The sequence below is a fragment of the Saccoglossus kowalevskii genome, chromosome 3 (assembly GCF_978046115.1).
Source record: "Saccoglossus kowalevskii chromosome 3, keSacKowa6.1, whole genome shotgun sequence".
Classification (NCBI taxonomy): Eukaryota; Metazoa; Hemichordata; class Enteropneusta; family Harrimaniidae; genus Saccoglossus; species Saccoglossus kowalevskii.
Genome location: NC_140643.1, coordinates 14,250,983 through 14,539,340, shown reverse-complemented (window position 1 = coordinate 14,539,340; position 288,358 = coordinate 14,250,983). Strand labels below are relative to the sequence as shown.

The 288,358-nt window shown below is 36.2% G+C and overlaps 17 protein-coding genes, 1 long non-coding RNA gene and 1 pseudogene across 20 annotated transcripts; 8 read left to right on the top strand and 11 right to left on the bottom strand.

Annotated features, from left to right (window-relative positions):
- Window positions 1-29,916: 29,916 nt before the first annotated feature.
- On the top strand, window positions 29,917-30,819 carry LOC144343149 (uncharacterized). Its single transcript, XR_013418894.2, has 3 exons — window positions 29,917-29,991; window positions 30,106-30,287; window positions 30,591-30,819. It is a non-coding gene; the product is annotated as an uncharacterized LOC144343149 (long non-coding RNA).
- A 24,224-nt stretch (window positions 30,820-55,043) lies between these two features.
- On the bottom strand, window positions 55,044-56,225 carry LOC100371037 (amine sulfotransferase-like; annotated as a pseudogene).
- Window positions 56,226-63,756: 7,531 nt separating this feature from the next.
- Window positions 63,757-64,671, bottom strand: LOC100371187 (sulfotransferase 1 family member D1-like). The gene has a single exon (XM_002741559.1). It carries the CDS (start codon window positions 64,669-64,671, stop codon window positions 63,757-63,759), a length of 915 nt encoding a protein of 304 aa, XP_002741605.1.
- Window positions 64,672-71,979: 7,308 nt separating this feature from the next.
- LOC146747504 (sulfotransferase 1 family member D1-like) lies at window positions 71,980-72,894 on the bottom strand. The gene has a single exon (XM_085497311.1). The coding sequence runs from the start codon at window positions 72,892-72,894 to the stop codon at window positions 71,980-71,982; it is 915 nt and encodes a 304-aa protein (XP_085353437.1).
- A 7,307-nt stretch (window positions 72,895-80,201) lies between these two features.
- On the bottom strand, window positions 80,202-81,116 carry LOC146747503 (sulfotransferase 1 family member D1-like). Its single transcript, XM_085497310.1, has one exon. It carries the CDS (start codon window positions 81,114-81,116, stop codon window positions 80,202-80,204), a length of 915 nt encoding a protein of 304 aa, XP_085353436.1.
- Window positions 81,117-87,723: 6,607 nt separating this feature from the next.
- LOC146747502 (sulfotransferase 1 family member D1-like) lies at window positions 87,724-89,369 on the bottom strand. The gene has a single exon (XM_085497570.1). The coding sequence runs from the start codon at window positions 89,337-89,339 to the stop codon at window positions 88,425-88,427; it is 915 nt and encodes a 304-aa protein (XP_085353696.1). The 5' UTR covers window positions 89,340-89,369; the 3' UTR covers window positions 87,724-88,424.
- Window positions 89,370-100,487: 11,118 nt separating this feature from the next.
- On the bottom strand, window positions 100,488-101,515 carry LOC100371342 (sulfotransferase 1 family member D1-like). Its single transcript, XM_085497569.1, has one exon. It carries the CDS (start codon window positions 101,465-101,467, stop codon window positions 100,835-100,837), a length of 633 nt encoding a protein of 210 aa, XP_085353695.1. The 5' UTR covers window positions 101,468-101,515; the 3' UTR covers window positions 100,488-100,834.
- A 5,944-nt stretch (window positions 101,516-107,459) lies between these two features.
- Window positions 107,460-111,945, top strand: LOC144343151 (uncharacterized). Its single transcript, XM_085497568.1, has 5 exons — window positions 107,460-107,582; window positions 107,825-107,892; window positions 108,653-108,718; window positions 110,830-110,991; window positions 111,700-111,945. The coding sequence occupies exons 1-4, from the start codon at window positions 107,517-107,519 to the stop codon at window positions 110,954-110,956; spliced, it is 327 nt and encodes a 108-aa protein (XP_085353694.1). The 5' UTR covers window positions 107,460-107,516; the 3' UTR covers window positions 110,957-110,991; window positions 111,700-111,945.
- A 9,292-nt stretch (window positions 111,946-121,237) lies between these two features.
- Window positions 121,238-179,274, bottom strand: LOC102808082 (protection of telomeres protein 1-like). The gene is made up of 16 exons (XM_085497309.1): window positions 179,161-179,274; window positions 177,602-177,757; window positions 177,272-177,385; window positions 176,768-176,833; window positions 175,828-175,936; window positions 174,504-174,646; window positions 172,651-172,791; window positions 171,505-171,689; window positions 170,774-170,906; window positions 170,368-170,534; window positions 169,270-169,658; window positions 168,457-168,613; window positions 167,701-167,966; window positions 167,054-167,404; window positions 124,726-124,823; window positions 121,238-124,302 (listed from the first exon to the last, which is right to left on the bottom strand). Exons 1-16 carry the CDS (start codon window positions 179,272-179,274, stop codon window positions 124,060-124,062), a joined length of 2,832 nt encoding a protein of 943 aa, XP_085353435.1. The 3' UTR covers window positions 121,238-124,059.
- Window positions 179,275-184,346: 5,072 nt separating this feature from the next.
- Window positions 184,347-213,289, top strand: LOC100371496 (B-cell receptor-associated protein 31-like). Of its 2 annotated transcripts, none has more exons than XM_085496796.1 (8): window positions 184,347-184,445; window positions 202,142-202,260; window positions 207,315-207,415; window positions 208,735-208,882; window positions 209,729-209,864; window positions 210,481-210,625; window positions 211,814-211,914; window positions 212,854-213,289. In XM_085496796.1, exons 2-8 carry the CDS (start codon window positions 202,169-202,171, stop codon window positions 212,890-212,892), a joined length of 762 nt encoding a protein of 253 aa, XP_085352922.1. In that variant the 5' UTR covers window positions 184,347-184,445; window positions 202,142-202,168; the 3' UTR covers window positions 212,893-213,289. The 2 variants fall into 2 exon arrangements, with proteins under 2 accessions (XP_085352922.1, XP_085352923.1); XM_085496797.1 differs by lacking the exon at window positions 184,347-184,445 and adding an exon at window positions 184,616-184,708.
- Window positions 213,290-216,738: 3,449 nt separating this feature from the next.
- Window positions 216,739-225,678, bottom strand: LOC100370037 (ras-related protein Rab-29-like). The gene is made up of 5 exons (XM_085496795.1): window positions 225,247-225,678; window positions 224,591-224,662; window positions 223,541-223,722; window positions 222,035-222,156; window positions 216,739-221,888 (listed from the first exon to the last, which is right to left on the bottom strand). Exons 1-5 carry the CDS (start codon window positions 225,362-225,364, stop codon window positions 221,756-221,758), a joined length of 627 nt encoding a protein of 208 aa, XP_085352921.1. The 5' UTR covers window positions 225,365-225,678; the 3' UTR covers window positions 216,739-221,755.
- Window positions 225,679-225,897: 219 nt separating this feature from the next.
- LOC102805460 (uncharacterized) lies at window positions 225,898-234,483 on the top strand. Its single transcript, XM_085496794.1, has 6 exons — window positions 225,898-226,028; window positions 228,715-228,779; window positions 229,415-229,616; window positions 231,020-231,139; window positions 232,357-232,530; window positions 232,850-234,483. The coding sequence occupies exons 2-6, from the start codon at window positions 228,750-228,752 to the stop codon at window positions 233,134-233,136; spliced, it is 813 nt and encodes a 270-aa protein (XP_085352920.1). The 5' UTR covers window positions 225,898-226,028; window positions 228,715-228,749; the 3' UTR covers window positions 233,137-234,483.
- Window positions 234,484-238,591: 4,108 nt separating this feature from the next.
- Window positions 238,592-242,169, bottom strand: LOC100371650 (N-acyl-phosphatidylethanolamine-hydrolyzing phospholipase D-like). The gene is made up of 5 exons (XM_002741561.4): window positions 242,126-242,169; window positions 240,940-241,183; window positions 240,184-240,821; window positions 239,595-239,709; window positions 238,592-239,419 (listed from the first exon to the last, which is right to left on the bottom strand). The coding sequence occupies exons 2-5, from the start codon at window positions 241,162-241,164 to the stop codon at window positions 239,282-239,284; spliced, it is 1,116 nt and encodes a 371-aa protein (XP_002741607.1). The 5' UTR covers window positions 241,165-241,183; window positions 242,126-242,169; the 3' UTR covers window positions 238,592-239,281.
- A 2,857-nt stretch (window positions 242,170-245,026) lies between these two features.
- LOC100371802 (N-acyl-phosphatidylethanolamine-hydrolyzing phospholipase D-like) lies at window positions 245,027-250,737 on the bottom strand. The gene is made up of 6 exons (XM_002741562.4): window positions 250,630-250,737; window positions 250,323-250,494; window positions 249,307-249,565; window positions 248,554-249,191; window positions 248,176-248,290; window positions 245,027-245,992 (listed from the first exon to the last, which is right to left on the bottom strand). Exons 3-6 carry the CDS (start codon window positions 249,490-249,492, stop codon window positions 245,885-245,887), a joined length of 1,047 nt encoding a protein of 348 aa, XP_002741608.1. The 5' UTR covers window positions 249,493-249,565; window positions 250,323-250,494; window positions 250,630-250,737; the 3' UTR covers window positions 245,027-245,884.
- A 4,955-nt stretch (window positions 250,738-255,692) lies between these two features.
- On the bottom strand, window positions 255,693-265,475 carry LOC100371950 (N-acyl-phosphatidylethanolamine-hydrolyzing phospholipase D-like). Its single transcript, XM_002741563.4, has 5 exons — window positions 265,140-265,475; window positions 262,335-262,695; window positions 261,419-262,056; window positions 260,361-260,475; window positions 255,693-259,764 (listed from the first exon to the last, which is right to left on the bottom strand). Exons 1-5 carry the CDS (start codon window positions 265,235-265,237, stop codon window positions 259,633-259,635), a joined length of 1,344 nt encoding a protein of 447 aa, XP_002741609.2. The 5' UTR covers window positions 265,238-265,475; the 3' UTR covers window positions 255,693-259,632.
- A 279-nt stretch (window positions 265,476-265,754) lies between these two features.
- On the top strand, window positions 265,755-274,305 carry LOC100370183 (mitochondrial-processing peptidase subunit beta-like). Its single transcript, XM_002741553.3, has 13 exons — window positions 265,755-265,857; window positions 267,149-267,301; window positions 267,593-267,679; window positions 267,800-267,929; window positions 268,172-268,263; window positions 270,311-270,417; window positions 271,025-271,217; window positions 271,332-271,436; window positions 271,861-271,899; window positions 272,013-272,107; window positions 272,612-272,763; window positions 273,128-273,292; window positions 273,979-274,305. Exons 1-13 carry the CDS (start codon window positions 265,795-265,797, stop codon window positions 274,041-274,043), a joined length of 1,446 nt encoding a protein of 481 aa, XP_002741599.1. The 5' UTR covers window positions 265,755-265,794; the 3' UTR covers window positions 274,044-274,305.
- Window positions 274,306-275,780: 1,475 nt separating this feature from the next.
- On the top strand, window positions 275,781-276,665 carry LOC146747501 (uncharacterized). The gene has a single exon (XM_085497308.1). The coding sequence runs from the start codon at window positions 275,781-275,783 to the stop codon at window positions 276,663-276,665; it is 885 nt and encodes a 294-aa protein (XP_085353434.1).
- Window positions 276,666-276,890: 225 nt separating this feature from the next.
- LOC146747500 (uncharacterized) lies at window positions 276,891-281,596 on the top strand. The gene is made up of 2 exons (XM_085497307.1): window positions 276,891-278,598; window positions 281,451-281,596. The coding sequence occupies exons 1-2, from the start codon at window positions 276,891-276,893 to the stop codon at window positions 281,594-281,596; spliced, it is 1,854 nt and encodes a 617-aa protein (XP_085353433.1).
- Window positions 281,597-282,094: 498 nt separating this feature from the next.
- On the top strand, window positions 282,095-286,067 carry LOC100370332 (transforming protein RhoA). Of its 2 annotated transcripts, none has more exons than XM_078005863.2 (4): window positions 282,095-282,213; window positions 283,930-284,101; window positions 285,134-285,283; window positions 285,626-286,067. In XM_078005863.2, exons 1-4 carry the CDS (start codon window positions 282,188-282,190, stop codon window positions 285,896-285,898), a joined length of 621 nt encoding a protein of 206 aa, XP_077861989.1. In that variant the 5' UTR covers window positions 282,095-282,187; the 3' UTR covers window positions 285,899-286,067. The 2 variants fall into 2 exon arrangements, with proteins under 2 accessions (XP_077861989.1, XP_002741600.1); XM_002741554.4 differs by lacking the exon at window positions 282,095-282,213 and adding an exon at window positions 282,476-282,612.
- The last annotated feature ends 2,291 nt before the right edge of the window (window positions 286,068-288,358 follow it).

Below are 288,358 nucleotides of genomic sequence, written 5' to 3'. Positions count from 1 at the left end.
AGATCGATGACACTTTATGTTGCGCCGTAAACATTGTCGAAGTCAGTAACTAACACAGCCATCATATGACAGAGTATACGATTACTCGCACAGACAGAATAGTTTGTTGTACTTGAGATGAAAATACTTTGGCTACAGGAAAAAATACTGTTTTTTCTCGGGGTAATTGTCCTGCTGAGCATGGAGGTAGGTGTGTACATATACATGAACTCAACTGAGTATCACAGGAAATCTAGCTGCCCCTCGAGTACATAAATGAAGATTGCTACTTGATGAGTTGTTGACATCCTGCGCATCTTGCAGTGAGAATATTTAATGCTAAATTTCAAGTTTATAATTTCAGCATCATGGATGAAAGTTTCTTTGTAAAACTCATTTTTGACAAATAACAACCGATTCTGTAGACCACAATGAATACGTGTCGATAAAACAACATTTAACAATATTTTTTGTTCTTACTTTTTGACATCAACACGCAATTTCTTCACGATATGGACCCGAGCAGAAGTTGCGTCCTTGTCTTTTCAAACAAGCTAAAAGCGACCCAAAAATACATTGTTTTTCCGATATTGTCATTCAATATTTTCCCCCAATACCACCTTGTGCGTGCATACTACATCACATTTATTTAGCTTCCATTGTAACAACAACATGACACTTTGAGTAAATATCTCTGTAGTAACACGCGTATTTAGTAATAATAATAACTTTATTACACTACCGAACCATCAGCGGGTTCAGTATGGTAAATAAAAAGTATTACAAGACTAGGACAATTCTAAATACAATACAATACAATACAGTAATAGAAAATACAATAATAAAAAATAAGAATAAAATAGTGTATCTTTAGTAACACAAGTGTTTATATATATTTGTTTGGTTTCAAGAATACATAAGCACGACTTTATGTTTGTTTTACATGTGAAATCGAGTCTTACAAGTCTCGATTTAGTTAAACCCGATTCGCGTACTCTAAGTGCTTCATATTAATAGATACTAGTGCACGCAAGTAAATAAACCCAAGTCGTGATTCCCGTTAAGAATAATGTAAATGATTTGAAATAATGTATTTTAGTGTCCTTAACACTTGTAACGTATACGAGTTATGAGGAAATAAATATAAATATGCCGTGTAACGTAGGGTGTGTGTAAATAAATATAACTATGACGTGCTTGTAACGTGGGGTGTGAGTAAATAAATATAAATATGCCGTGCTTGTAACGTAGGGTGTGTGTAAATAAATATAAATATGCCGTGCTTGTAACGTAGGTTGTGAGTAAATAAATATAACTATGACGTGCTTGTAACGTAGGTTGTGAGTAAATAAATATAAATATGCCGTGCTTGTAACGTAGGTTGTGAGTAAATAAATATAACTATGACGTGCTTGTAACGTAGGTTGTGAGTAAATAAATATAAATATGCCGTGCTTGTAACGTAGGTTGTGAGTAAATAAATATAACTATGACGTGCTTGTAACGTAGGTTGTGAGTAAATAAATATAAATATGCCGTGCTTGTAACGTAGGTTGTGAGTAAATAAATATAACTATGACGTGCTTGTAACGTAGGTTGTGAGTAAATAAATATAACTATGACGTGCTTGTAACGTAGGTTGTGAGTAAATAAATATAACTATGACGTGCTTGTAACGTAGGTTGTGAGTAAATAAATATAACTATGACGTGCTTGTAACGTAGGTTGTGAGTAAATAAATATAACTATGACGTGCTTGTAACGTAGGGTGTGAGTAAATAAATATAACTATGACGTGCTTGTAACGTAGGGTGTGTGTAAATAAATATAAATATGACGTGCTTGTAACGTGGGGTGTGAGTAAATAAATATAAATATGACGTGCTTGTAACGTGGGGTGTGAGTAAATAAATATAAATATGCCGTGCTTGTAACGTAGGGTGTGAGTAAATAAATATAAATATGACGTACTTGTAACGTAGGGTGTGAGTAAATAAATATAAATATGCCGTGCTTGTAACGTTGGGTGTGAGTAAATAAATATAAATATGACGTGCTTGTAACGTAGGGTGTGAGTAAATAAATATAAATATGACGTGCTTGTAACGTGGGGTGTGAGTAAATAAATATAAATATGCCGTGCTTGTAACGTAGGGTGTGAGTAAATAAATATAACTATGACGTGCTTGTAACGTAGGGTGTGTGTAAATAAATATAAATATGACGTGCTTGTAACGTGGGGTGTGAGTAAATAAATATAAATATGACGTACTTGTAACGTAGGGTGTGAGTAAATATAAATATGCCGTACTTGTAACATAGGGGTGTGAGTAAATAAATATAAATATGACGTGCTTGTAATGTAGGGGTATGAGTAAATAAATATAAACATGACGTGCTTGTAACGTAGGAGATGTAAGGAAATATAAAATAATAAAATGCCGTGCTTGTAACGTACGAAACTTCTATGGCAGAAACGTCCCGCGTTCGTATAAAAAGACATCCGCGGCCAAAACGTTACCTTTGAAAAATAAACGAGGCAAAAACGTTCGGCATTCGTTTCAACCTATTGCTTTGAGTGCGTGTTCGAATATAGGTTTATTATTAATATTATTATTTAAATGTGTTCTAATTTGTCACGTGTCACTTAATATTATAGGTAACTGATGGAAAAATCATTTCCTGTTATGATGGAATAATTCATAACGAATCATACTAGTAAGTATATATTAATATCTTACGTGGATGTGATGAAATACACCAATTGGGTGGAGTCTGTAACAGTATTTACATGAAACCTAATTTCCAATAATTTATTTTTTTCTTTTCATATATAGAGGTAGTAGCACATGATCACTTTCAGTCGAGACATATTGGTATTTTTCATTTCTTTTTACCCATTCCCAGCATTCAATGCATAGTTATAGACTGAGACCCATAGCCATGATAACTTCTCATTTTTAGGGTTTTCCACGCTTAATAATGAGCTAGACACGTTTGACGATGGTCAATTTTGATGAAGAAACGCCATATTCCGCTCTGAAAATCGGTGTCTCGATATTTAACCATAAAAAAGAAAAGAAAATCAAGTTCAAAGTCAAATCATTCAGCATACAATACATGTACATTCAATCCGCGCTTTTCGTGCATTACGCGAGATCTAGCAGCAAACGGGAAATCATAAAATTTCATCGCAGTCGTTCAATCGACACGATAATATATCTGGTTACATGTATTGTCATGAATACAAACTAGAAACATTTACATAATTTAAAGCGCAATGGGTGTCGCGATGCGTTGTGTCCCGTCCCTGTGAGTCCCATGTGACGCATACAACACGTGTAAAATACATTGTTTACACGAAACCTGTTGTTATGCGGCGGTCAATTGGTGCCAAGTGTAGGTAGGTACGTGCTCATTGCAAAAAGAATTTCCGAGTCGAAGGTTAATCTTATCATGATTGTTTTTTTGTACAGAACGTCCGATCCACAACTGATCCAGTCACGAATTGTGACTTAAGCATTATAATATGACTGAACTAATCACTGGCACTAATTTGTCACCAGTCGTGCTAATGTTTATCATCGTTATAAGCATATACAACCAAACTGCGTAGTTTCTAATTTTAGCCATGTATTCACTTTGTCTTTGATCGGCCATAGTTCAAACTCATTGTTAGTTTTTTCGATTAAACAATCATTAACAACCCTACTTATAAGATAGTAAACTACAAACAATACAATGAGCACATACAACTGATTGACTTATGTGCATACGTAATATGACATATGCCCTCGTGTTGAGATCAGTGTTACATGTCACTTCAAAGTACCGAAAGAAAAAAAAAAGAAAGATATTGTAGTTGCGATTAGAGCATTCTCCACCAGTAAGAATATAACTATGACAATGTATACGCTTTAAAAAAGTTGGGATATAGTAGAATACGATAGTGTATTTGTTGTCTAATTATTTGATTTGTAAATTAAGTTACGTAAGTTCACATGAATTTCGACAAAACATATCTGTGTGTAGGATTGGCCGTTTATCGCTGTTCGTTCTCTCTGTCTTTTATGGTTTTCCAGTGTATTCTTACAGGATAATACACTTGGGTGGGTCAGAATGGCAATGTTACTCTTAGTTCCTTTTGAGATATAGTTTGTCAAATTTGTCGGACTCAATTTCACGGACGAGTCGTGTTACCATAACTCAAAATCAGAAGCGCACAGAAACGTTTATATGATTTCGTTTTAAGCTCATTGTAAAAAGATTGTGTAATTTGTGCATCGCTAATTTTGACATAGTAGAAATAGTCAAGAATTAGTTTTCGTAAAAATGCGGAAAAAACATTTCTTCGTATTTGATCACGAGTAAACAATTAATTTATTTTAAAATGTGTGCCCTTCCTATCACATTTTATAAATACACGTGTATTTGATCTAGTAGGACTTGTTTCTATAAAAAAAAGCGTTAAACTTTCACCCATAAAGTGATAAAACTTTTCACGGTGAATGATACTAGAACAAGATGGCGTATCGCGCCGATAATTTATTCGATACCCGTTGTTATGTAAAACAACTTTAGTCCGTCACTTGGTCTGGTTATGGAAATGTACGAAATTGTTTACCAACCACTAGATTTTGGTAAACTGAATTTACTCACCAAATACATCGTGCACAGTACATTTCGACTAACGATACATAAAAATAATACATAATCTTCAATGTAAAAAAACAACTCGTTTTCATACTCTTGCTATTGTTTGCAATTTTGCAACAATTTCATATACAGCGTCAGGTATGGTATGTTGAATGACTGATATTGAAATGACGTACTTCTCAACGCCCAGATTACTGTACTTCAATATTATTGATTACAATAAACAATAACTATTATACAAAATTATAAATCATTGATTACAGTTGCTATGACAACCAATATTGCTGTAACGGTGATTGCTGCAACGATGACCCTGAAGGAGCTCAATTAATCACGTGGTGGCAATGGTAAGAATTGGGAATGTGTTTAATCGTAAAATGTCTTGTCACGAACAAAAACAACAACAGTTGTTTCACTAACACAGCCTGAAGCGGCACACTCGTCGCAACGCATTGCGTTCATTTTAGGTTTCAAGCTTCAATATATTCCCCTTATCGTGTGGGTCCTTCATCTCACTCCATAATAGATTATAAATTACTTATTAACCATGTGCAATCATAGCAAAGTCACCAAGAATTGAACGGCCGCACTTTTGTGTCCGTGGAAACTATTAGCTTATACTGTGGGCGCGCTATATTTATCAACCAATCAACGTCACGGTAAACCACCGAACGTACGAGCGAAACTGGGAAACATTTAAAGGCTATTATGGAAAGGGGTAAGGAGCCCACGAAATAAGAGGAAGAGAGCCGGGCTAGGAACACGCTTGCTTGCTTGATAGAATTATTGATTTCATAAAATATAATATTCATATGTAAGTACGGACAATTGATTACCATCTCCATTAGTTAACGGTTGTTCTACTACAAGAAAGTTTAATCCCCTAAAAAGTGGAAATGACCTAAACTATCCCGAATTCTGTGATTTTGTGGAAGGTATTGTATTTCTCGCTCAATTACAGGCTGTTGATAGTATCAATTGGCAGTGCTATATTCTGTGGTTGCTGCTTCTGTGTCCAGGCTCTAGTCAAGTATTCGTCTTCACGGTCTAAGAACCGTACCGGTCCGGACGTTCACCCCAGAACGCAGCCGCACATTGAATCTTCCCGAGAGAATACACGTGATGACATCACAACTATGTCAAGTCACGTGTTCGCGAACCAAGGTAAATATTATAAATACATATATATCATAGGAATACATTGACAGAAAGATAAAAAAGTATTGTAATTCATACATAATGTTGACGGCCCTCTATAGATATATACAGATTAGCCGAAAATTTAGAACACAATTTATAAACAATTGATTCGTTTCTTTTTTTTTATTTAATTTCAAGGTTATTCGCATAAAATCGAGACGCCTAGTTGGATTCAACCACCGCCATACTCCAGTGTCGTCAACGAAACAATAGATTACTCGTCTAAACCTCCAGATTATACACCGTGACCGAAAATACACGCATAAGATCGCTTGATGAAACAAAGAAGTCTTTTTTATATTACAATTTGGGAATTCTCCGCTACTCCGTCTATAAGAGGGGTGCGGTGCCTATTTAAACAATGTCGTTGATATCTTGCCTAATGGTCCAAATTCTATTTACAATTGTAAATGGGTCACTCATTTTACTGTTTCTTGGTCAGATGGTCAGTTGAGTTGTTTTTCGTCAGCAAGGGGTCATGTTCAGCATCATTTCATTAATATTTAGTCGTGTATAAGCTTGGATCGCAAATGTTGAACTTTTTTTAAAGATTACTTCAAACTATGTGTACTAGGAGTATTTTAAAACAGTTCAGCTGTCAATACACCTCCCCCCTCCCGCGAAAAAATAAAACGTCTTCCCTGTGGGAGAACAGATACTTGAGGATTGAAAATCAGGAAACGTAATAAACAAAGCAATTCCGAAACATGGTTATTATTATTTTTCCAGAAGCCATAAGATTTTTTTAATACAATGTATTATGGTAATAAATGGATCGTTGAAATGGGTCGTCATTCGATGCCACGCGTGTTGACGCATCTTGTTTAATGTATTCAGCGATGTTAAATATAAAAAAAAATAATAAATAATACTAACCGATTCATTTCGTGAATGTTCAGCCCTCAAGTGCCTGTGATATAATCTTAGTTTTTTTGAAGAAGATATTTATGTATGTGCCGGGTGTTTTAAATACAACTAATATCTATGTCAATCAAATGATTATATTTTGCCTGGCTGGAATTCATTTTCGCTGATTTTTGATGAGTTGAATGTAAAATATAGGAGGGGTGTACTCGCTGGATTTTATTTCAATGAATCATCTCTTCAGCGTAAAAAGCGACCATAATTTCCGAGCGAAAATAAGTACTTACAGTACTAGACTATAACGTTTTACCAGATGTCGACTCACGGCCAATTTGATCAATACATGTAATGGTAAGATGAGAAAGATATTTAGGGCAGTATTTGTAAGTGGCGTATGTGACAACAAAATCATTTCATATTGACTTTTATGTTGCCATTTGATTGCACCTGCTGGTCCTGAAAAAAAGTTTACAAAAATGTTCTCAACAAAACATCTGTATTTAAACTTGAACTGAGATCATTCACAAAACAATATTGGGGTCTTGATACTATACGACATGTTTGACGGTGTGCGTGAATAGTTGGATGTATATAATAGTAGGATTCTCTGCTGTTTGTAATTGCTACGAACGACAGTAAGTGTGGGCGAGGTGAGTGTTTATGAATGCGCTGGATTTCACTTGTGAGAACACGTTCTATCTCCCGTGTATTAAAATGGACAGGACCGCAATTAAGTTTTATAATGATCTGAGTGCAACTTTAAAGGGCGGTGGTCGTCGCCCCGCTTCCTGTTTGATATGGGACTCATAGCAACGTACTCAACGCGTGTGAAATACATTGTTTGTTTACATGAAATTCGAAAACGCGCTGCGCGACGGCCACCGCCCTTTAACGTTCGGTTAATAATGTACGCTGACATCCAATGTATCTAAATGAACTCTTAGTACATGATATTTTATTTATTTGTTGTGAAACATTGGTGCATTTTCACAGCTACCAATACTTAAAACCAATCATCGTCTGTCTTGGTATACCACTAGATTCTCCCCAGAACTACTGATTATACGCTAACTTTTGCTAACTCGTATATTTAGCCTAGTAGAAGACGATTTACTCCTTAAAAAACGGTGGCCATAGCTCCGCGTCATCTTCTAAATTCCGACGAACTCACCACAAACGCCCTTCAAACAAACAAATTGCACTTCTTCACAATGTTTGTATGGTATTCACCCTATTGTCAGGGGGAAATCTCTTCTCTCTGGGTTCTCCACACGTGTCAGGGGGGAAACTCGTCTCGTCTCTCTATCTCGTCCCCTTGAGGTACGGGATCGGGAAAGTCACTTTAACTTTACAGTCAAATAAGACACATACAACGAAATACGTTTCAGCTCTCGTCTTAGTCGGTCAATCGAGCACTCTATAAGACACAGCGCCCTGGGGAAAAGTCCCCAAGACTCTCGCAAGGCTGAACCAAGACTCGCCCAAGACTGGACTCTCTCAAGGCTCGCCCCTGGACTCTCTCCAGGACTCTCGACTCGACTCGACTGCGTCTGTTCTGGAGTATTCGCCAAGACCAACTCAAACTCTCTTTATTCATTTTCAAAACTCTAACCAATTACAAAGCAGTAAAAAGACTCTAGGGCGTAACCTTCAATCATAAAGCCAATCACACTAAGTACTGAATACGTCATATCTTTTGATTAATCGTTCACTACATTAATAACTATGAATATCAGAATAGCGACGGTATCTTGTAATTAGTTCCAAACCACTGAGCCAAGTTCCGTCCAAAACTTCAAATAGGCCTACACGATGACAGACATAACACAGCAATTCGCTAATAATCAGTTAATTAAGTCGGTTAACAGATACACAAAAACAAATTCATGACACTATTATAATATATAACTTTTATTTTACATTTCGAGTGTCATTTGCATAAAGCACAATTTAATGTGTTTTGTATAGTATTCACTCTAAGTATTATGACCATATTATAACTATATCAAAACATGACTGAACACAACAATATATCTAGCGATTCTCGCATTATTAGTGATTAGAGAAGAGTAATATATAACTTTTATTTTACATTTCGAGTGTCATTTACATAAAGCACACTTCAATGTGTTTTAAAAGAATGCTGTTTCGTCCATATAAAATAAATATTTTTTTCCATATCTGTCATGTCTTACCTGATTTACAACAGACGACAGTTGGAGCAGAGATGACGTCATTCCCAACCCGTATCATGAATTATAAAGGAATATAAAACAATAAAAAACAAATAGAAAACAAAAAAACACACCCTGCTTCAAATCTGGTGCCAGCCACCACGAGGCTCAATACTCTGTCCACAGTTATTCTATTTATAAATATAAGTGTCTGTATTGACAACACAGTTACTAGGCGTGGTACTTCTAAACAAAGTATTAGTAATGGTACTATTTAACGTAGTAAACAATAGTGTGATCGTAACTGCTTGTGTTGTCAATCACTTCGGCAGAATGATGGAATACCCCTTCTTCGCAAACTAGATTGGCTGAAATTGATAAGCGTATACATTTATTTGATCTTTGTACGGACTTGACCCAATTTGTATGAGAACCGTTTTCAAACTGTGCACGGAGATACATAAGAGATCATACCACTAAGTAAAACTCCATAGACGACAGTATAATGATGATATTTTTCTGAATATCTGCGAGTATTCCGCAGTAGTTTAGTTATCTCCGTTAAATCAAATGTTTAAATCAAATCAAATATATAATGCTCCGTCAAATTTATACGACAACTGAACACAGTGGGAAGTCTGTTAATTTATGCACCGTTTATTTACAGCCTCGAACATGTGTAAGGCAAACTCGGAATTTACTGTCGGTTAATAATGGTGTTCCCTATCACTGTCATACTATGCAAGTACAACACCGAGTATATCCCAAAAATGTATATTGCCACTCACTAACGATGCCTTGAGAAATTTATTTATATTCTACGGTCCTGTGAAATACGGTAGTGTTAATGGTTTCTTGGGACATATTAATGCACCTGTCAAATAATTGATGGCGGTATTGACCGTTACACGTTGTTAGTTCATTATATATTTACTTTACTGATGATAATGTTTATACCGGGTCTCGCACGTGTTTGCTAGTCCATCAAAACTGCTATAGTTAGCACATTAACGGTACGAACCATATATATCTCTAACCAAATCAAGAGAAATCTGGTCGGTAACATTTCTCTTGAAACAGATCGATATGTTCAGAATATTTGATTGTATTGTTTTTCACCATTACTAGAAAACCTCGCATAATATTGCTTTACTATTTTTTTTTTTTGCATTGCTCCGATCCTATCGTTTTGGGGAAGCAGGCATATTATTGGCGTTATCCAGGTGGCTTTTCATGTATACAGGTATCAGGAACGTTTTGATTACAATTTCCTTTCCCTAAATATTATTATAGTAGCTTTAGCTGACTTTAGTACCCACCCCCATTTTAGTTCAACGTGCCGGATCTTATCTGTTTCAAGAAGAAGTAAAGTTCACTAACTACGACAAGGATTTCCCTTTCTGAACTGGTGAGCAAATTTATGCAGATCTACCGCCCCGCTTTAAAGCCAAACACGTCGTTAGTCAGTGTCCATGTTGTCAATCGGTACTTGTATGACTAATTTGTCTATAAAATCAATAACTGTCCCCCCCCCGAATTGGTTAAGGTCAGCCAGCTTTGTTACGTCGCATGTTTACGATTTGTCTGAAGTAGATCGTGACTTGCAGTGTGTTTAACCTTTCGCCATAGTGTTTCCGTGTAAGCCCCACGCGTACTCTTGTAAATATTTTCCTAATATTTCGTGTTTGTTGAATGGTGATCATCTTATCGCCTACAGGAATATACATAATACTAATAAAGTTTATATTAATTGTAAAGCGTCTTCTGGCCGAATAATTTCCAGTGCATTGACTACGTTACACTGTCAGTTCAGTTTGTTTGCTTCCACCAGGAATTCTCCCAGCTGTGTGTCGATACTTCTAACCCTGTACATGAAGTATTCTGATACTGCTAAGTATGTGTCCTTCGACATCTTGACCACATTTTATAGTTCGTCCCGTTGCCTAAATCACGCAAACTTGGCTATAATTGTTTGTGGTCTCACGCGAGCGTTGGTGAGCTGATGTACTCGGTTGCATTCGGTACATCAGCTTACCAACAGTTGGAGTTTATTCAATATAAAGGTTGATCCTGGACAATGTCTCTAAATATTAGATTATCCCGTTTCATTTGAAATTTCATGGCGTCCAGTTCATCTGTCGAATTGCCAATTTTATCTTTCATGATTTTATTTTCTCCCATAAGACAAGCAGTGTCCTCGTGAGCCGGGATTTTACTATCACGGGGGTAAATCTCCTACTCTCGGGTTCTCCACACGTGCCAGGGGGGAATCTCGTCTCGTCTCTCTATCGCGTCCCCTTGAGGTACGGGATCGGGAAAGTCACTTATGCTTTACAGTCAAATAAGACACACACAACGAAATACGTTTCAGCTCTCGTCTTAGTCGATCAGTCGAGCACTCTATCAGACACAGCGCCCTGGGGAAAAGTCCCCAAGACTATCGCAAGGCTGACCCAAGACTAGCCCAAGACTGTGCTTAGACTCGCCCCAAGGCTCTCCAGGACTGGAATCGACTGAGTCTGTCGTGGAGTACTCTCCAAGACCAACTCAAACTCTCTTTATTCATTTTCAAAACTCTAACCAATTACAAAGCAGTAAAATAACTCTAAGGCGTAACCTTCAATCATAAAGCCAATCACACTAAGTACTGTATACGTCATATCTTTTGATTAATCGTTCACTACATTAATAACTATGAATATAAACTGTCAGAATTAATAGTCTAAATAGCGGCGGTTATCTGGTAATTAGTTCCAAATCACTGAGCCAAGTTCCGTCCAAAACTTCAAATAGGCCTAAACGATGACAGACATAACACAGCAATTCAGCTAATAATCAGCTAATTAAGTCGGTCAACAGATAGCAAAAACAAATTCATGACACATCCCTTCACCCAAACTGAGATTGTGCCTCCTGGAATAACACGTTCACAAATCAAAGATACCGTCAGCCACTCATCGTCATAGGGTTACAATACTAATAAAAGGTATAAATCAAAAAGAGTAAAACACACTAATTAATAAACTGATTATAAGTCTAAATACAATGGTTATAAAGTCACAAATATCAACGGTTATAAATCAAAAACAAGGGAAAGGCTACCAATCGACTTACTTTTCTCAAACAGTCCGCCGAGGGTAACCCTTCGCTGCACTGTCTCCGTTACTAAGGTTACGAACTCTATATCAAAAGGTCAAAAAAACTAAGGCGTGGCGGTGTAACCAAGCGATCAGCCAATCGCTGCAGTCGACAGCATGATCACGTGATTACCAGGGATGCGTCTCTCGGTTAAAGCATTGCAAAGCGGTAACTAATAAACAATGAATAAACAAGCCATTAATCAAACTCCTGTCACATACGCTTATAAACTTCAACTGAACTCAAAAGTCGTTAATCTAAACAAAGGTCATACGGCGTGGAAACAGAATGCAAAGACAAATTCGTTTTCATAACACATTACTCCTCTGGCAAAAAGACGGGGAAAAGGCAAAACGATATACACTACTGAGTTACATATAATCCTGTCAATCATGAACAAAAGCTTGCGTTATCAAACAATACGTATATAAGCGCACCAAACTCTCACCTCAAAAAGACATTAAAAACGTTACAAAGGTGCTCTAAACTCAAAAAGCGTCAGAAGTATTCCGGAACAACACGTAAACAAAAACAACTCTTAAAACGTCGGTATCTCTGTACTCGACAAATCTCAAAACTCTGAAAAACTCATTGGGGCATTACTTTCCCCATCATATCCTTTACTCATAAACTCATTAAAACACCATAAAACTTCACAAAACTCAAAACACTGTTTTGCAAATACTTGTCCACTGAGGCGCGCTTAAATCGTTATAAAGGACCTCGCACGTCACTAAATATCATTTCAAAACACAAATCTGGGCGCTTACATACATACAATTCGACATCACAAAAAAAAAACGGTAAGAAAAAACGATAGGAAAAGCAAGCAATACATTACATTACTGAGCAATAGGGTTAGGATTGTGGAAAAGAGTTCAACGTCTTGAGTTACACAGTGTCAGTTACAGTGTCCAGCGAGCGATTCTCTAAGCAATACACAGATAGCTCAAGTTCTAATTAAAGGGGAGCAGAGGTGTGGCTTTTGACACTCTGTACATGAAATCTGAGATCTATGAATGAATTCTGTCGATAAAAATAACTTATATGTGCTGCGAAATGCCCTAAATATCGGGTATAAAACGGGCTGTGAAGCAGACGACAAACTTCCGCTTTTCCTGGCGTCATTTCGCCTCTAGAGGGACAGTCAAATGACGTCATCAGTGAACACTGATAATTGAACCCATTCATGCTAGTACCTCAATCCCATAGAAATGCTACTATGAAAGACCTTGTTAACTGACTACTTAAAAGTTGAAACATGACGAGGTGTTGTGTTATGAATGCCGTAACGATTCATGTTATGTTTCTCGAAATCCCAAATAAAAAATCACGTTGTTGGTTGCGAGAAATCGGCGGAAGAACTAACCTGAAAGTGAAGACAACACAGCGTTCTGGCTATAGTAAACAGTGAGTGAATAAATATTGTACGAGTTAAAACTAAATGAGAAATATGCTAATATCACTTGAACCACAGTACTCATTTTGCCCAACTTCCCACTTTTTAAACGATCGCTTAATTTCCGACTGCACTGTATTTTCCGACCGGAAAACGACCACATTTTTACCGTTTTTTTTCTCTCGCTCGTATATTGAAAACACCGACCGCTCGCTCAAACACTGGTCACCGGCACAGGAGTAGTCAAAATGTTTGGGGATATACAACAAGTGGTAACTATTATAAATTCTGAACGGCTCTTCAAATCTATACCACTCTGTATCGTTCGCGAACAACTTCATCTGTGTCAAATACTAGAGCCGGTACAATATTGTAAACAAATGCCATGATATCTCAGTCATATCGCTATTGTATACACTACCTTTTCTATTCTTGTTTGCACAAACGTTGAATAGCCGTCAAACATTCAAATATATTTAGTTTTTAACTATCTATAATTATATGCACGCACTTTGACCTTTTGACCTAGATTTGATTGGGATGGAATATTTTATTTTAAACAATATTCTGACGTTACTTACTGCCCCAAAAATGTTTCAACACAATTGCGGTATGACTGTCCGATTTACAAGTGCATTGGGTAATATATTAATAACCATTCTCACCAATCGCTAGCTTAGGAGCGAGTAGGAAATCAAACAGCCGCAGGTCGCCCAGAAAGGACTGAGAAATTAAAAAAATATATTTCCACAAAGTTAAATAAATCTGGCTGCATCAAAAGCTTGGAAACTAGTTATAATATTTTGCAAAAAGACTGAGTGATTAACGACATCATTTTAGGGTGCAATTGAATTTTAAGTACTTCATTGCGTAACTTACTGCGCGGCGATGCTGACATCAAGTGCGTGTTGACCGAAGTTTGACCCCCAAGTCACGCACTGAACAGGCGCGTTACCTTAGCAATCTTTTTCTTTCATGCTCCGCGCGTCGATCATGTAAAATTGTTATTAGTTCTGATGGTGCTGTAAGCAAACTTGTATATTTTGAGGTCGTTTACTTAGTGCGCTGCTTTTCTAATTACGCAAATTTGTTTGCAATGTTGTACCGGCTCTAAAAATTTCAACATTGTAATATATCGATTTCATAATAATTACGCAAAGTCAGTTATTTAATATTGGACACAGGTGAAGTTTCCTCCGCGAACGATGCAATGTGGTATAGATTTGAAGAGTAGTTCGGAATTTAATAGTACCCGTTGTATCCCCAAACTAAATCACTCAAAACCACTATTTCGATCACTCCTGTGCCAGTGACCAGTGTTTGGGCGACCGGTCGGTGTTTTCAATGGGTCGGTGAGAGAAAAATTACCATAAAAATGCGGTCGTTTTCCGGTCGGAAAATACAGTGCGATCGGAAATTAAGCGATAAGCGGTCGATTAAAAGTGGGAAGTTGGGCGAAATGATTACTGTAATGATATTAGCGTATTTCTAATTTATTTTTTAACTCAAACAATATTTATTTACTCACTGTTTACTATAGCTAGAGAGCGCTGCACGTGTCTTCATTTTCAGGTTAGTTCTTCTGCCGTTTTCTCGCAACCATCAACGTGATTTTTTATTTGGGATTTCGAGAAACTTAACATGAATCGTTATGGCATTCATGCGCACAACATTTCACCATGTTTCAACTTTTAAGTAGTCAGTTAACAAGGTCTTTCATAGTAACATTTCTATGGGATTGACGTACTAGCATGAATGGGTTCAATTATCAGTGTTCACTGATGACGTCATTTGACTGGCCCTCTAGAGGCGAAATGACACCAGGAAAAGCGGAAGTTTGTCGTCTGCTTCACAGCCCGTTTTATACCCGATATTTAGGGCATTTCGCAGCACGTACAAGTTGTTTTCATCGACAGACTTCATTCATAGATCTCAAATTTCATGTACAGAGTGTCAAAAGCCACACCTCTGCTCCCCTTTAAAGTCTATAAGCGTCTCTTCTCTTGTCGCGTTATTCCGGGTCGTTCTTTGTCATCTTCTTGTCTTTAATGTCGCTCAATTCTTAATTATACAGTCCTATCTGATACTCGTCCTTCATAAGGGGTTCAGAAGTCTTCATCTCTTCAGCGTTGTACATCGGTTCGATACTGGTAAAGCCGTTAGTCGTCAAGCGCGGTTTCTGAGTCGTCTCTGCCATGGAGCTGTTAGTTTGGTTCACTAGAAAGACACCTCTTCGCCATTTCACTTCTCTTCACAGGATGTCAATGTGTGTTAAACACCTGCCCGGGTTCATCCAAAACGTATCAGGGGGAAATTCTTTTCCTCGGGGTCTCCACACTTGTCAGTGGGGAATCTCGTCTCGTCTCTATATCTCGTCCCCTTGAGGTAGGGGATCGGGAATGTCACTTATGCTTTACAGTCAAATAAGACACACACAACGAAATACGTTTCAGCTCTCGTCTTATTCGATCAGTCGAGCACTCTATCAGACACAGCGCCCTGGGAAAAAGTCCCCAAGACTATCGCAAGGCTGACCCAAGACTAGCCCAAGACTGTGCTTAGACTTGCCCCAAGGCTCTCCAGGACTGGACTCGACTGCGTCTGTCGTGGAGTACTCTCCAAGACCAACTCAAACTCTCTTTATTCATTTTCAAAACTCTAACCAATTACAAAGCAGTAAAAAGACTCTAAGGCGTAACCTTCAATCATAAAGCCAATCACACTAAGTACTGTATACGTCATATCTTTTGATTAATCGTTCACTACATTAATAACTATGAATATAAACTGTCAGAATTAATAGTCTAAATAGCGGCGGTTATCTGGTAATTAGTTCCAAATCACTGAGCCAAGTTCCGTCCAAAACTTCAAATAGGCCAAAACGATGACAGACATAACACAGCAATTCAGCTAATAATCAGCTAATTAAGTCGGTCAACAGATAGCAAAAACAAATTCATGACATTACAGTGCGCTCATCTTGCGAGAGTTCGCCAATGTTTTTGTTTGGGTATACCGACAGCAAAGCTTGGTGCCGACAATGTCCTTTTTTCAAAACCTTTTTTATATGCTGGATCAGGTCCTGGGTTAGTATCTATGTGTCCACTCTTTAGTAGTGAACCTAGAAGTAACAATCTCACAGTTAGATAAGATCCACTCTTGAAGATTCAGTAACCAGGTGGGGCGCCGTCCTCCGTATAAATAAGTGAACGCACCAATTCATGATCAACTCTTAAGTTCATTAAAACGCCCTCTAACGACTTGTGTATACAGGTCGAAGTTCAGGATACAGATCGATGGCACTTTACATTATGCCATAAACATTGTTAGTCATTACTAGTAACTAACAAAGCCTTCAGACAACAGTGTATTGTTAGTCAGCAACTAACAAAGCCATCATACGACAGAGTATACAACTGCCGTTACTTGCACAGACAGAATATCTTCACGTACTTGACATGGAAGTATATGGGTTTCAGGAAAAAATACTGTTTTTTCTCGGGGTAATTATCCTGCTGATCACTGAGGTAGGTGTGTAGACTCAACCGAGTAACAACGGGAAATTAATGAAGAATGCTGCTCGATGAGTTGTTGACATCTTGCGCATACATCATGTTTATAATTTACGCATGAAAATTTCTTTGTAAAATTCATTTTTGACTAATAACAGCTGATTCTGTGGACGACAACGAATACATGTTGTTAGAACAACATTTAACAATATTTTTTGTTCTTACTTTTTGTTCTTAACGCTAGTATTTATATTTATTTCCTCATACCAGTTATAAGGAAATAAATGTAAATACGCCGTGCTTGTAACGTATGAGATGTAAAGAATAATAAAATAATAAAATGCCGTGCTTGTAACGTATGAGATGTAAAGAATAATAAAATAATAAAATGCCGTGCTTGTAACGTATGAGATGTAAAGAATAATAAAATAATAAAATGCCGTGCTTGTAACGTATGAGATGTAAAGAATAATAAAATAATAAAATGCCGTGCTTGTAACGTATGAGATGTAAAGAATAATAAAATAATAAAATGCCGTGCTTGTAACGTATGAGATGTAAAGAATAATAAAATAATAAAATGCCGTGCTTGTAACGTATGAGATGTAAAGAATAATAAAATAATAAAATGCCGTGCTTGTAACGTGGGAGATGTAAAGAATAATAAAATAATAAAATAATAAAATGCCGTGCTTGTAACGTACGAAACTTCCATTGCCGAAATTTTCAACGTTCGTATAAAAATACGCTAAAACGTTAGCTTTGAAAAATAAGAGATTCAAAAATGTACGACATCCGTGAGTGTGTGTTCGAATATAGGTTTATTATTAATATTATTATTCAAATATGTTCTAATTTGTCACGTGTCACTTAATATTATAGGTAACTGATGGTGAAATCATTTCCTGTTATGATGGAATAATTCATAACGAATCATACTAGTAAGTATATATTAATATCTTACGTGGATGTGATGAAATACACCAATTGGGTGGAGTCTGTAACAGTATTACATGGCTAGCAAAATATGTGTCAGAACCTACAATGAAATTAATTCCCAATAACTTATTTTTTTCTTTTCATATAGAGTTACACATGATCATTTTCAGTCGAGACGTATTGGTATTTTACATTTTTTTACCCATTCCCAGCATTCAATGCATAGTTATAGACTGAGACCCATAGCCATGATAACTTCTCATTTTTAGGGTTTTCCACGCTTAATAATGAGCTAGACACATTTGACGATGGTCAATTTTGATGAAGGAACGCCATATTCCGCTCTGAAAATCGGTGTCTCGATATTTAACCATGAAAAAAAAACAAGTTCAAAGTTAAATCATTCAGCATACGTTCAATCCGCGCCTTTCGTGCATTACGCGAGATCTCGCAGCGAACGGGAAATCATAAAATTTCATTGCAGTCGTTCAATCGACACGATAATATATCTGGTTACGTGTATTGTCATGAATACAAACCAGAAATATTTACATAATTTAAAGCGCAATGGGCGTCGCGATGCGTTGTGTTCCGTCTCTGTGAGTCCCATGTGATGCATACAACGCGTGTAAAATACATTGTTTACACGAAACCTGTTGTTATGCGGCGGTCAGTTTATAGTTTCATGGTTGGTGCCAAGTGTGGGTACGAGAAACAGAAAACATGCGTGCTCATTACTGAAAGAATTTCCGAGTCGTAGGCCATTCTTATCATGATTTTTTGATATGTACAGAACGTCCGATCCGCAACTGATCCAGTCATGAATTGTAACTTAAGTATTATAATATGACTGAACTAATCGCTGATAGCCCATTTGTCACCAATCGTGCTATTGTTTGTTATCGTTATAAGCATATACAACCAAATTGAATAGTTTCTAATTTTAGCTATCCAATCCCTTTGTCTTTGATCGGCCATAGTTCAAACTCATTGTTAATTATTTCGATTGAACAATCATTAACAATCGACCTTACTTATAAGATAACAAACTACAAACAATAAAATGGATATGATTGTTTGACCTATTTGCTTGTTATTATCATAAATACATGGCATGTAATATTACATATGCCCTCGTGTTGAGATCAGTGTTACATGCCAAAAAATGTTGAAAACACAGTTCGTGGCATTTCAAAGTACCGACAGAAAATATTTTTTTTTATCTTTTATTTCAGAACAAGCCCATGAAAAATATAAATATTAATAAATTACACAGTATGCATTAAATACAATTTTTCATATACGTGATTTATAGAAATATCACTAGATAATAAATTGATTAAAACAGAGTTCTTACTCGACAAAATACGTTGCGAAAAACTGTAGCACATTTTTGTAAGCTTAACCAGAAAATCATCAACATGTAGACTGGTGATAGTCTCTGTGATACTACTATTAAAAGAACGAGAAACATTACATATAATTCTAAGAGCAATTGTTATACGCAACACAAATACGATTAAAATCTGCGACAGTAAAATCCGACCACAGGTTACTACAATACAAATTTGAACAATAACTACGAAATAGTGTACACTTAACAGGAAGAGAACATTTACTAAATGTACGTAGTAAAACATTGGCTCTAGCAAACAATCCACGTATTCGTTTTCTCATACAAATACTGTCTTTTCCGTCCTGGGTAAAATGATATCCTAAATAACAATACTGACTAACAAATTTTAGTGGCTTGCCATTAAGATAAACATTGGGAACTCGTTTAATGCCACACTGGGATGGTAAATTATACATACAGACAGATTTCTTAGAATTAAATAAAATATCAAATTCATTGACATATTTCTCACACTTCTTTACAAGAAGTATAGTCGCGGCATAGTCGTGATAATCACGAATTAGTTTCCGTAAAAAGTCAATAAAACATTTTTCGTATTTAGCCACAATTAAATAATTAATTTGTTGTAAAATTTACGCCTTTTCGAACACATTGTATAAACACATGTGTATTTGACCTAGTAGGACTTTCATTCTATAAAAAAGTGTTAAACTGTCACCAATAAAGTGATAACACTGAGCAATTTACGGTGAGTGATACCAGAACAAGATGGCGTATCGCGCCGATAATTTATTCGATACCCATTGTTATGTAAAACAACTTTAGTCCGTCACTTGGTCTGGTTATGGAAATGTACGAAATTGTTTACCCACCACTAGGTTTTGGTAAACTGAATTTACTCACCAAATACATCGCGCACAGTACATTTCGACTAACGATACATAAAAATAATACATAATCTTGAATGTTAAAAATATTTATTTTTTTCTCGTTTTTACTTTCTTGCTCTTGTTTTTTTAATTTAATAATTTGCAACAATTTTTATACACAGCGTCAGGTATGATATGTTGAATGGTTCTTCTCAACGTCCAGATTACTGTACTTCAATGTTATTGATTACAATAAATACTAATTATACGAAATTATTAATCATTAATTACAGTTGCTACGACAACCAATATTGCTGTAGCGGTGATTGCTGCAATGATGATCCCGAAGCACCGCAATCAATCACGTGGTGGCAATGGTAAGAATAGAGAATGTATTCAATCGGATGATGCCTGGTCACGAACAACAACAACTGTTTCTCCAACACAACCTCAAGCGGCACAATCTTCACAACGCCTCGCGCTCAATTTATGTTTCAACCCTCAACACTTTCCCTTTATCGTGGGATCCTACATCCCTCTCCGTAATAGACTAGATATTACTTGTTAACCATGTGCACTCATTGCAACGTCACCAAGAATTGAACGGCCGCACTTTTGTGTCCGTGGCAACTATTAGTTTATACAGTGGACGCAAAACTGTTATCCATTGCTCGGGGAAAATTAGCATATTCAGACTAGCAGTGCGTAATATTTATCAACCAATCAACGTCAAGGTCTGGGCAACATTTCAAGGCTATTATGGAAAGAGGTGAGGGGCCACGAAATAAGAGGAAGGGAACCGGGTTAGGGGTACACTTGCTTGCTTGATACAAAATATTGAATTCATAAAATATTATATTTAAATACAAGTACGGACAATTTATTATCATCCCCATAGACTTTTAAACGGTTGTTTTACTGCGAGGAAGTTTAATCCACTAACAAGTGGCGAATTAGACCAAAACTACCCCGAATTTTGTGCTTCTGTGGGTGGTCTTCGATGTGAATACAAGATCGAACGTACAATCTTAACTTCCATCTTCTGTGACACAACATAACAATAACAGGTAAATAACGTGATGTATTTCTCGCTCAATTACAGGTTGTTGATGGTAACAATTGGCAGTGCTATATTCTGTTGTTGCAGCTACTATTGTATCCAGGCTTTAGTTAAGTATTCATCGCCACGGTCTACGCGCCGTACTGGTCCAGATGTTCACCCCAGAACGCAGCCGCACAGCGAATCTTCCCGAGAGCATTCACGTGATGACGTCGTCACCACTATTTCAAGTCACGTGTTCGCGAACCAGGGTAAATATTATAAAGAAATATATATCATTGGAATACACTGACAGAAAGATAAAGAAAGTATTGTACTTTATATATATTGTTGACGGCTTTGTATAAATATATACAGATTAGCCGACAATTTACAACACAATTTATAAATAATTGATTCGTTTCTTTTTTTATTTAATTTCAAGGTTATTCGAATAAAATCAAGACGCCTAGTTGGATTCAACCACCGCCATATTCCAGCGTCGTTAACGAAACAATAGATTACTCTTCTAAACCTCCAGATTATACACCGTGACCGAAAATACACGCATATGATCGTTTTATGAAACAAAGAAGTCTTTTTATATTATTTTATATTTATAGCAATATTTAGAAGATTTTGATTACGCGGGCAATAGTCAGGATGGCAGTATAGATGAAATTTTGAATAGGAAAATTTCAGAAATAGAAATTTTACATGCACTGAAAAAACTAAAAAATGACAAATCCCCTGGACCGGATGGCATTCCCAATGATTTTTATAAAGCTGCCAAAAATATACTTGTTCCCGTTCTAATGTTCATGTTTAATGTTATTTTTGACACCGGTGTCTTTCCAAATGAATGGTGTAAAGGTATAATAGTACCAATACATAAAAAGGGAAGTATGACTGATCCACAGAATTACAGGGGAATTACCTTATTAAACTCAATGAGTAAAATTTTCACATCAATATTGAATACAAGACTGGTAAAATGGGCAGATGCTGTGGGTTGTATTACAGATTGTCAGGCAGGTTTTCGCAAAGGTTATAGTACGGTTGATAACATCTTTGTCTTGCATGTTATGGTTCAAAAATATTTGAGTAAATCAAAAGGTAGATTTTATTGTGCATTTGTGGATTTTAGCAAAGCTTTTGATTCAGTAGACCATAACTTATTATTGTATAGACTATGTATAGAGGGTATTAGTGGGAAAATGCTTATTATTTTGAAGTCCATGTACAAAGATGTCAAAGCCTGTGTTAAATCGCAGCAAGGTATTACAAACTACTTCTCTTGTCATGTTGGGGTACGTCAGGGATGCATGATTAGTCCATTTTTATTTACATTATTCATCAATGAACTCAATACTATGTTAAAAAATTCAGGTCACGTGGGTATTCAAATCTCACAGGAACTTCTAAACTTATTTTCACTTTTGTATGCAGATGATGTGGCCATTTTTAGTGATTCTCCTATTGGCTTACAGAGACTTCTGTCGATTTTGGAAAAATTTTGTACACTTTGGAAAATGTCGGTAAACTTAAGTAAAACAGAAATTATAGTTTTTAGACGCGGGGGCATTGTTAAGAAAAGTGAAAACTGGGCTTTTGGAGGGACACAGATTAATACAGTAAGTTACTACAAATACCTTGGTCATAGATAGATAGAGGGACTGCGATTTCACCTACGGGTGAGGGTTAAACATCTGCCTTATTAAAGTTTCTTCCAGTAATAGCTTCGCATGCAATAAATTGAGCTGTGTCTGGTTTCAGAGAAAAACAACTCTATCTTGTGGGAGTATGTATGCTGCCAGTTTCCAAAGTACTGTCGGTAAGGTATGGTGGCATATGCAAGTACAGCACCGATTATATCCCAAACAAGGTATGCCAATTACTAACGATGCCTTGAGGAACTTATCAACATTATACAAACCTGTAAAATCTCTTTTTGATATTAAGTATACCAAGAGTTGGGGAAAATACCAGTAATAATTTTATTGTGATTATGGCATTTTCTACCACACACTAAACAAGTAATTATGGCAGTAGTACTTATTTCCCTAAATCTAAGATACAATAAAATATGGTGGTGTTAATATTTTTAGGACATATTAATGAACCTGTCAAATATTTGTTGGCGGTGTTGACCGTAACACGATGTTAGTTCATTGTATATTTACTTTAATGATGGTAATCTTTATGTCGGGTCTCTCACACGTTTGCTAGTCCGTCACAACTGCTACAGTTAGCACATACATGGCACGACCTATATGTATCTCTACCCAAATCAAGATGAGGAACCTTAGTCCATCAGCTGGGTGGAGGGTAGTACTCATCTCAGGGGACCAGCTGAAACCATTTCTAAAATTATCCTTGGACACTTTCTAGCATACAAAAGTATGATAGCCATTGTCAAATAGTAGCTTTCCATAAAATTTAAGCTATTTTTTAATTAACAGGTGAGAGAGCTGCGTCCAGGATAATTCTTGTCAAAGGTTGGCAAGTGGTCCTAATGATCTAGTAGTCATTGCTGCATATGGAAGAAATATCTTGAGCTGGTCGGAAACTGTGAGCAAACATTTCTCTTGAAACAGATTAAGGGTTGACCATTTGAAATCGAGGGGGTTTTTCGTGTATACAATTTCCTTATTCCTCAATATAGTATTTTATTTAACTGTCTCTTGCACCCACCCCCATTTTAGTTCAACGTGCCGGATATTATCTGTTTCAAAGAGAAATATAGCTCACCAATTACAAAAAGGATTCTCCTATCTGAATTGGTGAGCAAATTGCTACAGACCCACCGCCCGCCTCAGTACCTTTATGGCTAATTTGCCTATAAAATCAATAAGTGAATTGGTTAAGGTCAGCCAGCTTTGTTACGTCGCATGTTTACGATTTGTCTGAAGTAGATGGTGACTTGCAGTGTATTTTGCCGTTCGCCGTGTTGTTTCCGTGTAAGCCCCACGCGTTTGAACAGTTTCTTGTAAATACTTTCCTAACATTTCGCGTTTTTTGTGCATCTTATCGCCCTCAGGACTATACACAATACTTATTAAAAGATTAGTTTATAATTGTAAAGCGTTTTCTGGCGAGGAGGCGGTTCTCTGACGTCAAATGACGCATGTAGCTATGCTGTTTAACCTTACAACTCTGTTCCCAAGTCACGGTACAGGCGCTCATCAATGTTGAATACAGCAACCTTCTAAAACCAGTATTATTCATTGACAGACGCCCGCATACTCAAAATAGTACCGATGCGGCGTGGTAGAGCCTGTAAGCAGAATTTTTACGTCGCCAAAACGAACTCAGTCAATAGAGGGCGTAGCTCAGAGAAACGGTGTACATTGTATTAACATCCATGTAATACAAGTATAAACACTATTATCTTCCTCATTTGTAACTGTTATGGTGGCAGGCTTCCAGGTATTAATTAAACACGACATCGATCGAGATACATTAATTATACCACATTCATGTACGTACATGGAACATATCACCTATTACTTGGTGTCTGTATACAACTTTAATACCATACGTTGTCACCTTTCTATTGCAGAGTATTCAGTGTTTGGTGGTGATGTGTGTGATTGAAGGTGTCGGTGGTGATGGTACTTATATATATCTACCACGGCACCAGTTCGTCAGTTGAACACGACCAGACTAGTGCCCAGTATTTAGCATGTGAAGAGGTCACGTACCATTTACAATGTTCATCGCATCGAAATGTATGATTGTCTGTGCCCGTTCTTCTGAGTAGCCTGTTTGAGTGTTATTTGTGTTAACTATATCGATATCCTTGTGAATTGTACTGCCTAGAATGCAATGATCTTAATAAATGTCATTAGACATTGGTAGTGAATCAGACGAATCCCAGTAGCATGTATCGTGAATTAATAAATATATACACTGAACTGATGCACATTAACGCACTTGGTGTATTTAATGGAATCAACGTTTCGCTCGAAAAATTAGGGCTTCTTAACGATTACTGCAAATGAAAATGTGTAAATATAATTGAAAATAGAAATAAAAAACAAATTTAAACAAAAACAAAATAAATTTCAAAAATGCTTCTGAAAATGTAACAAAAAAAACTAAAACAAAGAAAATTCCCGCGGAAAGTCGGAAGCCTAATGGTGTAACATGGAATACACGTCACAGGTGTAGGCGTATCTCTATTTATACTAGCTGATTGGTGGCGCTGTATCATATGATGCGCCCTCACTGTCGAATATTGATACTTTTTGGGGGGTGGAGCCATTTTTTCTATCCAATTGGATTCTAGTTTCTTGCGTTGCTTGTCGTCTGGTTTATTCATGTTGATTGATATGTTGTTTATGGTGTAGTAGGTGCTATTGACATGTATTGCTACTGCTGTGTACTGATTGAGTCGTACTGTAGAAAGATGTTTGTTAAAGCGCGGTGGTCGTCGAGCCACGCGACTTTGACAGTTGCACAGTCCAACGAGCACAAACTGCACATTGTCAACCCTTAACCATTTAATTTCTTTGGTGATTGAAAGGTATCGAAGGAGTTACCGGCGGTAATTAGTTCACATCGCACCCAGTTCAAAACTGGTACTCGTGATCTCCATTGGAAGAGAGCGGTGATTTATGGGGAAATTATTGTTTATCAACACAAAAGTCGCACATGCGCGGCGCGACGACCGCCGCTTTTAAAAAAACTAGCTCTGAGTTGTGTCTTTGTCTTCCCCACGTATTAATTTTGACGTGTGATTTTTTTTGCATGTCATTAAATATATTACATTTCTAGTGATGCATATTACGTGTGTTATTGTGTGTGACTGGTTAGTTATGATACTCTGGAAACTGTTCAAGATCTGTGCATTTTAATGACCTGTGAACTTGTGTGGATTCAAAATAGCATTTTTACAACGTGGTGACTGGTGCATAATGTGAAGATGGGGAGGTATTATTTGTACTGTTTGGGGTTAATCATGGTGACAAGTGGTATACGCAAATCATTCTTTTTAGGTTTATATGACAATAAATTAGCTCCAAGGACATGATTAGCACGATTGGTTTCCATGGTAACCAATCTTGGGGGATAACTACGTCTGACTAACGAGGCTGTGAGTTCGTCTAGACGAGTGTCCCACCACGCTGTTTGGAACAAATTCTCATAAATATACCATCTTGTACAAGTCAGTATCAATGTTACCTGTCGGATCAATATGAACTTTAACGTCAAGAACTGATATAGGTGGGTCTGAGTGGACATGTAAAATTTGATGTTCTCGTTAGAGTGGTTGATGAAATCATGAAATTTGTTAATACTATTTAAATTAGATGTAAATATGTTAAATGTTGTTAAACTGAAACTAAGAATGCGCGTTAGGGAATAACTCGTAGAGGGGGATGCAATTTGAACTTGTCTCTGCTCACGGGATTCCTGGCAAGCAATAATGCCTTCTGTAATAGATATATTGGTGTATAGGACCGTCACATCAAGTGTTGCCATGTGACTTCTTTGAGGTACATGGCCCAAACAGTGATATTGTAAAATTAGGTATTATTTTTGTTATATAAGACCTTTGTGCTGTGAAAAATGAGAGTTTGTGGATTTTGGGCAGCGTGTAAATTGGGTCGGTGTAAATGAGAAAGTCTCGTTGCTGTTAAGTAAAACTTTTCCCTGAATTCAAACTCTATGACCTACCTGGTGAGTTTGTTGATCCTGTTTGTATGTCACATAATTGTAATTTACGGTAATGTTTTCCACTAGATTGTTGGCCTCCGAAAATTCTGTAACAATAGCAACGACTGCTAAGCTCTTTCCAGTGGTTTGATGGCGGTATCTTGTCCTTCAGATAGACTGACAAGGGCTTCTTTTTTACTGATTTACTGATATTATCTTTAGTTTTGTATTTCCAATATCTGTCCTGCTATTACAAAGTTATGTTGGTCTTCTAAATATGGGCCCCGATTAGATTGTGGTAAAAACGTCCTTCTCTTGCGAAATGAATCTGGTAAATAGGGTTGTTTAACCTCACCTTCTACGTTTAAGAAATCTCCTAGATGCAATCGGTGGGAATGATGAAATGTTCGTTTTCAACTGTACAATATTTAGTTTTAAATGTGTTGGACAAAATGAAATTCCATTTCTAAGAGATGTTCCTCTGTCCGACTCAACTGGTTCTCAGACAAGTTTATAACCGTTTATATGGTTACTTTCGAGTTTCAATAGTTATCTTTCGCCAAGGACAAAAAAGAAAGTTTTTGTAATGTTTTTATTAAAACCAAGATCAGTTATTGATTAGTGCCTTAATTATAATTGATTTGTAAAAGGCCATCTCTACTCACCATATTCGTGCATTATATATAAGATTTGTGTGTGAAACAATAAACTAAATTTAGAGAAAAGTTATACCATTTCTTCAGTTGGTGTGTTTTGGTTTCTGCTGAAAATAACTATTTGGCGTGGTGAAATTCCGGTCCAGTACATTAACAGTGCCGCTTCACTGTGCGCGTATTTGTCAATTGATAATTAATACATGATGCTAACTAAGATATGTGCAGATTCAGAAAATGTTGCTCCATAGTTATCAGTGATGAAATTATCTTGATAAAAGCTGGAGTGTTCATTGTAAAAGTTCTATTGGGGGTTGATTATCGACCAGTAAATAGCATGCGTTGTACCATTTAATATACTGATTGTATTGTGAGAGCAATATGATAAATAGTTGGAAATACGCTTACATATTTTACAACAATGAGTGAACATGTCAGTTCGAATTGTAAATAAGCCGTTGTTTATCGTTTTATTTGCGCATGTGTTGTGTAATCCTGTACCAAGCAAGAATGCCTCATTGAAGACTACATAATCCTTTGGCAGTTATTAGCAAACTATTCAGAGAAGAACTTCGGGTTCAGTAATTACTTTCAGAATGAATATAGTAAAAACGCGTAAACTACTAAAAATAAACCTCAGAGTTATCAGAAGACTTGCTAAAATGTTGTTAGAAGAGTTGTTAATGGGTTGTCAGAAGTCCCACTGAAACGTTGTTAGAATGGTTGTAAGAAGGCTTATTAAGGAGTTGTCTGAAGACTTATATTTTTCAATCCATGTAATATTGATAAGCCATGAAACATGGTATATATTTATTATCATATCTCGCAAAAATTCATTTTCCAGCTTTATGAGTTTTGTTCGTATAGCTTTTTACCCCATTTGGTATCACACATTTCAATTTACCTTAGCGGAAGACCGTTCATAAACGTATACACGTGTAAGCGCTATTATTGCTAACAAACATTTGCTTTCACAACGACCTCTCATTAAATCTCGATTTCACCTTCTACTGTAAGGTCAGAGTCCAGAGTGTTCACAGGAGCAAACACATATCTTATTTAACACCCCTCACGTAACTACTTCGCACACAACATAAACGAGCTGTATTGGGATTATGGACAGTCTGCCATTCCTTGCTGTTACATTTGTACTGCAACTACCCAACGTACATTCGGTAAGTAATGATGTTTCATAATGTATTTACTAAAAAACCGATTGTGTTTTTTTTTCAAAATAACCCAACTACATTATTACTGTACGGGAGTGACGACTGTGATGTGAATTGATCATCGTGTGCTGGCTTTAGTTAAAGTTGAAATGAGACCCTCCTAGCCTGGCACTCACAGCTGACTCGCCGTTCATTGCTACGTCAGGAATCAAGTCACACAAAACTGTAACAGAGTCACTGCTAGTTTATCCTATATTTTTTTTTAATTTTTACCCTCATGAAGGCGGTGCAATGAAAGTAAACATAATTTACCAGGCAGTAAATAGCTTGGATCAATTTATTGAGAAATTCTTGCATTGCTGTGTTGTTGACGGCCATCAAAATCGCACAGGTCGTAAGTTGCGAGGTCATTTCTAAAAATACCATGTTGGCTTTCAGTTACGTTCACACGAGGAGCAGTTTTCAGTAGTTATAGTATGATACTGTGGTTTTAAAATGCTTATTATGCTTATTTTGTTCGCTTTGTAGGTACTTGTATGCTCTGGAAGCCAAAACAGTTCATATTAGTAAGTTAATGGCATATAACACACAATTTAAATGAAACCGCATTGAAAATATCTATATGACATATAGTTTGATTACAAATTTAGGCGGGGAGGGTAATCGAAACAAACATGGTACAAATTCGCATTATGAAACATGGACGTTATTGAACCAGCAAGGTAACGGTATGTCAGAAATCGCCATCCATATTTCAAACTCCACTCATGCGTTCCAGTATAATGGTACGTAATCATTGGGCTAGCCATACAGTTAAAGGACGGTAGTCGTTGAACCACGCATGCGCGAGATATATGGGTATCGTTTAAACAAAATAAGCGACTTTGATTGTTGCGCAGATCAACGAGTACAAACTGAGGCGTTACCAAGCTTTAATTAGGTATTTTTTAGTAGATTGGAAGTATCGTGGGAATCACCGTCGGTAATTAGTGCAAGTCGCGCCAAGGTCAAATCTCATACTTGTTATTTCCATTGGAAGAGCGCATTGGATTGTGGGAAAATCAAAATTGTCGCACGTGCTCAGCGCGACGACTACCACCCTTTAACGCATACTGTGGAAATGTTTTCGAAAACTGAACGAGTGTTTAAGCATGGAACAGTTAGCAATTAGATGATACACTGTGGTTGCCAGACCAATCATTGGACGTGGTCAAATTCAATTAAATGGTCATGATTTTTTTTAAGAACTGGATTGTCAATAAACAAAAAACATTTTTAATACCTTCACCCGTTTATTCCAGTTGCTATGGAAACCAGAGATGCTGTGACGACGAATGCTGCGACAGGAACTTCCTGTCAGCCGATGGGACGGTGTTGATACGGTATGGCTGATAAAGTATTCGGTAACTGTGTAATACAAAATATCTACAGCATAAAAACAATATATACAAATATATATGGCTAAAATAATTCCCCCTCTTTCTTTAAAAATCAAGGTTCGCAATGATCACGTTTGTGGCTGTTCTATTCTGCGCCTTCACCCAACATATCCGTATCAGTTGCAAGAAACACAGATTATTTAAACGCGCAAACGCAGACACGATTCAAAATCACATGGTTCGAAACAGGGACGCTACACATGGTGAGATCACCACGAGTTCCAGTCCCATGTACCCAGGTAAAGCGTAATAATATGTACATAATTATAATATAAGATATAACTTTTTTTATCATGTGATGCAGAACATTTTCGAGAGAAACCAACCATGACGATAACAACACTGTAATTAAACATTACTTTTTTAAATTATATTATCCGATTCCCCATAAATTAAAGGTGTAACACGTTTCAAATTCCGTACTAAACAAACAATACATTGATTACGCCTTGTATTGTTCGCATCGCACCTCATATAACACGATGAGGCCCACACGCGTAGACCTAATTTTAACTACTAGTAATTTTGTTTTTTATTTCAAGGAAATTCCCGTGAAATTCCAATAGTATGTGTAGACGATCCACCACCCTACTGCATTGCCATCAACGAGGGAACAGACTATCCCCCTAAGCCTCCAGAGTACACACCATAGGTATTATACCCATGTAATTGTAATTACCTAGCTATCACCTATCCGAGCGATTACACTGATTGTAAAAATGACAAAGAACCATTTGTGAGGACTATAATAAAGTGCATTTATTCGTGTTATTCTGTTTTTTATCCGATTTTCCTCAAATAAAAAGTGTTAATTAAAGTAATGGTCCATGAGGAGAGGTTCAGACAACTTTTTTCAATATTGTGTCGTTCATTAAGTTACTCTATGGTAACATGTTTTATGATGACGCCAGCAACGGTGACCAAAGGCATGTAATTGTATGGGTAGTATAATAAAGCGAAATTTTCATATTGTCAATTACAACATGATACTAGAGTAATGAAAGCTCCCGATTTTAGAAACTTAATTACTCGGAGCGAATATATAGTCACACTTCTTTGTTTTAACATTATTTCATATTTATAGTAATAAATTCTCGGGGAGAAAAAAAGTCTGACAAAATGCAAAATTTACTGTTTACTTGACGACTCGTGTATGTGTCATTTATATTATGGTATCAGCACTGTGACTGTAGACAGTGAGAGATATGGCTAACTTATAAAGCGCTACGGTCGTCGTGTCGCGTCGTGTTAGATATGGGACTCATATCGATGCATGCCATGTAATTCGAACACGTGCTGCACGTCTCGCTTTAGCCATACCTAAATCACGGTACCATCACATAACATAACATAACATAACACAGCACAACACAACACAACACAACACTCAATACGCTATAATCATACGCACATATGCTTTATAAACATCAGTTGCATGTTATTAAAATAAATTAATATAAAAGTTTATATAACTCATTTAGTTAATTACAATCCGGCGCGCGGTTGTTGTCAACGCAACACTCACATCCATGACAACAAAACATTGAAATGGACACAAATTGTGTTGGACAGGTTGCCATTGCTCCATTGCGCTGGGTGTTATTTACAGTCGGATGACCTGCATTTGCATATTTTGTAATTCATACTTCAAAATAGTAACACTCTCCTAGCCACCCGTTATTAAGGTTGAGAGAAATTCAAGTTTCAATTTATTTTTTTTACTTCTTTTTGACAAATATGAAAAATAACTTATTCAACACCGTGCTTAATGCGTTGACAGTAACTTATTATATTCGCAAATCTTTGAGAATCCTTGACATTTCTCTATAACATATATTGGTATATTTTTATTAAAGATTCACTGCCACTTTGACTACAGTTTGTAACGGGAAACATGCGAAGATCTCCAAAATATTTGCAAGTGTGGCGAGTCAACAGACTGCTCATATATCCAGGTGACCTTTGACCTTACATTTTACCTTTCCTTCTTGTCTGCATCGACCAATATCCTAACGCCACAATTGAATACAAAAGTGGGCTCGTATACTCGTACCTTGGTTCATGTGACTTTGTGCTACACTTGTCCTCATGGGGTCAAGGTACGAATCTTAACTACAAGGAGACGCACTCCAAAATTAAAACATACATTGTGTGTGATTTAAACTTTCAACGCACCACTTTTTTTTATTTTTTTTTATTTGAAGCGACATGTGCAGGTTTTCTTTTTCACCCCGTCGTAGAGATAAGCTGTCACGTACGTACTAAGTAGTTAGGTCCGCTGTGTCGTGATTTTGGTATGTCTCAATACTTCACCGGCCCTTCTACTCGACCATTTAATAAACAGCAATAAAACACAACGCTGAGTCCTTTTTATATAAATATTCATTCATAAATCGTGATTTGGTTGTCATATATTAGTTACAAAGTCCAGTGAGTTTACGTACGTTTAAGTAAACTTTCAATACATCATGGTCGAACTTTTTGATTTGTCGCTTACATGTGCTGCTTTATTTTTCATCTGTTCGTAGAGATAATCCGTTATTTATGGCGTACATAATATGTAGGTAGGTTCACCCCGACGTGATTTCGGAATGCATGAACACTTCAACGGTTCGCTTTCTCGGCCTATTTAATAAAAAGTAATAACACTCAGTGCTGTGCCATTTTATATAACCATTCATAAATCGTATTTTTGGTTGTTTTATATTGGTTACAAAGTCCAGGCAGTTTTTGTATGTTTAAGTCCGCCATTCCCAAATTGCTACAGTCTAGTCCCATCTTGAACACACTCGTTATAATGAACTCTACCTTTCGATGTCAAATGGATCTTCAAGTTGTTCTTTTGGTATTTCTCTTACAGTCACAAGCGGTAAGTTCAATATTTTTCCGATAGTTACGCAAACTCGAGAAACTGACTGAAACTCTTTATCTCGTTGCACAACATGGACTTGTTTGTTTATATGTATTGGTCTTGGTACATTTAATGTTTCTTTGAGATATTCAAGATTCGTCATTTTAATTAGCATAACGATTAGTTGTTTTTAGTATTCTGGATTTTTGTGATGTATTCAATGTTGAACACGAAGACACTATAAACATAATCTTATAAAATCCGTGACTTCCTGAGTCTGTGTAAATTCTGAAAATTTTATTTAGGAATTGTGTTAGATTATCTGGTATCAGTTTAATTAATTTTAATATTTTTGTTGATTTTTGTCACGTAAAATACTACGATATACGTCGGATACAGGAACTTAATTATGCACACAAATTTTGGTCCAACGTCGGATGCATGATTAAGTGAAAACGGCACAGTTAGTATGTAATGTTGATTTTTATTCTAGTGGTGCCGAGTTATTTATTGCACTGTCACCTAGAGTTTGCTGGGGGTGTGGGGGTATACATGTCTGTAGACTTTATCTTGATAGTTAAATGCGTTTTAACTACTAATGTAGGTAGGTGTAGGTAGGTATATGTTAAACACGTGTACACTACTTTAGAAATTGATTACAACGTTGTAACTAGAACATATGAACTCAACATTAAGAAACGTTATCAGACACTCAATCTTGAAGTAATAAATACAGGTGTGCGCGTCCAATCAGATCTATGCAATTTACAGAGGTCAAGTACGCGACCTCGCAGTAGAATGAGGCACGGGCTCGTGGAAGATATGTTTACATCGAGTTAGTGGATCGGTGCGGTGATAGAATAGTATGCTACAAGGAACACGTCTGCTATATTCACTTTAATTAATTACCTGGAAGTCTTCTGATAGCATCTATCGTCGATGCGTACAGTCCAGTGTTAGCAATGTTAATACTAATCACAATTCACGCCACACTCCAGAATAATGTAATAGTACACTGTGACAGTGGATACGCTCGACATTTTTAACAGTCATCAGCAAAATCGACGAATCATCGTGAATATAGCATTTCAACACATTACTCAGTTCTTCTTATTTATCTTTAAACGATGAGAACAAACGATTCTCTGATTATTCAATAATCAGAGACTGATTAATATTGCATGCATTTCATTTCTACCGTAGCTAACTGTACAATGCTTCAACACATGTTACAAGGATACATCGGATTACGACGATGATAAACATTATTAGTAAGTATTACTAAGTAAGACATTACATTGTCAAAAAGTACAAGAAAACAACAATCTATCTCATATAGTTTAACCAATGACTGTCCAAACGAGGAAAGCTGTTAAAGGCGGAGAAAAGTTGTAGGCTCAATGTATATGTCAAAATTAAAGCGGAGGGTCGTCACATGCGCACGCGTGGGAATTGAGTCCCAGGCGACACACACTAAAAACGCAAAGGATCATCGGCAGACGCTTGTTTGTAAACAATGACACGCTATGGCCATCTGACGCATATGTGTCTCCCTCATTTTGAGGTGGCGAATATAGTTCTGCGAATGCCTCCATTAAGATGTTCACCTGTGACGTGAATCTGACCAGAGAGGGATCGAACATTGTCCCCAAATTCATCATACAATATTCCAAAATCTAAATTAGTGAATGTAGTGGGATTATATATGTTGACATTGAAAGAGATTGTACTTTTCTTGCGAACTAACATTACATTACATTAGAAATTAAAATTAGGAATGGAAAACAAAAGCAAATTCCAAAACCAAAACGATACTATTTAAATGTAAAGTAAAACCCGTACTACGAACGTTGATGACATACCTATAAAAAAAGTAGCGTCCAAATTTCAAAAACAAAGAGATTAAATGGAAAATACAAAAAATAAGACTCCCTTCTAAAGCGCTACAAGCGGTCTTCTTCTTGTCACCTAAATAATATCAGTAATTTATATCTCTCGTTATTTGACAGCTGCAAGGATAACGAACATTGCTGTAACGGCGATGCTTGCTGTGAAAGTAAACTGACTGATGAATCTATTAAATGGTAAAGAGTAAACTGCATGGTGATAAAAAAAATATTACTGTTAATTTCAGATGATTATCTTTATATGCTGCGAATATAATGTCACATATTTTATTGTTTTTGATTAATTAATTTATCACTGCATGTAAAGAATACATATTCATCATACGTTTTTTTTCTTTTTTGTGATTTGATAACTCGCTAAGTAATAATATTTTTTTCTGTTATTTATAATTCCGAAAAAAGGATTATGTTAGCTACATGTTCGATTACTTTATTTGCTGGCTGTTTCATCTGTCCATTGATCAAAAACTCCAGATGCATGTACAAGTATATGCACGATAATTCTACACGACGTCGCTCCGATGTTAGTGTAGTTTCCTCTAACGTGGATCATGCAAATGAAGGTAATATGTTTTAACTTTTGCAAATTGTGTATCAGTACAATTTTCAATACATTTATAATTTGTTTTAGAATGCGCCCAGTGTGACTTTTTAGCCTTATTAATGTTTTTTATTTTTTTTTTAGTTCTAATTTTCCGTCACAGATATTGATTTTTGAATTGTTGTATTATTATTTGTTCATATTTCTCGTTTGTACCTCAATTAAATTCAATTAAAGTTGACTGGTGCTAGTTTTGTTCAATATGTGTTGTTCTATAGCAATCTCTGCGTTTAGAGCCTTTCAGTGATTTTGTTTTCAAAAACTCCCAAGTAATTATTGCGCACAAATATCAAGTATACTATTATTTAGATAATAATTGCACTCAGTTATATTATTTCCTAATGGTCATTTATCGGACACAACTTGACTGTTTTTTCATTTTATATTTTTCATTTCAAGAAACTTCAAGAGAAATTGAGATGACGTGTATAGTTCAGCCACCACCTTATTCCAGCATCATCGTTGATGACACTATGCATTATACAACCAAACCTCCAGCCTACGCACCATGAACTTTTAATTACATCTATTGAACTCTTATTTTATAATGAATCTGGTTCCGCCGGTTTATAATGAGTCTCCCACCATTGTTAACAGATGCAAGATCGTATATGTATTATTATATGTCAAAACAAAACAGGATTATTATCGAAAATGTTTTAGTGCTCACCGTGTATTTTGATTGACATTGTTAACATGTTTGATTAACATTGCTCTGTCCGAAACCCCAAAAAACAGATTTATTGTGAGTGACTCCATTACTGAGAGATGATTGGTAGCCCGCAACCACAATTTCAATGTAATAGCAAATTCTTTGGGATAGGTTAATTTTTCTTCATTTCAAGCAAGAAGGGAATATATTAAAATATTTACCATTTACTATATCATTGTATCAGTAGACACTGTTGAGCGTTAAACAATGTTATTACCAAACGCTTCAGCGTGGTATTAAGAGTTTGTTTTCAGGGGTGGATGATACCAAGGTGGGAAATGGATGCACATATGGGGTTAATTCCTTGAATTGCAATATAGAGGGTTCAGGCTGAAATACAATATATAGTGTTTTCATGTTTCGTCTGATATTTCTGTGGTATTCTGCTGCTGTAAGTAATGCACGATTTGTTCCGAAATTCAGTATATTGTGTGTATTCCAGGGTTATTCGTTTTTTGCTGAAAACACCCCTATTTTTTAGTGGCAGAGTTTGAATAGTCTCACTCCCACTGGAAAATCTGCATTGTTGCTTGAATGTGAGTTAATTAAACACATTTTCCAGACCGGCGAAAGAGTATGCAACAGCCAATTTTAACAGCCTGTCACGTGATTTTAGTCTGAATGTCAACAAGAAGAGGCTAGTCCATTTTACGCAGGAGTAATTGGGAGTACAATATGTGAGGGATAGTATCAACAGAGATGTGTATAGTGAAAAGTAATATCTATCCTTCATTTACATCTCTGAGCATTTCTGTTTTAGTATATTGGTTTGAAAATGTTGAACTTGCATGATTTGCAATGTGTTTTTTTAATGGGACTCTCCTATTGATCGAATCCCGGGTTTGAACGAGAACGGCACACCACGTGATTCGTTTGAATACAATGCTGATGGCAAACATGCCGTGTTACTGCGGTACTCCACTGACGGGATGACTTACTGCATGCTACAACTTCGCTTGTGCATGGAGGTAGAAAAGAGAGTCTCTTTTCTACCTCCATGGCTTGTGATGTTGCTTGTTAGCCACGGATTACATGAATCTTGATTACCAGTCAAATGTTGCTCATTTGACGTTGGTAATCTTTATTTGGAACTGAGTAACTTCCTGGTACTTCGTACTATGATAAAAATCAGTCAACATACATCAAGTTCTCTCAATCGTAGTATTCCATGTGATGTACACCTAATATGCCAAAAATGTTGCTGAACGATTTGAACTGAATAAAAATAGCAGACGAAAATTTGTTTACAAAATAAAAATACTTCGGTTGCCAATGAAAACCGGTAAAAAACAAGCAATATGTTTTCGGCTGTTATCATGGAAGAACATGAACGTGAAGCTAACGTCTGTTTATAACTAAAACCGGGCACCTTATACGAGGTTCGCAAAATAACATGGCAGTCATTAGAAGTCACTTTATTTTATTGATAGGACGTATTCAGCCGTTAAATGTATTATTTCCAACCGTTTTGCGATAGTATTTTCTAGATTGGAGGCAGCATTTACATTTTATTCAAAGTTCAAAGCTGCGTTGGGATTACGTTGACAGTGGTAACAATGTCGGCGCCGGTGATCTCTTACCAGTGCGCAACGTAGCCAAAATAAAAGGCATGATCATTTGGTAGCCCTGAGTAAAGTCCTGTAGGTTGGCCTCCTTCCGTTGATCATTCGGCCCCCACAGTCCTGAGAAGTCGCATAGACCGGGGATTCGACACCCGCCTACAAATTTATGGCGGAGAACCGTTCTGCAGTTTTCATGATTGCAACCAGCTAAAACATCTATCGACTAATCTAGCGATCACAAATACCTTTTTTGTGGCCGAAAAATGAACCTACAGCACTGGAACGTTGGCGAAAGCCAGTTTTACGCAACGAAACAACGTTTTGTTTATGAATGCGTCAAGAACAAGATGGCGGCGTATATTTTCGGTTGACGTTGGAAAATGTCGATTTGATCGACCCTAGTGGGAAATCTTATGTAATTTCGCTTCCAGTTAAGGTATTTAGAATAGTTAGACGTATTGACCTGCTTATTTTTTAACTGCAAAGCTGAATGCCTCTTAAATCGCCCGATACACTGTTTCACAATAGTGTCGAATCCCCGGTCTATGCGACTTCTCAGGACTGTGGGGGCCGAATGATCAACGGAAGGAGGCCAACCTACAGGACTGTACTCAGGGCTAGATCATTTGGGCACTGCTATTACAAGACTTTGGCTGTTGCCATGGTAGCGGTGGGTCAGGATTGTTTTTCCAATTAGTGATGGTACGACCTGCCTGTCAAGTATGAACCGTGACAAAATCAGCCATAGTCCAGTCAATTTACTGCTATTTTAGGCCCAACCCACAACAAATTGCAATAAAAACAAAACATGGTGGGAAATGTTGTAGTTAACCTCCTATAAGACATACTAAAAGTCCCATAAAATCCAGGGAGTGGAAAAGGTGTAAAATCGACCTCAAAAATCACTAAAAACGGGTATTTTTCGTAAATTTTTACAGTAATTGATATGATGATATTTCCATTGTTTTCAGTAAACCTTATACATTTTTTATGTAATTTTGTCGGTATTAAAGGCAACTCCAATACAAATACATGTTTGTGTTTGTCTATTATGTTAACAGAGACAAATTTGGACTAAAAATGGGGATTTTTATACCAAAAAATGTGATTTTTCAGTCAAAAGACAACTATCGTTTTTCTGTAATAATTTTTCTCTCAGTATCACTTTTGTTATAATGAAATGAATGTAAATGTGAGTAAAGGAATCACAAACTTTAGTTTTTGACTCCCATGTGCGAAGCACCAAATGGGAGTCTTTGCAGTTAGTGTGTCTGTATGTGTGTGTGTATGTGTGTATGTGTGTATGTGTGTGTGTGTGTGTATGTGTGTCCGACTGTTCCACTGCTATCTCAAGAACCATACATCGGTTTTTGATGAAACTTGGTGCATAGATGCTCTGGGCCAATGCGCAGATTTGATTAGGTTTTGGTAAAAATCCATGCTCGTTAATTACCTAATTTGCATGATAATTAGCTAATTTTTAGCTGTTCTATGACTGTTCCACTGATATCTAAAGAACCACTCATTGGATTTTGATGAAACTTGGTACATAGATGCTCTGAACATATGCGAAGATTTGATTAATTTTTGGTAAAAATCTGTGCATATTAATTACCTAATTTGCATGATAATTATCTATTTTTTAGTGGTTCCATGACTGTTCCACTGATATCTAAACAACCACTCATTGGATTTTGATGAAACTTGGTACATAGATGCTCTGAACTAATGCTAGGTTTTGATTAGTTTTTGGTAATAATCCGTGGATACTAATTACCTAATTTGCATAATGATTAGTCAATTTTCGGTTTTTCCACTGATATCTCAAGTACTAATCATCACATTTCAATGAAACTTGGTACATAGATGTCATACGACACTGCACAGACCTGATAGTTTTTATGGTAATATCATTACATATTAATTACCTAATTTGCATAATTAATTAATTTTCAGCATTTGATATAAGTAGTTAGCATTACATTTCAATGAAACTTGGTACTTACATATTCAAGGACTATGCAGAGATTGATTGTTTTCGATAAATATTTGTGCATATTAATCACCTAATTTGCATAATTAGTTAATTTTCAGCTTTTCCACGGGTATCTCAAGTACTAATCATCGCATTTCAATGAAACTTGGTACATAGATCTTTTAGAACTATGCAGAGTCCTGATTAGTTTTAGGGTAAATAATTGTGCATATTAATTACCTAATTTGCATAATTAATTTTCAGCTTTTCTACTGATATCTAAAGTACTAATCATCACATTTCAATGAATCTAGAATTATGCAGACCCAATTAGTTTCCGGTAAATATCTGTGCATATTAATCACCTAATTTGCATAATTAACCAACTTTCACACTGATATCTCAGGTACTATACATCACATATCAATGAATGTACATGGATGCTGTAGGACAATAGACAGACCTGAATAATTGTGGGTTAAAATCTGTACATATTAATTACCTAATTTGCATAATTAACCAATTTTAAGCTTTCACACTGATATCTAAAGTACCGTAAAAACTCCAAAATTTCGACTGGTTTTAAATAATTGGTGTTAGAAATGTGACGTGTTTTTAGAGTCAAAATTAAGGTGCATTTTCGGACGGTCGAATTTTTCAGAATTAGAAATCAGCAAAAAAAAATGGGGATGATAGACAGTGTGCTTCATTAGTTTTTAAAAAATGCAATGTCCGTCAATTGACGTAAACTTCCTCATGTTTCACGGTAAAAGCAAAGGTCGTGGCCGAGTTGTAACTCAAAATCTAAACAAAGTCATCAATCAGTGAGTATTATGACAAGCAAAACAAAACATCAAGACGCGGAGAAGAGGTCAGCACAAAACTAATAGGTCAAAAGACAAAGCTGTCTCGCACTACCTAGGAAAACTTGCGAATGTTCGAAGTACAGGTACCCATTGGACAAAAGATACATGGAAGTTTAGCAAACGATCTCCCCGACCCAGTGCAATGTATCCGGTTAGAATCAAAGCTCACGTGTCCCTTATTTGAGGGACCAAATTCTGCCGTAAATTCGCCCTTGGATTAAAAAATAAAATGGGATTTAAGAAAATAAAATGGGACTTTTAAGGTGTATTTTGGCGTCATTTTTCGGACATTTCAATCAATCCTGCCGGCTAAAATAGAGTCTAAGTTTTACCGTAGTCATTGACGTCTGTCTATTCAAGAGTACACGTGTATGATTTTTATCGTGACTAGTGTGAGCGGGTAAGCTTCCTTTCGAGAATGAGCTGTTATCACTGTGAACAATGTTAAATTATTCTTCAGATGACCAGTTTATTTTTTAAAAACAACTAATTTTTTTATTTAAAAAAAATCATGCCGTTTTCGCATCAAAATCCAAGCCAAAATATCGTACTACAACATCAATTTCTTCCGCATTGCGTTCAATAACATTAACATATTTAAATAAGCTATGGTATTTTGAACACGTTGGCATCATCCAGCTTTTTGATTGGTTAATTAGCTATTTGACCTAAGAGAACATGGCGGATATCCTACAGCATCAAACGTTTATGCGAGACCGGAATCATTCGCTTACGATGAAACTAAGTTGACTTTTATTTGTATTTCATAACCATTCAACAAATTTATTTTGTGTACATTATTATAATCACTACTGAGTACAGTAATAATCAACAATTCAGAAACGCAGCATGCCGAGATTTTTGTGTTCGTTTTTATTTGAAACTTCGTTTATTTAGAATATATTTTCGTTACCAATAAAATAAAAATCTCTCAGTCAATCAGAAACCCGGATTCATGCCTTTGAGGAAGGTCCCGTTTGAACGCTCACATCGTTTTTTTTTTCGTTTGGGGGAAAACTAAAACTGGTCGCAATTTTCGAATAAGAATGAGTCGGCAATTTTTAGTGGAGTCGAAAATTTGGAGGTAAATAAAACACCGAAACCCGGCAAATAAATAGGCGATCGAATTTTTAGAGGGGTCGAAATTTTGGAGTTTTCACGGTACTAATTATTCCATTTCAATGAAACTTTGCTCTAGGACAATGTACAAACCTAATTAGTTTGGGGTAAAAATCTGTTCATATTAATTCCCTAATAAGCATAATAATTCATAATTTTTTGGTTCTAATCACATTTCAATTAAACTTGGAGACATAGATTTTCTGTTACATTGTGCAGACCTCATTAGTTTTACACTCAAATCTGGTCATATTAATTTTCTGATTTGCATAATTAGTTTTCAGCTAAGTAATTTCGAATTATATTTAATGTGTCTCCAATACTCTCAGCACATGGGAGTTCTTTCTAAGCTTTCTTTGATTTAACTTGTAAATAGAGAGATTTATTCGTGAACATGTACATAAACTGCACAAATTTCAAAACAAATTTTATTCGAAAGTAAGGTCATTTGGATCACTTTCTACTGAATTATCACAGTTGTAGCCATGACATACACCACATGCAGGAGAACATGCAAGGCTGTGTTTTCTACAGCTACATCTCATACTATTACAGTCTGTTTTACAGTTACATCTTATAACGTTCAACAGAGATTCTGGTGCATATGGCAAATCCGTGCATGTTGGCGTCATTTGCATATTGTGCACACTCCATCCCCAGTCTCTTGGATGCATTTGCATGTCTAAACCTCTCCATTGTTGTACTTGGTAATATACACGTAGGCTGTGGTATTTAGCAGCAGCCGAAGTTGGGGGTAATGTACGTGGCTTTACAAAAAACACACTGGTTGATACTTTTTTGCAAAATATTCTATATCTTAGTGTATCAAGGGTATCTCCTTGCTGTCCTTTATATATGCAGACCAGCGCCTTTTCCCCAGCATATTGAATTTCATTCTTTGATGAGCCATGTTTTGTAAAAATATTAGCCTGTTGCCTAAAAAAATCACTGCTTTGAAAAGCTTTGAGTGACGCACCTTTACCAATTCCAAACAGACTAGATGTTGTGTCACATCCTAGTATAGCATGAATGAACAAAAGGTTGTCACACACAGCAGCACCTAGTGCACATTTAACTAAATTTATGTCCCATATCTTTAACTTGTTACGTGAAGTAGTTTGTTTATGTTCAGATCTAAAATAGATCTTGTGGGCATTAATATTTGCATGGTACAACAAAAGAACCAGAAGATCTGTATCTTCCCCTACTAGAACAGTGTCCATAATCTCAGCTGATGTTATTGCTGTTTGTGCTATTAATAAATCAGCATCACCTTTTGCATGATGTAGGTCACATCCAGCTAATTGCAGTTTTTCACCTAGCATGTTGATAAATCTCTGCTTGTTTTCTTTATTAGCAAGAAATAATTCCTTCTTGACAGTAAGAATCATGCTCTCTGTAAATTTAACTACAGTACCAGACCATCCCCCAGTTCGTCTTTGATGAGTAGTGTCTTTTGTGGTAGGACCATCCTCATAACCATCAAAGACAACAATTGCCTTACCATATTTATGCTGTACATATCTCACATATACATCACATATTTGAGTATAAGACATACCACGCTTCCAAGGAACTCGTTGCAGTAATGAACCACCATCAAGAACAAATTGTACTGGTGCACCAACTTCAGAACTTTCTAAATCGCTAAGCTGTTTCCAGATGGCATCTGCCAACACTGGTTTGTTAGCCTGTCTCATTAGACCTGATGATTCAAAAAGAGATGGTGGACTAGTGCACAACTCGTACTTTAAAAGAGATGAGCTTTCCATAGTTCCTTCTGAGACAGTAATTAATCTTTGAAACAATAGGTGGGAATCTATATTAACTGTCTCTCCGTCTAATTTGATCATTTGCTTTGCATCCAAGGTTACAGCCTGATCTTTCTTTTTGAAGACATACTCTTGGACATGTTTATTGGTCATTTGTTCTAGGATCTTTTGACCTAATTGACATGATGCATCCACATTTACATGCTTATCTGCAGTCACACCAGTGGAAATACTGCGGAGTGCATCATCTGAACTGAAGGGATTTCTTTCTTCCAGGAAGTTGAGGATAATTTTAGTGTCACGAATGTCTGTTTCTATTCTGGCCGATTGTGTCTCTTTGTGCTGTTCACTTGTGCAAAACTCTAAACCGGTCACTTCTTGCATTGCATTGTTAATGTCTGCTGTATATGGCATTGACAACAACCATACAAGCCTTTGCGTTTCCGATAAACCCCTGCCACGTGTCAATCCACCCGTAGTCTTGATACTACGCATAAGAACCTGCTCTATTACTAAATCAGATGACAGTCCAGCCCAGAAACGATCAGTACGCCGTATCACATGATGACCATTCTTGAATGCAGCAAAAACAGATGGATGCTCATTTTCTAGGTTATTCATCTGCTGAATGTATATTCTTCCACATTTAGTGTATAAATTGTGCCCAGCAGCTGCCATATATGGTAACATTGACGTGATACTCTGTAGATGAAGTGTCCAATTACCAGTACGCTCTGCCTTAATAAATTTGCACAAAATATCTAACATATCCATGTATTGAAACCATAGACATGCAGTACGAGATTGTCTCAAAGATGATTTTTCTTTTTCAATTTTATCAACAAGATGTTTGAGAATATCTGAGCAACATTCCTCCACTGAAACTTCCTTCTTTATCACTTTATCAAGAAGTCTTTGCAGTTCTGAAACATAATCTATTGATTGTATTCCTGTTTGTGTACAAGTTCTTTCAATACTGTCACTTGTCTGTTCATTATGATAATTATGTTCTTGTACATCAACAACAGCATCTGTACAACCTGTAACTTCTCTCTCTCCATCTTTCTCCCCATCGTCAGCATGAGAAGGTAGTGGTAAGTTGTAAGCTTTTGACATTAACAATGCATACAATGCAGACAGAACCAGAAGATGACCACGAACTGCACGCGAAACTGCTTTTCCACTGATCATATGGCTTACAGCATTATCTGCGTACACTAACTCCAAAACTTCTACAAGGCCAGATCCTTTCATTAGAAGGCCAATACAGCCAAGAAAGCTCATCTCAGTGTGAAATGGCCCAAGTCTCAATACCAATCTTCGGATATCACTTTCGGTTGGTTCATCATGCAGAATGCACATGGCTTTCCACCAGAGTGGTTGGTCAAAAGTCAGAACAGGCGTTATATCATACTTCCTTGCATGTGATGCCACAAAGCACAATGTTGAGTAAACACATGATACATCACTTGGGTTCATGTCTATCATCGGTAGAAAAACAACAGAAGACTTCCCAGGGTGATTGCTTTGGTGGATCATTTGCATAATACCTGACCAGCCTGGCATCTCAGGCTTAAGTAACCAGGATGCTTTCCACAAAACATCAACCTCGGCTGTTAGATCTGTCATTTCCGGGCAGGGTAACTCACTGTAAACCAAGGGCCCTCTAAAACTCTCATTTGGTTGTTTATAAAAATGAATATTGATACGTCCAACAGCTGCTATTTCTTCTGAAGTAACACTTTGGTTTCTTGGGACATGAAATTCTATATTTGCACTACGTGGAGTAATTGCTGCAATTACTCCCATTCCATGGAATGTGTTCTTCCCATCAATGGTTCTTATGTTGTGGTCAACATTATCTGCGACATATTGTCCAAACTGTCCTGGAACAAAACCAGGAATACTTACACCCTTAACAAGTGCTGCACTGCGTTCATAATTTTGAACTTCTGCATACGAAGAACAAAACCCATGCTGATGCAAAGAGTCAATCAAGAATCTAGAGCCAAAATGATGGTGCATTTGCACTGCAAGTCCTATCTGCAATGGAGAAATTATAGCTCTAGGTCTTGCAGCCTGCATAATTGCATGTCCAATAGACGCTATTTTTAGATTCTTGTCCTTACCACTAAATATGGTATCTAACAGCAACTTGAGAGATGTAGGTAAAAATGTTAGACCTGTTTCAATGGATGACATTTCATTGCTACCTGGATACACATCATTTCTGGTGACACAGGCTTTTATGTCATTTCTCACAATCTTTGCAGCAGCAGTAACAAGTCTCAATTTTTCTATCTCTGGATCTTCTTTTTTAGGGGTGTAGTAAAAATCGTGAAGAATGTGTGAGGCTGTTTGTCGTAATGTCACGATATCCGCTCGGCCATCTAGTTCAGCAAAAATAACATCTTCACCAAAGTATTCTTGTATTTTCTTCTTCATGTAGAATGCGCTGTATGGATCGTAATCTGATTCCTGAAGAAACTCTTCCATCTTGTTTGTTAGATCTTGTATAGTGAGTTGTTCTTCGTCATTCTCTTTAAAATAGCGGACAACTTGGTCAAAGGCATGTGACCTTTCAACATCTTCTGGTCTACCAAATTTAATCTTCTTAGATGGCTCACTATCCGAACAGACAACATAACAGCGTGGAATTCCTTTCCCTGTTCTAAAATTAACATTGCATTGATTATGATACAGGGCATCAGCAGCATGAAGATCAATTATACTAAGAAGTCTTGCATGTACTTGCCTTGCCCATTCATCATTTCTCTCTCTGCATATCTTCTCTACAGAATCACGGAAAGCAAGTGTTCTAACCTGAATAAGCTCATACTTTTTTTTCCTCCCTACATATCTATCTGAGTGGCCGCAGAAAAAGCAATCACTTCTAAAGCTGAATTGTTTATCATGCGATCGTAAAGTGGGTTGTTGAATTTCGTTATCAGTGGAGCAAGACCCCCTTTTTTGGGCAGCTACTATATTGTATGGCCGTGTATAGTTCTTACGACATGATTTGTGCACAGATTGGCCTGCCTCTACAAAAATGTCATCGCCACGTTCTGAACTTGCTCGATTAATGCCATCTGCTCCCTTAACACCTAATGTCACAATGTCACTTTCTCCTGAAACTGGCTTGCTACAAATTGCACAGCTATCCATTATTGCCCTTAAATCAGTAATTGCAATCCTGAAATATTGGAAAAGTAATATTGAATTAAAATTTCTGCTAATATTTCACCTACCAGTAGAATTTGTTTAAAGGTATATTTAAGGATAAGAATTTTTCAACAATTAAACACAACTACATTTGTAATGAGGGGTGCCAAAACTAAAAGCATTCAATTAAACTAAAAACAAAATACCTTAGCATGTGATAATAAATCCTGACTAAAGAATATACCTACTTTTAACTAAATAAACTGCAGGTCTTAGTCAATAAATATTAGATTCTATCTACTGTTCGTTGAATAAACTCTGGTCTTTGAAAGCAGTTTTTACTTCTTAATACTGCCTATATTTAACATCAAAAGAGAAGCAAGTTATTAGAAAGTTTTTAAAATGCATACATTAATAGGCCAAAAATTCTTTTTGACTGGCCATGAGGTCGATACTATATGTCTATTTTTCTCCGAGGGGCAGACACCCACAGCAGCCTAATAGGCGTTTTGTGGGTGACTGTCTGTCCCGAGGGAATAGACATATGATATTGCCCGAATAATGGTCACTCAGTAAGTGTTGTTATTACATACCGCCGTTTGCTTTGCTCACATGGCTTGCATTCGCCGCCATTATGAATTACCGCGTGCACGCATGCGCAACATCACGTCATATGTGAGAGGTATTCAGCAGAATTGGAAATGTCTCTTGGAGTGAAGTCATTATCAAGCGATAGTTCATCTAGTCCAATTACATCACCTTCGTAGTAATTCCGTGACTGGCATAAGAAAAGTTTGTTGAAATTGCAAATGTCACAGCTAAAGTCCATTTAAAAAAACATTTAACTTAATTTTAATGTGAAGCAATAAGAATCATGTTTAGATACGCAGCTTTGACAGTATAATGTGCTTATTTTATGAAGTATTTATCAACTACTTTGATTTATAAGATTTAATCTCAAAAACTATTTTTTACCAAAAAATGCTTTTTTCAAGGAAATTAGAGGTCAAATTTAGACATGATCCACTCTTGGGATTTTATGGGACTTTCAGTATGTTATACAGCATGAAAAATGCTATACAACCCACTTGGTCTCATTTTTATTGCAATTTGTTGTAGGTCATGTCACATATTGACTGGACTACCAAGCCAAAAAAAAATCACAGAAGAGTTAAAAAGCCATTCCTGCTGAACAGTTACTCTAACTTCGGGGTCAACTTTCTCATTAATGAAAAAAGATATCAAAAATTCAAATAGTAACTTTTTGCCCACACTCCAGCCGAGTACAATGAGCTATGTCTGAGGTGTTGTATCACAGGGAGTTGGACAAACTTGTGTATTTTAATAAAAATGTTATATAACTTTTCTTTTACCCCCCTGCCCTTCCTGGTATCTATTTCAAGTATTTTTGTCAGGTTCAAATCGTTCACCAGCATTTTTGGCATGTTAGATGTACATCACATAGAATACTAGGATTGGGAGAACTTAATGTTTGTTGACCACCTGGAATCTGAGTTTTATAAATCTTGAAGGGCTCTCGGAAGATCCACCCGCTGCCTGGACCCGCAGTAAAATCTCCGATTAATATGGAGCCGCAACCATCAACATCGATATACCATGAGGTTTCTGCTGGCGACGTTGCGGCGTTACTCAGTTCCAAATAAAGATTACCAACGCCAAATTAGCAAAATTTAACCGGTAACCAAGACTCAGTCTATCCACGACAAGCAAGCAACTGTGGTGGATAAGTTTATATCGCAAAACTAGGCGTTGGGGTGTTCTTTTCGTCACATAAAACGAACTGACTAATCATGCGGAATTGTTATTGAAACGGACATCGATTGCGTTGTGTTTTCTTGAGTTGAACAGACGTGAGGTATAATTCAAACTGGTTTATTTGTACTCAACATGAACATCAATACGTTGTACAGCAAATACTTCTTGGTATAAAATATAGATCGCTAAATAATAGCTTCATGAGGAGTTGACATCGTAGAGAGCATAGAAAGGAGGGTGTGCATAACGAGCATCAAGTTGCGAAGTTACCATAGAAGGAATTACAGCGACGGCCTGAATCGGACTTCTCACGACAGCGCTTTGCCTAGTTAATGTAATTGTCAACGTTAGAGCGGCATTTGTCTCGGTGACAGCTAATCGGAGAAGTGCCAAACACGTGTTTGTACTCTAGAATATATCATGTCAAAACGTTCAGAAAATAAAACAACGCTAATGATTGGCGCATACAAACGAAACATAGCGCTGTCATTCCATATTAGGAGTGACACGCGACTAACACGAGGCAGAACTTTGGTGGGAATTTTGGGCGGTAAACAGACAAATACCGCGAGAACGCAATGGGAAACAATGTAGCGAACGTTTGGATATAGCGTCACGGTTGCTACAGAAACCGATCTAGTCTCTCAGGACTCAACTCGTGGTTATCAAAACAATGTCTGAAATTACAAACTAGCTTAGAGAACATCATACAGAAAGTAAAATTTTTTCATGTTAGATAACTGCGCGCGACAGCAACATCCCAAACGAGGTTGTAGTGTGCAGCTCACGAGTCAGCGACGACCGATTTCAACGAAAGTCATTCCGTCAGTGGAGTACCGCAGTTGCACGGCATGTTTGCCAATGTACAGATCTGTGGAGGAACTTTTAACTTCAACATCAACCGTGTATCGTAGTCGCCCAGTTTAAGTTCTGGTTCTGTCGTTGTCCCAACTAAAGGGCGACAGTCGTCGTGTCGCGTCCTGTTCGATATGGGACTCACAGCGACGTATACAACGCGTGTAAAATACATTGTTTATTTACGTGAAATTCGAACACGCGCTGTGCTACGACCACCGCGCTTAAACATCCACGAGTTATTTATTCGGACAATGAATTAAATTAGACGTCTGATTATTTTATTTTCACACGTACAGCGACACGCGTTCTACACTGACAAGCGTTGCTAGGTCGCAGCACTGTCTTGGAGCATATTAATGGGCAATTGGGTTCCCCGATCTAAATTTCTATCCCGGTTTGTTGCACGTTCTTTTTTTAATATGAAATAATCAAATATGGGACATGTGTATAATAACAGAACCCCACACCCTCCCCGTGGCTTCGCTCGTGAAAGTACGGCAGCAGGATACACCGCATCACTCGTGAAAATAACTTCCATACCCAATGAAAGCCACGGGGAGGGTATCTGTCATAATACTTCATTATCACTGAAAACATTTTTCCCCTGAAATAAATTCCAGTGAATATGCCATTTCCCTCATACTATATTGAGACACAGCGCAGTGAAAATTAGATTCACATGTAATGCTTGAAAACATGTCAGCAAAAATAAATTAAGTGAAATTCTACGTGACTTCATAATAGTTGGAAATGAACACATTACACCCGACCCTACCACTCCATATACAATGTAAACTACACCCCAAAACATCCTTTCACCCACAGTTACTACAGTGTTTCACCAGTGTATTCTATTTGACGTCAGGAGAAATTGAAATAAACAAATTAATTATAATTTCAGCCTCTAGTTTACCACTGATTAAATAAACTACCTCGTCTTTATGTCAACTTGCAGTTATTCGTTGCCTACATCAGTGACTTCAAAATATATGTTTCAATCCCAGGAATTTCACTCGCTGTTAATTGCATGGGAGTGGCAGTCTTTAATGAATTTCTATTGTCATGTCAATTTCTTGCGATTACTCGAACATTAAGCTGTAACCACATACCGCCTAGGTGCTGTAATTAAATCCTGGTGTAAGCACCATATGACCTATGAACAATGCATGTGAAGCCAGCTGTGGGGTATATTCAATCCTATAGATTTCTCATTGTTTGGTAACTATTTGCTGCAAATGCAACAAAAATCAATATAAAAAATATTACCCACACAGTATTCTACAGGTTACTTGTATTTTTTTGTGTTTGACGTAGGTGTAAGAGGTAAAATAACATCATTCATGGTCAATTCTCAGCAATGAGTCGATATTGAAATTTCACAGCACAGACTGACAGGGTGTCAATTTGCATATGTAATTGGGTCATTAACAAGCTAATAGATTATCTAAAATTAATGTGAACAATATTCAGTGAGTAGTAAATGCTATATGATTTTTCCTTTTTTTAAGACATACACTATCACATGTTACATTCCTTGCATACTCCAAAATGTCCCTGCTCCTGACAATTATTCCCATAGAATGACATTTCTGGCATATATTACTTGATAATTTATCAATATGTCATGATTAGCTTAAACCAATTTGCCATTGAAATAGTTATAATTATTTTTTATGAATTTATTATGAATGTTTTATTTTGTATATTAGTAAAAATGAATATGTCCCTCGTAGATTATAACATGGACGGTTACAATATGCAATTTCCCAAACAGGTGTAAAGAAATGATACATTTTTTGGCTTTATGTTGATTTCCCACAGCAATTCTTGTAACGTCTTGCTTATATACACCAATACAAATTGTAGCATATATATAATCTGAGGAATACATACATGAACATTAGCTATTTGAAAGTCGACGTAAATTTGACTTATGTGTCAAAAAATCAAGGCCGAACATTTCGCAAATCGTGTATGGTAAAATGTATTTGTTTGAATGCAAGAATAAAGCCATCTCTATTTACACCAAACATAAATCAACACATACCAAAAACACACTGTTGGTGTCCCTTGTAATAAAAATGTTAAAACAACACGTTGCTTCGTGTTCTTGCATTTTTAAATAAGACGGAGATGTATATCACCTTATAGTGCACAAACAAACAATTACCCTGGTTTAAAATACAAATGTATTAAGCATTGAAATGGGTACATGTTATGTTTTTTGCAGAGTATGACGTTCCTTTATAGTATTACATTGTTCATGCTGTAATTTTACAGCCCTGTGTTCCATTTTATTTACTTATTGAATAACAATTATTCGGATTGCACATGTATTAGTGACGAACAAGTAATACTTTATCAAATATTCACATTGAAATTGATGTGCAAGGAGGTGAATGCGTATTCAGTATAATATTTATGATATGAACAAACTGAGACGTCCAACTGTAGTATGGTGTAGAGTATTTATATGAAACCACATTATAATTCGCCGCAATAAAATGTGATGGTAGTCAATGCGACAATAGGAGAGCAGAGCACATAAAATGATCGCCATAGCAGCAATCACATCGAAAATGTCTCAATAATCATATTAAAAACACATAATCCAAAGGAATTACTACTGTTATGTGTGGCTTAATTAAAACATAAAATATTATAAAAAGATTTAAAGATATAATATGTTATAGATTTAAATGTATTTGGGTTTACAAATTAAATATAATAGCGCCCTCCCATGTGGCTGGTTATATGTGGTTTGGACTATTGGCGGCGCTTTATTTGCCATAAGGCTTTACGTACAGAAATCAATTGATTTTCTTTCACTTTTCTTTTGATGTCGATATGTGTAGTTTCTATTTAGTTGCTTCTTGTTTGTTTTTTGTGAATTTGTGAGGCAGATAATCTTTCTCATTCAAAGTTTTTCCTTAGGTGCTTTCTGTTTCAAGTTGTTTCTGTTGTCCCCATTATTCGATAGTGCCGACCGAGAAATGTCGCTCAACAAGTTTCTTGAAGTAACAAAGACCGGCCACGTAGTGAAGATTCATTTAAAACATTTATTCATATGGAAATGTGTTTAGTTTATTTACAAGTACAGTAAATGAATATGTATTTTCCTATACATTACCATCATTATTTTGGAAATAGTTTAACCCGGGAAACGCTTGTATTTTCTATCAAAACTCTAGTGTTTTAGTATTTTTAGAAAAGTGTTTTGGGGTAAAAATACACGAAAATACACTTTTTCAAAATATAACACTGAATGTGTCATTAAAGTCTTTATTGTTAAGACATTTATGGACTAATGCATCCAACTTTATACAAGCAGTAGTAACAAACTTGAGTGAAAATTCACATCTGAGCAATTCTTACTTGTAATTTAAACTGTTTAATTTGAAACCGAAAAATCACCAACAATGTTTCAACCTAAAACACAAGACCGTAACTGTTTTATAAGTGTTTATGTATACAATACGTAAACAAGTTCATAAGAGTAACTAAAACACGTTCAAACTGGTTTATTTTGAAACACTTCAGAATAAAAACAAACATGCAATGTTTCAAGATGAAACACTCGACTATGCATGTTTTATAATTGTGTATGTATAGGACGCGCACACAAGTCCATAAGTGTAACTAAAACACTTTTCTAGCTAGATGTCGCCGCGCTAGACAGGCGTTAATACCATGTGATTTAATCATTATATTCAGTTTCTTTATAGCTATTATTCCATCTAATATGGTGATTACCACACACATGTGCAAATTTGTATATGCGAGTAATTTAAACAAGCTTCTCTGAGTCTCCAATTATACATAATCATTTAACTGTTATTTATAAATTTCCTTAATACAATAAATACAATATAAAAACAAATATTGACCAATAATTTTGTTTGCTACTTCTTTGCAAACATTTTCAGACTGTCGCATACGACTTATTTACCACCTCCGTGTCACTGAGAATGTTCTAGAACCGTACTGTGTCTGGGTGGAATATTCTAGATTTTTTTTAGAAACTGGTTGAATAGGTAATAGAACACTGTAAGAGGCAATAGAAGGTAATGGAACATTCTAGAAATTTGTAGTAAGTTCCAGACGCAATATGTATGCTGATGTAATGGTCTATTTATAGACAGTGGGGGTATATATAGAAGAGTTGTTCAGCACTGAGTTGAGATCGGAGATCTCGTTGAATTGTATTGGAGTTTAAGTATCTAGTCATTGGAGTAGTGGAGTTTTACCGCGTTATTGTACTTGATGTTTGCAGAGTATAATAATACCAGTACCAGTTGAAACCTCATCTGTTGGCTTCGTGTTCGTATTTTATTATCGCCGTCAGGGAAGTCTTTCTGTTACTGTTGCCATTTTGGTAATTGAACCATCACACCTGTACTATACCAATTACGGTAATATTACGTTGCGTGTGACACGGACACATTTACTAAACGACGGTGTTCATGATGAATACTATTATATGTTGCTTGTTGAAGTAACTGGTAACTTGTGTTGTGCGCACCTCATTCAACGATTGAATTATTTTATCAGGAGTATCGGGACAGGTGGCATATTCGTTGAAGGAGCAACAACAACTTGGACCGAATGATGCATTTTAGATTTTCTGACGAAGGAATGGAACCGGAAGTTATCATAAATAAACCTGAAAATATGATGATATTTTTACTCTAATACGAAACGTATGGAAAGTGTAATTGGTAAAACCAGCGTCGGTAGTTGTGTGCTGTATTGTAATTTGCAGCGGTGTTCAATCTTTTCATTATGTGTGGGTTGTTACGATAACTGATTAAACTCAAGTTCATGCCTTCAAAGTACAAGAGAAGTCCATAATGAATAACTTCCTTGCTGACGACTTTGATGATATTATATATTTCAGATTTTAAGAGTTAAGGTCGGAGTGGACAAGATGATATTGCCAAGTATTTTTTTTTCTATTGATATGGGTTATTCGTGGTTCAGTGTTCCCATCCCCTATGCCAGACGAATTATGGTTAGGTAAATATAGTTTTAAGATACCACACTTCCCGTTTTGGGGAATGGTGTTAAGAGTGGTGAAAATAAGAAATCAAACTATTTTACAGATAGCAAAGTGAAAGATGAATAAAATAAATGTAGTGTATATATGCAGATTCGAGGATTGAGTAAGAATGGGATTTATTTCTAGAGAGTATGTTTCTGTGAAACTAATGATTTTCCCAGGAATGTGATGTGCCCGGAGAGACTGTATTCTATTCTGGACAATATTTCCACATGGGAAGAGATTTGGGCACTTTCATTTATATCAATGAAGAAAGGGTTTATAGATGTTATTGTTCGTTTCAGTTAATTACTCATCTGTTTTGAAGTGCCAATTTTCACAATTATTGGGTATTGTATCTGCAGTTTTACGAAAGGTTTGAATTTCAGTAAACACACTTATTCAGCTGCACGTAAGTCGATGACACTTCTTCATGCAATTGATATTATTCTTTACAATAACCATATATGTATGTTATTTGGGAATAAATACTTAATAATAATAAAGCACTTTTCAAAGTGTCGTGGTCGTGAAAACTTGTCGTATTAATAAAAAAATTAAAAAGTGTGTCTAGTAAAAGCGATTTTAAAAGTGTTTTCATTGAATACACTTTTCAAAATTATGCAGATTATAAACACTTAAGAACAAGCTTATAAACACTTTAAATGTTTTACTATATCCAGTAAAAATGGTTTATTTGAAAATAGTGTTGTGAAATAACTCATTCCATTTAAAGTAAAACACTTAATTGTTTAATAAAAACACAAAAAATGTGTCATAGTTTAAAACACTCAGATTTACAGTGTATGGCTATTACAGTTAAATAATTGACACTTTTAATACTAACAAATAGACAGATCCATCACCAGCCAGCCAGAAACGAATGATTGAAAAGCAACGTGTAAGTGATTCTCTGTCAATATGGTGATCTTTTTGCAAATATATATTTTATGAATCGTTCAGCAACAGCATAGGTAAATTTGTGTTGATGTTATAATTATAAAACTTCCATTGTAACAGTACAAGCATCCAGTGCAATAAGCCATATAATGTCGTATCATGTCACTCATATTGCAATTTTAGTCCACGCTTCTTTGCTTCTGCTGTAATTTTCTGGTCGAAATATTCATTTTGTGCCACAGTGAAATGATTTTTTCCAGTCACCAATCTGACCCTTTCTAAAGTACTCCGCGTGTTTCGGCCACGATTCCCCACTCTGAGCAGGCGACATTTGAACGTCAGTTCCCGATGCCCTCATTTCATCCAAGCTGCACATCGCCACAACGCGATCGATTGTTTCCTCAGTGAGCGGCCGACCGAGAAAATCTGCAATCTTAACCAATACAGACTTCAGATCTTGTTTCATGTCTTCGAATGTCACGTGTATTACGTTGTCTTCCAAGCCATACTGATTCCACGCCAGGGCATACTGTAACCAGGGTCCGTACCATACCCGTCCTTCAATGAATGCTTCGACCCAATCGTCCCAGCTCAGATGCATTTCGGCAAATGTAAGCGATTTAAGAAAGTTATAAAAGGACACGCATACATCTTTAGGATTCCGAGTGATACATATTATTTTGCATTTCCTGTTCCCCTTCCTCCACTCCGTGTGGAAAAATTGAGGATGTAAGTGAGATGACATCAAACGAGGTGACGGCATCTCATGTAGGGAACATTTAGTCGCTCGCACCGTGGCCCCGTATAAACCCGGAACTGAGTCTGTCTTCTCGTAAAAATATCCCAATCGAAGAGACTTCCCCGTTGGGTTCAACTTCCAATTGAGGACGTCGTACATCAGTGACACTGCATGTAACATCCATAGCGTGCCTGATTTGGGAAAAGTTTGGATGATGACGTCATCGTCTCGAATATCCCATCGGTCGATTCGTCTCTCTTTCACTGCATCTATGTCATGAATTTTGTCTACAAAATAACACCCATCGTGCTCAAATACAGGCCACTTGGTATGCGCCATTTTGATCTACGTCACTGTTAAATAGGTACCGAGTCATTCCTCAGCTCCTGAGAGCGAGGTTATTTGTAGATATGCTGGCCATCGCCTTTGTGTTTCCGGAAGTACTATGGGGGATTGCATGATGGGAGTGGAAAGTCTTTTGATCAGTAAAATAAAGGAAACTGAAGTGGTATGAAAGGGCGGTAAATGTAACCAGAATGCAAGGTCAGAATCGAGGGTCAAAATACGTCACAATACATCCATCAAGGCGGTTGCAAAGTGTCAGCAACTATGGATGAGATAAAAGACTTCGTTTGCAGTTTGCGTGAATGGCCGGAGAGAACAAAATCATGCAAATTCTGTGCTTCAGTAACAGTATTTGCTACTTTTTGTGCAATGGAAATTAATACAAGAAATGCTGCCAAAAGACATGTCCTTCTAGTAAAAAAAACAACAACCTTGGGACGTTTATCTTGAGAAATTGAGAATACGAAAATCCCTTGGGACATTCGTTGTGAAACAATAGACATGCTTCGACAGGGTATCAAGGTTATTTTCATTATTTGAAGATGGAAACTGCTGCTTTATGGAAGAGCAAAGTTCAATGTCATTGGCACAGTAATGACGTTTTTAGAGGGGTGGCTCGCTAGAAATATTCGCCGTGACTCCGGACTTTTCATTCAGGTTTATACAACACTTACTTGTTACTATCAAGAAGGTTTAATATCTTGTTTGTATTTGCACAATGTGAATGAGGGATTTATTGTCAAAATATATACAGGTGCTTGTATGCCTATTGAAACTATACAAAATTTGACCAATGCACATCCGTTTCATGTGTTAAAAGAACATTGCGATGTTCTCAAGGAATTGTTAAATCTTGGTATCATTCCCAACTGTCACCAAACTGTACGTTTTGACGACTCTATGCACTTCTGGGACTTGTAATAATTTTCTGGAAACTGTACAGCAAATCACATATTTTCCTTATTAATTTCAGTTTTTATTGTTCATAATATTTTACAGTAATAACATATTTTTCCGATTGTGTGCATGACAGCTTTGTCAACACACTAAGACAGGATATGTACGGATATGTGTGAGTATGTTTCATGGATTAATAGGTCACTCCTTTGCTTCAATTCCAACTACATCTCTGGAAATATCAATTGCTGTTTATCATCCATATTTTGATATCCCACAATGTGTCGATTGCGTATCTGGAAATTCTAACTACTTTTTCGCAAAATTTGACCAGCCTTGCTTCTACCAGTCATTTAAGTCAACTCCCATATTGTCCTTCACAGTGAAGGTTAATGCAGATATATTGTAAATTACACAGAGGTAACACTACAATACATTTCCCTTCACATTCCCTTGTATTACATAACAATCTTTGAGCTGAGGCAGTTATGGTTCTGAGTTCAAAACGAGTATACAAAGAAATTCGATAACCCCAGAGGTCGCACTCTATTGGTTAAACGAATATAGCGGCAAACAGACAACAATGTGTTGAGGGCTCGTAGCTGAAAACAACTAACTGACCGTTCTGTAGTATCATTTACCTACTTTAACACCATTCATTGGTGAAGATGTATTTCAGGGCTCATACCACTAATTGAAATTCCATAGACGACAATGATAACATATGAGATTTCTATATGAAAATGATAAACAAAGTTGAAAACATGGCTCAACATGCCAGTAATCAACCACGTGAAAAAAATAACATATTGGTCAGCTCAAATTCTTGCAAATCTCAGGTAAACAAGACACACCTACTGTATTTGAATTTCAGCTAGAGAAATCACAGGGAAAACACCAAGATTAGAACATCCAAATACGCACAGAATAAACCCACATGTACACAGCCGCTGAGTAGTAAACAAAAGACCACATGTTGGTCTCACCTTTGACCCAGGTGATCACGCCCTCAAACAGAGTGCACCTGAGAAAAAACAATTAAAAAATTTCATTGGTCCTTACAAGGTATTTAAATTGACTACGAGCAGCCATTGGTTGATTAGTGGCATGATACCTTAAGTACATGTAGGTGTTTAAATCACGTTATATTATTTTTTCAATATCTTCTTTTACGTTGTTTTATAATACGATATTTATCATGTTCTTCTAATGTACTTAATTTTATTTTCATTTTGACATTTTGCAAGTCATATTTTGTTTTTCTATTAATTAGTTTGATTATTTTTGTTTATTTATTTTTCTTTACGAGAAATAACCCATGGAATTTGATTTTGTTTTTTAACTCGATTTAATCTGTCTTAGAATATGTATAATTACATGGCGTAAAACAAATGATCTAATTGATCAAACTAATAAAATCCATACATTTTGTATAACAACATTTTTTGTTTAATCTCTATATTATATGTTATATATTCCATATAAGTCTAATGATGTTTCTCAATCTTGGGGAAAGTTGTTTTTAAGCACATGACAATGGCGATTTTTTGTCAAAAGTTTAAGAAAACATAATTTTGAGTCTCAAAACTATATCCTATTGGTATCCATCATTGTGATATATCAAATTAAAGCCAATGAACACATGAACATTATCACATTGTTACCATGAAAACAAACCATGATTTTTCTTGGTATTAAAAAATACAAATATCACATTGTTTCAAGAAAGACAACAATAGTTGGTTTGGAATATATGGTTTTCACCGAGGTGCACACAGCAATTAATCTAAATAACACTGAAGTTGTATGAATAATGCCATTTTTGGTTAAACGAATGTGGTGCATGATTTGGTCTTGATTCAGCTAACAATGTGCATGTAATATGTTAATTGATATCTATTGACCTCAGTATTAAATGCAAGTGTTCACTTGACTTTTTTAGTCACATATATTAAAACTCTTTTTTGCTGTACTTATCTTTTGTAAATCTTTTTACATGGAGGCAATAAAATTATTATTATTTTGTAAATACCCAAATTTTGTGAATAACCTAATTTAATGACGACATAGTACATTTTCTGCACTGCAAAACAATGGACAATACGTGGGGGAAAATGTGTACTACATTGCCAGAAATCCGATCTGGTATGTTTCTGTTCAAATACTTCTAAGAACTTTCATAAAAGTCAGAATAGGAATTATTTGTCATAACATAAATATGTTGAGTTTGATGACTTGTCTATGTTACTGGATGCCAAAGAGTCCTGGTACACTGGTTCGTCAATGTCATCAATGTATTCAGGATCGTCGTCATCATCATCACCATCATCATTTTTGAACATAAGTACACACTCGTCTTGCAATAATATCTGTAATATGTGTAATAATAGGTGAAACGGAGCCTGTAACTTACACCCTTGATTTTCTTTTTAAACACAGTTTCAAGATACTTTCATGTAAGACTCATGTCACAAACCAACCAATGACCGTTCGTAGTAATTTAAATGCCTTGTAACAACCAATGAAATGTATTTTTCTCAGGTACTTCCTGTTTGAGGGCGTGATCACATGGGTCAAAGGTGAGACTAACATGTGGTCATTTGTTTACTACTTAGCGGCTGTGTACCTGTGGGTTTATTCTGTGTGTATTTAGATGTTCTATGAGGTTATGTGTTCAAGCACACATTTCATGAGATCAGCTCCATTTATATGGCAGGTGTAGTGCAAAGTAACTGGGAATCTTTTTTTTATTTTAATGGTATAGGTTATATCCAAGGTTGCCCGTCACAGGTCTCCGGCCTAAATGCAAATTAATTGGAGAATTAATAAGTTGATGAATTGAGACTTTTAATTCAAAAGAATTTGTTGCTGTTTTTTTTTTAATTTTAGTGATAAACTACATTTAATAGTCATAATTCTATGTATTATTTTCATAAATTAATTAAAATTACTAGTCATGTCAAATGTTGGCCTGTACTTGTATGTGGTGCATGAGAACATTATACTTTGCAGTACTTCGTCTAATAATCAGGCTTATATTCATTGCTTAACATCTAATGCTGAGTGTGTGTGTTGCCAATTTCTACAACTGATTGTCCGGGTATAGGGCGCCACCAAGTGGTAGGTTTTGCTAAATAACTCCCAGGGTTTAAATTTGGGGGATTTTTTTGCATGGGAAATAAAGAACTCGTCTAATGATAGTCCATCATTTACAAGATCAACAAGAATTTTATTAAACCTTAATTATTCTCTTAAAGTCTCATGCCACTAATCAACCAATAACCAATGACATTGTTTTTCTCAGGTGCTCCCAGTATGAGGAGGTGTGATCACCTGGGTCAAAGGTGAGACTAAAATGTTTGATGTTTTCCAGTGATTTCTATAGGTGCAATCCAAATGCAGTAGGTGTCTTGTTTACCTTAGATTTGCAAGATTTTGAGCTGGCCAACATGTTAGTTTTCTTCATGTGGTTGATTACTGGCATGTTGACTTCCCATTTTTGAGCCATGTTTCCAACTTTGTTTATCATTTTCATATAGCAATCTTCTCATATGTTAACATTGTCGTCTATGGAGTTACAATTAGTGGTATGAGCCCCACTGTACTAACCAGGTGGTGTACACGTGGGCTATGGGCGTAACAGACTCTAATTATAGGAGTTATATGCCCAACAGGCATATATATATATATATATATATATATATACAATATATACAACATAAAGATATCGCAGCTCATGCTTTTTGCAGACATACTTGAATGATAAAGCAGACAGATCAACATGTCTGTGTCATCAGCAATCATGGCATTACGAATAATAACAATTTCAGCATCACCATTGCAACAACTCCAGTGTCTGTCAGATAGTAGAGAGTAATTAAATAAGCTTTTGCTTGTTGGATTAATTCAAGAGAACAGCTCATTTTTATTCTGTGGAACAGGTGTCTTAACATTGACTGCAACATCTGTATCTGATATGTCTTGACGATAAAGTTACTGCTCGAGGTCGTTTGTTGTAATGACTTCATAGCTATTAAATATTTAACCACAATCTAAGATCGTCTGAGAGTTACTGCAGGAACAACAGATTAATATACTGAATCTAGTGTACCATTGGCCAGTGTATTCGAAGTAGGAAATGATCGATTCGACCATGTACTGTCTGACTGTCTTTTCGGTATCCTCGTAATAACTTCATATTATTACTAAAATAGGGGATTGCTTATGGAAATGTGCATTAGTGATAACTCTCAGTTCCAGGATGCAATAATGGACGACAGTCAATGGCTTCTGCAACACAACAACGAAGAAATACAGGAGTCTGGCTTACAGAGGAACGCTGGTATTCTGGAGGGCACGCTGAAAGCAGGATATTGAAGAGCAGTTCATTCAAGAATGATGGTTGTAACCTGTATCACTTGTCATACAATATCGTAGCAGAACACACAGGATACCAAGTTGAAAAGATGGACCCATACTGTCCTCAGTCTGTCCAATTTATAGGTATGATTCAGTGACACCACCTGGGTTTCTACATGAGCCAATCATAATTGTATCTTGCTAGAAGCTGTGTCACATAGGTAACACAGTAGATCATAAAGCTCTTTTGTTTTTCAAATAAAAGCACACCTGGTAGATTCCATTTCTCCTTCCAAAGTTGTAAACACCCTGTAGATTCTAACAGTCCTTCTAGAGTTAAAAACAAGTGTGACCTGTCAATCACCTTTATGACAGTTACCACACGGCAATGCACACCGTGTTTTCCCATGATTCAATGCACACTTCCATTTGCAGGGTTTGATGTAATATGATAAACACATAAAATAAAGGATGCTGACATTATTAATTCATATTTTTTTGGTTCTAATCACATTTCAATGAAACTTGGTACATAGATGGTCTGTGACATTGCGCAGATGTTATTAGTTTTGCACTCAAATCTGTGAATATTAAGTACCTGGTTTGCACAATTACGCAGTTCCAGCTTTTCCATCAATCAAATACAAGTAATTTTGAATTAATTTTTAATGTGTCTCCAATACTCTCAGCACACGGGGGTTCTTTCTAAGCTTTCTTTGATTTGACTTAATATCAAATGATGATTTGGCGGTAAGTGCTTCATATTTTGGACAAACCATAGTAAAATGATATTCGTCCTCTGTGACCCTGCAACCAAATGGACATAATCTTTGGTCACGTGGAATACCCAATGTTCTACCATTTTCAATTTCTAGGGGATGACAGGAAATTCTAAGTCTAGTTATAGCACATGAATAGATAGGAGTAGCCAACGAAATAGCAGTAAGATATCTTTCATATATTAAATCGTGTTTAAACATGCAATATGTTTGAAGCTTTACATTTTTATTAATTTCTGCACACCAATTCTGTCTAGATATATCAAAACATCTTCTTTTAAATTCACTGAAGAACATCTCGCTATTATCAATTCTTTGTTCATACCATACATGTCCATAACCAGATGTACATAAAATATTTTTTACCTCTAAAGCCCAACACCTGGACCCCCCTTCTGCTCTATGGTATAGATAATTATAACATTCCTTTAAAATGGTTGAGCCATTCTCTTGAATCAGTTTCAGCCAAAATCTGACCATTTCAATATTAACATAGACTCTAACTGAGTGTCTTCCTAATTCACCCCTTACTGCAGCATTGAAAGCGTTGAAACTAACTCTCAATAGAAATTTACAAAACTTATTTTGTACTTTTTCTATGTCAGCTATTACACCCCGCATTCCCCACACACAACTACCGTATAACAAAATAGGCAATATTTTACAGTCAAATACTTTGCATGCAAGATCAGGCTGCAGTCCCCCCAACCTCATAATGGTTTTTTCCAAACAAAATAGTGCTTTTCTAGCTCGCGCCGAGATTTGATAAATCGATACGTACAACATCACTTCGTACATATCTTCTATTTCCGGAAAAGTGTTATATAATCTAAGAAATAATTTTCGACATCGATGGCGGTTATCATACATTATAGTCATAAACACAATCAGATGTTAGATGTAACATTGATTATTTAAATAAATCTAGAACAATCGACATGAAAGTATAATTGTTATATACAGCTGCAGCAATTAAAAAAAATAGTGAAGCCCACTGAATATTTAGTATTACATTGTGTGGATATTTATGGTTCTAATTTCAATATAAACCACGAGGGGTGCTAAAACTTGCTAGGCGACCTTTCATGCTTACATGATAGAGGTACTGGACCCAAATATTACACACTTTAAATACTCCCAAATAGACCATCCAGCCGGACACCAAGGTGCCCTCCTCTCCATTCCCTATGTTACCTGTTATTCACTAACAGCTACAGGAGATGAACGTATTACGTAGTTCCTATGGAATATCATAAATAACATTGGAAGTAACAACATGTATTTTCTCTTAGGTAGGACATACGCCCATATCGTTGAAACGCAAAGTGTACCTGATTTCCTATCAATATGGTGATATATTTCCAAATATATTTTTTATGAATCGCTCAGCAACAGCATAATAGTAAATTAGTGTTAATCTTATAAAACTGTCATTATACCTTTATAAACGGATTAAAAACATCTTGTGCAATATGCCAAGACGTCGAATATCACTCATATTGCAATTGTAGTCCAAGCTTATTTGCTTCTGCTGTAATTTTCTTGTCAAAATATTCGTTTTGTGCCACAGTGAAATGATATTTCCAGTCACCAACCTCGCCTTTACGCAGAAACTTCATATTTTCGCGCGATGTTCCTTCATCCCGAATAGCTAGTGTTTGTACATCGGTCTGTGAAGCCCTCATGGCATCTAAGCTGCATTGAGACACCACGTGGTCCAACATATCATCAGAGAGAGGACGCTCAAGAAAATCGGCCACTTTAACCAATACAGACTTCAAATCTCGTTTCATATCTTCAAATGTCACGTGTAATACGTTGTCTTCCAAGCCAAACTGATTCCATCCCCAGACGTTATCCAACCATGGTCCGAAGGGCACCTGTCCTTCAACGAATGCCTTGACCCACTCCTCCCAGGTCAGATGCATCTCGATGAATTGAAGCGATTGAAAAAACTTGAAGGATGACACACATACATCTTTAGGATTTCGTGTTACATGGATTATTTTGCATTTTCTGTTGCCTTTCCTCCATGATGTATGGAAAAACTGCTGGGGTACGTGACAAATCATCAAACGAGGTGACTGCATTTCATGAAATGTACTCTTCACTGCCTTCACCATACTGCCATATAAACCTGGGACTGAGTCTGTTTTCTCAAACCAAACCCCGGGCCGTGCAACTCGGTCTACTGGTTTCAGCTTCCAATTGAGGTTGTCGTACATCTGTGACACAGCGTGCAACATCCATAGCGTGCCTGATTTGGGAAACGTTTGTATGATGACGTCATCATCTCGAATGTCCCATCGGTCGATTCGTCTCTCTTTCACTGCATCTATGTCATGAAATCTGTCTATAAAATAACACCCATCGTGCTCAAATACAGGCCAGTTGGTATGCGCCATTTCGATCTACTTCACCCGCTGAATGCGTATTCAAACACGTCGTATTTTGAAATGACCTATCGGAATTAACCTGGAGTGCATTTATGTTAAGGCAGTATTTTGGTATTTTGGTACCCTCAAAAGTTAAAACCGATGTTATTTCGCATTTTGATAATATTTTTTTGCACAAATCAATAAAACTAAAAATTCTAAATAATTATGGACAGTTTGTATATAATTTGAAGTAATTTTTCATGTTTAATTTATCTTTTCTTTTTTTTGTGCATCTTGTCCGATCAAATTGTCATCTTTTTGACACATTCATACTAACTTAGGAAGGTATTAAAACCAGCCGTCCTGGCAGCCATAGTTTTAACGGTGCTCAACCATGGATTTTTTCATTGCTCAATATTATTAATTTTTGAACACTTTGGTGTTAGGATTATGAACACTGGCTTTGTGTTCGGGGAACTGATGAGGAATGCGTGCTCAGTGTGTTTGACTAGTGTCAGGCATGACCATGCTATTTTGAACTGTTTCATTTATAAAAAAAAAAAAAAAAAAAATATATCGATAATATTCCAAATTATATAAAATCGCGTTTGTTCAAAAGACCTCACACTAAAAACTATTTGTGACCTCGCTCTAGCAGAAAAGGAATTAACCTAAAGCGCATTATAGTATTTTTAATAATTGTCGACATCGATGGAAGTTATCATACATTATAGTCACTATAATTATAAACACAATCTGATGAGTTAGATGTGACATTGATATTTTAAATAAATCTAGAATAATCGACATAACAGTATAATTGTTATTCACAGCTGTAGCAAGGTGTTACTCACAGTAGTAGTGGTTCAATACCAGAAAAAAATAGTGAAGCCCGCTGAATATTTATTATTACATTGTGTGGATATTTATGGGATCAGCGGTGCTAAAACTCGCTTGGCGGCCTTTTCATGCTTACATGATAGCGGCACTGGACCCAAATATTACACACTTTAAATACTCCCAAATAGACCATTCATCACCACCTAATTACCATCCAGCCAGACACCAAGGTGCCCTCCTTTCAATTCCCTTCTCTAATTACATTTACTTGCATCTCTGTTAAATTCCTAGGCATGGCAAATGAACATTTTTTTGTATTTTTTGGATGGCATTACCGTGAAGTGATAAATCGTATTTTGGGGGGAATTTGCGTGAATAAATTATTTGTTTAATAGGGAAACGTCATAAAATACACGTAAGTAAAAAATACATGTAATATTAGAATAATGCTTGCATGCAAATATTTCGAGGTTAAAATAATTTTTGGCGTGATGGTGTACAAAATAAAATTTAAAAAAATATTATAAAACCGAGGCACATATAAGAGAGAATAGTCATAATAAAAATATTATTTGCATGCAAATAATGTGTTATTTTGTCTTCCAATGAGTGAAGTAGTCTATACTTTTTATTAATTCTTTCTTTTCACACCAGAATCACAGTCGCTTATTATCTGACAAAAGAATATAAAATTGATGGTTACATAAATAAGATGTGAGTTATATATAAATCACCTAGTAAAATTGTATAGAAAAAATATTTGTCATAAAGAGATAGATTGAGTTCCGTGGAGTTCTTGATATATCTGTTCACATAAATGTATATCGTGCATGAAAGAGTCAACTACGGAGTACGTGTGGTGCCCAACATCTGACAGAACGTATTGGCCACTGTTGAATACGTTGCTTAAAGTATACAATAATTGTAGATGTATCAATGTGTCTTTCGAGAAATTTCTTAAATTCCACATAACTGGGTGGACTCTCGTATGAGCAAAAGTATTCACCGTGATAAGTGTTTTTTCAGATGGAATGCGACCAGATGCGTTTCACCTCTGCTACTGTCATCTGTTTGATAAGAATGCTTTGAGATTCTTTGACAGTCTCAACTTAGGCAGTTGGTCTCCAGCATATGAACACATTTCTCGTATATGGATTAAGCAACAAAATCCAATCCAGTTGACTCGTGTTCATCGCAGCTAGAAATCGGTCAATACATTTCTGTCGCTTTCAATTTCCATAATGTTGTTGTATTCCATATAAATCAAAATGAATATAGTCTCCGTCAATGCCTGTCTGAACTAATCGTCTTGTATCAAATCGAAGTGATATTTACTGGCTAGTGTAGTGTACCCTTGTGGATATTCATCTCGAGTTAAGGCAATGCCTTGGTGCTATCACAGGAATGTTCGTTGACGAAATCCATGATGTTCAGTCAAATATATTAGGAGATCTTTTCCTCTTTGGAAGATGTGACGCGTCTAGTCATTGTCTTCTTCTCTTTGATGCCGCATCCACAACCTGTTTGAGAGGGTCTTCTAAATTAATTGTCCAGTACCAAGTTAGTATTTTAACAGTGTATTTTGTCAATGTGTTGTCTGAGAAAGCATCAATCAAGGCATTACTCGTCGTGTCTGTGAGGCGCGTGTATAAACGTTTCAAGTCCTCGATCCAAAAATTAAATCAGACGTCATACCTAGGCCATTTCACAAAATATTATACATGCCTTTCATGCTCTCTTTTGCAAAGCACTATCTCCGCGAGGTACAATACATCGTCATCCTTCATAGTTCTTCTTAGTAGAAAATACCTTCCAAACTTTTGCTATTGTAATCAGAAATCGTGTAAACTTGGTTGCGTATTGAGACATCCAGTGACAATGAACACATCTTTGGGTCAATTTGGCAAGTATTCTTATATGAAAATGTATTTGGTTTTACTGATTCCAGACCCTGCATCGATGGTGAGTTTATAATACCTCTTCTTCTTCTCCTATATCTCCGGTCCTTATCATCGTACCAGGAATGATGGAATGCATCATATTATAAAGTTATTACGAAGATACCTCAAAGTATGCATGAAGACAGTACAGCGGCAGTATCGACCGACGCGCAGCGGAGGTCGATGCGACAGCGTACTGTCTGAGTGCATACTTTGAGGTATCTTCGTAATAACCTTATTATTATACACCTTTTCCCTTCAAGGATACATCATGGAAATGCCGAAATCCAAGACATTTAGAACAGAATCAGCGAACTTCTTTGTACGGAGTCCGGTCAAATCCTGGTGGCAGCCATGTTTGTTTTTATTAATAGAGGACGCTTACGCGCGTAATTATTCCATATTTGGAATTCGCATTTCCAAATTTGGTAGTATGAAAATACCCCGTAAAATACCGCAAAATTACGGCACGCTGTAACTTATGGCGTTACGGTGACAGATGTATAATAATGTCTAATACTGGCAGGTACTAGTAGGTCAATGTGCTGTTCTTCGGAAAATATCTGAACATATTTTTCTTGATTGTTTTGTTGTGCCTCTTCATGACAATGGCATTAGCTTCTTTTTTTTCTTTTTCATGAGTCGTCTCTCTTGTCTTTCAAAGGTATGACAAAAGCATATTTTGAGAAGAAAAACGTCAATGCACGTCAACAAGAACTTGTACCCTACATTGTATCAAAGAGAGGTTGCATAGATCTGCCTCTACTGCTCGTCTACTTGGAAAATCACTATCCTTTTTCTTTTAAAGGAATGCCAAGCGGGTATATGTAGGGTATATATGTCTTGTCTACTCAGACACTTCCTCACATCTGACTTGGTTATCTTCTCTCCTCTTTGTGTTTAAAATAGTGACGTCAGGGGCATTTAAACCCCATAACCTCTCGGACTTGGGCATTGTAAAACAGTTCTCCTAGGATGACGTTCATCATCATTGTTTACGGCCAGGGTTATTTCACAGGTGCAGAGACAGTGGATACAATCGATAAACAGAAGCAAAGTGGAACAACAGGGATCTATCACGACAGCCTGTACCGAGAGGAAGTGAGAAAGGGGTGGTGCGATGACGTTCTATATCATATGCCACCCAATGTATCAGAGATGAATGGACGTGGGCTTTGCCTCTGAGGAGCCTTCTCCTTGGGTGTGCTGCTGTGCATGTAAGACAATCGTTCCGCACTGCCGACAAAGCCATGAGTAATGTTTGACATTTTTGATTACTTTAACAAATTCTTTCCACCTAATGGGGTTGAAATTCTTCCTTTTGCGCAAGAAATCATTGATGAGAGTTTGTTGTTGTTGACAGTGCCTGGATAAGCTTCATGTAACTCAATAACTTTCACACAGACACTGTATTAAGTCACTAATTCCATTGAATATCCACTTTTGTTGATTCCAGTTGGCTTTGTGTAATACTGAGAGGATATTCGCATACTTTCACATGAAGGCTGGCTTATTGAAATGGTTGACGATGGAAGACTGTCTCTTTTAGACGTTTCTCGTGCACACTATCAGTATTTGAGATAAAACAATGTTCGGTCAATGCGTACATACTCCGGAGTGTCTGGCCTCAAATCCACAATGAGGTACCTGTGAGGTTCTCGCATGGCGTCATGCTTTCTGAACGAATTTAACACTTAAAATGGCTGTAACAGTTCCAAATTTAAATGTATTATCGTTTCGTTAAAAGTTAAATATAGTGCATAATATGAAGTTCCCGTCATTTCTTTTTTCCACCATGTTTCTTTTTTATTATTTACGTACAGCCTTGCTAAATCTTGCTAAGCATTCAAAAGAGAGAATATTTGCACCTGTTATCTATATTATAAATTCGTTTGTATAAGTATGTTCCACTATTCACAGTTCTACAAAATTTTAACAGTATATAATCAATTCCTAATTTCCGAGTTACTATTTTTCTCACGAAATTCAATAGAGGGCGTTCTCAAAGTACCCGGATGACAGTCCGTTCAACGTTCGTGGTGGGGTTGAAATTTGAGCGGCGTCTGCTGTAAGCAATATACTCAACGCCAGTGGATACGAATGCGTCGTCGGGAACCTGAGTGGACGCCAAACTATATTCCTGGGTTTGTTCACGGCATTTTCCATCCCGCGCCAGTATTTTGTTAGTTAAATAACTGGAGACAGCCGTCTTTCAACCGCAGTTATACATCGATTGAAAAACAAAGACTTCCCGAGATGAGCGCAAACGAAAACATTGAGCCGGATTTGATGAATAATTCGCTCGTTGCCGATTGATCTTCTTGTTCAGAATCCTTATGATGGCTTTTGTTTCGAAGTTGAAGTTAAAATGACTACGGAAGGAAAAAAAACATGTGTCCATTTATGATAACTGCATCTGCTGATCGCCTGGTGAATCATATTAAATCAAACTTACACTACACAGTTACAAACACCAGAAACTATTTTAGAGTTTGATTTAATAATAAACCATGGCTTGTAAGGATTTTCTTCATGGATCATTGCCGTATACACTCTGCCATAATGAAAATAAATTCTGTATTCTGCACATGATGAAGCTTTACAGGAAGTAAATAACCATTATCAAGTCGATATTCTTTCAGTCTGGCTGTTGTCCAGTCACTTCGATGCAACAAATATGCGAACATATCAGCTATTTCAAACAAAGGCAAAGTATGAAGGTTTTCTTGACAAGTTTTAACGTTACACGGATCTACTAGAGTTATCGTCGACTCACTGTGTTTTACAGTACGACGACGATTGTTTGACTTTTGGCGAACATTTAACTCGTTTGCTAACTCAACAAGTTCAAAAAGTTTAGCTTTACGAACATTGCTGCAAGTTATACCACGATCCTGAAGAAATTTGCGGAGTTCTGGAACTTTTTTGCTTTTCCAATCTATTGATTTACGCATGTAAGAATACAGAACTTCAATAAAAACAACCCCACTCAGGCTCGTCATACGGGTATTTTGAATGCGCCCTCTAGCGGAATTCCGTAGAAAACTAACAACTCGAAAGTTAGGAATTGGATAATAAAAAGCAAAAAAAAATCACTCCCAAGTGCCCACGAACCTGCATCTCTACCTTACATTTGCATAGCCAGAATGTTGACGATGCACCATCAGGTTTTTTAAACACAAAAATGTAGTGTGTATTGAGAGTGATGCTTTTATATTGCCTGCCCCGATGAAAGATATTTTGCAGAATCAATATCATGGATAGATTTTGAGATGTCATGGATATCATGGATAGGTGAGATTCCTATTAGCAGGATCGATAATCTATCGATAATCGATAATCCTTCTATAGAATTAATTTGAGGGGTCATTTTCTGCATAGGCTGACTGAAACACATTGTAGCACCATTAGATGACATCCGGGTAATGACACTGTGGAATTGTTCAAATATCTTTTGACAAAATTGTTTTGCCCGACTGTGTGGGTCTGTATATGAGAGAGGTAAATTGGTGTTTCATTCTTGAATCCATAATGATATGATATGACCTCACTTGTTATCACGTTTTATATGTTCTCCACTGCACAGCATCCAGTTTAAAACAAAATAAAGCAGTACACATGAGCCAAAATAGGTGAGTGACAGAACTATGTCTGTTTTGGTAGAGCTAATGTCAATGTGACTGTCAAACTATAACTCAACAATAGATTTTTTAAATAGGCAATATTTTACAGTCAAATACTTTGCATGCAAGATCAGGCTGCAGTCCCCCCAACCTCATAATGTTTTTTTCCAAACAAAATAGTGCTTTTCTAGCTCGCGCCGAGATTTGATAAATCGATACGTACAACATCACTTCGTACATATCTTCTATTTCCGGAAAAGTGTTATATAATCTAAGAAATAATTTTCGACATCGATGGCGGTTATCATACATTATAGTCATAAACACAATCAGATGTTAGATGTAACATTGATTATTTAAATAAATCTAGAACAATCGACATGAAAGTATAATTGTTATATACAGCTGCAGCAATTAAAAAAAATAGTGAAGCCCACTGAATATTTAGTATTACATTGTGTGGATATTTATGGTTCTAATTTCAATATAAACCACGAGGGGTGCTAAAACTTGCTAGGCGGCCTTTCATGCTTACATGATAGAGGTACTGGACCCAAATATTACACACTTTAAATACTCCCAAATAGACCATCCAGCCGGACACCAAGGTGCCCTCCTCTCCATTCCCTATGTTACCTGTTATTCACTAACAGCTGCAGGAGATGAACGTATTACGTAGTTCCTATGGAATATCATAAATAACATTGGAAGTAACAACATGTATTTTCTCTTAGGTAGGACATACGCCCATATCGTTGAAACGCAAAGTGTACCTGATTTCCTATCAATATGGTGATATATTTCCAAATATATTTTTTATGAATCGCTCAGCAACAGCATAATAGTAAATTAGTGTTAATCTTATAAAACTGTCATTATACCTTTATAAACGGATTAAAAACATCTTGTGCAATATGCCAAGACGTCGCATATCACTCATATTGCAATTGTAGTCCAAGCTTATTTGCTTCTGCTGTAATTTTCTTGTCAAAATATTCGTTTTGTGCCACAGTGAAATGATATTTCCAGTCACCAACCTCGCCTTTACGCAGAAACTTCATATTTTCGCGCGATGTTCCTTCATCCCGAATAGCTAGTGTTTGTACATCGGTCTGTGAAGCCCTCATGGCATCTAAGCTGCATTGAGACACCACGTGGTCCAACATATCATCAGAGAGAGGACGCTCAAGAAAATCGGCCACTTTAACCAATACAGACTTCAAATCTCGTTTCATATCTTCAAATGTCACGTGTAATACGTTGTCTTCCAAGCCAAACTGATTCCATCCCCAGACGTTATCCAACCATGGTCCGAAGGGCACCTGTCCTTCAACGAATGCCTTGACCCACTCCTCCCAGGTCAGATGCATCTCGATGAATTGAAGCGATTGAAAAAACTTGAAGGATGACACACATACATCTTTAGGATTTCGTGTTACATGGATTATTTTGCATTTTCTGTTGCCTTTCCTCCATGATGTATGGAAAAACTGCTGGGGTACGTGACAAATCATCAAACGAGGTGACTGCATTTCATGAAATGTACTCTTCACTGCCTTCACCATACTGCCATATAAACCTGGGACTGAGTCTGTTTTCTCAAACCAAACCCCGGGCCGTGCAACTCGGTCTACTGGTTTCAGCTTCCAATTGAGGTTGTCGTACATCTGTGACACAGCGTGCAACATCCATAGCGTGCCTGATTTGGGAAACGTTTGTATGATGACGTCATCATCTCGAATGTCCCATCGGTCGATTCGTCTCTCTTTCACTGCATCTATGTCATGAAATCTGTCTATAAAATAACACCCATCGTGCTCAAATACAGGCCAGTTGGTATGCGCCATTTCGATCTACTTCACCCGCTGAATGCGTATTCAAACACGTCGTATTTTGAAATGACCTATCGGAATTAACCTGGAGTGCATTTATGTTAAGGCAGTATTTTGGTATTTTGGTACCCTCAAAAGTTAAAACCGATGTTACTTCGCATTTTGATAATATTTTTTTGCACAAATCAATAAAACTAAAAATTCTAAATAATTATGGACAGTTTGTATATAATTTGAAGTAATTTTTCATGTTTAATTTATCTTTTCTTTTTTTTTGTGCATCTTGTCCGATCAAATTGTCATCTTTTTGACACATTCATACTAACTTAGGAAGGTATTAAAACCAGCCGTCCTGGCAGCCATAGTTTTAACGGTGCTCAACCATGGATTTTTTCATTGCTCAATATTATTAATTTTTGAACACTTTGGTGTTAGGATTATGAACACTGGCTTTGTGTTCGGGGAACTGATGAGGAATGCGTGCTCAGTATGTTTGACTAGTGTCAGGCATGACCATGCTATTTTGAACTGTTTCATTTATAAAAAAAAAAAAAACAAATATATCGATAATATTCCAAATTATATAAAATCGCGTTTGTTCAAAAGACCTCACACTAAAAACTATTTGTGACCTCGCTCTAGCAGAAAAGGAATTAACCTAAAGCGCATTATAGTATTTTTAATAATTGTCGACATCGATGGAGGTTATCATACATTATAGTCACTATAATTATAAACACAATCTGATGAGTTAGATGTGACATTGATATTTTAAATAAATCTAGAATAATCGACATAACAGTATAATTGTTATTCACAGCTGTAGCAAGGTGTTACTCACAGTAGTAGTGGTTCAATACCAGAAAAAAATAGTGAAGCCCGCTGAATATTTATTATTACATTGTGTGGATATTTATGGGATCGGCGGTGCTAAAACTCGCTTGGCGGCCTTTTCATGCTTACATGATAGCGGCACTGGACCCAAATATTACACACTTTAAATACTCCAAAATAGACCATTCATCACCACCTAATTACCATCCAGCCAGACACAAAGGTGCCCTCCTTTCAATTCCCTTCTCTAATTACATTTACTTGCATCTCTGTTAAATTCCTAGGCATGGCAAATGAACATTTTTTTTGTATTTTTTGGATGGCATTACCGTGAAGTGATAAATCGTATTTTGGGGGGAATTTGCATGAATAAATTATTTGTTTAATAGGGAAACGTCATAAAATACACGTAAGTAAAAATACAGGTAATGTTAGAATAATGCTTGCATGCAAATATTTCGAGGTTAAAATAATTTTTGGCGTGATGGTGTACAAAATAAAATTTAAAAAAATATTATAAAACCGAGGCACATATAAGAGAGAATAGTCATAATAAAAATATTATTTGCATGCAAATAATGTGTTATTTTGTCTTCCAATGAGTGAAGTAGTCTATACTTTTTATTAATTCTTTCTTTTCACACCAGAATCACAGTCGCTTATTATCTGACAAAAGAATATAAAATTGATGGTTACATAAATAAGATGTGAGTTATATATAAATCACCTAGTAAAATTGTATAGAAAAAATATTTGTCATAAAGAGATAGATTGAGTTCCGTGGAGTTCTTGATATATCTGTTCACATAAATGTATATCGTGCATGAAAGAGTCAACTACGGAGTACGTGTGGTGCCCCAACATCTGACAGAACGTATTGGCCACTGTTGAATACGTTGCTTAAAGTATACAATAATTGTAGATGTATCAATGTGTCTTTCGAGAAATTTCTTAAATTCCACATAACTGGGTGGACTCTCGTATGAGCAAAAGTATTCACCGTGATAAGTGTTTTTTCAGATGGAATGCGACCAGATGCGTTTCACCTCTGCTACTGTCATCTGTTTGATAAGAATGCTTTGAGATTCTCTGACAGTCTCAACTTAGGCAGTTGGTCTCCAGCATATGAACACATTTCTCGTATATGGATTAAGCAACAAAATCCAATCCAGTTGACTCGTGTTCATCGCAGCTAGAAATCGGTCAATACATTTCTGTCGCTTTCAATTTCCATAATGTTGTTGTATTCCATATAAATCAAAATGAATATAGTCTCCGTCAATGCCTGTCTGAACTAATCGTCTTGTATCAAATCGAAGTGATATTTACTGGCTAGTGTAGTGTACCCTTGTGGATATTCATCTCGAGTTAAGGCAATGCTTTGGTGCATTCACAGGAATGTTCGTTGACGAAATCCATGATGTTCAGTCAAATATATTAGGAGATCTTTTCCTCTTTGGAAGATGTGACGCGTCTAGTCATTGTCTTCTTCTCTTTGATGCCGCATCCACAACCTGTTTGAGAGGGTCTTCTAAATTAATTGTCCAGTACCAAGTTAGTATTTTAACAGTGTATTTTGTCAATGTGTTGTCTGAGAAAGCATCAATCAAGGCATTACTCGTCGTGTCTGTGAGGCGCGTGTATAAACGTTTCAAGTCCTCGATCCAAAAATTAAATCAGACGTCATACCTAGGCCATTTCACAAAATATTATACATGCCTTTCATGCTCTCTTTTGCAAAGCACTATCTCCGCGAGGTACAATACATCGTCATCCTTCATAGTTCTTCTTAGTAGAAAATACCTTCCAAACTTTTGCTATTGTAATCAGAAATCGTGTAAACTTGGTTGCGTATTGAGACATCCAGTGACAATGAACACATCTTTGGGTCAATTTGGCAAGTATTCTTATATGAAAATGTATTTGGTTTTACTGATTCCAGACCCTGCATCGATGGTGAGTTTATAATACCTCTTCTTCTTCTCCTATATCTCCGGTCCTTATCATCGTACCAGGAATGATGGAATGCATCATATTATAAAGTTATTACGAAGATACCTCAAAGTATGCATGAAGACAGTACAGCGGCAGTATCGACCGACGCGCAGCGGAGGTCGATGCGACAGCGTACTGTCTGAGTGCATACTTTGAGGTATCTTCGTAATAACCTTATTATTATACATCTTTTCCCTTCAAGGATACATCATGGAAATGCCGAAATCCAAGAAATTTAGAACAGAATCAGCGAACTTCTTTGTACGGAGTCCGGTCAAATCCTGGTGGCAGCCATGTTTGTTTTTATTAATAGAGGACGCTTACGCGCGTAATTATTCCATATTTGGAATTCGCATTTCCAAATTTGATAGTATGAAAATACCCCGTAAAATACCGCAAAATTACGGCACGCTGTAACTTATGGCGTTACGGTGACAGATGTATAATAATGTCTAATAATGGCAGGTACTAGTAGGTCAATGTGCTGTTCTTCGGAAAATATCTGAACATATTTTTCTTGATTGTTTTGTTGTGCCTCTTCATGACAATGGCATTAGCTTCTTTTTTTTCTTTTTCATGAGTCGTCTCTCTTGTCTTTCAAAGGTATGACAAAAGCATATTTTGAGAAGAAAAACGTCAATGCACGTCAACAAGAACTTGTACCCTACATTGTATCAAAGAGAGGTTGCATAGATCTGCCTCTACTGCTCGTCTACTTGGAAAATCACTATCCTTTTTCTTTTAAAGGAATGCCAAGCGGGTATATGTAGGGTATATATGTCTTGTCTACTCAGACACTTCCTCACATCTGACTTGGTTATCTTCTCTCCTCTTTGTGTTTTTATAGTGACGTCAGGGGCATTTAAACCCCATAACCTCTCGGACTTGGGCATTGTAAAACAGTTCTCCTAGGATGACGTCCATCATCATTGTTTACGGCCAGGGTTATTTCACAGGTGCAGAGACAGTGGATACAATCGATAAACAGAAGCAAAGTGGAACAACAGGGATCTATCACGACCGCCTGTACCGAGAGGAAGTGAGAAAGGGGTGGTGCGATGACGTTCTATATCATATGCCACCCAATGTATCAGAGATGAATGGGCGTGGGCTGTGCCTCTGAGGAGCCTTCTCCTTGGGTGTGCTGCTGTGCATGTAAGACAATCGTTCCGCACTGCCGACAAAGCCATGAGTAATGTTTGACATTTTTGATTACTTTAACAAATTCTTTCCACCTAATGGGGTTGAAATTCTTCCTTTTGCGCAAGAAATCATTGATGAGAGTTTGTTGTTGTTGACAGTGCCTGGATAAGCTTCATGTAACTGAATAACTTTCACACAGACACTGTATTAAGTCACTAGTTCCATTGAATATCCACTTTTGTTGATTCCAGTTGGCTTTGTGTAATACTGAGAGGATATTCGCATACTTTCACATGAAGGCTGGCTTATTGAAATGGTTGACGATGGAAGACTGTCTCTTTTAGACGTTTCTCGTGCACACTATCAGTATTTGAGATAAAACAATGTTCGGTCAATGCGTACATACTCTGGAGTGTCTGGCCTCAAATCCACAATGAGGTACCTGTGAGGTTCTCGCATGGCGTCATGCTTTCTGAACGAATTTAACACTTAAAATGGCTGTAACAGTTCCAAATTTAAATGTATTATCGTTTCGTTAAAAGTTAAATATAGTGCATAATATGAAGTTCCCGTCATTTCTTTTTTCCACCATGTTTCTTTTTTATTATTTACGTACAGCCTTGCTAAATCTTGCTAAGCATTCAAAAGAGAGAATATTTGCACCTGTTATCTATATTATAAATTCGTTTGTATAAGTATGTTCCACTATTCACAGTTCTACAAAATTTTAACAGTATATAATCAATTCCTAATTTCCGAGTTACTATTTTTCTCACGAAATTCAATAGAGGGCGTTCTAAAAGTACCCGGATGACAGTCCGTTCAACGTTCGTGGTGGGGTTGAAATTTGAGCGGCGTCTGCTGTAAGCAATATACTCAACGCCAGTGGATACGAATGCGTCGTCGGGAACCTGAGTGGACGCCAAACTATATTCCTGGGTTTGTTCACGGCATTTTCCATCCCGCGCCAGTATTTTGTTAGTTAAATAACTGGAGACAGCCGTCTTTCAACCGCAGTTATACATCGATTGAAAAACAAAGACTTCCCGAGATGAGCGCAAACGAAAACATTGAGCCGGATTTGATGAATAATTCGCTCGTTGCCGATTGATCTTCTTGTTCAGAATCCTTATGATGGCTTTTGTTTCGAAGTTGAAGTTAAAATGACTACGGAAGGAAAAAAAACATGTGTCCATTTATGATAACTGCATCTGCTGATCGCCTGGTGAATCATATTAAATCAAACTTACACTACACAGTTACAAACACCAGAAACTATTTTAGAGTTTGATTTAATAATAAACCATGGCTTGTAAGGATTTTCTTCATGGATCATTGCCGTATACACTCTGCCATAATGAAAATAAATTCTGTATTCTGCACATGATGAAGCTTTACAGGAAGTAAATAACCATTATCAAGTCGATATTCTTTCAGTCTGGCTGTTGTCCAGTGACTTCGATGCAACAAATATGCGAACATATCAGCTATTTCAAACAAAGGCAAAGTATGAAGGTTTTTTTGACAAGTTTTAACGTTACACGGATCTACCAGAGTTATCGTCGACTCACTGTGTTTTACAGTACGACGACGATTGTTTGACTTTTGGCGAACATTTAACTCGTTTGCTAACTCAACAAGTTCAAAAAGTTTAGCTTTACGAACATTGCTGCAAGTTATACCACGATCCTGAAGAAATTTGCGGAGTTCTGGAACTTTTTTGCTTTTCCAATCTATTGATTTACGCATGTAAGAATACAGAACTTCAATAAAAACAACCCCACTCAGACTCGTCATACGGGTATTTTGAATGCGCCCTCTAGCGGAATTCCGTAGAAAACTAACAACTCGAAAGTTAGGAATTGGATAATAAAAAGCAAAAAAAAATCACTCCCAAGTGCCCACGAACCTGCATCTCTACCTTACATTTGCATAGCCAGAATGTTGACGATGCACCATCAGGTTTTTTAAACACAAAAATGTAGTGTGTATTGAGAGTGATGCTTTTATATTGCCTGCCCCGATGAAAGATATTTTGCAGAATCAATATCATGGATAGATTTTGAGATGTCATGGATATCATGGATAGGTGAGATTCCTATTAGCAGGATCGATAATCTATCGATAATCGATAATCCTTCTATAGAATTAATTTGAGGGGTCATTTTCTGCATAGGCTGACTGAAACACATTGTAGCACCATTAGATGACATCCGGGTAATGACACTGTGGAATTGTTCAAATATCTTTTGACAAAATTGTTTTGCCCGACTGTGTGGGTCTGTATATGAGAGAGGTAAATTGGTGTTTCATTCTTGAATCCATAATGATATGATATGACCTCACTTGTTATCACGTTTTATATGTTCTCCACTGCACAGCATCCAGTTTAAAACAAAATAAAGCAGTACACATGAGCCAAAATAGGTGAGTGACAGAACTATGTCTGTTTTGGTAGAGCTAATGTCAATGTGACTGTCAAACTATAACTCAACAATAGATTTTTTAAATAGGCAATATTTTACAGTCAAATACTTTGCATGCAAGATCAGGCTGCAGTCCCCCCAACCTCATAATGTTTTTTTCCAAACAAAATAGTGCTTTTCTAGCTCGCGCCGAGATTTGATAAATCGATACGTACAACATCACTTCGTACATATCTTCTATTTCCGGAAAAGTGTTATATAATCTAAGAAATAATTTTCGACATCGATGGCGGTTATCATACATTATAGTCATAAACACAATCAGATGTTAGATGTAACATTGATTATTTAAATAAATCTAGAACAATCGACATGAAAGTATAATTGTTATATACAGCTGCAGCAATTAAAAAAAATAGTGAAGCCCACTGAATATTTAGTATTACATTGTGTGGATATTTATGGTTCTAATTTCAATATAAACCACGAGGGGTGCTAAAACTTGCTAGGCGGCCTTTCATGCTTACATGATAGAGGTACTGGACCCAAATATTACACACTTTAAATACTCCCAAATAGACCATCCAGCCGGACACCAAGGTGCCCTCCTCTCCATTCCCTATGTTACCTGTTATTCACTAACAGCTGCAGGAGATGAACGTATTACGTAGTTCCTATGGAATATCATAAATAACATTGGAAGTAACAACATGTATTTTCTCTTAGGTAGGACATACGCCCATATCGTTGAAACGCAAAGTGTACCTGATTTCCTATCAATATGGTGATATATTTCCAAATATATTTTTTATGAATCGCTCAGCAACAGCATAATAGTAAATTAGTGTTAATCTTATAAAACTGTCATTATACCTTTATAAACGGATTAAAAACATCTTGTGCAATATGCCAAGACGTCGCATATCACTCATATTGCAATTGTAGTCCAAGCTTATTTGCTTCTGCTGTAATTTTCTTGTCAAAATATTCGTTTTGTGCCACAGTGAAATGATATTTCCAGTCACCAACCTCGCCTTTACGCAGAAACTTCATATTTTCGCGCGATGTTCCTTCATCCCGAATAGCTAGTGTTTGTACATCGGTCTGTGAAGCCCTCATGGCATCTAAGCTGCATTGAGACACCACGTGGTCCAACATATCATCAGAGAGAGGACGCTCAAGAAAATCGGCCACTTTAACCAATACAGACTTCAAATCTCGTTTCATATCTTCAAATGTCACGTGTAATACGTTGTCTTCCAAGCCAAACTGATTCCATCCCCAGACGTTATCCAACCATGGTCCGAAGGGCACCTGTCCTTCAACGAATGCCTTGACCCACTCCTCCCAGGTCAGATGCATCTCGATGAATTGAAGCGATTGAAAAAACTTGAAGGATGACACACATACATCTTTAGGATTTCGTGTTACATGGATTATTTTGCATTTTCTGTTGCCTTTCCTCCATGATGTATGGAAAAACTGCTGGGGTACGTGACAAATCATCAAACGAGGTGACTGCATTTCATGAAATGTACTCTTCACTGCCTTCACCATACTGCCATATAAACCTGGGACTGAGTCTGTTTTCTCAAACCAAACCCCGGGCCGTGCAACTCGGTCTACTGGTTTCAGCTTCCAATTGAGGTTGTCGTACATCTGTGACACAGCGTGCAACATCCATAGCGTGCCTGATTTGGGAAACGTTTGTATGATGACGTCATCATCTCGAATGTCCCATCGGTCGATTCGTCTCTCTTTCACTGCATCTATGTCATGAAATCTGTCTATAAAATAACACCCATCGTGCTCAAATACAGGCCAGTTGGTATGCGCCATTTCGATCTACTTCACCCGCTGAATGCGTATTCAAACACGTCGTATTTTGAAATGACCTATCGGAATTAACCTGGAGTGCATTTATGTTAAGGCAGTATTTTGGTATTTTGGTACCCTCAAAAGTTAAAACCGATGTTATTTCGCATTTTGATAATATTTTTTTGCACAAATCAATAAAACTAAAAATTCTAAATAATTATGGACAGTTTGTATATAATTTGAAGTAATTTTTCATGTTTAATTTATCTTTTCTTTTTTTTGTGCATCTTGTCCGATCAAATTGTCATCTTTTTGACACATTCATACTAACTTAGGAAGGTATTAAAACCAGCCGTCCTGGCAGCCATAGTTTTAACGGTGCTCAACCATGGATTTTTTCATTGCTCAATATTATTAATTTTTGAACACTTTGGTGTTAGGATTATGAACACTGGCTTTGTGTTCGGGGAACTGATGAGGAATGCGTGCTCAGTGTGTTTGACTAGTGTCAGGCATGACCATGCTATTTTGAACTGTTTCATTTATAAAAAAAAAAAAAAAAAAAATATATCGATAATATTCCAAATTATATAAAATCGCGTTTGTTCAAAAGACCTCACACTAAAAACTATTTGTGACCTCGCTCTAGCAGAAAAGGAATTAACCTAAAGCGCATTATAGTATTTTTAATAATTGTCGACATCGATGGAAGTTATCATACATTATAGTCACTATAATTATAAACACAATCTGATGAGTTAGATGTGACATTGATATTTTAAATAAATCTAGAATAATCGACATAACAGTATAATTGTTATTCACAGCTGTAGCAAGGTGTTACTCACAGTAGTAGTGGTTCAATACCAGAAAAAAATAGTGAAGCCCGCTGAATATTTATTATTACATTGTGTGGATATTTATGGGATCAGCGGTGCTAAAACTCGCTTGGCGGCCTTTTCATGCTTACATGATAGCGGCACTGGACCCAAATATTACACACTTTAAATACTCCCAAATAGACCATTCATCACCACCTAATTACCATCCAGCCAGACACCAAGGTGCCCTCCTTTCAATTCCCTTCTCTAATTACATTTACTTGCATCTCTGTTAAATTCCTAGGCATGGCAAATGAACATTTTTTTGTATTTTTTGGATGGCATTACCGTGAAGTGATAAATCGTATTTTGGGGGGAATTTGCGTGAATAAATTATTTGTTTAATAGGGAAACGTCATAAAATACACGTAAGTAAAAAATACATGTAATATTAGAATAATGCTTGCATGCAAATATTTCGAGGTTAAAATAATTTTTGGCGTGATGGTGTACAAAATAAAATTTAAAAAAATATTATAAAACCGAGGCACATATAAGAGAGAATAGTCATAATAAAAATATTATTTGCATGCAAATAATGTGTTATTTTGTCTTCCAATGAGTGAAGTAGTCTATACTTTTTATTAATTCTTTCTTTTCACACCAGAATCACAGTCGCTTATTATCTGACAAAAGAATATAAAATTGATGGTTACATAAATAAGATGTGAGTTATATATAAATCACCTAGTAAAATTGTATAGAAAAAATATTTGTCATAAAGAGATAGATTGAGTTCCGTGGAGTTCTTGATATATCTGTTCACATAAATGTATATCGTGCATGAAAGAGTCAACTACGGAGTACGTGTGGTGCCCAACATCTGACAGAACGTATTGGCCACTGTTGAATACGTTGCTTAAAGTATACAATAATTGTAGATGTATCAATGTGTCTTTCGAGAAATTTCTTAAATTCCACATAACTGGGTGGACTCTCGTATGAGCAAAAGTATTCACCGTGATAAGTGTTTTTTCAGATGGAATGCGACCAGATGCGTTTCACCTCTGCTACTGTCATCTGTTTGATAAGAATGCTTTGAGATTCTTTGACAGTCTCAACTTAGGCAGTTGGTCTCCAGCATATGAACACATTTCTCGTATATGGATTAAGCAACAAAATCCAATCCAGTTGACTCGTGTTCATCGCAGCTAGAAATCGGTCAATACATTTCTGTCGCTTTCAATTTCCATAATGTTGTTGTATTCCATATAAATCAAAATGAATATAGTCTCCGTCAATGCCTGTCTGAACTAATCGTCTTGTATCAAATCGAAGTGATATTTACTGGCTAGTGTAGTGTACCCTTGTGGATATTCATCTCGAGTTAAGGCAATGCCTTGGTGCTATCACAGGAATGTTCGTTGACGAAATCCATGATGTTCAGTCAAATATATTAGGAGATCTTTTCCTCTTTGGAAGATGTGACGCGTCTAGTCATTGTCTTCTTCTCTTTGATGCCGCATCCACAACCTGTTTGAGAGGGTCTTCTAAATTAATTGTCCAGTACCAAGTTAGTATTTTAACAGTGTATTTTGTCAATGTGTTGTCTGAGAAAGCATCAATCAAGGCATTACTCGTCGTGTCTGTGAGGCGCGTGTATAAACGTTTCAAGTCCTCGATCCAAAAATTAAATCAGACGTCATACCTAGGCCATTTCACAAAATATTATACATGCCTTTCATGCTCTCTTTTGCAAAGCACTATCTCCGCGAGGTACAATACATCGTCATCCTTCATAGTTCTTCTTAGTAGAAAATACCTTCCAAACTTTTGCTATTGTAATCAGAAATCGTGTAAACTTGGTTGCGTATTGAGACATCCAGTGACAATGAACACATCTTTGGGTCAATTTGGCAAGTATTCTTATATGAAAATGTATTTGGTTTTACTGATTCCAGACCCTGCATCGATGGTGAGTTTATAATACCTCTTCTTCTTCTCCTATATCTCCGGTCCTTATCATCGTACCAGGAATGATGGAATGCATCATATTATAAAGTTATTACGAAGATACCTCAAAGTATGCATGAAGACAGTACAGCGGCAGTATCGACCGACGCGCAGCGGAGGTCGATGCGACAGCGTACTGTCTGAGTGCATACTTTGAGGTATCTTCGTAATAACCTTATTATTATACACCTTTTCCCTTCAAGGATACATCATGGAAATGCCGAAATCCAAGACATTTAGAACAGAATCAGCGAACTTCTTTGTACGGAGTCCGGTCAAATCCTGGTGGCAGCCATGTTTGTTTTTATTAATAGAGGACGCTTACGCGCGTAATTATTCCATATTTGGAATTCGCATTTCCAAATTTGGTAGTATGAAAATACCCCGTAAAATACCGCAAAATTACGGCACGCTGTAACTTATGGCGTTACGGTGACAGATGTATAATAATGTCTAATACTGGCAGGTACTAGTAGGTCAATGTGCTGTTCTTCGGAAAATATCTGAACATATTTTTCTTGATTGTTTTGTTGTGCCTCTTCATGACAATGGCATTAGCTTCTTTTTTTTCTTTTTCATGAGTCGTCTCTCTTGTCTTTCAAAGGTATGACAAAAGCATATTTTGAGAAGAAAAACGTCAATGCACGTCAACAAGAACTTGTACCCTACATTGTATCAAAGAGAGGTTGCATAGATCTGCCTCTACTGCTCGTCTACTTGGAAAATCACTATCCTTTTTCTTTTAAAGGAATGCCAAGCGGGTATATGTAGGGTATATATGTCTTGTCTACTCAGACACTTCCTCACATCTGACTTGGTTATCTTCTCTCCTCTTTGTGTTTAAAATAGTGACGTCAGGGGCATTTAAACCCCATAACCTCTCGGACTTGGGCATTGTAAAACAGTTCTCCTAGGATGACGTTCATCATCATTGTTTACGGCCAGGGTTATTTCACAGGTGCAGAGACAGTGGATACAATCGATAAACAGAAGCAAAGTGGAACAACAGGGATCTATCACGACAGCCTGTACCGAGAGGAAGTGAGAAAGGGGTGGTGCGATGACGTTCTATATCATATGCCACCCAATGTATCAGAGATGAATGGACGTGGGCTTTGCCTCTGAGGAGCCTTCTCCTTGGGTGTGCTGCTGTGCATGTAAGACAATCGTTCCGCACTGCCGACAAAGCCATGAGTAATGTTTGACATTTTTGATTACTTTAACAAATTCTTTCCACCTAATGGGGTTGAAATTCTTCCTTTTGCGCAAGAAATCATTGATGAGAGTTTGTTGTTGTTGACAGTGCCTGGATAAGCTTCATGTAACTCAATAACTTTCACACAGACACTGTATTAAGTCACTAATTCCATTGAATATCCACTTTTGTTGATTCCAGTTGGCTTTGTGTAATACTGAGAGGATATTCGCATACTTTCACATGAAGGCTGGCTTATTGAAATGGTTGACGATGGAAGACTGTCTCTTTTAGACGTTTCTCGTGCACACTATCAGTATTTGAGATAAAACAATGTTCGGTCAATGCGTACATACTCCGGAGTGTCTGGCCTCAAATCCACAATGAGGTACCTGTGAGGTTCTCGCATGGCGTCATGCTTTCTGAACGAATTTAACACTTAAAATGGCTGTAACAGTTCCAAATTTAAATGTATTATCGTTTCGTTAAAAGTTAAATATAGTGCATAATATGAAGTTCCCGTCATTTCTTTTTTCCACCATGTTTCTTTTTTATTATTTACGTACAGCCTTGCTAAATCTTGCTAAGCATTCAAAAGAGAGAATATTTGCACCTGTTATCTATATTATAAATTCGTTTGTATAAGTATGTTCCACTATTCACAGTTCTACAAAATTTTAACAGTATATAATCAATTCCTAATTTCCGAGTTACTATTTTTCTCACGAAATTCAATAGAGGGCGTTCTCAAAGTACCCGGATGACAGTCCGTTCAACGTTCGTGGTGGGGTTGAAATTTGAGCGGCGTCTGCTGTAAGCAATATACTCAACGCCAGTGGATACGAATGCGTCGTCGGGAACCTGAGTGGACGCCAAACTATATTCCTGGGTTTGTTCACGGCATTTTCCATCCCGCGCCAGTATTTTGTTAGTTAAATAACTGGAGACAGCCGTCTTTCAACCGCAGTTATACATCGATTGAAAAACAAAGACTTCCCGAGATGAGCGCAAACGAAAACATTGAGCCGGATTTGATGAATAATTCGCTCGTTGCCGATTGATCTTCTTGTTCAGAATCCTTATGATGGCTTTTGTTTCGAAGTTGAAGTTAAAATGACTACGGAAGGAAAAAAAACATGTGTCCATTTATGATAACTGCATCTGCTGATCGCCTGGTGAATCATATTAAATCAAACTTACACTACACAGTTACAAACACCAGAAACTATTTTAGAGTTTGATTTAATAATAAACCATGGCTTGTAAGGATTTTCTTCATGGATCATTGCCGTATACACTCTGCCATAATGAAAATAAATTCTGTATTCTGCACATGATGAAGCTTTACAGGAAGTAAATAACCATTATCAAGTCGATATTCTTTCAGTCTGGCTGTTGTCCAGTCACTTCGATGCAACAAATATGCGAACATATCAGCTATTTCAAACAAAGGCAAAGTATGAAGGTTTTCTTGACAAGTTTTAACGTTACACGGATCTACTAGAGTTATCGTCGACTCACTGTGTTTTACAGTACGACGACGATTGTTTGACTTTTGGCGAACATTTAACTCGTTTGCTAACTCAACAAGTTCAAAAAGTTTAGCTTTACGAACATTGCTGCAAGTTATACCACGATCCTGAAGAAATTTGCGGAGTTCTGGAACTTTTTTGCTTTTCCAATCTATTGATTTACGCATGTAAGAATACAGAACTTCAATAAAAACAACCCCACTCAGGCTCGTCATACGGGTATTTTGAATGCGCCCTCTAGCGGAATTCCGTAGAAAACTAACAACTCGAAAGTTAGGAATTGGATAATAAAAAGCAAAAAAAAATCACTCCCAAGTGCCCACGAACCTGCATCTCTACCTTACATTTGCATAGCCAGAATGTTGACGATGCACCATCAGGTTTTTTAAACACAAAAATGTAGTGTGTATTGAGAGTGATGCTTTTATATTGCCTGCCCCGATGAAAGATATTTTGCAGAATCAATATCATGGATAGATTTTGAGATGTCATGGATATCATGGATAGGTGAGATTCCTATTAGCAGGATCGATAATCTATCGATAATCGATAATCCTTCTATAGAATTAATTTGAGGGGTCATTTTCTGCATAGGCTGACTGAAACACATTGTAGCACCATTAGATGACATCCGGGTAATGACACTGTGGAATTGTTCAAATATCTTTTGACAAAATTGTTTTGCCCGACTGTGTGGGTCTGTATATGAGAGAGGTAAATTGGTGTTTCATTCTTGAATCCATAATGATATGATATGACCTCACTTGTTATCACGTTTTATATGTTCTCCACTGCACAGCATCCAGTTTAAAACAAAATAAAGCAGTACACATGAGCCAAAATAGGTGAGTGACAGAACTATGTCTGTTTTGGTAGAGCTAATGTCAATGTGACTGTCAAACTATAACTCAACAATAGATTTTTTAAATAGGCAATATTTTACAGTCAAATACTTTGCATGCAAGATCAGGCTGCAGTCCCCCCAACCTCATAATGTTTTTTTCCAAACAAAATAGTGCTTTTCTAGCTCGCGCCGAGATTTGATAAATCGATACGTACAACATCACTTCGTACATATCTTCTATTTCCGGAAAAGTGTTATATAATCTAAGAAATAATTTTCGACATCGATGGCGGTTATCATACATTATAGTCATAAACACAATCAGATGTTAGATGTAACATTGATTATTTAAATAAATCTAGAACAATCGACATGAAAGTATAATTGTTATATACAGCTGCAGCAATTAAAAAAAATAGTGAAGCCCACTGAATATTTAGTATTACATTGTGTGGATATTTATGGTTCTAATTTCAATATAAACCACGAGGGGTGCTAAAACTTGCTAGGCGGCCTTTCATGCTTACATGATAGAGGTACTGGACCCAAATATTACACACTTTAAATACTCCCAAATAGACCATCCAGCCGGACACCAAGGTGCCCTCCTCTCCATTCCCTATGTTACCTGTTATTCACTAACAGCTGCAGGAGATGAACGTATTACGTAGTTCCTATGGAATATCATAAATAACATTGGAAGTAACAACATGTATTTTCTCTTAGGTAGGACATACGCCCATATCGTTGAAACGCAAAGTGTACCTGATTTCCTATCAATATGGTGATATATTTCCAAATATATTTTTTATGAATCGCTCAGCAACAGCATAATAGTAAATTAGTGTTAATCTTATAAAACTGTCATTATACCTTTATAAACGGATTAAAAACATCTTGTGCAATATGCCAAGACGTCGCATATCACTCATATTGCAATTGTAGTCCAAGCTTATTTGCTTCTGCTGTAATTTTCTTGTCAAAATATTCGTTTTGTGCCACAGTGAAATGATATTTCCAGTCACCAACCTCGCCTTTACGCAGAAACTTCATATTTTCGCGCGATGTTCCTTCATCCCGAATAGCTAGTGTTTGTACATCGGTCTGTGAAGCCCTCATGGCATCTAAGCTGCATTGAGACACCACGTGGTCCAACATATCATCAGAGAGAGGACGCTCAAGAAAATCGGCCACTTTAACCAATACAGACTTCAAATCTCGTTTCATATCTTCAAATGTCACGTGTAATACGTTGTCTTCCAAGCCAAACTGATTCCATCCCCAGACGTTATCCAACCATGGTCCGAAGGGCACCTGTCCTTCAACGAATGCCTTGACCCACTCCTCCCAGGTCAGATGCATCTCGATGAATTGAAGCGATTGAAAAAACTTGAAGGATGACACACATACATCTTTAGGATTTCGTGTTACATGGATTATTTTGCATTTTCTGTTGCCTTTCCTCCATGATGTATGGAAAAACTGCTGGGGTACGTGACAAATCATCAAACGAGGTGACTGCATTTCATGAAATGTACTCTTCACTGCCTTCACCATACTGCCATATAAACCTGGGACTGAGTCTGTTTTCTCAAACCAAACCCCGGGCCGTGCAACTCGGTCTACTGGTTTCAGCTTCCAATTGAGGTTGTCGTACATCTGTGACACAGCGTGCAACATCCATAGCGTGCCTGATTTGGGAAACGTTTGTATGATGACGTCATCATCTCGAATGTCCCATCGGTCGATTCGTCTCTCTTTCACTGCATCTATGTCATGAAATCTGTCTATAAAATAACACCCATCGTGCTCAAATACAGGCCAGTTGGTATGCGCCATTTCGATCTACTTCACCCGCTGAATGCGTATTCAAACACGTCGTATTTTGAAATGACCTATCGGAATTAACCTGGAGTGCATTTATGTTAAGGCAGTATTTTGGTATTTTGGTACCCTCAAAAGTTAAAACCGATGTTACTTCGCATTTTGATAATATTTTTTTGCACAAATCAATAAAACTAAAAATTCTAAATAATTATGGACAGTTTGTATATAATTTGAAGTAATTTTTCATGTTTAATTTATCTTTTCTTTTTTTTTGTGCATCTTGTCCGATCAAATTGTCATCTTTTTGACACATTCATACTAACTTAGGAAGGTATTAAAACCAGCCGTCCTGGCAGCCATAGTTTTAACGGTGCTCAACCATGGATTTTTTCATTGCTCAATATTATTAATTTTTGAACACTTTGGTGTTAGGATTATGAACACTGGCTTTGTGTTCGGGGAACTGATGAGGAATGCGTGCTCAGTATGTTTGACTAGTGTCAGGCATGACCATGCTATTTTGAACTGTTTCATTTATAAAAAAAAAAAAAACAAATATATCGATAATATTCCAAATTATATAAAATCGCGTTTGTTCAAAAGACCTCACACTAAAAACTATTTGTGACCTCGCTCTAGCAGAAAAGGAATTAACCTAAAGCGCATTATAGTATTTTTAATAATTGTCGACATCGATGGAGGTTATCATACATTATAGTCACTATAATTATAAACACAATCTGATGAGTTAGATGTGACATTGATATTTTAAATAAATCTAGAATAATCGACATAACAGTATAATTGTTATTCACAGCTGTAGCAAGGTGTTACTCACAGTAGTAGTGGTTCAATACCAGAAAAAAATAGTGAAGCCCGCTGAATATTTATTATTACATTGTGTGGATATTTATGGGATCGGCGGTGCTAAAACTCGCTTGGCGGCCTTTTCATGCTTACATGATAGCGGCACTGGACCCAAATATTACACACTTTAAATACTCCAAAATAGACCATTCATCACCACCTAATTACCATCCAGCCAGACACAAAGGTGCCCTCCTTTCAATTCCCTTCTCTAATTACATTTACTTGCATCTCTGTTAAATTCCTAGGCATGGCAAATGAACATTTTTTTTGTATTTTTTGGATGGCATTACCGTGAAGTGATAAATCGTATTTTGGGGGGAATTTGCATGAATAAATTATTTGTTTAATAGGGAAACGTCATAAAATACACGTAAGTAAAAATACAGGTAATGTTAGAATAATGCTTGCATGCAAATATTTCGAGGTTAAAATAATTTTTGGCGTGATGGTGTACAAAATAAAATTTAAAAAAATATTATAAAACCGAGGCACATATAAGAGAGAATAGTCATAATAAAAATATTATTTGCATGCAAATAATGTGTTATTTTGTCTTCCAATGAGTGAAGTAGTCTATACTTTTTATTAATTCTTTCTTTTCACACCAGAATCACAGTCGCTTATTATCTGACAAAAGAATATAAAATTGATGGTTACATAAATAAGATGTGAGTTATATATAAATCACCTAGTAAAATTGTATAGAAAAAATATTTGTCATAAAGAGATAGATTGAGTTCCGTGGAGTTCTTGATATATCTGTTCACATAAATGTATATCGTGCATGAAAGAGTCAACTACGGAGTACGTGTGGTGCCCCAACATCTGACAGAACGTATTGGCCACTGTTGAATACGTTGCTTAAAGTATACAATAATTGTAGATGTATCAATGTGTCTTTCGAGAAATTTCTTAAATTCCACATAACTGGGTGGACTCTCGTATGAGCAAAAGTATTCACCGTGATAAGTGTTTTTTCAGATGGAATGCGACCAGATGCGTTTCACCTCTGCTACTGTCATCTGTTTGATAAGAATGCTTTGAGATTCTCTGACAGTCTCAACTTAGGCAGTTGGTCTCCAGCATATGAACACATTTCTCGTATATGGATTAAGCAACAAAATCCAATCCAGTTGACTCGTGTTCATCGCAGCTAGAAATCGGTCAATACATTTCTGTCGCTTTCAATTTCCATAATGTTGTTGTATTCCATATAAATCAAAATGAATATAGTCTCCGTCAATGCCTGTCTGAACTAATCGTCTTGTATCAAATCGAAGTGATATTTACTGGCTAGTGTAGTGTACCCTTGTGGATATTCATCTCGAGTTAAGGCAATGCTTTGGTGCATTCACAGGAATGTTCGTTGACGAAATCCATGATGTTCAGTCAAATATATTAGGAGATCTTTTCCTCTTTGGAAGATGTGACGCGTCTAGTCATTGTCTTCTTCTCTTTGATGCCGCATCCACAACCTGTTTGAGAGGGTCTTCTAAATTAATTGTCCAGTACCAAGTTAGTATTTTAACAGTGTATTTTGTCAATGTGTTGTCTGAGAAAGCATCAATCAAGGCATTACTCGTCGTGTCTGTGAGGCGCGTGTATAAACGTTTCAAGTCCTCGATCCAAAAATTAAATCAGACGTCATACCTAGGCCATTTCACAAAATATTATACATGCCTTTCATGCTCTCTTTTGCAAAGCACTATCTCCGCGAGGTACAATACATCGTCATCCTTCATAGTTCTTCTTAGTAGAAAATACCTTCCAAACTTTTGCTATTGTAATCAGAAATCGTGTAAACTTGGTTGCGTATTGAGACATCCAGTGACAATGAACACATCTTTGGGTCAATTTGGCAAGTATTCTTATATGAAAATGTATTTGGTTTTACTGATTCCAGACCCTGCATCGATGGTGAGTTTATAATACCTCTTCTTCTTCTCCTATATCTCCGGTCCTTATCATCGTACCAGGAATGATGGAATGCATCATATTATAAAGTTATTACGAAGATACCTCAAAGTATGCATGAAGACAGTACAGCGGCAGTATCGACCGACGCGCAGCGGAGGTCGATGCGACAGCGTACTGTCTGAGTGCATACTTTGAGGTATCTTCGTAATAACCTTATTATTATACATCTTTTCCCTTCAAGGATACATCATGGAAATGCCGAAATCCAAGAAATTTAGAACAGAATCAGCGAACTTCTTTGTACGGAGTCCGGTCAAATCCTGGTGGCAGCCATGTTTGTTTTTATTAATAGAGGACGCTTACGCGCGTAATTATTCCATATTTGGAATTCGCATTTCCAAATTTGATAGTATGAAAATACCCCGTAAAATACCGCAAAATTACGGCACGCTGTAACTTATGGCGTTACGGTGACAGATGTATAATAATGTCTAATAATGGCAGGTACTAGTAGGTCAATGTGCTGTTCTTCGGAAAATATCTGAACATATTTTTCTTGATTGTTTTGTTGTGCCTCTTCATGACAATGGCATTAGCTTCTTTTTTTTCTTTTTCATGAGTCGTCTCTCTTGTCTTTCAAAGGTATGACAAAAGCATATTTTGAGAAGAAAAACGTCAATGCACGTCAACAAGAACTTGTACCCTACATTGTATCAAAGAGAGGTTGCATAGATCTGCCTCTACTGCTCGTCTACTTGGAAAATCACTATCCTTTTTCTTTTAAAGGAATGCCAAGCGGGTATATGTAGGGTATATATGTCTTGTCTACTCAGACACTTCCTCACATCTGACTTGGTTATCTTCTCTCCTCTTTGTGTTTTTATAGTGACGTCAGGGGCATTTAAACCCCATAACCTCTCGGACTTGGGCATTGTAAAACAGTTCTCCTAGGATGACGTCCATCATCATTGTTTACGGCCAGGGTTATTTCACAGGTGCAGAGACAGTGGATACAATCGATAAACAGAAGCAAAGTGGAACAACAGGGATCTATCACGACCGCCTGTACCGAGAGGAAGTGAGAAAGGGGTGGTGCGATGACGTTCTATATCATATGCCACCCAATGTATCAGAGATGAATGGGCGTGGGCTGTGCCTCTGAGGAGCCTTCTCCTTGGGTGTGCTGCTGTGCATGTAAGACAATCGTTCCGCACTGCCGACAAAGCCATGAGTAATGTTTGACATTTTTGATTACTTTAACAAATTCTTTCCACCTAATGGGGTTGAAATTCTTCCTTTTGCGCAAGAAATCATTGATGAGAGTTTGTTGTTGTTGACAGTGCCTGGATAAGCTTCATGTAACTGAATAACTTTCACACAGACACTGTATTAAGTCACTAGTTCCATTGAATATCCACTTTTGTTGATTCCAGTTGGCTTTGTGTAATACTGAGAGGATATTCGCATACTTTCACATGAAGGCTGGCTTATTGAAATGGTTGACGATGGAAGACTGTCTCTTTTAGACGTTTCTCGTGCACACTATCAGTATTTGAGATAAAACAATGTTCGGTCAATGCGTACATACTCTGGAGTGTCTGGCCTCAAATCCACAATGAGGTACCTGTGAGGTTCTCGCATGGCGTCATGCTTTCTGAACGAATTTAACACTTAAAATGGCTGTAACAGTTCCAAATTTAAATGTATTATCGTTTCGTTAAAAGTTAAATATAGTGCATAATATGAAGTTCCCGTCATTTCTTTTTTCCACCATGTTTCTTTTTTATTATTTACGTACAGCCTTGCTAAATCTTGCTAAGCATTCAAAAGAGAGAATATTTGCACCTGTTATCTATATTATAAATTCGTTTGTATAAGTATGTTCCACTATTCACAGTTCTACAAAATTTTAACAGTATATAATCAATTCCTAATTTCCGAGTTACTATTTTTCTCACGAAATTCAATAGAGGGCGTTCTAAAAGTACCCGGATGACAGTCCGTTCAACGTTCGTGGTGGGGTTGAAATTTGAGCGGCGTCTGCTGTAAGCAATATACTCAACGCCAGTGGATACGAATGCGTCGTCGGGAACCTGAGTGGACGCCAAACTATATTCCTGGGTTTGTTCACGGCATTTTCCATCCCGCGCCAGTATTTTGTTAGTTAAATAACTGGAGACAGCCGTCTTTCAACCGCAGTTATACATCGATTGAAAAACAAAGACTTCCCGAGATGAGCGCAAACGAAAACATTGAGCCGGATTTGATGAATAATTCGCTCGTTGCCGATTGATCTTCTTGTTCAGAATCCTTATGATGGCTTTTGTTTCGAAGTTGAAGTTAAAATGACTACGGAAGGAAAAAAAACATGTGTCCATTTATGATAACTGCATCTGCTGATCGCCTGGTGAATCATATTAAATCAAACTTACACTACACAGTTACAAACACCAGAAACTATTTTAGAGTTTGATTTAATAATAAACCATGGCTTGTAAGGATTTTCTTCATGGATCATTGCCGTATACACTCTGCCATAATGAAAATAAATTCTGTATTCTGCACATGATGAAGCTTTACAGGAAGTAAATAACCATTATCAAGTCGATATTCTTTCAGTCTGGCTGTTGTCCAGTGACTTCGATGCAACAAATATGCGAACATATCAGCTATTTCAAACAAAGGCAAAGTATGAAGGTTTTTTTGACAAGTTTTAACGTTACACGGATCTACCAGAGTTATCGTCGACTCACTGTGTTTTACAGTACGACGACGATTGTTTGACTTTTGGCGAACATTTAACTCGTTTGCTAACTCAACAAGTTCAAAAAGTTTAGCTTTACGAACATTGCTGCAAGTTATACCACGATCCTGAAGAAATTTGCGGAGTTCTGGAACTTTTTTGCTTTTCCAATCTATTGATTTACGCATGTAAGAATACAGAACTTCAATAAAAACAACCCCACTCAGACTCGTCATACGGGTATTTTGAATGCGCCCTCTAGCGGAATTCCGTAGAAAACTAACAACTCGAAAGTTAGGAATTGGATAATAAAAAGCAAAAAAAAATCACTCCCAAGTGCCCACGAACCTGCATCTCTACCTTACATTTGCATAGCCAGAATGTTGACGATGCACCATCAGGTTTTTTAAACACAAAAATGTAGTGTGTATTGAGAGTGATGCTTTTATATTGCCTGCCCCGATGAAAGATATTTTGCAGAATCAATATCATGGATAGATTTTGAGATGTCATGGATATCATGGATAGGTGAGATTCCTATTAGCAGGATCGATAATCTATCGATAATCGATAATCCTTCTATAGAATTAATTTGAGGGGTCATTTTCTGCATAGGCTGACTGAAACACATTGTAGCACCATTAGATGACATCCGGGTAATGACACTGTGGAATTGTTCAAATATCTTTTGACAAAATTGTTTTGCCCGACTGTGTGGGTCTGTATATGAGAGAGGTAAATTGGTGTTTCATTCTTGAATCCATAATGATATGATATGACCTCACTTGTTATCACGTTTTATATGTTCTCCACTGCACAGCATCCAGTTTAAAACAAAATAAAGCAGTACACATGAGCCAAAATAGGTGAGTGACAGAACTATGTCTGTTTTGGTAGAGCTAATGTCAATGTGACTGTCAAACTATAACTCAACCATAGATTTTTTCATAGCTCAATATTATTAATTTTCGAACACTTTGAGGCTAGTCTTATGAACACTGGCTTTGTGTTTGGGGAACTTAGTCTCACGTAACTGTTATTACTTACGTGTAGAGGGACCAGACTCGTCCCAAAGGAATACACATTCGTTCATTTCAAGTAGTTCAGTTGCGGTAGTCCATGGAACTATAAACCCTTTATAGTTACATGGGTAGTCTAAGGCGTGACAGAGTAAACATACGATCAGCCAATTGCTGCACTCGTTTGCACGATCACGTGATTACCAGGGACGTGTCTCGTGGTTTAAAGCCTTGCAAAGTTGTCACTACTAAATACAATAAGAAAACAATCTATTTATCAATATATGTAATATGAGTTTATATTCTCTGCCCTAAACATACAATTTGTTAATTCTACACAATAGAGCACCGACGTGTGAACTGAATTTGCGAACTTGATGTCGCTATGGTAACATTAGAGTTAGATTTTACAACTGGGGTTCCTAAAGAGAAATGCGTGCTCAGTATTGTTGACTAGTGTCAGACATGACCATGGTATTTTGAACTGTTTCATTTATCAAAAAAATATATATATATAAATACCGATAATATTCAAAATTATATAAACTCGCGTTTGTTCAAATGACCTCCCACTAAAAACTATTTTGTGTTAAGGCACTATTTTGGTATTTGCTACTATGGTGGTACCCGCAAAAAATAAAACCAATATTCTCTTGCATTTTGCTAATATTTTTTGCACAAATCAACAAAAACTCATAATTATAAATAATTATGGACAGTTTGTATATAATTTGAAGTAATAGTTCATATTTAATTCATTGTTTCTTTGTTTGTGCAAATTTTCCAACCAAAATGTCATCGTTTTGACATAGTCATACTAACTTAGGGGGTATTAAAATCAGCTGTCCTGGTAGCCATAGTTAAACACGGTGCTTAAACATGGATTTTTGCATTGCTCAATATTATTAATTTTTGAACACTTTGAGGCTAGTCTTATGAACACTGGCTTTGTGTTTGAGGAACTTGGTCACACTTGACTGTTTTCACTTACGTGTAGAGATACCAGACTCATCCCAAAGAAATACACATTAGTTCATGTCAGATAGTCCAGCTTTATTCGTCTATTTCTCTGCTTCTCACCTTCTCTCTCCCTTACAAATGTTACAAACTCTCTATCTTAAAAGTCCTGTCTCCAAGGCGTGACAGAGTAAACATGCGATCGGCTGCAGTCGTTTGCACGATCACGTGATTACCAGGGATGTGTCTCGTTTTTTAAAGCCTTGAAAAGTTGCCACTACTAAATACAACAAGTAACCTGTAGAATACTGTGTGGGTAATATTTTTTATATTGATTTTTGTTGCATTTGCAGCAAATAGTTACCAAACAATGAGAAATCTATAGGATTGAATATACCCCACAGCTGGCTTCACATGCATTGTTCATAGTTCATATGGTGCTTACACCAGGATTTAATTACAGCACCTAGGCGGTATGTGGTTACAGCTTAATGTTCGAGTAATCGCAAGAAATTGACATGACAATAGAAATTCATTAAAGACTGCCACTCCCATGCAATTAACAGCGAGTGAAATTCCTGGGATTGAAACATATATTTTGAAGTCACTGATGTAGGCAACGAATAACTGCAAGTTGACATAAAGACGAGGTAGTTTATTTAATCAGTGGTCAACTAGAGGCTGAAATTATAATTAATTTGTTTATTTCAATTTCTCCTGACGTCAAATAGAATACACTGGTGAAACACGGTAGTAACTGTGGGTGAAAGGATGTTTTGGGGTGTAGTTTACATTGTATATGGAGTGGTAGGGTCGGGTGTAATGTGTTCATTTCCAACTATTATGAAGTCACGTAGAATTTCACTTAATTTATTTTTGCTGACATGTTTTCAAGCATTACATGTGAATCTAATTTTCACTGCGCTGTGTCTCAATATAGTATGAGGGAAATGGCATATTCACTGGAATTTATTTCAGGGGAAAAATGTTTTCAGTGATAATGAAGTATTATGACAGATACCCTCCCCGTGGCTTTCATTGCGTATGGAAGTTATTTTCACGAGTGATGCGGTGTATCCTGCTGCCGTACTTTCACGAGCGAAGCCACGGGGAGGGTGTGGGGTTCTGTTATTATACACATGTCCCATATTTGATTATTTCATATTAAAAAAAGAACGTGCAACAAACCGGGATAGAAATTTAGATCGGGGAACCCAATTGCCCATTAATATGCTCCAAGACAGTGCTGCGACCTAGCAACGCTTGTCAGTGTAGAACGCGTGTCGCTGTACGTGTGAAAATAAAATAATCAGACGTCATTGTCCGAATAAATAACTCGTGGATGTTTAAGCGCGGTGGTCGTAGCACAGCGCGTGTTCGAATTTCATGTAAATAAACAATGTATTTTACACGCGTTGTATACGTCGCTGTGAGTCCCATATCGAACAGGACGCAACACGACGACTGTCGCCCTTTAGTTGGGACCACGACAGAACCAGAATTTAAACTGGGCGACTACGATACACGGTTGATGTTGAAGTTGAAAGTTCCTCCACAGATCTGTACATTGGCAAACATGCCGTGCAACTGCGGTACTCCACTGACGGAATGACTTTCGTTGAAATCGGTCGTCGCTGACTCGTGAGCTGCACACTACAACCTCGTTTGTGATGTTGCTTGCTTGTCGTGGATAGACTGAGTCTTGGTTACCGGTTAAATTTTGCTAATTTGGCGTTGGTAATCTTTATTTGGAACTGAGTAACGCCGCAACGTCGCCAGCAGAAACCTCATGGTATATCGATGTTGATGGTTGCGGCTCCATATTAATCGGAGATTTTACTGCGGGTCCAGGCAGCGGGTGGATCTTCCGAGAGCCCTTCAAGATTTATAAAACTCAGATTCCAGGTGGTCAACAAACATTAAGTTCTCCCAATCCTAGTATTCTATGTGATGTACATCTAACATGCCAAAAATGCTGGTGAACGATTTGAACCTGACAAAAATACTTGAAATAGATACCAGGAAGGGGAGGGGGGTAAAAGAAAAGTTATATAACATTTTATTATTCAATAATTTATTAAAATACACAAGTTTGTCCAACTTCCTGTGATACAACACCTCAGACATAGCTCATTGTACTCGGCTGGAGTGTGGGCAAAAAGTTACTATTTGAATTTTTGATATCTTTTTTCATTAATGAGAAAGTTGACCCCGAAGTTAGAGTAACTGTTCAGCAGGAATGGCTTTTTAACTCTTCTGTGATTTTTTTTTTGGCTTGGCTGATTTTGTCACGGTTCATACTTGACAGGCAGGTCGTACCATCACTAATTGGAAAAACAATCCTGACCCACCGCTACCATGGCAACAGCCAAAGTCTTGTAATAGCAGTGCCCAAATGATCATGCCTTTTATTTTGGCTACGTTGCGCACTGGTAAGAGATCACCGGCGCCGACATTGTTACCACTGTCAACGGAATCCCAACGCAGCTTTGAACTTTGAATAAAATGTAAATGCTGCTTCCAATCTAGAAAATACTATCGCAAAACGATTGGAAATTATACATTTAACGGCTGAATACGTCCTAACAATAAAATAAAGTGACTTCTAATGACTGCCATGTTATTTTGCAAACCTCGTATAAGGTGCCCGGTTTTAGTTATAAACAGACGTTAGCTTCACGTTCATGTCCCTTCCATGATAACAGCCGAAAACATATTGCTTGTTTTTTACCGGTTTTCATTGGCAACCGAAGTATTTTTATTTTGTAAACAAATTTTCGTCTGCTATTTTTATTCAGTTCAAATCGTTCAGCAACATTTTTGGCATATTAGGTGTACATCACATGGAATACTACGATTGAGAGAACTTGATGTATGTTGACTGATTTTTATCATAGTACGAAGTACCAGGAAGTTACTCAGTTCCAAATAAAGATTACCAACGTCAAATGAGCAACATTTGACTGGTAATCAAGATTCATGTAATCCATGCCGCTAACAAGCAACATCACAAGCGAAGTTGTAGCATGCAGCATGGATGTACTAAGAATTCTTAGTACATCCATGCATGCAGTAAGTCATCCCGTCAGTGGAGTACCGCAGTAACACGGCATGTTTGCCATCAGCATTGTATTCAAACGAATCACGTGGTGTGCCGTTCTCGTTCAAACCCGGGATTCGATCAATAGGGGAGTCCCATTAAAAAAACACATTGCAAATCATGCAAGTTCAACATTTTCAAACCAATATACTAAAACAGAAATGCTCAGAGATGTAAATGAAGGATAGATATTACTTTTCACTATACACATCTCTGTTGATACTATCCCTCACATATTCTACTCCCAATTACTCCTGCGTAAAATGGACTAGCCTCTTCATGTTGACATTCAGACTAAAATCACGTGACAGGCTGTTAAAATTGGCTGTTGCATACTCTTTCGCCGGTCTGGAAAATGTGTTTAATTAACTCACATTCAAGCAACAATGCAGATTTCCCAGTGGGAGTGAGACTATTCAAACTCTGCCACTAAAAAATAGGGGTGTTTTCAGCAAAAAACGAATAACCCTGGAATACATACAATATACTGAATTTCGGAACAAATCGTGCATTACTTACAGCAGCAGAATACCACAGAAATATCAGACGAAATATGAAAACACTATATATTGTATTTCAGCCTGAACCCTCTATATTGCAATTCACGGAATTAACCCCATATGTGCATCCATTTCCCACCTTGGTATCACCCACCCCTGAAAACAAACTCTTAATACCACGCTGAAGCGTTTGGTAATATCAAGTTCCTGTAATATGTGTTTATAATCTCTGCCCTAAACACAATCGGACGAGTTAGATGTGACATTGATTTTCTTAATAAATCTAGAATAATCGCTCAGCAAAAGCATAGTAGTAAATTAGTGTTAATGTTATAAAACTGTCATTGTACCTTTAACAAGAGATTGCAAACATTCAGTGCAATAAGCCAAGATGTCGTATATCACTCATATTGCAATTTTAGTCCACGCTTCTTTGCTTCTGCTGTAATATTCTTGTCAAAATATTCGTTTTGTGCCACGGTGAAATGATTTTTCCAGTCACCGACCTCGCCTTTGCGTAGATACTTCGTGTTTTCGTGCCATGTTCCTTCATCCCGAACAGCCATTTTTTGTACATCCGCATGTGAAGCCCTCATCGCATCTAACCTACATTGAGACACCACGTGGTCAAACATATCATCAGAGAGAGGACGTTCAAGAAAATCGGCCACTTTAACCAATACAGACTTCAAATCTCGTTTCATATCTTCAAATGTCACGTGTAATACGTTGTCTTCCAAGCCAAACTGATTCCATCCCCAGACGTTATCCAACCATGGTCCGAACAATACCTGTCCTTCAACGAATGCCTTGACCCACTCCTCCCAGGTCAGATGCATCTTGACGAATTGAAGCGTTTTGAAAAACTTGAAGGATGACACACATACATCTTTGGGATTTCTTGTTACATGGATTATTTTGCATTTTCTGTTGCCGTTCCTCCACGATGTATGGAAAAACTGCGCGGGTACGTGACAAATCATCAAACGAGGTGACTGCATTTCATGAAATGTGCTCTTCACTGCCCTCACCATACTGCCATATAAACCTGGGACTGAGTCTGTTTTCTCAAACCAAACCCCGGGCCGTGCAACTCGGTCTACTGGTTTCAGCTTCCAATTGAGGTTGTCGTACATCTGTGACACGGCGTGCAACATCCATAGCGTGCCTGATTTGGGAAACGTTTGTATGATGATGTCATCATCTCGAATATCCCATCGGTCGATTCGTCTCTCTTTCACTGCATCCATGTCATGGACGCTGTCGGCAAAATAACAGCCATCGTGCTCAAATACAGGCCAGTTGGTATGCGCCATTTTGTCCTACTTTACCCGCTGAATGCGTATTTAGACACGCCTTATTTTGACATACCTATCGGTCAGGTCTCGTAAATTTATATCAACTACTTGGCAACGCAAACGTTTGCAAAACCAATTTAGGCTTTGAGTAAATATTTATAGACAGAACTCAAAACACTACACAGTCCATCTGTCTGACTCTAATACTACCAAGTATTATTGAATTGTGACGATTATGATTATATTATACAAAATAGGTAATTTGTATGCTTGACTGCGAAATTAACGAATTAGGTATTTAGAATTGACCGCAGACAAACAAGTACCAAGTCTTATTGGAATGTTGTTTCTTGAATTAGCAATGAAAGAATTGTTAATTATTATGCAATTTAGGCAATTAATATGCAATTAGTCAACGTCCAAGAGCGTCCTTGCTCCATGGAACACATATCTTGTCTCATATTTACTTTTACAACCCTCAAAAATACAGAAGTAATATATGTCAAGAAATATAAGAGCTGTGGGGGTTACCAAATGCCACGTAAATCATCGTTGGTTTTAACATCACAATGCATGCATTGCTTTTACGGCTTGTTTATGGTGACTTGCTGACCTGTTGGACGATGTAAGTACTCTGACAATATAAAACTAGGTCACGTCGTTGCTGTTTGCATCGCGAGTAACTATATTAAACAATGTAAGTGTACACTACTCATACATATCTATTTAGCTGTGGGTCTTTTGTCGCTGTAAAAGCATTTTAGTCATTTCTTTGTTTTATTTTTGGAGGGCATCACCGTGACTTCATAAATCGTATTTTGGGGTGAATTTGCGCGAATAAATTATTTGTTTAATAGGGAAACGTCATATCCGATTTATACACATGAACTATAGTAGGAACTGTAACTATTTTTTTAATTGAACAGTAGAGGGCGCTCTGTGCATTCACTGCAATATATACACGGCGTTTAGACCACTAACGCTGTTTTTGTTACACAACGAACTACATTATTGTAGCTACATAGAGTAAAAATACAGGTAATATTAGAATAATGTCTGCATGCAAATATTTCAAGGTTAAAATAATTTTTAACGTGATGTTGTACAAAATAAGATTTAAAAAAATATTAAAAACCGAGGCACATATAAGAGAGAAAAGTCATAATAAAAATATTATTTGCATGCAAATATTTTGTTATTTTCCCTTCAATTATTCAATCTTTCTTTCCATACCAGAATCGGAGTCGCTTATTATCTGAGAAAAAAAATATAAAACTGATAGTTACATATATAGGACGTGAGTTATATATAAATCACCTAGAAAAATTGTATAGAAAAAATATTTGTCGTAAAGAGATAGATTGAGTTCCGTGGAGTTCTTGATATAGCTGTTCAAATAAATGTTTTATCGTGCATGAAAGAGTCAACTACGGAGTACACGTGGTGCCCCAACATCTGGAAAGCAAGTATAACAGTACGTATTGATCACTGTTGAATATGGTGCTTAAAGTATACAATGATTGTAGATCCACGTATCAATGTTTCTTTCGAGCAACCTCTTAAATTCCACGTAACTGGGTGGACTACCGTATGAGTGAAAGTATTCATCGTGATAAGTGTTTTTTTCAGATGGAATGCGACCAGATGCGTTTCACCTCTGCTACTGTCACATGTGTTTGATATGAATGCTTTGGGACACTCCGACAGACTCAACTTAGGCAGTTGGTCTCCAGCATATGAACACTGAAGAATACGTTTCTCGTATATGGATTAGTCAACAGAATACAATGCAGTTGACTCGTGTTCATCCCAGCTAGAAATCGGTCAATACATTTCTGTCGCTTTCAATTTCCATAATGTTGTTGTATTCCATATAAATCAAAATAAATACAGTCTCCGTCAATGCCTGCCTGAACTAATCGTCTTGTATCAAATCGAAGTGATATTTACTGGCTAGTGTAGTGTACCCTTGTCGATATTTATCTCGAGTTAAAGCAATGCCTTGGTGCATCCACAGGAATGTTCGTTGACGAAATCCATGATGTTCAGTCAAATATATTAGGAGATCTTTTCCCCTGTGAAAGATGTGACGCGTCTAGTCATTGTCTTCTTCTTTTTGATGCCGCATCCACAACAATCTTCCAAATAAACTGTCCAGTACCAAAGAAGTATTTTGACAGTGTATTTCGTTAAATAGAAAGCATCAAACAAGGCATTACTCATCATGTATGTGAGGCGCATGTATGAACGTTTCAAGTCCTCGATCAAAAAATTAAATGAGACGTCATATCTAGGCCATTTCACAAAATGTTCCACATGCCTTTTACGCTTTCTTTTGCAAAGCACTGTCCCCACGAGGTACAATGCATCGTCATCCTTCACAGTTTTTTAAGTTCTTCTTCGTAGAAAATACCTTCCAACCTTTTGCTTCTATGATCAGAAACTGTTTAAACATCGTTGCGTATTGAGACATCCAGTGACCATGAACACATCTTTGGGTCAATTTGGCAAGTATTCTTTTTTGAAAACGTATTTGGTTTTACTGATTGCAGACCCTGCATCGATGGTGAGTTTATAATACCTCTTCTTCTCCTATATCTCCGGCCCTTGTCATCGTACCAGGAATGAAGGAATGCATCAAATTGTCTAATACTGGTAGGTACTTTAGGTCAATGTGCTGTTCTTCGTAAAATATCTGAACATATTTTTCTTAATTGTTTTGTTGTGCCACTTCATGACAATGGCATTAGCTTCTTTTTCTCTTTTTCTTGAGTCTTTCAAGGGTATGACAAAAGCATATTTTGAAAAAAAACACGTCAATGCGCGTCAACAAGAACTTGTACCCTACATTGTATAAAAGAGAGGTTGCATAGATCTGCACCCACTGCTCGTCTACTTGGAAAATCACTATCTTTTTTCTTTCATAGGAACGTTTAGCGGGCATATGTAGTGTATATTTATCTTGTTTACTCAGACACTTTCTCACATCTGACTTGGTTATCTTCTTTCCTCTTTGTGTTTTTACAGTGACGTTATTGGCATTTAAACCACATAACTTCTCGGACTTGGGCATTGTAAAACAGTTCTCCTAGGAGGAACCTTCTTCTTGGGTGTGCTGCTGTGCATGTAGGACCATCGATCCACACTGCCGACAAGGCCATGAGTAATGTTTGACATTTTCGATTACTTTATTACTTTATTAATTATTTCCACCCGATGGGATTGAAATTCTCCCTTTTACGCAAGAAATCATTTGTGAAATTTTTTTGACAGTGCCTGGAGAAGCTTCATGTAACTCAATAACTTTCTTCGCTGACTAGGTGTTTGCAAGATGTTTCTTTTACACATTGAGTGAACATTCACACAGACACTGTATTAAGTCACTAGTGGCCATGGCTCCACTGAATATCCCCTTTTGTTGATTCGAGTTGGCTTTGTGTAATACTGAGAGGATATTTGCGTTCTTTCACATGAAAGCTGGCATATTGAAATTAGACGTTTCTCGTGCACACTATCAGTACTTGAGATAAATCAATGTTCGTTCATACTCCGGAGTGTCTGGCCTCAGACCCACGAGGAGGCACATGTGAGGTTCTTGCATGGCGTCGTGCTTTCTGAACGAATTTAACACTTAAAGGGTACAATTGCATAGCCAGAATGTTGACGATGCACCATCGAGTTTTTTAAACACGAAAATGTAGTGTGTATTGAGAATGATGGTTCTTAATTGCCTGCCCCGATAAAAGATATTTTGCAGAATCAATATCATGGATAGGTTTTGAGATGTCATGGATATCATGGATAGGTGAGATCCCTATTAACAGGGTCGATGATCTATCGATAATCGACAATCCTTCTATAGAATTAATTTGAGGTGATGCATGTGTCATTTTCTGCATAGGCTGACTGAATCTCATTGTAGCACCATTAGATGACATCCAGGTAATAACACTGAATTGTTTTGCCCGACTTTGTGGGTCTATATGTGATTCTTGTTATCACGTTGTTTCCACTGTACAGCATCCAATTTAAAACAAAATAAAGCAGTACACATAGCCAAAATAGGTGAGTGCCAGAACTATGTCGGTTTTGGTGGAGCCCATGTCAATGTGACTGTCGAACTTCAAATGTATGAATTAAGAGTAACTGATGACTCCACTTCTATTTAGATTTTAGAAGCCGTATGTGAGGGTACAGTGATCACCTTTTGTCACCCATTTGTCATATACTAAATTGCACGTTTTAACTTCTTCTCTATTGAATATTTTACTTTCCTTATGCATTATTTTTCATATGTAGAAGCTCGCTTGTCCCCAAACGAGTTGATTCATGGAATTTAATAATTTTGTGATGTAATTATCCACGGGATTTCTCTCATCAGATCCCATTCTCCCGCTTGCTGGATGTAAATGATATCTGTTACGTTAAGTCACAGGTTGTACGCTTCTATTTCTACTGTGTTGCATTATATAGAATTGTTTGATTTAACTCGTTTTAATCCAAACATAACGCTATTAAGTTTTCCATAATTTATTTCGTAAAAAACAACATATTCCTAATGAGCGGAAGAGTGCAAAGATCAACACACCTAGGTTTTGTCATCTGAGTTCTAGTAGTTATTTATTAAAATTACTGGATTTGTTCAAACAATAACAAAACCCGCCAAGTGATTTTCTAATATCGTTGTACCTGTCCCGGTAAGGTAAAAACAATCGATGAATATTGAACTATGTTAGGTCTAATGTATAATGTATGTGTATATTTACACGTTCAGGTGTTTTCTATTATACAATAGCATATGTGCAATGGGGGTATAACTTACAAGCGGAATTGTGAGCACATATGTATAACTCATTGTTGAATATTAAATATCAATTGACATTTACAATGCTTTCCTTTCGTCGGCTCAGTCGAAAATATTGCACGCACAATATGTTTGCAAATCGTGTTATGTAGTTAAATTTCTCTAGCATATGTGTTGTGTGCGGTGGTTGAAAATCTATATTTAATTGTATGAGTGTGTAAATGGGTCTAAAAATTAAACTCAAAATAAATACGTGTTTACCACACCGGTGATTGTCTGTCTCTGTGGAAATACAAATTAAATGAACCCAATGTTGTTCAGGCTAAAATGTTGATTGTGTTTTAGTGATACAGTATTTTTAGTGTGTTTTGGTTGTCATTAATTAAATATTAATTGATTTCAAGCGTATTTCGTGTTTTTGACATCACTCTTATTGTGTTCACGTTGGGATAGAGGAAGAGTGGAATTACTCAGGAAAACATCAATAAAGTTTGTGAATAGTATTATATCATGCTATATAAATACCTATTGTTGCCTGATATTAAACGAAATACCTTTCAACACTTTTATTACTATCATATTCATATATCCTGGTTTGATTCACATACATCTCGCAACTATTAATGGGAAAGATGTTTTGGTGAAACATATACATGTATTTAAAAATACAAAATATCTTTTTTTACACAAAAATGAAATTATTTTGTTTGTAGCCCAAATAATAAGAAAATACCAGAAAACCTATATTGGCAAGGGTTGTATATACCTTTTAATTTAGGGCATTAAAGACAAGCAACCCCATTAGAATTTCTTTGTAACGGATTCGAGTACTTTCTTTTTTTATAGGTACAAGGATTTAGTGGGCGTGTCTCGAGTTGCCATATTGACTGGTGGGCAATAAAACAAGTGTTGTTTCAGTTATAACGTCATACCTGATTTTGCTGATAATACCTGAACTCATAGGAGCTTATTAAAGTCAACATGTCTACAACGCGAATTCGGAATAGTATGAACTGGATTTATGTGCTTATCATATTAATTGAAAAGGTGAGCTCCCGTCCAGTAACAATATTTTACCTCCAGGTTATAAAAGTTTAAGGGCACAGTCGTTTGAATTTCGTGTAAACATCGTAGGTATACGCGTTGCCAGTGATTAAGTGCCAGTGATTATAACCCAATACGTATAAACAGAAAGTGTAAAAAACATTGGAATTCACAATAGAATTATTATTTAGATATGTTTGAACTATTTCATGTCCGGTGTCTAAATTGCCTTCGTACGTTTCCAGGTGTTTGGTAAAACTAAGGTGTGTGTCGAGTATGGCTGGTATGATAAACCAACTGCAGGCTACTTTGAGTAAGTAAGCTTAATGTATGTGTATTCAAACCTTTTGAAAATTCACAACATTTCTAGTTATTGTTGGCTACCATTATTTCTATTGTTTGGCAGTTATAGCAAGAGTGTATGATTGTAAATATTTTTTTTCATTTACTATTATTTAACATATGTTACCGTACATTTTAAATTACATGGCCGATATTCTGGTGCGTTTTTTAACATATACGTCTAACTCATTGGATCTTGGGTAAGGGTATGACAGTTTCATGACACAGTACGCAGATGACAGGAGATAGTTGTTCTGGGAGGGAAAATATGCGCAGTGAATGGTCGGCAATAAACGGTCGTTCAGATTCATAGATGAAATAAAGACGTTGCTTCTGTTATTGAATGTTCATGTATGTGTCCTTGTTGTTGAAATGTTGATAAAACAGTATTTGGGCAATGTTATCGCAGCAGATCGCGATCTATATTGATCAGTGAGCAATGTGTGTTATCACACATTCACATGTTCAACTGGTCGACAAAAATGAAAACATATGGCGTCAAATAGCGAGGACCTATAGAATGTTCAAAATGTGTTCTATTAGTTATCATATTGTCTGCTAGGACTGTTACAGGAGTCATATTCAATATTGATGTTCATTCAGCTTGTGTGTGCAATAATTTCAAATTCCCTAGTACAGTTTACGGAGCCAAGCAAAGCCCTGACAATAAACAACAAACGTACTATGTAGCTGTAACATCGTATTCTTGATGTCGTTCTTATTAATTCCAGGTGTAGTGCGGGTGAATTTTGTTGCAATGAAACGTGCTGTAGTGTTTGGGACATGTGGTGGTTTTGGTGAGTGAATAAGCATTTAACCCTTTGAACGCCATGATTTTCCATTTCCATTTTGGAAATAAATCTGTTTAAAATGTAACATACTTTATTTTGTAAGAAATTATGAATTTAAATATGCAAAACCAATACAGATAACAATGCAAACTTTGTGATTAAGGTATGTGGTCCAGTAATTCTACAAGCAGGTGGGTAGTGAATAGCTAGAGATAGATATGCAGATGGGTAGAATTTGATTAAGTAATAGGGTAACAGCGCAGGTTAGTGGGGAAATGTACGTGGGTAGAATAATGTGGTAGTGTTGGAGTGGAAAGAGGGAGATGGGTAGGAAATGTGCAAGAGATGAGAGAAAATGCACGAAAAGATTGCGAAGGGAATGAGATGCAAAGTGAAGAAATGGAAAGGAAATGTGAGGAGGAAGAATGTGACGTAGGGTGGAAGGTGATGAGATTTGGAAAAGAAACGGGGGACTGGGAAAAGTAGATGGGCTGGTAGAAGACATACCATAGAAACGGTGGACAGGGAAAAAAGAAGGGTAGCTTTCTTTGACCTCTAGATGCCTCCGGTTAATTTTTGGCATCCCATTCAGTTCTTATTCAGTTCTTTTTGTTCTGCATACATCATCTTTTTACTCTAAGTGGTGCCTTTGACCTTAAGGTAGAGATGCAGTTTACCTGACAGGTATTTTAATTTTGTTAGTATTTTTTTATGGTCACTGTAGTTTGAAATATGCACAAAATGTGCTTTTTTGTTCAAAAGTGATTTTAAAAAAATTAGCTCATAAACCATGCTTCTGTTTCCTGTCAAAATTGGTTTATGGGTACATCTGTTTACTATGAAGAAAGTGCCGTCTTGAAAACTGTCCAGCTGTCAATTTTGCAGGGCAGCAGCCCAAATTTCACTACTTCAAGTTTATGCATATATTAACACCCAGGCTAGTACGATTGTTGTAACACTGTTCAACCAAAAACAATGCCCCGACGGCGTTTTGAAGATAGACACATTGTCAATCATTTGTGAAAATTTCAAAACAAAAGGTCAAAGCGTCTAGGAGCTATTTATTTATAGTTATGGATGTGCACTAAAAAGAAGCTGAGATAATTGCTAATTTGCATAACAATTCACTCAGTAAGAAGTTTGTTAATGCTAATAATTAAAATGGCTGTAACAGTTCAAAATTTAAATGTATTATTGTTTTGTTAAAAGTTAAATATAGTGAATAATATGGAGATCCCGTCATTTCTTTTTTCACCATGGTTCTTTTTATTATTTATGTACAGCCTTGCTAAATCTTGCTAAGCATTCAAAAGAGAGAATGTTTGCACCTGTTATCTATATTTTTAAATCGTTTTTTGAGTATGTTCCACTATTCACAATTCTACAAAATGTTAACAGTCTATAGCCAAGAATGTTTGGATAATAAAAAGCCCAAAAAAAAATTCACTCCCAAGTGCCTACGAACCTGCATCTCTACCTTAAGGTAGCTGCTTTTGATCTCCAGCTGATCATTTGATCTCTAGGTGGTCCCTTTTTTCTCTAGGTAATTCTTTCTAACTTCTTGGTGCCCTTTTGATTTCTAGATTATCTGTTTGATTAGTATGCCCTCTTTTGCCCATGGAAAACTGTTCTTGACCTCTGAGTGACAAATTTTGAATATTAGGTTGCTAACTTTATTGTATAGACCTGCTACTAGCACCCTTTGATGATCGGTCGCTGCATCAAGATTTCTACACTCGCAGTAGATTTTATGTGGACCAGTTAACATACAGGTGGTCCTCTTTGACCTCAAGGTTGCTCCTTCTTATTTAATTTCTCTGACTTTCAAGCGACAGCCTTTAATCTCAAAGTGGCCTATTTGTCCGCCATTTGAATTTATAGACATTTTTATATTGTCTTTGCATTAGATTGGCATTGTCTTGGTATAGACAACATAAACATTTCAACTGATAATATACAGGGTAAAAAAAAAAACTCAAGTGAAACAAATACAAATATTTTTGGCACTGATTTTATCCCATAGTAAATTGGCATGCTCATTGCATAATTAATATATATATTTCTTTTAAATATTATTTATTCTGGATTTGTTATCCTTTTTTTTGTATTTTAACCAGGTCGTTTACAATTATTCTACTAGTATTTGCTTTTATCATAGCCGTGCTTTGTTGTTTGGTGTGTGGATTGAAGGTTATTAAAACACAAGTGCAACCAGTAACAGTTGGAACATCGGCAGTTGTATAAGAGAAGTACAACTCCTCAGCGCATCTTCCATCTTGGTAAGTTTATGTATGCATTTTATTGTTCGGGTGATCTTGTATTGTCGATATCCATGAAACTTTAAACGGTTGTGGACGACAGCGAGCAGCAACGGTAGTGTCTTGATCTGCGCTTGATCGTCACTAAAATAATGTTTTGTTTGATTTAGTCTATTTTAAATAACAATGAATACATCAGCAAATAGTTGGCTATTCGAACCGCATTGCTTACATCGATCGCTATCGTTTTGTCTTGGGGGCGTGACTTTTTGAAGGATATATTATTAGCCTCCGTTCGCTGATAGCGCGAAACGGGGATTAACCTGCGTCGTATGTATTCATATCTTTATATTATATTACCTTTTTCTTTCTCAGTAGTGTACAGGCACTTTGAAGTTGCATTCGTATAGATGTGTTGGGTTCTTATGTATTATTATGTGATTTTTGATTATTTGATAGTCTGGTGTACCTCTGGAAATATATCAAACGTTCAAATTCAAAAACGCTTGAATTTACAAAAATTGTGTTCTGTTACGAATTCTTGTGGGCTGCAGTAATTCAGAACAAAGTAAGATCCTTGTCCTAATTTTGTTCTACGCAATCTGTGCTAATCAAGATCATCAAATATTTCACATAATAGTCCGAGGGCCAAACAATAGTCAATGAACGCTGTCAGAATTCTATTTTTGGCAGTATAAAATATACCGTTAATTTGTTCTATTTTGACAGGGGACTTGATACCATCCAGAAGTGAAGAAAGTTGTATGAAGCTGAAAATCAAAACAAAAGAACGCAAAAAAAATTAATAGTGACGAAACCATATATATATACTGTATATATTCTTTGGAAAATTATTTCATTTTTAGTTTTTGCTTAAATCGCTCAGCGTGGGATATGTACCAACAACTAATGGCCAGGGCGTGTATTTGTGATTATAGGGTAGTCAGTTAAAACATAAATCTATGTTTGAAATAATTTATTTATGTATTAATTTATGTATTAATTTATTTATTAATTTCATTGTTTATTTATTTATTTATTTATTTATTATTTATTTATTTATTTATTTATTTATTTATTTATTTATTTATCCATTCATTCATGATAATTTTCTAATTTACACAAAAATAAAGGAATTCTCATAGCCAGACTGCGATTAAATGATTACTGTGATAGTTGAACGATGGGCAATCTAAACACGTAAACACAATGCCTGAAGGCGTGTACATATTAACCTAAAAAATAGCCCTCTTTGGCTTTTCGTAGTTTATAATCACGGTGTAATTGTCTCTAGATGCATGAACGAAAAAAACGAGACGCAATGAACGTGAAATATCTACTTATTTTGCAAAGAATATCTATATAGTTATTCCAGTTTATAGCTGGACAAACTCAATAGAACAGGAGTACCATTCATTTGGACAGACAAAGAGTCATCATATTGTTAATCTTCAGATGGGAGGCGATTACCACGCTTAAGCTTTTTCTCAGTTATGGCCATATTATTTATTTTGCGCAACTCCGAAATTGAGGACATGTCTCCATTTAATAGCAAGGCCGTAGCTAGCGGGGGGCAGGGGGGTAGCTGCCCCCTGAGTTTGGGAGTTTTTTTTTAACCTTTAAATAAAAAAAATTCGAGCAACCACGTATTTAGTTTGTACACGACTTGAAATAAAACACGGTAAGCCAGCTGCGTGTACTTTGTTTATATGTATTACTGTGTGCGTTGGCACTTTGACGCGTACAGGTAAGACGCGTGCACCCAGCACAGCGGGTCAAACGTTACCTTCAAGTATTTCATATTGACACGTCAGCCATGTCAGCTCCAAAGAAACGTATTGTACAACTATCAATTGTATTAATCAGTCCTGCACATTAATGTAAAACAGTTGCTTATATATGAAGATAGAACAAAAGTGTTTCAGGTATTAAAGTTCATACTGTAATATCCCTTGTTTTGTAAATATTCATAAAATATATCAAGATGATTTTATTGTTAACAAATCATTATTAATGACACAGTCCCTGTCCAAAATTGTGTGATCTGACATATCAATTTGATGCTGACGAAGTCATTGAGATTAGATTGAAACCATTAATAGGGGACGGATTTGTAAAAAAAAATATGATTTAGTGCTTTTACATGAGAATTGGACATTGGGCAGTCATATTGAATCAAATCACATCAATAATGTTTGTGTTGATCATGATGTATCTATTGGTATACTGTCTTTGTACAAAATTTAAACAGAAATGTTCATTGCATTCATGGGGACAGTAGGCATGAAAAACAAAATGGCCACTCAGTCAGCCATATTAGTTTAAATCACATAAAAGCTATGACATGCAACTATAACCCAATATGTATGATCATCATATCAACTTTGATACAAATCGGCCCAGCAAATTTTACATCCAAAATGACCGCCAGTCGGCCAATTTTTTGCTCCGATCATAAAGTAACTTAACGCGCATATGTAAGACATTATGTATTGTCTTCATGTAAAGTTTGAATGAAATCCGTCAATGCGTGTCCGGACGAACGAACCCAAATTAATAGTCTCCGTTTTCGGGGACTAAAAATAGATAGATACACCCCCCCCATAGCCATTTATTTATGGTGCAACTGCACAGCTCTACGCCTTTATACATTTATACGCAATTTAAAAAATACATTTGCTGCCCCCTAGTGAAAAAAAAGCTAGCTACGGCCCTGAATAGCTAAATTCCTCAACATCTTCAGCATTCCAGAAACAAGAAGTGATCATACGGAAACATGTCTAAATTACTAGTGACGGGTTGATTTGAAAAACGAAAACCATTGTACTCAAAACATCGATCCTGTTATAGACAAATTTTGTTCTGAAAATTAACCGAAAACGCCTTTTATTTATTGCGAAAATACAGTTGTTGATGAAAAATGGTGTTCTTTCCAACACAGAATATTCGTGATTTATTTCTAAAACAAATGCCCCTAAAAACCATACTTCTTTCAGTTTTTTTGGGAAAAATGAACCCATTTGGGCTGCACTTTACGTATTAATTGTCCATGATCACACACTCACACGTTTAGAGGGTTAAAAGGTAATTACAGGGCGTTATGGAGATGTTATTTGCTTTATAAATATGGCGGCTGATTACAATTATTCAATTACAATATGTTTCGTTTTACAGCCGATGCACATTGTTGACCAATCACAAATGTGATATTAAAAGCGGAGGAGTCGTCACCTGCGCATGCGTCAGATGGCCATAGAGCGTCATTGTTTTCAAACAAGTTTCAATGAATAAGGTCAATTATACAAGAAATATTCAGCATCGATTGACTAGCGTAGTACGAATACGGCATTCCTCAATGAGTCATATGTACACAGTTTTCTAAATTCAACATAAAAAGAGTCAAGTTCAAGATAACTAATGATGTTTCATGGGTACTTAGACCATTGTGATCACCTCTAGCTAATACTCACAGTCAGCTGGTGCACAAGTGATACCACCTGTGGCGATACTAAGAAAAATGCGATATTTACTATATGGGGACCGCCATCTCGAAAACGGCATGAAACTAAATAAATGAAGAACATAGAACACTTTTCAAGAGTATTTTATTAGCAGTTGGCATATACTTGATAATTTGTTTAAGAATCAACATTGGAAATTACGAAAATAAAAACAATTTACTACAGCTTATGAAAATACCCCTCAATGTTCAACACGCGCTGGTATTATATGTTTCTCTCTGGGTCTGTTACACTTATTTGTTTTCTTTTAACTATTTTCTGGCATATTCAATGTTACGAACTACAGAATATGGCGTGAATTGTTGGAAGAAAATTCCTAATTGTCAGCGCGACCACTCGATTACTGAGCGGCGTGGTCAGTGTATGCATCTTGTGTGAATTGTTGTTCGTATTTAAATTGCTTATCACTGTGCGATGCTTGCGTGAATTCACAATAATTTGCAATTTCGGAATTATTGAACGCCACAATGTATGCATATATTCCACATGATCACCCAGACACACCAATAAAATTAAGGGCACCTTCTTGGCGTGCAACTTTAAATGTTACCTATCTGTAGATATCAATATGTAACGACACATTTGATTGGTGAGATCACACATTTACATTATTCCGTATAAAGCAACGAGTTTGATTGGCGATAGTTTAAATGTATATCACTCTATATATTAAAAGAGTTGACATAGTTACACAACTGAAAGAGAGCAACGTTGGGTGCGGTGGTTAAATTCATGACGTCACAATTCGAGTAGGTATATTCTGTGACGACAGCTTAGAGTTTCGATTATACCGTCATTACACTTCAACATGACTGGAACGCGGAGTCAAGGTCTTGTCAGCTGGGTTTTGATAAATATTCTTCTAGTTAGAAAGGTAAGATACCTTAAGTCTAGAATTTACAATTGTAATGTGATCAATATGCTAGTTATTTTCTTCCGTTTGGCACACTGAGATGTTATATCGACGTGTCCGCTATATTAGTTCTCTGTAGTAACAAAACTCGTACATTATTTGTATTCAGGTACTAAGTGAAAAGATATGCGTAAAATATGACTTCAATGAAAGTACCAATGAATATGACGAATCAATTTACAAGTAAGTATTTTATTTTCAAATGTGTGCGTTTTTAAGTATGTAATTACAATGTATGGTCGTTGCTACATTTTATAGTATAATGCGTAGTAATCAATTGCGAATAATACGAAATGTTTTTATCAGAGTCGACAGAATATTTTAGAAATACTGACCAGCCAAAGTTGCCCCCCGAAAAGTTGATATTAAGTTATGAACTTTGAACAACGCACAGGCAGTGAACAGTAAGGGACTACAGAAATTGAATTTTAAATTAAAGTGACACAAGGAGTATTCGCCCACGGTCAATAAACTCGGCCGCGTTGTCACACAAACCAGATATCATGGAAAATATTCGTCCGAGAAGAGTAAATAAGACAATGGAAATAATTTGAAATTTGGCTCACGCTTTTTTGCTCGTCTAAAGTAAACACATTTTCTATATGCCTTAGTTATACGCTGGATGTTATTTCCGTTTATTTCGAATATAATGTATTGTTTCTTTCACAAGCAGTGAATTTTAAACCTACTGAATGTCACTGCATCATCGAATCCACTAAAATTAAATGCTGTAAATATGTTACCTTCTCCAGAATGTGTTATTTCATCGTAAACATCAATGTATTCACTGTCGATTTCTCAAATGATAGCCTACTTTAATTGCAATAAATAGGATTTTTTTACCCAGATCTTCATATTTCGGCTCAACGACCCTTTTTTTATTTTCAGATGTGACTATTACGCGATATGCTGTGAAGGGGAGTGTTGTTATCTTTGGGATGCATGGTGGTTTTGGTGAGTAAATCTTGAAAAAATTATGAATAATTTTTTGTTCATTTGTTTTCACTCAATTAAATTGTGCGCAAAACTCTTCCATACTGTGTAATCTGTCCTTTAAGGTAGAATGTCACTCGTGTGTTGTTTTATATGCACAGACTTACCCGTACATACGGCCTGTTCATATCCCTCCAGGCCCATTTACTAGGCTATGTTTCGTGGATTTGTCATAGTTTCGCGATAATAGTCCAACAAACGTTGACAGTGCTGACAAAATATGTAACATGTTTGTGACGAAAGTCGGTTGTCTATATCCGTTCACAGGGTTGGGACAGGAATTGCTACCCTGATACTATTGGTTCTCGTCATTGCCATTGCCATCGTGTGCTGCGTACTTTGTAAAAAGAGCAAACCACAGTCATGTGACATCAGAATCATTCCACGTTCCAATGAAAAGCAAACGTCGACCTCGAGCAGGCAGAATATTCACAATAATGACATCTCTCGCGGTGAGTTTCTCCTATATAATAGTAAAAATCAGCTTTATTTGCCGTCTTGCGATTGATAGTCTGAATATATAGGAATTACGACAAATGTTTACGTAGGTGTCGTTGCATGGGTGAGGCGACAATAAAGCACGCAATACACGCAAAGGATATTGGGCAGGTGCCTGTCGTAAGCGCAGGTTACGACTACCCCGATTTAACGTTTATTAAAATGTTGTCACAATTCATACATATTTCCCATGATTTGCAAGTTAGCAATCGTTTTAGGCTGAAGTTGCTTGTTTGTTCTTGTAAATTAGCAAACAATCACCCAAGAACAATCAAAATAATTTCCTGTATATTCAGACGATAATATATCACATACATGTAATGCTCACAAGACAAAGCCAACTCAATGATTTTATTGTATTGCGTCATTATTAAAACATACAATGATGGCTTGCTCTGTTTATTACGTGTCATACACACGTTTATAGATCAGGTAACTAAAATGTAGTCAATTATTTGTATATATCTACATAGATGGTGACATGGACGGGTACTCAATGGAAGATTTAAATATGGTTAATGAAAATGTATAATGGATACCAGAATGGGCGGAGAAAAAGAAAATATGGGTTATTACGAAAAATGGACATGTAAAAGATGGCACTTGCCAGTGTGGCAGTGTAAGCTTCCCATCGCGGGTGCCCCATGAATTAACACACAAATCTAGTGATTGTGATTTAGGTGGAAATTGATCACTGTGACCGAGTGGATTTGTTTTGAGGAAGTTTCTTCATGTTTTGTTTAATATATACATACATGCATTCATTGTATCGAAGAACATTTTGATTATGATAATTAGTCATTTGAACCAACGAATTCAAAGAATCTCTATACGCTAATCAGCCTCAAATATATGGCTTCCCAAAACCTGGTAGATCTTTACAGTAACGCATAGCATAGATGGATGATTCATCTTATTAGCCATGCAAATATATTCAAATGTCACAAACTGTGGGCCGACCTTACTGAAACCACTGCTCCATTCATTGAACAGTTTAAATACCACACGTGATCTCCAGATGATTGATACATGTTTATATTGATAGCATTTTCAGTCATCCAATCAGATTTACGACGAATAGCTGGCTAAGTTCGCTGTGCGTTAATGGTAGAGATCTGAGAAAGGGAGAGAATTAATATGCATATATTCAAGGATATACGTTCATTAATTGTGCAGTGATCATTCAAGTAGCTTTCCTTCTGGTATGTGTTTTATGTACTACAAATGAAAAAAATAAATAAGATAAAACAGCTATCCCTCGTATTCAAGTTGTACGTGTTGTGCAGTACTACATAGAATAATCTTGCAGTATTCCCTTTATTGCCAGGTGCATCAATGCACACGATCACTTGGGCCTTATTGAGAAGAATACAACTTAAAAGAGAGTTTTAACACAAATGGATAGAAAGATTGTGTTGATTAAAGATGTGTATCAATAATCTCTCCATACATTGGAAGGATGAATCATTGTTGAGGAGATGTTGTGGGTGATACATAGTTGGGAGGGGAAACTGCTGTGGGTGATACATAGTTGGGAAGGTGTTGTGGGTGATACATAGTTGGGAAGGTGTTGTGGGTGATACATAGTTTGGAAGGTGTTGTGGGTGATACACAGTTGGGAGGGGAAACTGCTGTGGGTGATACATAGTTGGGAAGGTGTTGTGGGTGATACAGAGTTGGGGGGGAAACTGCTGTGGGTGATACATAGTTGGGTAGGTGTTGTGGGTGATACATAGTTGGGAAGGTGTTGTGGGTGATACATAGTTGGGAAGGTATTGTGGGTGATACATAGTTGGGAAGCTGCTGTGGGTGATACATAGTTGGGTAGGTGTTGTGGGTGATACATAGTTGGGAAGGTGTTGTGGGTGATACATAGTTTGGAAGGTGCTGTGGGTGATACATAGTTGGGAGGGGAAACTGCTGTGGGTGATACATAGTTGGGAAGGTGTTGTGGGTGATACATAGTTGGGAAGGTGTTGTGTGTGATACATAGTTGGGAGGGGAAACTGCTGTGGGCGATACATAGTTGGGAAGGTGTTGTGGGTGATACATAGTTGGGAAGGTGTTGTGGGTGATACATAGTTGGGAAGGTGTTGTGGGTGATACATAGTTGGGAGGGGAAACTGCTATGGGTGATACATAATTGGGAAGCTGCTGTGGATGATACATAGTTGGGGTGGTGCTGTGGGTGATACATAGTTGGGGTGGTGTTGTGGGTGATACATAGTTGGGAAGGTGTTGTGGGTGATACATAGTTTGGAAGGTGTTGTGGGTGATACATAGTTGGGAAGGTGTTTTGGGTGATACACAGTTGGGAGGGGAAACTGCTGTGGGTAAAACATAGTTGGGAAGCTGCTGTGGGTGATACATAGTTGGGTAGGTGTTGTGGGTGATACATAGTTGGGAAGGTGTTGTGGGTGATACATAGTTGGGAAGGTATTGTGGGTGATACATAGTTGGGAAGCTGCTGTGGGTGATACATAGTTGGGTAGGTGTTGTGGGTGATACATAGTTGGGAAGGTGTTGTGGGTGATACATAGTTTGGAAGGTGCTGTGGGTGATACATAGTTGGGAGGGGAAACTGCTGTGGGTGATACATAGTTGGGAAGGTGTTGTGGGTGATACATAGTTGGGAAGGTGTTGTGTGTGATACATAGTTGGGAGGGGAAACTGCTGTGGGCGATACATAGTTGGGAAGGTGTTGTGGGTGATACATAGTTGGGAAGGTGTTGTGGGTGATACATAGTTGGGAAGGTGTTGTGGGTGATACATAGTTGGGAGGGGAAACTGCTATGGGTGATACATAATTGGGAAGCTGCTGTGGATGATACATAGTTGGGGTGGTGCTGTGGGTGATACATAGTTGGGGTGGTGTTGTGGGTGATACATAGTTGGGAAGGTGTTGTGGGTGATACATAGTTTGGAAGGTGTTGTGGGTGATACATAGTTGGGAAGGTGTTTTGGGTGATACACAGTTGGGAGGGGAAACTGCTGTGGGTAAAACATAGTTGGGAAGCTGCTGTGGGTGATACATAGTTGGGTAGGTGTTGTGGGTGATACATAGTTGGGAAGGTGTTGTGGGTGATACATAGTTGGGAAGGTGCTGTGGGTGATACATAGTTGGGAAGGTGTTGTGTGTGATACATAGTTGGGAGGGGAAACTGCTGTGGGCGATACATAGTTGGGTAGGTGTTGTGGGTGATACATAGTTGGGAAGGTGTTGTGGGTGATACTTAGTTGGGAAGCTGCTGTGGGTGATACATAGTTGGGAAGCTGCTGTGGGTGATACATAGTTGGGAAGCTGCTGTGGGTGATACATAGTTGGGAAGCTGCTGTGGGTGATACATAGTTGGGAAGCTGCTGTGAGTGATACATAGTTTAGAAGGTGTTGTGGGTGATACATAGTTGGGAAGGTGTTGTGGGTGATACATATTTGGGAGTTAGCAGGTTATACATTACAGACAAACTAACCAACTTTTGACCTGTAAGACTGGGCCAACTATAGAAACTATACGTTTTATAGAGTAACAGCCCACTACAAAGGGTGCCTACGTTTTCAAATAAAACTTGATAAAAGTGAGTGGATTCCTTGTGTTAAAACTCTATCTAGAGAACATTGGTACAGGACGTTCAGTCTAGAAAAGCTAATGAGTTTGCCCTTCAACGGATTTACTACATGTGGAATTGTCTGGCCTTCTTATCATTTTTGGGAGAAGTGGGAAAACCATTGTTTCTAAGCATTTTTCATGATCAATTCAAATACCAAATTGTTTATCAAGCTCGGTTCAGTGCTTTAACAAGGACACCATAAAACAACTTTCATAAATAAAGAACAATATAGTTAGAGCAAATTCCACAAATAACTATAATACATATTTGTCTTTGATCTCCACTACATAAGGTCACTGGATCAAAACTTTTGGCCAAATCGTAGAGGGAAGGAGCACCGAAAATCAGTAACATAATCTATGCCCATAGTACAGTGATATACATATTGCCAACTCATCACAGCAAAAACATGGTGTATTTACAGTAGACCAAGCACTCTGTTGTACATGTAGCTTAAATAGGTGGCAACACAATACACACACGTGTTTACACCCACCTTAGATCAGCACATATTCATTTCCTAATATCATAGCACAACATATCAAAGACTCTGGTTTGTATGGGTAGAAATGGGAAGGCAATGGTGGGAAAATTATATGAAAATGAAGTGCAAGCTTACATTGGAAGCTTTGTGGTGTACGAGTATAGTACTTCGATTCACATTATATCTAGAGGAACATGATCAGGATATGACAGTTTTGTATAACGTATGAAGCACACTCTGATGATCAAGTTGCTTATAAAGATCTAGTTGTAACAGTTACACTTCTTTATTCAAAGACAGATTCAAATCGGCAATGTTGTAAGATGTACATGGGTAACCAGGCTCTTACTTGTTATCAGAGCTTATTAATAGACCATTTTCCGTTCACTGCGAGAATCACGCGTTATGCGTGAAATCGAACGTAAAAACAGGACAAACAAAAGTCATAGCGTCGTAGTGGCGTCAAACATCGCATGAGATTCGACAAACGCGAAAGTATTTTGGGGAACATTTCCATGTCAATAATGTGCTGTACACATTTGATGATGGGCAATTTCGATTAAGTGAGGATATTCGAATGCAATATTCCTCTGTCGAAGATCGGCCGGTCGATGTGCGCTACGAAATAAAGAAATTCGAGTTCAAAATCAAATCGTTCGATTTTTGCGGCAGACGTTCGACGCGCGTCTTTCATGCATCTCGCAAGATCTCGCAGTTGTACGGAAAATCACCTATAACGAGATGGTCTGTGGGAGTTTCATGACAACATGAGCTGATTCAGTTCCTCTTAACATTGCATGTACTTGTAGTTTCAAGACTGGTAAAATAATAAGCACAGTTACATACCCATCTATTAATTCAAAGATGTATAGAAATTTCAACAATGTACAATTGATGTATATCAATAAAAATATACATGGGGGAAAGTAACTTTACACACATACATGGTCCAATGTGTACAGTAGTACATAAATTATTGTGCTACACGTTAATGAAATAATCAGTCTTGGATAATTCACAACAATGTACAAATGATATATGAATGATACATTGAGCTCAAAGTTAACCTTTTCACGACCAGACATTCCCGCCCAAAATTTGCTACTTTTAGTTCATATATTCTTCAATATTTTCAGTTTTTACTCAAAAGATTTGACTATTTTTGTCCCAATATTCTGAAAGAAAGTGCAGACTATGAATTGGACTATTTTGTGAATTTGTGATGAAACAAGGGTGGTGAAAAGGTAAGACCAAGAAGCGATATCAGGTGTTTGCAAACGAGTGAGCATATAAATAAATAAATAAATAAATCTATTCCCTCCAGGTGTTTTAGTATGCCCCTCAGGAATTTCCATTAATAGGATGTCATGTTTAGTGATAGATGGTCAAGACATGGTAGTGTCACTCATGTAAACCATCAAAGAACAAACATTTGGTGAATTATGTGATGAAATTTGTAAATTTAGTTTAACATCATCACATCAGCAGTATCAAGATCAATTGATAGGGACAGATACTATTCTTATCTTACCAGACGAATAATTGAAGATTAATCTGTCACACTTCCAAACAAATGCTCTGCAATACCATCAAACAAAGCTGGTCCGGCATGTTTTCTATAAACTGACTCTTTCTATAAGATGCGCCAGCTGACAAAACACTATTGCTTTCAGGCAATTTGAGAACAAGTTAAGACATAGATTTTGATATTCACAATCTTCAAACTCAATACAGATACAAAAATAATTTTGCACTGCATAGACTCCACTGCAGATAATATTGTTTCAATTTATGATAAGATTCATTCATCTTTCAATTGGATGAAAACAGGTACATACAAATCTCCAAAATACATTCCTATGCATAATAGTGTGGGAAGAAATTTGTCATTCAGTCAGCATGTATGTAAAGTTTTATGTGAATAACCTTGTGTGATACGGTATCTTACTTTGCAGGACACAGCAAGAATACAGCATGGGAAATACTTGAAACAGACCATCATCTCATTGAAGCAATTGAAACAATTGAAGACATATATGGTCAATGACAGAAAGAAATGTGTTTATTAAATTGTATAATGTGGCAGAAATGCAGGCAATTCCACCTACCATATATTTACCAAGGCAATCCATATCTTCTTTCACCAATTTTTATATAAGATGGATTCTCACATCACTGCCACCAATTCAGGAATCTATTAAGATTCTCATGCAGATACACATCACTACATGCAAGAAGGGACAACTCCCCTACACAGGAGCATGCAATCGATGCATGGTACATGCAAATGATCATTTAGACTAACGTTGGTTATTATACTGTACATGTGTGTCAGTAAATGTAATACTCTCAGTGTATACATGTACTTTTTGAGTGGTAACATAACCTGGAAAAAAAATCTTATGCAAATGAAGGGCAGTGTAAAAACTTAAAATATGCAGTGACCTAGTCTGTTTGGTGGATGGCCATTACAAATCAAGGTGTGTCTAGAAACTGTTAAAAAATTGAGCCACACTGCCCTAATTATATGTCCTGATTTGCTGATTTGCGGATGGCTACAGTACAATCAAGGGGAGTGTGGAAACTGTTAAAAAGCCACAGTGATCTACTCATGTCAAACAAAGGGCAGTGTAGAAACTGTGAACGGCTAATATACATGATGTGTGTAGATACCGTTAAAAAGGTCAAAGTGACCTAATCATATCCTATTGGTGGACAGCTAAGGCAAATGAGTGGCAGTGGAGAAACTGTTAAAAAAGACAAAGTGACCTAATCATATCCTATTGGTGGACAGCTAAGGCAAATGAGGGGCAGTGGAGAAACTGTTAAAAAAGACAAAGTGACCTAATCATATCCTATTGGTGGACAGCTAAGGCAAATGAGGGGCAGTGGAGAAACTGTTAAAAAAGACAAAGTGACCTAGTCATATCCTATTGGTGGACAGCTAAGGCAAATGAGGGGCAGTGGAGAAACTGTTAAAAAAGACAAAGTGACCTAATCAGATCCTGTACAAATGACAGGCAGTGTAAAATGAAAGTTGATAGAATGAACAAATCATGACTATCTGCCTTTCAACACCCAACATTGAGGGCCAATGTTGTATCAAACATCTGATACTTCTTGCGAGTTTCATGTCTAATCTTAACATTATAAGACATTATACAGCATTCCATCCATTGTCTATTTTTGGCAGCATCACTGGGAATCTCCTCTAATGATTCAGGACATAGTAGATACATTAGATCTTCCAATAATGACTGTGATTCAGTGTCTTTATACAGGTTTGTTGGTGGGATGTTAGAAAATAATGTTTCCTGAAATAAGTCCAAAAAAAAAACATTCAACTATTGGTAGATTTTATCACTGATTTGCCAACACTTCTTAGTATGCAAATGTATGTTCCCAAATCAAAGAGATTTTTTAGGGAATTTTGAATAATCAAACTGTGTTTGTGATTTGTCATACCGAATTTGTTCCTGGACTATATAGTGGGAATATACCCAACCCTACCAAAACTTGACTGGGCGTATATATTCGATCCCACCCTACCTAAAACGCAACAGGGCTATTCAGTGTTAATATATCTACACCTACCAAAACTTTACTGGCCTATTCAGTGGGAATATACACAATACTACCAAATCTTGATTGGGCTATTCAGTGGCAAAATTTTCAACCCCATCCTACCCAACTCAGGCTGGGCTATTCAGTGTGAGTATTGTAGCATATTTACTTACTGCATTTTCTTTACCTACAAGAACTTCTATTTTATCGGTACCATCAGACATTAACAATTGGAAGAAGTACATATACTGGAGAATTGAAACTCTGTGTACTGAAAAACATAATAAGGACATTTGTCATGTAATCAATGTATTATTTTCATTCATGTCAAATGTGTTAAGAGATCATCTCATCCAGTGAAACCTGTATAAACTGAACACCAAAGAGACTGATACAGTGAAACCTGTCTAAACTGAACACCAAAGAGACTAATACAGTAAAACCTGTCTGATGTGAACAACAAATGGACTGATACAGTGAAACCTGTCTAAACTGAACACCAAATGCACTGATACAGTGAAACCTGTCTAATCTGAACACAAAAAGGACTGGTACAGTGAAACTTGTCTAATCTGAACACAAAAGAACTGATACAGTGAAACATGTTTAAACTGAACAACAAATGGACTGATACAGTGAAACCTGTCTAATATAAACACAAAGAGGACTGATAAAGTGAAACCTGTCTAAACTGAACAAATGGACTGATACAGTGAAACCTGTCTAAACTGAACAAATGGACTGATACAGTGCAACTTGTCTAAACTGAACAACAAATGGACTGATACAGTGAAACCTGTCTAAACTGAACATCAAATAGACTGATACAGTGAAACCTGTCTAAACTGAACACAAACAGGACTGATACAGTGAAACCTGTCTAAACTGAACATCAAATAGACTGATACAGTAAAACCTGTCTGAACTGGACACAAACAGGACTGATACAGTAAAACCTGTCTGAACTGAACACAGACAGGACTGATACAGTGAAACCTGTCTAAACTGGACACAAACAGGACTGATACAGTGAAACCTGTCTAAACTGAACACAAACAGGACTGATACAGTGAAACCTGTCTAAACTGAACAACAATGGACTGATACAGTGAAACCTGTCTAAACTGAACACCAAAAGGACTGATACAGTGAAACGTGTCTAATCTGAACACCAAAAGGACTGATACAGTCAAACCTGTCTAAACTGAACATCAAATAGACTGATACAGTAAAACCTGTCTAAACTGAACACCAAATGGACTGATACAGTGAAACCTATCTGAAGTGAACAACAAATGGACTGATACAGTAAAACCTGTCTAAACTGGACATAAACAGGACTGATACAGTGAAACCTGTCTAAACTGAACATCAAATAGACTGATACAATAAAACCTGTCTGAATTGGACACAAACAGGACTGATACATTAAAACCTGTCTGAACTGAACACAGACAGGACTGATACAGTGAAACCTGTCTAAACTTGACACATACAGGACTGATACAGTGAAACCTGTCTAAACTGAACACAAACAGGACTGATACAGTGAAACCAGTCTAAACTGAACAACAAATGGACTGATACAGTGAAACATGTCTAAACTTAACACCAAAAGGACTGATACAGTGAAACGTGTCTAATCTGAACACCAAAAGGACTGATACAGTCAAACCTGTCTAAACTGAACATCAAATAGACTGATACAGTAAAACCTGTCTAAACTGAACACCAAATGGACTGATACAGTGAAACCTATCTGAAGTGAACAACAAATGAACTGATACAGTGAAACCTGTCTAAACTGGACATAAACAGAACTGATACAGTGAAACCTGTCTAAACTGAACACAAACAGGACTGATACAGTGAAACCTGTCTAAACTGAACAACAAATGGACTGATACAGTGAAACCTGTCTAAACTGAACAACAAATGGACTGATACAGTGAAACATGCCTAAACTTAACACCAAAAGGACTGATACAGTGAAACGTGTCTAATCTGAACACCAAAAGGACTGACACAGTCAAACCTGTCTAAACTGAACATCAAATAGACTGATACAGTAAAACCTGTCTAAACTGAACATCAAATAGACTGATACAGTAAAACCTGTCTGAACTGGACACAAACAGGACTGATACAGTAAAACCTGTCTGAACTGAACACAGACAGGACTGATACATTGAAACCTGTCTAAACTGAACACAAACAGGACTGATACAGTGAAACCTGTCTAAACTGAACAACAAATGGACTGATACAGTGAAACATGTCTAAACTGAACACCAAAAGGACTGATACAGTGAAACCTGTCTAAACTGAACACCAAAAGGACTGATACAGTGAAAACTGTCTAATCTGAACACCAAAAGGACTGATACAGTGAAACCTGTCTAAACTGAACATCAAATGGACTGATACAGTGAAACCTGTCTAAACTGAACATCAAATAGACTGTTACAGTAAAACCTGTCTGAACTGAACACAGACAGGACAGATACAGTGAAACCTGTCTAAACTGGACACAAACAGGACTGATACAGTGAAACCTGTCTAAACTGAACACAAACAGGACTGATACAGTGAAACCTGTCTAAACTGAACAACAAATGGACTGATACAGTGAAACATGTCTAAACTGAACACCAAAAGGACTGATACAGTGAAACCTGTCTAATCTGAACACAAACAGAACTGATACAGTGAAACCTGTCTAAACTGAACATCAAATAGACTGATACAGTAAAACCTGTCTGAACTGGACACAAACAGGACTGATACAGTGAAACCTGTCTAAACTGAACACAAACAGGACTGATACAGTGAAACCTGTCTAAACTGAACATCAAATAGACTGATACAGTAAAACCTGTCTGAACTGAACACAGACAGGACTGATACAGTGAAACCTGTCTAAACTGGACACAAAAAGGACTGATACAGTGAAACCTGTCTAAACTGAACACAAACAGGACTGATACAGTGAAACCTGTCTAAACTGAATAACAAATGGACTGATACAGTGAAACATGTCTAAACTAAACACCAAAAGGACTGATACAGTGAAAACTGTCTAATCTGAACACCAAAAGGACTGATACAGTGAAACCTGTCTAAACTGAACACCAAATGGACTGATACAGTGAAACCTATCTGAAGTGAACAACAAATGAACTGATACAGTGAAACCTGTCTAAACTGGACATAAACAGAACTGATACAGTGAAACCTGTCTAAACTGAACACAAACAGGACTGATACAGTGAAACCTGTCTAAACTGAACAACAAATGGACTGATACAGTGAAACCTGTCTAAACTGAACAACAAATGGACTAATACAGTGAAACATGCCTAAACTAAACATCAAATGGACTGATACAGTGAAACCTGTCTAAACTGAACAACAAATGGACTGATATAGTGAAACCTATCTAAACTGAACAACAAATGGACTGATACAGTGAAACATATCTAAACTAAACACCAAAAGGACTGATACAGTGAAAACTGTCTAATCTGAACACCAAAAGGACTGATACAGTGAAACCTGTCTAAACTGAACATCAAATGGACTGATACAGTGAAACCTGTCTAAACTGAACAACAAATGGACTGATATAGTGAAACCTGTCTAAACTGAACAACAAATGGACTGATACAGTGAAACCTGTCTAAACTGAACGCCAAATGGACTGATACAGTGAAACCTGTCCAATCTGTACAACAAATGGACTGATACAGTGAAACCTGTCCAATCTGAACAACAAATGAACTGATACAGTGAAACCTGTCCAATCTGAACAACAAATGGACTGATACAGTGAAACCTGTCTTAACTGAACACAAACAGGACTGATACAGTGAAACCTGTCTAAACTGAACACAAACAGGACTGATACAGTGAAACTTGTCTAATCTGAACAACAAATGGACTGATACAGTGAAACATGTCTAAACTGAACACCAAAAGGACTGATACAGTGAAACCTGTCTAAACTCAACATCAAATGGACTGATACAGTGAAACCTGTCTGAACTGGACACAAACAGGACTGATACAGTAAAACCTGTCTGAACTGAACACAGACAGGACTGATACAGTGAAACCTGTCTAAACTGGACACAAACAGGACTGATAGAGTGAAACCTGTCTAAACTGAACACAAACAGGACTGATACAGTGAAACCTGTCTAAACTGAACAACAATGGACTGATACAGTGAAACCTGTCTAAACTGAACACCAAAAGGACTGATACAGTGAAACGTGTCTAATCTGAACACCAAAAGGACTGATACAGTCAAACCTGTCTAAACTGAACATCAAATAGACTGATACAGTAAAACCTGTCTAAACTGAACACCAAATGGACTGATACAGTGAAACCTATCTGAAGTGAACAACAAATGGACTGATACAGTAAAACCTGTCTAAACTGGACATAAACAGGACTGATACAGTGAAACCTGTCTAAACTGAACATCAAATAGACTGATACAATAAAACCTGTCTGAATTGGACACAAACAGGACTGATACAGTAAAACCTGTCTGAACTGAACACAGACAGGACTGATACAGTGAAACCTGTCTAAACTTGACACATACAGGACTGATACAGTGAAACCTGTCTAAACTGAACACAAACAGGACTGATACAGTGAAACCAGTCTAAACTGAACAACAAATGGACTGATACAGTGAAACATGTCTAAACTTAACACCAAAAGGACTGATACAGTGAAACGTGTCTAATCTGAACACCAAAAGGACTGATACAGTCAAACCTGTCTAAACTGAACATCAAATAGACTGATACAGTAAAACCTGTCTAAACTGAACACCAAATGGACTGATACAGTGAAACCTATCTGAAGTGAACAACAAATGGACTGATACAGTAAAACCTGTCTAAACTGGACATAAACAGGACTGATACAGTGAAACCTGTCTAAACTGAACATCAAATAGACTGATACAATAAAACCTGTCTGAATTGGACACAAACAGGACTGATACATTAAAACCTGTCTGAACTGAACACAGACAGGACTGATACAGTGAAACATGTCTAAACTTGACACATACAGGACTGATACAGTGAAACCTGTCTAAACTGAACACAAACAGGACTGATACAGTGAAACCAGTCTAAACTGAACAACAAATGGACTGATACAGTGAAACATGTCTAAACTGAACAACAAATGGACTGATACAGTGAAACCTGTCTAAACTGGACATAAACAGAACTGATACAGTGAAACCTGTCTAAACTGAACACAAACAGGACTGATACAGTGAAACCTGTCTAAACTGAACAACAAATGGACTGATACAGTGAAACCTGTCTAAACTGAACAACAAATGGACTGATACAGTGAAACATGCCTAAACTTAACACCAAAAGGACTGATACAGTGAAACGTGTCTAATCTGAACACCAAAAGGACTGACACAGTCAAACCTGTCTAAACTGAACATCAAATAGACTGATACAGTAAAACCTGTCTAAACTGAACATCAAATAGACTGATACAGTAAAACCTGTCTGAACTGGACACAAACAGGACTGATACAGTAAAAGCTGTCTGAACTGAACACAGACAGGACTGATACATTGAAACCTGTCTAAACTGAACACAAACAGGACTGATACAGTGAAACCTGTCTAAACTGAACAACAAATGGACTGATACAGTGAAACGTGTCTAAACTGAACACCAAAAGGACTGATACAGTGAAACCTGTCTAAACTGGACACAAACAGGACTGATACAGTGAAACCTGTCTAAACTGAACACAAACAGGACTGATACTGTGAAACCTGTCTAAACTGAACAACAATGGACTGATACAGTGAAACCTGTCTAAACTGAACACCAAAAGGACTGATACAGTGAAACGTGTCTAATCTGAACACCAAAAGGACTGATACAGTCAAACCTGTCTAAACTGGACACAAACAGGACTGATACAGTGAAACCTGTCTAAACTGAACACAAACAGGACTGATACTGTGAAACCTGTCTAAACTGAACAACAATGGACTGATACAGTGAAACCTGTCTAAACTGAACACCAAAAGGACTGATACAGTGAAACGTGTCTAATCTGAACACCAAAAGGACTGATACAGTCAAACCTGTCTAAACTGAACATCAAATAGACTGATACAGTAAAACCTGTCTAAACTGAACACCAAATGGACTGATACAGTGAAACCTATCTGAAGTGAACAACAAATGGACTGATACAGTAAAACCTGTCTAAACTGGACATAAACAGGACTGATACAGTGAAACCTGTCTAAACTGAACATCAAATAGACTGATACAATAAAACCTGTCTGAATTGGACACAAACAGGACTGATACAGTAAAACCTGTCTGAACTGAACACAGACAGGACTGATACAGTGAAACCTGTCTAAACTTGACAGATACAGGACTAATACAGTGAAACCTGTCTAAACTGAACACAAACAGGACTGATACAGTGAAACCAGTCTAAACTGAACAACAAATGGACTGATACAGTGAAACATGTCTAAACTTAACACCAAAAGGACTGATACAGTGAAACGTGTCTAATCTGAACACCAAAAGGACTGATACAGTCAAACCTGTCTAAACTGAACATCAAATAGACTGATACAGTAAAACCTGTCTAAACTGAACACCAAATGGACTGATACAGTGAAACCTATCTGAAGTGAACAACAAATGGACTGATACAGTAAAACCTGTCTAAACTGGACATAAACAGGACTGATACAGTGAAACCTGTCTAAACTGAACATCAAATAGACTGATACAATAAAACCTGTCTGAATTGGACACAAACAGGACTGATACATTAAAACCTGTCTGAACTGAACACAGACAGGACTGATACAGTGAAACCTGTCTAAACTTGACACATACAGGACTGATACAGTGAAACCTGTCTAAACTGAACACAAACAGGACTGATACAGTGAAACCAGTCTAAACTGAACAACAAATGGACTGATACAGTGAAACATGTCTAAACTTAACACCAAAAGGACTGATACAGTGAAACGTGTCTAATCTGAACACCAAAAGGACTGATACAGTCAAACCTGTCTAAACTGAACATCAAATAGACTGATACAGTAAAACCTGTCTAAACTGAACACCAAATGGACTGATACAGTGAAACCTATCTGAAGTGAACAACAAATGAACTGATACAGTGAAACCTGTCTAAACTGGACATAAACAGAACTGATACAGTGAAACCTGTCTAAACTGAACACAAACAGGACTGATACAGTGAAACCTGTCTAAACTGAACAACAAATGGACTGATACAGTGAAACCTGTCTAAACTGAACAACAAATGGACTGATACAGTGAAACATGCCTAAACTTAACACCAAAAGGACTGATACAGTGAAACGTGTCTAATCTGAACACCAAAAGGACTGACACAGTCAAACCTGTCTAAACTGAACATCAAATAGACTGATACAGTAAAACCTGTCTAAACTGAACATCAAATAGACTGATACAGTAAAACCTGTCTGAACTGGACACAAACAGGACTGATACAGTAAAACCTGTCTGAACTGAACACAGACAGGACTGATACATTGAAACCTGTCTAAACTGAACACAAACAGGACTGATACAGTGAAACCTGTCTAAACTGAACAACAAATGGACTGATACAGTGAAACATGTCTAAACTGAACACCAAAAGGACTGATACAGTGAAACCTGTCTAAACTGAACACCAAAAGGACTGATACAGTGAAAACTGTCTAATCTGAACACCAAAAGGACTGATACAGTGAAACCTGTCTAAACTGAACATCAAATGGACTGATACAGTGAAACCTGTCTAAACTGAACATCAAATAGACTGTTACAGTAAAACCTGTCTGAACTGAACACAGACAGGACAGATACAGTGAAACCTGTCTAAACTGGACACAAACAGGACTGATACAGTGAAACCTGTCTAAACTGAACACAAACAGGACTGATACAGTGAAACCTGTCTAAACTGAACAACAAATGGACTGATACAGTGAAACATGTCTAAACTGAACACCAAAAGGACTGATACAGTGAAACCTGTCTAATCTGAACACAAACAGAACTGATACAGTGAAACCTGTCTAAACTGAACATCAAATAGACTGATACAGTAACACCTGTCTGAACTGGACACAAACAGGACTGATACAGTGAAACCTGTCTAAACTGAACACAAACAGGACTGATACAGTGAAACCTGTCTAAACTGAACATCAAATAGACTGATACAGTAAAACCTGTCTGAACTGAACACAGACAGGACTGATACAGTGAAACCTGTCTAAACTGAACAACTAATGGACTGATACAGTGAAACATGTCTAAACTTAACACCAAAAGGACTGATACAGTGAAACGTGTCTAATCTGAACACCAAAAGGACTGATACAGTCAAACCTGTCTAAACTGAACATCAAATAGACTGATACAGTAAAACCTGTCTAAACTGAACACCAAATGGACTGATACAGTGAAACCTATCTGAAGTGAACAACAAATGAACTGATACAGTGAAACCTGTCTAAACTGGACATAAACAGAACTGATACAGTGAAACCTGTCTAAACTGAACACAAACAGGACTGATACAGTGAAACCTGTCTAAACTGAACAACAAATGGACTGATACAGTGAAACATGCCTAAACTTAACACCAAAAGGACTGATACAGTGAAACGTGTCTAATCTGAACACCAAAAGGACTGACACAGTCAAACCTGTCTAAACTGAACATCAAATAGACTGATACAGTAAAACCTGTCTAAACTGAACATCAAATAGACTGATACAGTAAAACCTGTCTGAACTGGACACAAACAGGACTGATACAGTAAAACCTGTCTGAACTGAACACAGACAGGACTGATACATTGAAACCTGTCTAAACTGAACACAAACAGGACTGATACAGTGAAACCTGTCTAAACTGAACAACAAATGGACTGATACAGTGAAACATGTCTAAACTGAACACCAAAAGGACTGATACAGTGAAACCTGTCTAAACTGAACACCAAAAGGACTGATACAGTGAAAACTGTCTAATCTGAACACCAAAAGGACTGATACAGTGAAACCTGTCTAAACTGAACATCAAATGGACTGATACAGTGAAACCTGTCTAAACTGAACATCAAATAGACTGTTACAGTAAAACCTGTCTGAACTGAACACAGACAGGACAGATACAGTGAAACCTGTCTAAACTGGACACAAACAGGACTGATACAGTGAAACCTGTCTAAACTGAACACAAACAGGACTGATACAGTGAAACCTGTCTAAACTGAACATCAAATAGACTGATACAGTAAAACCTGTCTGAACTGAACACAGACAGGACTGATACAGTGAAACCTGTCTAAACTGAACAACAAATGGACTGATACAGTGAAACCTGTCTAAACTGAACGCCAAATGGACTGATACAGTGAAACCTGTCCAATCTGTACAACAAATGGACTGATACAGTGAAACCTGTCCAATCTGAACAACAAATGAACTGATACAGTGAAACCTGTCCAATCTGAACAACAAATGGACTGATACAGTGAAACCTGTCTTAACTGAACACAAACAGGACTGATACAGTGAAACCTGTCTAAACTGAACACAAACAGGACTGATACAGTGAAACTTGTCTAATCTGAACAACAAATGGACTGATACAGTGAAACATGTCTAAACTGAACACCAAAAGGACTGATACAGTGAAACCTGTCTAAACTCAACATCAAATGGACTGATACAGTGAAACCTGTCTGAACTGGACACAAACAGGACTGATACAGTAAAACCTGTCTGAACTGAACACAGACAGGACTGATACAGTGAAACCTGTCTAAACTGGACACAAACAGGACTGATAGAGTGAAACCTGTCTAAACTGAACACAAACAGGACTGATACAGTGAAACCTGTCTAAACTGAACAACAATGGACTGATACAGTGAAACCTGTCTAAACTGAACACCAAAAGGACTGATACAGTGAAACGTGTCTAATCTGAACACCAAAAGGACTGATACAGTCAAACCTGTCTAAACTGAACATCAAATAGACTGATACAGTAAAACCTGTCTAAACTGAACACCAAATGGACTGATACAGTGAAACCTATCTGAAGTGAACAACAAATGGACTGATACAGTAAAACCTGTCTAAACTGGACATAAACAGGACTGATACAGTGAAACCTGTCTAAACTGAACATCAAATAGACTGATACAATAAAACCTGTCTGAATTGGACACAAACAGGACTGATACAGTAAAACCTGTCTGAACTGAACACAGACAGGACTGATACAGTGAAACCTGTCTAAACTTGACACATACAGGACTGATACAGTGAAACCTGTCTAAACTGAACACAAACAGGACTGATACAGTGAAACCAGTCTAAACTGAACAACAAATGGACTGATACAGTGAAACATGTCTAAACTTAACACCAAAAGGACTGATACAGTGAAACGTGTCTAATCTGAACACCAAAAGGACTGATACAGTCAAACCTGTCTAAACTGAACATCAAATAGACTGATACAGTAAAACCTGTCTAAACTGAACACCAAATGGACTGATACAGTGAAACCTATCTGAAGTGAACAACAAATGGACTGATACAGTAAAACCTGTCTAAACTGGACATAAACAGGACTGATACAGTGAAACCTGTCTAAACTGAACATCAAATAGACTGATACAATAAAACCTGTCTGAATTGGACACAAACAGGACTGATACATTAAAACCTGTCTGAACTGAACACAGACAGGACTGATACAGTGAAACATGTCTAAACTTGACACATACAGGACTGATACAGTGAAACCTGTCTAAACTGAACACAAACAGGACTGATACAGTGAAACCAGTCTAAACTGAACAACAAATGGACTGATACAGTGAAACATGTCTAAACTGAACAACAAATGGACTGATACAGTGAAACCTGTCTAAACTGGACATAAACAGAACTGATACAGTGAAACCTGTCTAAACTGAACACAAACAGGACTGATACAGTGAAACCTGTCTAAACTGAACAACAAATGGACTGATACAGTGAAACCTGTCTAAACTGAACAACAAATGGACTGATACAGTGAAACATGCCTAAACTTAACACCAAAAGGACTGATACAGTGAAACGTGTCTAATCTGAACACCAAAAGGACTGACACAGTCAAACCTGTCTAAACTGAACATCAAATAGACTGATACAGTAAAACCTGTCTAAACTGAACATCAAATAGACTGATACAGTAAAACCTGTCTGAACTGGACACAAACAGGACTGATACAGTAAAAGCTGTCTGAACTGAACACAGACAGGACTGATACATTGAAACCTGTCTAAACTGAACACAAACAGGACTGATACAGTGAAACCTGTCTAAACTGAACAACAAATGGACTGATACAGTGAAACGTGTCTAAACTGAACACCAAAAGGACTGATACAGTGAAACCTGTCTAAACTGGACACAAACAGGACTGATACAGTGAAACCTGTCTAAACTGAACACAAACAGGACTGATACTGTGAAACCTGTCTAAACTGAACAACAATGGACTGATACAGTGAAACCTGTCTAAACTGAACACCAAAAGGACTGATACAGTGAAACGTGTCTAATCTGAACACCAAAAGGACTGATACAGTCAAACCTGTCTAAACTGGACACAAACAGGACTGATACAGTGAAACCTGTCTAAACTGAACACAAACAGGACTGATACTGTGAAACCTGTCTAAACTGAACAACAATGGACTGATACAGTGAAACCTGTCTAAACTGAACACCAAAAGGACTGATACAGTGAAACGTGTCTAATCTGAACACCAAAAGGACTGATACAGTCAAACCTGTCTAAACTGAACATCAAATAGACTGATACAGTAAAACCTGTCTAAACTGAACACCAAATGGACTGATACAGTGAAACCTATCTGAAGTGAACAACAAATGGACTGATACAGTAAAACCTGTCTAAACTGGACATAAACAGGACTGATACAGTGAAACCTGTCTAAACTGAACATCAAATAGACTGATACAATAAAACCTGTCTGAATTGGACACAAACAGGACTGATACAGTAAAACCTGTCTGAACTGAACACAGACAGGACTGATACAGTGAAACCTGTCTAAACTTGACAGATACAGGACTAATACAGTGAAACCTGTCTAAACTGAACACAAACAGGACTGATACAGTGAAACCAGTCTAAACTGAACAACAAATGGACTGATACAGTGAAACATGTCTAAACTTAACACCAAAAGGACTGATACAGTGAAACGTGTCTAATCTGAACACCAAAAGGACTGATACAGTCAAACCTGTCTAAACTGAACATCAAATAGACTGATACAGTAAAACCTGTCTAAACTGAACACCAAATGGACTGATACAGTGAAACCTATCTGAAGTGAACAACAAATGGACTGATACAGTAAAACCTGTCTAAACTGGACATAAACAGGACTGATACAGTGAAACCTGTCTAAACTGAACATCAAATAGACTGATACAATAAAACCTGTCTGAATTGGACACAAACAGGACTGATACATTAAAACCTGTCTGAACTGAACACAGACAGGACTGATACAGTGAAACCTGTCTAAACTTGACACATACAGGACTGATACAGTGAAACCTGTCTAAACTGAACACAAACAGGACTGATACAGTGAAACCAGTCTAAACTGAACAACAAATGGACTGATACAGTGAAACATGTCTAAACTTAACACCAAAAGGACTGATACAGTGAAACGTGTCTAATCTGAACACCAAAAGGACTGATACAGTCAAACCTGTCTAAACTGAACATCAAATAGACTGATACAGTAAAACCTGTCTAAACTGAACACCAAATGGACTGATACAGTGAAACCTATCTGAAGTGAACAACAAATGAACTGATACAGTGAAACCTGTCTAAACTGGACATAAACAGAACTGATACAGTGAAACCTGTCTAAACTGAACACAAACAGGACTGATACAGTGAAACCTGTCTAAACTGAACAACAAATGGACTGATACAGTGAAACCTGTCTAAACTGAACAACAAATGGACTGATACAGTGAAACATGCCTAAACTTAACACCAAAAGGACTGATACAGTGAAACGTGTCTAATCTGAACACCAAAAGGACTGACACAGTCAAACCTGTCTAAACTGAACATCAAATAGACTGATACAGTAAAACCTGTCTAAACTGAACATCAAATAGACTGATACAGTAAAACCTGTCTGAACTGGACACAAACAGGACTGATACAGTAAAACCTGTCTGAACTGAACACAGACAGGACTGATACATTGAAACCTGTCTAAACTGAACACAAACAGGACTGATACAGTGAAACCTGTCTAAACTGAACAACAAATGGACTGATACAGTGAAACATGTCTAAACTGAACACCAAAAGGACTGATACAGTGAAACCTGTCTAAACTGAACACCAAAAGGACTGATACAGTGAAAACTGTCTAATCTGAACACCAAAAGGACTGATACAGTGAAACCTGTCTAAACTGAACATCAAATGGACTGATACAGTGAAACCTGTCTAAACTGAACATCAAATAGACTGTTACAGTAAAACCTGTCTGAACTGAACACAGACAGGACAGATACAGTGAAACCTGTCTAAACTGGACACAAACAGGACTGATACAGTGAAACCTGTCTAAACTGAACACAAACAGGACTGATACAGTGAAACCTGTCTAAACTGAACAACAAATGGACTGATACAGTGAAACATGTCTAAACTGAACACCAAAAGGACTGATACAGTGAAACCTGTCTAATCTGAACACAAACAGAACTGATACAGTGAAACCTGTCTAAACTGAACATCAAATAGACTGATACAGTAACACCTGTCTGAACTGGACACAAACAGGACTGATACAGTGAAACCTGTCTAAACTGAACACAAACAGGACTGATACAGTGAAACCTGTCTAAACTGAACATCAAATAGACTGATACAGTAAAACCTGTCTGAACTGAACACAGACAGGACTGATACAGTGAAACCTGTCTAAACTGGACACAAACAGGACTGATACAGTGAAACCTGTCTAAACTGAACACAAACAGGACTGATACAGTGAAACCTGTCTAAACTGAACACAAACAGGACTGATACAGTGAAACCTGTCTAAACTGAACATCAAATAGACTGATACAGTAAAACCTGTCTGAACTGAACACAGACAGGACTGATACAGTGAAACCTGTCTAAACTGAACAACTAATGGACTGATACAGTGAAACATGTCTAAACTTAACACCAAAAGGACTGATACAGTGAAACGTGTCTAATCTGAACACCAAAAGGACTGATACAGTCAAACCTGTCTAAACTGAACATCAAATAGACTGATACAGTAAAACCTGTCTAAACTGAACACCAAATGGACTGATACAGTGAAACCTATCTGAAGTGAACAACAAATGAACTGATACAGTGAAACCTGTCTAAACTGGACATAAACAGAACTGATACAGTGAAACCTGTCTAAACTGAACACAAACAGGACTGATACAGTGAAACCTGTCTAAACTGAACAACAAATGGACTGATACAGTGAAACATGCCTAAACTTAACACCAAAAGGACTGATACAGTGAAACGTGTCTAATCTGAACACCAAAAGGACTGACACAGTCAAACCTGTCTAAACTGAACATCAAATAGACTGATACAGTAAAACCTGTCTAAACTGAACATCAAATAGACTGATACAGTAAAACCTGTCTGAACTGGACACAAACAGGACTGATACAGTAAAACCTGTCTGAACTGAACACAGACAGGACTGATACATTGAAACCTGTCTAAACTGAACACAAACAGGACTGATACAGTGAAACCTGTCTAAACTGAACAACAAATGGACTGATACAGTGAAACATGTCTAAACTGAACACCAAAAGGACTGATACAGTGAAACCTGTCTAAACTGAACACCAAAAGGACTGATACAGTGAAAACTGTCTAATCTGAACACCAAAAGGACTGATACAGTGAAACCTGTCTAAACTGAACATCAAATGGACTGATACAGTGAAACCTGTCTAAACTGAACATCAAATAGACTGTTACAGTAAAACCTGTCTGAACTGAACACAGACAGGACAGATACAGTGAAACCTGTCTAAACTGGACACAAACAGGACTGATACAGTGAAACCTGTCTAAACTGAACACAAACAGGACTGATACAGTGAAACCTGTCTAAACTGAACATCAAATAGACTGATACAGTAAAACCTGTCTGAACTGAACACAGACAGGACTGATACAGTGAAACCTGTCTAAACTGAACAACAAATGGACTGATACAGTGAAACCTGTCTAAACTGAACGCCAAATGGACTGATACAGTGAAACCTGTCCAATCTGTACAACAAATGGACTGATACAGTGAAACCTGTCCAATCTGAACAACAAATGAACTGATACAGTGAAACCTGTCCAATCTGAACAACAAATGGACTGATACAGTGAAACCTGTCTTAACTGAACACAAACAGGACTGATACAGTGAAACCTGTCTAAACTGAACACAAACAGGACTGATACAGTGAAACTTGTCTAATCTGAACAACAAATGGACTGATACAGTGAAACATGTCTAAACTGAACACCAAAAGGACTGATACAGTGAAACCTGTCTAAACTCAACATCAAATGGACTGATACAGTGAAACCTGTCTGAACTGGACACAAACAGGACTGATACAGTAAAACCTGTCTGAACTGAACACAGACAGGACTGATACAGTGAAACCTGTCTAAACTGGACACAAACAGGACTGATAGAGTGAAACCTGTCTAAACTGAACACAAACAGGAATGATACAGTGAAACCTGTCTAAACTGAACAACAATGGACTGATACAGTGAAACCTGTCTAAACTGAACACCAAAAGGACTGATACAGTGAAACGTGTCTAATCTGAACACCAAAAGGACTGATACAGTCAAACCTGTCTAAACTGAACATCAAATAGACTGATACAGTAAAACCTGTCTAAACTGAACACCAAATGGACTGATACAGTGAAACCTATCTGAAGTGAACAACAAATGGACTGATACAGTAAAACCTGTCTAAACTGGACATAAACAGGACTGATACAGTGAAACCTGTCTAAACTGAACATCAAATAGACTGATACAATAAAACCTGTCTGAATTGGACACAAACAGGACTGATACAGTAAAACCTGTCTGAACTGAACACAGACAGGACTGATACAGTGAAACCTGTCTAAACTTGACACATACAGGACTGATACAGTGAAACCTGTCTAAACTGAACACAAACAGGACTGATACAGTGAAACCAGTCTAAACTGAACAACAAATGGACTGATACAGTGAAACATGTCTAAACTTAACACCAAAAGGACTGATACAGTGAAACGTGTCTAATCTGAACACCAAAAGGACTGATACAGTCAAACCTGTCTAAACTGAACATCAAATAGACTGATACAGTAAAACCTGTCTAAACTGAACACCAAATGGACTGATACAGTGAAACCTATCTGAAGTGAACAACAAATGGACTGATACAGTAAAACCTGTCTAAACTGGACATAAACAGGACTGATACAGTGAAACCTGTCTAAACTGAACATCAAATAGACTGATACAATAAAACCTGTCTGAATTGGACACAAACAGGACTGATACATTAAAACCTGTCTGAACTGAACACAGACAGGACTGATACAGTGAAACATGTCTAAACTTGACACATACAGGACTGATACAGTGAAACCTGTCTAAACTGAACACAAACAGGACTGATACAGTGAAACCAGTCTAAACTGAACAACAAATGGACTGATACAGTGAAACATGTCTAAACTGAACAACAAATGGACTGATACAGTGAAACCTGTCTAAACTGGACATAAACAGAACTGATACAGTGAAACCTGTCTAAACTGAACACAAACAGGACTGATACAGTGAAACCTGTCTAAACTGAACAACAAATGGACTGATACAGTGAAACCTGTCTAAACTGAACAACAAATGGACTGATACAGTGAAACATGCCTAAACTTAACACCAAAAGGACTGATACAGTGAAACGTGTCTAATCTGAACACCAAAAGGACTGACACAGTCAAACCTGTCTAAACTGAACATCAAATAGACTGATACAGTAAAACCTGTCTAAACTGAACATCAAATAGACTGATACAGTAAAACCTGTCTGAACTGGACACAAACAGGACTGATACAGTAAAAGCTGTCTGAACTGAACACAGACAGGACTGATACATTGAAACCTGTCTAAACTGAACACAAACAGGACTGATACAGTGAAACCTGTCTAAACTGAACAACAAATGGACTGATACAGTGAAACGTGTCTAAACTGAACACCAAAAGGACTGATACAGTGAAACCTGTCTAAACTGGACACAAACAGGACTGATACAGTGAAACCTGTCTAAACTGAACACAAACAGGACTGATACTGTGAAACCTGTCTAAACTGAACAACAATGGACTGATACAGTGAAACCTGTCTAAACTGAACACCAAAAGGACTGATACAGTGAAACGTGTCTAATCTGAACACCAAAAGGACTGATACAGTCAAACCTGTCTAAACTGGACACAAACAGGACTGATACAGTGAAACCTGTCTAAACTGAACACAAACAGGACTGATACTGTGAAACCTGTCTAAACTGAACAACAATGGACTGATACAGTGAAACCTGTCTAAACTGAACACCAAAAGGACTGATACAGTGAAACGTGTCTAATCTGAACACCAAAAGGACTGATACAGTCAAACCTGTCTAAACTGAACATCAAATAGACTGATACAGTAAAACCTGTCTAAACTGAACACCAAATGGACTGATACAGTGAAACCTATCTGAAGTGAACAACAAATGGACTGATACAGTAAAACCTGTCTAAACTGGACATAAACAGGACTGATACAGTGAAACCTGTCTAAACTGAACATCAAATAGACTGATACAATAAAACCTGTCTGAATTGGACACAAACAGGACTGATACAGTAAAACCTGTCTGAACTGAACACAGACAGGACTGATACAGTGAAACCTGTCTAAACTTGACAGATACAGGACTAATACAGTGAAACCTGTCTAAACTGAACACAAACAGGACTGATACAGTGAAACCAGTCTAAACTGAACAACAAATGGACTGATACAGTGAAACATGTCTAAACTTAACACCAAAAGGACTGATACAGTGAAACATGTCTAATCTGAACACCAAAAGGACTGATACAGTCAAACCTGTCTAAACTGAACATCAAATAGACTGATACAGTAAAACCTGTCTAAACTGAACACCAAATGGACTGATACAGTGAAACCTATCTGAAGTGAACAACAAATGGACTGATACAGTAAAACCTGTCTAAACTGGACATAAACAGGACTGATACAGTGAAACCTGTCTAAACTGAACATCAAATAGACTGATACAATAAAACCTGTCTGAATTGGACACAAACAGGACTGATACATTAAAACCTGTCTGAACTGAACACAGACAGGACTGATACAGTGAAACCTGTCTAAACTTGACACATACAGGACTGATACAGTGAAACCTGTCTAAACTGAACACAAACAGGACTGATACAGTGAAACCAGTCTAAACTGAACAACAAATGGACTGATACAGTGAAACATGTCTAAACTTAACACCAAAAGGACTGATACAGTGAAACGTGTCTAATCTGAACACCAAAAGGACTGATACAGTCAAACCTGTCTAAACTGAACATCAAATAGACTGATACAGTAAAACCTGTCTAAACTGAACACCAAATGGACTGATACAGTGAAACCTATCTGAAGTGAACAACAAATGAACTGATACAGTGAAACCTGTCTAAACTGGACATAAACAGAACTGATACAGTGAAACCTGTCTAAACTGAACACAAACAGGACTGATACAGTGAAACCTGTCTAAACTGAACAACAAATGGACTGATACAGTGAAACCTGTCTAAACTGAACAACAAATGGACTGATACAGTGAAACATGCCTAAACTTAACACCAAAAGGACTGATACAGTGAAACGTGTCTAATCTGAACACCAAAAGGACTGACACAGTCAAACCTGTCTAAACTGAACATCAAATAGACTGATACAGTAAAACCTGTCTAAACTGAACATCAAATAGACTGATACAGTAAAACCTGTCTGAACTGGACACAAACAGGACTGATACAGTAAAACCTGTCTGAACTGAACACAGACAGGACTGATACATTGAAACCTGTCTAAACTGAACACAAACAGGACTGATACAGTGAAACCTGTCTAAACTGAACAACAAATGGACTGATACAGTGAAACATGTCTAAACTGAACACCAAAAGGACTGATACAGTGAAACCTGTCTAAACTGAACACCAAAAGGACTGATACAGTGAAAACTGTCTAATCTGAACACCAAAAGGACTGATACAGTGAAACCTGTCTAAACTGAACATCAAATGGACTGATACAGTGAAACCTGTCTAAACTGAACATCAAATAGACTGTTACAGTAAAACCTGTCTGAACTGAACACAGACAGGACAGATACAGTGAAACCTGTCTAAACTGGACACAAACAGGACTGATACAGTGAAACCTGTCTAAACTGAACACAAACAGGACTGATACAGTGAAACCTGTCTAAACTGAACAACAAATGGACTGATACAGTGAAACATGTCTAAACTGAACACCAAAAGGACTGATACAGTGAAACCTGTCTAATCTGAACACAAACAGAACTGATACAGTGAAACCTGTCTAAACTGAACATCAAATAGACTGATACAGTAACACCTGTCTGAACTGGACACAAACAGGACTGATACAGTGAAACCTGTCTAAACTGAACACAAACAGGACTGATACAGTGAAACCTGTCTAAACTGAACATCAAATAGACTGATACAGTAAAACCTGTCTGAACTGAACACAGACAGGACTGATACAGTGAAACCTGTCTAAACTGGACACAAACAGGACTGATACAGTGAAACCTGTCTAAACTGAACACAAACAGGACTGATACAGTGAAACCTGTCTAAACTGAACAACAAATGGACTGATACAGTGAAACATGTCTAAACTAAACACCAAAAGGACTGATACAGTGAAAACTGTCTAATCTGAACACCAAAAGGACTGATACAGTGAAACCTGTCTAAACTGAACATCAAATGGACTGATACAGTGAAACCTGTCTAAACTGAACAACAAATGGACTGATATAGTGAAACCTGTCTAAACTGAACAACAAATGGACTGATACAGTGAAACATATCTAAACTAAACACCAAAAGGACTGATACAGTGAAAACTGTCTAATCTGAACACCAAAAGGACTGATACAGTGAAACCTGTCTAAACTGAACATCAAATGGACTGATACAGTGAAACCTGTCTAAACTGAACAACAAATGGACTGATATAGTGAAACCTGTCTAAACTGAACAACAAATGGACTGATACAGTGAAACCTGTCTAAACTGAACGCCAAATGGACTGATACAGTGAAACCTGTCCAATCTGTACAACAAATGGACTGATACAGTGAAACCTGTCCAATCTGAACAACAAATGAACTGATACAGTGAAACCTGTCCAATCTGAACAACAAATGGACTGATACAGTGAAACCTGTCTTAACTGAACACAAACAGGACTGATACAGTGAAACCTGTCTAAACTGAACACAAACAGGACTGATACAGTGAAACTTGTCTAATCTGAACAACAAATGGACTGATACAGTGAAACATGTCTAAACTGAACACCAAAAGGACTGATACAGTGAAACCTGTCTAAACTCAACATCAAATGGACTGATACAGTGAAACCTGTCTGAACTGGACACAAACAGGACTGATACAGTAAAACCTGTCTGAACTGAACACAGACAGGACTGATACAGTGAAACCTGTCTAAACTGGACACAAACAGGACTGATACAGTGAAACCTGTCTAAACTGAACACAAACAGGACTGATACAGTGAAACCTGTCTAAACTGAACAACAATGGACTGATACAGTGAAACCTGTCTAAACTGAACACCAAAAGGACTGATACAGTGAAACGTGTCTAATCTGAACACCAAAAGGACTGATACAGTCAAACCTGTCTAAACTGAACATCAAATAGACTGATACAGTAAAACCTGTCTAAACTGAACACCAAATGGACTGATACAGTGAAACCTATCTGAAGTGAACAACAAATGGACTGATACAGTAAAACCTGTCTAAACTGGACATAAACAGGACTGATACAGTGAAACCTGTCTAAACTGAACATCAAATAGACTGATACAATAAAACCTGTCTGAATTGGACACAAACAGGACTGATACAGTAAAACCTGTCTGAACTGAACACAGACAGGACTGATACAGTGAAACCTGTCTAAACTTGACACATACAGGACTGATACAGTGAAACCAGTCTAAACTGAACAACTAATGGACTGATACAGTGAAACATGTCTAAACTTAACACCAAAAGGACTGATACAGTGAAACGTGTCTAATCTGAACACCAAAAGGACTGATACAGTCAAACCTGTCTAAACTGAACATCAAATAGACTGATACAGTAAAACCTGTCTAAACTGAACACCAAATGGACTGATACAGTGAAACCTATCTGAAGTGAACAACAAATGAACTGATACAGTGAAACCTGTCTAAACTGGACATAAACAGAACTGATACAGTGAAACCTGTCTAAACTGAACACAAACAGGACTGATACAGTGAAACCTGTCTAAACTGAACAACAAATGGACTGATACAGTGAAACCTGTCTAAACTGAACAACAAATGGACTGATACAGTGAAACATGCCTAAACTTAACACCAAAAGGACTGATACAGTGAAACGTGTCTAATCTGAACACCAAAAGGACTGACACAGTCAAACCTGTCTAAACTGAACATCAAATAGACTGATACAGTAAAACCTGTCTAAACTGAACATCAAATAGACTGATACAGTAAAACCTGTCTGAACTGGACACAAACAGGACTGATACAGTAAAACCTGTCTGAACTGAACACAGACAGGACTGATACATTGAAACCTGTCTAAACTGAACACAAACAGGACTGATACAGTGAAACCTGTCTAAACTGAACAACAAATGGACTGATACAGTGAAACATGTCTAAACTGAACACCAAAAGGACTGATACAGTGAAACCTGTCTAAACTGAACACCAAAAGGACTGATACAGTGAAAACTGTCTAATCTGAACACCAAAAGGACTGATACAGTGAAACCTGTCTAAACTGAACATCAAATGGACTGATACAGTGAAACCTGTCTAAACTGAACATCAAATAGACTGTTACAGTAAAACCTGTCTGAACTGAACACAGACAGGACAGATACAGTGAAACCTGTCTAAACTGGACACAAACAGGACTGATACAGTGAAACCTGTCTAAACTGAACACAAACAGGACTGATACAGTGAAACCTGTCTAAACTGAACATCAAATAGACTGATACAGTAAAACCTGTCTGAACTGAACACAGACAGGACTGATACAGTGAAACCTGTCTAAACTGAACAACAAATGGACTGATACAGTGAAACCTGTCTAAACTGAACGCCAAATGGACTGATACAGTGAAACCTGTCCAATCTGTACAACAAATGGACTGATACAGTGAAACCTGTCCAATCTGAACAACAAATGAACTGATACAGTGAAACCTGTCCAATCTGAACAACAAATGGACTGATACAGTGAAACCTGTCTTAACTGAACACAAACAGGACTGATACAGTGAAACCTGTCTAAACTGAACACAAACAGGACTGATACAGTGAAACTTGTCTAATCTGAACAACAAATGGACTGATACAGTGAAACATGTCTAAACTGAACACCAAAAGGACTGATACAGTGAAACCTGTCTAAACTCAACATCAAATGGACTGATACAGTGAAACCTGTCTGAACTGGACACAAACAGGACTGATACAGTAAAACCTGTCTGAACTGAACACAGACAGGACTGATACAGTGAAACCTGTCTAAACTGGACACAAACAGGACTGATAGAGTGAAACCTGTCTAAACTGAACACAAACAGGACTGATACAGTGAAACCTGTCTAAACTGAACAACAATGGACTGATACAGTGAAACCTCTCTAAACTGAACACCAAAAGGACTGATACAGTGAAACGTGTCTAATCTGAACACCAAAAGGACTGATACAGTCAAACCTGTCTAAACTGAACATCAAATAGACTGATACAGTAAAACCTGTCTAAACTGAACACCAAATGGACTGATACAGTGAAACCTATCTGAAGTGAACAACAAATGGACTGATACAGTAAAACCTGTCTAAACTGGACATAAACAGGACTGATACAGTGAAACCTGTCTAAACTGAACATCAAATAGACTGATACAATAAAACCTGTCTGAATTGGACACAAACAGGACTGATACAGTAAAACCTGTCTGAACTGAACACAGACAGGACTGATACAGTGAAACCTGTCTAAACTTGACACATACAGGACTGATACAGTGAAACCTGTCTAAACTGAACACAAACAGGACTGATACAGTGAAACCAGTCTAAACTGAACAACAAATGGACTGATACAGTGAAACATGTCTAAACTTAACACCAAAAGGACTGATACAGTGAAACGTGTCTAATCTGAACACCAAAAGGACTGATACAGTCAAACCTGTCTAAACTGAACATCAAATAGACTGATACAGTAAAACCTGTCTAAACTGAACACCAAATGGACTGATACAGTGAAACCTATCTGAAGTGAACAACAAATGGACTGATACAGTAAAACCTGTCTAAACTGGACATAAACAGGACTGATACAGTGAAACCTGTCTAAACTGAACATCAAATAGACTGATACAATAAAACCTGTCTGAATTGGACACAAACAGGACTGATACATTAAAACCTGTCTGAACTGAACACAGACAGGACTGATACAGTGAAACATGTCTAAACTTGACACATACAGGACTGATACAGTGAAACCTGTCTAAACTGAACATAAACAGGACTGATACAGTGAAACCAGTCTAAACTGAACAACAAATGGACTGATACAGTGAAACATGTCTAAACTTAACACCAAAAGGACTGATACAGTGAAACGTGTCTAATCTGAACACCAAAAGGACTGATACAGTCAAACCTGTCTAAACTGAACATCAAATAGACTGATACAGTAAAACCTGTCTAAACTGAACACCAAATGGACTGATACAGTGAAACCTATCTGAAGTGAACAACAAATGAACTGATACAGTGAAACCTGTCTAAACTGGACATAAACAGAACTGATACAGTGAAACCTGTCTAAACTGAACACAAACAGGACTGATACAGTGAAACCTGTCTAAACTGAACAACAAATGGACTGATACAGTGAAACCTGTCTAAACTGAACAACAAATGGACTGATACAGTGAAACATGCCTAAACTTAACACCAAAAGGACTGATACAGTGAAACGTGTCTAATCTGAACACCAAAAGGACTGACACAGTCAAACCTGTCTAAACTGAACATCAAATAGACTGATACAGTAAAACCTGTCTAAACTGAACATCAAATAGACTGATACAGTAAAACCTGTCTGAACTGGACACAAACAGGACTGATACAGTAAAACCTGTCTGAACTGAACACAGACAGGACTGATACATTGAAACCTGTCTAAACTGAACACAAACAGGACTGATACAGTGAAACCTGTCTAAACTGAACAACAAATGGACTGATACAGTGAAACGTGTCTAAACTGAACACCAAAAGGACTGATACAGTGAAACCTGTCTAAACTGGACACAAACAGGACTGATACAGTGAAACCTGTCTAAACTGAACACAAACAGGACTGATACTGTGAAACCTGTCTAAACTGAACAACAATGGACTGATACAGTGAAACCTGTCTAAACTGAACACCAAAAGGACTGATACAGTGAAACGTGTCTAATCTGAACACCAAAAGGACTGATACAGTCAAACCTGTCTAAACTGGACACAAACAGGACTGATACAGTGAAACCTGTCTAAACTGAACACAAACAGGACTGATACTGTGAAACCTGTCTAAACTGAACAACAATGGACTGATACAGTGAAACCTGTCTAAACTGAACACCAAAAGGACTGATACAGTGAAACGTGTCTAATCTGAACACCAAAAGGACTGATACAGTCAAACCTGTCTAAACTGAACATCAAATAGACTGATACAGTAAAACCTGTCTAAACTGAACACCAAATGGACTGATACAGTGAAACCTATCTGAAGTGAACAACAAATGGACTGATACAGTAAAACCTGTCTAAACTGGACATAAACAGGACTGATACAGTGAAACCTGTCTAAACTGAACATCAAATAGACTGATACAATAAAACCTGTCTGAATTGGACACAAACAGGACTGATACAGTAAAACCTGTCTGAACTGAACACAGACAGGACTGATACAGTGAAACCTGTCTAAACTTGACAGATACAGGACTAATACAGTGAAACCTGTCTAAACTGAACACAAACAGGACTGATACAGTGAAACCAGTCTAAACTGAACAACAAATGGACTGATACAGTGAAACATGTCTAAACTTAACACCAAAAGGACTGATACAGTGAAACGTGTCTAATCTGAACACCAAAAGGACTGATACAGTCAAACCTGTCTAAACTGAACATCAAATAGACTGATACAGTAAAACCTGTCTAAACTGAACACCAAATGGACTGATACAGTGAAACCTATCTGAAGTGAACAACAAATGGACTGATACAGTAAAACCTGTCTAAACTGGACATAAACAGGACTGATACAGTGAAACCTGTCTAAACTGAACATCAAATAGACTGATACAATAAAACCTGTCTGAATTGGACACAAACAGGACTGATACATTAAAACCTGTCTGAACTGAACACAGACAGGACTGATACAGTGAAACCTGTCTAAACTTGACACATACAGGACTGATACAGTGAAACCTGTCTAAACTGAACACAAACAGGACTGATACAGTGAAACCAGTCTAAACTGAACAACAAATGGACTGATACAGTGAAACATGTCTAAACTTAACACCAAAAGGACTGATACAGTGAAACGTGTCTAATCTGAACACCAAAAGGACTGATACAGTCAAACCTGTCTAAACTGAACATCAAATAGACTGATACAGTAAAACCTGTCTAAACTGAACACCAAATGGACTGATACAGTGAAACCTATCTGAAGTGAACAACAAATGAACTGATACAGTGAAACCTGTCTAAACTGGACATAAACAGAACTGATACAGTGAAACCTGTCTAAACTGAACACAAACAGGACTGATACAGTGAAACCTGTCTAAACTGAACAACAAATGGACTGATATAGTGAAACCTGTCTAAACTGAACAACAAATGGACTGATACAGTGAAACATGCCTAAACTTAACACCAAAAGGACTGATACAGTGAAACGTGTCTAATCTGAACACCAAAAGGACTGACACAGTCAAACCTGTCTAAACTGAACATCAAATAGACTGATACAGTAAAACCTGTCTAAACTGAACATCAAATAGACTGATACAGTAAAACCTGTCTGAACTGGACACAAACAGGACTGATACAGTAAAACCTGTCTGAACTGAACACAGACAGGACTGATACATTGAGACCTGTCTAAACTGAACACAAACAGGACTGATACAGTGAAACCTGTCTAAACTGAACAACAAATGGACTGATACAGTGAAACATGTCTAAACTGAACACCAAAAGGACTGATACAGTGAAACCTGTCTAAACTGAACACCAAAAGGACTGATACAGTGAAAACTGTCTAATCTGAACACCAAAAGGACTGATACAGTGAAACCTGTCTAAACTGAACATCAAATGGACTGATACAGTGAAACCTGTCTAAACTGAACATCAAATAGACTGTTACAGTAAAACCTGTCTGAACTGAACACAGACAGGACAGATACAGTGAAACCTGTCTAAACTGGACACAAACAGGACTGATACAGTGAAACCTGTCTAAACTGAACACAAACAGGACTGATACAGTGAAACCTGTCTAAACTGAACAACAAATGGACTGATACAGTGAAACATGTCTAAACTGAACACCAAAAGGACTGATACAGTGAAACCTGTCTAATCTGAACACAAACAGAACTGATACAGTGAAACCTGTCTAAACTGAACATCAAATAGACTGATACAGTAACACCTGTCTGAACTGGACACAAACAGGACTGATACAGTGAAACCTGTCTAAACTGAACACAAACAGGACTGATACAGTGAAACCTGTCTAAACTGAACATCAAATAGACTGATACAGTAAAACCTGTCTGAACTGAACACAGACAGGACTGATACAGTGAAACCTGTCTAAACTGGACACAAACAGGACTGATACAGTGAAACCTGTCTAAACTGAACACAAACAGGACTGATACAGTGAAACCTGTCTAAACTGAACAACAAATGGACTGATACAGTGAAACATGTCTAAACTAAACACCAAAAGGACTGATACAGTGAAAACTGTCTAATCTGAACACCAAAAGGACTGATACAGTGAAACCTGTCTAAACTGAACATCAAATGGACTGATACAGTGAAACCTGTCTAAACTGAACAACAAATGGACTGATATAGTGAAACCTGTCTAAACTGAACAACAAATGGACTGATACAGTGAAACATATCTAAACTAAACACCAAAAGGACTGATACAGTGAAAACTGTCTAATCTGAACACCAAAAGGACTGATACAGTGAAATCTGTCTAAACTGAACATCAAATGGACTGATACAGTGAAACCTGTCTAAACTGAACAACAAATGGACTGATATAGTGAAACCTGTCTAAACTGAACAACAAATGGACTGATACAGTGAAACCTGTCTAAACTGAATGCCAAATGGACTGATACAGTGAAACCTGTCCAATCTATACAACAAATGGACTGATACAGTGAAACCTGTCCAATCTGAACAACAAATGAACTGATACAGTGAAACCTGTCCAATCTGAACAACAAATGGACTGATACAGTGAAACCTGTCTTAACTGAACACAAACAGGACTGATACAGTGAAACCTGTCTAAACTGAACACAAACAGGACTGATACAGTGAAACTTGTCTAATCTGAACAACAAATGGACTGATACAGTGAAACATGTCTAAACTGAACACCAAAAGGACTGATACAGTGAAACCTGTCTAAACTCAACATCAAATGGACTGATACAGTGAAACCTGTCTGAACTGGACACAAACAGGACTGATACAGTAAAACCTGTCTGAACTGAACACAGACAGGACTGATACAGTGAAACCTGTCTAAACTGGACACAAACAGGACTGATACAGTGAAACCTGTCTAAACTGAACACAAACAGGACTGATACAGTGAAACCTGTCTAAACTGAACAACAATGGACTGATACAGTGAAACCTGTCTAAACTGAACACCAAAAGGACTGATACAGTGAAACGTGTCTAATCTGAACACCAAAAGGACTGATACAGTCAAACCTGTCTAAACTGAACATCAAATAGACTGATACAGTAAAACCTGTCTAAACTGAACACCAAATGGACTGATACAGTGAAACCTATCTGAAGTGAACAACAAATGGACTGATACAGTAAAACCTGTCTAAACTGGACATAAACAGGACTGATACAGTGAAACCTGTCTAAACTGAACATCAAATAGACTGATACAATAAAACCTGTCTGAATTGGACACAAACAGGACTGATACAGTAAAACCTGTCTGAACTGAACACAGACAGGACTGATACAGTGAAACCTGTCTAAACTTGACACATACAGGACTGATACAGTGAAACCAGTCTAAACTGAACAACTAATGGACTGATACAGTGAAACATGTCTAAACTTAACACCAAAAGGACTGATACAGTGAAACGTGTCTAATCTGAACACCAAAAGGACTGATACAGTCAAACCTGTCTAAACTGAACATCAAATAGACTGATACAGTAAAACCTGTCTAAACTGAACACCAAATGGACTGATACAGTGAAACCTATCTGAAGTGAACAACAAATGAACTGATACAGTGAAACCTGTCTAAACTGGACATAAACAGAACTGATACAGTGAAACCTGTCTAAACTGAACACAAACAGGACTGATACAGTGAAACCTGTCTAAACTGAACAACAAATGGACTGATACAGTGAAACATGCCTAAACTTAACACCAAAAGGACTGATACAGTGAAACGTGTCTAATCTGAACACCAAAAGGACTGACACAGTCAAACCTGTCTAAACTGAACATCAAATAGACTGATACAGTAAAACCTGTCTAAACTGAACATCAAATAGACTGATACAGTAAAACCTGTCTGAACTGGACACAAACAGGACTGATACAGTAAAACCTGTCTGAACTGAACACAGACAGGACTGATACATTGAAACCTGTCTAAACTGAACACAAACAGGACTGATACAGTGAAACCTGTCTAAACTGAACAACAAATGGACTGATACAGTGAAACATGTCTAAACTGAACACCAAAAGGACTGATACAGTGAAACCTGTCTAAACTGAACACCAAAAGGACTGATACAGTGAAAACTGTCTAATCTGAACACCAAAAGGACTGATACAGTGAAACCTGTCTAAACTGAACATCAAATGGACTGATACAGTGAAACCTGTCTAAACTGAACATCAAATAGACTGTTACAGTAAAACCTGTCTGAACTGAACACAGACAGGACAGATACAGTGAAACCTGTCTAAACTGGACACAAACAGGACTGATACAGTGAAACCTGTCTAAACTGAACACAAACAGGACTGATACAGTGAAACCTGTCTAAACTGAACATCAAATAGACTGATACAGTAAAACCTGTCTGAACTGAACACAGACAGGACTGATACAGTGAAACCTGTCTAAACTGAACAACAAATGGACTGATACAGTGAAACCTGTCTAAACTGAACGCCAAATGGACTGATACAGTGAAACCTGTCCAATCTGTACAACAAATGGACTGATACAGTGAAACCTGTCCAATCTGAACAACAAATGAACTGATACAGTGAAACCTGTCCAATCTGAACAACAAATGGACTGATACAGTGAAACCTGTCTTAACTGAACACAAACAGGACTGATACAGTGAAACCTGTCTAAACTGAACACAAACAGGACTGATACAGTGAAACTTGTCTAATCTGAACAACAAATGGACTGATACAGTGAAACATGTCTAAACTGAACACCAAAAGGACTGATACAGTGAAACCTGTCTAAACTCAACATCAAATGGACTGATACAGTGAAACCTGTCTGAACTGGACACAAACAGGACTGATACAGTAAAACCTGTCTGAACTGAACACAGACAGGACTGATACAGTGAAACCTGTCTAAACTGGACACAAACAGGACTGATAGAGTGAAACCTGTCTAAACTGAACACAAACAGGACTGATACAGTGAAACCTGTCTAAACTGAACAACAATGGACTGATACAGTGAAACCTGTCTAAACTGAACACCAAAAGGACTGATACAGTGAAACGTGTCTAATCTGAACACCAAAAGGACTGATACAGTCAAACCTGTCTAAACTGAACATCAAATAGACTGATACAGTAAAACCTGTCTAAACTGAACACCAAATGGACTGATACAGTGAAACCTATCTGAAGTGAACAACAAATGGACTGATACAGTAAAACCTGTCTAAACTGGACATAAACAGGACTGATACAGTGAAACCTGTCTAAACTGAACATCAAATAGACTGATACAATAAAACCTGTCTGAATTGGACACAAACAGGACTGATACAGTAAAACCTGTCTGAACTGAACACAGACAGGACTGATACAGTGAAACCTGTCTAAACTTGACACATACAGGACTGATACAGTGAAACCTGTCTAAACTGAACACAAACAGGACTGATACAGTGAAACCAGTCTAAACTGAACAACAAATGGACTGATACAGTGAAACATGTCTAAACTTAACACCAAAAGGACTGATACAGTGAAACGTGTCTAATCTGAACACCAAAAGGACTGATACAGTCAAACCTGTCTAAACTGAACATCAAATAGACTGATACAGTAAAACCTGTCTAAACTGAACACCAAATGGACTGATACAGTGAAACCTATCTGAAGTGAACAACAAATGGACTGATACAGTAAAACCTGTCTAAACTGGACATAAACAGGACTGATACAGTGAAACCTGTCTAAACTGAACATCAAATAGACTGATACAATAAAACCTGTCTGAATTGGACACAAACAGGACTGATACATTAAAACCTGTCTGAACTGAACACAGACAGGACTGATACAGTGAAACATGTCTAAACTTGACACATACAGGACTGATACAGTGAAACCTGTCTAAACTGAACACAAACAGGACTGATACAGTGAAACCAGTCTAAACTGAACAACAAATGGACTGATACAGTGAAACATGTCTAAACTTAACACCAAAAGGACTGATACAGTGAAACGTGTCTAATCTGAACACCAAAAGGACTGATACAGTCAAACCTGTCTAAACTGAACATCAAATAGACTGATACAGTAAAACCTGTCTAAACTGAACACCAAATGGACTGATACAGTGAAACCTATCTGAAGTGAACAACAAATGAACTGATACAGTGAAACCTGTCTAAACTGGACATAAACAGAACTGATACAGTGAAACCTGTCTAAACTGAACACAAACAGGACTGATACAGTGAAACCTGTCTAAACTGAACAACAAATGGACTGATACAGTGAAACCTGTCTAAACTGAACAACAAATGGACTGATACAGTGAAACATGCCTAAACTTAACACCAAAAGGACTGATACAGTGAAACGTGTCTAATCTGAACACCAAAAGGACTGACACAGTCAAACCTGTCTAAACTGAACATCAAATAGACTGATACAGTAAAACCTGTCTAAACTGAACATCAAATAGACTGATACAGTAAAACCTGTCTGAACTGGACACAAACAGGACTGATACAGTAAAACCTGTCTGAACTGAACACAGACAGGACTGATACATTGAAACCTGTCTAAACTGAACACAAACAGGACTGATACAGTGAAACCTGTCTAAACTGAACAACAAATGGACTGATACAGTGAAACGTGTCTAAACTGAACACCAAAAGGACTGATACAGTGAAACCTGTCTAAACTGGACACAAACAGGACTGATACAGTGAAACCTGTCTAAACTGAACACAAACAGGACTGATACTGTGAAACCTGTCTAAACTGAACAACAATGGACTGATACAGTGAAACCTGTCTAAACTGAACACCAAAAGGACTGATACAGTGAAACGTGTCTAATCTGAACACCAAAAGGACTGATACAGTCAAACCTGTCTAAACTGGACACAAACAGGACTGATACAGTGAAACCTGTCTAAACTGAACACAAACAGGACTGATACTGTGAAACCTGTCTAAACTGAACAACAATGGACTGATACAGTGAAACCTGTCTAAACTGAACACCAAAAGGACTGATACAGTGAAACGTGTCTAATCTGAACACCAAAAGGACTGATACAGTCAAACCTGTCTAAACTGAACATCAAATAGACTGATGCAGTAAAACCTGTCTAAACTGAACACCAAATGGACTGATACAGTGAAACCTATCTGAAGTGAACAACAAATGGACTGATACAGTAAAACCTGTCTAAACTGGACATAAACAGGACTGATACAGTGAAACCTGTCTAAACTGAACATCAAATAGACTGATACAATAAAACCTGTCTGAATTGGACACAAACAGGACTGATACAGTAAAACCTGTCTGAACTGAACACAGACAGGACTGATACAGTGAAACCTGTCTAAACTTGACAGATACAGGACTAATACAGTGAAACCTGTCTAAACTGAACACAAACAGGACTGATACAGTGAAACCAGTCTAAACTGAACAACAAATGGACTGATACAGTGAAACATGTCTAAACTTAACACCAAAAGGACTGATACAGTGAAACGTGTCTAATCTGAACACCAAAAGGACTGATACAGTCAAACCTGTCTAAACTGAACATCAAATAGACTGATACAGTAAAACCTGTCTAAACTGAACACCAAATGGACTGATACAGTGAAACCTATCTGAAGTGAACAACAAATGGACTGATACAGTAAAACCTGTCTAAACTGGACATAAACAGGACTGATACAGTGAAACCTGTCTAAACTGAACATCAAATAGACTGATACAATAAAACCTGTCTGAATTGGACACAAACAGGACTGATACATTAAAACCTGTCTGAACTGAACACAGACAGGACTGATACAGTGAAACCTGTCTAAACTTGACACATACAGGACTGATACAGTGAAACCTGTCTAAACTGAACACAAACAGGACTGATACAGTGAAACCAGTCTAAACTGAACAACAAATGGACTGATACAGTGAAACATGTCTAAACTTAACACCAAAAGGACTGATACAGTGAAACGTGTCTAATCTGAACACCAAAAGGACTGATACAGTCAAACCTGTCTAAACTGAACATCAAATAGACTGATACAGTAAAACCTGTCTAAACTGAACACCAAATGGACTGATACAGTGAAACCTATCTGAAGTGAACAACAAATGAACTGATACAGTGAAACCTGTCTAAACTGGACATAAACAGAACTGATACAGTGAAACCTGTCTAAACTGAACACAAACAGGACTGATACAGTGAAACCTGTCTAAACTGAACAACAAATGGACTGATATAGTGAAACCTGTCTAAACTGAACAACAAATGGACTGATACAGTGAAACATGCCTAAACTTAACACCAAAAGGACTGATACAGTGAAACGTGTCTAATCTGAACACCAAAAGGACTGACACAGTCAAACCTGTCTAAACTGAACATCAAATAGACTGATACAGTAAAACCTGTCTAAACTGAACATCAAATAGACTGATACAGTAAAACCTGTCTGAACTGGACACAAACAGGACTGATACAGTAAAACCTGTCTGAACTGAACACAGACAGGACTGATACATTGAAACCTGTCTAAACTGAACACAAACAGGACTGATACAGTGAAACCTGTCTAAACTGAACAACAAATGGACTGATACAGTGAAACATGTCTAAACTGAACACCAAAAGGACTGATACAGTGAAACCTGTCTAAACTGAACACCAAAAGGACTGATACAGTGAAAACTGTCTAATCTGAACACCAAAAGGACTGATACAGTGAAACCTGTCTAAACTGAACATCAAATGGACTGATACAGTGAAACCTGTCTAAACTGAACATCAAATAGACTGTTACAGTAAAACCTGTCTGAACTGAACACAGACAGGACAGATACAGTGAAACCTGTCTAAACTGGACACAAACAGGACTGATACAGTGAAACCTGTCTAAACTGAACACAAACAGGACTGATACAGTGAAACCTGTCTAAACTGAACAACAAATGGACTGATACAGTGAAACATGTCTAAACTGAACACCAAAAGGACTGATACAGTGAAACCTGTCTAATCTGAACACAAACAGAACTGATACAGTGAAACCTGTCTAAACTGAACATCAAATAGACTGATACAGTAACACCTGTCTGAACTGGACACAAACAGGACTGATACAGTGAAACCTGTCTAAACTGAACACAAACAGGACTGATACAGTGAAACCTGTCTAAACTGAACATCAAATAGACTGATACAGTAAAACCTGTCTGAACTGAACACAGACAGGACTGATACAGTGAAACCTGTCTAAACTGGACACAAACAGGACTGATACAGTGAAACCTGTCTAAACTGAACACAAACAGGACTGATACAGTGAAACCTGTCTAAACTGAACAACAAATGGACTGATACAGTGAAACATGTCTAAACTAAACACCAAAAGGACTGATACAGTGAAAACTGTCTAATCTGAACACCAAAAGGACTGATACAGTGAAACCTGTCTAAACTGAACATCAAATGGACTGATACAGTGAAACCTGTCTAAACTGAACAACAAATGGACTGATATAGTGAAACCTGTCTAAACTGAACAACAAATGGACTGATACAGTGAAACATATCTAAACTAAACACCAAAAGGACTGATACAGTGAAAACTGTCTAATCTGAACACCAAAAGGACTGATACAGTGAAATCTGTCTAAACTGAACATCAAATGGACTGATACAGTGAAACCTGTCTAAACTGAACAACAAATGGACTGATATAGTGAAACCTGTCTAAACTGAACAACAAATGGACTGATACAGTGAAACCTGTCTAAACTGAACGCCAAATGGACTGATACAGTGAAACCTGTCCAATCTATACAACAAATGGACTGATACAGTGAAACCTGTCCAATCTGAACAACAAATGAACTGATACAGTGAAACCTGTCCAATCTGAACAACAAATGGACTGATACAGTGAAACCTGTCTTAACTGAACACAAACAGGACTGATACAGTGAAACCTGTCTAAACTGAACACAAACAGGACTGATACAGTGAAACTTGTCTAATCTGAACAACAAATGGACTGATACAGTGAAACATGTCTAAACTGAACACCAAAAGGACTGATACAGTGAAACCTGTCTAAACTCAACATCAAATGGACTGATACAGTGAAACCTGTCTGAACTGGACACAAACAGGACTGATACAGTAAAACCTGTCTGAACTGAACACAGACAGGACTGATACAGTGAAACCTGTCTAAACTGGACACAAACAGGACTGATACAGTGAAACCTGTCTAAACTGAACACAAACAGGACTGATACAGTGAAACCTGTCTAAACTGAACAACAATGGACTGATACAGTGAAACCTGTCTAAACTGAACACCAAAAGGACTGATACAGTGAAACGTGTCTAATCTGAACACCAAAAGGACTGATACAGTCAAACCTGTCTAAACTGAACATCAAATAGACTGATACAGTAAAACCTGTCTAAACTGAACACCAAATGGACTGATACAGTGAAACCTATCTGAAGTGAACAACAAATGGACTGATACAGTAAAACCTGTCTAAACTGGACATAAACAGGACTGATACAGTGAAACCTGTCTAAACTGAACATCAAATAGACTGATACAATAAAACCTGTCTGAATTGGACACAAACAGGACTGATACAGTAAAACCTGTCTGAACTGAACACAGACAGGACTGATACAGTGAAACCTGTCTAAACTTGACACATACAGGACTGATACAGTGAAACCAGTTTAAACTGAACAACTAATGGACTGATACAGTGAAACATGTCTAAACTTAACACCAAAAGGACTGATACAGTGAAACATGTCTAATCTGAACACCAAAAGGACTGATACAGTCAAACCTGTCTAAACTGAACATCAAATAGACTGATACAGTAAAACCTGTCTAAACTGAACACCAAATGGACTGATACAGTGAAACCTATCTGAAGTGAACAACAAATGAACTGATACAGTGAAACCTGTCTAAACTGGACATAAACAGAACTGATACAGTGAAACCTGTCTAAACTGAACACAAACAGGACTGATACAGTGAAACCTGTCTAAACTGAACAACAAATGGACTGATACAGTGAAACCTGTCTAAACTGAACAACAAATGGACTGATACAGTGAAACATGCCTAAACTTAACACCAAAAGGACTGATACAGTGAAACGTGTCTAATCTGAACACCAAAAGGACTGACACAGTCAAACCTGTCTAAACTGAACATCAAATAGACTGATACAGTAAAACCTGTCTAAACTGAACATCAAATAGACTGATACAGTAAAACCTGTCTGAACTGGACACAAACAGGACTGATACAGTAAAACCTGTCTGAACTGAACACAGACAGGACTGATACATTGAAACCTGTCTAAACTGAACACAAACAGGACTGATACAGTGAAACCTGTCTAAACTGAACAACAAATGGACTGATACAGTGAAACATGTCTAAACTGAACACCAAAAGGACTGATACAGTGAAACCTGTCTAAACTGAACACCAAAAGGACTGATACAGTGAAAACTGTCTAATCTGAACACCAAAAGGACTGATACAGTGAAACCTGTCTAAACTGAACATCAAATGGACTGATACAGTGAAACCTGTCTAAACTGAACATCAAATAGACTGTTACAGTAAAACCTGTCTGAACTGAACACAGACAGGACAGATACAGTGAAACCTGTCTAAACTGGACACAAACAGGACTGATACAGTGAAACCTGTCTAAACTGAACACAAACAGGACTGATACAGTGAAACCTGTCTAAACTGAACAACAAATGGACTGATACAGTGAAACATGTCTAAACTGAACACCAAAAGGACTGATACAGTGAAACCTGTCTAATCTGAACACAAACAGAACTGATACAGTGAAACATGTCTAAACTGAACATCAAATAGACTGATACAGTAAAACCTGTCTGAACTGGACACAAACAGGACTGATACAGTGAAACCTGTCTAAACTGAACACAAACAGGACTGATACAGTGAAACCTGTCTAAACTGAACATCAAATAGACTGATACAGTAAAACCTGTCTGAACTGAACACAGACAGGACTGATACAGTGAAACCTGTCTAAACTGAACACAAACAGGACTGATACAGTGAAACCTGTCTAAACTGAACAACAAATGGACTGATACAGTGAAACATGTCTAAACTAAACACCAAAAGGACTGATACAGTGAAAACTGTCTAATCTGAACACCAAAAGGACTGATACAGTGAAACCTGTCTAAACTGAACATCAAATGGACTGATACAGTGAAACCTGTCTAAACTGAACAACAAATGGACTTATATAGTGAAACCTGTCTAAACTGAACAACAAATGGACTGATACAGTGAAACATATCTAAACTAAACACCAAAAGGACTGATACAGTGAAAACTGTCTAATCTGAACACCAAAAGGACTGATACAGTGAAACCTGTCTAAACTGAACATCAAATGGACTGATACAGTGAAACCTGTCTAAACTGAACAACAAATGGACTGATATAGTGAAACCTGTCTAAACTGAACAACAAATGAACTGATACAGTGAAACCTGTCTAAACTGAACGCCAAATGGACTGATACAGTGAAACCTGTCCAATCTGTACAACAAATGGACTGATACAGTGAAACCTGTCCAATCTGAACAACAAATGAACTGATACAGTGAAACCTGTCCAATCTGAACAACAAATGGACTGATACAGTGAAACCTGTCTTAACTGAACACAAACAGGACTGATACAGTGAAACCTGTCTAAACTGAACACAAACAGGACTGATACAGTGAAACTTGTCTAATCTGAACAACAAATGGACTGATACAGTGAAACATGTCTAAACTGAACACCAAAAGGACTGATACAGTGAAACCTGTCTAAACTCAACATCAAATGGACTGATACAGTGAAACCTGTCTAAACTGAACAACAAATGGACTGATACAGTGAAACCTGTCTGATGTGAACAACAAATGGACTGATACAGTGAAACCTGTCTAAACTCAACATCAAATGGACTGATACAGTGAAACCTGTCTAAACTGAACAACAAATGGACTGATACAGTGAAACCTGTCTGATGTGAACAACAAATGGACTGATACAGTGAAACCTGTCTAAACTGAACACCAAATGGACTGATACAGTGAAACCTGTCTAAACTGAACAACAAATTGACTGATACATTGAAACCTGTCTAAACTGAACACAAACAGGACTGATACAGTGAAACCTGTCTAAACTGAACAACAAATGGACTGATACAGTGAAACATGTCTAAACTGAACACAGAAAGGACTGATACAGTGAAACCTGTCTAAACTGAACACCAAAAGGACTGATACAGTGAAAACTGTCTAATCTGAACACCAAAAGGACTGATACAGTGAAACCTGTCTAAACTGAACATCAAATGGACTGATACAGTGAAACCTGTCTAAACTGAACAACAAATGGACTGATACAGTGAAACCTGTCTAAACTGAACACCAAAAGAACTGATACAGTGAAAACTGTCTAATCTGAACACCAAAAGGACTGATACAGTGAAACCTGTCTAAACTGAACATCAAATGGACTGATACAGTGAAACCTGTCTAAACTGAACAACAAATGGACTGATATAGTGAAACCTGTCTAAACTGAACAACAAATGGACTGATACAGTGAAACATATCTAAACTAAACACCAAAAGGACTGATACAGTGAAAACTGTCTAATCTGAACACCAAAAGGACTGATACAGTGAAACCTGTCTAAACTGAACATCAAATGGACTGATACAGTGAAACCTGTCTAAACTGAACAACAAATGGACTGATATAGTGAAACCTGTCTAAACTGAACAACAAATGGACTGATACAGTGAAACCTGTCTAAACTGAATGCCAAATGGACTGATACAGTGAAACCTGTCCAATCTGTACAAAAAATGGACTGATACAGTGAAACCTGTCCAATCTGAACAACAAATGAACTGATACAGTGAAACCTGTCCAATCTGAACAACAAATGGACTGATACAGTGAAACCTGTCTTAACTGAACACAAACAGGACTGATACAGTGAAACCTGTCTAAACTGAACACAAACAGGACTGATACAGTGAAACTTGTCTAATCTGAACAACAAATGGACTGATACAGTGAAACATGTCTAAACTGAACACCAAAAGGACTGATACAGTGAAACCTGTCTAAACTCAACATCAAATGGACTGATACAGTGAAACCTGTCTAAACTGAACAACAAATGGACTGATACAGTGAAACCTGTCTGATGTGAACAACAAATGGACTGATACAGTGAAACCTGTCTAAACTCAACATCAAATGGACTGATACAGTGAAACCTGTCTAAACTGAACAACAAATGGACTGATACAGTGAAACCTGTCTGATGTGAACACCAAAAGGACTGATACAGTGAAACCTGTCTAAACTCAACATCAAATGGACTGATACAGTGAAACCTGTCTAAACTGAACAACAAATGGACTGATACAGTGAAACATGTCTAAACTGAACACCGAAAGGACTGATACAGTGAAACCTGTCTAAACTGAACACCAAAAGGACTGATACAGTGAAAACTGTCTAATCTGAACACCAAAAGGACTGATACAGTGAAACCTGTCTAAACTGAACATCAAATGGACTGATACAGTGAAACCTGTCTAAACTGAACAACAAATGGACTGATACAGTGAAACCTGTCTAAACTGAACACCAAAAGAACTGATACAGTGAAAACTGTCTAATCTGAACACCAAAAGGACTGATACAGTGAAACCTGTCTAAACTGAACATCAAATGGACTGATACAGTGAAACCTGTCTAAACTGAACAACAAATGGACTGATATAGTGAAACCTGTCTAAACTGAACAACAAATGGACTGATACAGTGAAACCTGTCTAAACTGAACGCCAAATGGACTGATACAGTGAAACCTGTCCAATCTGTACAACAAATGGACTGATACAGTGAAACCTGTCCAATCTGAACAACAAATGAACTGATACAGTGAAACCTGTCCAATCTGAACAACAAATGGACTGATACAGTGAAACCTGTCTTAACTGAACACAAACAGGACTGATACAGTGAAACCTGTCTAAACTGAACACAAACAGGACTGATACAGTGAAACTTGTCTAATCTGAACAACAAATGGACTGATACAGTGAAACATGTCTAAACTGAACACCAAAAAGACTGATACAGTGAAAACTGTCTAATCTGAACACCAAAAGGACTGATACAGTGAAACCTGTCTAAACTCAACATCAAATGGACTGATACAGTGAAACCTGTCTAAACTGAACAACAAATGGACTGATACAGTGAAACCTGTCTGATGTGAACAACAAATGGACTGATACAGTGAAACCTGTCTAAACTCAACATCAAATGGACTGATACAGTGAAACCTGTCTAAACTGAACAACAAATGGACTGATACAGTGAAACCTGTCTGATGTGAACAACAAATGGACTGATACAGTGAAACCTGTCTAAACTGAACACCAAATGGACTGATACAGTGAAACCTGTCTAAACTGAACAACAAATTGACTGATACATTGAAACCTGTCTAAACTGAACACAAACAGGACTGATACAGTGAAACCTGTCTAAACTGAACAACAAATGGACTGATACAGTGAAACATGTCTAAACTGAACACCGAAAGGACTGATACAGTGAAACCTGTCTAAACTGAACACCAAAAGGACTGATACAGTGAAAACTGTCTAATCTGAACACCAAAAGGACTGATACAGTGAAACCTGTCTAAACTGAACATCAAATGGACTGATACAGTGAAACCTGTCTAAACTGAACAACAAATGGACTGATACAGTGAAACCTGTCTAAACTGAACAACAAATGGACTGATACAGTGAAACCTGTCTGATGTGAACAACAAATGGACTGATACAGTGAAACCTGTCTAAACTGAACACCAAATGGACTGATACAGTGAAACCTGTCTAAACTGAACACCAAAAGGACTGATACAGTGAAAACTGTCTAATCTGAACACCAAAAGGACTGATACAGTGAAACCTGTCTCAACTGAACATCAAATGGACTGATACAGTGAAACCTGTCTAAACTGAACAACAAATGGACTGATACAGGGAAACCTGTCCAATCTGAACACCAAATGGACTGATACAGTGAAACCTGTCTAAACTGAACGCCAAATGGACTGATACAGTGAAACCTGTCCAATCTGAATAACAAATGGACTGATACAGTGAAACCTGTCCAATCTGAACAACAAATGGACTGATATTGTGAAACCTGTCCAATCTGAACAACAAATGGACTGATACAGTGAAACCTGTCTAAACTGAATGCCAAATGCACTTATACAGTGAAACCTGTCCAATCTGAACAACAAATGGACTGATACAGTGAAACCTTGCTAAAATGGACACCAAAACGACTAATAAAGTGAAATTTGTCTTAACAGGGCACCCAAGAAAACCTGATCAGACTATGTAAACCAATGCACCAAAATAGTTACTTCTACAGAAGTATGCATTTTTAAGTTCATGTAGACAAGTGAACAGTATATTTGAACTGATAAAGACTTGAGTAGTGTGTGTCATTTTCTTATCAACAAACATACCGGTACTACTATATTTGAATCTTGTGTACATACTGGATTTTGGTTTCTGTTTATTTGTGTCCCGGAATTCAAGCTCTGTATCCGGTGTATCCGTCAGGCGTATATCATCTTTGTTCATCTCACACTTGGGACATCTGTAAAAAGGAATATCACCAACAGTGCAAGCTAGAATCAGGGGTGGTGGTGGCAGTGACGAGCTGGAATGTATAAAGTCTTCTTTGGTTTTCTTGCTTGATTCTGATTTCTTGGGCATGCCTGGTTGTGGTTGTTTGGATGACTTGGAAGTGCCTTGCTTTGATGGCTTTGGTGTGGATTGTTTTGATGACTTTGGCGAGACTTGTTTTGATGGTTTGGAAGAACGTTTTGGTGATGTTCCTTCACAGGCTAAGAGGAAAAATGAATTTATTTTTATAATTGTTTTATATTCAGAAGAAAATAGGACTTAGAACACAGGGCTAAGGTCACTAAATCCAGCTGACCAACATGAGAACAGAAATGACTCTCTGATAAAACAAGTTCTAACTTATGAAGTATGCATGAAATATAATACATAGAGATTGAACCATTGTCACAAAAATTCCTTCCATCATGCCACATTGCAGACATTTTTTCCACTGTAATTTTGTTTTTTCTACAATACCATTTCTTCAGTCTTGTGTATATTACACATGGTAACTCACCATTTAAGCTTCTTTTCCTTGGTGATCTCCTGATAGAGGGCACTTCATTTTCCAAGCCATTGGGTAATTTTTTATTATCACAGGCAGCAATCCTAGGTGAGGTTCTAATTGGTGAATGCAACATGGGATTGTCTTGTCTACTACTTCTTGTCACTCTTCGTGAAGTATCTTTAATGCACTCCTCATCAGAACTGGTCTTGCTCTGGAGCCGCTCACTCTGTCGCTTTGATGGACTTTCAAATGATTGAGGATCTGGTACAGGACAGCTGAAATAGATGTGAATGTACAATCAATCTCTTACGGTAATATCCGGTAGTATACAGTAATAATATGGTCTAGAATGAAACAATTTCAAAAATTTGTTTCTTAAATTTATTGAAACTCAGAATCCCAACATTGAGCACCTGCAGACCTTAACCAAATTTTCCCAAAGATTGCATACATTTCAAATATGGAATGATTACATGAGTGAGCGTCCTCTGATAGTAAAAACTAACATGGCTGCCACCAGGGTTTAACCGGACTCCACACAAAGGAGTTCGCTGATTCTGTTCTACACATTTTAGATTCCGGCATTCCAATGGTGTATCCTTGGATTGAAAGGAAAATAATAAGGTTATTACGAGGATACCTCAAAGTATGCACTCAGACAGTACGCCGTGCATCGACCTCCGCTGCACGTCTGTCGATAGTTCAGATGTACTGTCTTCATGCATACTTTGAGGTATCCTCGTAATAATCTCACAATAGACTTACCTGTATCTACATTTTGTACATTGTAGATGTACAAAGTCAATAACCTTCCTGGGAAAATAGGACAGCACCATGGCTCTGATGCGGAACTTGTAGGGCACGGCGTGGCATGTGACATCACGTAACCGCACAGGAGTGATATGATGATGATGCGTTATAACTGAAATAGCAATACAAGTAGGGAAAAGTTTCTATAGTATCACTATGTTCAATATGTGAACATATAATCAAAGTGACTCATCCATGAGATTAAAGAATGCATGAACACAGTGTTTTCCAAGGTAACATTATTTAACAGTCTGAAGAAAAAACTTATAACTGAACTAATTTTTGAATTTTGAACCTCAGCAGCACCAATCAATTTTCATATTGCAGCTTAAGAAGATGAGGGAATCACTGTTTCCATGGAAACAAGTTTTGGATCCCCCTTCTATTCTCACTTAGCAAAAATGAAATGATTTCTAAATGTTCTGCATTTTTAACTATATAAATATAAACCTTGAAATTTTCCTGATTTTATGACATTTTGTGAAGACAAAATTCCATGAAAGTCATCACTTACACTTTGTATTGTTGGAAACTTCCACTGCTACCAAATGTTCTCGATTTTCATTGTCTTGCAAAATTTCTAAAAACTTCTCTCTCATAAAACTAAAGTGGTTTACAATAGCTACGTTCACCATTAATAAAGGGATGTGCATATGTACTGTATATAAACAGTAATAGTCTGTTGCACGATAGATTGGATGAATAGCATAGATTGTTTTACTCTCTGAGAAAGCACTTAGTTTGCATTATTTGAAATCAACATTTTACCTGAAGCTGATTCTTGCATCCATCGTTTCTGATTGGTGGGTAACTCAACAAGTGAGTTTTGATTGGGGGACTTTTCACTATTCACCTGGGCACCACTCTTCTTATTGGGCACTAAAAGTTCAACAGATGAACTGGAGGGATCTAGGCCAATGATTGGTGCTGGATTGTTAGGTGTTAAAGGGTTACTCTGTTTTTTTCTCTTAGTCCTGATAAAAACTTCGTCATCAATGATAACCATCTGTGATTGGACTGAATCATTAACTTGATTCATGTCATCATCGCTGTCAACAATGGTGATGACATCATCAACCACGTTATGTTTTCCAGGTCTTGGATTTCGTCCCACGTCTGTAACTGTATTCTGTGCAGCAGTCGATATTTCCATGGTTCTGTGAGTGTGAGCAAATAAAATGTAATGTAACATCCAAATTAATTGAAAATTTACAAGTCGATTTCTTCATACGTTTTTTTTATGGGTTTAAGTCACCATCATTGAAATACACAAAAAATAAATAAAATTGTTAAAGTCTATTTAAGCAGTGGTTACCATGGTGTTGATATGAATACTAATACATATATCATTACAATTTTTAAAACAGATTTGTCATCATTAATAACGAGCAAAGCAAGCCATGGCAGCGTGCATGGGTTTTCAAAGAGAAACCATTTTAGATCAGAGACAATACCCATTTGTAACACTGTTACATAATCTCATCCACAGTAACTATGACAACCACACAATGATCAGCATCATCAAGTGATTACCATTCTCATCAATTTCCCTACTGAAAATCTGTAGTGACAGTACAGTACTTTATCTGTCCAAAATATACAACTGGGAACAATTATTTTGAAGTGTTTTGATTTCAATTAACAAGATCAAAGTACCGTGCAAAGGAAAGGTGCAGAGACTCATGAGTGATGGGTGCTTTGATAATACTGATTTGAATGTTATGTGAAGGTATTTCACAGTAAATGTTTCATACAATTCCATACAAAATGTTCACACCTTTCTGAAAACCTGCTGGTGGGAGATGTCCCCCATACAGGGAATACAATCAGATGAGCACATAGTTACATGTATTGAGTGGGTCTTACCTTTTCACTTGCTGTGCTTCCCAGCTGTCTGATGCAAGTACTGTTAATCCCCTTCCATAAGCAGTGCCATGATGCAATGAGAATTCAATCACAGATGAAATATTCAATGAATTTTCTTCTTTATGTCTGGCAGCATGGAGGTTGTGTATCAACACAAATTGACCTGGCTGTGGAGACAATTTACGCAGACATACGTAAATTTCTGCAATTTTTACATAATTTTATTTTATGAACCATACATAATTAACTTATTGATTCCCAAAAACGTTTTTTGTCACCTTCCACAAAATAAAATCCTAATTTTATCTTTTTTTTACTCAAATTTTTTTAACAATAAGCTGAGAACATCAACAAAAATGTTTTCTGAGAATCTATTTTCTAATAGGTACCCAATCCTTGTCCTCACCTTTACGTTACTAGCAGCTTCCATGTGGTTGTCATAGCAACATACATCCAATAAAAATCTCTCTGACTTTGTCTTGATTTCATCATTGGCCCATTTCACTTGATCATCTGAAGTATCAACACAATGAACTTGACTGACCAATGAAGAAAAGCAAAAACAAAATATTCAGAAACATTTACTGAATTCATCACAGCGTGGTACATACAGGTATGTTTATTCTAAACATTGTCAATGGAAAATAAATTATTACAATCAACCAATAGTAAGACCAACAGCTTTAAGTGTATCAATTTTACAATATGTAATTCTGAATATTTGCCTCTGTGTATTGAAAATTTTGGCAAAAAGTGTATTAAACAATTTTTTACAAATTTCACTCAATTTTAATACAAAGTTCACTCATTTGACTCGCAAAATTCAAAAAGATTATAGAATAGAATAGAATAGAATAGAATAGAATAGAATAGAATAGAATAGAATAGAATAGAATAGAATAGAATAGAATAGAATAGAATAGAATAGAATAGAATAGAATAGAATAGAAAATTTATTAGCAATCCCAAGATAGTCTGGTATCCCGTTTTGGTTATACAAATGATATTGTATATATACACATTGGATCTGAGACATACACTGTAGTCACATCATGGTCAAACCTTGCAGTGGCACATAGTCATCAAGCAATTAAAAAACTATTTTTTTTTTTGAGTCAATAAATGATGAATTCCTACCTCTGACAAGTTGTGCCATCCCACACTTTAAATAAGACACAACAGTTCTCTTCCATGAGCTTCAGCCCAACAACTTGGCAAACTACATCAAAGAACTGACCAACAATGACATCAGCAAACGTGCATTTCACAGTAGAAGTCCTAAGATTAGATAGTTTAGATGCCCATAATCTAAGAGCTCTCACCTGAGAAGAAAGAATAGATGGATATATTATATGTCCATGTTAACTGTTTTTATTTTCGCTAGGAAATAATTTTCGCTGAAGGAATGATTCAGTGAAAATAAAATCCAGCGAAATACCTTTTTTCCTATATTTTACATTCAACTCATCAAAAATTAGTGAAAATAAATTCTATACAAAATACCCAAAAAAGTCTTTTCAGTGAAAATTAATTCCAGCTAAAATAAAGTATTTTACAAGTTGGTATGCCTTGGAGTGATCAACATGTCAGTCCTTTATAGTCAGGAATGTTATAATGCATTCCATTCCATTCCATTACATTACCATTACATTCTGTCATACATTGCTGTTTCATATTCTGCTTTTGGTGTACACATAAGGAGATTAGCACCAAATTCAAGATTATATGTCATGTCCTAAAACCATTTTATAAATTTTTATCCTGAAAATTTTAGCCAACTCAACTCTAAACTCTGCATAAGAATACCGAAAATGAAAACAAAAATTAGGGTCTCCAGACAATTGTTCAAAATACACAAGTCCAAGATGTAATGAACAATGGTCAAAATTGGCATTTTCACACTCAGTCTGGTTTCTATGGTTTCATATCTAAAAATTGTGCTTAGTGACATGGGATAAAAAATTGTTAGTATTATTATTGATAATAATAAAAAACTTTACATTGATTTAGTGAGTTTCCATGGTGATAATAATAATATTTCTTATAATCAATCGGAGTGTCTCTCCCATAATGCATTGCTTATACCGGTACATGCAGTAATATACTCAGTACAGAAAAATGTAACTTTGGTTTATATGGCAATGGCCTACATGCTTTGGGGGGTTTAAACAGTAAATCTAATTGGCTGTTTATGTAAAACCATTTCATTTGATTGGTTGATTTGATTATTAGTACTCCACATATTACATACATTTTGGGCTTGCATTGAAATATGACACTCACTTGTTCACGGTCGTCATCATTGAGTGTATAACTGGCACAATCTGTTCTGGGTTCTATCGGAGCACCAATATTGCCACTGAATGTTATAGACGAAAATCCATGCGTTCTCACACCTTGCAATTCATCATTGTATTTCTGAATCTGGAATTAAATAAAACCATGAACTTGAGACGCTGTGCATAAAATTGTCCATAGAGACACATTTGCTCGTAATTGGTTTAGTTATTTAAGTTACAACTTTTAGTTAAGCACTCTTGATCTGTCTTGACTGTAAAAAGTAAAATAAAATTATCATTATAAACTCACGCACTTTCCAACTATGATAACCAGTATGGAACAATGATCTGTTTAAATTTTTGAGCACTAAAGTGAACTTTTGTCTCCTTTTCTAAAATAACCCCCTGTAAGATTTCTTAAACTTTAGCTCAAGATCAATATAGACAAATACATACAATTTCACAAAATTCATGTTGCCCCCAAAATTCGGGTTAAAAAATATGGCGTTAATATTCGTCATGCAAATGTATTCAAACATCACATCATTATGTGGCCAATCAAATCAGAACCATAGGAATTAAAATATAGTCATTCATTGGCCAGTTTAAAGGTTGCACTAAAGCAGATGATTGACAATGATTATGATGATGTCATTTGCAACCAACCAATCAAATTTAGTCAATGGCTGGCACTGATTGCGTTCACTGACCATCATGTCTATGCTTTATTTTTACAAGTCTTGAAGACCATAAAAAGTGATATATTATACACAATATCCGAAGCATATCACTAAACTAGAAACAAATTAAATGTCTCTATATACTTTCTAGTAGTGAAGATAAAATTGTTGTTACTGAATTTATAGCATATGAGACAAGAAAGCACAACTAATAGAGCTATATGATGTCTACATTATCTTGCTTATAAGATAAATAGTGAATGAATGAATGAATGAATGAATGAATGAATGAATAAATAAATAAATAAATAAATAAATAAATAAATAAATAAATAAATAAATAAATAAATAAATAAATAAATAAATAAATAAATAAATAAATAAATAAATAAATAAATAAATAAATAAATAAATAAATAAATAAATAAATTTTACACTGTTTATCGTCAATGTATGTATGTATGGCTGGTAGGTAGAAGTTAGTCGTGTCTACCTACTAACATGCATTTTTATTGGACTTATATCAAACAAAACATGACAACCGCCACTCTTAAATTTATATGTGATAAAGTTTTGTAGTCATCTGGTGAGAATCCATTACTGTACACTTTTTCGCAAGAATGATAAGATAATTCCATGCAATTAACAGCTAGTGAATCAAATGCGAGTAAATCCCAACGTTGTCTCAAGATCACAGAGGGTTTTCATTCATTCATTTACATCCACAAATACTCCAATGCAGGGATCTCAACACTTGGTATACCTATGCAATACAAGTGAACAAAGCCACATCATACAACCAATCCAGACATGGTGAATTGCAGTTAGTTTGCATGTACTCATGTACTCAATACAGAACTGCCAGCACACTAAAAAGCAGTACAACAATCACAACATCATGTGGAAATACAATGATATACATTTCAAAATACACATAAACACAATATTGCTCAACTTCAATCATTTCTCGTGTAGCAAATGAAAACAGGCGTATTTGTTCTATTAGTAATGCATGTGTTTAAGTGAATAACAGAGGTGAGTATGTGGGCAAAATAATACATTTTAGTGAATTGATAATACATTAAATACCATTTTATGCTTATGTTCCCTGGTATTATAGATACGCTTCTAATAGAGCAAATAAATTTAATTAAATACACAGGAAATGACCTCTGACCTTTATTCTATGCAATCTAACAATATCTCCTATTGCTTGCACATGGGGTAACATTTCTTGCTCCTTTGTAAAGAGGACACACTTCAATCCGTTGGCATTCTGCTCCAGAGACGGATCCACAATAGTCACCATCATGCAGTAATCTGAAATGACGAAAATAAAACAAGACAGATTGACAAACATCTTTCGTGAAATAGTGAACAAAGGAAAAATGTAATGGGAGAATTGTGATGACAATTTTTTCCAGTCATCTATCTTGAATCCCCGATGTATTTTGTTTGGGTAAAATTTGAATGTAATCAGCCCTGACAGTATTTTTCATATCAAAATTGCCACCAGTCAGCCATTTTGAATTGAAGAGCCTGAAATTCATTACTACAAAGGATTGATCTAGTGACATTTTTCAACAACAATAGCTATGTGTCAGCTATCTTGAATCAGGATTTTAAATGAATAAATGTCCATATGTCCAACATGATGTATAATGTATTCATAAAGTTTGAATGTACCGGGTAATCTAAGTAAGTATTAGAGAAGCCTGACAATTACACACGGTGAAAATACTTCATTGCCTAACATGGCCTTGACGAGGTCAAGTGACAAAAACTTACATGTGAAACTAATTGTAGCTGCAGGATGTGATTCGACTATGGTACTGCCATCACATCATACACACACAAAATATATATATGTCAGAGATATATCTAAAATATGACATAGAACAGCATGTCTTTTGAACAAAATGGCCAAAATCTGGATAATATATAAGCATCAACGATAATAAATTAAGTTTGTTGATTTGATGATTGGACTGCAGTATATGATCAACTAACTTTACAAAATGAGAAATTGTAATATGAAAATGTCAATTAGTTTCAAACCCTCCTGAAATCGAACACAGTTTTTATTTTCAGGACATTGCAAAATGAATACGTCCTTGAGAGTTAAACACTCCAGCGTGGCAGAGATTGTCATTTTAAATCTAATGATTTGAAGAACAAAATGATGTGCATCAAGGTTTCAGGAAAGTTTCATGTATGTGATAAGTGATAATAAAGTGCACCAAAACACCCATGCCTGAAATCCAACATAGTCAAGTGCATAGGTATGACGTATTGTGCTAGAAATATGAATGAAACCAGACAATACATTACAAATGGATAGATGTACAGATGAAACCAAAACACATGGAATTTGATTGAACAGTGACTCAATAATTAAGCACCACAACTGGAAGTAATGAAAGTAGTGAACACAAGACTGCTTGCATCTACTTTTGGCCTTTCAGAACAATAATACAAATATAAATAGACATTCTACCTACCCGTGCCTCTAGTTTTGAAAGCTGGTTTAAAGAATTTTACAACACCATATACATCAACACTGTTGGTTGCCTTCAGCTCATTCAGAGGTATGTACTTGTATGTTCTAACCTAGAAAACCCAAAATACAATTCATATGAAGAAAACTCAATCTTGAAACAAAGCGATGGTTTTTACAAATAGAAATACACCACAGTACAACTCATGTATCCAACATATTTTTCAGCTAGAATATTGTTTTTTAATATTTTCAGAAAAGTCCTGATGTATGTGCACTTTATAGTAAAACAGCCCTGTCTTACTGATAGGTTAAATCAGGTTCTACAAAGCTTCCTTATATGTAAGTCATTTACATAAAATTTAAGGTCACTGACAAACCACATGATTACTTTAACCAATCGTAGGACAGTAATAACTATGACATAAAAAAATCAGTACTTGAATGGAAATAACCAGGAAGGCGCAGTGAGGTAGTCAATGCAAATACACCACAGTCTTACACTTGATTTACTCAGCCCTCAAACAAATAAATTCATGCAAATGTTCCATATGTCAAGGAATTGCATTTATTAAAACAAATTGGCCATTTTGAATTTGATTCGAAAAAACAAAATGATGTGCATCAAGGTCCCATAATCTCCAATGTATGTACCATGTTTGAACAAAATCCATCTGTAAACAGACAAGGTTTGTGGATTGGGAATGCTTGATTTTGTTGCTTTTTAGCACAAAAATGGCTGCCATTCAGCAATCTTGAATCAGATAGTGAAACAAACTGATGTGTATGTGTATAATATTATGTATGATGTGTATATGAAGTTTGAATGTAATCAGTCCAGGCATATCTAAGACATAGATAATTTTTTTCAGCTTAGGTCGCGACCAATTTTTTGTGATATTAAAAAAAAATCTAACCGTAGAAAAAATAAGTTATTTGCATACCTTTGGTTTGCATCTTGGTGATGTGGTGATTGGAGAATCAGGCAGGTAAGAACTGGCTTTCTGAAACTATCAAACAAAATACAAATGTAATTATATTTAATAGATAATTTTTAAAAAATGACTTTATTGACAGGTGGTCTTTATGTTGGATTCACTTTTTATGGATCGCCAATTCGAACATAATGAGATGGTACTGTACAAAAACACTTCTATTTGAGTTGATCAAATTAAAATCAAACAAGTTGAACTTGAAGAAATGAAAAAATTTAGAATGAAGCTCTCATTCGAAGTCATCCAAATTGTGAGATCATCAGAAACACATTTTAAAATCAAATCAAAGTAAGCTTAGAAACAACTCCCATCTGCTGAGGGTATTGGAGACATATGAAGAAGAAATAGGAAATTAATTACAAATTTTAAAATTATCCTGTTAAATAAAAAGCCTGTCAGCTAATATGACTATATGCTTTTTGAGATGCATTTGGCCTACTTTTTAAATCTTACCTTAATTTTTGTCTTGACTTTCTTGGCATCAATAAGCAGTTGAAATTTATGGCCGTGATCAGAAAAAAATGTTGGTGACTTCTCAACAAGAGCATTGTTGATGATGATAATATCCTGAAAATTAGAAAAAAAAATGTTGATGTGTGAAATGGACCAGGAACAATGTGAATGTCAACAATATCACTTGGATACAAATGTGTACATGTAGCTGTGTACAATGGGCAATATAACAACGACAACAACGAGGATGAACATTTTCCCCAAATATACTATTTCTTTCATCTGTTATGATACAGACATGGAAAAGCAAAGAAAACAAAACATTCATACCATCTTGTGAAGATTCTCACATCTTTCTGCAATCTCGTTTACAAAAAACACATTTATTTTATTATTTACACCAATGTCATCATTGTCCTTGATAATCATTTTCAATCTTGTAATGTTTTTAACTTTTTGCATCGGCCATCTTGTTTCCACTGAGCCCTGGAAATAATTTCAATATTGTAAATTAATTTTAAATCATAATGAGCATTACATGTGTACAGCATATGAATTATTTGACAAAAATCATGGGGGAGGGGTGAAATTAGCCTGACAAGTTGGTGTGAGTGACGCCCTGGACCTCTGCGAACCCCACCCAAGTTCACAGCAGTCCAGGGCGCAACTAATATAATAATAATAATAATTTTATTCAACACGAAAATCTACTATAGAGAGTAATATTATGGTTGTAAAACAAAAACAGAAATAATACTTTACACAACTAATATCACAAATAGCACATTAAACATAAGCTAATGTTATTGTTTAGTACAAAGCAAGACGGAAGTACAGTTCAATCCACCAGAATCACGAATAAAACATTGAATACATGTAACTAAGAATGGAGGAAAAAATACATGAAAATTAGTATAACAATAAAACTACTAAGCTACTAAATATGCCATTGCATTAAAACTACCTGCAGACTAATTTGATGGAGTTACTATGTTTCATCTCTTAAGTTCATACTTGTATGTATGAATTGTGCAGTTTCTATTCCTGCAAAGCTTGTCATAATTAATCAGAATTTTTCGTCTTCATACATTTTCAAGAAGTCAGATTTTTTGCCCTGTATATATTTAAATAATTTATTACAAGGTATGTCATATTTACTGCATCCTATTAGGAAATGGTACTCGTCTTCAATTTTATGATCTGTGCAGAGTTTACATATTCTTTTGTTTCTAGGAATTTTATTTTGTCTGCCAGTCTCAATGAGTAGTTTATGATTAGAAATTCTAAATTTGCAAAATAATTTTAAATTTTTTATATCATTTAAATAATTCTCCATATTAAAAGTAGTTTTAAATTTTCTGTATGAAGTTAGTTTGTTTGTTGCTCCATTCATTCTGCTGTCATTAAATAATTCCCTTCTCAATGTTTTTACATAATTTTCTCAACCAATATTTTAACATTTGTGTTTTAATTTTGACGTTCAATGGGTATCTACCCAGAAATCTACAGAATGCAAACTGTACACTTTCTATAATGTTACTATGTTTTACTGATTCTTCTCCCCATACTTCACACCCATAATTAATAATTGGTACAATTAATTTATCAAATAAATTCAATGCTGTGCTAATTTTATAATATGATAATGTTAATAAAGACTGCTTTAGTGGAAACATAGCTTTCGCTTTTAAAGTATTGGACGCAGTTTTGAATTTTCCATTCGGCGTGAAAACTATACCTAGGTAATTAAAACTATCTACTGTGGCAATTTCATTTCCCTCATAAAACACTGACTTCTTATTTAATGTATGATTTCTTTTATTGAATACCATTAATTTAGTTTTATTTAGGCTTACTGATAGTTTCCAAGAATTGCAGTATGTGCTCACCTTAATAAATTTGTCTTTAAGATCAATATCTAAGTTGATATTAGAAATTGGAATATTGGTTGTCCCCGGTGGTGGTAAGAGGAGGTCGCTTGTATCTTTCACACTGACAGACATCCTAAAACAATTGTATTCCCTCTACTGGAAATAAAACAAAGTTATTGAATAGTACTTAATGACAGCACCTTAAGTAACTCAAACAATGACTGACAGTATCACAACATTAGCTCCCTCACTGAACACAACAGTGCAAACAAACCAGCTTCACAATGGAGATTTCAACACAAATACATATTTTTAAGTACAATTTTCCTTTCAAAATGTGGATGCAACATTTTGCCTGTTATGTATTTTTGCATTAATATTGTTTTGATAACTGTACTAAACAGACATAATTTCCTATTGGCTTCAGATCTTGATCAAACGTTTGGCACCCACAGGATTATTCATAGGAGTGTTTATATCAATTATCTTACATCTTGTTTTCTGTTAGTTTATGTATTTTATTGGTATGTTTGCAAATGTGTATTAGACTGAAACAATTCTTTCTATGAGTTGACATTGAAACCCAGTCTAGTATTTACATGGGATTTGGAAGATACATTACCAATTATATTGATTACAAGGTAAATGATTTACTTCATTGAACACATACAACAATGCACATTTCCACTGAGATCAGTGACCTTTGAATGTGTATCACCAGCAATCAGTCAAGTAGAAAGTCAACAATTTTTAGCAGATTTGTCGTTCACACTATAAAAGGAAGATTTTATACTTCTGAATTAGGTGGAATAGAATTAGTAAAGCTATTGTGTACACATTAACAATATTAACAACAACAACAGACATTTTCCCCTTAATATATCTTTTCCTTTCATCTTTGATGATACAGGCAAGATAAAAATTGTACAGTATTAGAGAATACTTGTATGAAATTTGACTCATTTAAAGTATCTGAAATCACTGATGCTAAAAATCAACATTTAAAGTTTACTATTAAAAATATACTTCTATTTCCAGACTGAAGTGTGGAGTAACCATGGGAATGTCAGATTGGTGTTGCAATATACCAATGTATTGAGGATAGGAGAAGTTATTCAGATGGTGGATTAGGTATGATCACATTGTCATGGATGTGCAATTTCAGGGTTATTATTGTTGAAAACTAGAGGGGTGTTATAATTTTATTTGTTCATTTTAAGATTCCATGAAATCAAAGTTTGGATGTACAACATGGGAAAGATGGTTGAGTACCAGCAATTTCATAAATTGCAATTATAATTTGTGTCCTTCATAGTGTATTATGCCTGTTTTCAAAAAAACTCTTCAAGACTGTGTCTGGTAAATCACACGCAAGCACACATATGGCATTTTTGAAAGTAAGCTAAGCTAGTTTTAAGACAAACTAAAGACTTGATTCTCATCATGGAGCTCCATGTTCTCATTAAGGCTAGTGACCATGTTTATCTTTCTGTCTATATACTGTTTCTACAAGGAGAAACGGTGTTATTTCAGAGGTGCCCTTCTACATTTCCTAACTCCACAGGGCGATGGTAATAATAAAAAGACATTGAGAATGTCACTGAACTAATGTCTGGATGATTTTCGTCAAACAAAATGGCTACTAGGCAGCCATCTTGGATTGGATTGTGACATAATCAACTTTCCTTAATGTGCTTGAACACTATCGGTTGTGTTTGGATGTAAATGGACAGTATAAATGATAGATATATGCATAATTAAATACAAAAAATGACATTTGTCATGAAAATGGCTGCTCATCAGCCATATTGCATAGAATATTAAGATAATTAATTAATACTCTACACTTATAAAATGTAAATTTTTAGGCTATTTTTGGTAAATATGGCCACTAGTCGGCTATTCTGTACCTAAACAGACAAAAGAAATCTGAGGCATATGTATACCAACATGTATCAACCATATACCAAGTTTGGGAAACTGGTCCATGGAGGTTTGAGATAATACCCTATATCATAGTATCACAAATGATGTTTAGTTTACAAAATGACTGACCAAAATATCATGAGGTCCATGTCTTTGATAATTTCATTTGCACTTTTTCTTTCTATAGTTTTCATATTATACTCAGCATCAGTTTTTAACAATACGACCTTGAATAATTATCAATAACCATGCTGCAAAATGATCTTGTCTCTCCAAAAAGAAACCATGTAGGTACATGTTGACATATCAAATCTTCTTGTTTCATCCACTAAGTACCGGTTACGGTATACTAGTACAAATGTACCTCTAAGTGTTTGTACCTAGTTAGTGTTGTATCTATACACATGCACTCCTAATCTTATAGAAAATATTCATATCCAAGTCACATTGGGGAACACTGTAGTACTGCGAGTATAAATGCATGTTGTTGTGATGATTTATTTATTTACTCATTGACTCTTACACAATCCCCGGAGGGAAAGAAAATGGTCACAAAGTACAAGGAGAAAAATATACATAAAAACAAAACAAAAACACAATATACTAAATAACAAATACAATCACTAAATTACTAAATAATACAAAATCTCTAAATTACTAACTAATATAAAATTACTAAATTGACATCAGGCATTAAGATGTCAAGTAAGACCCTGCTTTCTGACTTTGAAGCTTTTACTTATGAACTGTGCTACCGGTATAATAACGTTTTCATTCTGTAACAATTCCATGATTTTTTTCTCTGCAGGTTTATTTTCAAATGCTGGGATCATATCCTTAGCTTTATTGAACAGTTTGGTATGCAAGTCAATATATTTGTTGCATTCCAGCAGAAAATGCATTTCATCCTCAATTAGACCTTTGTTACACATGTCACAAACCCTGTTGTTTAATGGGATTTTTTTATGACGACCCATTTCAATTTTGAAACTATGGTCACTATGATGAAAATTGGTAAGCACACTACGCAGTTCAAAGTTTTTTAGCTTGACTAAATATGACTCAAGTTTTAAATCTGATTTGATTAGCCGATATGTTCTTAGTTTGTTTTTCTCATTTGCTTTGGTGCGGTTATCATTATGGACCTCACCTTTCCATCTTGTTAGAAATAAATCCTTGATGCCCAAATCAATTTGTTTCATTTGTGCTGAGGTTAATTTATCACAGATGTTAACTGAATGATATTGTTGGATATTGTATAATAACGATGTTACTTCTAGATACCATTTACTTTTAATGTTTTGGTTAACCACAAAAGCTTCCTTGAGTAAAGCATTATTAGAATTCATGGCCCGACTGTAATATTTAATTATTTGTTTTTTTATAAATACGCGTGGGGGGTATCTGCCCAACTCGCTATACATGGCCATAATTGGTGTGTGCATGGAGGTAGAAAAGAGAAGGAGTGAGGACGCTATGTAAGCCCATGTTAAACTTATAAACATCCTTTGTCTTCGGTCTGGTTAAGCCATTTATTGTTTTTGTTTAGAAGTCGTTTTATCTACATGATGAGAGCCGCTTATTTACACAAGAAAACGAGAGTAGAACTGAAAAAAATAAATTCCGTTTAAACATCGTCTATAAAATTGAATGCACAAACCATAAATAAAAGAATTGTGCATGTGCAATGACCTTTATCGGACCACAAAGGTCATTTCACACTTGTAGATACCGGAAATTCTGCATACGGACGCTACCAAGATGTGTGTTTACTTCTTTTCTGATATTTTTCATCGCAATAGTCTTCCAACTTTGGACATTGATTGAAAAAATCCCGCAAATTTCCGCAATGAAATTTAAAGATACATGATAACAAGATGTGCAGATGTCGAAAATCACGCCTTTTGTTGTAATAGATTTCGGGCGTTGAGTACATTCAGCGTACGTTTTTCACTGCATTTTGTATTATTGTTATTTGTTTGGGCATGCGCAGTGCGTTGAGAATCTTCGTGAAGCTTCCGAATACAGCCGAAACACGTAAGCCGATTAACTGTGACTTTGTACAGCGTGTTTGCAAACTAATTACAATGTGTACTGAGTAAACAAATCCAAAGCATAATGAAACCAGCGGAAACAATAGCGTCCTCACTCCTTCTCTTTTCTACCTCCATGGTGTGTGTTGTAATACCCCTAGTAGATACCGACAATAACTTAATTGAATGTCTTCAATAGGTGATTTAGTGGAGAACTCATCACCCCAAACATCACAACAATAAGGAACGACGTCAAAAGATCGATGTCGGATAAAAAACTTATTTCCTTTAGTTTGGGGGTGGGTGGTTTTGACCTCAAAAAGTTTCTATCCTACAAAACGATTTTATTTTTTAATGAAGTCAAAAAAATCTTGGAGTATTTGTAGTTCGTTTTTTTTCTATCCAATCATGGACAGAAATAACCGAAAAGGAAAAAAACACATCCAAGACAAGAAAATGGTTTGGTTCGAGTGTAAATCTGTGCGTCAAATGAGGTGCATTTGTAAAATCTTTTTACACCCACCCGACAACCAACTGCTACGCAATACTACTGTCCGATTATCAATTTGTATTTAATGGTGAATGTAGTCTGACGCCATGACCAATATTTATCAATTAAGTTTCAGTGGGGGTAGGGGGGTTTGGAAAAAAACTAAAGGAATTAAGTTTTTTATCCGACATCGATCTTTTGACGTCGTCCCTAAATGAGGATAGGTATGATGAGTTTGTCAAAAAGGGAAATTGAAACTTTTATACTTATGTTTTGAATTGAGCCAAGCTTTGCTTTCATTGAAAAGACTTATGGCTACGAACCATGGACAAGAGTATTGTGCTTGGGTATTGTGGTACGGTTTGGCCATCGCTAAACGACAAATTCGGGCGAGTGCCACTAACATGCACTCTCAGTCATCATATCCATGTATATGTACTCACGAAACACAATGAAGACCCCAGCCTGCACTGGTCTATTAAAATCACGGTTGATACTAATATAATGATTGTATAAACCGCCGCTAAATCGAACTGAATAGTACACAAACCTTAACAGCACTGATTTCACCTCACCGGACAATCCTGTGTCAATTAATCTGACAAGAAATAAAATAAGGTTCGTCAGTAAACGAGAACTGAAAGATTACGATCAAATAAAGTCTTTCTCAGTCTTTCTCGTGTTGACGTTTGTAGAAGCGCGCCCCCTGTGATGACATAGAGAAACATAAAAAGGTTAAAAGTTCAAGTAATTTTAAACTTCCGGTTTCACAGTCCTGGCCGTCCAACATTAAGAACCGAACCCCGTTTTGTTGGCAAATATAATTATTGAAAACTCGTACGAGTTTTTTTATGGTAAGTGATTTTGTAAATGTTATAATATCGTGTTTACTATTATTAAAGATGACGTGTCTTTTTTACAGGGAAATATAAATGATTACTGAGTTGTGAGTGACGAATGTACACTGAGTACGTAGTCGTCGATGATTGGGGTTACGGCCGGTGATTCAACTTGAAGGTCATAAGTCTGATTATTTTGGTAAGATTCGCCATTAAGACTAAATATATCTACAGCACCAGTCGTGAGTATAAAATCTCCCATGGATTAAAATACGCATGTAAGTAGCATTTTGCCTCATAAATTATTGAATCCATTTCATAAAATTTAATTTTTTGTTAATTTCATTTTTTTGACTCCTCTAAAAATAACTTTAATGGTAAACAATGATACCAAAATCATTTATTTTAGGGTACGTAGATAAATATGTACATGGCGTCATGTCAAAAAATGTCCAGACAATTGAAAACTTTATTTTGTTGAATCATTGGCATGATTGAATATTTGAAACAAGTTGATCAATGTAGAAATCTATAATTTTTTTTTTTACGACTTAGTGACCATTATGACCAAATCACTTTGGTTTCATATAGATCATCTTGAATTTTCAAGGTGAATGTTTCGGCGAAGCACTCCAATATCACCTTGAAGTATTTCATTAGGAATATGTGTATGTGACAATGCCCTCACAGTTTAGAATCAGTTTACCAACAGCCAATCATATTGCTTCTTTCATCAACGCGCTTGACCAAGCTATCAACATTGTCGGGGCAGAGCTAAGTCACAAGACGCTATTAAAGACGCGCACCACTCTGCCATGTATTCCTATATGGGCTCTGCGCGAGCTGCTGTGGAACACCGGTCGAAAAACCGTTGAAAATAGCTAAAATCGAAAAAACAGCACAAACTTAACTTTAAAGAAATCCAAAACAACCAAATTTAAATATGTTGCATATGCAGGGTAATCTTGTTACACGGTTCAGGGGGTGTCAACAACCATCCCAATGTACCGTTTTCTGAGAGTTGTTGACCTTTGTTTTCACCATGATGGTTGCCAGGCGGTGAAACTGCTCGCACAGTGGAAGCTGTTTTGGCTTGGATGTCGAGGCAATACAATATTCGGACAAAAGCCGTTCAGGGTACTTAGTTCCGAGTCTGATGTGTTCGTTTTTAGTCGCACTAGAAATGGTAAATCATTATGTTATTATGCTTTACCAGCCTGTTGAGTATTATAGAAGAGTAGGTGTTATACCTCAAAGCTCATGGTGTCACTGCAACATATATTGGCAGAAATGAAGCCGAAGATGAAGACATCAGAAATGCAAAGCCCCAAACGCTTTTTGGTAGTCATTGTAACAAAGCTTTCTATTGGTCGGTAAACTTTCTATCGCGCAACCACGTGACATACACGGTTATGAATAGAATTACCGCACGGTGTTGTGGAGGGAGGAATGTTCGAACGGAGCAACACCGTGCAGGCGGACGATGATATAGATGGCTACTCCAGGATCCATAGCATTGTCAGAATGAGCGATATTTATATTTAGTCGTTGACTGCCCACTCAACACTGCTATAGCAAAATGAGGTGGATGCGTAAGACACAATACAACAAATGCACATGCATACACCAGTACTAACCAAAGCTTGATTCCCCTTGCATGATATTTTAATGAACTTGCACCAAATTTGAAGTGTAATTGAAATTTTCACAGTTAAATCATGGATCTGGCAGTTGTTAGTTTGTGTTTGGTTCATTTGTTTTATTCAAATCAGTGTACCTCGCCTTGCTATAGTAGGATCCATGGCGGTGTTGAGTGGGAAGCCGACTACCAATTAATTTTATAATATGTAAATAACGCCCACTCTATTGTAACTCAAAATATCCCACTTTTTATTTGTTCATTTTGACATTTCATTTATAATATTGCCACAAACAATTATATGTAGGAAAATATGTTGTGTTCCCTAACAGGACTATTAACCACAGTTATTTGCGGCTATGGGATGGCTATGTCCCACTCAACCAATGGCCATTGACCTATACCCAATGACCTTAAATGACCGCATTGGGTTGTGTACATAAGCCATGTGTAGGACCATTGTTAAAATGAACGTGGCTACTCTATGCACCATGTTATCAAAGGTACTAGTGTATTTCAGTAAGTCTACTCTGTTTGCATTGCCTTAATTTACACTATAGATTTACATTTTCAAACTGTGGTTATCACCTTCAAACCGCTGCTATTTTGATCTTGTGTTACTTTCCGCAATCTAGTATTGTTATAAATTCACTTGTTTGTTATATTTCTACTGGCTTGTCTAGAAATAGTTCATTTTTTGTCAAGTTTTGATAAAATCTCATTTTATTGTAATTTATATAAATTGGCATGTATTTTGTCAAATGTCATGTACTGTAGATAAAATGTTGACCAATCTAAATTAAATATTTCATTTGTCATTGACCATTACATTAGCGTGTTAGATTAATACTTACTAGGTAAAGTCAGTGTAAAAGTACATGGGCCAAACATCCTTAGAGATAAATGTTTCATTTCATTGATCAATGTATTGACATACATTGTATTAGATTGAATGTTTCTTTTGTCATTGGCTGATCCTATGGTTTAACTCACTGCTTATAAAAATAAGAGTGAGAGTGGATGGAAACACTATACTTTCTGGGACTCCATCTGATCTCAAAACACAAAGCTAATTCTGAATAAATCATTTACCAGGTACTATGCACAGTATACATACGTGTTAGGTGAGATTTGAGATTACAGGATATTTGTAAGTTGCTAGATTAGTGATACTTAATATTTGATTAAACCATATGATATCCGTTGTATTTAATTTATCAAATACAAATGTTTTGTGTTGCGTGTAGACATATTGTTATATTATTAATCATGGTGGATCTTACAATGAAAATAATGGTACTAGGCACTTATTCTGTACACCCCCCTCCCTCCCAATAGTTTTTCTCTTCAAAATTTGTGTGCAGCATTTGCCTGTTTTTATGTTTATGTTGTTTTTTTGTGTGTTTTTTTGGATAATTTTGATCCAAGTCTTGATCAAAAACAAATATGAAAAATTATCTGGGTTTAAAATTTGTTTATGTGGACAAAAGTTGATTTTGGTAATCAAAGGATTAAGAAGGCATGCATTATTATTATTATAATTTCAGTTTACACTGGGCACAATAATGTTTTGTAAACACAACATGCAAAACAGTCAGCAACAGCTCAGCTGTATAAATTTTTAATTTTGATATCAGATTTCAATGTGCCAGATCAGAAATCTGCCAATTTTATTCAGAAAGGTCCCAACATATCTGGTCTGGTGAAACTTTTTTGTGAAACAATTGCTTCTGTAGAACACCTGAAATGAATGTGGTGAACTGATAACATTATAGAATTCTGAATTTGACATGAGTGACATGTATCAGGGGTGCTTAGCAGTTCATGGAGCTGAATACAGTAGAATACAGATAGACATACTGGAAAGTGCCTCTCCTGCAAGCTACGAAGAATTTAAATGTCCCAGAATTTAAATGTACCATTTTCAATTGGAGATGTACATGTCAACATTTACATTTATTTTCATTACAATTAACAACACTGTACAACAAAAACAATATTACAATAATGACAGAATATTTTTACAGTCTTTTGCTACTAAAAATGACTCTTTAAATCCGCCACAGGGGTTTCGTTATGAGCCAGCCGCTGGTCATGTGGCCTGCTATAAGCCCAAATTGGCCTTCTACTCTCTGCCCTCACGACCGCCTACACCGGTCTCATCACTGCAACGCTTTGCACTGCTGAGAGCCTTTTTATTTATTTATTTTTGCCTGTTGTTACAGAATGATGGCCTGTTATTAAATGCATTTGTGAAACCCCTGCTCCATGAGTAGTCGATGGCACCAATGATAATGGTATGACCCCGGCCTGCATGTTGAAATCTGACACCAAAGTTAAAATTTCATTCAGCTGAATGGTTAACTGGTTTGCTGACTGTTTTGCAATGTACTTTTATGAAACAATATGGTGCCCAGTATAATGATAATAATATTTCAAACAACCAATGTCATTTGTTAACATTAACAAAATTAATATTTAACATGATTTTCGTGGATAAAATAGCAAAATTGTACATTGCCTATTGTGCTTAGAAGAAAGGATTTGTAAATGTACAGACATCACTGTGTGTATGATATCAATTTCATCATTATGTGCACATCTACATAAGTAGTCGTAATATGCCCAGGGTGGTGGGGGCAGGTATATATATATATCGTCAGTTATTTCAATAAATATATTATTTATAATATGTACTGGATGGATGGGTATACACCATTTATTTCACCTTAATACATCAACCTATTGATGAATTGATTATGCCGAAAATGAGATGAAATTCTGTTTGTTCAATCGTCTTATTTTGTTCCACTTAACCTTATATGGTGACTCCATGATATTTAAAAAATGATATTATTTAATCACATTTTAAAGCATACCATTTCAGATAAATGAGGAAAGATTTGACTTTTAGTGCAACACAAAATGCTGTGTTAGGCTGCTAGTTTTACTTGTTTTGCAACCTATAAATTAAGGGTGTTGTATATTTGCTTGTATTTTTGTGAATTGTTGCTCCTAAGAAGTTTTGATTTAATGGCGTTTGTAAGATAAAAATTTCATGAAAGTCTCTTTGCTACTGAACCTCAATGCAGTTTTCGATTCTTGATTTTGCTCACGAAATTAAAATAGTTTACAGTAAAACTTTAAACATCTCATGTATGATAAAAATAATAAATTTATTGCATCCTTAGAAATAGTTTCCATTGGTTGGCTGCAATAAAATGTTAATAATAAAATTCAATACATATAATACTATTAAACGTAAAATGTCAGTTAATGCTGTTTCATATTTCTGTATGTGTATTTTAAATAATGTGGATCTGAATTTAGACAATACATCCATGTTTTTTTTTTCCTGTCTTTGTTGTTTGTACTGGTAGTCAGGTGCTTACGTGTATCTTTGATCATATAACGGTATTTTTATAATTAGTATCTGAGAAGACTGGAAGTCAATGTTACTTGGTTAGAGTGGTATTTGTCTACATTGTAATTGTTTATTGTTAAAATCAGTTAACATCTGGTGGAGCCTTGTAAGCCTGCAGCCGTCATAGAATAGTTGGCATCTTGATGTATGTAATGTTGAAAGCAGTCTGTCAATTCTTTTGAAACAACTGATATTTATAATTCAGTAATCCTGTTTTTTGCTGTAAGTATTGTTGCTAAATGTTTTAATTTATATTTGGCAAGTAATGTTCCTGGTATGATGTATACTGTAATCCAACATGGTTAAGTAGTATTTTGGCCAATAAGTGTTTTAGAATTCTGTGTTCATACATGCTGCAACCTGGTTATGACATGGTGTATTTGATCAAAGTAATGACAAGTTGTTAACTTTTGTCAGGCTGCCACTCTATGAACATTTTTTTGTTGAAAAAGTCCCAAATTCCACTATACATTCCAAACAACCACTATACATGTACATGTTAATTCATAGTCACCTGATTATAAGTCGTAGTCACCTGATTAACACCACATGGTTAACATGTATGTGCCAAACACAAGACCATGATGCATGTAATTTTATTTACGTTTTTTTAAGCATTTTTATAGATTTTGGTAGCTAATTTGCATAATTTTTGGCAAGTAGTAATACTGATAATATGTGCCGGTGGGTTGGTGCATGTATATCTCGTTAATTATTATATTAATAAAAATATTATTTATAATATGTAATGTGTTCCCTGGTATACACCATTTATTAATACATCAACCTAATGTGAATTGAAGGTTATGCCTAAAACAAGATGAAAGTCTGTTTGTTTAGTCATCTACATCCATCAAGGCAGCTACACAACAAAAATTTCCCAAACGATTCAGCAGTTTCTTTTTAGAAGTCACCCACTTTCATCAAGAGTCCAGACGCATCATCGGTATATTTTGTCTACAGAGTAAATGGAGTTCATGCAAAATTTAAGTGTGAATGATCAAATTCCTAAATATTTCAACTTTCATAAAATATATAGTTTGCTATAAAAATGTTTTGATTTGAGTTGCTCAGATCATTTTAACTAAACGACGAGATTTCCCCTGTTAGTCCAGTCATTCTAGCAAAAAAAGGGGGTCAACCCATCACAAATTGCAACAGAAAAACATTCTTCACAGTGCTTTTCGGAAAGGTATATAGATTGACATATTAAAAGTCTAGGAAAATCTAGGCTTCCGAAATATACCTAATTTGCATATATTCAAAATGGCCGTTTTGCACATTTTTACAATATGGAAATATAACTATTTGGACATAACTTTAATTCTAGATGAGGTATTTTAAAAGTTTCAGGATGCTATGGTATTGTTTTGAGTCAGAGAAGGTATGAGAGTGCCAAATGTGTTGATTGGGTAGAGGAAAATTAGCATAAATTCAATATGGCCGCAATAATATAATTATTTAATGTAACTTCTCTTCTATGTGGCATAAGTAATAAGTTTAAGATGCTAGAATAAAATTTTAAACAGAATCGTACAGTACAGAAAAGATGTAAATAAATAAATGGTTTCCTGGGTAGACAGATGCTTCATTTGCATTAATCCAACATGGCCGTCACATCTAAAAGAAAAAACTGAAAGGAATGAAACACCTTGGTTGGATCTACAAATCTGCTATACTATATACATAATAGACGATTAAAACGTAACATTCTGTAAACTATATTTTTGATTTAACAAACTGTATTAATTGCCTTTCACCCAGATAGAACTGCCTGAGTTCTCCTCGATTGAAGACAGTGGAATGTAGGGCACTGACTGAGTGTTCTGCGATACATTAGCTGTTCCATGAAATTCAATCTAGCTTGCTTGTTTTTCCCTTAGATTCCATCTGGCCTGAAATCCCTTTTACAGATGTTCCAATACTTTCAATTGAGACCAAGTGTGTTACTAATGCTTTCAATCTGATTCATGACCTTTTTTTGCTATTCACTGACAATAACTGCAGATATTTTAGGCATGGCTGACATAGTCATGTCATTTACCTGTTTATTACTCAATAAATATAATACATGCATATATATAATACTCTTCTAAGAAAATTGCTTCAGTTCTAAAAAATAAAAGGTAGAAAATAATTCAGTCATGCATTTTGGTTAGTTGGTTAGTACAAAATGTACCCTTCACAAAGGGACATGATCACCCCTCCCCCACTAGGGCCCACTGTGTTAGTAGTTATTATTTTTCCAATGGTCTTCAACGCCTTCTACCACCAGCTCTGCCTCCTCTTGTTGCAGGCCTTCCCCTGGTTGCATGTCTACCCCTGGTTGCATGTCTTCCCCTGACTGCAGGTCCTCTTGGTGAGTTCCAACGCCTTGCAGCCTCATCTAGATCTGCTTGCTCAGTCTGTGTTTCTAAATGACAGTCTGGACTTCCTGTGGCAACATGATGGTACGGGAGAAAGCAATCCCTACAGAGGTATATTGCACATTCTCTGCACTGGAAACTACTAGAACGGTAGAATCCCCTGGGTGTACGTCTTTCCATCTTGATGCACCATCTACAACTAGCACCGCGCTTCACACCAGAACTGTGCACCAAATTATGGTGCTTATACGTATCAATGATAGGCTCATGATTTGGTACATGATGTTTACGGCTTGTAAACCCACCTACCAATGCCATACCGACTTCCAGCTGGAATATTTTATGGGACTTCTTTTGGTCTACCTTTTCTTTGTAGATAATCCATGCATTAGTTAGAGCAGTGTCAAGGAGGTAGAAGAACACATATTTCCACCATTTATGTGTCTGTCTTTGTGAGGTGTAGTAGGATCTTAGTTGATTGGCTCTATCCACACCACCCATATACATATTGTAGTCGTCAATAATTTGAGGAGCTGGCAGGGAATAGAGAATTTTTCTCCCCAGTTCCTGTGAACGTATCAGACGTACAACACGTTGGTTATCATCTCTGTAGCCTTCTTTACATGATGTCAGCAAGTTTACAAGGTTGGAATCTTTCCAGGTAATAGCCACTATTTGTCCCTTCTGCCGAGAAACAAACTGCCCTCTTTTCAAATCCTTTATTGTCTTGCTGTCAGGATTTCGCCTTGCATTGGTTCGGAGAGCATTGGGAAATCCAACCCTGTCCTGCCTGACACTGCCAATAACATAGGTTGCATGTTGTGTTAGGAGCTGTTCTACCATATTTACGCTGGTATAAAAGCTATCGGTATAAAGCACATGATGCTTCCCACTCACTAGACTCAACAACCTGGTGCAGACGTTCAGAGTCCTGGATGTATTTCTGGAGTCTGCCTCATGGCTGCCAGTGCTGGTCATAAATTCAATGTTGGTAATATAACCATTAACTGCATCTGCAAGGGCATAGGCTTTGAATCCCCTTGATTTTGGTTTCCCTTGTATGAACACAGTGGGGATACCACCATATTTCCCCCTGTAACCAATAATTGCCTCATCAATAGATATCTCTTTGTGCATGTTGTAACACTGCTGTGAAGTAGATAGCACTGCATCAAGTACAGGTTGAACTTTGTACATTGGCTGCAGGCTGCGTTGTTCTTTTCTTCTCCGTTCATCAACAATGTTAGCTGGATCCATGGTGGGGTTATTACAGTGGAAATACTGCAGTAACTTTTGATAGCGATTACGAGGCATAATGCCAGCAATATATTCATTTCGCAGGCTCTGGAACTTACTCCAGTAGTCTTCCATTGCTGGCTTGGGGTCCACACCCATCAGCACCATAGTACCAAGTAGTGCCCTTATTTCCTCATCACTGGTCTCTCTCCAGTATTTGTCATGCCCTTTCCTGTTAATTGACCATCTAGCATATCTATTTGTTTCCCTTTTCAATTTTTTTACCAGATGCTCTGGGAAAATCTTATAAAATGCATGAATGGGTCTGGACCTTCTTACAAACTCAGTGGTGGCACCAGGTAGGTCACCAGTGAATGGCCTGACTCTCTGCTGTCTTAACCGACTTGTCCAACCATCCTCATCCTCGTCACTATCTGATTCACTGTCATCAGTGTCAGGGTACTTTTCTGGTTCTACATACGTGTCATGATCACCCCAGGTTGTTTCTATTAGGGTGACATGCTGATTTCTAACAATCCTGCGTGCTCTATCATTCAGTCCTCTGTCTGAATCTGATGGAGAGTAGTTGTCTTCCCCTGAAGTGGAGGGGAGAGAATCTGGCAGTGACTGAGCTGATGATGGGTAGTCATCATTATTCTCACTAGACAAGTAGGAGTCATCAGTGGTGCTGTCTCCATGTGATGGCTGGTAATCTTCATCACTGTCCTCACTGGATGATGCTTCATTATTATCAGTATCAAAAGCCAGTGCAAGTTCCATCATTTTTTGCCTTGCTTGCTGTCTTTTATTTCGTGCAGCAATCCTGGCCATTCTGACTTTACGAGCATAAGCACTAGGCCTTCTACAAAATTCATCCTCACTGGTATCAGTACTATGCTGGTATGGTGGCAGTGGTGATTCATTGCCCATACCAGCGTCAATTTCCCCTGAGTTATCTCCCTCTGTTTCTCCATGAGAATTATCTTCCCTGTACACAGGGTTTTCTGGAATACTTTTTGCCGCCTCCTCATGGGAATTGTTAAGCCTTACCTCCTTATCCTGGGGATTGTCACTGCCACTAACCTCAATGTCCTCAGGAGAAGGCACATCTTCCCAGGCATCAAAGCGCACATGAGTCTTCCTTCTGACATCACCCCTTGTTCTACATTCCCCTGTAAGAATAGCATTTTCTCCATCAGTCAGACGTAATGCAGCCACTTCCCTCAAAGTCATGCCTCATGCACCCTAGAAAATACCAATAAAACTGGTATTATTGCCATGCTAATATTGCCATTGCCATGCTAATATTCATGCATTGAATTCACTTCATAGTATTGGAGCAGCCAGGCTAAAGTATCTGCAGTTACATGCCAGTTTTTTACGAGCTACATTGAAAGCAGTGAAACTAAACACCAGCTAGATAGAACACAGTGGAAAAGATATAAAAATCCACACACTGTAAATTGAATGTGCTTCAATACTTATGTAATAAGATTGAACTTACTTGGATAAAACATCATTACAGTGAAAATCCACTAGGTTTCAGAGCCAAAAAATCTGTACTGTCGAGGCTGTATACACAGGCTGAATGCAGTTGGGAAGTAAGTTGAAGTGTATGGTACATGTATGTGTATCATATACAAGTGACACCAACAGCTGAATCAATAAATCAAGAGGCCTTGGGTTTCAAATTCGCCTATATTCAATCTGAGTCAGCTTTACATGGTGGAATTGCTTCCACTATCTTCAATCAAGCATATATTGACTGTCAACATGCAGGCATATCATCGAGTTCTACTGGGTTCCACCCAGAGTATAGAAGATTAAATAGTTATAATTCTCTCCAAAAGTTTATAATTAATGTTATTGCGAGTCGTCATCGCTATCTTCATGAGATATCTCAATTACATTTGTGCATCCAGATCCTCGACATTGACCACAAACTGCAGAACATTCAAGGTTGTGCTTTCTGCAGGTACATCTGAGACTGCGACAGTCTGTGGAACAGTTGCATCGCACTATCTTCAAGAGAAATTCAGGTGCTGCCTCCTTGTCAGTCATTACAGGAATGAGTGTTCCATCAATTGTGATCCATCCCCATTCTTCTGCTATAAGTTCTTCATTTCCCATCCACTGCTGTACTTGGAAGTAAACACGATAACTGTGATATCTTGCTGCTGCTGCTGTGGTTGAACATGCGAATTCTTGGTTGCAGCCTTTTCACAGAACCGCCTGTATCGAAGAGTGTCCAGATTTTCACCAGACTTCCCATTGTACAGGCTTACTAAAGCTTTCTCTCCAGCAAGTGTTATTTGATCTGAAGAAGAGCATGGATTGTTGAACACTTTTGCTTGTTCACGAAACTCATTATTAGTGGTAAACTTTTTAAGCGAGGCCCCTTTTCCTAAACCAAACAAACGGGAAGTTGTGTCACATCCCAAAATTGCATGGACAAACAGAATGTGAGTGCATACATCATGACCTAGCTGCTCCTTTACCACCTTTATGTTCCACACTCGATGTTTCTTTGAATGCCTCTTTTGTTCAGGCTGGAAGAACAAATCAAATCAAATGCACCAGAAATTGCATGGTAACACAGCAGAATAAGAAGATCTGTGTCATCTCCAACCAATATGGTGTTAGCCCTGGTGGCAGATTCTACAGCTTTCTGTACTATGAGAACATCTGCATCAGCTTGGGCATGATGTACTTTGCAATTCGCCATCTCTAGATAGTGACCTAGCATGCAGATGAAACGCTGTTTGTTGCTTGTGTTAGACAGGAAGATGTCCTTCTTCATGGTCAGTTTCATTTCATCTGAAAAAGTTACATTTGGACCAATTTTTCCAGCTGTTCGTCTCTGCTGGGTAATGTGCTTGGTTGAGATAGTGTCATATCCGTCAAAAACTATGATTGCATTTCCATACTTCCTAGTAACATAATCAACGTAGATATTGCAAATTTCTGCATATGTGGAGAATTCTCTAGGCCATGGAATATGATGTATTAGTGCATCACCATCGAGTACAAATTGCATATCACCAACTATCTCTGTATCATCAGGAGGCAACTTGCCCCATATAGCATCTGCAAGTAAAGGCTTTTGTGCTTGTCGCAGCATGAGCGAGGAATCAAGTAGAGCTGTTGGGTAACTACATAGCTCAAACTAGAAGATTCCTTCCATATCATCAGATGTTTTGCAAGCAATTATCAGGCGTTGAAACAGAAGTTGTGAATCCACCTGTATCTGCTGACCATCAATTTTGATGGATGACTTTGAACCAAGTGTAATAACTTCACTACTCTTTTTAGTCCCCGTTCGGACGCAGTCCGAAAACGGGGACTTATGTTTTGCCCTGTGTGCGTCCGTGCTTCTGTGCGTCCGTGCGTCCGTGATCACCTGTATCTCGAACATGCATGGACTGATTGAGTTCAAACTTCACTCATACATCACACATTATATGGGACATATGCACATGCATTTTTTTCATGATCCGATTAACGATAGCCGAATAGCGGCCATTTTAAGGCCGAAAATGCATCAAAATCGCACATTTTCACCATTCCGGACCCGGATCTCAGTTATGCATGGACGGATTTTGTTCAAATTTGGTACATACATTAAACATAATAGGACCTTGATGCACGTCATTTTTTTTTTTGGATCGGGTTAGAAATGGCCGACTGGCGGCCATTTTGTTTTAAAGAATTCAGTTCTGGATCCGTATCTGAGACATGCTTGGATTGATCGAGTTCAAACTTCACACACACAAGGTACATCATGTCACAAATATGTATGTGCATTTGTTTCATGATCTCATTAACGATAGCCAAATGGCGGCCGCTTTAAGGCCGAAAATGCAATGAAATCGCACATTTTCACCATTCCGGACCCGGATCTCAGTTATGCATGGACGGATTTCATTCAAATTTGATACATACATTAAACATAATAGGACCTTGATGCACGTCATTTTTTTTTTCGGATCAAGTTCGAAATAGCCGACTGGCGGCCATTTTGTTTTAAAAAATTCAGTTCTGGATCCGTATCCGAGACATGTCTGGATTGATCAAGTTCAAACTTCACACACACAAGGTACATCATGTCACAAATATGTATGTGTATTTGTTTCATGATCTCATTAACGATAGCCAAATGGCGGCCGCTTTAAGGCCGAAACTGCATTGAAATCGCACATTTTCACCATTCCGGACCCGGATCTCAGTTATGCATGGACGGATTTCATTCAAACTTGGTACATACATTAAACATAATAGGACCTTGATGCACGTCATTTTTTTTTCGGATCAAGTTCGAAATAGCCGACTGGCGGCCATTTTGTTTTAAAGAATTCAGTTCTGGATCCGTATCCGAGACATGCTTGGATTGATCGAGTTCAAACTTCACACACACAAGGTACATCATGTCACAAATATGTATGTGCATTTGTATCATGATCTCATTAACGATAGCCAAATGGCGGCCGCTTTAAGGCCGAAAATGCATTGAAATCGCACATTTTCACCATTCCGGACACGTATCTCAGTTATGCATGGATGGATTTTGTTCAAATTTGGTACATACATTAAACATAATAGGACCTTGATGCACGTCTTTTTTTTTTTCGGATCAAGTTCGAAATGGCCGACTGGCGGCCATTTTGTTAAAGAGTTCAGTTCTGGATCCGTATCCAAGACATGTCTGGATTGATCAAGTTCAAACTTCACACACACATGGTACATCATGTCACAAATAGATATGTGCCTTTGTTTCATGATCTGCTTAACAATAGCGAAATGATGGCCATTTTAAGGCCGAAAATGCATCAAAATCACGTATTTTCACAATTCCAGAACCGGATCTCAGTCATGCATGGATGGATTTTGTTCAGATTTAGCACAATGTGTTGTACATATGCAGATGCATTTCGGTCATGATCTGCTTTGAATGTATATGTCACTCAAATATGAACGGAACAGGGACGTGTCATTGACAATGACTTGTTGAATTTGAATTCACCAACTGATTCTCCAGTCATGGATCCCAATATGGTTCCTCCAATGATTTTAGCTTTATCCACATTTACAGAGCTATCTGCATTCACACCAGTCATGATATTCTGAAGACCCATATGGGGAGTAAATGGATTTCTGTCAGTTAAAGCAATCAGCATGGTGCGTGTATCCTTCATATCACGGATTTGTCTTGCCTTGGTCATCTCTTTGTTTTGTTCACCTGTACTATATTTTACATCTGTGAGCTCTTGCATTGCTCTGTTGATTTCAGCACAGGCAGGCGTTGACAGTAGCCAAGTAAGACGCTGTTGTTCAGTCATACCCCTGTCTCTCGTAAGTCCACCACTCGTTTTCATGCTTCTCATCAATGCTTGCTCTATGATAAGATCTGTGGACAGGCCTGCCCACAGGCGATTACTTACTACATGAAATCCAGCTTCAAAGTTCTGGTATATATCAGGGTGATCATTCTCAAGGCTAGACATGAATTGCAAATACAATTTAGCTGATTTTGTATATGAATTGTGTCCCGAGGCAGCTAGGTAAGGAAGCATCTCTGACACAGCTTGGAGATGTAGAGCCCAGTTTCCTATACGTTCAGCTTTGATAAACATTCTAAGGATGTCCACCATTTCCATGTATTGTAACCATAGTGTGGCTGTTCGATTAATCTTCATTAACTCTTTCTGTTTATGAAGCTGGTCTTTGATCCTGTCCAGAACTTCAGTTGTACTGGCTTCCTCAGCCGACTTATCCCCTTTCATCAACTCATCATATATTGACCTGACTTCCTCTAGATCTGGGCAGTTAGAGATGTGTAATTCACCTGATGATGCTATGCCTTGACTTTGCTCACCATTACCATCTGTACTATCTGTGATACTTGATTCACCTGAATCTCCTGGAATGGATACATCTAATGCAGTGGACAGGATTAATGCATTAAGAACTGCGTCAATCAATAGATGAGCTCGTACTGCCCTAGAAATGGCCTTACCAGCAACAATTTGCTCAACTGCCTTTGGGGCATATATTATTTCCAGAAGCTCTACCAGACCAGAATCTGCCATTAGATGGCCAATGCTCCCAAGAAAACTCGTTTCAGTGTGCAATCCGCCCAGACGTAAAACCATTTTACGTAAATTGGTTTCCATGGGTGCGGCAACTACAAATGTGAGAGCTTTCCACCATAGTGGCTGATCAAAAATGACAATTAGTGCTACATTGTGACGCTCTGCATGTTCCGTGATAAACTTCAGAGTGGAGAAAACACATGTGATATCACTTGAACTCATATCAATCATTGGGAGGAATACCACTGATGATTTACCAGGATGGTTGCCATGATGAACAAACTGCATCATTCCTGACCAAGCAGGTCTAGAGGGACCAAACAAAAGTGACGTCTTCCAAATGATTTCGAGATTTGCTGTTGGATCTTCAGCTGTCTTGGAGACTGTATCCTTGTACTTCACTTCAGCAATACCCTGGCCTTCGACTACATGGAACTGTATTTGAATGTGTCCTGTTGTGGATATATCTTTTGGACTAACATTTTCTCTTGGAATACAGTTGGTTTGCTTAGTACCTGGAGTGACAGTAGCTATTATCCCCATACCATGAAATGTATCATTTCCATCCAAGGTTCTTATGTTATGGTCCACATTGTCTGCTGCATACTGAACAAACTCACTTGAGAAGTTGGGTATGTCTGTCCCTTGATATATTGCTGCATTCTGTCCAAATCGTTGTGTGTCTAAGTATGAACTACAGAATCCATGACGGTGGAGTGAGTCTATTAGGAAACGTGATGCAAAATGGTGATGTAGCTGCACTGCCAAACCAATTTGGAGTGGCGCAAGTAGAACCCTGGGATGAGATGCTTGTATAATAGCCTGTCCAATTGATGCCAGCTTCACTCCAATGTCCACAAATATTTCTTTTAAAAAACACTTGAGAGACTCTGGTACAAATGCAAGACATTCTTCTTCCGATTCCATTACACTAGAGGGTGGGTATGTTATCATTACACGTTTCGATTGATTTTATATCATCTCTAATTAACTTGGCAGCTGCTTCTATAATGTTAAATTTCTCTCTCTCTGGGTCCTTTTCCTGGCGAGCATGAAATTCTTGGAGAACAGCCTCCGCAGTTGTCTTGAAAGTGACTACATTAGCCTGTCCATTAATTTCGGTTATTATTATCTGATTGCCAAAATGCTCATTAAGTTGTGCCTTCATGTGTGTATGGCTATATGCTGTACTTTCAGAGTCCACTAAAAATCTGTCCAACTCGATGAGATCACTTATGGTAACTTGCTCATCATCATTTTCTTGAAGGAACTGTGCAACTTCAAGATATGCATTTGTTCTTTCTTCATCATGTAGTCTACCCATCTTCTTTCTTTTGGAAACATTTTGCCTAGCCATGTACTTCTTAGGAATTTGCTTCCCAGTACGAAAATTTACACTGCACACCTGGTGATACACAGCATCAGCAGCAGGTAAGTCATGTACACTTAGAATTCTATCTCGTACATTGTTGGCCCATGCATCTTGCCTATCTCTGCAGGTTGCCAATAATGCTCCTTTGTAGTCAATGTGAAATAGCTTCCAGGTATTTCGAATTCAATTGGAGTGTTACAGAAGAGACAATCAGAGCAAAAGGTGAAGCTTTTTTCAAGTGAACGCAGTTTGCGAGTACTCGGTACTTGGACTTGCTCAACCTGCCTCTTTGCCTGGGCTATTTTCAATGGATTGCAGTGAATACGACGACATTCCTTGTGAACTTGTTGGCCAGGCACAGTATGAATAGTAGTGTCACCACGTTCTTCACTGGCTTTGTTAACACCGACACTTCCTTTCACACCCAGGGTAATGATAGCTGATTTTTCACCACCTAAATACCTTTCACATATAGCACATTTACTTACTTCAGCCATTGCAGACACGTAATGAACAACAGTCTGAAATAAATGTAAAAAAATAGACTACTCATTGTTGGCAGTTTAACAATAATCAAAAATGTCATGTTAAATCTAGCAAATTATATACTTACCCAATGATAATACTTTTCTTGTAATTAAATATTAACCCAACAATTGCAATGTCTTACACCTGTATATGAAAACATGATCAAATGTTATAGTGGTGGCCATTTTGAATAAATTATGCAAATGAGACATGTCTAATAAGAAGGTCATACACTAGTTAACATTTCTTCTATTCCAAAATTATAGTTTTGCATCTACATCCTGTACATAATATCACCTGAATGCCAACACATTTAAATGATACTATTTTGGCAGCCATATTGGATTTATGCAAATGAGATTGTTATTCAATCAAATGTTTCACAATCACGTACATTCAAACACACCAAACCATATCGCAGCAACTTGAATATCTAAAAAATGTCATCTAGAATTAAAGATATGTCCTAATAGTTATATTTTCCATGTTGTAAAAATGGACCAAACGGCCATTTTGAATATATGCAAATTAGGTATATTTCAGAAGCCTAGATTTTCCTAGACTTTTAGTACTGTAAAATGACTAATATTCACTGGGTTTAAATTTCACTGATTTACCATTTCAGGCATATTCAGTGGGTTTTAAATTCACGGTTTCGTCATTTAGATAATGTGTTCTATGCTAAATTTTACATATTCACTGTGTTTTAATTTAGCGCATTTTTCCAGTCAGCGAAATAAGCTAAATTAAAACCCAGTGAATAATTACCCCCTTTACAGTATGTCAATCTAGACACCTCCCCGGAATATATTGTGAAGAAATTATTTCTGTTGCAATTTGTGATGGGTCAAACCATAAATTGACTGGACTACTGTTGCTACCTTAATGTGGTATTTGCTTCAGACTTCAATGTATGATGGCATTCTATACTGATTTCATTTCATGTGGTGTAATACTACAATGGATTTATCTACATAGATGTACATCAAACAAGTGGATTTGTATTACAGTTGTCAAAATATAAATTAAGCCAATTTGTATTGTTTTTTTCATGCAGAATAAATCCATATAAATTAAAGCCAAGATGTCTCTACAGTGGACCTTTGTAGCTGGGTTGCTATACACAGAAATAGCATTGTTGGTGATACTCATGCTGCCATTTATAAAGCCATATATGTAAGTGTCTAATTTGTAGTTAAATATGAACATATTGTGGGGAGCATAGACTATTATTGATATTATAATATGAGGCTATTACGAGAATACCTCAAAGTATGAACGAAGTCAGCACAGCTGGAATATCGACCGACGCACAGCTAATATATGATGAGTAGATGCGCTGATTAGATTTTGTTGCAATTCCATGCATATTAATTAGTCAATTACCGTTAAAGTCCTAATATAAACCGCATACGTAATAGTAATCGCACCCCCAATTCCGGCTTCAGAATTGAAGAGTTCTTAACAAAAATTGAAAACTTGAAAAGTACCTATTACTAACCGCACCCCCAATTCAACAAGACCATGACTGACTTCATTGTTTCAACCAGCTGGTCCAAAACGGCATTGTTCCTAATCCTATTCATTTGTTCGACAACGTGCCTAAAAATAGTCACACCTATTTATTGTTCAGCGGTGATAGGATGTCAGACACGCAATGAAACTGCTTTTGTTCTGGCGGCAACCTCTGTCAATACTCTTTCTGAATACGTCTGTGTTTCGTAAGTTTTCGACAATGAGCTGTTATCACCGTAAAAGTGTTAAATTCTTCTTCAATGTTCAGTTTATCTTTCGAAAACAAATAATTTCTTGATTTACAAAAAAAAATCATGTCGTTTTCCCATGGAAATCAAAGCCAAGACATCGCACTACATTATTGGTAAATCTCTTCCGTGTTCACCATGAGGTCGCTGAACTTCATTAACATGTTTAAATGAGCTATGTAATCTGGACACGTGGGCACCATCCAGCTTTTTGATTGGTTAATTAGCGACATGACCTATTCGGTCAATAAAACGTCACGTGTGCATTCAAAAACATGGCCGGTATCGTATCCACCGTTTACATGTTACTGAAATCATTCGTTTACGCATAGACCTATGGTTTATGGTGAAACTACTTGCATTTCATAACAATTCAACGGATTTATTTTTCGTGCATTATTGTAATCACTAATGAATAATAATTGCCAATTTAAAACTTCGAAAACAAGTAAGTTATTCACTTGTAAACCACAGCATGGCCGGATTGCGCTACCGTTCTGTGATCATTTGCTACTAAGCAGTGCATTCCTGTTTGATTTTACTTGAAACTTCTGTTAGAATATACTTTTCGTTAATAAGAAAATTAAAAAAAAATTTATTACATTAAATATAGTGTGTATTTTTTTATCATGTGTACAGTTTTTTTTGATTGACTGTAACTGTAACATTTCGTAACGCCTATTTTAGAACCAAAGTAAAGCCTCTCACTCTTCCCTGACGCCTATTCAAGAGATTGTACGGTGTATTGTTTGTTTTGTGCAAGTGTTGTGGGCAAAAAATGACCACGCCCATTTAGTGATTGCAATATGTACGTAATAGAAACCGCACCCCGAACTTGAGCTTTTGATCCCAATTTTTAAATTGATACATTGTAATATAAACCGCGGTTTATATTATGACTTTAACGGTATTGCATTAATTAGTCCCCGTTCAGACGCAGTATCTGTATCTTAGAAATGCCTGGACCAATCACAATCAAACTTCACACATACATCATACATGATATTATACATATGCACGTCAATTTGTTTCACGATCTGATTCAAGATGGCCGAATGGCGGCCATTTTTGTGCTTAAAATCATCAAAATCAAGCTTTTTTTGGCTATTTACAGATGGAATTTGTTCAAACTTGGTATATACATTAGACATTATGGGACCTTGATGCAAATAATTTTGTTTTTCAGATAAGAATCAAAATGGCCGACTGGCAGCCATTTTGTTTTAATGAATGTGGTTCTCGTGCCATATCGATCTCTGACTTGCTTTCACTGATTATGTTCAAATTTTAAATATTCATTATACATGTTGTCATAGATAGACAGATATATTGGTTTGATGATCCTATTCAAAATGGCCAAATGGTGGTCATTTTTGTGCTAAAAAATCATCAAATATCAAGCATTTCTGGCATTTATGGATGGATTTCGTTCAAACTTGGTTCATACATTAAATATTACGGGTTCCTGGTCCACGTCATTTTATTTTTCAGATTGGATTCAAAATGGCTGACTGGCGGCCATTTTGTTTTAGTGATTGGGCTTCTAGAGCCATATCTCTGAAATACTTTGACTGATTATATTCAAATTTTATATATTCGTTATACATCATGTTATATATATACATTTATTCAAAATGGCTGATTTTGAATGCTATTCCAGAGCAATATCTCTCAATATGGACAAGTACTTGTTTGACGATCAGATACAAATGTCAATTGTAATGTTGAAAAATCATATTCCTGACATGGTTATATTCCAGCCATATTACTATCAACAAAACTATTTATTTTAACTTTGATAACTAACGGGGACTGTGCCATGCATGGCTTGTTAATTTATAACTTAGAGTCTTTAAAGTTTCTTAACAAATATTTGACTAGGGTGAGTAGCCTAATTTGAATATTGCAATAACGTATTCTGTCGCAAAAAAAAATGATAATATTTCATTGGAAGGTCTGCAAATTTGCGAATTTTAGTATATAATGATTTATTATATCATGATGGATGTTATTTGAGATACAGCGACTAAAAACATCAAAAGTACGCGAGTATGGGAGTACGCATGCGCAGTTACAAGAGATACGCTGCCATTTTTTCAGTTTGACGAAAAGGCAGTACCCTTTTCGATTTTCATGAACGCAAGTTCAATATCACTTTGTGCGTCATATTCATCAATAGACAAAATCGAAGACAGATGCCGTACAACTTTCTGCCAATCTCGATTCGTAAATGTGCTAGTTACATGTACAGTGTTCTCCTCGGACCTGTGTCGCTTAGACAATAGCCGCGTAACTTTTGTTTCGCCCGTGATTCTGCAGTGTTCTCATCAGGTCTTTTAAGGGTATCTGGTCTGATACTGTTCTTTCTTTCCACGATACTGTTTCCCTCAAGCTGGGTCGTTTCCAGGCCATTGTTTTGCAATGATGAATCAGAACAGAACAATTCGTGTGAACTGATCGATCCTAACTTATTATCTGGATACTCGTATTCACCTGCGGATACTTCGGCCTACTTTCAAGCATGAATATAGAAGGAAATCAACGATTTTTTTTCAGTATCGTTCCAGACTTTGCAAGAAATCTATATAATAATCACAGTGATCACTACTATTGGGTTCAAAAATTATTTGTGATCATGGCTGTTGGTTCAACCCAGTACTGACCTTCACTGCTATTGCAACGCCATGAGCAGAGAAAAGGAAAGCTGAATCCCCGCGTCTACACTTAATCCATGTATAATGCAGACACCCGACAGCAACAGCAAGGAAGTTTGTCAGTTTTATTCAAGATATAAATTTTCTATTTTACGCATTGGAGCTACACAACGTTACTGAAAGCACTTCCAATGTGATCTAATTTGTAAACAATCTCTTTGCACACGACTCCAGTGTCTTCTCGAGCAGACAGTAATGTTTCACATTTGTTTTCGCACAGTTTCCATCTTACTCAAATAAAACAAAGCAGTTGATTCCTATTTTACTTGGTGTTTATTATTGTTTGATATTTTTAAACAAAAATGCACTCATTAAACAAATAGTAAATATGCAAGTTTTTTGTTTTTGCCGAACAAGGACAAGGAAGACAAAATGACGGTGGTTTTGTGTAGGGTCGATTGTGATCTTCGATTTGTATCAAAAGCACGTCTCACAAATGAAATTTTTTTTTTTGAGCGATAATTTGATAGTAATTAAACAAATTTCAATCGTTGGCATATGTAAGGGCTGGATCACTTACTTTCAAGGGCTCAAAGTCCGGACGAACATTAAACTACGATGTTTTTATTTATCTGTTCTAGGTATGTTGTACAGACTTTTTAGTTGTACTATTTTGATGATTTAATTTCAAAAATCTGTCAAGGAAACAGTCTGTTGTTACTTTACATGTTCACGTAGGTTTAATTTAGCAGATTTTATTTGTCAGCGAAAATAGCGAAATTTGCCCATTGCGTCAGGAAGATCTATCCCGATTTGCTGCACTGAGGTTAATTGCGGTTTTTACTACTCCATCCCTAATGACACTAATTACCAAGAACTAAAAAAAACAAGTAAAATTAAGTTGCATTGGGAAAAAAACCCATAAGAAAATCAAAGCAAAAATTATTCAACTGCAGACGAGACAAACCCTGTCCTCTAGAAATACCTCATTCATAGAGTGCCTCATTAGTGCCCTTTGTTTACAAGTATAGTGTCCTTGCATGTTTTTAAAAATGCCCATATCAAAATCATGTGTTTCCATGTATGTCATAGATTCTCAGACATCTTGATCAATTTTATTGATGGATTGACCTACATGCAATTACATTCACTTATTAGGCAAAGCCTATACCTTTATAATACATGCTCTGATCACACGGGAGCTATTTACAGTTTAACTTTGATTTGTTTATATTCTTCAATATTTCTGGTATTAAATGAACCTTAATTTTGCTGCCAACAGACTAAATTTGTGTCAATTTTTAGTTTTTACACAAAAAATTTGGCCATTTTTGACTATTTTGTGAATTTGTAATGAAAAGAGGGAACTGGTGGTGAAAAGGTGAATATTTTGGAAATGCCCAATACATATCAATAAGTATGCATATACAAAGGCATTACAGTGAATGTAACAACTAGTACACTGTCTAAGTGCATTATATTTTGCAATATTCTAGTGATAACATTTCATGTTTGTAGTTGTAATTTATTCCCACCACATGCTTCATTGCTGCAATGTGAGATGTTGTAAACAAAATATAGTGGTCAAATAAGATGGAAATGTGGAAATAACATATATTAGAACATGTACAGGTGTCCGCTCAATAAGAGAATGTTTGCATGTTTTGCTATTGTTTTATCTAAAACACTATAAGGTATTAACTTGCCAATATAAAAAATGGTGGAAACCATTTGTGTTTGTGTTATTGACTACACTCCTTAGGTAAACAATTCTGTAGTTACATGTGAGTGATTTTATTTATTTCCATTGTAGGTGGCAGAAATTATTTCGTTCTCGACTGATAGCAACTATAGCTCAATATGGATATATTTATTTTAATGTATTGATATTTATATTGGTTCTGTTATTTCTTGGTAAGTATCAAATTGGAGGAAAGATTTTTTATGGCATATTGCTGAAGTGTGTATTTGGAATACGAGGTTATGATGAAAGTCTGCTGTTATATTTACTGGCACCTACATGTAATGTAGCCTGTCTTTGTATGTACTGTCTGATACAGTGCTTTCTTCATACCTTTTTGATTATACATCTTTATCTGATTATAAGTTGTAGTCATAATGTAATGGAAGATAAATTCTCACAATTCCAGTTAAAATCGTTTTGTAAGATTCACGTGATTTGAGTTCCATGATGTCCTTCTATTTCCATCAGGTGCTACATTGTCGCTGTGTCCAATTTGAATAAAATGTGATGTAAATTTTATATTTTTGCTGCTGCCACATACTTTAATATCTTTCCCATTATCTTTGTTGATTTATCAAACCTGAAGATCTTTGAAACTTAATTTGTTGCCCTATGTGCCTAGGCTATAGTTGAAACAAACTTTAGTCAAGGTAGCTGTTTTCTTTATCATTCAGATGGTATTTTATTGTAGTATCTCTAACTAGAGTAGAGAAATAATTAGTTTACTGTGGATCAAAACGTACATAAATAGCATGCATACTGGAAAGAATTCAGGATATTTTCGCCGAAAGGCAATGAATATACGTTTTTTTCTATATTTTACATTTAACTCATCAAGAATCGGTGAAAATAAATTCCATACAAAATACCAAAAGAGTCTTTTCAGCAAAAATTAATTCCTGCTAAAATAAAGCATTTTACAGTATTGAAGTTGATTAAAAGGGTATTAATCCCACTTTCTGATGCAACATGAGATATACTTTACAAAACCCCATTTATTGTCTCTCACTCAACACCCTCTCGCTCATACCACTACCCCCTTTAAACAATGGAACATTACCATGCAAGTGCAAATAAATCCAAACAAGCTGCACTTGATAGCGCCACCTCTGGCAGACGAGCACAGAATCCTCATTGCATGTATCATTGTCTCAGGAAAACATTCAAACACTAATTAGTTAAAATAATGGACATTTCTAAAGTGAACCACCGACTGTTTCAGTTAGTTATCTGTCCCACTCAACAAACAATGCTTTTTTTGGTACCAGTTTCTGCCACTAGAGGGAGCTCACTTTTAATTTTAAAATTAATGGCATGTATGACTTTGCCGAAATAAAATTTTCCTGTGTTTTATGCATTTTTATTTTAATTCAGATATTAATCATATCATTAGTTTCCAAATAATATCTGCAAAGAGCTCATTTTAATTGAGCTTTGACAATTTTATAATGAGAGTATACAAAATCAGATTCACTATGTTCTCTTTCAGATGCCATCCGTGAAGTTCGTAAGTACTCCGTCGGTGTAAGCGAAGTGGATTTAAAGAACAATCCACAGTCAGAAGTGATGATTCATATGAAGTTATTCCGTGCACAGAGAAATCTTTACATTGCTGGATTTGCTTTCTTTCTCTGGATGTAAGTACTAAAAAATAAAGAAAATGTTGCATCATGAATATCTGTACCACACAGCACAGTACTGTATAGTCCATTATAGTTGACTAGAGAAAAGATTTCTTGTCTGCATCATTTGATGGAAAAATTGTGTTCATATTAGGTATGAAGTTGATACGTAACCAAGGTATGTATGGGTACCTCAAAAGTGTATCTGAGCACAAGTTGTGCAGCCCTCCGTGTTGGTTTGTGTGTACGTTCTGACACAAGAACAAAAAATTACAAATCATCAACTGATCCTTGGACATACCTGGGCCAATTTGATTCGTTCAAACTTTGTACAAATAATGCATGATGGGTTAATTTGTCTAATGATTTGATTTGACAAATCAACTGCTGACCCAGTTTTCCAATTTATTCTGGCTAGCCATGGCCGCCAGTTTGTTCTCTCATTTGTGCTCGATAACAGTTTCTGAGATTTCTTTCAAGTTGTTAATGATTTGAAGAATAGGGATCCTGGAAGACCCAATAATTTTAGTAAATTTTCACAAGATAACCTGAATCTTCTCTAATAGAGCCAGTGGCTGTGACTTGCTATTTTTTTTTTTTTTTTTTATTGCAATATTTAATAAAAAAAAAAATATATTATTAAAAAATATACAAAACTATATATTAAAGGTATGCACATTATTCTCTATATTTCTTTCAAATTTATACTGATCTTCCGATAATATCATTATTGCTTGTATGTACACCCAAGAATGTACATGTACACTCTGTATCTGCACACATGTCTGTGTTTATAGACATACCGGGAGTTACATTTGTAAAACAGAGTGAACTGATCAGTGTGTTAATCTTATTTCATAGTGTGTTGAAGCGTATGTCAGGACTGATCTCTGAAGAAGCCACTCTCATTGCTAGCAATGCTGCTACCAAGAAACAAGCCGAGAATGCCAGTGAGACAGCACAGAAACTTATGAATGAGAAAGAGGAACTGGAGAAGGTGTGTATTTGTACATTTTTTTCTTTTATTTTACAATTTAGTGAGATTCTACTATGTCTGAATTAAATCTACATGCACATGTACAATTGTATCAGGACCCTTTTCACTGTAAACTTTAAATCATAGTACAGATAAATGTTCAAAATATCAAAATAGTAAAATTAAATCCTATTGAAAATTAATTTACATACTGTAGTTGATATTTTGATGAATATTTTTGGCTTTTTTGCTAAAAAGTTATATTTTCGCCTTCTTGTTGAAAACTGCAAGTTTGATGGCTTTGATATTATACACATAAAGATACCTCATGTGAACCGATCTCAGAATCGTTCATTTTGTGATGATCTCTTCAATTCTCTAATTGAAATGTGCATTGCACATAGTGAAGCTATCTCAGCTGAGAGGCTTATTGTATATTCACATGCATTTTAGAGCTAATACAGTATATACCGTATATACAAGTCACTGATATTATTTGACCTAAGACGCTTTCACCAAAGCTATGTACACGTTCCCACTGTAATCGGCACAAATACACTTTCACACAAAGGCACACATGTGTTTAAAATGCACTCATACAACCAATACAATTCAAAATTTATGTTCTCTCCTGCAGCAACTGAAAGAGCAAACCAAAGAGCCTCGCGGTAAGACTTCCAGATCTGGTTCTATGGCTGAAATAGTTGTGGCAGCTGTTGCTGACAGTGAAACCACTAAAGAATTAGCTGCTGTCAAGGAGGAACTAAAAGAAACCAAAGCAGGTTAGGAAACTTGTGATTTTTTACTCCATGCATGACTACCGGTAGTTATTATTGGAGGTAGATTCATACTTATTTTATATCACTATGTCCTGTCATCAACTGGAAGCTGTCCCAAAACCATGACTGTCATCATAGTTCTTTTCTATAGCAGAAACTGTCAAACCAGGGGAATAAAATACATGTATACCAGTAATTGATGTACAGGCAGTCTTAAGTGAAACTGATTAAAAATGAATTTATTTTAACTGTAATTACTGTTGCACTTCATGTGTGACATGCACTTATACTTGGAGATGCACTTCTATTAGAGCAAATATTAGTGCCATCATGGTTATGCAATATGTGTATATTATGTGCAAGCAATAGTTTCTTTTTATATTTCATCTCATGATTGAAAACATATTCAAGGGGGTTGACCTTTAGAAACTCAATATCTCAAAATATCTCAATTTTTGAGAGAAACAATTCTATAAGAAAGTAACAGAAATATATATATTTATAAAATAAAAACATATGATAAAGGAAAGCATCCTCCAACTTACAGTATCTAATGGACAGACAGACTAGAGTCATTATTTCGTGCTAACCCTGTTTATGGCAGTAATAGAAATTTGTTTAAAGTTTAGAAATTGAACATCCCCCTGATTTGAAGTGAGAGATTGTGCGCCCTCTATGGCAAGCTCACGGAATCTGTGTAGACACTGTTTCAATATTGGCTGGTTACCGCCTCAAGTGTCATGGCGTACCATCACAAAAGGCCGGTAACTAGTAACGGTTCCAGCATTCTGATTGGTCCATCATTTTCTCATTGCTTGTTCTATTTCCCTTGGTTACTTGTCGTCAGCGCTTACGCTCGTGGTTCTAGAGCAGGGGTTTCTATTTACTCTTGAAAATTGGGCGACTATAAAACTGTTTCTTTTGTTATAAATTTGCACAGAAACAGCGGGAAATGCCAGAAACATCTCAAATATGTAAGTCTAAGCAGGCAGAATGTGTGGGCATGGCATAATAAAGACAGAAAACGAATATTAGAATGTTTTTCAAATTACATCATTTAGTCACGTGACTTTGGGCCGGCCCACTGGAACAATATGACGATTACTAGTTACCTGCATCCTACTTGTCATTCACATGGGACACCGGGAACCAGCGAATGTTTCTATAAGGAATTTATGTTCTTGTTCTCAGCTTTGGAGAAAGCCGAAACCGACCTGGCTGCTTTGAAGAAGCAAGCTGAGGGGACCAATACAGAGTATGATAGATTACTGAAAGAACACAGTGACCTACAGGTACATACATGTCTATATGCGTAGCTTTCCTTATTTTACTTTTCTGCTGTAGATGTATACTGAATTTCCCTTTTCTTTGAGTATGCACATAACTACAAATCCTTGCTCAGTAATCATAAAAATAAAAAGCAATAAAAAGAGCGGGTACTCAAACTTGTTCTTACACATAATAATAAGACATTGGTTTATCTTTGTCCTAGAAAAAATTGAAAAATGATTCAGTAACACCATTTTTATTAATAATTTTATTTTATAATGAAATTATTTAATATCACACAAGATATTTGTTTAATATTTATTTATTAATTAATTAATTCGTTGATTACATGCATTTAAAGTTTATCTGAAACAATGAAACATATCCTGAAACATAAAACAAACATTCACCCATTCCACAATATGTGGTGCACTTTTTCAGAACACAAAATTTGGAAAACTATGTTGTGACAAGAAGCATAACCTACTTTTTTGGCCTTATCTCAAGTTGTTTTTTCAGATATTCAAATAGTTGGTCACAGGGATTAACAATTTCAGTAATTTCCTATCAAAGTGTGTTATCACATCCATACTTAAAAGTACAATGTATATTAGTTGAAATTAACTGTTAGATTTAATTATCCATGATTCCATGCATACATATAGAATCCAATTAGGATACATGATGGGAAATGAAGCAGAATTATAGCACTATAGTTGTTGTTGCTATGCTCATTAATTTTAATAAATTACCGACTCATCACCATCATTGTTTCATCTACAAATATAGTCGGGTTATTTCTAAGTGCAATTATAACCGAAATATTCAGTGACGCATAACATTTGTAAAACAGTCTGTCGGGACTACCAAAATGCCATCAGGTCTGCATCACTTTATGACGTCAGCTTGCATGTGGCTAAAGTGAAAATCTAACATTTACTTGTTTGTATCTCTTGTTACAGGCGAAAATTGAACTTGCAGAATCTAAGAAAGACATGTGAAAACTGATGGACATAGGAAACTTTCCTGAAATGTTACAATACGCAGTTGGTTTAACTAATTAAAATATTTGATTACTGCTTCTTTTTTTTTCACCAGCACTATACACTTATATACCGGGCTATAAAGGAAGTAATGCATGATGGGTAATATGGGGTTAAAAGGTGCTTCTGTGTAATGATAATTATTTGTTTTATCAATTATAGAAATTCATATATTTTTTAAGAACAATATCTCCAATTATTGAGCACTTGTATCTCATGCATTTATACACAGATAAGTTTTGTATTCTAGTTTGTATTTTAGTTGACCACAAACTGGTCCCGACTACCATAGAGATTCATGTAGACATATGCATAAATAAATGTACACATATGCATAAACTAATCTTGTAAACTACTAATATTGTGAAATTATTTAGCTAATCAGCATGCTTGCTAACTCCAGTAAAAATGATATAAAGTATTGATATCTTGCGGAATAAAATGTTTCATCAAATAAATGACAAAAAGGAAATAAATAAGGAGAATATTTGTACTTGTATGGTTCCATGGCTAACTTGAGTTGACTTTCAAGTCGCCAGTATCTGTATCCAAAGTATGCTGGTAGAATCCATTCATAAGAGTATGTTGGCCAAGTCCATCCATGAAAAATTTTGAATTGTGGCATTTTCAAAATGCATATTTATATTTTTTAGTTTGTAATGTTTAGTATTTAATAATATATTGTTTTGGTACACTTTTCCTCATACCCATGCTTTCACTTTTGGATTCTGCATGACCAAATCTCTAGTTCTTGGAAGCTAGATGATGAGGTAGTCTTGCATACGACTGATCAGAAAAATCAATCCTCCCCATGTCCCAATCACAGAATGGACACTGGCATTTGAGAACTTGTCAATTACACTTTAATAATTCTAATCCTAGGACAAATTTTCTGATTTGATTTATTATTGATTTATATTATTGCTAAGAATATATTATGGTATTTTATAATGTTAACTTATAGTGTCTAATATTGGTATGGCTTAGAATTATTTGTTATCAGAAATCAAGTGCATGCATAATTCCGGTACTGTATCCAATGTCTGACATTGACTCATTATTGCAGCACAAATGTACGCCATGTTTAATATTCATCTTGCAAACACTTAGGTGTTGTTTTACAGACAGTATACTCTTCAGTTTGTATTTTAAACGTTATTTATTCAAAAGTGCCTTTACATGGATTATTGACTGCATATGTTTATTCACCTTGGTTATTATTGTACACCTGTATTTCATATTTTCACTTTGTATCATATTAAAAATCACATTTGCTGAAATAAAATGTATATCTAGTAGTAAAAGACTGGTGTTTGGAGTTTGTTACATACTAGGACTGTATTTCCTACATACAGGTATAATTCAGATCTACGGTATATTTAGTTCCTGTCTAGATGCGATCCAAAAATGGGTAATTGCAGATTGACCTCTGACCGTGCATCCACTGTATCTTCAACATGCCCAGACTGATCATATTCAAATTTCATACATATGCACATCCATTTGTTACAATTAGGATCCATTTTAAGATGGCCAAATGGTGGCCTTATTTGTGATGAGAAATCAGCATTTCTGCCATTCTGCAACTGGATTGGTAGATGCATTGGATGCATGTGCAAATCGGATTTAAATTGCTGCTAAGGTATTTTTTTTAATGAATGCTTTTCCAGGGCCATATCTCTGACATGCCTTGTTCAAACATTATATATCCATCATACAACATATGTTTAAGTATTTGTTTGATGATCAGATTGAAAATGGCTGAATAGAAACCATTTTAATGTTGAAATGCATCAAAATTAATCTTTAGAGTCGATGTGAAGCTACTTGTGCCTGATTGGCTACCCAAGCCTAACAATCGTACCAGCTACAGAGCTGCTTCTTTGTAGTTGTATAACTTGGTTATACTTTGAAGACAATGGGATAACGATATTTTTCAGATCAAATTCATAATGTTTGAATGAGAATCTTGCCTTGACTGATTGCAATCATTACATCTGCACTATACATTATACATCCTTTTCAAGCCCACAGTTCCATCTTTTCATCACAAAATACTACTGTATAATCTGTATTAGAAACCGACGCTTCTATTAAAATGCTACAATGCAATAGAGGGGATGTGGTTTCTATTAGAGCATTTACACATTTGAGAAATGATGAATTTTTGGTTCTCAATTATTCCAAAAGAATGGGTGCGACTTCTATTAGGAATGTGGCTTCTGATACAGATTTTACGGTAGTAGTCCATGTTTATAGTCTGTACTTTCCTTCAGAAGATTGGGACACAAATAGCCAAATTTTTTGAGTAAAAACTGAGAATTTACTCAAATTATGTCTGTTGCCTCCAAAATTAGGTTTTATTTCCAGAAATATTGAAGAATATAAGAAAAAAAGTGGAGAAAAATTTGGGCGAGAAATTTTTGTGGTTAAAAGGTTAACATTTGTTTCAAGTTCTGATTCAAAATGGCGTATTTCAGTTCTGTATACTATCAAAACAACAGGGACTCTGCCCCATGATATATGAATTGTCTCTATTATTTCATCTAGAAAATGATTTTCATCTACGAATTCAGGTAATAAAGAAAATTGACAAAAAATGGGTATGGTCTCAGTACCAACAGTGGTCCATCCATTGATCACACTGGCGAGAGATACCCCACCTACTTGACACACATATGTTTCTATATTACTGGATTAATATTAAATTATTATGAAGGATTTATGCTACAATAGTGGATGTCATATAAAAGCATGGTAGAAAATTTCATTTCATACAGGCCTGAAGTCAGCATATTTATTTCTTGACTTTCAAAATCTATGGGACAATATATCCCTATTTTTTGGACATTTCAGGTTTACCAAACATTTCAGGTGTCTTCAAACACACTGTCAATTATAGTATAGCTGTCATTTACATGACAAATACAAACTGTCAGTAGCGGAGACACAAGGACACAAAACTCGCAGTGTTCTGGTTTATTGGTGTCACCAGAGAGCATCTACTGAATCAATTGAATGCATTCCTGATAGGTAACACCATGCAAGTCATTGGCACCATCATAAAAAATGTCTACATGGACGTAATGTTATGCTCCACTGAATGACCCATTTTTCTGTTCTCTCGTACTGTCAAAAAGATGTGCCTGTATATGATGATCTTGGAGTCTGTTTCAATTTCAAGGTTATTTGATAGGTTCACACATAGTTTTAGTCAATAAATCATGTACATTTGAACACCATTATTCATCAAAAATAATTTTAGCTCCACTGTCAAGAGGAGCTATGGGTAAAAGTGGTTATTTCCACTTATTTTTTTCTTTTTGAAAATGGCGAGCCCAATTGCTTTGATATTTTTTATGTAGACACCTTGGATGGACTTTTAAGACGTTACCTTCAAGTGAACATTTTTGCTTAAAAATCCTATCTTTTGTATTCTTCTTTGAAAAGGCTAGCCCAATTGCCTCGATATTTTATATGTAGCCACCTTGAGTGGGCCAAGTCAAATTTTGCTAAAAATGCTGTCAACATTGTATAAAGTGGAGGTATATCAGCCACTAGGCTGCTTGTCTATAATTTCTGTGTTAATTTTAAACGAAATTGACATAAGTTGTAGATCTTGATCAAAATTTTTGAACAAATCAGGAAAAAGAAATTTTGTGAAACATGCGACATTAGTTGACCTTGGTAATCAAAGTGTTTTAGGAAACGTGTACGAGGATGTGATTCAAAACATACCATGATCGAGTGATTCATTCCTAACAAATAATTGCTATCATTGAAAAAAATATCCCAAACACAAAATCCCATCAAAGATAAATATACAAAGCTCTTTATTGGTACACTAGAGCAGAATTTACAGTGACTAACATTTCATTAAATTTAAGCCAATTTTTTTTATTGAAAAATATCATTGATATATATTAATAAGATACGACAGGCTGCATAAATATTGAAGATAAGATAAAATAGAAGTATTACTAATATTACAATAAATTAATAAAATTCCAAGTGATTTAATCCCTTAATTACTATATCAACCATGCTGCTGAAAATTAAAGTTTACTTTTGAAGAATGTTAATAATTCATTTTGTTGAACTGTAAATTAGCATTTAAGAAACATAACTGAGCTAAGTGGCCCTAACCCCGTGGACATTTATATCAACTTCTGTCACTTTTCTCAAAATTAAACCATAGACCCTTTCTAAGGTCTATGATTAAACACGCAATTTTTTTTCAAAAATGTTGATAAATGTAGGCAAAGTACAATCACAGTAAATTTGGTCTTAAATTAATCAAGAAATTCTAGACAAATAAAAATTAAGGCATTCAAGGGTTAGAATGATGAAATAATGAAAATTTAGGGGTTTGTGTTGAAAAGTTAATTTCCACAGTGGCTGCAACATGTCTGCATTAAAACACAAATGTAAACTAGCCTCAATCACCAGTTAGATTCAATGCTTTGACAGCAGGCTACACTTACTTTTATCGTTATATGATGAATCTTGAGAAGAAAAAAAAACTTACTACAACCAAATAATTTTAGATGCAAGCAAAATCTCGCTTCAGAGTTGTACCCACTTTGACTAGGTCACATGCAATGTGCTGACCAGTGTGCTCTCTAACTGGACTTATTTTGTAGTCAAAATGAAATCAATGTGAGTCAGTAACATTGTATGCGACTCAAGGAACAAATATGTTATCATTTCCTTTGTATTTACTTATTTTGTTTATAATATGTCAACTTCATTTTCTAAAATACAAATTTCATAACTAAGCTCACTATATCATTACATGAATTTCTTTTGCACCAATGACATGCCAGTAAATTATCGAAACTATTTGCATTACACATGCATCTTTATGCATCAGTCACATGCTCTATTGGCTGAGAGGGCACACTAGTGCTGACCTCCAAATTACACATCCTAACATTTGCTGATATGGTTTCTCATTCACACAAAGTACCAGGATGTGTGACTATTTGGGTCATTTTCACAGTCATGTCCTTAACACCTTTCATACACATGATATTTTAAGACATAATTTTAAAAACTTTTCTCAAAACACGTTCCAATTAAATGCAAAAAAAAAAATCACAAAACACTATAAACCATTTAATTTTTGTTACTATCATAAATTTTTGAGATTCCATTAACATGTTCCCTATAATGCTACAAAATATCGACATCATCACTGGCTTGTGCAATTCGCAAACAATTTCCCATCACACAGAGATAATGATGACAGTTATTTACAGAAAAACATACTGCTGAACAGATCAAGATATGAATGAATTACAAAAACATGCAAGCATTTCAACATGGGACAATGTTTAGATTTTTAAAAAAAATTTAAATTTAAAAAAAATATTGCATTACCATATATGAAGGTTGGTGGTTGTCATGACTACCTGCCTTCAGATACATTCAAATTTGGTTTAGGTACTAGTAAATTAGTAACAGCTCATTTGACTCACTTGAATATATTTACTGGGAAATAATTTATTTTCACTGGAAAAAATTTTCCCGGAAAAGACTTTTTAGGTATTTTGTATGGAATTTATTTTCACTGATTCTTGGCAAGTTGAATGTAAAATATACGAAAAAAGGTATACTCGCTGGATTTTATTTTCACTGAATCACTCCTTCAGCGAAAATAAATTCTTTTACAGTATATTCATAATATGAGACCCATACTATGTGAGATATTCAAGATACCTGTGGGTGCATTGCAACAAACCAGAATGCATGTTGAACGATGATCACAAACATTTAACAACCAATGTGCTCCTATGCATACATCCTGGTACCTTAAAACAAGCAGCCTTTCGGCTGAGATAGCTCCGCTGTTAGCAATGCACATTTCAAATAAAGAACTGAAGATATCATTAGAAAATGAACAATATGTATAGTATTAAAGCAATCAGACTTACAGTTTTTAACAAGAAGTCGAAAATATCACTTTCTACCAAAAATGACCAAAATATTCACCAAAATTAGAGAATTGAAGATATCATCACGAAATGAACAAATCTGAGAAAGGTCTACATGTAGTATCTATATATGTAATATCAAAGCAATTGAACTTTTGGTTTTTAACAAGAAGTCGAAAATATCACTTTTTACCAAAAATTACAAAAATATTCACGAAAATTAGAGAATTGAAGACATCATCACAAAATGAACAAATCTGAGAGAGGTCCACATGTAGTACCTATATATGTAATATCAAAGCAATCGGACTTGTGGTTTTTAACAAGAAGTCGAAAATATCACTTTTTACCAAAAATTACAAAAATATTCACCAAAATTAGAGAATTGAAGATATCATCACAAAATGAACAAATCTGAGAGAGGTCCACATGTAGTACCTATATATGTAGTATCATAGCAATTGGACTTGCGGTTTTTAACAAGAAGTCGAAAATATCACTTTTTACCAAAAATGATAAAAATATTCACCAAAATTAGAGAATTAAAGATATCATTACAAAATGAACAATTCTGAGAGAGGTCCACATGTAGTACCTATATATGTAATATCAAAGCAATTGCACTTGCGGTTTTTAACAAGAAGTCGAAAATATCACTTTTTACCAAAAATGACAAAAATATTCACCAAAATTAGAGAATTGAAGATATCATCATGAAATGAACAAATCTGAGAGTGGTCTACCCAAGGTACATATACACCAAGTATCAAAGCATTGAGGCTTGTAGTTTTCAAGAAGAAGTCGAAAAAGTAAAACATTGACACGGACGACGACGACGGACAATCACTCATATGATAAGCTCCGCTCGACAAAGTCGACAGCGGAGCTAAAAATTGATGTGAAGTACAATTTATATTAGTACCCTAAAGTACATGGTACAAGAGAACATTACAAATCATAGAATAACCAATTTTACACCCCCCCCCCAACATCAATCAACATACCGGTAGTGATTAAATAAATAAATACCACTATTACACACCCGCCCATTATAAATTAATTTTTACGTTAAAATTACTGACATGATTATTTTATTTGAAGGGAATACTGTATTTGGTTTTTGTCGCAGCATTTTTAGAACTTTATAATAAGAGGGCAATCAAGAAAACGGTATCACAAGAGTCGAACATCACCAACTGTTAAAAACACAAAATGAAATGTTTGTGTACGCACACTGAGACAAATCCTGGAAGTTTACAGTACTAAGTATTTCCTTTACCAACATACATTGTTCAAATGCCAAAAGATGTTTTTAAATAGCATGTATATAAGATTCAAACAATCATTGCCAACTAGTCAAATGCTTTTTTAATTTAAAAATACAAGTAACACAAAAAACTTGTATGTTAGTTTGTTTTCTTGGAAATAAGAGAAAATTGCACAAAATAATGCACATAAGTGAGTTGAATTAGAAAAGACCACCAAGATGTAATATTGTACTGTTTTTCAATAAGTATTATATATCTTATAGACTGGGTTGCTATGCTGTAACAAATTACTGTAGCTCTATGAAACTGTTTTATTTCAGGTTTGTCTTTTAAAATTTAAGAGAAAATGTCTTTGTTTGATATCTATTTATAGTTTGTTTATTTAATTAAGTACATGTATACATGTAACTTCAATTATCACAGTCATTGTACAGCTCATGTCAGTAAATAAACAATTATATGAATGTCGCATGAGACCCATATCAAACATGATGCTGTGCGATGACTGTGTTGGCGATAACCAATGATTCCAAATCAATGGGATTCAAAGTGGTACGTGTGGTTTGAAAGATGAGATACAAGTTATAGAGTTATGCAAGAAAGAATTTTGTTAAGCCTGCTTTAGAATACTAGTAATCACCAGACAGACTGTACACAACACTGCTTATTATTGTAAGAGTGTATTTGTTCAAGGAATTAGCTTGACCACATAAACTGACATCCATTGGAGTCTACGACCAATTTACAGCTCAACAGAGAACAGAATCAACGAATACTAGTACCCAAAAACATAATTTGAAATATTTGTTTTCATAATTTCCATAAACAATGAGCATCCTGACCTCCACATAAACATGCAGTTATTTGATTTGTTGTTTTAAGATTAATTGGAAGAATACATTCTTCTTAAAATTAGTAAATTTGAAATGTAGCACCGGTATATGCCTTCAAAATCTGTTACGTGATGAATAACAATTGACCAGTTTGATAATTTTGTGAGAGGAATTATCAACTAAGTGCCCAACTTATAAAAAATCGTTTTTTTGAGTTGACATCACTCAGTTAGTGGAATTTAGTAATTTTAAAATTCATTTTTGTACAGAGCAAGAAAATTGGATATAAATAACTGAACCCAATTTAAGAAACTCTGTGAATTCAATTACAGCCACCACTTCAGTCATTCCAAGTCTCAAAAAACCTATCTGTATTTTGAAAATCTTTAAAAATTATTTTTTAAATAAAGAGTAAACGTCTGTGGTTGAACACCGTGAAAGTCGTCGTCGCTATTCTTTCAACAGTTTATTGTTGTCATTTACACGGCGGTATCAAACGATCAGCCAACCATGACTCTTAAACTGTTCCTTTATGTCACAGGGTATGCTGCATCTCAACCAAAATAAGGTGGAAACTAAAAAACCTTTTAAAGATTTCAGTGTGAGTTTCCATGTATAATATCAATTTTCCAACATTGGGTCAGAGGTGCCCAACATATAAAGAAGTTGAGTGTGTACAAGTCGGGTTTGGTTAGCCACCTCAGTACCCAAAATGGTCAGTTTCTTGGACATCAATCAAATTTTACTAAAATACTTGAATTCAATCCAATATATATGCTGTATGTCAACATCCACAGCTCTTATTGTTTATGGTGTCTCTGTCGTTTTTTACTGTAATATGGCCACCATCCCGTCTATCGTCTGTTGTGTTGTTTGCATTGATACTATGAGCCGCAAGAATCTCATCAAGAAGAAATCTAAATGAAAAACAAATAAAGAATATTAAATATTATGATTTCCATGAAAATAGATAATACCTGTAATAATAAATAGATAATGTCATTTAAAATAATATCCTAATATAAATAGGTATGAAATTATAATAAAAATAATGTTGACTCACTTCATTGCATCGTTGACATTGGCACCTTCCTTGACTGACATTTCTGTCCAACCTATAAAATCATTATCTTTGGCCAACTGTTCAATCTCGTCTTCAGACACAGGCCTGTCTGGTAAATCAGACTGAAAGACACAAATAAAATTGACAGAACATACTGAAAAACATGCTTGTTAAAGGGCGATAGTCGTCACGCTACGCATATGTGACATTTGTGTTGATAAACATTGATTATCCCACAATTCAAGGCACTTTTCCAATGGAAATCACAAGTATGAGGTTTGACCTGGGCACGACTTGCACTAATTACTGCCGGTAACTCCTTCTATACCTTCTAATCACCTACACAAATACCTAATTCAAGCTTGGTAATGTCTCAGTTTGTACCGGTACTCATTGATCTGCCCAACAGTCGAAGTCGCCATCTTTGTTTATACAAGACCAATATATCTTGCACGCTTTATGTTAGCTAAACTGTAATTTTGCTAATTCAAAATAACAAGTAAAAACATAGTCAGGATGAACTGCTGCTATTAAGAACAGTCAAATATATTTTACTTTCTGTTTCTAATTGAGCTTACATTGAATTTGAATTGCATATCTACTCGTGAATCCTAGAAAACATGTTTTTAAAGTGTTATTTGCAGAGAATTTTGTGTTTCATTTGGTTACACTAAGTCAATATAATTATGTAAAGGCAAAATGAAATAAAGATTAAATTACAATGTACGGAGTAAAATGTGCTTGGATAAAATAGATTTCTATACAAATATGAATTTTACAAAACGTTATAACCAATCTGATAGTGTATAATAGAGTCATGACCTCAAGATACCATACGTCTCGTATATCTTATTTGTAATAGTATCTGGTCAAAATGAATTTCCTTCTCCTGTATTGATAAACAAACATTTATTTGCATACATGTGTTTATCATGAAAATCGTTATCAATCACAGATGGATTAATGGAAAGAATAATTTCAAAACACAGGGCTTGAACCATGGAAGTTAAAGGACTATATAGGAAAATGTCTGTATTTTTTTTCTAAGGGCATAAAGACAAACATGTTGAGCATCAAGACATTTGTCTTTGTGAAGTGATTATATTTCAATAATGTAATTTTGATTGACTGAATTTAAGAAAATTAGAAAATTAAAATTTACACTGTTTTAAAATCATTTTGGGGCAGGAAGGATTATTGAGGGAATTGAACTTCACAACATTGAAGTAATTATGCTAAATAAAGTTCATTCAAGTAATGGCAACAGGAAACAATTCTCCAGAAATAATACTTAAAATATTGCATGGATTAATCTCTATAATCCTTGAAGTCTTCCTGCATGAAAGCATTTAACAGTCTCAAAAATCAGAACACCCACTTCTCAATGAAAGCAAGAGTTGTCTCAGGTAGTACACTAAGTCAATACACTTAAGTAAACAAAGCATAAATTCGAGATGGTTAAAAAAAAAAAAAGAGTTTGGTGTCAAAGGTCAATAGTTGTCCTACCTTGTTTGCTACGAGCAGACAGGGCACAAGTTGGCCATCTGGAAGACTGACTTTTGTATCCAGATCTTTCTTCCATTTGAGAATATTTTGAAATGTTTTCTTGGCGGTGATGTCAAACATTATTACACATGCTGAGGCATCTTTGTAATAGACTCTGGTCATCGAGGAAAAACGTTCTTGCCCTGTGAATTACCAAGGTTCACAAAGCAGATTATTCCGTTGGTCACACAAAGGGAGAGAGAAATAGGTCATATGTAGGGGCACAGAATTAGCCTGTAACCTATTTTCAAATGTCACGCACATTGTATTATAATTATTGGTAGCCACGAAAGGTGAAAACCAGACATGATATAATGAATTTTGCTCTGTCACATTTCTGCCACATGTAGTAACATGAAAAGCTTCAACTCAACACAAGTATCACATGCAGTTGGTACTGTACACAGTGTGTGGCATGTTTGGGTTGGCTAATTAAATACAGTGCAGTAATTAACTATATCAATTTAAAACTCCAAATTGTGAAACTTAAGATTAATAAATTTCAAAATGATTTGAAACTGACAAAAGTATCTGAAGACAATTATAGTGAACTGAAAAGTGAAAATTTTTCGCAAAGAAACAAATTCTCACACTGAATTTTGAGATCACACATTTGGACATATGTACATGTATGTTCAATTAATAAAACGTGTTATATGTATATGTACCGGTACATGTAGTGGAAGAATTTACTGTAAATCACTTTAGTTGCATGAGAAATAATTTTCGTGAGTTAGGACAAGCATGGAACTATAAACCCTTCCATGGGACAAGTCTGTAAGTCTATTATGACTGTGTAAATAGCACAAAAACAATCCTCTTAACATTTAATTTTCCCAACAAATAATTAATGGTTTAGGTTTTATCAAAGACAATAGAAAATGTCTTTGGCTTTATGTTACATTTAAAAGTCCATATTGTTTGCAAAAACAATCTTAATATAAATTATTTGACCTTGGTCATTGTTTTATTATCAGATTTTGTTCATATGTGTGACATACAAATGCTTACCTGCTATGTCCCATAATTGTAGTCGCACTGTGTCTGTCTCTGATAACTGGATTACTTTTAAGGCGAAATCAACTGTCAATTTTGAAAAAGGAGACAATATTGTTTGAATATAACAGTTTTTACAAACTTGACAAAATTATAAGCCATGAATGCATTTTAGCGGTCATGTAGGTATTTATATAACATTTTTTTTGACAAAACACTGTCAAAAGATTTACAGGTCAACCATCATTGGGGGTGATTGGTTAAAAAAATATTCCAAGCTATACACTTGAAGAGAAAACAAATTGCATGCAAAAAGTTGTAACATTCAAGAAAAAGAAAAATGTACAAGACAGAACAAAAAAAACTAAAAAAACTGTGTACTGGAAACACTCTTCCAGACCCAGAACCCGCCGTCCGTGATTTAGAAAATGCTTGACCCCTGTTAGCAGCAGTCCATTGGGATTTTTTTGTAGCTTAATGGTCAGTCTAGGAAGAAAATAATTCTTAATTTCATGTTGTAAAATGCACATTACTCTACATTTAAACCAATGCGTAATGCTATCAATAAAACGAAAGTGATAATCACTAGTTCGTGGAAAACAGTATTAGATCAGTAGCAAATTTAATTAAGAATGTGAACATGAACGAGGGCCATTCATGAGAAAACATACCTCCAATCGTTGTCTTGTACTCACGTCTGAACGAATCATTAACATAACGCTGCACAAAGGATGTTTTCCCGACAGTGGCATCGCCAATAATTAAAACTTTGAACAGTCTTTCTGTCATCCTGCATTACATACACGCCTCGGTGTACGTCTGTTCCGTAACTTCGGGGAAAGATGTCGCACTTGTCTGCCTTTTCCGATCGTCCGATCACAACAGCGAACAGGCCCCCCGACAGGCGTGTGAGATTCCGTATTCGAACTCTCCCAAAAATCCAAACTAGGCGAACCCTCAAGTAAAACAAGCTATCGCATTCTGTGTGACAAAGGCCATCTTTGTTTCGGTCAAGCGGTGTTTGATTTGAACGTATAAGCAGTGCATACAAAACAACGGTGTTGATCGCAGGTACAGCCACCCCTCTGTTCTATGATGTTTCGTTCTCCGAGAAGACGTCATGTGACTACTTCAGTCACCTGACTTTTTCCCCATCCTCGTTCGACATTCATATTTTTAAAATTATAATTTTCCGTGATTATCTAGTGTTTTCTTTTTTTTAGAGAAATTATTTCTATAATTTAATGCATATATAACTACTTCACACTTTCTTGATTTACTGTATATCATTAATCTCAGCAACAAATTACCATGGTACACAGCTGTATGCAAATTATATCCCTGCTCGCATTTGTCACCTTTCAACATGGCAGGCTTATTTTTCGTGTCGGAACTTGTCCGTGTTGATGTATATTAAATGCCATTTAAAGCCCAACTTTCGCGGCAAAAAAAGGTAAGGACGCTTTGGTGGCAATTTTCAGCTATATTCTGCAAAGTTTTAGTCTGTTCATGTTGCATTTTGTTAGAAAATTATAAACTGTCGTTGGAACTTTCAAATATTTTGAATTCGCATTTGTTTCCCGCCCGTGTATTTCAATTCATTTTCTGATTTTTTGCATGGTCAGAGTGTCTAGCGTGATAACTTGATCTTTGTCTGATTTGGCGTGGTGTAAATGTGATAGGCAGAGATTTATGTAATGATAATGTCGCCGTATATGCAATTTTACTAGTGTACACTGTGGTCAACAGTGTGTAGGTGATTGTAGCACTTCTAATAGCAGTATTATTTGCGGTAAAACTGATCTCGCATGTGTTGGGGGTGTGCGTGTGTTCTTCAATGCTTGCCGTCCATGCTGTTGCTGCATTATCAATTGTTGAGAAAAACAGTGTATATTTATCTAATTTAGGTAAACTCTGTAAATAGATTTGTAGCTATATACTATGCTTTTAGTTTATTTATTTATATGTACATTGAACACAAATCAATGTAACAACATTTTGTGCTGTTTAGGCATAACAATGAAACATTCTTTTTATGGAAGCAGAGAAAATATCCACAAATTTCAATCAAAATAAACCATGATGACCAATTCAGCTTTATCTTGAACAATAAAATAATTCTATGTCAGTACTTGTTGGTCAATAATTATATTTGAGAATCTGTTTTACTATGAACAAAAAAGCAGTATTCCAATATAGCTCACTGTTTTGAAAACAAAATAGTAATATCTTCCCAATTCTTGGATTTTCTTGTCATGACTTTTTCATTTATTTTTGACATGCTTTTGTTTTTCTTGTCGGTGTTTTTGTGCATTGTATCTATCACTATCCATTGCAATGAATGTTAAGTGACTAAGTAAATTATGTACTAGTTATTATATATTGTGACAAGAATATGCCAGATTTCTTTTTAAGTTTTGAAACTATTATGGAAAAGATGCACCAGTATAAGAGGATTAAATTTCTGCTTCTATCTCGTCATAAGATCAATATCAACAATAAATTTACTGGTGTCGGTAGCATTTTTGTGATTTAAACTCATTGTAGAACCATAGACAGTATATAGCTACGGTAGAACCCTGGTGAAGTTGAATCACTACTATAAATAGACCTGGCAGCTGCCCTCCCCTTTGTTATGTATCAATAATCAATACATATTGCCTTTGTACATTTACACATTACCAAGCATGTCAATATTGGCAAGTCCGGGCTTGAAATTTGGAAATTTCATTTCCGTGTATGGATGTACAACACTATAAAAACCAGGGTTGTAGTTTCATGATAAGCATTATAGTCTGTTGCAAGAATGAGAAGAGTTGTGTTTGTGAGATTTTTAAGATTAGAAAATCAATTTAAACAAAATATCTTGTAGAACAAAAGTAACATACATTTATGCATATACATTGTAGCTTGATAAATCGTAACACAAATATAAATCTATGGATGGATGCATATTATCTGAATAAACAGTTGTATATTGGATAAGTTAGTAATAAAACCTGATTACTAGACTCTGATATTCAGGTACAATACCACTGGTGGTGCTTGAACCTCGAGTGTTATTGCTGATGCTGGTACAAAAATGTTTCTCAAATATTTTTAAAATAATACCAATTCTATTTACAAGTAATTAGCTACAATAAACATGATGTGGTAGTCATAGTTGAGAGTTAGACAATAATGAATATATAAATATCTAAATCAAACAAAATGTATCAAATAACTGATTTTTGCTATATCGTAACAGATTTCTCACCTTACTCACTGTTTTTGCATATAGCAGTGTTGAAGAACTGTGTTGTAATGCAATTGTTTTGTTTATTTTGTGGTTTAACGTCAGTTCATATTTAGCATGGTCAGCTTTTGTTGTCTGGCATTATTAAAAATCTCTTGTCAATATTGAAGATTTAAATCCTAATGGATTAAATTTGGATATATCCACATATTTTTTTTGAAAACTTCACCTACAACCTGACATAGATTTGCGCTGTTTTTGAAATTCATGGATATATTCTATTGAAATTCATTTTGAAGCCAGAATGATCTATCAAAATTTCATGTTAAGCAAGTATTTGCATGCAAACAGCATAGACCCTAAGTCTAAATGTTTATATTAATTTCTGGGTAATGCGTCACATAAATATTCATTAGTCCATGAGGATTAAAAGTTTTAAATATGTATTTTTAAAAACGTTCATGGTCAGCTTTAGGTAGATTTAAATTGTAAATAACAATGATTGCAGTTTCTTTTGTACCCCCACTCTAACTACTAAGTATAACCCAACCACTACCCTCCAGCACTCCCAAATTGAATTTGGGGGAGACTTAAGGTTAGACTTATGGTAGGGTTTCAAATTGTCAATATTGACGAGTTAAACCCAAATGGAACAGTCTTCTGTTTTGGTAAAAAACATATCATATGTGTTCTATGTAATATGTACACGATTTAAAGTGGATATATTGGATTCAATACTTTACGCACTATACTCCAATTTTGGGGCTCCTTTCACTGATTTATTTTTTGTGTCTTGTTAACATGCATGTCAGGGGTAGAATTAAGGATTGAAATTAGGGAGCCACTCTTGTGCTACAATTTTGACCATTGCATGCATATCAACTTTTGCATTTTTTTATTACAGCTACAACACTACCACTTTTTTAGTCTCTTCATATAATGGGAACAGATGAAGTGGATTTCACTAGGGTAAGATTTATATTTTGTAAACATATATAAATTTAAATTTTATTTCTTGTTTTAACACCTTTCATGACAATGCCTTCAAAAGTCGCCATATTTGTGTGGACAGCAATTACACTGAAAAATTATCCAAAAACACTCACACAAAAAAAACGCTGGTTTGAGGAAGTGAAAAAGTCAGTTTTGGGTAAAAATGAGTTCATTTTCAGGCAAAAAAGTTGTTTAGGGTAAAATAGATGGCATTTCCAGTGATCTACTTATTTTAAAATTAGACCTGATTTGAGAGTTGCATCTTTTATATTTTTCTTACGTGAATGCTCCCCAAGGCAAAAACAGTTTCTTGGCATGACTGATCAAACATTGATTGCTGAGAATTCAGTACATGATGTATTTTTCTCCAATTTTGAAGTATGATCATTTTGTCATTGAATTTGTTGTAGCAGCAGGTGAGAAGGGTTTTGACTCGTGTTCCTGCTTATTGTTGAAATAAAGCTGAATGCCCTACTATGCAAAATGAAACACTGCTCTTTAGTAATTGTCAATTGCAAAAAAAGAACTTGGATTTAACCTCAGTTTTAAAAATGACTCATTCCATACATTAAACTTTATGGTTTGCGTCAATTTTTTACATTTATTTTTAGAGCAATGGACCCAATGATGAATCTAAAAGCATGAGGGATGAAATACGCAAGGTTTACTCCCCTCTACAGGATAAACAAAATGGCCAACTGGAGCCTATGAGGGGAGAGTGTCGATGTGGAATGTCTCAGAAACGAAGCTCATCACAGTGCATGGAAACTGAATCAAATCAAAGTCATGTAGCTTTGAAAAAATCAAGAACAGGTTTGTTTTGTTTTTGTAGAGTTAGCACTGTAAAAAGAACAATAAATGAAATATGCAACATGCATTTTCTTGTATATATTACGTCAATGGTTTTCCATGGACCATGAAACCTGTAAACTACTCAAATTCTGTGACTGAACAATTCACTTTACCAGTGAAAAGTTCCCTGCTTTCACAAAATGTTGTCCTGACAAATGCTATAAAATCATCCAGTCATTTAAATTAAATGGTTTACAGTACCTACATTTTCAGTGCATGCAGACTGCAAACTAGTAAAACAATAAAATTGATTTTATACAGCGCGTATAATATGGGAATGGTTTGTACGTGGAGTGAACAAACTTGATAGTCCCTATAAACATTACAATACAGCGATCATGAACTGTCTTATTGGCACAATCAAATGATCTAATTTTATGTAAAAGATTTGCTATATGTTATGACATTCTTGTTTCTCCTGGTAATTGTTGTCGAGGTACATACTGCTGCTTAGTTGTCTGTTTTCATATTGCAAAGTTGTTGTGACTATACAGAGGAAATTATAAGTTATTCGTACGAATCTTATTTATGGTCTCTTAATCGTCTGAGGGAAGTTAATGGAATTGAGTTGTGAGTTATTCGTTGGCGTATGAATCTTGTTTGCACCCGCAGTAAATTGTGCCAATTGCCGTTAGCCTCAAAGATATAAGTAATACCAGTATCAGAGGTACATTTCTTGGGGTTTGCAACGCGCATAGTACTGTATGGTGACATCATGTCATTCAAGTCTCATCTCGTAGATAGCGTGACTGATGCTACGACCTTCTGACATGACATAGGCGGTTTGTAATAAAACAATGAAACATGTTTTAATACATATTACCACATTCATAGTGAAAAAATGTAATACATCGAAAATGTACAGAAAATATAGTTATCGTTATCCACCTGGACATCCCAGTATCCTAGTTTTTCTGAGTTGGAACGCTTATGCGAGAGCGAGATTGGAACGGGATCTTGGTATCATGTCATCGTAGTTGCAAACCCCAAGTAATGTACCTCTGGTAATATATATAACAAACTTTAAACCGATATAACCCATGTGTGTGTGTGTGACTTTTACCAACATTGTGTGCAGATGATTTCTCGCATGAAAATATATTCTACCATTTATGTATTCATGTTCATATGGCAAATTATTAAAACTGTCATTTATCCCCCACGCACATAGTGGCTTTCTTGTTTGTAACTAGAATATGGCAAACTACATTAGCCAACAGAACCTCCAAAATTGTTTAGAAACTGTGTATTGAGCTGGGATTTAGATCAGTTGATGGTTAAGTGTTCTGCAAGAGCCTTCTGTGCATGGCTTTCAGAACAGATATTGTTTACAGGATGTTTTTTTCTTTTTTCATTTCTGGTAGAAAGTGAAACTGAAGAACTGTTAAACCAAGCACTTTCAGCTCAGGGTAATTCAAATGACTGCAAGGTAGATGGTAGTAATCATACAGTAGTTATAGCCGGACCAGGCTGCACAATCAATCGTAAGTACTGTGATTCTGTTCTTCAGACGAGTAGTGATAATGCCTACAGTTTATTTCATTGGAATACCATTTCTCATTTCCTGACCGAGTGTTTCAACTTTACACATAAAAATTACAATAGCAATGATAATATTTTGTGTTAAAATCTGTCTACAATTAATTGTCTTACTATTAGTCAACATATGTGAACTTTTTTGGGTCACTGTCAATTTGTTTTTTGAGAAAAATGGTAAAATAGTATGCACATTATGCCACTTAGCAGTGGTTTCCATAAACCATAATAAAAACGGTTCTTAAGTAAAAACACACTGAAATTATTAACAATTTGTTAAAACTTCTAGACATAAAAAAATTATCGCGTAGGATACTATATACTTTTTAGTCTACGTTCGGACAGTCCGAAAACAAGGACTTGAGCTCTTTGCATCTGTGCTTCCTTGCGTGCGTCCGGACCTGTAATGCCTGGACCAATCACAATCAAACTTCACACATACATCATACATGATATTATACATATGCACATCAATTTGTTTCACGGTCTGATTCAAGATGGCCGAATGGCGGCCATTTTTGTTCTAAAAATCATAAAAATTAAGCATTACTCGGCTGTTTACAGATGGATTTTGTTCAAACTTGATATATACGTTAGACATTATATGACCTTGATGCACATCTTTTTGTTTTACAATCTGATTCAAGATGGCCGACTGGTGGCCATTTTGTTTTAATTAATGTGGTTCTTGTGCCATATGTCTGACTTGCTTTCACTGATTATGTTCAAATTTTAAATATTCATTATACATCATGTCATAGATAGACAGATATATTGGTTTGACGATCCTATTCAAAATGGCCGAATGGTCGCCATTTTTGTGCTAAAAAAATCATCAAATATCAAGCATTTCTAGCATTTATAGATGGATTTTGTTCAAACTTCGTACATATATTATACATTACAGGTTTCTGATGCACATCATTTATTTTTCAAATCAGATTCAAAATGGCTGACCATTTTGTTTTAATGATTGGGCTTCTAGAGCTTAAATGCTTAATCTCTTAAATGCTTTGACTGATTATATTCAAATTTTATATATTCATTATTATACATCATGTTATATATTTATAGCACCTGATATTGTACATAAATGCATGTTTTATTTCTTACTTCTAATGCAAAAATTATGATCATTAAAATGTTTGTTTTTATTTCAATTCAGTGAATGCCAATGCAGAACAGAGTTCCTCTATAATGAACTCCTTGCCTGGTGTCGATGCCACTGATTCAGTGGACGGTGCTTTTCCAACTGATGAACCAGACACAGGGCCGTCTTGTTCAACAGCACCGCCACATAGTTCCACAGCTCCTCCGTATACCAGACAGACATCAACAGGTGGGTTTTTGGACTCTAAGCAACTAAATAGAGTTGGGTGGCTACACTTAATAGACCCAACAATTAGCCATTCGAATTTTAATAGTCAGTTTTCAGTGTGATAGTTTTCCATTATATGCAATGTCAAATTCCCTCCCACAATGCATTGCATATATGTGCAGTAACATGCATAGCAGTGCGAAATTAGAAATCAAAGTTTTTGCCTCAAGTTCACAAAAAAATGGTAAAAAATTCATGTTAAATTTAATGAACTGAGACCTGCATGAATCCTGACCCAAGTGTAGTTCATTTCTGTGATTAATAATGATATAATTCACAGGACCAAGCATGAAAAAGATATTTCGCTTTGTGTCGGAAAGGATCCCCCTGCAGTGGAAAAATCTAGCTCGAGAGTTGCCGATCTTGCCAGATGACCTGATAGAAGCAGAGATATTCCAGATTGAAGAAATGCACCGCGGCAACCTCAAGGAACAAGCATACAGGAGCCTAATAGTATGGGAGACGAGTGAGCCTGAGCAATGCACTAAAGAAATGCTAATCACTGCCCTCAAGGACTGCCGACTTAATCTTGTAGTCAAGGAACTAAGTACGCAGCCATGGATCTGAAGTGACAGCAACATCTCTATGGCTGGCCATGACTTTGAGTTTCATTTCACTGAGTTAATAATATGTAGAGGTAGTATAGAAGAAAAGAAAATGAAAAAAAAAACGTACAACAGGTCTTGTGCATTGTATTTTATTTATTGAGGTGATGGTTTATTTATGTCTATTAAACGGTTGTTGTTTTTTTTGGCCATTTTCTGTTTTAAATAGTTTTAGCATTTTTAAGAATCATGTACGTTCCAAGTAGTAGAAAAGGATAAATTGTTACTGTATTTTTCTACTTTTCAGTGTATCCCTTTATTTAAGATTTTTTAAAGCAAAGACGGCCATTACTGTAGAATACTTTATTTTTAACTTGACATTTAATCAGCAAACTAAATCCAGTCCCGTAAAAAATTGTTTTCAACCTGATGGTTTATTCATGAGCAAAAAAGTAATGTGTTGATCAAATTTGCATGTTTCAGGGGAATTTTTTCCAGTTTCAAAAAAAAGGTTTCAACAGTATTTTGTAGGTTGGTATCCTAATCATGTAGTTTCTCAGCTTTCAAGAGAGGAATAATTTTTTGGGGGACCCTAAAATTTGTATATATAGCAAGATAATGAAAAGATACATACCGATAACAATCAAAAAATTAATCTGTCTACAAAAATTGCCATATTAAGTATTTTATTAAAGTTTGTTCTGCCAAAAAAACAAAAATTGTTTTCCTGAGATTTTAAGTGCTTCAAACTGATTGCAAAGCATCATGACACTTCTCCTTTAATTTAAAGAGAAGAAAACAAAATTAAATGATCATTATTATATAAATAGAATGAAAAAGAGACTATACATTTTAATAGTATAGTTTTAAAATAAACCAAAGTTGTAATTTTTAGATATAGAATGTTGTTGAATATTTTCTTACTTCTTGATGTGGGACAATTTTTTAATAAGATTTGTAATCAAAATTAAAGTCCTGGTTGAGTTAGGTGTGTGTGTGTGTGGGGGGGGGGGGGTTAACTTGAAGACTTTTGTATTTTCAATCATATAATTTGTGTACTACCGGTATTATTTGTGGGAGAGAATTTGGGTTCAGTTTATTTTTCATGTAAAAATCATTTGCAGAGGCTTTTCTGTTCAAGGAGAGGAATTATTGTTACTGCCAGGACACTTTTAATACATATCATGTCTGCCATTATTTTGTTAATAGTTTTTATTTGTATGTTAATATTAGATATTTTTGTACCATAGTTACATCAGTAACATAGATGGAAGTGTATGTATGCCATTAAGTTTGACTTTAAAAATGCTGTGACAAATCAAGATATTTTTTAAACAGGAAATCAAATTAAAGATTCTCCTTCACTTCAGTCTGTATTTGTTTTGTTTTGTTATTTGGGGGGGGGGGTGTAGAAGTAGTTCATGAAAATATCTATGATCAAGGTTCTGTGCTGTTATCACTGTAGTGTTTTTTCCAGTATCTATAACTTCGCTCCACAAATGTGATGATTGCAAATATTATGTATATTCTGAATCAAATCTAGCCATTTCTTTTCAAGTCTTGTCTGAACTCCAGTGACCTTAACTGGGATTCAGTTTATATTTGCACTATACTGTGAATTTAATTCAAATTATGAAATCCGTAATTAGATAACAGTGCTTTAAACTGCCCTCGCTTTACCTAGAAATGCATCCCAGTTAGGTAGAATACTAGTTAAATAATTTTCAAAGTGTAGGTGGGTGGTCATGTCCTCTGTATTTGATGGCTCAAGTTATTCATTGACACCAGTTCCTTGTTCTGGGAATGTACGGGGTTTCCAAATTAATATTTTAAAGAAACACTGGGTAATTATTAACCTGCAACTTGGGGGTGATTAAGTTAAATCATTCTTAGTTTGTACACAATGGTTTGTAGTGTTCAAATATTTACCTACAAATACTTATGAATTTAGCAAGTACTGTGAAAGCATTCATTTTCACTGGTATTAAATTTTACTATTTTATTTGGTCAATCAATTGGTTCAATTGCAGTTTTACATAATGTTTATATCAGTGAGTTTGGCAAATAGTTGATGCTTTTACAGTATCACAATAACAGTCAAATGTTGAATAATATTTCTGTAATTTATAGTGTTTGTGCTGTAATTAGTTCAGCTACATAATTTATGTAGTTGCCTGATTTGCAACGAAGGGTTTGTGTCATAAAGCTATTATACATCAGCATTGCTTGGTGAAGCATAGAGGACTGGAAGGTATGGCAGACCCTTGAAAAAAATGTACCATAATAATTAATCATGTAATCTGTATTGGGAGGTAACTAACACGCACATGGAATTCCAATCAGTAATTTGTACATGGTAGCCGTGTGAAGAGTTGCTGATATTGTGGAATTTCTACTAAACTTTGTTCTTCATCAATGCACATTCTCATCTATTGTATTATGGATGTCAAGCACACATTTATCAACAATCATGTCATTGTATCGTTTATTTTTTGAGGAAGTCAATAAAAAAAATCTTTAAATTATTCAAAGTTTCCTGAATGGTTTATGTTGCATGCCTATACTGGGTACAACTGACAAATACTTTATTTTAGCTAGAATTAATTATCGCTGAAAAGAGTTTGTGGGTGTCTTGTATGGAATTTATTTTCACTGATTTTTGATGAGTTGAATGTATCATTCCTTCAGCGAAAATAAAGTATTTTACAGTATAGAGAGAATCTCAATTTCATGACCATGTGATATTGGATTTATTAAACAAGTATCTGTAGTAATTTTCCCATGTTCAAAGTTATTGGCCCAGAATTGTATTAGAATTTAAACATTTCCACTTGTGTTCATACGGAGATTGTAAACATCCACACTTGTACTTGTAATGTGATTGCAAACATCCACACTTGTTTTCATGTGTAGATTTTTAACTTCCACACTTGTGTTCGTATGGAGGTATTAAACTTCCACACTTGTGTTTATATGAGATTGTAAATGTCCACCCTTGTTTTCGTGTGGTGATTGTAAACGTCTACACTTGTGTATGGAGATTGTGAATGTTCACACTTGTATTCATGTTAAGACTTCTAACTTCCACTTGTATGGAGATTGTAAACATCCACACTTTTTATTCATATGGAGATTGTATTCCACACTTGTACTCCTATGGAGATTGTAAACATTCACACGTATTCGTGTAGTGGTTGTTAATGTTAACACTTGCATTCAACTCGAGATTCTAAATAGCCACACTTGTATTAGTGTGGAGATTTGAATAAAAGTGTGTCTGTTTGAAATCTCGAATTGAATACAAGTGTGTCTGTTTACACTCTCGAATTGAATACAAGTATGTCAGTTTACACTCTCGAATTGAATACAAGTGTGTCTGTTTACACTCGAATTGAATACAAGTGTGTCTGTTTACAATTTCAAATTGAATACAAGTATGTCTGTTTACACTCGAATTGTATACAAGTGTGTCTGTTTACACTCTCGAATTGAATACAAGTGTGTCTGTTTACAATTTCGAATTGAATACAAGTGTGTCTGTTTACAATTTCGAATTGAATACAAGTATGTCAGTTTACACTCTCGAATTGAATACAAGTGTCTGTTTACACTCGAATTGAATACAAGTGTGTCTGTTTACAATTTCAAATTGAATACAAGTATGTCTGTTTACACTCGAATTGTATACAAGTGTGTCTGTTTACACTCGAATTAAATACAAGTGTGTCTGTTTACAATTTCGAATTGAATACAAGTATGTCTGTTTACACTCTCGAATTGAATACAAGTGTGTCTGTTTACACTCTCGAATTGAATACAAGTGTATGTTTACATTCTCGAATTGAATACAAGTGTGTCTGTTTATAATTTCGAATTGAATACAAGTGTCTCTGTTTACATTCTCGAATTGAATACAAGTGTGTCTGTTTATAATTTCGAATTGAATACAAGTGTGTCTGTTTACAATCTATAATTGTGACTGTTCTAGATTATAAACAGCAACACTTGTATTCATATCACGATTATAAATGAACACACTTGTTATCATAAGGAGATTTTAAATGCTCACACGTGTGTTCATGTTGAGATTATGAACTTCACACTTGTACTCATATGCAGACTGTAAATAAACTATATTCGAACACTGATTGTAAATCTCATTAATGTTTTGACATTCTATATTTATATTCATGTATATACATTAAAAATATAAAATTGAAGATGAATTACCACACCATCAGGCTACTATGCCCCGTAAGTCAAAGTGATCGATTCTTTATTGGCCTACATAGTCAAGCACAGAATATAATTAACATCTTTCACGTTTGAAATACTAGTAATATTCAATACAATCATTAAGGTATAGCTTTATTAATATCCTACGAGTTACATAGTGTTATCCCCGCCACATTCCACCAACAATGGTATACCGAAAATGATGTTAACATTGAACGAATTGAGATGGCCCATGCCAAGTTTGAATAGTTATGTCAAATATGACGTAGTTTATCAATGATATTCCTGTATAAATACTCATCTTACTTAAATGTACGATACTAGTATATTATAGTGTAGAATGCAATTCAGAAATAATAGTTTAAGAAATTTGTAATTTTCTACTTTTTCACGAAAAAAAAAAATTTATTCACATTATTGGTCTTTCACTTGCTATATCACGTTGTTTCTTTGTAATTATGCAAATTAGGTATTGGTCATCCTAATTGTTTTCAATATTAACATCCTAAAGATAATCTAACAATGTCGGTGTCGTGTCAGAGAGGGGCTTTTGTTCGCTAACACTATGTAGCAAATGGCTATAATTAAGATTTAAAACATTTCATGAAGTCTTGGATATAATAAACAATTAAAACCGGTTGTGGGTAATGTGTTTTCAACTACAAAACAATCTTAGATGGACGCAACTAAAAGCAACAAATTTATTATATTGAACCAATTGTGGAATTATATAAATATTAAAAGATTTGTGTGATCATAATAGGCATCAGTCGGCTAGATTTCATGAGATTACAATACACAGTTAAGTTTTTAATTAATTTAATTAATTTTGTGGTCCAATGTAAGTGAATTGTGTACTGAATATTCATTTTAGTCAGGGAAACCGGCATGGGCATGGGGAGAAAAACAATGACCATCAGTCAGCCATGTTGAGCTTTAAGTATAACGTTTTAGACTTATCATTTTGTGCTAGTATGTCTGTCTGTCTGTTTGTCCAGTGTTTGAACACAATTAGATGTTAGAACGCATTTGACAAAATTGTCTCCAGTACGAATAAATAAAAGCGGCAATAGCCGAAAATATTTTTGTTTAAATATAACCACATAAAAATGAAATACACAACCGACACAAGGCTCATGTCAGAAAAAATGCAATGTGAAAACTCATGGTCGAGTAATCGTCCATTTCCTTGAAATCAGTCACGTTCACGCGAAGGGGGATAAAATCATCAGTGAGACAAATTCACCTTTCAAAATTTATTTGACATATTGTACCGTAAATCGTGGTTTGCTTGACAAAAATGGATTTCAATAGATGGGGCTTAATCCCATGGTCACCTTTTTCATTTGCAAGTGATTAAAATGTATATCGTTGGTATACAGCGTATATGCTATGCTTTCAGAGTTCAGTGTTCGGCGATGGTCATTACAAATTGGCATAGACCAGATGCCATCTATTACCACAGGAATATACAGGAATATACAAAAATGAATTGGTCTGGAGGGGTGTGGGCTGGCCTTACGTACGAGTCAGTCCACGCATATTTATTCCAATAATTATGTACTGAGAAGTCATGGGAGAATTCTGTGCCGTCTAAGTATAGCGATTCACCAGTCCATTCTTGAGCGCACTCGGAAGGACGCTCTGAACGGCTAGATGTCAGGCTAAAATTGGCACTATATGACAAAGGAAATGTTATATTTTAATTATTGTGATGCCTGGGAGGGGGTGAATCTGGGTCACACACTAGCGGAAAGGTGCTGCATTTATGGGGTATATTTTATGTCCTGGGGCAGCAGGACACTCTTGATTATCTAGGTAGTACAAAACTGTCTGAAGCAACTGGCATGTCTAATGTAAAACGCATTTTTTGAAAGAATTCATTTGTGACAACCTAGTATGGACATTCAATAACAGACATATTCGTGTGTCTATTCTGTACTCTGATTCCGCCTTTCATCTTCAAATAAAAAACGAGTCTCTCCGTGTTTAACAGTGAAGAATTCGTCATCGGATAGTTGCCTTTCTTCTAGAGCCTCTCTCAGGTTCTGTGGCGGTTCAAGGTAATGCTGCAAGTGATTAGACATTTAAACAAGGTGTAAGGTGATACATTCCCATATGAATTATTTGCAAACACAAATTGATGGATGACAATAGATCAAAATCCGTAATTCATATACGCCAGAGAAGTGCCCACCCCGCAAATTTACTAGCACAATCTTCTCATATAGCGACACTACTTACCTCGTAAGCCAGGGCAAATGTTCCCCAGTGTATTCCAATTGATTTCCTTGCTCTTAAGTCTTGGTGGATCTGGACAGCTTCCTCGGGATTCACGTGTTGACACTTCATGAACCATCTAGTGTGTACAAGAAATGTAAGCGATTTGAAATTTGAGGGGAACTGGAGGATTTAGGAAAAAAAGGAAAAGGAAAAGAAATTCCACAGTCTAAATAGTAAGGAAAAGAAATTGCTCTCAACTGAATTTAAAAAAAAAAAACTCTTATTGGGGACAAATAATGTTCAGACACATTCCCAGGGATAAAACAATCCTGCCACAGTAGTGTGAAAACAAAATATGCAATTGACCAATTTCCCCCAGCTCCTTTCGCAGAATTCAAGTAGGTCATTCCTAAATACAATACACATAAATGTTCGTAATGTATTGTTGAAAAAACGAAAGAATGGCCGAACAGACTGACAAATAAATAAATAAATAAATAAATAAATAAATAAATAAATAAATAAATAAATAAATAAATAAATAAATAAATAAATAAATAAATAAATAAATAAATAAATAAATAAATAAATAAATAAATGTGCCACATACTGAGGTGTATATGCCCCTATTGATAATGCTGCCAGATCAAATGGTCCGTATCTCTTGCCAATCTGTTGAAACGCCTCGCAATATCCAGTGTCTCCACTGAAAAAGAACTTATAATGAGGTCCAATGACAGCCCAGCTGCCCCACAGAACTTTATTTAAATCAAACGCTGAGCGTCTGCACCAATGCTGGGCTGGAGTGAACACGAATTCAACTTTGGAGTCACTGAGTAAACAGCTCCCCTGCCACCAGTCAAGTTCAACCACATTGTGGCAGCCCACACTCTGCATCCACCCTAAAAGTCCCATTGGTACAAACCAACGCAAACTTTGGCCGAATCGGGAATTTAACTTCTTGACTGAGTTAACGTCTAAATGATCGAAGTGTGTGTGGCTGATGAGAACAGCGTCGATTTTCGGCAACTCGTCAATTGTACACGGTGGGTTACGGAAGCGTTTCGGTCCCATGAATTGCGTTGGTCCGCAACGTTTACTAAAGATGGGGTCGGTTAATATAGATACGCCATCGAACTGCACAAGTACTGTAGCATGTCCAATCCAGGTGACGCGAATACCAGACGGCGGAGCGTGTTTTATTTCATTCATATCTGGTATCAGTATTGGCAATGTTTTGTCCAACTCCTGTGTGGTAATATAAAGTGAAACTAGTCGTCATTATGTAATCTAACCCTTCATAGTTGCCAGCAAGTTTCGGCAAAATATTACAAAAGTTGTCCATGACTGGTACACCCATACTTACACGTTTTGAAGGTATGCCACTATAATTCGTAGAACAACACATCCATTTGCATACACCACGAACGCCGGGAATCTTGAAGGTTGGCCAGGGATTCTGAAATCGACCATTCTTCCTGACAGACTTCTGCAGGACGTCTGACTGTTCATCGTTTCGATCGCCAGATACACCACTGGTAGTTTCTAATGGGATTGGTTGTGGCTGCTCCTGGGGGTGGACGTCTGACATGTTGCACAGCTTCGCGTTGCTGAATGTATAAGAAACTAAGTGATAAAATAGTTATGGCTAAGCCAATCAAATTTCTGAGTGGCATACGTCTTACAAAAACCTAGGAGAGGTTCAAGACAATAATCCAAAACAGTGTTCAAACATTACCTGCCCAATACCTCCAAAACACGTGTACTAAGGACAGTGACAATGTAATGCTACCCAAAAATGCTGTTACCAATCGGCCCGTACAACATTATTGTTGCTGCAATCCATCTGCTGCAGTGTGTTTGTCGCATCATATAATACAAATACGCCCAGGCAAAGTTATGGAATCTACAGACGGTGTATGTTCTTTCTGTGATGGCAACGTAAAATAACGAAGTTGGTTGAGGCACAGTCGTTGAGGTTTAATTAAAAGTTCGCATCTACTATTATAATTTACTTGTGCAGTAGACTTCCGACAGATGATGAAGTTTTTTGAATAAATATAATAAATGAAGAAATTGTTCGACTTTGCGAATCGCAATGCATACAAGACATCGTGGAAATCGACCTTTGAGTTATTTCGGGTCCCCATTGCTCCCCACTGTGTAGCGTCCACAAAATAACATTCAAATGTGAGATTTTTGACTTAAAATGTGGCACACGTGATTGGTGAGCACAAGGGAAAGGCGATACACCGAAGTTGGCGACAATACTTTGAGTTAACTACTATCCACTGCAGATGTTAGAGGGACAATTTCGTTACTGTGCTATAGCCGTCTGCGGAAATCAAAATGGCGTGAGTAGAAGTATCTTGAAAAGCAAAATGCAGTCAAATCAAACAATAGAGTTTTGGAGAAGTGAATTTATTTGATCAATGTGGACTATATAAGTGATAAATTGTCCCAACACGCACCAATACCTCCCAATGGACCGATGTACGTAACACAGACTACTAATACTCGAAAATAAACAATTACACGCAGCCGGTACTTACCGAACATAAACCGGGCATCGTCATAACATGCCATGACCTCGACTGAACTTTCCCCGAGAACGTAATTCATTATGCAAACATATACCTTCACATACAGATACTAATAAATTCTATGACCGGGCAAGATCACGTCATGTTATACTGCTATTCATTAGACAGGGTACTGGGACCCAAGACTTCAGTCGACGAGGGTTGCAAAGGCATTCCCCCTTTATTTCGATATAAAGGTACCAGATTACATAAGAGTTTACAGATGCAGTAGAGGTTTTCAGGAAGTAAAATTCACACTAATTATTTTCATAGAAGAATTGTTTTAAACCTCGTCAAACTATATATTTCAGGTAAGCTAGTTATTCACACATATTAGAAATCGATGTTACATTAGATAAAACCTTCATATGGTCATGTGACTGCTAAGTAAATAAATCCGTTATTGAAGATTAGGTTTGTACTGTGAAGAAAGTGAAAGGGATTATACCACATTTTTTTTATAGAGAAATGGGTAACCTTTTCACATTCAGATAGTGAAATTCTTAGAAAGATATTTTAAAATATATCATACTTACTTGGCAGCTGTGTGATTTATTATTTATTTTAAATACATAAAAATGTGAAAATTTAGTCATCACAAACAATGCCTTATTATTTTTTACTATTTATGACAGAGCTCTCAAATTTCCATAGATCAATTAGATATAGGTTCTATAAAAAAAATCGTTTTGATTAACATGTGTCAAAACAAACTCAGCAGCCCCATTAAATATATTTAGTACTTAGTTTTAATGGACCGATACAAACGAATAAAAAATGAAAATCAATACAAAACATAAAATAGACGATATGCAATTATTACAACAATTATTTGTACATTAAGAGTGGGATTTATACTATTTTCTTTGTGTGTAGCAATACGCATAAAACCCCGGCCCGTTATTTTGAGTAAGTTAACGTATACATTTTACAAATTATTATAAAGCACATGCTAATACCTGAAGTATCTCCGCGTTCATGTACAATTCTAGACAACTGAAAGCAAAAGTAAATAAGCCTCCAGAATCTGTTTGAATTAGCAATTTCAAAATATTCACTAATAACAACTTTTCGATTTCATCGCGTGATTAGCTAATTATTCGATAGGACCACTTCACATAAGTTATAATCTTTTTTTTTTTTCATTATATCCAAAATCGTCCGGATGTAGTACTTATAAAACTGAAATAATTCAACTATACTGTTTACTTACTGACTAATATTATATCTTGTTGGGGGAATCGCTGAAATCGGGGGAACGAGTTGCTCCATGTTTCAACAGGTGGTTAAATGTATCGTAGCATTGCCAGAGCAGTTCACGCCAAATGTGCAAGAAGACAGATGAAGGCCTAATACAAATAATTTAAGTGCAAATTGTTACATACCTCTTTAGTCATGTGTACATTTGAATTGTCGACTGGTTGGCCAATTAGTGGAATCTTCTAATTATTATATCTCCACAAATGCGTTTTACTTATTATTTTATAAAGCTTCGACATCGGAGAAAACAGATCAATATATTACGTATGTTTTGTGTGTAATAGATTTTATGCGACAAAGTATTTCGTGAATAGTGGTCAAGTACAAAATCAGCATTGGCAATTGTGCGAGTAGATTTAAAATACTAGAATTCACTGCAGAGCCACCCCAAAACGCGAGAAACTGTCAACTGCAAATTAAACCGCGGATAATGCAATATATTCGAATTGTAAAAAATAATCATTCTCTGTGTGTGTTTTCATATGAATGCTGCTTCGATCTATATTAATATGTAAATTATTGATTCACAGATTGATACATTGATATTCAAATCAGTAAACCACTTGGTTTTAATCGTGTGTGAATTTATTTAAGTCTATTCGTAATGCTGTTGGGTTACTAATTTGAATACGAAAGTAACCGTGAAATTTTCCCAGTTTTCACACGAACATTAATAGATGAACGCTTAGAACAATGGTGCAGGTGACCTTGAGTGGCATAACCTCGTTAGTTGTATGCCTTCACACAGTATATGCATTCACTATGTTACGTGGTCATGATTACAGTGGTTCGCAAGAACAAATGAATTGTGACTTTGGACTACTAGTTTATCTGTTTATAACTTATTTTTATTTTTCACAAAAAAACACCATAAATGGTGAAGGATAAATGCCAAGAAGAATTCCTTTTAAAACAAATTACTTTTACCGGATTTAAGATAAGATGGATACAAGACTATATTGCGCCAAGTCAATTCGATGACACGTTGTACAGGGGCACTCTTGGATAACAATGTCAATGTTCGGAGACGAGTTTTCTTTTTAACGCGTTACAGATATAGAATCCCATCACCTCTCAATCTGTTTACAAACAGTTACTTGCTTTATCGGTATGTACATGGGACATTGAGAATACTTTGAAAGGGGGTTAAAATATATTTTATTATATTCACAAAGAATTGCTAGAGGCCAAATTTCAATAATTTATTGAAAACAGGAACAAAAAAGTGGGATGGTAACTAATACCAGTTACATGTATTCCATGCTAGTTTTGAAGTGATATATTCTTAGTATTGTTTCTCAAATGGAAACACAACATGTAATGTTTGACAGTAAACATAAATAAAACAGAATATTACCGTCTAAAGAAACAGGATTTATTTCGGCAAGATCAGAGATCTTCCTTGTAGATTAATATTCAGTGACTAGGACAGTTATCGACAGGAAGTCGTACATAGTATCCTTGCTACTATCAGGGGGAAAATCTTCTCTCTGGGGTTCTCCACACGTGCCAGGGGGGAATCTCGTCTCGTCTCTATAACTCGTCCCCTTGAGGTGCGGGATCGGGAAAGTCACTTATACTTTACAGTCAAATAAGACACACACAACGAAATACGTTTCAACTCTCGTCTTAGTCGGTCTTTCGAGCACTCTATAAGACACAGCGCCCTGGGGAAAAATCCCCAAGACTATCGCAAGGCTGACCCAAGACTCTTTTAGACTGCGTCAAGGCTCGCCCCAAGTCTCTCCAGGACTGGACTCTCGACTGCGTCTATCGTGGAGTACTCCCCAAGACCAACTCAAAACTCTCTTTATTCATTTTCAAAACCTTAACCAATTACAATACAGTAAAAAGACTCTAGGGCGTAACCTTCAAAAATCACTGAATACGTCATATCTTTTGATTAATCGTTCACTACATTAATAACTACGAATACCAACTGTCAGAAATAGTCTGAATAGCTACGGTTATCTGGTAATTAGTTCCAAATCACTGAGCCAAGTTCCGTCCAAAACTTCAAATTGGCCTAAACGATGACAGACATAACACAGCAATTCGCTAATAATCAACTAATTATGTCGGTCAACAGATACGCAAAGACAAATTCATGACACTACCAACAAGAACTATCAATAAAGCTTACAAACGTGTAAAGTTTATTACACAAATTAGACACGGTTTCAATCTCTTGCTGATGTGCTACTGTAATAACAAGTACCTTTGAGGGTAATATACCAGTGACGATGACCAGCAACATAAATATTATTCTGTAATGAGGTCAGAATATATGGTCATGTACAATTGTTGTCTTAGAGGTTTGACATGCCTTTGGTTTTCAAGTCCCTTCTGGCATCTCAACATATGGAATGTATTCTTTGAAATGATTAATTCATGACACATCACTATATACCGCGTACATTCAATTACATACATCTTCTTTGATGTCATTTCCTGTTTTCACTTTCAACCTTAAAATAAAAGACGAGTCTCTCCGTGTTTTGCGGTGAAGAACTCGTCATTAGACAGTTGTATTTCTTCTAGGGCCTCTCTCAAAAGCTGCTGTGGCTCCATATATTGCTGGAATCAAGTAAAGTTATCAATTAAGTAGGTATATGCAGATTATATGTAATGTACATTATAATTGTTAAGAGCCAATGTCATTAAGATAAATATAAACAAATTGGGGTAATCACACAGTCTTTAGACAGATAACAATTCGAAATATCATGGGATATAGTAAAATGTTCATTTTTGTATTGATTTTTATGGTGAAAGTATTCGTTATATCATGTTGCTCGGTGACATCAGCTGAAAAAACAAAAGATTGGTATTTTATTTAGGGAGTGCCAATGTGATAACATGTTTACAGTTAGTGAAAAAGTTATCTCGTCATGTGGCCAAAATGTAAATGCGGCTCAAACTACAAGTAATTTGATACATTTCAAAAGTTTTTTTTTTAATAGACCATTTTTCGTTCTGCAAAATTCCGCGTTATGCGTGAAATCGAACGTAAAACAGGACAAACAAAGGTCATAGCGTCGCAACGTAAGTATTTTTGCAATACGCGTGCTCACAGTTATCGGAAAAACGTAGATTGCTTGCACGATTTTGTGTTATTCTAAAAACATGTCAATTAAAAAGACTATATGAGTAGGTATAAGAAGATTACATATTACGTCAGACAACTAATAAAATTAGTATATAAAAATAAACATAGTTGAACTCTGGTGACCTTGCCCTTTGTTATATAATATAATTCCCTTTATCATAGTTTGTTTCAATATAAATATGCATTGTCATAATTAATTTTGAATACAAACAAGTTTTGGGGTTGAAACAACAGTGGGGAATCAGTCTACCGAATGTCCTTAAAAGATGTAAATATCTTACAAAAACATTGGTGCCTTATTTGTTTAATTATTTTAAGGGACATAATTTCCAGCTTTATTCAAAGTAATTCAGATATTTTAGTGTAAAAACAAATGTCTCATTGCAAAAAAAAGTGCTGCATTTAGATGTGAATAGATTCATAAAACATGCAAGATAACAGAAAATTTTAGCTGGCTTTAGTCCAAGTATTTTGTACAGGTGTCTGTCAAAAATTAATGATTCACTGAGACAAATATGAACTGTCTCATTGTGTGACTACTGTATTATATGAAAAGTAAAAAAAAAACACCCTTTATGAATAGCTATCATGTTGCAAGCTCTGCTTTGTATGCAAATCAACTTAAATAGTTAGTTGGTGTCCAGTGGAGGGAGAAGTCAACAGTACTGTTGCCTCCTGAGAATCTACATCTTCAAACACTGCAATCTTTGAAGTGCGTTTTTAAACTAGTATTATAAAAACTCTATCATTCTGTTCTAATAGCTGAAACATTCCTGTGAGTTTTCATTTGTCGAATGAACTGTTTGTCAAATACAGAATACATATATTTTAGAGTAATTTTCTTTTTAAAATGTGAATGAAATGTTTTGCTTTTAATGTATTTTTTATGTATTGTTTTTGATTTGATAACTTTGAACTAAACAGATTTTCTATTAGCTTCAGATCTTGATCAAAGTTAGGCACCCAGTTCATACGAGTGCTTATATTGATTTTCTGACATCTTGTTTTCTGTAAAGATTTTATTGGTAGGTTTGCAAATCAGACTGTATCAGACTGTGCAATCTCTCCATGAGTTGGTTTTGAAACCCAGTATGGGATTCTGAGATACATTATCAAGGATATTATTACAAGATAAATCATTTGCTTCATTGAACACATACAACAATGCATATTTCCACTGAGATCAGTGACCTTTGATGTGTATCACCAGTGATCAGTCAAGTAGAAACAGTCAAAATATTTTATCAGATTTTCTCAATTTGTTCATGATATTTTCATACAGGACATCTGTTGTTCAAACTCAGGGAAGACTTTATACTGATGAATAAGGTGACCAAGTTTGATAAAGTTTGGAATAGAATTAGTAAAGTTATTATGCACACAATAACAATTATTAACGACGACGACGGCAACGACAATGACAACAACAACAACAATGCCGGACAAAATTTTTCCCTTAATATACCTTTCCCTTCTATCTTTGATGGTACGGGCAAAGTAATAAAAGTAGTTGTCTGAGATATTACATATTATATTACAGATTAGATAGATCTGTATTATCAGCATAGCTATACATGCATGTTGTATTATGAACTAACCGTTCCACAACACCTATTCTCTCTTATTTGTGTTGCAGACCAACTATACCTACCTCGTCCGCCATGGTAAAGGTGCCCCAGTGTATTGCAATTGACTTCCTTGCTTTTATGTCTTGGTGGATCTGGACAGCTTCAGTGGGGTTGACGTGGGTCCATTTCATGAACCATCTAAAGCATGTGAAAGTTAAAAACACCAATGTTATAATAAACCCTAAATGAAATACTATAATGTTCAGTATTTAAATATATCATCAACACCTACTCAGGCTGCTAATGGCTAATACAATTAAGTAATTATGTTAAATATTATACCACAACATCAAACGAGTCAAAAATCATAAACTTCAATTTGGTATATCTTACAAAAATGTATGTAAAATGACGTAATTGATGTAATTGCAGTATGGGAGAGGTATGATAAAACAACATACTGGGGTGCGTATGATCCTATTGGTAGTGCTGCCAGATCAAATGGGCCGTATCTCTTGCCAATCTGTTTAAACGCTTCGCAATATGCAGTGTCGCCGCCGAAGAAGAATTTATAACGAGGTCCGATGACCGTCCAACTGCCCCATAGAATTGTGTCTACGTCTGTAATGCCACGTTGGCAGCTATGCTGGGTGGGAGTGAATACGAAGGTCATTTCGGAATGTTCAGGTAGACAGCTCTCCTGCCACCAGTCAAGTTCAACCACGTTGTGACAGCCTACATTCTGCATCCACTGTAAAAGTCCCAATGGTACAAACCAGCGTAAACTTTGGCCAAATCGAGAGTTTAACTTTTTGACCGAGTTAAGATCTAAATGGTCGTAGTGTGAGTGGCTTATAACGACGGCATCGATCTGTGGCAACTCGTCAATTGTACACGGTGGGTCACGGAAGCGTTTGAGTCCCATGAATTGCGTTGGTCCGCAACGTTTACTAAATATAGGGTCGGTTAATATAGATATGCCGTCGAACTGCACAAGTACTGTAGCGTGTCCAATCCAGGTGACGCGAATACCAGACGGCGGTGGGCGTTTTATTTCATCAGCATCTGGTATCAATATTGGTAATGTTTGGTCCAATTCCTGTGTAGCAATGTAAAGCGGAATTTGAAATCATAAAAACACCTTTAAGGGTTGTAAAATAAAAACACCAATTTTACGTACAATGCCACTACCGGTATGTCATATGAATACTCACTCGTTTTGAAGGTATACCGCTATAATTCTTAGAGCAGAACATGTATTTGCATGTATCTGAAAGACCAGGGAGCTTGTTGAAGGTTGGCCAGGGATTCTGAAATCTGCCATTCTTCCTGACTGACTTCTGTACATCGTCTTGTTGCTCGTTTTGATCGTCCATTCCAGCATTGATAGATTCTAGCATTGGTGTGGGGTCAGACTGCTCCTGAATGATCTAGTGTTGTTAGAGGTATTGTCTATGTATCAGTTGTCCATCCCTGCAGAGAATCATTACCCCAAAGTCAATGACCATTATTATTATTAATTATAGTTCACTAGAATTAGCGACAGGGATAATACGTGTTGAACATTGAACTGTAATTCAGTTACTAAACATGCTACTATGAAAACCTATTCATCATCTGAAAGCTTGAATATAACCATGGTAACTAAAGAAGATCTAGGCGAATACGGTATTGCAAATTGGGGTATGCCGTACCAAAGTTTGTCCAAGGGTTTATCTGACACAAATATTTGCTATATTGTGCCTGTTCGACTATTACAACTATTGAAAACACAATTGTTAACGTTCAAGCACAAAACTGACCGTTAGGTAACCTCTTAGACAAACATTGGTACGTCATGTGCACTATCGTATTCGCATATATCTAAGCTGTCAGATGATGTATATAGTAGCATGCTTAGTAAATCTTATAGAATGTCGGAATAACAGTTCATTTTTAACCCATTTCCCCATGTTGATACCTTAAAATAATAGTGGATTTAATAGTTTTAACTGCAAAAATTGTCTTCTATATACACGCACATATATCGTAGTGTCGGAAACAAGATGGCGCTAACCACATATGTCAAAGTTACTGTTTATACTGCTCGTATAAAATATCCCGGAAAGCTGTAATTACATGAATTTTCCCGATTAGTGTAAACGGCTCTCATTACAAGTAATATACGTAACACAGAATATCGATACACGTTTTAAACGTCGCCAGTTAAACAGCTACAGCCTATACTTACAGATAAGGATTCGGATATCGTTGTTGCAAGAAATAGATTACCGTGACCTCTGCTGAACTTAACCGTGACCCCATTAAGCATAATTTATCTTCACTCATGCACCAGGCCCGATGTTGATCTGGGATTAAGATTTACAGTGACTGCTGCATAATGTTAGCGTTTGGGTGAATTTCTAAATAAGAAAACAGATTAAAAAGATCAAAATATTGTTTTAATTTGTTGAACCGCATGTAAAACACATGTTGGCCAGCTAAAACTCCTACGAAATGGATGTGAAAGAAAAACACAGATTTGTCAGTCGTTCTACCTTCAATATTCTCAGAAACGCAGCCAGTTTGGAAGTTGTGCAGATTCACAGGTCATCGGTACTTGTCTATAAACAAAGCTACACACAAAATCTAACAGATGACGTAATTGAAGTACGCCCTCATACATCGCGTTTCAGATAAAATGCGGTGAAAGAAACTCCAATAAGGAACTATAATCAACTGTACGCAGTCTCTATGAGCAAGTGGGGGGGGGGGGGGTAACTACTGGTATCTAGTGTAAGAAATATACAGATCAATATAAATAGACAGATCCTTCTCAACACAATTAGACAGTTTTCTGAGGGCAACACTGATACAAGCTTTATCAACATACTAGGCACAGAGAATACTGTCAAGCTAAAATGTCTAGCAAAATACATATACGAATGTTTCAACCTAAGAGAAAGCAAATTTAAAAAACAGCTGCCTCACAGATATCTAAATAAGTAATCCTTACATTTACTTTATTAATTTGCATTTCTAACCCACTTTCGGGCAAGTTTGTTGTTGTTTTTGTTTTGTTTAGTTTAGTTTTTTCTACTAGTGTATCTTCTTTCTTTTTTATCTGAATGTTTCTAACATGGAATGACAACCATGCTTTATTGTACTTAGATCTATGTCCATTTTAAGGATACGACTTCAATAAAGACTATTATTATTAGAAGCATTATTAACGTTCTATGCACAATGAATACAGTCATGCTAAAATGTCTAGCAAAATACATGTATGAATGTTTCAACCTAAGAGAAAGCAAATTAAAAAAAACTGCCTCACAGATATTTGAATAACTAATCTTTACATTAACTTTATAAATATGCATTTCACTAAATAAATTGTCCAATCACAGAATGTGTACCCACAGTCACTCGGGGGCTTAAAATCAATAAATACTATTTTTTTTAAAAAGTCATCCGCTATACGCATATAAATTCATTTATATGCGTATAGCGGACTTTTTAAAAACAAATCAACTGTGTGCGTACCACAAGATCTTCAACACTTTCTGATCATTTGCAAAATCTAGTCGGCATGGAGCTTGTGATTGACTAGGAATAACAGATTAACAGGGCGACGCCTCCAACATTGTTTTCATAGTGAAGCTCGGCTGAGTCAGTTTTGTAGAAGCTACAAAGATGTATGGGGTTAAGCTCTTTCAATGAGAAAACATTAATGATCATCCCTGTAAAGTCCAGTATATACATTTGTAATCGTGTATATTATTTATGTAGTGGCCGACTTGTTCATGTAGTGAATAAACGGAGCTAAAGTTTGTGTTCCTACCATTGTATTAATTTCTCTCTCACGATCTCACAATCCCCTCACCACAGTCTGGAAACTCTCTTTAAAGTTCAACAACAAATGATTCAAGATCATCACTGGATAAATCACAATAAAACAAGCTTATTATAGAATGAACTCCCATGTGCTGAGAGTATTTGAGACACATTAAAAATTAAGCTTTAAGATATCAATGAAAGTTGGAAATTGGTTAATTATATTAATTGGATGATTAATAAGCATAAATATTTAACCAAAACTAATTGGGTCTCTGCATGGTCAATAGGTTCATTGAAATGTGATGATTAGTACTCTTGATATCAGTGGAAAGCTGAAAATTAACTAATTATGCAAATTAGGTGATTAATATGAACAAATATTAACCTCAAAACAATCGATCTCTGCAAAGTCCTTGAGGATCTATGTAATAAGTTTAATTGAAATATGATTACTACTCGAAAAATCAAAAGCTTAAAATTAATTAATTATGCAAATTAGGTAATTATTATGTACTGACATTACCCTAAAACTATCAGATCTGTGCAGTGTCCTATGACATCTATGTACCAAGTTTTATTGAAATGTGATGATTAGTACTTGAGATGTCAGTGGAAAAGCCAACAATTGACTAATCATTATGCAAATTAGGTAATTAATATGCACGGATTTTTACCCAAAACAGAGCATCTATTTGCCAAGTTTCATCAAAATCCAGTGAGTGGTTCTTTAGATATCAGTGGAACAGTCTTGGAACAGCAAAAAATTAGCTAATTATTATGCAAATTAGGTAATTAATATGCATGGATTTTTTACCAAAACCTAATCAAATCTGCGCATTGGCCCAGAGCATCTATGCACAAAATTTCATCAAAAACTGATGTATATATGGTTCTTGAGATACCAGTGGAACAGATGGACACACACACATACATGTGCTTTGAACAGTCAAAAATCCACTCAATCCATATTTCTGCATTCTATAGAATAGTGTAAACAGAAATACCCAACATTTACATCAAGGTGGTTTTCCCCAAGATATCCCTAGGAATGATAAACTCTTGATGTTTTGGTGGTGCCTGAGAATCTACATCACATAACAATATATCTACATCATATTACAAAGAATGAACATCACATGAAGATGTGTTTACATTGTACAATTTTGCCTAAATTTGCATTGTGTAAAGTTGTATTCACATCCAATAGTGATAACTGCACAACATATTACAGATGTATTCACATCATATAAAGACTAATGTGCATCATATAAAAACAAGTCATTGAGAATGACACAGTCACCGTTAATTTTTTAAAAGTTCTCTTTGTGCTCGTCATATTAAAGCGGAAGGGTTGTTGCGAGCATGTCCTTGAAACTTGAGTTCCAAGTGGCGTATACAACAGATTGTTTATTTACATCAAAACACGTGTTCCGTGTAGTAGTAATATGGCCAAAAATAAAAACAGTCGTTATTCGGCCATCTTTGATCTGGTTATGAAACACACTGATATGTATGATGTATGTGCCAAATACAAATGAAAATGGTACTTAAATTGTGGAAATATAGTAGTAAGGCCAAAAAGTCAGATGGCTGTCAATCGGCCATCCTTGACAAGATTTTGAAACAAATTGTCATGGACATGCATTCTAACATGTATAAAGTACATGTATGTGCCAAATTTGAATGAAAACTGACAGAGCACGTCCAAGATACCGCATAAAAAAATCAAAGAAAGCTTAGAAAGAACTCCTGTGTGCTGAGAGTATTGAAGACACATTAAAAATTAATTCAAAATTACATGTACAAGAGATATTGATGGAAAAGCTGAAAACTAATTATGTAAATCAGGTAACTAATATGAACAGAACAGAACAGAACAAAAAAATTATGAATTATTATGCTAACTAGAGAATTAATATGAACAAATTTTAACCCAAAATTAATCAGGCCTGTCTATTGTACTAGAGCATTTATGTACCAAATTTTATTCAAATGTGATGATCAGTAACTGAGATATCAGTGTTAATTAGGCGATTAATAAGCATAAATATTTACCAAAAACTAATTGGGTCTCTGCATAGTTCTCTTTAAAAGTTTCATTAAAATCTTAAGTACCAAGTGTCATTGAAATGTGATGATTACTACTTAAAATATAAAAAGCTGAAATTAAATTAATTATGCAAATTAGGTAATTAATATCAACTGATATTACCCTAAAAACTACCAGGTCTGTGCAGTGTCCTATGATATCTATGTACCAAGCTTTATTGAAATGTGATGATTAGTACTTGAAATTTCAGTGGAAAAGCAGAAAATTGATTAATCATTATACAAATTAGGTAATTAATATTGCACAGATTTTTACCCAAAACTAATCAAATCTGTGCATTAGTTTGGAGCATCTATGTGCCAAGTTTCATCAAAATCCAATGAGTGGTTCTTTAGATATCAGTGGAACAGTCATGGAACAGCTAAAAATCAGCTAATTATCATGCAAATTAGGTAATTAATATCTATGCACCAAGTTTCATCAAAAATCAATGTATGGTTCTTGAGATATCAGTGGAACAGACACACACACACACAGACACACAGACAGACACACTAACTGCAAAAACTCCCTTTTTGTGCTTCGCACATGCGAGTCAAAAACAAGTTGCCTGCCAGTCGACCATCTTTGATCCAATTGCGAAATAAATCATCATGGACATGTATCCTAACATGTATAATCTATGTACCAAGTTTGAATGACAACTGACAAAGCATGTCCAAAATACAACATTTTCAAAAAACAAGATGGCTGCCAGTCGGCCATTTTGAATCGAATCGCTAAACCACTGCATGTGCATATGTCCCACATAAGGTACTAGGCACATGCAAAAAATGAACGAAATCGGTCCACAGGATTCAGAAATATGACTCTGGACAGACTGACGCACGGACGAACGAACACACGGATGGACAGACTCAGGAACTCACGGACGGTCGGGACATGTATCCTAACATGTATGATCTATGTACCAAGTTTGAATGAAAACTGACAAAGCATGTCCAAAATACAACATTTTCAAAAAACAAGATGGCTGCCAGTCGGCCATTTTGAATCAAATCGCGAAACCATGCATGTGCGTATGTCCCACATAAAGTACTAGACACATGCAAAGAATGAATGGAATCGGTCCATGGGATTCTGAGATACGACTCCGGACAGACGCACAGACACACGAACGGAGACCGAATTATAAGTCCCCGTTTTCGGACTTCGTCCGAACGGGGACTAATAAATGCATGTGTAACGGTGTGTTCACATCAGAGGCATTTTATATTGTATAAAGGTGCATTCACATCAAATAAATGTGAAGGAAATTTTGCATGATACAATAGTATACTCTCAGCATATAAAAGGAACAGTATATTGTCAGCTATACACTAAAGACAGCCATGGCTTTTCATATGGGTTGCAGCAACAAAACTGAGGATTATTCCAGAGCATATGTGGTTCTTGAGATATCAGTAGAATTGAGACACATATACACACACACAAAGTAGATAACTGAAAATCTTCCATTGTGTGATTCGCACTGAGGAGTCAAATACTCACTAAATGACTTCCCACACTGAATCAAATGAAAAAAGATACTTTCTCACATCTACAACTATTTTGTAACTTGCCTAAATAAACAGTTTAGTATGTTGAGAATGACAAAATAAATAAAAACTATTGTACAATTCTGAATGTGTTGCTTGCATATGCAATAAAAGACGCTATTGTTGTATGTAAATGTTGTATTTAAGTAGCATTTATTAAAGTTGACATTGCTTTACCATTTACAATCAATTTTAGTACATTATTGAATATACTTTGTTACTCCATCATTGCATCAAATGCTCAAAAGCACTTGTGCCTGCTTCGTCAAGTGTTTTTCTACTTTGTTTCTTTTGTATGCTATACAATTATTCTTCAGCATATTGTACACAGTCTTGAAAGTTTTCAAACTTTGTTTTTCTGATCACATCTATCTGAATGGACAAAGACGACACTTTTGACTCAGCAGGGTCCCCAGAGCATTATAGAGTTCCCAACTGTTTAATTTTGGATAAACAATACCAGTAGTACAAATTTAGCATAACAATCAATACAATAAACGTGATTAACACATTCTATAGCAAATACTCTAAGCTATTTTTTATGGGAGAACACTACCCAATTATCTTTCAGATACATTTTGTATATCACGCTTACCATATTTGATCTATTATCTATCTATTTATCTTTAATACAAGCGTAAATAAACCAATAATTTTAGTTAGTGTACATTAACATCTTGCTTATTTTGACCCCAAAATAATATGGTGCATTGATTACTTAATACTTATGATACTATATAGGACACAATACAAATCTACCTATTCGTTTGATTTAACACCCATTCTGGACTAAGCACCCAAACCCCACTTTCGGGGAATTTTTGATTTTGGGGTCACATTCGACTAAACTCTTACCCCTTCTAAATCGTCCCAAATTAAGCCATCAAGCTATGAATCTTGGTCGTTGAACAATGTTTTACTTTTCCGAATAATTATAGTGTTCATTCTGAAATACGTTTTTCTCACTGAAGAATTTAAAAAAAACAAAAAAAACAATTTGTCAGCTGCTAAATTACAGAACATAAAAATTCCTGAAAAGTTTCAAAATTTGGCACTTATGTAATCGATAATAAACATTATAAAAAGTATCAATTTTTAATTAACTACATATATCATATCAGGGCTGCTGAAATTTCTGCTAAAGTCAACATTACATGATTTTTGATTACATATGTGATTCTCAGGATATTTTATACATTTTGTCTGCAGTTTGGGAGGCAGCCATTTTGGCTCATAGGTGATTAAAGGCAGCTATATTAAATACAATCATGATATGATAGCTTTTGGGATAAAAATGTTTGAATACATAACTTAAGAAATATGTGTGAATATTATGAATAAATTCATTTTTGCATATTAGTATATTGCCATGGCAACTAAATAAATGACAATTCTGATACATCAATGAAACGTTTCTCAATTCGCACAAAATCAACTGTGAAGTCATAATATGGCTGCCTTTACCAAAACTAATTCAAAATGGCTTCCATCCATATATACACATGTAACTTGCCTAAATAAACAGCTTATTATCTTGAGAACCAGAAATGACATCAACAAGCTGTAAGAAGTATATTTTTATCTCTTTGCACTGTTATATTAAGAATTACAAATTCAGTCAAATTGACTTCTACTTTGAAGCATTTTGTCAGCTGCTAAAATACAGAACGTGTGCAAAAAATTTAAAAATTTGGCACTTATGCAATTTACTAATAATCAGGGATGAGAATGAGAATTTAAATTACCCCTTCATCACGGTCAAAGTTGCTTCCTTGTCAAGCAATGCCCAATGAAATTTGTTCCTAATGTCTTTATCGATCTCTTGCACGGCTGACTCATTGTCTTTTGTAACCAATTTCACAATTATCGCAGCATGAAACTTGTAAACAACGATCCAGCACCACTAACAATTGAAACAATGAAATGGCGCCATTGGTGTATGGGCTTCGACCATACACTGATACAGACCCCTTAACAAATTTTCCTTGAATTTAGACGTTTTAGAAAATTCTCATCCCTGAATAATGTAATCACCAGTAAATTATGATTTTTTACTCAAAAAGCTGATATCACAAATGTATAATTTTGATGTAAAGCTCTTTTCTCTTTGTTACGCTACGATCTGAAAACTATTAAAACAAGTCATTGTCAATGACACGTCCCCGTTCTGTTCATATTTGAGTGATATATACATTCAAAGCAGATCATGACCGAAATGCACCTGCATATGTACAACACATTGTGCTAAATCTGAACAAAATCCATCCATGCATGACTGAGATCCGGTTCTGGAATTGTGAAAATACGTGATTTTGATGCATTTTCGGCCTTAAAATGGCCATCATTCCGCTATTGTTAAGCAGATCATGAAACAAATGCACATATCTATTTGTGACATGATGTACCATGTGTGTGTGAAGTTTGAACTTGATCAATCCAGACATGTCTTGGATACGGATCCAGAACTGAATTCTTTAACAAAATGGCCGCCAGTCGGCCATTTCGAACTTGATCCGAAAAAAAAAGACGTGCATCAAGGTCCTATTATGTTTAATGTATGTACCAAATTTGAACAAAATCCATCCATGCATAACTGAGATACGGGTCCGGAATGGTGAAAATGTGCGATTTCAATGCATTTTCGGCCTTAAAGCGGCCCCATTTGGCTATCGTTAATGAGATCATGAAACAAATGCACATACATATTTGTGACATGATGTACCTTGTGTGTGTGAAGTTTGAACTTGATCAATCCAGACATGTCTCGGATACGGATCCAGAACTGAATTCTTTAAAACAAAATGGCCGCCAGTCGGCTATTTCGAACTTGATCCGAAAAAAAAAATGACATGCATCAAGGTCCTATTATGTTTAATGTATGTACCAAATTTGAATGAAATCCGTCCATGCATAACTGAGATCTGGGTCCGGAATGGTGAAAATGTGCGATTTCAATGCATTTTCGGCCTTAAAGCGACCCCCATTTGGCTATCGTTAATGAGATCATGAAACAAATGCACATACATATTTGTGACATGATATACGTTGTGTGTGTGAAGTTTGAACTTGATCAATCCAGACATGTCTCAGATACGGATCCAGAACTGAATTCTTTAAAACAAAATGGCCGCCAGTCGGCTATTTCGAACTTGATCCGAAAAAAAAAATGACGTGCATCAAGGTCCTATTATGTTTAATGTATGTACCAAATTTGAATGAAATCCGTCCATGCATAACTGAGATCCGGGTCCGGAATGGTGAAAATGTGCGATTTCAATGCATTTTCGGCCTTAAAGTGGCCGCCATTTGGCTATCGTTAATGAGATCATGAAAAAAATGCACATACATATTTGTGACATGATGTACCTTGTGTGTGTGAAGTTTGAACTCGATCAATCCAAGCATGTCTCAGATACGGATCCAGAACTGAATTCTTTAAAACAAAATGGCCGCCAGTCGGCCATTTCGAACCCGATTCAAAAAAAAAAAATGACGTGCATCAAGGTCCTATTATGTTTAATGTATGTACCAAATTTGAACAAAATCCGTTCATGCATAACTGAGATCCGGGTCCGGAATGGTGAAAATGTGCGATTTTGATGCATTTTCGGCCTTAAAATGGCCGCTATTCGGCTATCGTTAATCGGATCATGAAAAAAATGCATGTGCATATGTCCCATATAATGTGTGATGTATGAGTGAAGTTTGAACTTAATCAGTCCATGCATGTTCGAGATACAGGTGATCACGGACGCACGGACGCACACAGGGCAAAACATAAGTCCCCGTTTTTGGACTGCGTCCGAACGGGGACTAATTAGCTGTAATTTTGAATATTACAAGTTTACATAGATGGAAATTCATTTTACAATGAAACTGTACTAGCAAGCAAAGAAAGGTGGGCACCTTCTCTAGAGTAGAATGACTTCATATAACTGCACTGACGGTCATTTTTGGAAAGTCACTATAAGCTTGTTGGAAAGTTTTGACAGGATTTCGATGAAACATTTTTCGCAGTAGCTGTGGCTGGAACTTATAATTGTGAATCTAACTTTCACTGATGTGATCGATTGTTTTCAGTCCATATTGTTCATGCCATCATCAAACAACAGCCGAGTTTCACCGTGCTTCAAAACAAAGAATTCTTCTGGGGTCAGCTGCTTAGATTCCAGAGCTTCTTTCACCTTCAGTGGTGGTTCTAAATAAAACTAAAATATAACAACAATTGTGACAATTAATCACATGTAACCAAAGAGATTTATCATCGATTGAGAAAACCAAAATTTCTGTTCAGTGGATTTAAGTACATTTCCTTTTAACTTCTCAATGTTTGGTTTTTATTGTCTTTCTAATTTGTTTTTCATTGGAATATTTTTAGAAGTTCTAGAAGTATTTTAGTTAATATAGCTACAGGCTAAGTAATACAGGCAAAAGACCCCCCAGACCAGTGAAAAAAATTTGTTTTCGAAAAATTACAAAATACTAAACTGAATCAGTGAACATGAATCAAGTGAATCAAGTTGAATACATTCAACTCACTAAAAATCAATGAAAACACCAAAAAAGTCTTTTCAGAGAAATTAATTTCAGCTTCAATAAAGTATTTTACAGTATACATAGTATTGGGCTCATTTCATAAATTAACCAATCTTATTGGCTTGCATATTCTTGTACTGTATTTTCCCAAACTCAAAAGATTGTACTTTCTGCAAACTACAAACTGCATATGACACCATTAGTGATCTTCTGAGATATAACTCCAGTTTTTCAGCAACATTGTGAATGAAAAAAAAAGCATTCTTACCTCGCTGGCCATAGTAAAAGTCCCCCAGTGAATGCCAAGTGACCGTTTAGCCTTCAAGTCTTGATGTATTTGGACTGCTTGCATCGGGTCAATATGTTGAGATTTCATGAACCACCTGGTGTGATAGGACATAAACTACAGTTAGTACTTGTAAAAATAACTTTCATATTCCACAAACATCAGGGCGAGACCATTGCATTCTGTTATTATCACATATGTTTCAAGACTTTATGAAAATCGTCAGATAAGTCATAACCTCTTCATCCAAGATGTTCGTATGAATGCGCACAAGAGCAGTGATCTTGGTTAGTTCAGCATGCCATTTTGTTCATATGCAAATGAAGGCAGATGTGCACACGTGGCAGTGTTTGTCACTGCATTAGTGGTGAAAATGTCAACCACCAAATGAAGCAGAACAATTCAATATATCCCATGTTCATTTATTGTGACACAGACCTTCTTTATACATATTTTTGACATCGATATAGCTGTCTATTTAGAATTGCAGAAATGATTGATTCTGATGCATTTTTATTATTAATATGTCCGTCGATTGGCCATCTTGAATGATGTCATGAAATAAATGAATGTGTAAATGTAATAATGATTACCGGTAGTACCAATACAATGCAGAACCAAACACACTCACTCACATCATGGCTAATCTGTCTCACATCTGTTTTTTTTTTGCTGCCAGATGTGCAATATTTATGGTTAATACAATTAAAGATGGCAGACAGGAGTGAAGATTAAAATAGTTTGCAATGCATTTTTTGAATGTTTGCCATTTTTAGTTTGCTGTTGCTTTATATGCCTGATAAATATATTCCTCGTGTGACTGCTTATTTTATCAAATTAACTAAAAGTGTTGGGATCCGTATTTATGTATTTGATCTATACTCAAAACTCTCATAAATTAAAAATTACATTTATTGTATGCTGTATTATTAAACTTTACATAAGTACATTTGTTACTACTAGAACAATTATGGTATACACGTTTTGTAGCAAATCTGAATGCAAATGAGCGAAGATTTTAAGAACTGTAATTCACCTACCTTGGTTCATAGGATCCTATAGGTAGCGCAGCAAGATCAAACGGCCCAAATCTCCTGCCAATTTGCTCAAAGACAGTGCAATATCCAGTGTCTCCGCCAAAGAAGAATTTATAATTAGGTCCGATGACAGTCCAGCTTCCCCACAGAACTTTATTTTCATCTGCGACGCCACGTCTGCACCAATGCTGGGCTGGGGTGAACACAAATGTTACTTCGGGATGTTCAGGAATGCAGTTCTCTTCCCACCAGTCAAGTTCAATGGTGTTATCACATCCCATGCTATTCATCCATCCCAATAGTCCTATTGGTACAAACCACCGCAGACTATTCCCAAACCGGGCATTCAATAGCCGGACTGTGCCGACATCTAAGTGATCGTAGTGCGTGTGGCTGATAACAACAGCATGGATATGCGGCAACTCGTGAATTGTACACGGTGGATCACGGTAGCGTTTTGAACCCATTAATTGTGTCGGTGAACAGCGTTGACTAAAGATAGGGTCGGTCAATATAGTTATCCCATCAAACTGCACCAGTACTGTAGCGTGCCCAATCCAGGTGATGCGAATACCAGACGGCGGTGGGCGTTCTATTTCTGTCTTATTGGGTCTCAGTATTGGCAATGTTTGATCTAGTTTCTGGGTATGAACAAAAACAAGCATTTTTTGATTAGAAAAGTAAAGTATACACAAGGACCCTCAAGCTCACACACACAAATTACATATAAACTGCATCATATTGTGGCACAGTTATATATGATATGCAAAGAGTGCCTTAATTCAACTTCCAAGATCACTTGATTTGAAGATCACATTTGTAGTTAAATCAGATGATACATGCTAATTAATGTGCACTTGTTTGCAAGACTTGATAATTATGCAGAATTTATAACAAAATAAACCTATCAAGTACTGACTTGTTTTGATGGAACATTACTGTTATCTGGTGTTAATGTCATCCAGCGCATTATATCAAGCTTTGATGGAAACTTGAAAGTCTTCCATGGATTCACATATCGACCATTCTTCTGCACAGACTTCTGTACATCTTCCAATTGCCTGTAATCTAAACTCCTGGACAATCGCTTGGTAGTTTCTCGTAAAAGGGGAGATTCCCCCTCGTGCCCATCCTGATCATTGTTGTTTTTTTGCGAAGTAGACAATTTTGGTGACCGCAGTTCATCTGGTATGGATTCATATATCGGTATATGTGATGTAGTGGACTGAGACGAAGCCTCGGCACCTGTCGGTTCATCACTATTATCTCCACTCATGGTTCTGTAATGCAATATTATATATTTTACATAAACAGTGAGTACTTGTACATGTAGTACAATTTTTTTTCAAAGTATTTCATATAGTTACATCAAGTCTCAGAAGTATTGGGGCAGCCAATTTGCAAACTCGCTAGCGAATTGTCTAACTGCTTTGGTTTAAACAGTTGGCTTTTGAATCTCGCTGGCGCCAACTTGTGATCGCGTCCACTATGGGCGAGTCTATATTGCATTAGGGGACATAGAATGTTTTTACGTAGCCTCGTAGATTGGCTAACTGCTTTGGTTTTGACTAAACTGTTTTGACTAGGCTTTTGAATATCGCTTGCGCTGTCTGTTGGTCAGACCCACTTTGGGAGAATCTATATAACAGTAGGGGACGATCTTACAGTTGGATAGCAATTTCGCATTCAAATATACCAGGGAAAGTGTTCTATGTTCTTCGTGTAATGAGGTGTTTGGATACAAGGAATTGCCCACACAAAAAATGACGAATGAGGTCGATTTTTTTAGCCGCTGGGTTAGTGTTACCCTGATTTTCTCCCTAATTTGTAGGAAACTGTTTTTTAACTTGTCTCTTTATTTAGTTCTATAAAGCAGTGTTCATGATGGCTATCCCATATAGTAAATATGGGTAGATCAGCCTTAATCGCATTCACACATTACCGCTTGTACAGCTGACTGTGGCCATTCTCAGGCTGACCAGGAATACTACTTTTTACATTATCACGCCTCGCGTAATAAAATCAGGGGAATCCCGAAATCTATGAGGCTACGTAAAAACATTCTATGTCCCCTAATGCAATATAGACTCGCCCATAGTGGACGCGATCACAAGTTGGCGCCAGCGAGATTCAAAAGCCAACTGTTTAAACCAAAGCAGTTAGACAATTCGCTAGCGAGTTTGCAAATTGGCTGCCCCAATACTTGCTGTAAATTTAAAGCATCCCCTAACTGAGAAAAATCCCTGTAAAATATCATCATAAATTCATGGACAAACATATTACAGTACTGTCACCATCATATTATTTCGAACACAAAACAGCAACATTGCCAGGTGAGTTGCTGACTTGTTTGTTATGTGTGTCTCGAAATCATTAAATGAATAGAACTGGTCAGGTCAAACCACTTTTACAAAGGTATGCCATTCGGCCATATGTGCTCATTTATTATTTATTATTGTTATGATATGCACCACACACACCATCGACCGTGTCCTGACATTTTATACTGTGTCGCATACTACTTGTTTACCACTTCCGTGTGACTGAGAATGTTCTAGAACCGTACTGTGTCTGGGTGGAATTTTTAGAAGTTGGTTGAATAGGTAATAGGACACTGTAGAAGGCAATAGAAGGTAATGGAACATTCTAGAAATTTGTAGTAAGTTCCAGACTCATTATGTATGCTGATGTAATGGTCTATTTATAGACATTGTGGGTATATATAGGGGAGTTGTTCAGCACTGAGATCAGATCGGAGATCTCGTTGAATTGTATTGGAGTTTAAGTATCTAGTTATTGGAGTAGTGGAGTTTTACCGCGTTATTGTACTTGATGTTTGCAGAGTATAATAATACCAGTACCAGTTGAAACCTCATCTGTTGGCCCCGTGTTTGTATTTTATCATCGCCGCCAGGGAAGTCTTTCTGTTACTGTTGCCATTTTGGTATTTGAACCATCACACCTGTACTATACCAATTACGGTAATATTACGTTGCGTGTGACATACTGAGTCAGTACATATATTTTGTACACAAATTGAATGAAATTATTTGAAAGGCAATCACATTGTATCTTTGATTTATATTTAACATGTTGATTCCCCCAACTATTATCAACTTTTTGTTTAGCATTTTAAGGTAAGAAATCAACATTTGAAACCGACATGGTGGCGATTTCACTAGGTGTCATGTTTCATAACTTATAGAATGACTTTAAAAAAAAAAATAGTTTTATTGATTTTTAGCCCCCAAGTGACTGTGTACAAGCCGGACCACTAATGCATTTGCAGTGTAAGCCGACAGATAAAGCTTAGAACCTTCTATGAACCCTAACGCCGCGGTACCATGACTAAATAAGTTATAATCTAAAGAAGAAATTATGTAAAGAAGCCTTACAATAGAAACGTCACTGGTGAAAATAAAAAAATGCCAGAATCAATGCCGATTTACAACTTCTAGTCACGTATTATGAGGTCGGATTTTGAAAATGAAAACTGATTTTGAAAACGAAAATGGATTTTAAAAACGAAAATAGCTTATGAAAATGGACTTTAAAAACGAAAATGGATTTTGAAAATGAAAATGGTTTTTAAAAACAAAAATGGGTTTTTAAAACGAAAATGGATTTAAACAATTGTTTTTTAAAATAAAAACACATCTTAAAAACGAAAGTGGGTTTTAAAAATCGACTTCAGAACCGAAAATGGTTATTAAAAAAATCATACCTGTAACTATGACAACATAGTGTAGCAAGAGTTTTTCGACCGATGATTCTAGCAAAATACAAGCACTGTGAGCGGCAGATGTGAGATAAAATTGACATAACACGTGTAGCAAAATTAGGATGTTCAAGACAAGCAATGCGGTAACGAAACAGGAAGTAATTGCATCACTGCCATGCAAACTTGAAAGAACTCAAGTTTTCAGAAGATAAACTAGTCCACTGTTTACTTTACAATGACTTCTCAAGTGAATAACGTTCACAATATTGAGATACCACCTGCACACCCGTCAATATGAGAAAAACAGCACAAATTATTTGAGATCAAAGTTTTAACAACACGTACCTAAATGACGTTCAACAACATGACCTCATTTGACCCTATTTGTACTCAAAACGAGGCAAAGATAGACATGTATTTTTTTTAGTTTCTCAATCTAATTATTCATGCACTGCTTGATCTGCAAACATTGTGGTTTATTTTTTTATCTGACAAATCGGTGATAAATTTTATATAAGTATCTTTAAATTGTAGTTACTGAAAACCAATTGTCTTTTTGGCATAAATGGAAACATTATAATGAGATACACAACGAAACAAATGTAAAGCTTTGAGTGTCCACGTTTAGGGGCATGCGCAGTTGATAACCGGCTTCAAAATGGCGACCAGGCTGGTAAGAGCGGCTACTTTGCTGTGCAAAAACTCGCCACGACAACCTCTTGTGAGTAAAAACTTCTATATTTTAAGTCTGAACATTTTCGAAATTGCATTTATACTTACTGGAGGAACTGTGAAAATGAAGTATGCCATGATGATGTCATATACCTCTGTTAACTACCCGGCACATTTTACTCGACCTCGGTCACGTCTGCACGAACGCCACTCGTAAAATGTGTGTTGCTTTTCAACAATGCGAATCCAATGACACTGACCGACTTGCTTGGACCTAGGTAGATTTTGACCAATTTCACTTATAATAGTAATAATAACTCTTTGTAAAGAAGAATTGCACTGGATAAATAGCAAAACGTTGTATATTTTTTTAATCTTCGAAGTTCAAATTTCAATAAATTCAACAAAAAATTTATCATTTGTAACTTTTTGATATCGAGGATTTATAAGATTGGGGTATGCAAGGGTGTGATATGCGCTGAAAGTCTCACTTGAAATGAAGCAGTCATAAAATCACAAGAGAAACAAAAAATTATTAAAATCCAATTCAATGAGTCTGGAAAAGTATTGATTTGAGTTAACCTCAGACTGTTTTGTGTGCATTTTCCATTTTTTGAATGTGCCATAATCTCTCTTATTTCTGTTTTTGCAATCGAATATTTCCAAGCAGCCAGTGTATTTTGTGACCTTATTAATTAGAACTACAATTGACTTATGTGCAAGGAAATGCATCACTTTCGACAGTAGGTTCCTTGTATTAAGTTGTAAGATCGTCATTGTACTGACATATTGTTTTGGTACATAGTTATCACACTTGCTTACCATTATCTTATAAATCCTTGTTGGTATATAATGTGGAATTAATATATGCCCCCTCCCCTCTTGAGTTTTAAAAATCACTGAAATAAACACAACAACAATTCCCAAGACTATTGGGTTACCAAAATGTGGATTATGCACAAGTTGAAAGATGTTCATAGAATAAATTTATGAAACCTATTATTTTGTCTTGAGTAATGATTACATTAATCCCAACAGTACCGGTATTCTTAGTGCAATTAAATGAATAGTGTAATACATCACATTTTCAGATTCTAAAATCATGTGGTGTTTTAGACCTAGTTCATTCTGTAGTTGGTGAGCAGAAATTTGTAATTAGTAACTGCATTTCTGTATTTGGGGTTTTTAATCTGGAAAAGGTAGTTTTCTGATTTGAAAGACTTTTTATTTGCATAATATACATTAAATTTACCATTGGATTCAATTAATCAGATTAATAAAAAACATTACAAACAAAACAAATAAAGGGACTGTTATGGAAAATTCCTTCTTGTTATTAGGCGCAGACATCTTCAATCGGTACACAGAAATGGCACAAGAGACAAGTTGCAACGTATCCAGAAACACTTCTAAATGTTCCAGAGACAAAAATTACTACATTAGATAATGGATTACGAGTGGCATCAGAAGACTCGGGAATCCCTACATGTACAGTAAGTGTATTCTTCAATGTCTTAGGTACATCATGCCAAGAATTTAGAAATTAAAATGTATTCAGGATATCTCCAACCTTGTCTTTTCTTTGATTTGTTGTATAGATACTCCAGAACACAAATAATGATAATGTTCATTAATTGATTGAATAGAACCCAATGAATCATATCATGTTTTAATAAAAAAAAGTGTTTGCACATTTGTTAGCCTGTTTGTTTCATCAGATAACAAAAAAAAAATTGCAGGTATTTACTGAATGCAAGGTTTGACATCATTATTTGTTATCCCAGGTTGGTTTATGGATTGATGCTGGTAGCCGATATGAGAATGCGGGTAATAATGGTGTGGCACATTTCTTAGAACATATGATTTTTAAGGTAAGGCAAAAACAATGCTATTGTTGTCAGTCCTTGATGTATAATAATGTAATATTCATTTATACCTTGTATAATATATTTTCTGATGAATTTACTTTATCCGTAACTCTGTGTTTGCAGGGTACAAAACACCGATCACAGATGGAACTTGAATTAGAAATTGAAAATATGGGTGCTCATCTTAACGCCTATACCTCACGTGAGCAGACCGTCTATTACGCAAAATCCTTTTCCAAAGATTTACCTAAAGGTTAGTGACCTGTTTATTTCACAAGTTCATTTTTATAGAATCAATCATCTGTTTTCTCTGGTTTGCCAGTGATGATAAAATCAAACAGAAATATATTCTTCTATTGTTCATTGTTATATTTTTCTTCAAGGAAGTTTTAGGTGTTTGGAATAACAGTACCTATTTGCTGGTGATATGCGTTTGAATGGACAAAAATCTGATATAAGTACTTATTCTATATTTCTATTATCGTTTCTCTACAGCTGTTGAAATCTTGGCCGATATTGTTCAAAACAGCACTCTAGGAGAAACAGAAATTAACAGAGAAAGGGGTGTGATTCTCCGGGAAATGGAGGTGAGAATTTGTTATGATTGAACTTGAGTTTTGTGTTCATGCAAGTTAACCCTAAATCAGAGAAATGAATGAAAAAAATATTTACCTACCGCAAAAACTCAAAATTTCGACCAGTTTTAAATAATTAGTTTTCTTGAAAGACGAATTTTTAGAGTCACAAAACACCCAAAAATTTCAAAGTGGACGAAATTTTGGAGGAAATATTAGTCGTTTTGGAATAACATGGGAAGCTTTTTGGGTTTCTTAAAAAGTGGAATAAACACTGATAGTACGGACAAATTTGTTTGCAATAACGCGCGGTACGTGCTCAGCTAGTGGTCACAACCTACATGACCTAATTTACACAAGAGTGAAATAAAAACAAGCGCGTTCGATAATGTGGACAAATTTGTTTCAAATGACGCGCTGTAAGTGTTCAGCTAGGGGTCACGACCTACATGACCTAATTTACACTAGAGTGAAAAAAAACAAGCACGTAACGACGTATAAATAAAATTTACTAAAATAGACCTTAGAAAAGATTACATTTTGGGCGATCAATGAAATTTGTAAATGTCCTTTTTTACAGTAGTCTTACAGTTATTGATAGAGTGCCACTGTCATTACAGTATCTGCAGTTATTGTGCTAATAAATAAATAAATAAACTTTTATTGTTGGTTTGAATTCATCATGATGTAAATCATTGAAAAAAAAAAATGCAACTTTATTTTATTCAAAACAATAAACTTTGATTGTAACGGTATCTTTTTTTGGAGGATGTGGTGGCCCTGAAAAGGGCCGCTTGATTTGTGCAGCAAAATATATTGCGGGAAGTCATTACTGGATGTCGGTGAACCCCTTGAACCACAGTCCCTCCACAAACAGCCTGTTCGTTGTGTGTGAGGCTATTCTCACTGCCATTTAGGCATTTGATATGCGGATTAGCGGGTGGATGTGTACCACTCCATTCCAAATGTGAGACTGGTATAATATCGGACGCTGTCTTTTGGAAAATCACTGCGGTGAAATTGTGATTTTGGCGGTGTCTACATGGGGGAAAAATAAACTGCGAATAGGCCCATGTCACTTCAAAATACGCAGACCGGGAAGTCAAATAATTGTTAAAGTTGGAAGCTTGCGAGCTTAGTTTCTGATTTATTTACTTACTCAATTTTTTTGTTTAAAATGCATGGGAGCTTGGCCGATGTAAAACGTACTCCAGGAAACAGAGACCCCGCTCATTACAGCTCCCTGCGGAGATATTCTGCTTACATTCGAGAAATGTCTGTACTCTTCTAGTAATAATCATACTGTACTCTTCGGTCGCCCACGTCTGTAAATTTTGACTTGTTTTATTTTATTGTCGGCCTACTTGTCACACAGACGCGTTTATTGTAAACACCTCACTTGGGCCCCACAGTGACACAAGTCAAGCGTCTAAGCAATCACAGAACCAGATTCACGCAATGGGGGCTGTCCTTTGCTTTAAAGGCAAATTGTTTTTTTCAACGACTGGCAAAAGCGTTGCGTCCGGTTTTATTCTGGATCGACCTTTTTAAGAGCAAATACAGACTGTAATGGTTATTCGAATCGACGTTTTTTCAAAAGCAAATACAAACTGATGTTTTTTTATTAAATTATAAATTTCATAGAGATAACAATAAATACATGTGACTTAAATGTTATTTTAGTTCATGCAAATTACGTGGAAGCAAACCTGACCTCGCTCACACTCGACGAGTACAGGAGTACAGAAACCCGTAATCTGACAGGGTTGGTGCGAATTACCAAGAGCTCCGGCATATGAAAGTTTGGTCGAATTTTCAGAGTCGCAAAAAAAAGGCATTTCCGGGCAGGGTTGAAATTTTCGAGGTCGCAAAATTACGGAAACTTGCCAAAAACGTAGGTGCCGAAATTTTAGAGTTTTTACGGTACTTCCTATTGTACTGGTAATCAGTTAGCTTATTACAATAAAAATTATTCTGACAGTTGCTTCAATATGAAAATTGTGATTCTAATTATTTTCTTGTCTATGAAAGATGATGTGACATTGTTTATTTCTTACAGGAAGTTGAAACCAACTTACAAGAGGTGATTTTTGACCATTTGCATACAACGGCCTACCAAGGCACTGCATTGGGTAGAACTATTCTAGGGCCAACAGAAAACATCAAGTAAGCACAATCATTTGCCTTTGTACAATAAAATATTAATGAAAACCACAGGAAGTCATTATGTTCGAAGTTTGCCCTCAAAATTCAATGGGAATGACCTAATAGTTATACAGGTAACAACTCAAGATTCTGGTGTGCATCTCAGACTAATCTTTCATTCAATAATAATTTTATTATATCGACCATCTTTGATTGTTGAAGAGTGAATCCCGCTTGCAATTTGGCTGCTTGATGACAAACTAAGTTAATAAAAAAGCTCAATCACACCAGAAGCTATGGAACTGTTTGATGGTGTTCGGCTTCTGGAAAATCAAATATCTTGCTAACACTATAGCTAATGTTTTACAATACACAATATTGATGACAATACAACTTTATGTAACAAAACACCAGACATGGCATTAAACTGTTCGCAGTTTGGAAGTAAATTTCAGCAAAAACAGAAAATGTTACTAATTTAAAATATACTCGTCTTCACATGTAATTTTTAAATGATGAAACTAAATGCCTGTGACAATAAATGATTTTTCGGTATCGCAGGTTAGGATTTATCACTATTATATTTTTAGGTTGGTGATTTGAATCCTTTTTTTATCGGTAATTTCAGGTCACTTGTACGAGATGATCTTTTGACCTATATCTCTACACACTATAAAGGACCCAGAATAGTGTTATCTGGCGCTGGAGGAATTGATCATAATGAACTTGTTGCATTAGCCAATAAACATCTTGGTAAGATTGGATCAGAATATGAGAATGAGATCCCAGTCCTGCCACCATGTAGATTCACAGGCAGCGAGGTGAGTATACTTTGGGAGTTATGTTTGTTTCATTCATACAATAATTTGATTTATCTTCTTGAATGTGTCCTGATAAATAGAATGAATAGATGGATGTCTTATTTTTTGTTTCAGATTCGTGTTCGTGATGATAGCATGCCATTAGCTCATATAGCTATTGCTGTTGAGAGTGTTGGATGGTCTCATCCTGATACAATCCCACTGATGATTGCAAACACAGTAAGTAACCATTCTCTTTGTACATGCATGTAACTTTGAATTGTTTACTACTGTGAAAGTTTTTTATGAAGTACTGTATGTCATGCAATTTACACCTGTAAACAAATAAATATTCTGATGACTAGGGTCATGTATTTAGGTTGCATTATATCCAAACTTGGTACATAAATCTCTCAAAGTTAATTTGTTGTCAAAATAAATATGGTTGACTCAAATGCACAAAAAGAATTGATACACACAATTCTGTTATTGCTTACAGTACATATTTCATACTGTAGAATCAAGACATACTTGGAGCAGCTTTGATAAAGCTTTCCACTTAAACATTATGGATATACGCATTAAGTTGTCCAAGCTAGACATTTACCTGAAACCTGAAACATGCACTTTGATAGCTAACGCCTTTCTTTTGTTTCATGTTTAGTTGATTGGTACCTGGGATCGCTCTCATGGAGGTGGTACGGTAAGTCATAGACTTCTTTTTCATTCAAAACTTAGCTGATAATAAATACTTTCCTGTACTTATGATGCACTCATGATGTCACTCTTTAATTTGGTATTTTCTCTTGATTTCAGAATGTTGCCAGTAAACTTGCATCAGTTTGTGGAGGTTCTAATCTCTGTCATTCCTTCCAATCATTCAATACATGTTACACAGACACTGGTTTGTGGTAAGTCTTGTAATTTGTATCATAGAAAATAACCAACCCTGATTTGTTTCTGACTGAATCGCAGCAGCTGAGGAATTCCAGTCAAAAACATCGTACACAAAACAGGCTCCTGTTTTTGCTTTATTAGAATCACATCTCTAGTAGAAGCACATTTAAAACAATAATCACAATTGCTGTATGCTGAATCATTAAAATATTACTTACTTTGACAATAGAAACACCTCTGTGATGTATGTATGTAAGTGCATACACTACTTATAGAGCAAATATGGTACTTATTTGACATTTAGTCCTTATTCTGAACACTCCAATTGACATTTTGCATTTGCTTTGATAGGAGCACATTTCCAATAGAAGGTCACATAAAATCAAATTTATAGTATGCTAGATCATCAAAATATGATTTATTCTGATCATAGTAGACACAAATTTGTCAAGTACAGTATATTGTTATATGTAGAATATATTCATAATTGGTAATAATTGACATTGTATTTTTTACAGGGGAATGTACTTTGTTACTGATAATATGAATATTGATGATATGCTGTTCTATGTACAAAATGAATGGATGAGACTCTGTACCAGTGTCACAGAGTCTGAAGTAACCAGAGCCAAGAATCTACTCAAAACTAACATGCTCCTGCAACTAGATGGTGAGATGAGTCTTTCTTTATTTCTAAGACCATAGCAGGGCACTAAAGAACTCTGGTTGTGTTTCCAAGGCAATTGCTGTCCTTGAGTTCAAGGTCTACTCATACTACTTTATACAAGATATTTGAAATTACCTGCACTGAACCTTTCATTGCAGTTTGGTATTGATAGAAGTTTAAATTATATTCACTAGGGTGAGGTGAACTGATAATGATGGATTGAAAGACGACTCCAATCATCATTCCCTGTAACTGTGTATTAATCCCTTTGCCTAATAATTGTTTATTTAATTCTCTATGTCCGTCAAAGTTTTGATTGGGGAAGTTTGTTAATTTAATTTGACAAAGGGCTTATTGCTATTATTAGGGTCCACACCAATCTGTGAGGATATTGGTAGACAGATGCTATGCTATGGTCGTCGTATGTCTCTCCCCGAATTAGATGCCCGCATTGAAGCAGTGACAGCTAAGACTGTGAGAGATGCATGTACTAGATACATATATGATAAATGTCCAGCTGTGGCTGGAGTAGGTAAGTATTGCTCTGTACTGCTAGGCCATAATCTATGCTCTGTGATAGGTTTGATTATAATGTACAGTAGTGAATCTGAGAATTTTTTTTCCTGCATTAAAATTGATCTTGAATTTTACTTTGGCGCAGGGTCTAGCTGTGTGAAAGTGACCGAATTCTTGCTTATTTCCATGTTTCACAATAAAAAATATTCTTGTACAATGTTAATCCTGTTCAACTATCAGTTATTTAGTAATTAATAGACTACAGGTTAACTAATTCATGTTGGCTTAAATTTGTTTTCACAAAAAATTAATTGGAAGTAATTTTGCATGAAAGAATAAATGAGTGAACTAAACTATTCTACATAATTGTGGAACGCAATTATATCAAATTGTCTGCTCAGAAAGAATGGTAGTCAAACATAACAGACCTGGATACTATGTGCATTTTTGACAGTATTTCCCATAAAATAAAACGAGTAACCAGCCTTTATTTCAAGCTTTCTAAAGTTGTTAACATCATGAGAATGTATTTAGAAAAACTATAATTTTTGTTTACCTGAAAACTAGTCTTGATATCCTTTCTATTTTTCCCTGGAAGGAAAATTTTCCAATAAGTAATCTTGTGTTTTTGTTTAGTACCACCATCTTATCCTGTAATGGCTGAAAACTAATTTCATTCCATCTGTCTTTTCTCCACCACAGGTCCTATTGAACAGTTGCCTGAATACAACAGAATTCGTGGTGGCATGTACTGGGTTCGACATTAATGATTGAATGGACGTTTAAGTATTGTTAGTTTCATTTCAGAGTGCCTGTGATTTATGTATATTCCAAAGTATTTCTCTCCTGTCATTGTAACAAAATTCACCACAAAACTGGACGACAAATGATTAAACAAACTTGTATCTATTGGATTTGTGGTCTTGTCAACTGCTACAGAAGAAAACCATGTCAAATATCCAAATTTCAATTTTGTAAAATGTTGCTCACTTTTGTGCGTCGCCAAAATAAACTGTTAACATATTACAATGTGTTTCATGTGTCATTTTTGTTTTGTTTTGTCATTTATAAAAATCATGCGAAATTTACTCGTTTTATCCATAATACTCTTAAGCATAAACCACTTTAATTTCAAGACATATTTTGCGTTAAGGACAACCATAACATTTTGAAGGACAGAGATTTGCAAATACAGTAAAGTCAGAAATAGAAATAGCAATTTCATTTAAATTCCTGCCAATCAAAGATATTTATAATTATATTCCCAAAGCGATATACTGTACATTACTATCAGTTTTCAGAATTTAATATTTTGAAGGAATTTGTGATAACAAATGTTTGATCTGTTAGAAGGGCTTTCACTTGGGTAAATATACATTGTATTAACAAAGTTAAATGTATTAATTTAAGTTGTATTATTGAATATATTTTGTTGGTAATGTATGAAATAGTCTGTGCCATACACCAAAGCCTTCCTTCTACTAAATTATATGACTATTCTTGACATTTGTTGCCAACTCATGGTTTTAAAATATTTAAATGCCAAAAATAAACTACCACTGGCTTTCCGTTTACTAAGATTCTTGAACTTGGTGTTCTCCTGAGAACTTCATCATCCCCAAATTATTCATAAAGCTAGCTAGTTGGTTTTTCACCTTACTCTTTTGACAGAATTTGTGAAGTAATTGTTTCCATGAAAACAAGCTCTGGTACTCTATCTTAAGGAAGTTTGAGTTGAATATGTCATGTTTGTTCCACTGGCATTGTGGGATCATACCGTCGGGGAAAAGCAATTGGGTCACCGAATGACTATTTTGATATTGCCATTTTTACAAGGTGGCAACTTTTATTTATCTCGCAAAATTATTGATATGAATCCTAACATTGCAAGTTATTTCAAAAAATTTACCAAATCAAGTTTCCAGGGTGATAATATGAGGTTATTACGATTACGAAGATACCTCAAAGTAAGCACGAAGACAGTACAGCGGCAGTATCGACCGACGCGCAGTGGAGGTCGATTCAACAGCGTACTGTCTGAGTGCATACTTTGAGGTATCTTCGTAAAAACCTTATTATTATACATTCTTTTCCTACCATGGATACATCATGGGAATGCCGAAATCTAAAAAGTTTAGAACAGAATCAGCCAACTTCTTTGTATGGAGTCTGGTTAAATTTTGGTGGCAGCCATGTTTGTTTTTATTATTAGAGGACGCTTGCGCGCCTAATAATTCCATATTTGGAATTCGCATTTCCTAATATGGTAGGATGAAAATACCCCGTAAAATACTGCAAAATTACGGCACGCTGTAACCTATGGCGTTACGGTGACAGATGTATAATAATAGTTTTTATTGTATGCAATTAAAAGTTCTTTCTATAATGCGTTGCATATATACAAGCACATGTGTGAACAGTGAACACGGCCAATTTCGTGCTCTTGAGATTTTCACGGGAAAACTACCTCAAATTCGTTATACTATATCATTATCCACTAAAGAATGAAGTGCGACGACTGTAATATAAAACGGGGAGTGCATTTGTGCCAAGGAGATTTGCAATTGTGTGAAAAATGCAAAAAGAAGCGTTTCCAGCACGATGGTCACTCGGCAATGACAGGCACGGTGGTGAATGCCACTGCAACAGATGATGGTAACAACAGTGAAGCCAATATACTAACAATTCTACAGGAAATACGTGGAATTAATGAAAAGTTGGAGAAAATGGGTGCATTGGAGGCAAAACTTGAAAAGGTAGAAACATCTATGCAATTTATTAACGCTTTGTTTGAAGAAAACAGAAAGAAATTAGAGGAGGTGCAGGCTGCTAACCAATTACTTGTGGAAGAGAACAGAGTCCTGAAATACAGAGTCTCGGATTTAGAATGTAATCATAACGAATTAGATCAGTATATAAGAAGAGAAAACCTTGTCATTAGTGGTGTGCCACAAACAGAAAGTGAAAATACAGATGCAATAGCTCTGAAAATCGCTCAGATCGCGGACAAAAACATCACCATGTCGGACATAGATGTCTCGCATCGTATCGGAAAACGAAAGCCGTCGGTTGGTCAGCGTTACAATCCCCCCTCTCAAATTATTGTCAGGTTCACAAGTAGAAGAGCTCGCGATGCTGTGTACAAGGCCCGCAAAAACCTGTCAACTGTTAAAACATCGAGTCTCGGTTACGAAGTTACAAATGATATATATATAAATGAGAACTTAACGCCTATTGGGAAAGCTTTATTTACTAAGGTAAACATCAAAAGGAAACAGTGTGGCTGGAAATTTCTATGGACACATTATGGCAAAATTTTAACAAAGAAAGACGAGAATTCACCAGTTGTCTACATTCCAAACGAAGACAGTCTTTGCAAAATATGTTAATGTGACTGTTTGCAGCGTGAAAAGCTGAATTATTCATGGATCCTGACGTAACAGACTCATTGCTATCCAGTAATTACAACTGTGAATCTTATTCAATCGAGCAATTTAACAACAGTGAGTCATTGTCAGTAAATTCCTTTTCTGCCTTACATTTGAATGTTAGATCCATTAGCATCCATTAGTGCACATTTTGACGACCTTTCAACTCTTTTACACCTTCTGAAAATGAAATTTTCAGTCATTGGTCTCAGTGAGACGTGGTTGCACAGTAATTCTGACACCTCAATTTATAATCTGCCATCTTACAATTTTATTTCAAATTGCCGCACATCTACTTCAGGAGGTGGTGTTGGTCTCTATATACACGAATCATTGCCTTATACTGTTATTGACTCAGTTATTCTAAGTCATTGTGAGTGTTTATTTGTTGAAACTACATTGGACAACAAACAAGTTATAATAGGTGTAATTTACCGTAAGCCCAATACCTCTGTGCAAGATTTCCTTGATAGTTTTGAGCATTGTCTTGAAACTTTTTGTGCCAATAAAAAATGTATTTTTCTTGGCGATGTCAACATTGATGTTGCTAGCAGCAATAATGCGCATGCTGCCTATGACACAGTTCTCAATGCCAATAATTTTCAACAAATTATACACTCTCCAACTAGAGTAACCGAATCAACATCTACAACAATAGATCACTGTCTTATGAATTTTTTTGATTATTTTATTGAAGCCGGTACCCTAGAGGCGGATCTTAGTGATCATTTTCCAATTTTTGCTGTTTTTAAACATTTACGTCATATATTTAACACAAATCCAACAAATAGTTACAAACATGACTTTTCTTTGTTTAATCCTGAATCATTCAAAGCGGATGTTGCAAAAACGTCATGGATACCAATTTATGAAATATCAGATCCAAATTTGGCCTACGACGCCTTTTACAAACTGTTTAACAACGTTGTCGCTAAACATGTCCCAAGGATTAAAACTCGTTTTTCGTCCAAATCACTCAAAAAGCCCTGGATTACTAAGGGACTGCTTGTCTCTATTAAAAATAAACACAAACTATTTTCTAAAACAAAACGACATTCTGTCAGCTCAACAGTACATAATCAGTATAAAATGTACCGTAATATTCTCTGTAAACTGTTGAAAGCTGCCAAAAAGTCGTATTTTCGTGACAGATTTTGCACCTCCGCTGGCAATAATAATAAAACATGGCAGGCCATTAATGAAATAATGAATGGAAACATGTGCAAAGCTGGAACCCCTCAAAAATTAAAATCAACCACCAAACCAGATGAATTTGTTACAAACAGTAAGGATATTGCACATTTGTTCAATTCTTACTTTGTTAACATTGGCCCAAAGCTTGTTTCGGAGATTACCTGTAACACCAATTTTAATGACTACCTTGGCAACAGACAATCAGAGTCATTTTTCTTTCGCCCTGTCTGTGCACACGATGTCTTAAATGAAATTGACAAATTTGACATTCGTAAATCCGTTGGTTATGACGGTATTCACCCAAAACTTGTGAAAGTGGCTGCTGAATATATTGCCGAACCAATCGCCTATATTATAAATTGTTCCTTGTCGAAAGGTGTATTCCCTGACAAACTGAAAAAAGCACGGGTGACTCCCATTTTCAAGAAAGGGTGTGCTTATGAAGTTGGAAACTACAGGCCGATTTCCGTTTTACCTGTCTTCAGCAAACTATTCGAATCATTCGCCAATAAACAGTTGTGTGCCTTTATGGACAAATTTAAAATTCTTTCAGAAAATCAGTACGGGTTCCGAAAGCAATATAGCACTAAACTCGCCTTAGCTGATCTCACAGCTGAAATCTCAAAAAGAATAGATGAAGGTTTTGTCACACTTGGTGCTTTTATAGATTTGAGAAAAGCTTTCGATACCATTGATCACAGTATTTTGCTAGCTAAACTACAACAATATGGGATTAGAGGGTCAACTTTGAACTGGTTTAAAACTTTTTTGGACGGTCGGCAACAATATGTCAGTACTAAAAACAATGATTCTGACTGTGAAACTATTTCCACAGGGGTACCACAAGGGTCAATCCTAGGCCCTCTTCTTTTTTTAGTTTATATTAATGACATTTCTCGATCATCCCCCCTTTTTTCATTCAGACTATTTGCTGATGACACCAGTCTATTTTATTCCGTAAAAGACCGTTCTGTAAACCTTCACACACTTAATATTGAATTAAATAAAGTTGCTACCTGGTGTAAATCAAATAAATTAACTATAAACATTGACAAAACAAATTTCATGATTTTTCAGACAGCTCAAAGAAAAACAACTATTGAGGGCGTATTATCAATTGATGATTTGTCATTAAGAATGGTGTCGTCAGCTCTTTATTTAGGTGTCACGCTTGACTCAACACTTTGTTGGAGACCCCATATCGATAACATTGTTAAAAAAATCAGTAAAACAATTGGGATAATCTCATACTTGAGGCATTATTTACCAAAATCCATTATGATATTACTTTACAACTCGTTGATTTTCCCACACATTGCTTATTGTATAGAAATATGAGGACACACTTTTAGCACATATATTGATCCAATTTTTAAATTACAAAAAAAGTTTGTCAGATTAATTTCTTTCTCTCATTTTCGAGCAAGTACCACACCACTTTTCCTGCAACTTGGCATTCTTGATGTGTATAAATTATGTAAGTACAATACATGTTTATTTGCATACGATTTGAAAAATGGCCGCCATGCACACTCTCTGGATCATTACGCCTTATCAATATCACATCCATACCATACACGATCAGTAACCTCTGAGAAACTTGCCACACCACAAATTAATTTAAGTTCAACTAAGAAAAGTCTGACATTTTCTCTTGTAAAACATTGGAATGAGCTCCCAACTTCGTTAAAAATATTAACTTTACGAAACTCGTTCAAAACGGCATTAAAAAAAATATCTTTTAACTAATGTATAAATACTTGCATTATTGTAGTATATGTATTAGTATTGTCTATTTTTGTTTTCTTCATTATTATTGATTATGAGAGTTTGTAGTCTCTTTACTTACTTAATTATGTATTTATTTATTTATTTTTAACTTAACAAAAGAATTTTTTTTGTGTATCACTATTCACAACAACGTATATTTTAACAGTTGAGTATGGTTTTGGGGCCAGGGACTAGATTAGTTCTGCTAGAACTACCTCTCTGGTCCCCACCAGGAATAATATATATATTATTATTATTCATTCAGATAAAGTTCCCTGTACAATTGTCTCTTTTTTCTGGTGGAATAAATCTATTCTATTCTATTCTATTCTATGTGCAGTAACATGCACAGTTGGGCAAACATTTATTTCATTCAACCTATTGTTTACTCAGTTTTTGAATAATTGAAAGATTCAGTATCAGCTTCTTTGTTCTGTAATAATTCAATGCATACTATGTATATGAAGCACTAATTAAGTTTTCTGCATATTTGCCTGTTCAGTTTACTGGTTCAAGTTGTGCAAAGGCCCACATTGAGTGAAGAGATTTTTGTGGCCCAGAACAAAAAATGATAAACAAAAATCCATTTAATGACTATTTCAGAATAAAAATAAAAAAGCTGTCCATGCGTGTTGATTTTAGAAAACAATTTACCAGTAAGAGTTTTCCCCCTTGACCTTATCAGGCCTAGTAAATTTCTGTTAACTAAGGCTTCAGATCACAAATATCCATATTAAAATGTTGTGAATAGATATTGAAACAGTTTATCAAGCATATCCACTGAAACCAGAATGATCTACGTTAGTATGAATTATCTACCATGTACTTATTGCAACTTAGTTTATTATAATCTATCTAAAACTATATTCACACTGGCTCTGTTGAGCGCACTGAATATTGTATGCAGTTGATTTAATGCAGCCATCTACCAATATAGCATAGGCATCCCAATTGTGTGGGCAATAATACCGCGATGTTGGGGCTATAACGATATTCTCAAAAATTAAATAAATGTCATTATGAACAAGAGAATAAATGATCACCATCATCTAAAACATGACAGACAGTGAGTTCCAATTAATACATGTGTAATAAAATGTCTTTCTTTATTCACCTCCTTTGGTAAACATCAGTTTGGATCAACATCAAAACATTTGTATTCCGATGTAGGGTGCCCTCATTGAATATGAAAACCTTGTAACTACAGTAGTACTGGTTCAAGACTGAATTGAGGTTTTTTCAGCCAAACAATTGTTTGTGAAACTTATTTTCAGCATTATTTTGTATAAAAAAAATCCAATCTCGCTTCACATGCTATAATAAATGCAGTCTCAATCTAATCTTGACTTCTGACTGTGAGGGCGTCATACTAATTTCGTCCGTGACATAGGTGTGGGTAAAGGTGTTTGATTGTTTGGTATAAGATTGTTTTATGAATTCAATTATGTTTGTTTTATACTAATACTGCCTCTCCCCGTTGTAACTATAAATTGCCGGCGATCTAGTCATGGTATGTTTGTTAAAAAATATAATCCTTAAATGGTGACATTTGTTGAACCGTAGACAGATGGTCTAAACTTAGAGCTCAGACAACTTGAATCAAACCTTATCTAAGGTTAGAGGTACTGGTGTGTAATTTAGGTTACTGATCCACGATTTTATAATTTATGTTGTTTTAAACCTCCAAGATGATAAACATTTATATCATAGTTATCACACTTATACCACCATTATCTTTGTCAAATTTGTAATTTAGTTAACTATGGTTAAACACACATGTAGCGTCGAGTCGCCATGGTGATAAGCAAACTAGAAAAACTCAATCGGACTCAGTCAAAAAGCAATGTAAAGTGCAAAGAGCAATGGATGTTGGTGTATTGATTCCCGAAACTGTAAAAAAGGAACCTCTTGACCATTGGAAATGTTAAAAATGGATCCTATTTGCCCATTTTATAACATAATCCACCCGTTGGTAAGTTTCTACTAGTAATCACCCAGTAATCACTCTGTGAAGAATTACGCAATCTGGTCGGATGAGTAAGTAATCAATTCATTTGATAGGCTATGTGAGACAATACATCTTAATATAAGATATTATCAATTTGTCAAACAGTTCAATAAATTAAAAAAATACTGTTTTTGCTTTGCCAACCTTGGATGCAACACATCATGTCATGTGGGTTTTATAATAAACTATCTGGATGAGCATATTTTTAAAAAATATTAAAAATTCACAAATATATACCGATATATGTGGAGTTAGTTAGTTGCCGTGTCTATTATTTGTCTGTTTTGAAAGGGTAAGTGATTTTATATTATTTATTTTTAGCACTTTCTTATCTTGCGCAATCAGCGCTATTCAAGTTTATACCCAGGGCCACTTCTATTTTTAGCATCAAGTAGTAAGTTTATAAATGGTTGTCAGTGGGCGCGGTATATTCAGTCTTGGTCCGATCACTTGGGCGAAAAGTTCAGTACTAATCCCGACGCTACTACGATAACAGACTATTTGAAAATTTATGTGTTCGTGTTTTCGTCGAACAAGGTGAGTTTATTGGTGGCCTCGATTTTTTTTTATTTCTTACTAGTATTACTGCGAGTTTTAACGCAGTCGTTAAAGTATACATTCAGCGCTTTTTCTTCGAGGCGGAAGTGAAATACACGCTTGAGCAGACAATCTCATAATATACGGGAGTTATTTTTAGAACAGTGACGTTTCCAACATTTAGCCAATCAATTCGCTTGTAAACCGTAATTTACATACCGGGGAAAATAGATTCCCCACAATGCATTTTGAATGACGTCATGAACGGGGGTCTTGTTATTGAACAATTCCAACGACCCCTCTAAGGCTGGATTGAGGTGTGGTTTCAAACGGAATTTTTTTAGCTGAATTGAAGGATTTGGATCAGTTTATTACAATCGGACTACACTGATTTTACAGGTAATGTCGATACTCATTTTGTGTTATAGTTTCGGGGGAATGTTTGTGAAGTATTTAGCTTCTTTACGAAGTTGTTTCAGACTACTCAGTCTTGTTATCACAAACTTTTCCTTTATAAATCGTCGTTGACCGGTTCTTTGGCCGGAGCGTTGATATTGAAATGGTTCCTGTTTCCGTGTTTGTGATTTAATCGCCGCTAAACGCACGTAATTTCTAGAACCGATTGAAGACACGGTCTGTATGCCGCAAGCGCTGACGATTTGATCTTTCGGGAAGCCTAGAAGTTTCCCCTGATGACAGTCAATGAACGTGTACCATATAATGTCGGCCATTTTGTCTGCAGGAGGTAACCAGGACATCGAATCTGGCATTCGAGTTGCCACTACATATCGTCTCCTTCATGCAGCTAAAATAATATCAAACATGATGTCTTTCATAGAATGCCTCTCGGTATTTGTTGGCCAACAGCTTGCCCCTATAAACAAAGCATTAAATTGTGAACATTGTATGACAATGCATCATCGTCGGCATGTTGTTATTGGTCACGCCATTACGATTGGTGATCCGCCGTAGCTTTTGAATGGCCATATATATCTGAGAATGCCAGCTTTTGTCAAGAAACATATAATTACTACTCCAGGAACGTGTCACCGCCAGCTTACGTTTTCCACGCATATTCCCATCTCCTTGTGTACTAGATTTCTCGGGTAGCGTATAAGAAAAAAAAGGAAGTATGAAAAAACTAGAGCAATATAGGACTCCACCCAGTTTGACCTAGAGACGGATCATTTCGCTCAATGTACACTTCTGTATTCGAGTGTCATTTGTAACAACGTATCGCTTTATATGATTTCATACGCATATGTTTGTGTTTCACTATAATCATATTTTTTGCATGTACATTCAATTGTTTTGTTCTCAATTTCGAATCACTTCAATCCTCTTCTATCATGTTCTTACAGAAATCATGTTAATCATGTATAAACTATCTTATTGAAATTATTTTGCATGGGAGAAGAAAGTATTGGTGATTTAGACCCACTTCTGGTTGTTAGTGTTTAAGACTATATTGTGTATGGGTGTGTCCCGTTTAACAGAGTTAATTGCAACTAACAGCTTTTGTTTATTGTTCAGTGGGTGGACTTAGTTTCCTTGTGTCTGCTTTTGAGTAGACGTCAGTCTACAAACTGCAGTAGTTGCTGTCGTGCTGAAAATTGAGAATGAGGTAGTTCAGTTGTTTTTTTGTCAAAACCCCTCTCATCTCCACCAAATATTAACAATGACAATATATGTTGACTGTTCTTTTTTTTCTTGCAGAGATTTGAGCTGGGAGATGGCAGCTATACGAAAAAAATTGGTGATTGTAGGAGATGGAGCTTGTGGTAAAACGTGTTTATTAATTGTATTTAGCAAAGACCAGTTTCCAGAAGTTTATGTACCAACAGTATTTGAGAACTATGTTGCAGACATAGAAGTTGATGGAAAACAGGTAAGTTGGGAGTGGTGTTTATCTATCGATGTATAGTCTTGTGTTATGGTGTGTGTTTTTGCTTGTCACTCTAGTGATTTCAAATAAGATGGAAGTTGAGAAACTTGTTCTTTTGTTCTCCATATGCATGAACCATAAAATAGATTTTACTATTAATGTAGATTTTATCTTCATGTTTGGACCTAGTTACACTTGTGTGAATCGTTGACAGTATTGTTATTCATGAACTTGTTAGCAAGTGTAGTTTCACATTCAAGTCCATCCAATCTTCTGTTAATGTTGCTCATTGTCATTGTATGTCTATTAATAGCTTTGGTATCTGTTAAAATGACTTAAGTTGGTCATTGTTTTCCTGAAAATTGAGTGGGTGACCTGCATTTTGGTGCTAGAACTTGCTGCCTGGGGGGTCTCTCACATAAAGTTCTTGTGAGTCACCCTGTTGTTAAGGGTTAGATGTAGCTCACTAACACCCAACAAGTGTACTGTATCATGTTTTTCCCTGTGTACCTGCTAATAATAGTGTTTTGGTTTTCAAGATTGAAACCCATAATGACATTAGGGGGAAATAAATTAGTTTTCATCTGTAACACAACGCCTACATCTTTTCATCCATCCATGGCGACTTTCAGCAGAAGATGCATTAAAGTTGAAGACTGTCATGTGAACTGGTGTTTCAAAATAAAACTAAAATAAACCACATTGTCCACACATCATTTGCAATTAGTCTTATTTATTGTAATAATATAACAAATGTATTTTTAGGGCTTGTCTTATTAGTTCATTTTTTGCATCTTCAATCTTGCTATTAAGAGGCATTCATCTATAAGCTATGTGTAGTTCTGTTGAAATAACTTTTCATAGGCCAGTATTCACAATCACGATAAGAACATATGTGGTTTAATTCAATTAGACATTATCAACTAATTGGTGACAATTATTGTATACCGATACTCTTAAATATGATTTTTGTATTTACTATGTTAGCTTGTAGCTCTTTTGAAAATACTTACCCCTATTTGTACTATGTTGCAGGTTGAATTAGCTCTTTGGGATACAGCGGGGCAGGAAGATTATGACAGACTTAGGCCTCTTTCATATCCAGACACAGATGTAATATTGATGTGTTTCTCAATCGACAGTCCAGATAGTTTAGAAAATATTCCAGAAAAATGGACGCCAGAAGTAAGTCAATTGTTCTCATGATTATATATCTTGTACTTTATAGTCTGTCAGTAATTGATATTAATACCATGTGATCTGAATTACGAACAGTTGGTTTTTATCTTAACCTGATTTGTTCATTTTACTTCCTTGTTTTACAATAGGGTTACCTGTCATAACCCACATTTGTGTAAATTGTAAAACCTGTCTAAATGGAACACCATTTTTCAGTCTCTTCCTCGTATACACAAGTTTTTGTTTTGTTCATGAATGTTTTTTCAATAAGCTGTTATGATTGTTGCTATTTGTGGATATGTCGCTGTGTTATGCTATGTTATCACTGTGCATATTATTTCTTTCCAGGTCAAACATTTTTGTCCTAATGTACCTATTATTCTAGTTGGTAATAAGAAAGACTTAAGAAATGATGAAAGCACAAGGAGAGAACTTGCAAAGATGAAGCAAGAACCAGTCAAAACAGAAGAAGGCCGTGGCATGGCAGACAAAATAGGTGCCTTCGGTTATTTGGAGTGCTCCGCTAAAACCAAAGAAGGCGTCAGAGAAGTATTTGAAATGGCCACTAGAGCCGCACTACAAGTAAAAAAGAAGCGCAAAGGCAAATGTTTGATATTATAAATCTCGTTGTTTAGTTAAAAATAGTGTCTCACTCGAGTTTGGCACCTAAACATGTACTATAGAGAACACTTGCTGTCTAGCTAGCACATGTATAATTGAGATGTCGCTCTAGCTGTCAGTTTATTCTTATGTAAAAAATAAATAAATCCAATTTGTGTGTACATGTTGATCCCAGCGACTCAGAAAGTAACAGAAAAAATTCTAAACTCATAGTTGCTGTCGACATAGGAAGTAAAGTAAGCAAATAACACCGAATAAACGACAAGGTAAAGACTATGTCTAATTATAGTAAACACGTACTGCGTGCGACACCTACGTGTTTACTATAATTAGACATAGTCTTTACCTTGCCGTTTATTCGGTGTTATTTGCTTACTCAAAATAACAGGCTGTCTTGTGTTCAGTACATCACTTTGATTCACAGCTGTTGGGTTAAACAATGCAAATGCTGATAGAGCATTGTCAAAATACTTCCACCAAAAAAAAGGGACATTATTTTATTTTTTACTTCAATGTTTCTGCTTGTTTTACTATTTGGATTTAGCTTTTAGTTGTAACTGAAATAAAATGTGATCCACTGTCCTACAATATAGCAAGCAAAACATATAACTAATTATACTCGGAGACAATAACATTTATCAGGATGAGTGCATTTATGGCAGTTTTGTTGTTGCCATTTTAGTTGTATACAACAGTGTATCGTTAGTGATGTATCTTTGCTGTTTCGATGGACACTGACAGTTGGATTTCAGTGTATGTTGGTAACTAAATAGTGTCAGAAATTAGTCATTAGTCAGTAAATAATGTGCCTAGTTAGACTGTGGTTTTTCAGGCTTGTCACAAGAAACTTAAGTTATTAATTCTGTATTTTCAAATCTTTGTTCTCATTATGGAGAACATAGCGTTAAAAAAAATACTGGAATTCTTCTGAAGATATGGAATTCCTAATGTATAAAAACAAAAGAACTGCCCATTAACATGAATTGTGAAAAACTATACAAGAAAAAAAAATAAGAAATTTTGTTTATTAGTGTATTGAGTTTTAGTGCTTTTGTACTTTTGTTGACCAATGGAAAACCTAATATTATGATTATGTATGATAGCGAGGATTTTTTTCCTGGTTGCTTTTCTCCCCTTTCCCCATCTTTCTTTCTTCCATCCCCTCTTCAAAATGCTTTTTTTTTTTAAAAAAACTGTTCAATGCTGTAATCAAGATAGTTTCCATCAATGTACAAGTTTCGTCTTGCAACTCCCAGAATTATTGCTCTTCATATCTTGTAGATTGGTCACCAACATCTTGCTTTTTTTTCAAAATAAAAACGAAGAAAATGATCTTTTAACAGAACTGTACAAATATGCGTACTGTGTCAATTTGTTCACCTTGTGTAATCTCATGGTAAGATGCAGGTGTAGCATGTGGTGTATTGTTTTTCAAATTGCTAGTAAAACATTTTTGCTTTCGATTATTAAATATATCCGTAATCGGCAATATTCCGTTGTTGAACAGGGAGATGGTGGTTTTCAAGACCCATGATGTATACTTTCACACTTGTTCCATTTTGGGCTATAAATTTTCTTTTAGCTTTTCTTTTCTTGTATATATTTTCAGCTATGCTTGGTCATCTCTCTTGCCAAACAAGTGAACAGTATTCAGAATTATCAATTTCCTATAAATATTACCTAGTTTGTTTCTTGTACGGCCTACTCATCTTTTTGAATTGTCATGTAGCACTCCACCTCGTGCTTCTCTACCAATCAGAATGCTCAGTTGCAGAACTTTAGTCTTTAAATGTCTGTCTGGTTTGGTTAAGTCAAATTTTTGTTCTCATAAATTCTGGGAATTTTACACAATCGCACGTCAAAGATGGAACATGGTTTTAATGTGCTACAAAGAAACCACAGTGCGAAGCTACATGCAAGATTGTCATTTGATTGGCTTACCCAGTCCTAACTACCTTGTTTGTAAACTGTTTTTTTTTTCAACCTTTCAAATGACTTAACTATAACCTAAGCTCACACAACTCTGAATGTCACTCTGCTCATTGAGATACCTGGAATTCTGTCATTCACCTTTGGCCTACTGGTATTTCATTTATGAGAATATATATATATTCATAGATGGTTTGAGGCAGAGGGTTTTGAAGTTAGATAAAATCCTTCCAATGATTCAGGGATATAGCCCCCCCTCCCCCTAAAGTGTCTCTGGATCAGACTTTATATCTCCAATGAGTCTTCATAATTTGACCACTGTCTTGTCAAATTTTGAACATGACACCCTAGTTTAGTCCTCTATTGTGAGCACTTGAAGCAGAATTTAAAACTGCAGCCAATGACAGCCCGACAACAAAAATCATCTTAATGTAGTATTCCTACAGGTATGAGCTGCAAAATTTCCCCTTATAAGCATTACAAAGTCCTTGGATAGTTCACAAAAAATATCCAACAGAATCCTGAAATCAA

Bases quoted from the DNA above. Each gene is read 5' to 3' on its own strand.
- LOC100371187 (XM_002741559.1), bottom strand. From the start codon at position 64,671: ATGGCGCATACCAACTGGCCTGTATTTGAGCACGATGGGTGTTATTTT.
- LOC146747504 (XM_085497311.1), bottom strand. From the start codon at position 72,894: ATGGCGCATACCAACTGGCCTGTATTTGAGCACGATGGGTGTTATTTT.
- LOC146747503 (XM_085497310.1), bottom strand. From the start codon at position 81,116: ATGGCGCATACCAACTGGCCTGTATTTGAGCACGATGGGTGTTATTTT.
- LOC146747502 (XM_085497570.1), bottom strand. From the start codon at position 89,339: ATGGCGCATACCAACTGGCCTGTATTTGAGCACGATGGGTGTTATTTT.
- LOC100371342 (XM_085497569.1), bottom strand. From the start codon at position 101,467: ATGGTGAGGGCAGTGAAGAGCACATTTCATGAAATGCAGTCACCTCGT.
- LOC144343151 (XM_085497568.1), top strand. From the start codon at position 107,517: ATGTCTACAACGCGAATTCGGAATAGTATGAACTGGATTTATGTGCTT. The intron at 107,583-107,824 runs GTGAGCTCCCGT...GTACGTTTCCAG, and splicing joins TTATCATATTAATTGAAAAG to GTGTTTGGTAAAACTAAGGT. The intron at 107,893-108,652 runs GTAAGTAAGCTT...TATTAATTCCAG, and splicing joins CCAACTGCAGGCTACTTTGA to GTGTAGTGCGGGTGAATTTT.
- LOC102808082 (XM_085497309.1), bottom strand. From the start codon at position 179,274: ATGTCTGTCAGTGTGAAAGATACAAGCGACCTCCTCTTACCACCACCG. The intron at 177,758-179,160 runs GTGAGCACATAC...AATTATTTCCAG, and splicing joins TTAAAGACAAATTTATTAAG to GGCTCAGTGGAAACAAGATG. The intron at 170,907-171,504 runs GTAGGAATTCAT...TTCATTGGTCAG, and splicing joins GATGGCACAACTTGTCAGAG to TCAAGTTCATTGTGTTGATA.
- LOC100371496 (XM_085496796.1), top strand. From the start codon at position 202,169: ATGTCTCTACAGTGGACCTTTGTAGCTGGGTTGCTATACACAGAAATA. The intron at 207,416-208,734 runs GTAAGTATCAAA...GTTCTCTTTCAG, and splicing joins ATTGGTTCTGTTATTTCTTG to ATGCCATCCGTGAAGTTCGT. The intron at 209,865-210,480 runs GTGTGTATTTGT...TCTCTCCTGCAG, and splicing joins AGAAAGAGGAACTGGAGAAG to CAACTGAAAGAGCAAACCAA.
- LOC100370037 (XM_085496795.1), bottom strand. From the start codon at position 225,364: ATGACAGAAAGACTGTTCAAAGTTTTAATTATTGGCGATGCCACTGTC. The intron at 223,723-224,590 runs GTAAGCATTTGT...GGTAATTCACAG, and splicing joins ACAATTATGGGACATAGCAG to GGCAAGAACGTTTTTCCTCG. The intron at 221,889-222,034 runs GTGAGTCAACAT...TTTTTCATTTAG, and splicing joins AATGTCAACGATGCAATGAA to ATTTCTTCTTGATGAGATTC.
- LOC102805460 (XM_085496794.1), top strand. From the start codon at position 228,750: ATGGGAACAGATGAAGTGGATTTCACTAGG. The intron at 231,140-232,356 runs GTAAGTACTGTG...ATTTCAATTCAG, and splicing joins ACCAGGCTGCACAATCAATC to TGAATGCCAATGCAGAACAG. The intron at 232,531-232,849 runs GTGGGTTTTTGG...TATAATTCACAG, and splicing joins TACCAGACAGACATCAACAG to GACCAAGCATGAAAAAGATA.
- LOC100371650 (XM_002741561.4), bottom strand. From the start codon at position 241,164: ATGTCAGACGTCCACCCCCAGGAGCAGCCACAACCAATCCCATTAGAA. The intron at 240,822-240,939 runs GTAAGTATGGGT...ATTACCACACAG, and splicing joins GTGGCATACCTTCAAAACGT to GAGTTGGACAAAACATTGCC. The intron at 239,710-240,183 runs GTATGTGGCACA...TGTACACACTAG, and splicing joins ATAGGGGCATATACACCTCA to ATGGTTCATGAAGTGTCAAC.
- LOC100371802 (XM_002741562.4), bottom strand. From the start codon at position 249,492: ATGCTAGAATCTATCAATGCTGGAATGGACGATCAAAACGAGCAACAA. The intron at 249,192-249,306 runs GTGAGTATTCAT...ATTGCTACACAG, and splicing joins GCGGTATACCTTCAAAACGA to GAATTGGACCAAACATTACC. The intron at 245,993-248,175 runs GTAGGTATAGTT...ACTTGATTCCAG, and splicing joins CCTTTACCATGGCGGACGAG to CAATATATGGAGCCACAGCA.
- LOC100371950 (XM_002741563.4), bottom strand. From the start codon at position 265,237: ATGTCAATTTTATCTCACATCTGCCGCTCACAGTGCTTGTATTTTGCT. The intron at 262,696-265,139 runs GTATGATTTTTT...ATTGCATTACAG, and splicing joins CTATGTTGTCATAGTTACAG to AACCATGAGTGGAGATAATA. The intron at 262,057-262,334 runs GTCAGTACTTGA...GTTCATACCCAG, and splicing joins GTAATGTTCCATCAAAACAA to AAACTAGATCAAACATTGCC.
- LOC100370183 (XM_002741553.3), top strand. From the start codon at position 265,795: ATGGCGACCAGGCTGGTAAGAGCGGCTACTTTGCTGTGCAAAAACTCG. The intron at 267,680-267,799 runs GTAAGGCAAAAA...CTGTGTTTGCAG, and splicing joins TAGAACATATGATTTTTAAG to GGTACAAAACACCGATCACA. The intron at 271,900-272,012 runs GTAAGTCATAGA...TCTTGATTTCAG, and splicing joins GCTCTCATGGAGGTGGTACG to AATGTTGCCAGTAAACTTGC.
- LOC146747501 (XM_085497308.1), top strand. From the start codon at position 275,781: ATGAAGTGCGACGACTGTAATATAAAACGGGGAGTGCATTTGTGCCAA.
- LOC146747500 (XM_085497307.1), top strand. From the start codon at position 276,891: ATGAAATTTTCAGTCATTGGTCTCAGTGAGACGTGGTTGCACAGTAAT. The intron at 278,599-281,450 runs GTATTTTGCTAG...ACACACATGTAG, and splicing joins TTTCGATACCATTGATCACA to CGTCGAGTCGCCATGGTGAT.
- LOC100370332 (XM_078005863.2), top strand. From the start codon at position 282,188: ATGTGTTCGTGTTTTCGTCGAACAAG. The intron at 282,214-283,929 runs GTGAGTTTATTG...TTTTTCTTGCAG, and splicing joins TCGTGTTTTCGTCGAACAAG to AGATTTGAGCTGGGAGATGG. The intron at 285,284-285,625 runs GTAAGTCAATTG...ATTTCTTTCCAG, and splicing joins CAGAAAAATGGACGCCAGAA to GTCAAACATTTTTGTCCTAA.